At 49.1% G+C, this 253,783-nt stretch overlaps 3 protein-coding genes across 4 annotated transcripts; 1 reads left to right on the forward strand and 2 right to left on the reverse strand.

Annotated features, from left to right (window-relative positions):
- Positions 1-432: 432 nt before the first annotated feature.
- Positions 433-137,382, reverse strand: uroc1 (urocanate hydratase 1). The gene is made up of 21 exons (XM_070894933.1): positions 137,257-137,382; positions 116,184-116,314; positions 110,701-110,794; positions 108,862-108,921; positions 96,799-96,927; positions 93,657-93,718; positions 90,347-90,413; positions 86,455-86,598; positions 82,464-82,552; positions 66,867-66,929; positions 64,719-64,898; positions 64,277-64,374; positions 58,688-58,760; positions 36,291-36,403; positions 35,805-35,812; positions 23,762-23,833; positions 22,080-22,178; positions 20,344-20,443; positions 7,664-7,745; positions 1,905-2,004; positions 433-722 (listed from the first exon to the last, which is right to left on the reverse strand). Exons 1-21 carry the CDS (start codon positions 137,380-137,382, stop codon positions 582-584), a joined length of 2,031 nt encoding a protein of 676 aa, XP_070751034.1. The 3' UTR covers positions 433-581.
- A 20,559-nt stretch (positions 137,383-157,941) lies between these two features.
- LOC139277325 (netrin-4-like) lies at positions 157,942-209,616 on the forward strand. 2 transcript variants are annotated; one of them, XM_070895643.1, is made up of 10 exons: positions 157,942-158,443; positions 163,470-164,011; positions 169,777-170,052; positions 173,233-173,359; positions 173,830-174,018; positions 178,497-178,710; positions 179,129-179,262; positions 181,043-181,111; positions 185,949-186,119; positions 209,540-209,616. In XM_070895643.1, exons 1-10 carry the CDS (start codon positions 158,374-158,376, stop codon positions 209,578-209,580), a joined length of 1,833 nt encoding a protein of 610 aa, XP_070751744.1. In that variant the 5' UTR covers positions 157,942-158,373; the 3' UTR covers positions 209,581-209,616. The 2 variants fall into 2 exon arrangements, with proteins under 2 accessions (XP_070751744.1, XP_070751743.1); XM_070895642.1 differs by lacking the exon at positions 209,540-209,616 and adding an exon at positions 188,454-188,590.
- Positions 209,617-217,112: 7,496 nt separating this feature from the next.
- LOC139277326 (mitochondrial intermembrane space import and assembly protein 40-like) lies at positions 217,113-239,406 on the reverse strand. Its single transcript, XM_070895644.1, has 3 exons — positions 239,301-239,406; positions 232,210-232,308; positions 217,113-217,629 (listed from the first exon to the last, which is right to left on the reverse strand). Exons 1-3 carry the CDS (start codon positions 239,320-239,322, stop codon positions 217,331-217,333), a joined length of 420 nt encoding a protein of 139 aa, XP_070751745.1. The 5' UTR covers positions 239,323-239,406; the 3' UTR covers positions 217,113-217,330.
- Between the last annotated feature and the right edge of the window lie 14,377 nt (positions 239,407-253,783).

Consider the following 253,783-nt stretch of genomic DNA (forward strand, 5'->3'; position numbering starts at 1 on the left):
GATTCAGCCTCCACAGCCCTCTGGGGCAGAGAATTCCAAAGATTCACCACCCTCTGAGTGAAGAAATTTCTCCTCATCTCAGTCCTAAATGGCTGATCGCTTATCCTGAGACTGTGCCCCCTGGTTCTAGACACTCCAGCCCGGGGGAAACATCCTCCCTGCATCTACCCTGTCAATCGCCCTCAGAATCTTACATGTTTCAATGAGATCGCCTCTCATTCTTCTAAACTCCAGAGAGTATAGGCCCAATCTACTCAATCACTCCTCACCGGACAGCCCTCTCATCCCAGAGATCAGTGCAGTGTAGCGTTTGCCACACAGGTCAATAGGAATAAATATTCCGCAGGGCGATTCACTTACTCGTCGCCCTGTGAGAAGTGGAACCTTGGAGAGAGGCAAATGGAGGGTGAAGAAGATGATGACAGAAACAGCTGTGAACAATGATTTTATTGTTTATTCTCAGACTGTTGCGGGGGTTTCGACTTCGAGCAGTTAACATTTATCTTAACCGAGCCGGGAGCCTGTTTCGGTCTGACTGGGAGGAGCGGTGGACGGTCAGTTTGTGCGGAAGGTCCTGCTCTCTATTTACGCAGTGCTTTGTCCAGGATCCCCTCATCCTCGACACTGTGAGGCAGTGTCACCCTCAGGGCGCTGTGTGCCTTCATCGTTCGGCAAATGGTCTCATAGGCCTTGCGACTGCCAGACCAGCAGCGACGGGCGACCTGCAGGACAAAGGAAGAAAGAACTTCCATTTCTATAGCGCCTTTCTCAACCTCAGCCACGTCTGCCCTCTCAGGTGGACGTAAAAAAATCCCGTGGCCGGTATTTCAAAGAAGAACAGGGGAGTTCTCCCTAGTGTCCTGGGGGCCAATATTTATCCCTCAAGCAACATCACTAAAAAAACAGATTATCTGCTCATTATCACATTGCTGTTTGTGGGATCTTGCTGTGCACAAATTGCCAGTTGCGTTTCCTGTGTTACAACAGCAATTACAATGGTACCTCGTTGGCTGTGAAGCATGTTGGGATGGCCTGAGGCTGTGAGAGGGTCGATTAGTCCTGAATTCAGGGCATTTTCTGCTTTGAGGGCCCATACCCTTCAGGAACTGGACTGAGACAGTCCAACTCTATCACCTCTGATCCTTGCAGCCAGCAAATGTTGCAAGCAATCTGCCCATCAGCCTGGGCTGGACAATATTCCAAGTCCCAGAGGCGAAAGGCCAGCATGAACCTACTGCACCGCCCAAACCCCAATGTAGGGTGCCATTGGTGAAGTATTGTGGCCAATTCTGGGCACCGCACTTTAGGAAGGATGTCAAGGCCTTGGAGCGGGTGCGGAGGAGATTTACGAGAATGAATCCAGGGATGAGGGACTTCAGTGATGTGGAGAGACTGGAGAAGCTGGGGTTGTTCTCCTTGGAGCAGAGAAGGTTAAAGGGAAATTTAATAGAGGTGTTCAAAATCATGAGGGGTTTTGATAGAGTAAATAAGGAGACATTGTTTCCTGTGGCAGGAGGGTCGGTAACCAGAGGACATAGATCGGAGGTCATTGGCAAAAGAATTGAAAAATGTGAAATGAGGAGAGATTTATTTTACGCAGCGAGTTGTTGTGATCTGGAACGCGCTGCCTGAAAGGGTGGTGGGAGCAGATTCAATAGTAACTTTCAAAAGGGAATTGGATAAATAGTTGAAGGAGAACATTCACAGGGCTGTGGGGAAGAGCAGGGGGAGTGGGACTGATTGGATCACTCTTTCACAGAGCCGGCACAGGCTCGATGGGCCGAATGGCCTCCCTCTGTGCTGTAAGATTCTGTGATTTTTATGCATATGCAAATATTTGTAGAATTAGTCCAATGTGTCTCAGTGAAAAGGATAGAGGAAGCAAGAGAAAATCTGTCACTCACCCCATTGGATACATCCCAGTTTAGCATCATCTTCGCTCGCTCCTCAGCACCCGGGGTCCCATCAAGGAGCAGCCCAAACCCGCCATTTATCACCTCTCCCCTGTTCACCAACAACAAACATCACAAATCAGTGGGCAGCTCCCTCTACACTGTCCCATCAAACACTCCCAGGGCAGGTACAGCACGGGGTTAGATACAGAGTAAAGCTCCCTCTACACTGACCCATCAAACACTCCCAGGGCAGGTACAGCACGGGGTTAGATACAGAGTAAAGCTCCCTCTACACTGTCCCATCAAACACTCCCAGGACAGGTACAGCACGGGTTAGATACAGAGTAAAGCTCCCTCTACACTGTCCCATCAAACACTCCCAGGACAGGTACAACACGGGTTAGATACAGAGTAAAGCTCCCTCTACACTGTCCAATCAAACACTCCCAGGGCAGGTACAGCACGGGGTTAGATACAGAGTAAAGCTCCCTCTACACTGTCCCATCAAACACTCCCAGGGCAAGTACAGCACGGGTTAGATACAGAGTAAAGCTCCCTCTACACTGTCCCATCAAACACTCCCAGGGCAGGTACAGCACGGGTTAGATACAGATTAAAGCTCCCTCTACACTGTCCCATCAAACACTCCCAGGGCAGGTACAGCACGGGGTTAGATACAGAGTAAAGCTCCCTCTACATTGTCCCATCAAACACTCCCAATGGCTGTGGATTCTCAGTTGTTGAGTATTTCAAGGCTGAGATCGATAGATTTTTGGAGTCTAAGGGAATCAAGGGATATGGGGATCGGGCAGGAATGTGGAGTTGAGGTCGAAGATCAGCCATGAGCTCATTGAATGGCGGAGCAGGCTCGAGGGGCTGAATGGCCTAATCCTGCTCCTATTTCTTGTGTTCTTACATTCTTATGATTGGATGTATTCCTGAGGGTTTCATCACCTGACCATCCTCATCCACCCCGCCCCCACACTCGCATCATTGGTCGAACAAGATGTCCATCCTTGCCGTGCCCCGCCTTCCCAATCGGCAGGGGCGCAGATTTTTGTTAACCCATTGGGTGATTCTCGGCTGTCAAAGCCAAACAGCCTTTTTCCCCATTGCCAATATGTTGATAATTAATAAAGGAAAGTGTTTATTAACGCCCCGATGATTTTTCTCTGGGTATTTGCTTGCATCAGTGTCCTGGATCACAACAGATATACGGCACAGAAACAGGCCATTCGACCCAACCAGTCCATGCCGGTGTTTATGCTCCACTCGAGCCTCCTCCCGTCTTTCCTCATCTAAATCTATCAGTATAACCCTCTATTCCCTTCTCCCTCACATGCTTGTCTAGCTTCCCCTTAAATGCATCGATACTATTCGCCTCAACCACTCCCTGTGATAGCGAGTTCCACATTCTCACCACTCTCTGGGTGAAGAGATTAACCTTCAATTCCCGGAGACTCCAGGGCCAATCCTGGATGGCTTGTGACCCCTGGGCAGAAGGAAGCAGCCTATTGCACCAGAGTGATGTTATCCCATTCCCGACACCGGCTGTGACCATGGGCATTAATCCCTCTGCTGCTGTCCGTGTGCTGGGAGATGGGCTGAGCCTGCTGAAAGCACTGTCTGTCGCACCTTTACTCCAGAGAGTGTAAACTTTCTTTCCATTAACCGGGGGCGCTTTCGGCTATTTTTTATCCCTTTTATCGAAACTACTTTAGTCAGTGCTCCTCTGACCTTCCCTCTCCCCCTGCTCAGCTCCCAATACCCCCATCCTGCGCACCTCGCCCCTGCATCCTCAACGTGAAGAAATCAGCACTGTCGTTCCTACTCTTAATTACAACAGTGACTACACTCCCAAAAAAAGTACTTAATTGGCTGTAAATCGGTTTGGGGCGTCCGGTGGTTGTGAAAGGCGCTATAGAAATGCAAGTATTTCATTCTCCTCAATCTTCGTTTCCTCAAAAAGCCGTAAAGCCCTGCTTAGCGCCGATGAAACACTAATCCTCGATTTCGCTTGCCTTTGACTCCTAATCTTCTCAGCCTGTCTGGCGTGAGGTGCCGGGGCCTTGGCTCTTTGCCTCAGCTTTGTTGAACGATGAAAGTGAGCGCGGAGGAGATGCAGGAAGGTGCGTGCTGAAATGTGAGCATCGCCGCTCCCTGCCCACCCCTCACAGTTACTCTGGGAATTGAATTACATCTTCAAGGTAGAAATATTCACGGCTGTTGAGAGTTAGCGTAATTGAAGCCACAAGTGGAATAACATTTATGACTATTACAAGAGGATATTAAAAAGATTTCAACAGTATCTGATATCACTGGGGCTTTGAGTGGCTGATCCCCAGTGCTGAACAGATGCTGGATAACTGAGGGTAGATCTTCATCGACATCTTCAGCATAGGAGAGGTAATCTTTCAGCGACCTTTATCGAACCCGCCTGATTATTATTCCATTGATTTCCCCATACAACGGGTTGGAAGTGAAGTTTCAGCTGTGTCAGCCATGGCTCAGTGAATAGCACTCTCACCTCTGAGTCACAAGGTTGTGGGATCAATCCCACCGAACAACAAAATCTCGGCTGACACTCCAGTGTCAGTACTGAGGGAGTGCTGCACTGTCGGAGGGGCCGTACTGATAGAGTGCTGCACTGTCGGAGGGGCAGTACTGAGGGAGTGCTGCACTGTCAGAGGGACAGTACTGATAGAGTGCTGCACTGTCGGAGGGGCAGTACTGAGGGAGTGCTGCACTGTCGGAGGGACAGTACTGATAGAGTGCTGCACTGTCGGAGGGGCAGTACTGATAGAGTGCTGCACTGTCGGAGGGACAGTACTGATAGAGTGCTGCACTGTCGGAGGGGCAGTACTGAGGGAGTGCTGCACTGTCGGAGGGACAGTACTGATAGAGTGCTGCACTGTCGGAGGGGCAGTACTGATAGAGTGCTGCACTGTTGGATGGGCAGTACTGAGGGAGTGCTGCACTGTTGGATGGGCAGTACTGAGGGAGAGCTGCACTGTAGGAGAGGCAGTACTGAGGGAGAGCTGCACTGTAGGAGAGGCAGTACTGATAGAGTGCTGCACTGTCGGAGGGACAGTACTGATAGAGTGCTGCACTGTCGGAGGGGCAGTACTGAGGGAGTGCTGCACTGTCGGAGGGGCAGTACTGAGGGAGAGCTGCACTGTAGGAGAGGCAGTACTGATGGAGAGCTGCACTGTAGGAGAGGCAGTACTGATAGAGTGCTGCACTGTCGGAGGGACAGTACTGATAGAGTGCTGCACTGTCGGATGGGCAGTACTGAGGGAGTGCTGCACTGTCGGAGGGGCAGTACTGAGGGAGTGCTGCACTGTCGGAGGAGCAGTACTGAGGGAGTGCTGCACTGTCGGAGGGGCAGTACTGAGGGAGTGCTGCACTGTCGGAGAGGCAGTACTGATAGAGTGCTGCACTGTCGGAGGGGAAGTACTGAGGGAGTGCTGCACTGTCGGAGAGGCAGTACTGATAGAGTGCTGCACTGTCGGAGGGGCAGTACTGAGGGAGTGCTGCACTGTCGGAGAGGCAGTACTGATAGAGTGCTGCACTGTCGGAGGGGCAGTACTGAGGGAGTGCTGCACTGTCGGAGAGGCAGTACTGAGGGAGTGCTGCACTGTCGGAGGGACACTACTGATAGAGTGCTGCACTATCGGAGGGGCAGTACTAAGGGAATGCTGCACTGCTGGAGGGGCAGTACTGAGGGAGTGCTGCACTGTCAGAGGGGCAGTACTAAGGGTGTGCTGCACTGTCAGAGGTGCCGACTTTCGGATGAGACGTTAAATCGAGGTCCCATCTGCTCTCTCAAGTGGACATAAAAGATCCCATGGCACTATTTCGAAGAAGAGCAGGGGAGTTATCCCTGGTGTCCTGGCCAATATTTATCCCTCAATCAACATCACTAAAACAGATAATCTGGTCATTATCATATTGCTGTTTGTATAATGTTCCAAAATGGCAGATGGGATAGCAGCTCCCTAGGGAGCTCTCTCTGAACAATTCTTCCCTCTGGCCATCAGGTGCCATCCTTCAACTATCCCTCCTTTAACCTTCCCCTCCCACTGTCTAAGCCCCTTCTGGCTCTAACTTCGACCCCCCAAAGTACCTCCCTACCCCTAAAACCCATGCTGCAAGGGCCCACTGCCCACCCCAATCCCCCTTCCAGGTCGACCTCTCTACTACCTATGGGCCCTCCAACTGGACTCTTGTTCAGCACTGGCCGACCTAGCTGCTCCGGCAATCCCAACTACGGTGCGCCTTCGACCAGCTCCGACAACGCTTGGGCCTGCAACCCTCCGACGACGTTCTGGCCGCTGCCCCCACTCACCGGCGGAGTATCTGCCGAGCACATGGTGTGCACAATGGCTGTGGTAACTTTGACTTCTCTGACCTCTCCTCCGACCACAATGAGGACCTCTGACCTTCCCAATGCCTGCCCTCAGCCAGGCCTCGGTTTTCTCACCGAAGTGCGCTGGTCAACGCCGAGCTTATGACTCGCATCCCGCCATAGGCAACTAGGCTCATACAGCAGTGCCTGGTCTCCAGTCGTCTTGAACCCCCTTGCCACATGGACCAAGAGCTAGCTATGTCAAGCCCATGTGGTAGCCGGTGTGCAATGGCCACCCCACGTTAAAAGAACTCACACACAGGCATCTTCCACCCTTCAAAATGAAATTCGAGACCTGGAACGTCAGGACCCTCATGGACAACCCCAACAGCGACAGGCCGGAACGCCGCACCGCCATCGTTGCCCGGGAACTTAGACGCTTCGATGTCAACATCGCCGCCCTAAGTGAGAACTGGCGGGCAGGGGAAGGCCAGCTCAAGGAACAAAGTGGAGGTTACACCTTCTTCTGGAAAGGCAAACCAGAGGAAGAACGCCGCCTCCACGGAGTCAGTTTTGCCATCGAGAACGAGCTGCTCGACTACCTCAGGCACTCCCCCTGCGGGAGCAGCGAACGCCTCATGACTCTCCGACTCACCCTATCCCAGAACCAGTGTGGCACAGTTATCAGTGCGTACGCCCCAACACTCAACGCAACAGATGAGGCCAAAGAGCAGTTTTATTCCAGCCTCGAACAATCCCGGTCCCGAGACCCTATGGACGATCTTCCTTGGTCACTTCAACGCCAGAGTCGGCTGTTTGTGGGAGCTTGCTTGTGTGCAAATTGGCTGCCACGTTTCCTACATAACAACAGTAACTACACTCCAAAGGTACTTCTTTCCTTCTTTCTTTCAGCTGTACAGAGTGTGGTTAGACCCTGTCCGGAGTAACTGTGTTCAGTTTTGGGAAACGCACTTGAGGAAGGATATATTGGCTTTGAAGCACAGATTCATCAGAATGATACCGGGGGCTAAAAGGACTAAATTAGTCCTTGAATGTGCTGTCAATTCCCAAATCTATGCTCATCTTTCCCATTTGAATTCCTCCAACCGGGTGTCCGTCCTTGCCACAGCACTGAAGCGGACCTTATCAAAGTTAACAATGATATCCTGTGTGACTCTGAGCATGATAAACTATCCCTCCTCGGCCAGATCGGGGGAGTTGGGGAGTTGGGGAGTGGGACTGGTTGGATTGCTCTTTCACAGAGCTGGCACAGGCACGAAGGGCTGATTATATTGCAGTCTACACTTGCCGGGACTCGAGCAGTTCACCTCCTGCCTCCACGGCGGGGAATATTACCGCCCAGCCAAAGGTCCACTGTAGGCAGTGCCCCAACAGTTCCAATTCACGGGTGCACACTCACCATCCCACACCTCCGCCGTTGTGCAAAGCCACCCAAGTCGCTCCTCGGAAAGAATCGCCAACAAAGTTCTGCACCGCCATGTCTGAGAAAAGAGAGGGAGACACGTTAGTTAACATGTTCAAATGTATTTGTTTTGTCTTACCACACTCCTGTGAAGCACCTTGGTACGTTTCACTACATTAAAGACGCTCACCACCATTATCATCAGAGGCAGTCCCTCGAAATCGAGGAAGACTTGCTTCCACTCTAAAAGTGAGTTCTCAGGTGACAATATGGGAATTACAGTCTCTGTCACAAGTGGGACAGACAGTGGTTGAAGGAAAGGGTGGATGGGGAGTCTGGTTTGCTGCACGCTCCTTCCGCTGTCTGTGCTTGTTTTCTGCATGCTCTCGGCGACGAGACCCGAGGTGCTCAGCGTCCTCTCGGATGCTCTTCCTCCACTTAGGGCGGTCTTGGGCCAGGGATTCCCAGGTGTCGGTGGGGATGTTGCATGTTATCAAGGAGGCTTTGAAGGTGTCCTTGTAACGTTTCCTTTGCCCACCTGGGGCTCGCTTGCCGTGTAGGAGTTCCGAGTAGAGCTCTTGCTTTGGGAGTCTTGTGTCAGGCATGCGAACAAAGGCATGCCTGACACAGCAACTTTTATAAGTACAAGTTGTTGTTGTTGTTTATTATGGTGACCTTCGGCTTGTGATTAGCAAACGGTGCTCCAACATCTCCCGGCCCTCCCATGGGACTCAGTGTTCCCCTTTTGGACACAGGCCCAGATTTGCAGAGAGGTCCATGGGGCACCCGGGAATGCTGTCAGTGGAGCATGTGCCGGGGCACTCCTCAAACTGGGTTGTGTGGGGTGGGGGAGGGAGGGGTTCTCAGGGAAGTCAGGCATTAAGCTGAAGAGGAGCAACAACAACTTGCATTTATATAGCGCCTTTAACATAGTAAAAGCAACCAATGGCGCTTCATAGGAGTATTATAAGACCAACATTTTTACGTCGACCCAGATAAGGAGATATTGGGACAAGTGACCAAAAGCTTGGTCAAAGAGGAGAGAGAGGTAGAGAGGCGGAGAGGTTTAGGGAGGGAATTCCAGAGCTTGGGGCCCAGGCAGCTGAAGGCACGGCCACCAGTGGTGGAGGGTGGAAATCGGGGGATGCGCAAGGGACCAGAATTGGAGGAGCGCAGAGATCTCGGGGGTTGTGGGGCTGGAAGAAGTTACAGAGATAGGGAGGGGGTGAGACCAAGGAGGGATTTGAAAATAAGGAGGAGAATTTTGAAATCGAGGCATTGCCTAACCGGAAGCCAATGCAGGTCGGCGAGCACAGGGGTGATGGGTGAGCGGGATTTGGTGCGAGTTAGGACACGGGCAGCCGAGTTTTGGATCACCTCAAGTTTAAGTAGGGTAGAATGTGGGAAGCCAGCCAGGAGAGCACTGGAATAGTCAAGTCTGGAGGTAACAAAGGCACGGATGAGGGCTTCAGCAGCGGATGAGCAATACACTGAGATGTTCGCTCCCCCCACCCCTGCAGGATGTTTTGACCTCCCAGTTGTCACTCTCCAGCTGCCAGAAGAGCCCCCCCCCCCGCCCCACCCCGCCCCCAAGGTCTGAGAGACTGTAGCTGCGATCCTGTTACTGCCCACAGCTGCTGCCTCAAGTCCCTGAGCCAAGGCTGGTCCTGAAGCCAGGCTAATGGGCCTATAGCAAAATCAGGCACTGAGAGGCCTTCACACATGCAACACATTCACCGTGGTAATCAGCAGCCTTTTGAAGCCCCACCCCACCTGCAGGTTTGACGAGGATCCCCTTCCCACAGCGGGTACATGGCTGGGCAGAGGCTCAGGCTTCAGCACACCCAGGGGCCAGAAAATGCAGCAGTCTCCACCTCTGGCACCTTTTGAATAGACAAATGATTTCCTGGTGAGAAGGTGGGCAGGTGGGTTTGGAAGATTATGGGGAGAAGGTGGGTAGGTGGGGTTGGGGGATATGGGGAGAGGTGGGTAGGTGGGGTTGAGGGGTATGGGGAGAGGTAGCTAGGTGGGGTTGGGGGATATGGGGAGAGGTGGGTAGGTGGGGTTGGGGGATATGGGGAGAGGTGGGTAGGTGGGGTTGAGGGATATGGGGAGAGGTGGGTAGGTGGGGTTGGGGGATATGGGGAGAGGTGGGTAGGTGGGGTTGAGGGATATGGGTAGGTGGGTAGGTGGGGTTGAGGGATATGGGGAGAGGTGGGTAGGTGGGATTGGGGGATATGGGGAGAAGGTGGGTGGGTGGGGTTAAGGGATATGTAGGGAAGATGGGGACGTGTAGTTGGGTAGGTAGAGTTAAGGCTTGTTGCAACTTCAATCGTTCCCTGTGAAAGCCATGTACTTTGAAATTCAGGTCAGTGGAAATCGCATCATGTATGATCGCTGTTCCCCTCAATCAGTGATGCAGGGAGTTGGGCAAAATCTTTATTGTAACCAAAGTGGCTCCGAACTGACCCCCATCTGGACGGAATTCCTCATCAGCGCCAAACCCCGAAACCTCCCTCGGGAGCCGGCGCCTCACAACTTGAGCCGCCTTGGGGAAATCCCCTCCGTGCCTTTCAGTTCTGCGCGGAGGGGTTTCCTGTACGGGCTGCTCCTGCACACTCTCCACATTGCCATCCTCGTCTGCCGTCCGGACACGCCATGGCGTACCATCTTGCCGTCCAGAGGAGGCGGGGGTCCCCGATGGAGTGCACTCTACGTGGGAGTCCTCCCACTATTTATCGGGGACTTGGCCTGGAGGGTGGTGCACGGAGCAGTCCCGTGCAATAAATTTTTAAGTCGGTTCACGGGCTCCCAGGCCGCCTGCAATTTCTGCGGTCTGGAAGAGTCCGTGTTCCATGTTTTTATTGAATGCACGAGGTTGCAGCCCCTGTTCAACTATTTAAAGGGGCTGGTCTTGAAATTCTGGTTGCACTTCAGTCCCACACTCCTGATCTTTGGGCATCCTGTGCGGAGGGGAGCGGGTAGGTCCAAAGGCCTCCTCATAGGACTGCTCCTGGGCACGGCCAAGGGTGATCCACGCAGCGGGCGGTCGAGGGGGTCGTTCAGCCTGACTGCCTGCCTCTCTTCTGCGCCTACATCCGAGCCAGGGTGTCCCTGGAGATAGAGCACGCGGTGTCCACCGGTACGCTCGCGGCCTTCCGCGAGAGGTGGGCGCCGGAGGGACTGGAGTGCATTATTACCCCCGGCAACCAAATTTTAATTTGATTTTATATGTTTTAAAGTTTAATTTGTTTAATTGCTGGTTTTAGTGTCCCCCTCCCCTTTTATAGGGGGCACTTGTAAAATTTATGATTTTAATGCACCCAAAAAAATCCAAAAAAAACACAGAAAAAAAACAAAACAAGAAAGGGCAGTTGAAAAGTGTCTGGCTCGGGGTGCTTCCTTTAAAAGAGTTGTAACCAAAGTAGCTACCATCAATGACTCATCAATCTGCTAATCAGACATTAAGACAACCTGTTATGTCTCTAGATAGAAACATAGAAAATAGGTGCAGGAGTAGGCCATTCAGCCCTTCTAAGCCTGCACCGCCATTCAATGAGTTCATGGCTGAACATGCAACTTCAGTAACCCATTCCTGCTTTCTCACCATACCCCTTGATCCCCTTAGTAGGAAGGACCACATCTAACTCCTTTTTGAATATATTTAGTGAATTGGCCTCAACAACTTTCTGTGGTAGAGAATTCCACAGGTTCACCACTCTCTGGGTGAAGAAGTTCCTCCTCATCTCGGTCCTAAATGGCTTACCCCTTATCCTCAGACTGTGACCCCTGGTTCTGGACTTCCCCAACATTGGGAACATTCTTCCTGCATCTAACCTGTCTAAACCCATCAGAATTTTAAACGTTTCTATGAGGTCCCCTCTCATTCTTCTGAACTCCAGTGAATACAAGCCCAGTTGATCCAGTCTTTCTTGATAGGTCAGTCCCGCCATCCCGGGAATCAGTCTGGTGAACCTTCGCTGCACTCCCTCAATAGCAAGAAAGTCCTTCCTCAGGTTAGGAGACCAAAACTGTACACAATACTCCAGGTGTGGCCTCACCAATGCCCTGTACAATTGTAGCAACACCTCCCTGCCCCTGTACTCAAATCCCCTCGCTATGAAGGCCAACATGCCATTTGCTTTCTTAACTGCCTGCTGTACCTGCATGCCAACCTTCAATGACTGATGTACCATGACACCCAGGTCTCGTTGCACCTCCCCTTTTCCTAATCTGTCACCATTCAGATAATAGTCTGTCTCTCTGTTTTTACCACCAAAGTGGATAACCTCACATTTATCCACATTATACTTCATCTGCCATGCATTTGCCCACTCACCTAACCTATCTAAGTCGCTCTGCAGCCTCATAGCATCCTCCTCGCAGCTCACACTGCCACCTAACTTAGTGTCATCCGCAAATTTGGAGATACTACATTTAATCCCCTCGTCTAAATCATTAATGTACAGTGTAAACAGCTGGGGCCCCAGCACAGAACCTTGCGGTACCCCACTAGTCACCGCCTGCCATTCTGAAAAGTCCCCATTTACTCCTACTCTTTGCTTCCTGTCTGACAACCAGTTCTCAATCCATGTCAGCACACTACCCCCAATCCCATGTGCTTTAACTTTGCACATTAATCTCTTGTGTGGGACCTTGTCGAAAGCCTTCTGAAAGTCCAAATATACCACATCAACTGGTTCTCCCTTGTCCATTCCACTGGAAACATCCTCAAAAAATTCCAGAAGATTTGTCAAGCATGATTTCCCTTTCACAAATCCATGCTGACTTGGACCTATCATGTCACCTCTTTCCAAATGCGCTGCTATGACATCCTTAATAATTGATTCCATCATCTTACCCACTACCGATGTCAGGCTGACTGGTCTATAATTCCCTGGTTTCTCTCTCCCTCCTTTTTTAAAAAGTGGGGTTACATTGGCTACCCTCCACTCGATAGGAACTGATCCAGAGTCAATGGAATGTTGGAACATGACTGTCAATGCATCCGCTATTTCCAAGGCCACTTCCTTAAGTACTCTGGGATGCAGTCCATCAGGCCCTGGGGATTTATCGGCCTTCAATCCCATTAATTTCCCCAACACAATTTCCCGACTAATAAGGATTTCCCTCAGTTCCTCCTCCTTACTAGACCCTCTGACCCCTCTTATATCCGGAAGGTTGTTAATGTCCTCCTTAGTGAATACCGAACCAAAGTACTTGTTTAATTGGTCTGCCATTTCTTTGTTCCCCGTTATGACTTCCTCTGATTCTGACTGCAGGGGACCTACGTTTGTTTTTACTAACCTTTTTCTCTTTACATATCTATAGAAACTTTTGCAATCCGTCTTAATGTTCCCTGCAAACTTCTTCTCGTACTCCATATTCCCTGCCCTAATCAAACCCTTTGTCCTCATCTGCTGAGTTCTAAATTTCTCCCAGTCTCCGGGTTCACTGTTATTTCTGTCCAATTTGTATGCCACTTCCTTGGCTTTAATACTATCCCTGATTTCCCTTGATAGCCACGGTTGAGCCACCTTCCCTTTTTTATTTTTACGACAGACATGAATGTACAATTGTTGTAGTTCATCCATGCGGTCTCTAAATGTCTGCCATTGCCCATCCACAGTCAACCCCTTAAGTATCATTCGCCAATCAATCCTAGCCAATTCACGCCTCATACCTTCAAAGTTACCCTTCTTTAAGTTCTGGACCTTGGTCTCTAAATTAACTGTTGCATTTTCCATCCTAATGCAGAATTCCACCATATTATGGTCACTCTTCCCCAAGGGGCCTCGCACAACGGGATTGCTAATTAATCCTCTCTCATTACACAACACCCAGTCTAAGATGGCCTCCCCCCTAGTTGGTTCCTCGACATATTGGTCTAGAAAACCATCCCTTATGCACTCCAGGAAATCTTCCTCCACCGTATTGCTTCCAGTTTGGTTAGCCCAATCTATGTGCATATTAAAGTCACCCATTATAACTGCTGCACCCTTATTGCATGCACCCCTAATTTCCTGTTTGATGTCCTCCCCAACATTACTACTACTGTTTGGAGGTCTGTACACAACTCCCAATAAAGTTTTTTGCCCTTTGATGTTCTGCAGCTCTACCCATATAGATTCCACATCATCCAAGCTAATGTCCATTCTAACTATTGCATTAATCTCCTGATGCTCTGATAATGACTCCACGAGGCAAAGTATTGCACTTGAACTGTAGTGACCTTAGTCCGTTTAATATAACTCCAGAGTGAGGATACCTGGGTACCTGTGGTGTACAGATGACCCCTGGGCCTCCACCAGTTGCGCCCTCTGGTGGTGTCAGCATAGTGTATACAGTGTGAACCTTGTTGATGGTATCTCCAGTAAACAAGTCTCCATCTTATGCAACTATACAGTGACTACACAAAGAGTATATCTATAGTATGCATATATAACTTAACCAAATCCTGATAGAGTGAAATTCCGCTAAAGCAAGACTGCCCCTGCACCAGAGATGGGGATTCCCAATGAGCTGTGTGGTGTGGCACTGAGACAAGCTGGCCAGAAAGGTCTGTTGGTCTCAGCCTTGTTGATGGTAAGAAAGAAAGAAAAACATGCATTTCTATAGCACCTGTCACGACCACGTGATGATCCGAAGCGCTTCACAGCAAATGAAGTTCTTGTGAACTGTAGTCACCAGGTTCCACAAACAGGATTGTGATAATGACCGGATCATCTGTTTTAGTAATATTGATTGAGGGATAAATATTGGCTCCAAGACGCCAGGGAAAACTCCCCTGTTGTTCTTCGAATAGTGCCGTAGAATGTTTTACGTCCAACTTGGTTTAATGTCTCATCCAAAAGACTGCAACTCCAACAGTGCAGCGCTCCCTCAGTACTGCCCCTCCAACAGTGCGGCGCTCCCTCAATACTACCCCTCCGACAGTGCGGCGCTCCCTCAATACTGCCCCTCCGACAGTGTGGTGCTCCCTCACTACTGCCCATCCGACAGTGCGCGCTCCCTCAGTATTGCCCCTCCATCAGTGCAGCACTCCCTCAGTACTGCCCCTCCAACAGTGCGGCGCTCCCTCAGTACTGCCCCTCCGACAGTGCGGCGCTCCCTCAATACTACCCCTCCGACAGTGCGGGGCTCCCTCAGTACTGCCCCTCCGACAGTGCGGCGCTCCATCAGTACTGCCCCTCCGACAGTGCGGCGCTCCCTCAATACTGCCCCTCCGACAGTGTGGTGCTCCCTCAGTACTGCCCATCCGACAGTGCGCGCTCCCTCAGTATTGCCCCTCCATCAGCGCAGCACTCCCTCAGTACTGCCCCTCCGACAGTGCGACGCACCCTCAGTATTGCCCCTTCATCAGTGCAGCGCTCCCTCAGTACTGCCTCAAAGGCGATAACGTGCTACCCACTGAGCCACAGGTGACACTTTGAAAGTTATTATATTTGCTCTCAGTATCACGGGGCCAGACAAGGAGAAAAGTCAGCCAGGTTCCCAATTCTTGGTCATTGTCTAATGACTTCTTCTGACAAGTCTATGGATGTCGGGTTCGGACGAGAACTTGCTTGGCCTATGATGCCCCCCCATGGTGGAATAATCACAGTGGCTGGACTCAGATATGAAGTTGGCCTGGGTGAGGTAATGGAGTGTTTCTGCTGCCTGTGGGACAGTACTTTAGCAAGAGCCATCAGGAGAGGGCAGGAGCAAATTGGAGGGGGAAATAAGATGAATAACAACAGCAACTTATATTTATATAGCGCCTTTAATGCAGTAAAACATCCCAAGGTGCTTCACAGGACTGTTATAAGATAAAACAAATAAATTTGACACCGAGCCACATAAGAATAAATGACGGCAGATGACCAAAATCCAAGTGGTCCAAGTGGAATGTTTTAAGGAGCGTCTTAAGAACATAACAACATAAGAAATCAGAGCAGGAGTCGGCCATTTGGTCCCTCGAGCCTGCTCCGCCATTCAATAAGACCATGGCTGATCTGATCATGGACTCAGCTCCACTTCCATGCCCGCTCCCCATTACCCTTTATTCCCTTATCATTCAAAAATCGGTCGATCTCCGCCTTAAATATGTTCGATGACCCAGCCTCCACAGCTCTCTGGGACAGAGAATTCCATAGATTTACAACTGTCTGAGCAAAGAAATTCCTCCTCATCTCAGTTTTAAATGGGCAGCCCCTATTCTAAGACTATGGGCTAGATTTTACACTGTTGTGCAGATCGCCCAAAAATGGGCGTTAGTTCCGGCGTGGGCGGTAAAAATGGGTTTTCAGATCGTCGGCTTGTCGCCCATTTTCAAAACCCCTAGTCTCCATTTTTAAAATTGGACGTTACCGCGAGCGATATGAAATGGGCGTTAGCATTAAATCTCTCTGACCTTCTGCCATAAAGTGTCGCCGTCCTTAACAATGGCATGGCAATGCACGATTCCCGCGATTCAGGAGGTCAGGGGTCATCATTACATGCGCAGAAGAGGAGACAGAGAGAGAGAGGGAGCAGAGAGGGACTGAAAGTGTGAGTGGGTGTGGTGTGTGCTTGTTTGGCTGTTGTGGTAGGCATGTCGGAGATTCACCAGCAGCAAAAAGCCTACTAAGCACCTAGAACATAGTGGACACTGAGTTTTTGTCCAACAAATTATACATAACATGGAAGGGATGGAGGAGGCCCTGGAGCTGTTAGCCAGGAACACTGGTGGCAGACGGCTCCCAGTGGTCCCAGAGCACGGCACTGCACCCCAAGGTGCCGCACCCCCATTGCCAACGACACATGACAGCCAGGAGCAACATCTTGCTTCTGGCTCGGAGCACATTCCCACCTTGGGACCGTCCTCTCCCGTATCCGTCTAAGCAGTGGTTCTGCCGTCATCCCCCCCAATGAAGCATCGCCAGAGGAGCTCCTCGGCCAGGCGGCTTGGAGTCAGGAGGGGAAGGGGAAGGGGTTGAGGTGGGGGGGAAGAAGTAGTGGAGGGGGGGGATGGAAAGTGAGATGCATGGCCGCAGGTGTTGTCTGGGACATATTTTTAGGTTGCTGCTGCTATTTTGGTGAGAGGGGTCGGGGCAAGGGGCGAGGGGGCTACCTTGTTGCTTTACATTTGTGTTCTGTTTTGCTGGAAATGGGGACCATTGTAATGATGTAAATGTGATAAATTTGTTGTGGGCTGGTGCGGGGATGGGGTGGTAGATTTTTACAGAAATACTGATGATTTCAGACAAATGGTCGGATTAAATGTGTTTTATTTAACAAAACCTTTTTGCGCATTGGCTCAAATAGCTGCACCATTACACACTGGTGATTCCTTAACATCAAAGGGTATAATTACACTTCACTTGAGTCAACTTAAACTTTAACTGTCACCAAGGTGATGCCCACCATTGACGTATGACCTGCACACCCAGCAGTGTGTCAGCTTTGTAATTACCACCAACGTTTTTTCAAGCAAAACGCTCATTTATGAGCTCCTGATGTAAGTCTTGCAGCTATGATGCTACCATGGGCCCTTTCCTGCGGTCTACAGGGGGGCGGGGGCATGGCTTCAGCACCAGCCTGATTGTCTGGCCCGATGTCAGCGTCCACCTCCTCGTGTTCCTCTTCTTCTCCTGAAGTGGACCGTCAGCCCGTTCTAGCAATTCTTGTCCCCTCCTGATAGCCAAGTTGTGAAGCATGGAGCACACCACCTCGAATTGAGCTACCTGCTCAGTGTAATATTGGAGCTCGCCTCCTGAGTGGTCCAGGCATCTAAAGCACTCCAATGGTTTTCTCCACGATATTGCGAGTGGCTCTGTGGCTCTCGTTGTATCGCCTCTCGGTTTCGGTGTGGGTGTCACACAGGGGGATCATCAGCCAGGTGGCGAGGCCATATCTTTTGTTACCAAGTATCCAGCATTGACCTTGTGGCTGATTGGTCAGCAAGTCAGATACAGCAAGGCAGGATGTGAGTATCATGGATGCTGCCTGGAAATTTAGCATTCACTGCCGTAATAATTTGCTGGTGGTCGACAACGAGTTGCACATTCAGGGAATGGAATCCCCTGCGGTTCCTGAAAACCTCTGTATCCTGAAAATATGCCCGCATCGCAATGTGCGTACAGTCTATTGCTCCCTGCAGCTTGGGGAAGTTAGCAATTTGGTAGAATGCTAGAGCCCTTTCAGTCTGAGCCACCCTGGTCAAAGGGAAACTGATCAAGTCCCTCCTGCATGCGTACAGGGCTTCAGTGACCTGTCTAATGCAGCAATGTGTGGCATGCTGAGATATACCGCAAATGTCGCCAGCTGGGGCCTGAAAGGAACCTGATGCGTAGAATGAAAGTGCCGTGGTGACCTTGACCTCGACAGGCAGTGCAGTCCTGATGGTGCTGGCAGGCTGCAGATTTCCCCTTATGAGCTGGCATTTCTCACTGATAACCTCATTGTGGAAGCGCTGTCTCCGAAGGCTGGTGGTGTCGCACAAGTTGAGGTAAGACCGCTTCTCCCTGTACTTGCGGGGGGGGGGGTGTAACATCTGGGCCTCCTCATCAGTCTGTCACGTCTTACATTGGGCACACGATGCTGTTTAGTGTACCTTCTGCCATCTCGAGTCTGCAGCATGTGAGTGGTCATCAAGAGAGGGTGAGAAATGACAGGCCCTATTCCAATAGCTATCTGTTTTCCCTCGATTGTTCACAAAGACTGAATGTCCCCACTAAGCCACTAAGACACCTAGTAAATTCCAATCGTCCACAGTATGAACAGATGTTTGTTCTGATGTTCACATCACCTCCAAACACCTCCAGAGTACATCCAAACTCCCCCGAGGTTGAAGCAGAGCAGCCTTTTAAATGATGTGACCTGCGATTTAGAACATGCTGTCCATACCGCTGTGAGAAGTTCCAGTTAGTTCAACTTTTTCCCAGCGTTTTTTTTGGCGAGCGATATTGTCGGCGAGATGTGTGCGAGGTGCCGAAAGTAAGGATGGGCGATATACTGGGTGTTGGTTTCGGCAATTGTGATCTTTGTGACAAAAAACAGTGGGCGGTCGGTATTATTAAATCTCGGCGTTAATTGCGTGCCGAAAGTAATGCTGAGCGATATTATAGGCGTTGGGTTTGTCCATTCTGATGATTCCGCCCAAAAAAAGTGGGCGGGCGGTATTATTTTTTCCCGGCGTTACGTACATGGCGAAAGTAATGCTCAGCGATAAGTGTCCGAAAAATGGGCGTCCGTTTCCATTTTGTAGCTAAAAGGGCGATATTTGGGCATTACACCTCATTTCAGCGTTAAAATGAACATTAAGTGGTGCATTATGCATGCCAAAATAATGGAAAATCTAGCCCCATGTCCCTTAGTTTTGGTTTCCCCTCTGAGTGGAAATAGTCTCTCTGCATCTACCTTGTCAAGCCCCCTCATTATCTCATAGGTTTCAATAAGATCACCTCTCATTCTTCTAAACTCCAATGTGTATAGGCCCAACCTACTCAACCTATCTTCATAAGTCAACCCCCTCATCTCCGGAATCAACCTCATAAACCTTCTCTGAACAGCCTCCAATGCAAGTATATCCTTCCTTAAATACGGAGACCAAAACTGTGCGCAGTACTTCAGCTGTGGCCTCACCAATACCCTGTACAGTTGTAGCAGGACTTCTCTTATACTCTATCCCCCTTGCAATAAAGGCCAACATTCCACTTGCCTTCCTGATTACTTGCTGTACCTGCATACTAACTTTTTGTGTCCTAAAGGAGGAAAGAGAGGTAGAGAGTAGGAGAGGTTTAGGGAGGGAGGTGTTCAAAGTCATGAAGGGCTTTGATAGAGTAAATAAGGAGAAACCGTTTCCAGTGGCAGGAGGGTTGGTAACCAGAGATTTAAAATAATTGGCTGAAGAACCAGAGGGGAGATGAGGAGAATTTTCTTCACATACAGAGGGTTATGATGTGGAACACACTCCCTGAAAAGGTGGTGGAATCAGATTCCACAGCAACTTTCAAAAGGCAAATGTACTTGAAAAGGACTAATTCACAGGGATATGGGGAAACAGCAAGGGAGTGGGACTGATTGGCTTGCTCTTTCAAAGAGCTGACACAGGCACGATGGGCTGAATAACCTCCTCCTGTGCCGTAAGAGTCTATCTCGGTTAATTGAACATTTCAAAACTGAGATTGATAAATTTTGGGGGGGGTAAGCATATTATGCATTTTTTTTGTATTCATTCCTGGGATGTGGACATCGCTGGCAAGGCCAGCATTTATTGCCCAACCTGAACTGCCCTTGAGAAGGTGGTGGTGAGCCGCCTTCTTGAACCGCTGCAGTCCGTGTGGTGCAGGTATCCCACAATGCTGTTAGGGAGGGAGTTCCAGGTTTCTGACCCAGTAACGATGAAGGAACGACCGATATATTTCCAAGTCAGCATGGTGTGTGACTTGGAGGGGAACATGGAGGTGGTGGTGTTCCCATGCGCCTGCTGCCTTCTAGGTGGTAGAGGTTGCGGGTTTGGGAGGTGCTACCAAAGAAGCCTTGGCGAGTCGCTGCAGTGCATTTTGCGTTACCCAAGGTGGGTAGATGGAGTTAAGGTACAGATCACCAATGATCTAATCGAATGGCAGACCAGGCTTGAGGGGCTGAATGGCCTCCTCCGCTTCCTATGTACACTGATATTTCATTAAGGGGCCCATTCAGCGAGTGAGACTAACCTGCGCAAAATGCTGATCCATCATCAATATTCGAGGTTTCTCTGTACGGGCTGTCCGTGCCACTGACATCATGATGGTCTCGGCTAATCACCACAGGAGCCTGTTGAGTTGAAAAGAGATTCTACTAAACTGCAATGAGAATACATTGTGGAAAATGGAACTCTCAGTGACTGTCGGCAGATCATTTGAATAGGGAGGGCTTTACCTGAACCTGGTGAGGAGGGGAAGAGATGGGAGGGAAGGGAAGGGAGAGGAAAGGATGGAATGGGATATGAGGAGAGGTGAGTGGAGAGGAGAGGAGGGGAGGAGATGGGAGGGAAGGGAAGGGGAAGAGAGGAAGGCAGAGGATAAGAGGGAAGGGGAAGATGTTACAAAACTTGGGTATTGTGGGTGATACCAGAACTGAGGTGATACAACTATCAGGGAAGATTGAACAGGCTGGGGCTCTTTTCTCTAGAACAGAGGGGTGACCTGATAGAGGTCTTTAAATTTATGAAAGAGTTCGATAGGGTAGACATAAAGATGTTTCCACTTGTCGGGGAGTCCAGAACTAGGGGCCATTAATATAAGACAGTCATTAATAAATCCAACAGGGAACTCAGGAGAAACATCTTTATCCAGAGAGAGGTGAGAATGTGGAACTCGCTGCCACAGGGAGTGGTTGAGGCGAATAGCAGAGATACATTTAAGGGGAAGCTGGATAAACACATGAGGGAGAAAGGAATAGAAGGATATGGTGGTGTGGGGAGATGAAGAGGGGTGGGAGGAGGCTCGAGTGGAGCATAAACGCAGTTTCTGTGTAAATTCTATGTAAATCTAACCCTGGCCTCAAAAATGGGGAACAATCACTAACTGAAATATTCATGAACACACAGAGGAAAAGATAAGGGCCCAGCAGAAACAATGTCACCAAAATCTTTTTAATATCCTATCCCTAAGATCTGTGTGAGTAATGTGAGACATGACGTGAGGAGAGTGCAGCGAGCTCGGGAGGAACGGGACGTTGGACCTCTGCTTCCCAAAGCTCTCCCCTACTGGGGGTTTTCCTCACCTCGTGACTGGCTCTGTGGTAGACTCACTGATCAAGATTGATCGCTGTGATTGGTCAACAACTCCATTATCGTCGGATCGTGGGACTACCCAATGGTAGAAGGAGAACTAGATGGACCTGGGGCTATTCTTGTCCAGTGATTCCATTGTTCCTATATATTAGTGACTAGTAAACAGTTACAGCAACAAAACTATCTCAATTTATCAGGGATGAGGGACTTCAGTTACATGGAGACACTGGAGAAGCTGGGGTTGTTCTCCTGAGAGCAGAGATGGTTAAGGGGAGATTTAATGATTTAATAGAAGTGTTCAAAATCACAAGACATTTTGATGGAGTAAATAAGGAGAAACAGTTTCCTGTGGCAGCAGGGTTGGTAACCAGAGGACACAGATTGAAGGTCATTGGCAAAAGAACCAGAGGGGGAGATGAAGAGATATTTATTTTACGCAGCGAGTTGTTGTGATCTGGAACGCGCTGACTGAAAAAGCGGTGGGAGCAGATTCAATAGTAACTTTCAAAAGGGAATTGGATAAATAGTTGATGGGGGAATATTTGCCAGACTGTGGGGAAAGGGCAGGAGAATGGGATTAATTGGAAAGTTCTTTCACAGACACAAGGGGTTGAATGGCCTCTTTCTGTGCTGTAACAGTCAATATAATTTTTTTTCAACTGTAAACAATATTACCTTGAGCTTGCCTGCAGCAACAGCCTGGTTTATCGCCACTGCGATCGCCATTCGCCCCCTCTGGTCCGAGTACAGAATCCGAGCTTGAGATCCAACCACCTGAGAAACCGAGGAAAAGAAAGACTTGCATTTATATAGCGCCTTTCACAACCACCGAACGTCTCAAAGTGCTTTACAGCCAGTGAAGTAATTTTGAACCGTAGTCACTGTTGTAATGTAGGAAACGCAGCAGCCAACTTGCGCACAGCAAGCTCCCACAAACAGCAATGTGATAATGACCAGATAATCTGTTTTTTTTAGTGATGTTGATTGAGGGATAAATATTGGCCCCAGGACACTGGGGAGAACTCCCCTGCTCTTCGAATTAGTGCCACGGAATCTTTTATGTCCACTTGAGAGGGCAGACGGGGCCTCGGTTTAACGTCTCATCCGAAAGACAGCACTTCCAACAGTGCGGCGCTCCCTCAGTACTGTCCCTCTGACAGTGCAGCGCTTCCTCAGTACTGCCCCTCCGACAGTGCAGCTCTCCCTCAGAACTGCCCCTCCGACAGTGTGGCGCTCCCTCAGTACTGCCCCTCCGATAGTGCAGCTCTCCCTCAGTACTGCCCCTCCGACAGTGCAGCTCTCCCTCTCCCCCAAACTCTCTAGCCTGACTCCGCCTTGGAGAGGGCATGTCAGCCAAGGTCCCTGCTCCAGATCGCCATCCATTGTTGCTTGAATCTGGGCTGAGATGTGCTGGGCTGGGCTGGGGTGGGCTGGGATGTGCTGGGCTGGGTTGGGCTGGGCTGGGCTGGGCTGGGCTGGGATGTGCTGGGCTGGGCTGGGCTAGGTGGGGCTGGGCTGGACTGGGCTGGACTGGGCTGGGCTGGGCTGGCCTGGACTGGGTTGGGATGTGCTGGGCTGGGCTGGGTGGGGCTGGGTTGGGTGGGGCTGGGTTGGGTTGGGCTGGGCTGGGCTGGGCTAGGTGGGGCTGAGTTGGGCTGGGCTGGGCTGGCCTGGACTGGGTTGGGATGTGTTGGGCTGGGCTGGGCTGGGTTAGGTTGGGCTGGGCTGGGCTGGGCTGGGCTCGGCTGGCCTGGACTGGCCTGGACTGGGTTGGGATGTGCTGGGCTGGGCTGGGCTGGGCTGGGTTGGGATGTGCTGGGCTGGGCTGGGCTGGGCTGGGTTGGGATGTGCTGGGCTGGGCTGGGCTGGGATGTGCTGGGCTGGGCTGGGTTGGGATGTGCTGGGCTGGGTTGGGCTGGGCTGGGCTAGGCTGGGCTGGACTGGACTGGACTGGGTGGGGCTGGGCTGGGCTGGGCTGGGCTAGGCTGGGCTAGGCTGGGTGGGGCTGGGCTGGGCTGGGCTGGGTGGGGCTGGGCTGGGCTGGGCTGGACTGGGTGGGGCTGGGCTGGGTTGGGTTGGGCTAGGCTGGGCTGGGCTGGGTGGGGCTGGGCTGGGCTGGGCTGGACTGGGTGGGCTTGGGCTGGGCTGGGTTGGGTTGGGCTAGGCTGGGCTGGGCTGGGTGGGGCTGGGCTGGGCTGGGTGGGGCTGGGTTGGGTTGGGCTGGAATGCCCGTGGTTACATGCTGGCACAGGCACCCGGCTTGACACCCCAGTGGGAGGTTGTTGGCTCCAATGGGGCTGATTTCCATCCTCTGGAGAGGAGAGGAGAGATAAAATTCACGTTCAGACTGTACGAACCATGTTGTGTTGGGCGGCCTGTCTGATCCAGCGAATGTTGTCAAAGTATTGCTGCTTCACAGAATTGCTAGTCTCTGGGAAATAGAACAGATAGACATTCAGAGTTACAATGCAATCTAAACAGAATGGAGGTGATAATTCCTGGCTGATGGGGCAAGGGGCAAATTTCACATCTGTCCCAGGAGAAAATTACTGGCAGTGTGAATATCCCAGATATAGAAGAAGCCTGCCCTGGGTTTGATGGGACAGTGTAGAGGGAGCTTTACTCTGTATCTAACCGTTGCTGTACCTGCCCTGGGAGTGTTTGGTGGGACAGTGTAGAGGGAGCTTTACTCTGTATCTAACCCGTGCTGTACCTGCCCTGGGAGTGTTTGATGGGACAGTGTAGAGGGAGCTTTACTCTGTATCTAACCGTTGCTGTACCTGCCCTGGGAGTGTTTGATGGGACAGTGGAGAGGGAGCTTTACTCTGTATCTAACCCGTGCTGTACCTGCCCTGGGAGTGTTTGATGGGACAGTGTAGAGGGAGCTTTACTCTATATCTAACCGTTGCTGTACCTGCCCTGGGAGTGTTTGATGGGACAGTGGAGAGGGAGCTTTACTCTGTATCTAACCGTTGCTGTACCTGCCCTGGGAGTGTTTGATGGGACAGTGGAGAGGGAGCTTTACTCTGTATCTAACCCGTGCTGTACCTGCCCTGGGAGTGTTTGATGGGACAGTGTAGAGGGAGCTTTACTCTATATCTAACCCGTGCTGTACCTGTCCTGGGAGTGTTTGATGGGATAGTGTAGAGGGAGCTTTACTCTGTATCTAACCCCCTGTACCTGCTCTGGGAGTGTTTGATGGGACAGTGTAGAGGGAGCTTTACTCTGTATCTAACGCCGCTGTACCTGCCCTGGGAGTGTTTGATGGGACAGTGGAGAGGGAGCTTTACTCTGTATCTAACCGTTGCTGTACCTGCCCTGGGAGTGTTTGATGGGACAGTGGAGAGGGAGCTTTACTCTGTATCTAACCGTTGCTGTACCTGCCCTGGGAGTGTTTGATGGGACAGTGTAGAGGGAGTTTTACTCTGTATCTAACCCGTGCTGTACCTGCCCTGGGAATGTTTGATGGGACAGTGTAGAGGGAACTTTACTCTGTATCTAACCCGTCCTGGGAGTGTTTGATGGGATGGTGTTTTGGGCAATCAATGCTGGCTTTACCAATGATACCACAACCTGAGAATGAATAAAAAAACGCGACAACCTTTTGAAAGCCCAGTTTGGAGTCACCTCGTCACTGCTGCCTTATTGACCTCGTGTGCCCCGCTCCCCTTTTCAACCTTAGCGGTTCTGCTAGGCCTTGACCCTTGAACTCAGTTCTTCGGGAATTAAAGAAAATAACAATCACCCCTCAACGTGTCTGGGTGCTGATTGGGGTTGAGTTGTCTTCAGCTGTGTGCAAAATATATCGACACCGTCACTTGATTGTTCGCTGGTGTTAATGTCTGGAAACATTGCTCCTAACCTATAGCTGACATAAGCCAAAAATATTTTAGTTTTCGTGATGTATGAGGAATAATTGAGGTTTCATCGTGCAGTGACACATAGTGTCTCGCTGTGAGTGGGCTATGGGGGCGGTGGTGGGGGGGAGAGAGAGGATTAACAAGTGTGCTTGATTATTAACTTTCCTATTTTACTTGGCAGGACATGAGGGAGAGGAATGTAGGCCGGCTGCAAAGCCTGAATCTGATTAGAAGCAATTGCCGTTCACATGTAACCTTTCAGTGTTTAAAGCCAACCTTTTGACATTGGAATAGTTTTACAAGCACGAGGCATGTGGAAATGCATTAACTTGCCAATAAAAGAGCTCTACATTTTCTTACAATTACTAAAACTGCCATAAATCACACAAGGAGGTTTGCAGCCTGACATGTCTTCTTAAATCTGTTTTTCGCTTCTGCGGGTTTTCTCATTTTGGATTTGCCGTGAGGTCCATGGACCCTGTAAATCCTCGACCCCTCTCCGCAAACTGCCCCCCCTCACCCCCTGTGTATTTTTGCCGCGGAATTGCAAGATCGATACAGATGAGGGAGGCCATTTGGCCCGTTTGAGATGGACCATCCTGCAAAACGCCCCTACCTCCCGCCCATCGCGACATCGAAGGTCATGGGTTCAAGTCTCACCTCAGGGACTTGAGCACATAAATCTTGGCTGGCACTCACAATGCAATGCTGAGGGAGGGTTGCACTATCAGAGGGGCAGTACTGAGGGAGTGCTGCACTGTCAGAGGGGCAGTACTGAGGGAGTGCTGCACTGTCGGAGGGGCAGTACTGAGGGAGTGCTGCACTGTCAGAGGGGCAGTACTGAGGGAGTGCTGCACTGTCAGAGGGGCAGTACTGAGGGAGTGCTGCACTGTCGGAGGGGCAGTACTGAGGGAGTGCTGCACTGTCGGAGAGGCAGTACTGAGGGAGTGCTGCACTGTCAGAGGGGCAGTACTGAGGGAGTGCTGCACTGTCAGAGGGGCAGTACTGAGGGAGTGCTGCACTGTCGGAGGGGCAGTACTGAGGGAGTGCTGCACTGTCGGAGGGGCAGTACTGAGGGAGTGCTGCACTGTCGGAGAGGCAGTACTGAGGGAGTGCTGCACTGTCAGAGGGGCAGTACTGAGGGAGTGCTGCACTGTCAGAGGGGCAGTACTGAGGGAGTGCTGCACTGTCGGAGGGGCAGTACTGAGGGAGTGCTGCACTGTCGGAGAGGCAGTACTGAGGGAGTGCTGCACTGTTGGAGGTGCCGTCTTTCAGATGAGACATTAAACCGAGGCCCCGTCTGCGCTCTCAAGTGGATGTAAAAGATCCCATGGCATTATTTCGAAGAAGAGTGGCAAAGTTATCCCCAGTGTCCTAGAGGCCAACATTTATCCCTCAATCAACATAACAAAAAAACATTATCTGGCCATTATCACATTGGCTGCTGCGTTTCCCACATTACAACAGTGACTGCACTTCAAAAGTACTTCATTGGCTGTAAAGCGCTTTGAGACGTCCGGCGGTTGTGAAAGGCGCTATATAAATGCAAGACTTGCTTTTTTTTTGAACAGGGTCTCTTGAAAGCGACCAATATTTCCATAGAATCATAAGAAGATACAGCACAGAAGGAGGCCACTCGTGGAATGTCCGCCGTTTTGAAAATGCTGCTCCTGTGGTATCCCAGTGGTGATACGCGCCCCCACCCCCACCCCCCACGACCTTCCGCTGCTGCTGTCGTGCCTGTGCCAGCTCTTTGAAAAGAGCTGCTCCAGTTAGTCCCACAGGCCTTTCCCACCAAGGGCTCACTATTCAGGAATTTCTTTTGCTGATTTTTTATTTTTTGTTAGTTCTCAAGGACAAGCCTGATAAGGGCAATTGCCGCGTCGCTGAGACACAAAAGCCCCCCCAGCTCCGCACAGACCGACGACCGAACTTGAGGCCTTCCCAGTCCCAACGACTCAGTATCACCCCAGGCCAACAGAGCCGGGACCAGGGCTGCAGCGGAGTGATTTTAACCCTTTCAGTGGCTCCGTAGGCCTGGGAGGGCCGCCAATTTTGGTTGGACCCATTTCTGTAGATTTCATCACGTGACCTCCCGCACCCAACTGCCCTGCCCCCACGCCTCCCCCCCCCCGGTCATTGGCCGCCCGACATGGCGCATGGTCTACCCTCGGCCAATCGGAAAGCCAACAGACTCATCATTACCCGATTGGATGATTCTTGCCACTCAGTCAAACAACCTTTTATTCCCCACCTCAAATATTTTTAGATTGTATTATTAATTGATTTTTCTCCTGGGTTTTTGCTTCCAGCAGTGTCCTGGGAGATTAATCTTCAATCCCTGGAAACTCCTGGCCAATCCTGGAGGGCTGGCATCCCAAGTATCTGGGCAGGAGCCCACTGGCACCGACATGATGGGCCGAACGGCCCTCTTCTGTGTTGTAATTTTTCTATGATTCTATCTGTATCCAGGTCCTGTATTGAGGCCTAATGCTGTCCAAGGCCCAGACCCAGGTCCCCTTCAGAGCTGGCACCCTATAGACAACTCTCCCTCAAGGCCTGAGAGGCCAGCAAGAGACAGATTTGCCGTGACATCAGCTCTCTCCGTTTTCTGCCCAAACCCAGCACATAGAAGGACTTTGGCACATCCCACAGCAGAACCCTGGACACGACCATTCTTTCCTCCCACACACAGAGAAACAAGGGACTCGCATTTATATAGCACCTTTTACAGCCTTAGGACATCCCAAAGCACTTTGTAGCCAATGAAGAACATTTGATGTGTGGTCACCATCGGTATGTCACCCAACGTTGCAGCCAATTTGCGCATAGCAGGATGCCACAAATAGCAATGCAATGAGTGACCCGATAAGGGCGAACAGGAAGTGGTGCATTACAGTGAGTGGAAGCTGAGCTCGCCTGACACCCCGGTTCAAGTCCCACTCCAGAGCCTTGAGCACAAAAATCCAGGCTGACACTTCAATGCAGTACTGAGGGAATGCTGCACTGTCGGAGGGGCAGTACTGAGGGAGCGCTGCATTGTCGTAGGGGCAGTACTGAGGGAGCGCTGCACTGTTGGAGGGGTAGTGCTGAGGGAATGCTGCACTGTCGGAGAGGCAGTACTGAGGGAGCGCTGCACTGTCGGAGGGATAGTACTGAGGGAATGCTGCACTGTCGGAAAGGCAGTACTGAGGGAGAGCTGCACTGTCGGAGGGGAAGTACTGAGGGAGCGCTGCACTGTCGGGGGTGTCGTCTTTCGCATGAGACGTTAAACCGAGGCCCCGTCTACCTTCTCAGGTGGACGTATAATATCCATGACACTATTTCGAAGTAGAGCAGGGGAGTTCTCCCCGGTGTCCTAGCCAATATTTATCTCTCAAACAGATTATCTGGTCATTATCACATTGCTGTTTGTGGGAGCTTGCTGTGTAGAAATTGAGCTGCTGCTTTTCCTACATTACAACAGTGACCACACTCCAACATTAGCTTTCTTTCTTTCTTTCTTTCTTTCTTACTGACAGAATCAAGACCCAAGGCAGTTGTGCGCGATCCCCAGGATGGCTTTGGTTTTGGCTGTGATTCTGCGGCAGAATAACCCTGAGGGGGGTACGCAGCCCCGAGGGTGAGCCAAGTGCGGACAGAGAGAAGCCGAGGAAGGAAATAATAAAACGTTTGTAAATGGGATTGTTATGTATTTAACCCCTTGTAACCTTGTAACCTGCATCACACCTGTCCACCAGTGGGCATACCTGTTGGAGTCCCAAGGGATCCTTGGGAGCACAGTATATAAGCAGGCCACCCACGAGGTACCTGCACCCTGGAACTACAATAAAGGAGCTAAGGTCACACTTGCTCATTACACACAGTACTCGGTCTGACCATTTATTATGAACATAACAATTGGCGACGAGGTAATGAACCGCGTGAAAATGCAAAGAACAGTCGGTATCCTGGAGACGTTCTCAGAGGGTGATGAGTGGGAGGCCTTCGTGGAGAGACTCGACCAATACTTCATGGCCAACGAGCTGGAAGGGGACGAGAATGCGACCAAACGAAGGGCGATCCTCCTAACTGTCTGTGGGGCCACTACCTATGGCCTCATGAAGAATCTCCTGGCCCTGGCTAAACCAACAAAGAAATCCTATGAAGAACTGTGTACGCTGGTCCGGGAGCACCTAAATCCTAAGGAAACTGTTTTGATGGCAAGATATCGGTTCTACATGCGTGAACAATTGGAGGGCCAGGAATTGGCGAGCTACATCGTCGAACTAAGGCGCCTTGTAGGACATTGTGAGTTTGAGGGATTCCTAGAACAAATGCTCAGAGACTTTTTTGTACTGGGCATCAGACATGAGACAATCCTTCGCAAACCGTTGAACTGTAGAAACTCCGAATCTGAGTAAAGCCATAACGATAGCCCAGGCATTTATGTCCACCAGCGACAACACCAAGCAGATTTTGCAGAACAAAGAAGTTTCGGCCAGAACTGTTCATAAAGTAACGTCGGTTTTGAGCAGAAATGTACAGGGCAAAATGTTCACGCCGGCTGCTGTGGCCCGACCTCAATTGACCCAGAATCTGCCATCATCTGTTAATGCGAGGCAGTTAACACCCTGTTGGCGCTGCGGGGGTGATCATCGACCCCATCAATGCTGCTTTAAGCACGATGCGTGCAATGGCTGCAGAAGAATGGGACACCTCCAACAAATGTGCAGGCGAGCTGCAAACCCTGCAAACCCTGCAAACCACCACATTGCAGAGGAAAATCGGTCCACAGTGGATCAGACGGAATTGGAAACTCGTACGGAGGAGGCAGAGGTGTCACGACGAAATGCCCACCAATATTGTTGAAAGTTGAACTTAACGGCATTCCAGTATCTATGGAGCTGGACACAGGGGCAAGTCAGTCCATAATGAGTAAAACGGCCTTCGACAGGCTGTGGGGGAAGAAGGCACACAGGCCCAAGCTCAGCCTCATTCACACCAAACTAAGGACTTATACAAAGTAACTAATCCCTGTAATTGGCAGTGCTGAAGTCAAAGTCTCCAATGATGGAGCAGTACATGAACTCCCGCTGTGGATTGTGCCGGGGGATGGCCCCACGTTGTTTGGCAGAAGCTGGCTGGGAAAAATCCGCTGGTACTGGGACGACATCTGAGCACTCTCGTCAGTTGACGACACTGCTTGCACCCAGATTGTAAGAAAATTCCTTTCGTTATTTGAGCCAGGCATTGGAAATTTCTCGGGGGTGAAAGTGCAGATCCATTTGATTCCCGGTACGCAACCCATCCACCACAAGTCTCGGGCGGTACTGTACATGATGTGTGAAAAAGTGGAAATCGAGCTGAACAGGCTGCAACATGAAGGCATCATCACGCCGGTGGAGTTCAACGGCTGGGCCAGTCTGATTGTTCCGGTACTCAAGGAGGATGGTACAGTTAGAACTTGTGGTGATTATAAAGTAACGATTAACAGTTTTTCGCTGCAGAACCAGTACCCGCTACCCAAGGCAGATGACCTATTTGAAACATGAAAACATAGAAACATAGAAAAAAGGTGCAGGAGCAGGCCATTCGGCCCTTCGAGCCTGCACCACCATTCAATAAGATCATGGCTGATCATTCACCTCAGTACCCCTTTCCTGCTTTCTCTCCATACCCCTTGATCCCTTTAGCCGTAAGGGCCATATCTAACTCCCTCTTCAATATATCCAATGAACTGGCATCAACAACTCTCTGCGGCACGGAATTCCACAGGTTAACAACTCTCTGAGGGAATAAATTTCTCCTCATCTCAGTCCTAAGTCGCTTACCCCTTATCCCCTGGTTCTGGACTTCCCCAACATCGGGAACATTCTTCCTACATCTAACCTGTCCAGTCCCGTCAGAATTTTATATGTTTCTATGAGATCCCCTCTCATCCTTCTAAACGCCAATGAATAAAGGCCCAGTCGATCCAGTCTCTCCTCATATGTCAGTCCAGCCATCCCGGGAATCAGTCTGGTGAACCTTTGCTGCACTCCCTCAATAGCAAGAATGTCCTTCCTCAGATTAGGAGACCAAAACTGAATACAATATTCCAGGTGAGGCCTCACCAAGGCCCTGTACAACTGCAGTAAGACCTTGCTGCTCCTATACGCAAATCCCCTAGCTATGAAGGCCAACATACCATTTGCCTTCTTCACCACCTGCTGTACCTGCATGCCAACTTTCAATGACTGATGTACCATGACACCCAGGTCTCGTTGCACCTCCCCTTTTCCTAACCTGCCGCCATTCAGATAATATTCTGCCTTTGTGTTTTTGCCCCCAAAGTGGATAACCTCACATTTATCCACATTATACTGCCTCTGCCATACATTGCTCACTCACCTAACCTGTCCAAGTCACCCTGCAGCCTCTTTGCTTCCTCCTCACAGCTCACACCGCCACCCAGCTTAGTGTCATCTGCAAACTTGGAGATATTACACTCAATTCCTTCATCAAAATCATTAATGTATATTGTAAATAGCTGGGGTCCCAGCACTGAGCCCTGCGGCACTCCACTAGTCACTGCCTGCCATTCTGAAAAGGACCCGTTTGTCCCAACTCTCTGCTTCCTGTCTGCCAACTAGTTCTCTATCCACATCAGTACATTACTCCCAATACCATGTGCTTTAATTTTGCACCCCAATTTCTTGTATGGGACCTTGTCAAAATCCTTTTGAAAGTCCAAATACACCACATCCACTGGTTCTCCCTTGTCCACTCTGCTAGTTACAACCTTAAAAAATTCTAGAAGATTTGTCAAGCATGATTTCCCTTTCATAAATCCATGTTGACTTGGACCGATCCTGTCACTGCTTTCCAAATGCGCTGTTATTGCATCCTTAATGATTGATTCCAACATTTTCTCACTACTGATGTCAGGCTAACCGGTCTATAATTACCCGTTTTCTCTCCTCCTCCTTTTTAAAAAAGTGGTGTTACATTAGCTACCCTCCAGTCCATAGGAACTGATCCAGAGTCGATAGATTGTTAGAAAATGATCACCAATGCATCCACTATTTCTAGGGCCACTTCCTTAAGTACTCTGGGATGCAGACTATCAGGCCCTGGGGATTTACCGGCCTTCAATCCCATCAATTTCCCTAACACAATTTTCTGCCTAATAAGGATATCCTTCAGTTCCTCCTTCTCACTCGACCCTCGGTCCCCTAGTATTTCCGGAAGGTTATTTGTGTCTTCCTTCGTGACACCAAAGTATTTGTTCAACTGGTCTGCCATTTTTTTGTTCCCCATTATAAATTCACTTGAATCTGACTGCAAGGGACCTACGTTTGTCTTCACTAATCTTTTTCTCTTCACATATCTGTAGAAGCTTTTGCAGTCAATTTTTATATTCCCGACAAGCTTATTCTCATGCTCTATTTTCCCCCTCCTAATTAAACCCTTAGTCCTTCTCTGCTGAAATTAACACTATCCTTAATTTCCCTTGTTAGCCACGGTTGAGCCACCTTCCCCGTTTTAGTTTCACTCCAGACAGGGATACACAATTGTTGATGTTCATCCATGTGATCTTTAAATATTTGCCATTGCCCATCCACTGTCAACCCTTTAAGTATCATTTGCCAGTCTATTCTAACCAATTCACGTCTCATACCATCGAAGTTACCTTTCCTTAAGTTCAGGACCCTAGTCTCTAAATTAACTGTGTCAATCTCCATCTTAATAAAGAATTCTACCATATTATGGTCACTCTTCCCCAAGGGGTTTTGCACAACAAGATTGCTGATTAGTCCTTTCTCATTACACATTACCCAGTCGAGGTTGGCCAGCCCTCTAGTTGGTTCCTCGACATATTGGTCCAGAAAACCATCCCGAATACACTCCAGGAAATCCTCCTCCACCCTATTGCTACCAGTTTGGTTAGCCCAATCTATATGTGGATTAAAGTCGCCCATGATAACTGCTGTACCTTTATTGCATGCATCTCTAATTTCTTGTTTGGTGCTGTCCCCAACCTCACTACTACTGTTTGGTGGTCTGTACACAACTCCCACTAGTGTTTTCTGCCCTTTGGCATTCCACAGCTCCACAAATACAGATTCCACATCATCCAAGCTAATGTCCTTCCTTACTATTGCATTAATTTCCTCATGAACCAGTAACGCTACCCCACCTCCTTTTCCTTTCTGTCTATCCTTCCTGAATGTTGAATACCCCTGGATGTTGAGTTCCCAGCCTTGGTCACCCTGGAGCCATGTTTCCGTGATGCCAATTATATCATATTCATTAATTGCTGCCTGTGCAGTTAATTCGTCCACTTTATTACGAATACTCCTCGCATTGAGGCACAGAGCCCTTTTAGAATTTTGTTGCAATGTGGCCCTTTTTGATTTTTGCCTGGCTGGAGGGAAGACGTTCACCAAACTGGACCTGACCTCGGCCTACATAACGCAGGAGCTGGAGGAGTCTTCGAAAGGCCTCACCTGCATCAACACGCACAAAGGTCTGTCTATTTACAATCGGTGCCCGTTCGGGATTCAGTTGGCTGCAGCGATCTTCCAGCGGAACATGGAAAGCCTGCTAAAGTCGGTTCCTTGTACAGTAGTCTTCCAGGACGACATATTAGTTACAGGTCGGGACACCATGGAGCACTTGAAGAACCTGGAGGAGGTTCTTAGTCGATTGGATCGCGTGGGGCTCAGGTTGAAACGCTCGAAGTGTGTTTTCTTGGCACAGGACATCGAATTCTTAGGAAGGAGGATCGCAGCAGACACATCAGACCCACCGACGCCAAGACGGAGGCCATCAAGAACATGCTGCGACCACGGAACGTGTCGAAGCTGCGGTCGTTTCTGGGACTCCTTCCGTAATTTCCTACCTGAGTTAAGCACCCTGCTAGAACCCCGGCATGCGCTACTGCGCAAGGGAGACAACTGGGTATGGGGGAATTCACAAGAGGCTGCCTTTAAGAGAGCCAGAAATTTACTGTGTTCTAATAAACTGCTTGTCCTGTATAACCCATGTAAATGACCAGTGTTAGCTTGCGATGCGTCGACCTACGGAGTCAGGTGTGTGTTACAACAGGCTAATGAATCGAGAATTTTGCAACCAGTTGCGTATGCATCCAGGAGTTTGTCCAAAGCCGAAAGGGCCTACAGCATGATTGAAAAAGGCTCTGGCGTGCGGTTACGGTGTAAAAAAAATGCACCAGTACTTGTTTGGCCTCAAGTTCGAACTTGAAACTGACCACAAGCCGTTCATATCGCTATTCTCAGAGAGCAAAGGGATCAACACCAATGCCTCTGCCCGCCTGCAAAGATGGGCGCTCACACTGTTGGCATACAACTATGTAATTCGCCACAAACCGGGCACAGAGAACTGCGCAGATGCTCTCAGTCGGCTACCATTGCCCACCACCGCGGTGGAAATGGTACAGCCAGCGGACTTGCTTATGGTCATGGAGGCATTTGAGAATGAGAAATCCCACGTTACGGCCCGCCAGATCAGGACTTGGACCAGCCAGGATCCTTTACTGTCCCTGGTAAAAAACTGTGTCCTCCATGGGAGCTGGTCCAGTGTCCCAGTGGAGATGCAGGAATCGATTAAGCCATTCCACAGACGCAAAGATGAGCTGTCCCTGCAGGCAGACTGTCTCTTGTGGGGCAATCGTGTGGTATTGCCCAAGAAAGGCAGAGTCACATTCATTGGGGAACTGCACAGCACCCATCCAGGCATCGTGATGATGAAAGCCATAGCCAGATCCCACGTGTGGTGGCCAGGCATCGACTCAGATTTAGAGTCATGCATATGCCAGTGCAATGTTTGCTTGCAGTTGAGCAATGCATCCAGAGGTGCCGCTAAGTTTATGGTCCTGGCCATCCAAACCGTGGTCGAGGATCCATGTAGACTATGCAGGCCCATTCCTAGGCAAAATGTTTTGGTTGTCGTAGATGCTTACTCAAAGTGGATTGAATGTGCAATAATATCTGGAAGCACGTCCACGGCCACCATTGAAAGTCTAAGAGCTATGTTTGTCACGCACGGCCTGCCCAATGTCCTAGTCAGTGCTTCACAAGTGCCGAATTCAAAGAGTCATGACCCATAACGGGATCAAACACATCACATCTGCGCCATTCAAGCCCGCATCCAATAGCCAGGCAGAACAGGCAGTTCAGACCATCAAGCAAAGAGACCCAGTTGTCCCGAGTACTGCCCAGCTACCGCACCAGACCCCACTCACTCACAGGGATTCCCCCAGCCGAGCTGCTCATGAAAAGGCTGCTTAAAACAAGGCTGTCTCTGGTCCACCCTGATCTACATGATCACGTGGAGGACAAATGGCATCAACAGAGTACCATGACCGCGCAAACTTGTCACACGATATTGAGATCAATGATCCTGTTTTTGTACTCAATTATGGACATGGTCCCAAATGGCTTGCTGGCACGGTAGGTTGTTTCAGGTCAAACTGACTAATGGACAAACGCAAAAAAAACACTTGGACCAAATTAAACTGCGGTTCACCAACAGCTACGCACAACCTGAAGACTACACCATCAACTTTGACCTTCCAACACACACACAAGTGGCAACTGATATCACAGTTGACCACGAAACAGAATTCATCATCCCCAGCAGCCCGGCAAGGCCGGCTGCCCAACAGCCCAGTGAAGAACTGACCAATCCACCCACACCAACATTTGTACCGAGACGATCGACAAGGGAGCGCAAAGCCCCAGATTTTCTCACCTTGTAAATAAATATATTGTTGACTTCACGGGGGAGTGATGTGATGTATTTAACCCCTTGTAACCTTGTAACCTGCATCACACCTGTCCACCAGAGGGCCTACCTGTTGGAGTTGCAAGGGATCCCAGCATCCCTTGGGAGTACAATATATAAGCAGGCCACCACTGAGGTACTTGCACTCTGGAGCTACAATAAAGGAGCTAAGGTCACACTTGCTCATTACACACAGTACTCGGTCTGACCATTTATTATGAGCATAACAGGGATCATTTTCCTTCACCTTCTTGGCTGATGATATCCTCCAACACTAAGGTAGCGATGGCATCGGTCGCTGCGAGGTCAGCGGGGTCGGCCGAGGTGCAAACCCAACGGAACGGCCCGAACCCCAGGGAGAAAATATCCCTGCAAAGCAGAAAGAGATGTGTTAAGCCGTCAGCCTCCTCGAGGAAACTGCCGGGTTCTTCGGTGTCAACTTGAAAGATTCACGGCATCTGGAACAGGAGGAGGCTATTCGGCCCCTCAAGCCTGTTCAGCCATTCTATCAGATTATGGCTGATCTGCACCTCAACCCCACCTACCCACCTTTGCTCCGTATCCATCGATACCCTGACCCAACAAAAATCCATCTATTTCAGTCTCCAAAGCTCCAATTGACCCCCAGCATCCACAGACCTCTGATGAAGAGAGTTCCAGATTTCCACTGCCCTTTGTGTGAAGAAATACAGAGAGGGAGTGCAACGAAGGTTCACCAGACTGATTCCTGGGATGGGGGAGTTGTCCTGTGAGGAAAGATTGAGTAGACTAGGTCTATATTCTCTACAGTTTAGAAGAATGAGAGATGATCTCATTCAAATATAAAACATTCTTACAGGGCTTGACAGGGTAGATGCAGGGAGGATGTTTCCCCTGGCTGGAGAGTCTAGAACCAGGGGCCACAGTCTCAGGATAAGGGGTCGGCCATTTAGGACTACGATGAGGAGAAACTTCTTCACTCAGAGGGTGGTGAATCTTTGGAATTCTCTACCTCAGTGGGCTGTGGAGGCTCAGTCTTTGAGTATATTCAAGACAGAGATCGATAGATTTTTGGATATTAAGGGAATCAAGGGATATGGGGACAGTGCAGGAAAGTGGAGTTGAGGTAGAAGATCAGCCATGATCTGATTGAATGGCGGAGTAGGCTCGAGGGGCCGAATGGCCGACTCCTGCTCCTAATTCTTATGTTCTTTGATTCTATGATTGTCTGATTACACTGTCAGATTGTTAGTCAGTTGCAAATCCTTCCGTTACTTCACACTGGTCTCCAAAGCAAACAACGTGAAGATACTAAACTGATAAACATTTTGCCACAAGTTTTAAACCAAACCAAAGATGGATTCTCAGACAAGCTGTGAAAAATTCTGTGCTATTTCAAGAGTGGGTGTATGTTTTGACATAGTTATGAAATGCTCGTCTTGGGCGTGAGTCATCTTACTGAAGAACTATACAAAACCATCCTTCTCCAATATATACATGACACGCTGACGTACACTTGTCTAGTAATAGGTTCCAGAACAATCTAAACGGAACATAAGAAATTCAAGAATGAGATAAACTATTTGGCCCATCGGAGTTCATCCTTTTCAACCACAACTCTTCCACAGCGACATTTTGAACATCTTGCTTCCTACTGACTGGCTCACCATCTCAAACATTTATCACTTCTGAATATAGAGGGATGCACTTCACCAGCAGTTATCATTAAGGCCAATTTGGGCAGTCACACAGTTCCAAAGAAATCCCACAAACTATAGAATCATAGAATGGTTACAGCACCGAAGGAGGCCATTTGGCCCGTTGAGCCCATGCCAGCTCTCTGCAAGAACACTTCAGCTAGTCTCATTCCCCCACCCTTTCCTCGTAGCCCTACAAATTTTGTTCCTTCAGGTACTTATCCAACTCCCTTTTGGAAGCCGTGATTGAGTCTGCCTCCACCACCCTCTCAGGCAGTGCATTCCAGATCCTAACCACTCGCTGCATAAAAAAGTTTCCTCTCATGTCGCCTTTGGTTATTCTGCCAATCACTTTAAATCTATGTCCTCTGGTTCTCGACTGTTCCGCCAATGGGAACAGTTTCTCTCTGTCTAGTATCTCCACTACCTTCTCTTTCACTATGACTTTGGCAGCATCTTCTTCCTTGGTGAAGACAGATGCAAAGTTTAGAACCTCAGTCACACCCTCTGCCTCCATGTGTAGGTCTCCATTTTGCTCCCTAATCGGCCCCACCCCCCCGCCTCTTACTACCCGTTTACTATTTATAGGCCTACAGAAGGCTTTTGAATTCCCTTTTATGTTAGCTGCCATTTTATTCTCATACCCTCTGTTTGCCTCTCTTATTTCCTTTTTCACTTCCCCTCTGAACTTTCTATATTCAGTCTGGTTCTCCTTTGTATTATCGATCTGACATCTGTCATACGCCCTCTTTTTCTGCTTCATCTTACCCTCCATCTCTTTCATCATCCAGGGTTGCCCTACCTTTCCCCCTGAGGGAATGAACCTCGACTGAACCCGAACCATCTCCTGTTCTACTACAGTTCTGCCTGCCAACCTTTGATTGCACTTTACCCGGGCCAGATCCGTCCTCATCCCATTGAAATTTGCCACTCCCTCTGCTCTTTCCCCACAGCTCTGTAATTTTTTTCCCTTCAAGTATTTATCCAGTTCCCTTTTGAAAGTTACTATTGAATCTGCTCCCACCGCCCTTTCAGGGAGCGCGTTCCCGATCACAACAACTCGCTGCGGACAAAATGTTTCCTCCTCTTCCCTCTGGTTCTTTTGCCGATTACCTTAAATCTGTGTCCTCTGGTTACCGACCCTCCTGCCACTGGAAACAGTGTCTCCTTATTTACTCTATCAAAACAAGCCATAATTTTGAACACCTTTATTAATTCTCCTCTTCACCTTCTCTGCTCTGAGGAGAACAACCCCAGCTTCTCCGGTCTGTCCAAGTAATTGAAGTCCCCTTGGACCATTCTCGTAAATCACCTCCGCACCCTCTCCAAGGCCTTCACATCCTTCCTACAGAGCGGTGCCCAGATTTGGACACAATACTCCAGCTGGGGCCTAACCAGTAGTTTATAAAAGTTTACCATAACCCCCTTGGCTTTTGTACTCTATTCCTCTATTTATAAAGCCCAAAATCCCGTATGCTTTTTAACCGCTTTTTTAACCTGCCCTGCCACCTTCAACGATTTTTGTACATATACCCCCAGGTCTCTCTCTTTCTGCACCCCCTTTAAAATTGTACCATTTAGTTTATATTGCCTCGCCTCATTCTTCCTGCCAAAATGCATCACTTCACACTTCTCAGATTAAATTACATCTGCCACATGTCCGCCCATTTCACCAGTCTGTCTGTGTCCTCCTGTAGTCTGTAACTGTCCTCCTCACTGTTTACTATATTTCCAGGTTTCGTGCCATCTGCAAACCTGTACTCCCAAGTCCATCCCTCATACCCTTCCCCCACATTCTCCATCAATGAAGTTCTGTCCTGAACTTGCCAACGCAGTCTGTTCCATATGTTGATTACGCTCACTATCGAAATCTAAGCTGGCCCTTCTCCCCTCCAACGAGCTTAGGTTCCTGCACATTTTTAGAACATGGAATCACAGAACCACGTGACAGACGCAGGCCATTCGGCCCATCGTGCCTGTGCCGGCTCTTTGAAAGCGCTATCCAATCAGTCCCACTCCACCTCCCCCCCCACCACTCTTTCCCCACAGCACAATAAATTTTTCCCTTTAAGTATTTATCCAATTATGGGGCGGTAACGGGCGCAGCGCGCGGGATGACATCACGATCTCTGGGGCACAGGGGAGCGAGGCGGTAAGGTTTATCGCTAGCGCTAACCTACCAGGGAAGTTTGTGGGCGTCAGTATTCTCACCCCACCTGGTCGGTAAGCTGTTATCGCCCCGTTATGGCCCCCCGGAGCTAAGGGAAGCGCGAGGAGGCCAATTTCTTCCCCTTAAACTCTAAAAAAGAGCACGGTTTTAAGATTTAAAAAGAAAACATTCAGGCAGACAATTCTTTGGCAATTCTTCACTTCCGTCAACACATTCCAACGATGACTTTGCATGACTGGGTCACATATCTGAGATGTTCATTTAGTTGCCGCAGATGGACAGCAAATCGCTCACACTACGGGTCTGAGAAGCTTCTCAAAATGTTGACCTAGTAATTATCATGTCTTGTTCCTCCATAACTCTCAACCTTCCATCATACGCACCCTTTCCCACACTTCATTCTCATCGTCTCCGCCTCCCGCATTCTTTCTTACAACCTCAAAACTCTGGAACTCCTACCTCACAATATTTATCCCTCAATCAACATCACAAAAACAGATTATTTGCTCATTATCACATTGCTGTTTATGGAAGCTTGCTGTGCGCAAATTAGCTGCCGGCTTTCCTACATTATAACTATTTGCAATCTATATTAATGACTTGGATGAAGGGACCGAGTGTAATGTAGCCAAATTTGCTGATGATAAAAAGAGGGGAAAGCAAGTTGTGAGGAGGACACAAAAATCAACAAAGGGATATAGACAGGCTAAGTGATTGGGAAACATTTGGCAGATGGAGTGTAATGGAGGTAACTGTGAAGTTATCCACTTTGGCAGCAATAATAGAAAAGTAAATTATAATTTAAATGGAGAAAAAATTCAAAGTGCTGCAGTATAGAGGGACCTGAGGGTCCTTGTGCATGAAACACAAAAAGTTAGTATGCAGGTACAGCAAGAAATAGCGGGACCAGTACAAACCGGACGGTCTGCACCTGGGCAGGACTGGAGCCAATGTTCTAGGGGGAGTATTTGCTAGTGCTGTTGGGGAGGAATTAAATTAATATGGCAGGGGGATGGGAACCTATGCAGGGAGACAGAGGGAAGTAGAATGGGGGCAGAAGCAAAAGATATAAAGCAGAAAAGTAAAAGTGTAGGGCAGAGAAACCCAAGGCAAAAATTAAAAAGGGCCACATTACATAAAAATTCTAAAAGGGCAAAGTGTGTTAAAAAGACAAGCCTGAAGGCTCTGTGCCTCAATGCGAGAGGTATTCGTAATAAGGTGGGCAAATTAACTGCGCAGGCAGCTATTAACGATTATGATATAATTGGCATTACAGAGACATGGCTCCAGGGTGACCAAGGCTGGGAACTCAACATCCAGGGGTATTCAACATTCAGGAAGGATAGACAGAAAGGAAAAGGAGGTGGGGTAGCGTTGCTGGTTAATGAGGAAATTAACACAATAGTAAGGAAGGACATTAGCTTGGATGATGTGGAATCTGTATAGGTAGGGCTGCAGAATACCAAAGAGCAGAAAATGCTAGTGGGAGTTGTGCACAAACAGTGGTAGTGAGGTTGGGGACAGCATCAAACAAGAAATTAGGGATGCGTGCAATAAAGGTACAGCAGTTTATCATGGGCGACTTTAATCTACATATAGATTAGGCTAACCAAACTGGTAGCAATACGGTGGAGGAGGATTTCCTGGAGTGTATTAGGGATGGTTTTCTGGATCAATATGTCGAGGAACCAACTAGAGGGCTGGCCATCCTAGACTGGGTGATTTGTAATGAGAAAGGACTAATTAGCAATTTTGTTGTGCGAGGCCCCTCGGGTAAGAGTGACCATAATATGGTAGAATTCTTCATTAAGATGGAGAGTGACACAGTTAATTCAGAGACGAGGGTCCTGAACTTAAGGAAAGGTAACTTCGATGGTATGAGACGTGAATTGGCTAGAATAGACTGGCGAATGATACTTAAAGGGTTGACGGTGGATAGGCAATGGCAAATATTTAAAAATGACATAGATGAACTTCAATAATGTACATCCCTGTCTGGAATAAAAATAAAATGGGGAAGGTGGCTCAACCGTGGCTAACAAGGGAAATTAAGGATAGTGTTAAATCCAAGGAAGAGGCTTATAAATTGGCGAGAAAAAGCAGCAAACCTGAGGACTAGGAGAAATTTAGAATTCAGCAGAGGAGGACAAAGGGTTTAGTTAGGAGGGGGAAAATAGATTATGAGAGGAAGCTTGCTGGGAACATAAAAACTGACTGCAAAAGCTTCTATAGATATGTGAAGAGAAAAAGATTAGTGAAGACAAACGTAGGTCCCTTGCAGTCAGAATCAGGTGAATTTATAATGGTTAATAAAGAAATGGTAGACCAGTTGAACAAATACTTTGGTTTTGTCTTCACGAAGGAAAACACAAATAACTTTCCAGAAATACTAAGGGACCGAGTGTCTAGTGAGAAGGAGGAACTGAAGGAAATCCTTATTAGTCAGGAAATTGTGTTAGGGAAATTGATGGGATTGAAGCTGATAAATTGCCAGAGCCTGATAGTCTGCATCCCAGAGTACTTAAGGAAATGGCCCTAGAAATAGTGGATGCATTGGTGATCATTTTCCAACAATCTATCAACTCTGGATCAGTTCCTATGGACTGGAGGGTAGTTAATGTAACACCACTTTTAAAAAAAGGAGGGAGAGAGAAAACGGGTAATTATAGGCTGGTTAGCCTGACATCAGTAGTGGGGAAAATGTTGGAATCAATTATTAAAAATGAAATAGCAGCGCATTTGGAAAGCAATGACAGGATCGGTCCAAGTCAGCATGGATTTATGAAAGGGAAATCATGCTTGACAAATCTTCTAGAATTTTTTGAGGTTGTAACTTGTAGAGTGGACAAGGGAGAACCAGTGGATGTGGTGTATTTGGACTTTCAAAAGACTTTTGACAAGGTCCCACACAAGAGATTGGTGTGCAAAATTAAAGCACATGGTATTGGGGATAATGTACTAATGTGGATATGAACTGGTTGGCAGACAGGAAGCAGAGAATCGGGACAAACGGGTCCTTTTCAGAATGGTAGTCAGTGACTAGAGGGGTGCCGCAGGGCTCAGTGCTGGGACCCCAGCTATTTACAACATACATCATTGATCTAGATGAAGGAATTGAGTGTAATATCTCCAAGTTTGCGGATGACACTAAACTGGGTGGCGGTGTGAGCTGTGAGGAGGATGCTAAGAGGCTGCAGGGTGACTTGGACAGGTTAGGTGAGTTGGCGAATGCATAGCAGATGCAGTATAATGTGGATAAATGTGAGGTTATCCACTTTGGTGGCAAAAACACAAAGGCAGAATATTATTTGAATGGTGACAAATTAGGAAAAGGGTAGGTGCAATGAGACCTGGATGTCATGGTACATCAGTCATTGAAAGTTGGCATGCAGGTACAGCAGGCAGTGAAGAAGGCAAATGGCATGTTGGCCTTCATAGCGAGGGGATTTGAGTATAGGAACAGGGAGGTCTTACTGCAGTTGTACAGAGCCTTGGTGAGGCCTCACCTGGAATATTGTGTACAGTTTTGGTCTCCTAATCTGAGGAAGGACATTCTTGCCATTGAGGGAGTGCAGCGAAGGTTCACCAGACTGATTCCTGGGTTGGCAGGACTGACATATGAAGAGAAACTGGATCGGCTGGGCCTGTATTTACTGGAGTTTAGAAGGATGAGAGGGGATCTCATAGAAACATATAAAATTCTGATGGGACTGGACAGGTTAGATGCAGGAAGAATGTTCCAGATGTTGGGGAAGTCCAGAACCAGGGGACACAGTCTAAGGATAAGGGGTAAGCCACTTAGAACTGAGATGAGGAGAAACTTCTTCATTCAGAGAGTTGTTAACCTGTGGAATTCTCTATCGCAGAGAGTTGTTGATGCCAGTTCGTTGGATATATTCAAGAGGGAATTAAATATGGCCTTACGGCTAAAGGGATCAAGGGGTATGGAGAGAAAGCAGGAAAGGGGTACTGAGGTGAATGATCAGCCATGATCTTATTGAATGGTGGTGCAGGCTCGAAGGGCCGAATGGCCTACTCCTGCACCTATTTTCTATGTCTATGTTTCTATGTAATCAGGAAGGCAAATGGAATGTTGGCCTTTATTGCAAGGGGGATGAAATATGAAAGCAGAGAGGTCCTGCTACAACTCTACAGGGTATTGGTGAGGCCACACCTAGAGTTCTGCATACAGTTTTGGTCTCTGTATTTAAGAAAGGATATATTTACATTGGAGGCTGTTCAGAGAAGGTTCACTAGGTTGATTCCGGAGATGAGGGGGTGGATTTATGAAGATAGGTTGAGTAGGTTGAGCATTAGAGTTCAGAAGAATTAGAGGTGATCTTATTGAAACATATAAGATAATGAGGGGGCTCGACAAGGTGGATGCAGAGAGGATATTTCCACTCATGTGGAAACTAAAACTAGGGGAGATAGTCTCAGAATAAGAGGCCGCCCATTTAAAACTGAGCTGAGGAGGAATTTCTTCTCTCAGAGGGTAGTGTTATGTATGTAAACAATATAAGACTTGCCACCAGAGGGTGTACCCAAGGGTCACCTGCACACCTCATGCAAGCAGGTTTCAAAGGTTGTCTGCCATGCTGCTTTGGCACTCTGGAGTTTAATTAAAGAGACTCAGGTCACATCAGTTTAAGCTTACAGTATTCAGTCTTGAGGAGTTATTCTAAAAATAACAGGTTGTAAATCTGTGGAATTATCTGCCTTAGAGAGCTGTGGAGGCTGGGTCATTGAATATATTTAAGGCGGAGATAGACCGATTTTTGAATGATAAGGGAATAAAGGGTTATGGGGAGTGGGCGGGGAAGTGGAGCTGAGTCCATGATCAGATCAGCCATGATCTTATTAGATGGCGGAGCAGGTTCGAGGGGCCAAATGGCCGAATCCTGCTCCTATTTCTTATGTTCTTATAACAGTGACTAAATTTCAAAAAGTACTACATTGGCTGTAAAGCGCTTTGAGATGTCGAGTGGTCATGAAAGATGCTACAGAAATGCAATTCTTGCTTTCTTTTCAGACATCCTCCAATCTACAGGATTTAGAGACCTCAGTTTGGAGCATGAAATCACTATATCCCTATTTGTACAGTCTTGCTGACATTCATTTCGGTTTTTGACACTCTTTGCTTTGAGACTCGGCCTATCACCTGGGTTTTTCGACAAGGAGAATTGCTGCCATTTCAGATCAATTATTAAATGTTTAAATTCCATTAATTGGTGAGCCAAAGTTGATTTCTTTCACTTATTAAGAGGAGTTTCTTAATGCTGGAGATTGGAACACGATTGGAATCTGGCGACTGCTTCAAAAGGCTCCAGGGCAGGTACAGTAAAAGTTCCAACCTCACAGATGATCACTTTCCTCAGCCACTAGTTGTTTCTCAGTCCATTTCCACTACAGGTCCTTGGCAGAGGCTGTAAGTTTTTCCAGCAAAATCTCCATCCAGTCTGAACTCATTGGAAGAACACTCTCACCATTGACAGCATGCTTATGTCAGCTGTACTTCCCCTGCCAACTATTCCATCAACATGGTTGCCATTTATACTATCTCACCTTGGTCCTCAGATTTGGATCAGCCCCAACACCAGCAGCACCAGGCACACCATCAGCACCAACAACAACACTAACCTTCTGCTGTACAGGACACAGGAGGTCCAAAATTGCCCCTTCTCTTTGTAATGTCTGTGAGCTTGTAATGTTTGTAGCTCCATCTAAAGTCCTGACCCTGCAGTACAGACTTACACGAGGCACATGCTGAAGTCAAGGTCACTCTGGACCTGCACCTTTATTTCACAGCTCTCGAGTGCCACACTTGCCTGAGACCTGCCTTTATATACCTGTGTGGAACAGGTATGCAGTGTCTCCTGCAAGTGCACCCCTGGTGGTAAAGTATGCTTGTGTTACAGGTCATATCTAGTTACAGTCATGTATAGCATGGTAAGTTACAGTTATATACAGTAATGTGAGATACATGACATCATCCTCCCCCAAGGTCTTATTGTCTTTATAGATTCAGTCTCTCAGGTGGTCTACGCTCTCGCGTGGAGCGTCTTAGTTGTGGTTCAGTTGTTTGCCTTGGTGCCTGTTCTTCTTTCGGTGTGATTGCTGGTATCTCACCTGGGCTGTCTGTTGAGACTGCCATTTCCTCAGGTTGTTCCATCTGTCTGTCCACCAGGTGTGGTGTGAGTTCCATATTGTAGTCTGCCTCTGGTTCTGCAGTGTTGTTAGTGAAACTACTTTTTACTTTGTCTACATGCCTCCGGCAGGTTTGACCATTGTCCATTTGTACAACCAGTAGTCTGTTTCCTTCCTTGCCTGTTACTGTCCCTGCAAGCCATTTGGGACCCCTGCCATAGTTTAGCACAAACACTTTGTCCCCTATCTCATTCCACCTCCCCCTCGAATTTCGGTCATGGTACTCAGTTAATTTCCGGCGCTTTGCCTCAACAATTTCATGCATGTCTGGGAGGATTAACGAGAGCCTAGTCTTTAAGGTCCGTTTCATCAATAGTTGCGCGGGGGGAAACCCCAGTCAATGAATGCAGACGAGATCTGTATGCCAGTAGCAGTCGCGACAGGCGGCTCTGCAGCGTGGGACCTTGGATTTTTAGCATGCCTTGTTTAACGATTTGCACTGCTCGCTCCGCCTGGCCATTGGAGGCCGGCTTGAATGGTGCCGTCTTAATGTGATTTATGCCGTGGTCAACTATAAAATCTTGAAATTCTGCGCTGGTGAAGCACGGACCATTATCACTGACCAATATGTCAGGAATTCCGTGCGTTACAAACATGGTATTAAGGCTCTCCACAGTGGCGGAGGTGGTGCTCGAGTTTAAAATGGTGCACTCGATCCACTTTGAAAATGCATCGACGGCTACGAGGAACATTTTGCCCATGAATGGGCCCGCAGTCTACGTGCACCCGCGACCACGGTTTGGTGGGCCAGGGCCAGGGGCTTAGGGGGGGCCTCCCTGGGGACATTACTGAGTTGGGCACAAATGGTGCACCGCCAGACGCAGAGCTCCAAGTCCGCATCAATGCCAGGCCACCAGACGTGGGATCTGGCTATGGCCTTCATAAGGACGATCCCCGGGTGCTCGCAGTGGAGTTCCCGGACAAACGCCTCTTTGCCTCGCAAGGGCATAACTACTTGGCTGCCCCACATCAGGCAGTCTGCTTGTAGTGATAGTTCATGCATGCACCTATGGAAAGGTTTGATCTCCTCGGGGCAGGCATCGCGAGCCTCTGCCCAGTCACCAGTTAAAACACATCTTTTGACGAAAGTATAACGTGGGGTTACTAGTCGTCCAGGCTCTGATTTGGCGAGCCATCATGGGCGAACCTGTGGATTCAAAGGCATTGATTGCCATGACCATCTCACAGTCATGTTCGTCGGACCCTTCCGTGGTCGCCAGGGATAGCCTGCTAAGCGCGTCGGCACAGTTGTCTGTGCCTGGTCTGTGCCTTATTGTGTAGTTGTAAGACGCCAGCATGAGTGCCCACCGCTGAATGCGCGCCAAGGCGTTGGCGTTTATTGCCTTGCATTCGGATAGCAGGGACATGAGGGGTTTGTGGTCAGTTTCTAACGCGAACTTGGCCCCGAAAAGATATTGGTGCATCTTTTTGACACCGTACACGCACGTGAGCGCCTCCTTCTCAACCATACCGTACCCGCGCTCCGCCCGCGAAAGTGACCTGGAGGCATAAGCAATGGGTTGTAATTTAGCTGCATCATTGACATGCTGTAAAACGCACCCGACCCCGTACACTGACGCATCACATGTAAGAACTAGCTTTTTACCTGGGTCAATAAAGGCTAAAACACTGTTGGAACATAGAAGGTTACGTGCCTTATTGAAGGCGCGTTCTTGGGCGTCCCCCCAAAACCAATCGCACCCCTTTCTGAGTAGCACGTGGAGAGGCTCTGGCAGCGTGCTCAAGTTCTGCATAAAGTTCCCAAAGTAATTGAGTAGCCCGAGAAAGACGCGCAGTTCCGTGACATTCCGGGGCCTGGGTGCCTGACGAATTGCTTCGGTTTTGGATTCTGTTGGGCAGATTCCGTCAGCGGCAATCCTTCTGCCCAAAAATTCAACCTTGGGCGCGAGAAACAGACACTTGGATTTCTTAACTCTTAGGCCTACCCAATCCAATCGACTTAGTACTTCCTCCAAATTGCGGAGATGGGAGTCGGTGTCCCTGCCCGTGATAAGTATGTCATCTTGAAACACAACCGTCCCCGGGATGGACTTGAGCAGACTCTCCATGTTGCGCTGGAATATAGCAGCTGCCGACCTGATGCCGAATGGGCATCGATTGTACATAAAAAGGCCTCGATGTGTGTTGATGGTGGTGAGTAGCTTAGACTCTTTGGTCAGTTCTTGCGTCAGCTACGCAGATGTGAGATCTAGTTTCGAGAAAAGTTTTCCTCCAGCCAATGTGGCAAATAGATCCTCCGCTCTGGGCAGCGGGTATTGGTCCTGTAGGGAGACTCTGTTTATGGTAGACTTGTAATCCCCACAGAGATTCGTACGGATCCATCAGGCTTCATGATGGGGACGATGGGACTTGCCCAGCCGCTAAATTCCACGGGTGAGATAATGCCTTCCCGCAGAAGCCGGTCCAGTTCGTGTTCAATCTTTTCCCTCATCACATAAGGCACAGCTCTAGCCTTGTGATGGACCGGTCTGGCATCCTGTATGATGTAGATTTTAATTTTAGCCCCTTTGACGGTGCCCACACCTGGCTGAAAAAGATGTTCAAAACGACTGAGAACTGTTGAGCAGGAGGTCCGTTCCTCTGACGTCATGGCGTGAACATCATCCCATTTCCAATTTAGTTTTGCCAGCCAGCTTCTCCCCAACAGTGCTGGGAGATCTCCGGGGACAATCCACAGGGGAAGTCGGTTCACCGTCCCTTTGTGTGTGACTGAGAGCATGGCGCTGCCAAGGACTGGGCCGATTTCTTTGGTATAGGTCCTTAATTTGGTGTCGATCCTTGTGAGTTTTAGTCTGTTGCTTTTGTGCGGCCACAGCTGTTCAAATTGTTGGACGCTCACGAGAGATTGACTAGCTCCCGTGTCCAGTTCCATGTTGACGGGTATCCCGTTGAGTCAGACCTTCATCATGATTGGAAACGTCTTGTTGTAAGAACAGTGGACATTGATCGTGTTGACCCGCTGTACCCCGGCGTCCAGGGCACTGTCCCCACCGTCTTCTGGTCCGCTTTCCAACCCTTCCGATTCATATACCAGCCGAGCTGCTGTTTTTCTGCACATGTGAGCCAGATGCCCTGTATAGTTGCAGTTTCTGCAAACAGCATGCTGAAATCGACATCCCCTTGTTGAGTGCCTTCCCCCACATCTCCAGCACAGACCGCTTCCATTGTTTCCGAAGGATGAGCTGCGTCTGGCTGATCTCTCTTGAGCTTCTCTCTGTCTGTAGTTGATTGCTCACATTGTGGGTTGGTGAGGTGTGAACGGCCGTTCCTGTGGCCCTTGATAGCTTCTAGCGCCACTGCCTGCTGTTGAAGGCCTGTTCTCCTGCCTTTGTCTGTGTGTGGGGGTAGCGGTTCATTTCACGCTGTAAACCCCTTGTTCCGATGTTTCGTTAGTTGTCGTACCCGCAGTATAGATCAACCTCGTTTCTTCTTCTCCTGCCAAGAATGTCTGTGCGACCAATGCTACTGCCTCTAGGGTCAAGTTCTTGGTCTCTATAAGTTTTCGGAATATGACTGCGTGGCCTATTCCTTCAATAAAAAAGTCTCTCAGTACTTCTCTCCTTAGTTCATCGGAGCACTCACATGAACTAGCCAGCCTCCGAAGTTCCGCCACAAAGTCGGGTATGCTCAGGCCCACACAGTGTCTGTAGTTGTAGAACCTGTGTCTGGCCATGTGTAGGCTGCTCGCTGGCGTCAAGTCGTTTCTCACCAGTGTGCTCAACTCCTCAAATGACTTGCTTGCTGGTTTCTCGGGTGCCAACAGATCCTTCATTAAAGCGTATGTTTTCGAGCCACAGCTGGTCAAGAGATGGGCTCTTCTCTTGTCTGCCTTATCGTCGCCCAACCAGTCTTTGGTTACAAAGCTTTGCTGGAGCCTTTCTATAAAGTCCTCCCAATTGTCTCTAGCATTGTATTTCTCATCTGAGCCATTGGTAGCCATTCTGTGGATTCTGTGATCCCGTAACTCGTCGCCACTGTAAAGTGCTGACCCTGCAGTGCAGACTTACACGAGGCACATGCTGAAGTCAAAGTCACTCTGGACCTGCACCTTTATTTCACAGCTCTCGAGTGCCATACTTGCCTGAGACCTGCCTTTATATACCTGTGTGGAACAGGTATGCAGTGTCTCCTGCAAGTGCACCCCTGGTGGTAAAGTATGCTTGTGGTTACAGGTCATATCTAGTTACAGTCATGTATAGCATGGTAAGTTACAGTTATATACAGTAGTGTGAGATACATGACACTCCACACTGTGGATGTGGACGTATTGTGTACTGCAACTACGGAGTTAATAATAAACAGAACCATGCGTGTTCTGGAGGCTTCCGACAGCTGTCTGCCATGTTAGAAGCTGCTTCTGCTCTGTGAATATATCACATTTGGCGGCGAGAGGGGATTTTTTTGGATGATTTAAAGCTGAAATTTTGTTGAAGGATTCAGCCAGCCAACAGAGAGACTTTGGAAGCTTCTGTCTTTGGAAAAAGCTACAAAATCTGAGGTAAAATACAGCAGACTGTGTGAACAGCTAGAAATTAAAATGGCAGCTCCCGCAGGTGTAATGGGACATTTGGGTGAATATAGACACGACCAGGAACGTTTTAAAGCATATGTGGATCAGCTGGAAATGTATTTCACTGCAAATAACATAATCGAAGTTCCAGACAATGCAGTCCAGAATCAGGCGATATTGGAACGTAAGAAAGCGATTTTCTTATCGAAAACTGTACCCGGAATTGTTTGAAACTCTGGTAAATCTGCTTGTGCCTGCCGAGCCAAAGGACACAATGCTTAAAGAGATTTCAATGAAGCTGGAGCAGCACTATAACCCCAAACCGTTAGAAGTTGCTGAAAGCTATAGTTTCGGGATACAAAATCAAAAGGCTGATGAATGTATCAGTGATTACATCGTAGCATTAAAAAGCATTCACTATAATTTCGGAAACTTTCAAAATCGAGTATTATAAGATCGTTTTGTTTGTGGGGTGAAAAATAATGCAATCAGAAGGAAGTTATTGACGACGGATGACTTGACTTTTGAGATTGCTTGTCAGACAGCGAGGTCGATGGGCATGGCCGAACAATATTCCCAAGAATTCCATAATAATTATGGTCATCAATCAACCGAGGTGAATCGTCTGCAGGTTCAAAGTAAAAGGCGGTGGGGGCCCAAAGTCTCAGAAACTGGAAATTCTAACAGAGGGTCGAAGTCGTGCTATAGGTGCCTGGGACAACACATTGCTCAAAGTTGTCCATATGTGAAGGCAGAGTGTTTCTTCTGCAGAAAGATTGGGCATCTTGTGAAGGCATGCCAACTGAAGAGTAAACCAGTTTTTAAAGCTATGAGTCCAGCGTTCAAAGCTATGAGTAGAAATCCCCAGAGACTACATAGCATGGAAGAATAGCAACAGGACGTGGAGATGTTCGAGTTACACGTCATCAGGAGCACGAGGTTAATGGACAGTGATTCGGAAAGTATCAAAATCCACATAGCTGTTGTGGGATTCAAGATACCAATGGAAATCGACACGGGTACATCCGTGAGTGTAGTACCGGAGTCACTGTACTGCGACAAATTGCGTGATTTCCCATTGGACAAATCCAAGATGGAGCTGCGAGGCTACTCAGGAGAGAACATTTCTGTGGTAGATCGTATCACTGTACCGGTGAAATATAAGGATCAATTTCAGAACTTGCCTCTAATAGTAGTGAAAGGAGACAAGCCTGCCTTACTAGGAAGAAATTGGTTGAGATCACTGAAGCTGGATTGGAGTGAGATTTTCCGTGTTGAAACGAGATTTGCATCAATGGATGAGGTTATCAAGAAGTATCCGAAGGTGTTCTGCGAAACAGGCAGTCCGATCCAAGGCTTCAAGGTGAGTGTCAGGGTACAGAAGGACGCTAGATCGGTTTACTACAAGCCACGTTCTGTACCATATGCACTCAAGGAGAAAGTTGAGCAAGAACTCAAAAGACTAGAGACTGAGAACATTATTTGTAAGATAGATCGATGTAATTGGGCTACACCCATTGTTGTTGTACCTAAGTCCGAGGTAAGGTAAGATTGTGTGGTGATTATAAAGTAACCATAAACCAGGTTCTAGAGGGTAATATCCCCAATATATTGCTGAATATAGAAGATTTGTTCACAACACTGACAGGTGGTCAGATCTTCTCAAAACTGGATCTTACGAATGCCTACTTGAGCTAGATGAGGAGTCCAAGTCATGTTTGACTATAAATACTCATCTAAGCCTGTATCAATTTAATAGGCTACCATTTGGAATGTCTTCTGCCCTGCCATATTCCAAGGGGTGATGAACCAGATTTTGCAAAGTATTGAAGGAGTTATTTGGATGACATACTAATTCCAGCACCAATTGGGAAATTCATAACAACATATTGAATGAAATCCTCAAACGGCTAGAGAAGCACAGAGTACGAGTGTCTGCTCGTAAGTGTGAGTTATTTAAAAACTCAGTGCAGTACTTTGGGTACAGAGCAGACAAAGATAGTTTACATCCAACCATGGGAAAGCTGGATGCAATCAGAAATGCACCCACTCCCAGGAATGTCACTGAACTTCGTTCATTCTTGGGTCTTTTGAACAATTATGGGAAGTTCCTACCAAATTTGGCTACAGTGTGACATCCACTGAATTAACTTTTGAAAAAACAGGTCCATTGGAAGTGGTCAAAAGAATGCGATACAGCATTCAAGGAGTGTAATAGCAACTTGGTAAAGAGCACCATGTTAGTTCACTATGACATATCTAAGGAGATTAAACTAGCATGTGATGCCTCTCCGTATGGAGTTGGGGCAGTAATCTCTCATGTATTAAGTAGTGGGGAGGAGAGACCAATTGCTTTTGCTTCACGCACTCTCAGTGCCAGTGAGAGTAATTATGCGCAAATTGAAAGGGAAACTTTGGCATTAATTTTTGGGGTCAAGAAATTCCACAAATACTTGTATGATCATAAGTTTACCATCGTTACAGACCATAAGCCCCTGACAGCAATCCTCCATCCAAAGTCCCCATTCCAACATTAGCTGCAGCCTGAATGCAGAGATGGGCTTTGATTTTGTCAGCATATAAGTATGATATTGTATACAGATGATCAGCTGATCACAGTAATACCGATGCTATGTCTAGATTGCCTTCCCCATCACAAGTTACACCCGATAGGGAAGAAGTGTTTTATTTTTCATACATTGAGGAACTGCCAATCACAGCTGAAGAGATTGGTAGGGCAACCAAACGTGACCCAGTGATGTCAAAGGTGTATGATTATATTGCAAATGGTTGGCCAAACCATGTATCAGACAAAGATATTCATCCATTCTTCATTCGAAGGAATAAATTATCAGTCGATAAAGATTGTATTATGTGGGGCGCAAGATTGGTTATACCAAATAAATTTAGGCCCAAATTATTAGGAGACCTCCATGACCAGCCCCTGGGAATGTGCTTGACCAAGAGTTTTGCACGCAGTTATTTATGGTTCCCAGGTCTTGATAAAGATATAGAGTACATCGTGAGTCAGTGTATGACATGTCAATCGGTAAGCAAGTACCATTACGGCCATGGAAGTGGCCTCCCAGGGTGTGGCAAAGGCTACATATTGATTTTGCTGAGCTAGAAGGACAACAATTGTTCATTGTGATTGATAGCCATTCGAAGTGGGTTGAGGTGTTTCCAATGTGGAAAATAACAAGTAAAAATTGGACATTTTGCGAAGATTATTTTCTTCATTTGGCCTCCCAGAGAAATTGTTTCGGATAATGGACCACAGTTTTGTTCAGAAGAATTTGCACAGTTCACGAGCAAAAATGGTGTGAAACATATGAAAATTCCATCGTACCATCCTGCTTCGAATGGTGCAGCAGAGCGCACTTTACAAATTGTAAAACGTGCCCTCATAAAACAAATGTTAGATCCAAATCCAAAGAAGCGACAGTTGTCATTGGATCACAAATTGGCTAATTTTCTAATTACATATCGTAATACTCCTCATACAACTACTGGTAGAACACCAGCAGAATTGTTCCTAAAATGACAGCCACGATCCCGATTCTCGTTGTTAAAACCAAATTTGGCACAATCCGTAGAAGAGACACAATTAAGACAGAAAGAGAATCATGATAGAGGTAGAGTAAAAGAGAGAAGTGTGAAATTAAGCCAGAAGTTTAGAGTGAGTTCAAATGAAAATCAAGGCAATTCCGTGGAGGAAAACGTTCCTCAGGATGAACCTCGAATGAGTTTAGATTCAACACCATTTTTGGAAGGTTCTGTTCGAGAGCTAAGGTATCCTCTTCGAAACAGAAAACAAGTGGTTAAGTTAAATTTATAAATATGGAAAAAAATAAGTCGAAATCCTGTGTTATGTATAAACATGCAAGTTATGTATGATGTTGTTATAACTTCTTCATTAAGGAGGGAGAAGTGTAATGTCTGTGAGCTTGTAATGTTTGTAGCTCCATACTGTGGATGTGGACGTATTGTGTACTGCAACTACAGAGTTAATAATAAACAGAACCAAACGTGTTCCGGAGGCTTCCGAGAGAGCTACCTGCCATGTTAGAAGCTGTGTGTGCTTGTGCTCTGTGAATATATCACACCCTTCAGGCCTGTTACCGTCAGAAATCGGCGGCGACTGTGTGGAGTGCAATGGCCGCCACTTTGAAAGTTCTGCTCCTGCGGTACCCCGGTGACTCGCTCCCCCCACTACCGCTCCGCTGCTGCCGGTCCGGCCTAAGTGCATCATCAGAGCGCACATCGCCGATGTTCCCCCGCCCCCCCGCCGATGGCGAAATTCTGCCGAGAAAATCTTGATCTCGCTGCTCGGTGTCACCAGCAGTTTTTTCTCGGTGCACTGTGCTTGGAGTACTTGCACAATGCCCGTGGGGCTGCCATTAAAGGAGAGGGAAGCCTGGCACCCCGTCGTGAGTGCCAGGCCACTGGCCCGGCTGAAACCCTCCCTGGTGGCCCAGGATCTCTGATCTCCTCTTTAAGTGAAGACGAGAGCCGTGGTGATGCGGCACTGTGATGACCTCATCAGCGCTACGCTGATGACTGACAGCGGCGGACACTCCGCCCGCCCCCAACTTCCACCCCTCTACACTGCGAACTTCCGCTCACCACCACCCTTCCATCCCCATTGTGACCGACATCCGCTCCGCTGGAAAAAAAGGCCAAAGAGCGGAAGTCCACTCAAGAGGTCACCGCATCCGCCACGCCGGTAAAAACTGTCGAAACACGGTAGGTGTGTCCCATGCCTGGCAGTGGGCAATTTTGGCCCCAGGGCATCAGCATCTGACCACATTGCTTTCCGGCAAGCCAGGGATGGCCTCATCAAGGCCAGATTTAGTTAACTTTACGCTGTACACCCATATGGCTGCCACATGATGCACCAGGTTGGCACCAGCCCAAACCAGCACCATAAAGCATCCCTACAATGACCAAGCCATTTCTTTCACACTCAGCACCATTGCGGGGGGGTACCGCATTATCTCTCACTGCAACTCACTCAGCCACTTCCAAAGGTGTAATAAATCTGTCCAAGACCAGTAAGTGTTAAAAATAAAGATTTTTATGTTTGACATCACATTGACAGAAACTTTACATGAACATTTGATGAAACACCCAAGTGGCTTGTGTGTTATGAGTTGATATGATTGTTTGGTATGCTGGGTCTGTTCTCCTTAGAACAGAGGAGTCTGAGGGGAGACCCCATTGAGGTGTATAAAATTTTGAGGGCCCTGGATATAGTGGATAGCAAGGACCTATTTCCCTTGGTAGAGGGGTCAATTACAGGGGCATAGTTTTAAGGTGGTTGGTGGAAGGTTCAGAGGGGATTTGAGGAGGGGGGGGGCTTCTTCATGCAGAGGGTGGTGGGGGTCTGGAACTCACTGCCTGGAAGGGTGGTAGAGGCAGAAACCCTCACCACATTTAAAAGGTGCTTGGATGGGCACTTGAAGTGCCGTAACCTTCAGGGTTACGGACCCAGAGCTGGTAAGTGGGATTAGACTGGATAACCTCTTGTTGGCTGGCGTAGATATGATGGTAAGTACTGCAAGGAATCAAATACGGCTAGGGTTATCTCCTGGACTAGTTTCGATCGCCTGGATGGGTCGGAGAAGAATTTTCCCAGATTTTTTTCCCTAATTAGCTTGGGATTTTATCTGTTTTTTCACCTCTCCCAGGAGATTGCATGGCTCCGTTTGGGGCAGAGTGTAAAATGTTGTGATACATCGGGTGTCACCGGGGCAGACTGGTTGGGCCGGATGTTCTTTACCTGTCTGCCATTGTTCATAGGTTTAAATGTAACCTTCAGGACTGCTGACCGAGGGCCGTGTGGCTCTTTGTTGGCCGGTGCGTACACGACGGGTCGAAATGGCCTCCTTCTGCCCTGTAGATTTCTATGTTTCTATGATTGCACTAGGATGAGGGTGCGTTTGAGGGGTGGCTGGTGAGATGGGGATGTGATGACATAGATAGAGAGAGAGGGATGGGTGGAGGTGCAAGGTATGTTGATGTGAGTAAGAATGTGCAGGAGTAGGGTAGGGAAGGCAGAGTGATGAGGGTGTGATGGGAGGCACAGTAGGATGCAGTTGAGTGTGGGTTTTGCAGTAACATTTCCTAGTCTATTGAGATCATTGAAACCTTTGTGGCACTGCACCCAGGTCCTCCTGACCACATCCCTGCTGGTGAGCTCCTCTGCAATCTGCAACCAGGCTGTCTTGGTCTCCTGGGGAGATCTCTTCCGCCCATTGGAAGGGAAGTGCCCTCCCTCCATAAGCATATGGAGGGAGTCATCGGAGAACCTGGGTGCAGCCCTGCACCTCTGTTCAGTCACTGTCAGTGTTTGCAGCTCCCCAATGCACTGGCTGCACGACGTTATATTAAACTTCACATGTAATGTGGCCATGGTCCCTTTAAAGATCCCGGCTGAAAACACGTCATGAATGACGTCACATGACCCGCACCATATCATTGGACCGGGTAACATGCCGGGCGGGCTTAATGGGCACCGTTGAGGTAAGATCATTTTCAACAGTGGGATGGAGCCAGCAGTGGGGTCGCGACCCCCATGGGCACTGCACACACTGGACCCTGCCGACGTTGGCAAAATTCCAGCCCATGAAGCTGTCGGATTGTTGTAAAAAAAACCTAGTTGGTTCACTGATGTCCCTTTCGGGAAGGAAACCTGTCGTCCTTACCCGGTCTGGGCCTATATGTGACTCCATTCCTAGTGGTTGACTCTTAACTGCCCCCTGAAGTGGCCGAGTGAGACACATAGTTTGTATCAAGAAGGTTCAAGAAGGCGGCTCACCATCACCTTCTCGGGGCAATTAGGGATGGGCAATAAATGCTGGGTCTTGCTCGCGACGCCCACATCCTGAGAATCATTTATAGAAAATGCGGAAACACAAGCCCGCAGTTGGACTGGGAGTGCGCAATCAGAAAACTCGACCTTACATTGCTCTCCCTTGTAATGTATTTGCTTCATGGGTTCTTTGCTTAAGAATTCATAGCAACATATTGCTATTAAGAACTAGTTGGTTTATTAACAAAAGGTTTATCAATCACACTACACATTGCCAGTTCATCCACCAGGCTCACAACCACCTGCCTTGTCGTGGATCCCCCGAACCCAACTGGCTGGGGTTTTATTTAGTCTTGTGAACATCACATGACTGGCTAAGCCACTCACAATGCAACAGCTCGACACTATTTTGGTGGAAACTTTCATTCAAGTGCTCCCTTGTTTTTTTTGAGGGCACCAAAATCCACAAATTAACAATTGAACATAAAAGGGAACCTTTGTCAAATCAAATCAAATTAAAATTTGGTTGCCGGGGGTGATGATGCACTCCAGTCCCTCCGGTGCCCACCTCTCGCAGAAGGCCGCAAGTGTACCGGTGGACACCACGTGCTCCATCTCCAGGGACACCCTAGCTCGGATGTAAGCGCGGAAGAGAGGCAGGCAGTCGGGCTGAATGACCCCCTTGACCGCCCGCTGTCTGGACCGGCTGATGACTCCCTTGGCCATGCCCAGGAGCAGTCCTACGAGGAGGCCTTCCGACCTGCCCGCTCCGCTCCGCACAGGATCAGGAGTGTGGGACTGAAGTACAACCAGAATTTGAGGAGCAGCCCCTTCAAATATTGGAACAGGGGCTGCAACCTGACACATTCAACATACACGTGGAACACGGATTCTTCCAGACCGCAGAAATTGCAGGCAACTTCAAAAACGATTGCACGGGACTGCTCCGTGCAACACCCTCCAGGCCAAGTCCCCAATAAATAAAGGGAGGACTCCCGCGTAGAGTGCACTCCATTGGGGACCCCTGCCCTCTCCGGACGACAAGATGGTGCGCCATGGTGTGTCTGGACGGCAGACGAGGATGGCAAAGCGGAGAGTGAGCAAGAGCAACCCGTACAGGAATCCCCTGTGCGCCGAACTGGAAGGCACGGAGGGGATGTCCCGGAGGAGGCTCAAGTTGTAGGGCGCCAGCACCTCAACAGCTCTACAAACCTGCGAGCATACTCACACGCGCATACATTACATCCCTACTTACCCCATTATATGTTGGACATACGAGGGGAACTTGAATTCCATCTTCCCACCCCCGGCTTTCTCCACATCAGCACCTGAAAAGCAATGAAGTCGAAAACAGTTCTGAGCTCTATACTCACAGAGTGACCGAGGTGAGAGGTGTTAGTTCTGGGGAACCAGAAACATTCCAATTCAGGCACCCTGTGTGAGCATCAAACACTCCCAGGGCAGGTACAGCACGGGTTAGATACAGAGTAAAGCTCCCTCTACACTGTCCCATCAAACACTCCCAGGGCAGGTACAGTACAGGTTAGATGCAGAGTAAAGCTCCCTCTACACTGTCCCATCAAACACTCCCAGGGCAGGTACAGCACGGGTTAGATACAGAGTAAAGCTCCCTCTACACTGTCCCATCAAACACTCCCAGGGCAGGTACAGCACGGGTTAGATACAGAGTAAAGCTCCCTCTACACTGTCCCATCAAACACTCCCAGGGCAGGTACAGTACAGGTTAGATACAGAGTAAAGCTCCCTCTACACTGTCCCATCAAACATTCCCAGGGCAGGTACAGCACGGGTTAGATACAGAGTAAAGCTCCCTCTACACTGTCCCATCAAACACTCCCAGGGCAGGTACAGCACGGGTTAGATACAGAGTAAAGCTCCCTACACTGTCGAAGAGTTGGGGTGAGGTACTGGATGGTCTCTGTGGAACTGTAGAAACCAACACATTGAGGAAAGCAGAATGGAAGTTGGAAGAAAAATTGTTTGATAAAGAGCACTGTTGTGGCAGTAACTATGCTGCACAAAAATGTATTACATTTCCCACCAGACACAACATAATTCCATCACAGTTTAATTCAGGCCGGTGATGTGTGCCAATTTCGAATTGGTGACAGATCTCACTTTCATAGTTTAATGCAAGGTCGAGAGTAGTCCGTAATGTTAGACTGGAACACTCATCCCTTCTCCGAACAGCTGGTCTGGCTCCCTGAACCCATCCCCTCCCATGCCAAACTCCTAAACCTCTCCATAGGGGCGGTGTTGTTGGATGAATAGTAGCAGGCCTGAGATCATTAGCTGTTGAACACACATGTGCAGCCAGGGCACTGGAGTTTAAAAAAGCCGTATTATGAAAAGGATATAGAGGCACTGGAGAGGGTGCAGAGAAGATTTACAAGGATGATACCCGAAATGCGAGGGCATACATATCAACAACAACTTGTATTTATATAGCGCTTTATCATAGTAGAATGTCCCAAGATGCTTCACAAGAGTATTATAAGACAAAAAATGTGACACCGAGCCACATAAGGAGATATTAGAGCAGGTGACCAATAACTTGGTCAAAGAGGTAGGTTTTAAGGAGCGTCTTGAAGGAAGAGAGAGAGGTAGAGAGGCGGGGAGGTTTAGGCAGGGAATTCCAGAGCTTGGGATCTAGGCAACAGAAGGCACAGTCACCGATTGTTGAGCGATTATAATCAGGGATGCTCAAAAGGGCAAAATTAGAGGAGCGCAGACATCTCGGGAGGGGTGGGGGGTGGGGGGAGCTGGCGGGGGAGGGGGGGGTTTACATAAGAACATAAGAACATAAGAAATAGGAGCAGGAGTAGGCCATACAGCCCCTCGAGCCTGCTCCACTATTTAATACGATCATGGACTCAGGTCCACTTCCCTGCCCACGTCCCATAACCCCTTATTCCCTTATCGGTTAAGAAACCGATGAGAAAATTACAGAGATAGGGAGGGGGCGAGGCCTTGGAAGGATTTGAAAATATGAATGAGAATTTTGAAATCGAGGCATTGCTTAACCGGAAGCCAATGTAGGTCAGCGAGCACAGGGGTGATGGGTGAGCGGGAAAGCATGAACAGGCTGGGTCTCCTTTCTCTTGAAAAGAGAAGGCTGAGTGGTGACCTAATAGAGGTCTTTTAACGTATGAAAGGTTTTGATAGAGTGGATACAGAGAATGTTTCCACTTGTGGGGAAAAGCAGAACTAGATGCCATCGATATAAGATAGTCACCAAGAAATCCAATAGAGAATTCAAAAGAAACTTCTTTACCCAGAGAGTGGTGAGAATGTGGAACTTGCTACCACAGGGAGTGGTTGAAGCGAATAGTATCAATACATTTAAGGGGAGACTAGACAAGCATATGAGGGAGAAGGGAACAGAGGGTTATGTTGATAGATTTAGATGAGGAAAGATGGGAGGAGGCTCGAGTGGAGAATAAACGCTGGCATGGACTGGTTGGGCCGCATGGCCTGTTTCTGTGCCATATACCCTGGGTAATCCTGTATGTTTATATAGCGCCTTTCAGGATGTCCCAAAGTGCTTTACAGCAAATTAAATGTTTTATTTTGAAGTGTGGTCACTGTTGTGATATAGGAAACTCTGCTGCCCGTGTCCTATCTCACACCAAGTCCCGCTCACCCATGACCCCTTGTGTTCGCTGACCTACATTGGCTCCCGGTCCAGCAACGCCTCAATTTTAAATTTATTATCCTTATTTTCAAACTCCCTATGGTCTCGCCCCTCCTTATCCCTGTAACCTTCTCCAGGTCTCCAACCCCCCCACCCCCCCAAGATCTCTGCGCTCCTCCAACTCTTGTGCATCCCTGATTTCCATCACTCTGTCGTTGGTGGTTGTGCCTTCAGCTGCCTGGGGCCCAAGCCCTGGAATTCCCTCCCTAAACCTCTCTGCCTCTCTCTCCTCCTTTAAGACTCTGCTTAAAATCTACATCTTTGACCAAGTTTTTGATCATCTGTTCTAATATCTGGCATGCTGTCAATCTTTGTCTGATTCACGCTCTCGTGAAGCGCTTTGGGACATTTTACTACGTTAAAGGCGCTGTATAAATACAAGTTGTTGTTGTTGTTAATATTGAACCTCTCTCTGGGATCCAGTTCATCTAGTCTTTTTAAGATCTTAAATACCCCAATAAGATCATCTTGATTTGTTACTGTCACAAAACACAGGAACAGGAGGAGGCCATTCAGCCCCTCGAGCCTCTTCTGCCATTCAATGTGATCATGGCTGATCTGTACCTCAACTCCATTTACCTGCCTTAATACCCTGACCCAACAAAAATCTTTCAATTTCAGTCTTGAAAGCTCCAACAGCCTCTCGGGGAGAGAGTCCCAGATTCCCAGCACCCTTTGTGTGAAGAAGTGCTTCCTGACATCGCCCCCGAACAGCCTGGCTCTAATTTTAAGGTTCTGCCCCCTTGTTCTGGACTCCCCCCACCAGAGGAAATAGTTTCTCTCTATCTACTTTATCAAAATATCCCATGTTACTTCACAGATCCTGAGCAGGAATATGACTGCTGTGGGCGGGGGAGGGGTAGGGGTGGGGGGGCTGTATAGGGGCTGAAGGTGGGAATGGGAGGGTTTAAGGAGGGAGTCTCACAGTGTGCGGGTGAGGTGACTAAATGGTACAGACCAGGTGACCCCAGAATATTCCTTCACCAACATACAAGGCAGTGGGACCGGCGAACTTCAATTTAAGTTCATGAAGAGCAAATTAAAAAATGACCACGGACGGAATCGTTTATTAAAGGGCGATAAACGTTTGCAATAATCTGCCTGGCAAGGACAGAGTGTCAAGGTCAACTAAAGGGCAAGATGTCACTGGATGCTCCGCTGAGAAAGTTCAGATGTGAGAGGACCAGACTCAACGGGGCTAAGGGCCTTTTCTCATCCTTGGTCTTCTGGTTAGACCACACCTGGAGTACTGTGAGCAGTTCAGGGCACCACACCTTAATAAGGATATATTGGCCTTGGAGGGAGTGCAGCGTAGGTTTACCAGAATGATACCCCGAGGGTTAAGTTACGAGGAGAGATTACACAAACTCGGGAGGCGGGAGGGGTGGGGGGCGAGCAAAATTGCCTTTTTCTACAAGGCCCGTGGTCGCCTGAAAGGGGGTCGGTGCAGACTGGCCGCCAAATCGCCATGGAGGGCCGGCCATTTTGAATATAGCCCTCCTTCTGTTTTGGTGTGGTGTAGGGGACTGCTGCGCCCGCTTTCCCGTCACGTCGTGCACGTGCCGCCCCCTCACCGACCGGTGGCGAACCTCCCCCCCCTTTCGGAAACTGCCCCGCGGGAGCGGAGCCGCCGCCAGTCAGTGCCACTGTCAGCTTTTGCTGTCGGTGCCCTTTCTGTGGCTGGGCGGCGCGTCGCCCTAAAAGGGGAGGTGGCGCTGCTGGCAACTCCATTTTATTTTTTATTGTCGGCCGACTGCCAGGTCGGGCTGACAATTATGTCCACAGGTTCGGCCGGGTCGCCAAAAGGGTGCCCACTTGGGTGCCAGGCCGCTGGCCCGGCCGAAACCCTCCCTGGTGGCCCAATGTTTCTCACCAGCGTGGCTGCAGAGTTCACAGATGCCCTCCTCTTTAACTGAAGCAAAGGGATGTTGTGACGCGCCAGCGTGATGACATCATCAGTGTCGGCCACTCTGACCCGCCCCCACTTCCGCTCCGCTCCAAAAAAAACCCCACCAAGACCTGAATTTCTCAGGATTGTCCGCGTTGTCCCCATGCATTGGGGCGGGCAAAACCCTTCGCAAGCAGTAGGCGCGACTCATTTCGGGCAGTGGGCAATTTCGGCCCCAGCTTGTATTCCCTGGAATTTAGAAGGTTAAAGGGTGATTTGGTCAAAGTTTTCAGAATACTAAGGGGAACAGATGGGGTAGATAGACATAAACTATTTCTGCTGGTTTGGGACTCTGGGACTAGGGGGCATAGTCTAAATATTAGAGCCAGACCTTTCAGGAGTGAAATTAGGAAACATTTCTACACACAAAGGGTGGTAGTAGTTTGGAACTCTCTTCCACAAATGGCAATTGATGCTAGGTCAATCGTCGATTTTAAATCTGCGATTGATAGCTTTTTGTTAACCAAAGGTATATGAACATAAGAACATAAGAATTAGGAGCAGGAGTTGGCCATTCGGCCCCTCAAGCCTGCTCCACCGTTCAATCAGATCATGGCTGATCTTCTACCTCAACTCCACTTTCCTGCACTATTCCCATAAACCTTGATTCCCTTAATATCCAAAAATCTAACGATCTCTGTCTTGAATATACTCAGCGACTGAGCCTCCACAGCCCACTGAGGTAGAGGATTCCAAAGATTCACAATCCTCTGAGTGAAGAAGTTTCTCCTCATCTCAGTCCGAAGTGGCCGACCCCTTATTCTGAGACTGTGACCCCTGGTTCTAGACTCCCCAGCCAGAGGGTAACATCCTCCCTGCAACTACCCAGTCAAGCCCTGTAAGAATTTTGTATGTTTCAATGAGATCACCTCTCATTCTTCTAAATTTTAGAGATTATAGGCCTAGTCTACTCAATCTCTCCTTATGAGGTATTAAAGGATATGGGGCAAAGGATATGGAGTTAGGTCCCAGATCAGCCATGATCTCATTAAATGGCAGAACAGGCTCGAGGGGCTTAATGGCCTCCTCCAGTTCCTATGATCCTATGATCCTTATCCTAGTACGTGACTGGTAAAACAGCAAAATCGAGTACACATCAAAACTAAAAAGGTGTTTTATAAATTACTCACCACACTGAACACTAAACCCCAAAGGGACGCTCCAGGTTTCATTTCACTCACCTGCTCTTTTAGCTTCAAGTAGGAAGGCATTCCCGTAATCCCAGAAAAACATTCCCTTCTCCGACAGCTTGTCGATAGCTTTTACTTGTCGCCTCAAGCTATGAAAAAGGACAGGAGTGTGTTTAAAAAAGAAATTGCGTTAGTGAGACCTCTCCTGAGAGTCAGCCTCATCCTCGCCAAAGGAAGCAGGAAGTGGAAATAAAGGCCATTTGGCCCATCAAACCTTTCCTCCCACAGCCCATGGACACTCTCCCCTATCACAGACTTTACTCACCCATTGAATCCCCTCCCACAGCCCATGTACACTCTCCCCTATCACAGACTTTACCCACCCATTCAATCCCCTCGCACGAAAGATTGTGAGGAGGCCCTCACTCCACTGGACCTATCCCCTCGGTGATGGGATTGAATTAATAGGGCTATGTCTCCATGCTATCCTTACCTGTCCTGTACCAGTTTGCGGAACCTTGTCGGGTCGGTGTGCATCATCTGATTGGCTGCTTCAAACGTGAGCTGTGCCGGGTAGTACCCTCCGCTGAATGGGTTATGGCAAGAGGTCTGATCGGAGCCCAGGTCCACCAGCAGTTCCCCAGTCTGCTCGTTCTCCTGCACCAGCCTCTCCCTGTGGGTGTCAGATAGTTTCACGTTAAAGGTGTTGATACCACCTGCTCTGCCATCCCATGCCAAGTGCGGTGGACCTCTCGGTCAGATTCAGGAGCGTCCGGCCGCCCGATCCACGCCTCCTGCGGCTACCGCTGTTTGCGCCCGGCGCTGCCGCAGGGGGCAAACGTGAATTTCGGGGCCAGGCCCGCTAACGGGGCAATGCACGCAGCAATGATAACACGGTCTCTAGACGCAGGAGATCAGGGCGTAACACCATAGCACCACCGCCAAGCTCCTTCCCAATATGGCGGGAGTCGTCGCCAGTGCCACGCCCGGACATTTGCGTCCCGTTAGTGCCACCCGAGAGCCGCAAATTGACCAAATTTCTAGCCCTGTGATTCTACGAAATGGAATCGAGGTGCAGAGCAGCCACGCTCTAACTGAATAGCAGAGCAGGCTTAAGAGGGGCTAAATGGCCTCCTCCTGGTCCTAAAGTTCCCGGGACAGGTATTCAGCTGCTGCAGTCAGGCAGAGACACAGAGCAAAGATATCATGACTGCTCTCCTTCGGACTGTGTGTTGTTACCTGAGCCCAGGGGTCGCCAACACTCCAGGATTATCCTAGAGTCTCCAGCAATTCAGATTCATCTCCCGGACACTGGACAGACCAAAAGACCCCAGGGAGAAAAATTACAGGGGCACTCACAAACAATTCATTTTCTCTTGTTTATTCGTCAGCTATGGCTCAGTGGGTACCACTCTCGCCACTCAGTCAGAAGGTTGTGGGTTCAAGTCCCACTCCACAGACTTGAGCACGAAAATCTAGGCTGACACTCCCAGTGCAGTACTGAGGGAGCGCTGCACTGTCGGAGGGACAGTACTGAGGGAGCGCTGCACTGTCGGAGGGGCAGTACTGAGGGAGTGCTGCACTGTCGGAGGGACAGAACTGAGGGAGCACTGCACTGTCGGAGGAGCAGTACTGAGGGAGCGCTGCACTGTCGGAGGGACAGTACTGAGGGAGCGCTGCACTGTTGGAGGAACAGTACTGAGGGAGCGCTGCACTGTCGGAGGAACAGTACTGAGGGAGCGCTGCACTGTCGGAGGGACAGTACTGAGGGAGCGCTGCACTGTTGGAGGGCCAGAACTGAGGGAGCGCTGCACTGTCGGAGGAGCAGTACTGAGGGAGTGCTGCACTGTCAGAGGGCCAGTACTGAGGGAGCGCTGCACTGTCGGAGGGGCAGTACTGAGGCAGCGCTGCACTGTCGGGGGGCAGTACTGAGGAAGCGCTGCACTGTCGGAGGTGCCGTCTTTCCTATGAGACATTAAACCAAGGCCCTGTCTGCCCTCTCAGGTGGACGTAAAAGATCCCATGACATTATTTCGAAGAAGAGCAGGGAAGTTATCCCTGGTGTCCTGGGACCAATATTTATCCCTCAATCAACATCACTAAAACAGATTATCTGGGTCATTGCTGTTTGTGGGAGCTTGCTGTGCACAAATTGGCTGCTGCGTTTTCTACATTACAATAGTGACCACACTTTAAAAAGTACTTAATTGGCTGTAAAGCGCTTTGGGATGTCTGGTGGTCGTGAAAGGTGCCATAGAAATACAAGTCTTACTTTCTTTTCTTTTTCATAAAAGTTTTGAAGCAGGATAAAAGGCTGTCTGACCGGGTGGGGCGGTTGGAGGCAGGAGGTCATGTGATGATTCCTCCAGCAATACGGCCAACCCAGAGTTGGTGACCACTAACCGCAGCCACTCCCAGGTCTCAGAAAGCGCTTGTCACAGTGCGGCTTAGAGTGGGAGGCTTCTGAGATGGGGCAGGAGGTGACGTGAAGGAGGGAGAAAAGGGGAACGTTATTTTTCAACAGGAACAGCTGGAAAATAGATGAATTAAAAAGCAACCATTGTAAATCCCTTTGTACTCAGCCCCTGAACCGAGTGAGAGAAACTTTCACTGTCTCAGCGCTCTAATCGCCGCCACCTACCAAAGGTCCACCACATTTCCATGGTAACCGAGACTGAGGGTTGTTTTCCTCTGTCGAGCCGCCCTGAAAATCAGCAAAAAGAATGAAGTTTAGTTGATCGGGTTCAAGTGCTTGCAGTTTTAATGTGGGATTAGCGAGAATGTTCGCACCGAGAGAGAGCAAGCAACCAATCAGCGATGTGTAACGTAGGTGCACGTTTCGACAGAGACATTGGCCTCGATTTTAACCCTCACCGATGGGCAGGAGAGAGTCGAGAAACCCAATCTCATTCCTACCAATTTTGAAAACACCAGGCCATCAACAAGGTTCCCGCAAAAATCCCTCCGTGGCCTCACCCCTCGCTTGCTCTGTAACCTCCTCCTGTTCCAGGCACTTCACAGCCATTATCAAACAGAGTTGACACCATGCCATATAAGGAGAAGTTAGGACAGGTGAGCAAATGCTTTGTTAAAGTTGGAGTTTTCGCCAAGATCATGGCTGATCTTCTACTCCACTTTCCTACACTGTACCCATATCCTTTGATTCCCTTAATACCCAAAAATCTATCGATCTCTGCCTTGAATACATTCAAAGGCTGAGCCTCCACAGCCTTTAAGGAGGGTCTTAAAGGAGGAGAGAGAGACGGAGCGGTTTAGGGAGGGAATTCCAGAGCTTAGGGCGCAGGCAGCTGAAGGCACGGCTGCCAATAGTGGGGGAATTAAAATCAGGGATGCTCAAGAGGCCAGATTTTGCTCAACAAGAGCGCGACAATTAGAGGAGTGCAGACATCTCGGGGGGGTTGTGGGTCTGGAGGAGATTACAGAGATAGGGAGGGGCGACGCCATGGAGGGATTTGAACACAAGGATGAGAATTTTGAAATCGAGGCGTTGCTTAACTGGGAGCCAATGTAGGTCAGTGAGCACAGGGGTGATGGATGAATGGGACTTGGTGCGAGTTAGGACACGGGCTGCCGATGAGCTCAAGTTTACAGAGGGTGGAAGCTGGGAGGCCAGGGCAGTTTTGGAATAGGGAGAATTGAGGCAGACAGAATGAGAGAGAGAGCGGGAGTGAAATTGGTTTCCGTTGCGAGCCTGTTTTACGTCGCGCCCGATTATCTCCCCCAGTGAAGACTCTGGCGGAAATTAACTTCACCCTCAGAGAGCAGCCAAGAGAAACAGAGATGGGGAGAAGTACGTGAGACACGGCAAATGAAACAAAGAAGGATGAGGAAAGGAAACAAGGAGATCGAGAGAGATGGATAGAAAGAGACACAGAGAGCAAGAAAGAACAAAAACCCAAAGAGAGAGACAGAGGGATAAAAGCGAGACGCAAATTCCTGTTCTTTGCTGAGCCAGAATGAAGTGGAGTCAAGCGGCCTCACACTGTGGATCGTACCTTGGACAACTGGAAATCATTAACGTAAAGAGCAACTTATGGGATTCCTTTCACAACCGACACAACAGCAAGCTGAGGTTTCACAAAAACATTCCATCTGTCTGATCCGCTTCTGCTTCACATTCAACATTAAAGGAGGCTTTCCGCTCATTGCATCTATTCCAGATGTTGTGTCGGCACTGCGACACTCCAAGGCTGGGTGGCACATCCCGCTACCCCAACCGCAGATACTGATGCATCTGGAGTGTCGCAGCACACGCTGAGCGTTCAAACTAGTGACAGATATTGCACTGCTGTCCGGTCTCTGACACCTTCTCTTTCACCACCTCAAGAGAAGGATGGAAAGAAAGACAGAAAGAAAGACAGAAAGAAAGAAAGAAAGAAAGAAAGAAAGAAAGAAAGAAAGAAAGAAAGAAAGAAAGAAAGAAAGAAAGAAAGAAAGAAAGAAAGAAAGAAAGAACTTGCATTTATATAGCGCTTTTCATGACCATAGCACGTCCCCAGGCCCATGTCGCCAGGCAGCAGAGAGAGCTGAGGAAGTTGAGAAGACAACACAAACAAAGATATCATGGTCAGGTGACGCCACGGGTTGTACAAGGAAAGGGAGGGCTGAGCAAGGTGAGGAGGTCAACAGGCTGAGGTTGTGGAAAGTAGTGAGTTAGACTGGGAGATGATAAGATAATGATGGATGAGGAAGACCATTTCGTAGAATCACAGAACCATAGAACAGGAAGGAGGCCATTCGGCCCATCGAGCCTGTGCCGGCTCTTTTTAAGATCGATCCAATCAGTCCCACTCCCCCTGCTTTTTCCCCACAGCCCTGCAAATGTTTCCATTCCAGTGTTTACCCAATTCCCTTTTGAAAGTTACGATTGAATCTGCTTCCACCGCCCTTTCAGGCAGCGCGTTCCAGATCACAACAACTCGCTGCAGAGAAACAATTCTTCTCATCTCACCCTCTGGTTTTTTTGCCGATTACCTTCAATCTGTGTCCTCTGGTTACCGACCCTCCTGCCACTGGAAACAGTTTCTCCTTATTTACTCTATCAAAACCCGCCACAATATTGAACACCTCGATTAAATCTCCCCTTAACCTTCTCTGCTCTAAGGAGAACATCCCCAGCTTCTCCAGTCTCTCCATATCACTGAAGTCCCTCATCCCTGGGACCATTCTGGTAAATCGAGTTGATTATCGATGAGCCTCGGATTTACACCCACCTGAGAAGACAGACGGGGCCTCGGTTTAGCGTCTCATCCGAAAGACGTCACCTCCGACAGTGCAGCGTTCCCTCAGTACTGTCCCTCCGACAGTGCAGCGCTCCCTCAGTACTGCCCCTCCGACAGTGCAGCGCTCCCTCAGTACTGCCCCTCCGATAGTGCGGCGCTCCCTCAGTACTGCCCCTCCGACAGTGCGACACTCCCTCAGTACTGCCCCTTGTTAAATATGTTGTGTTCATACTCTATTTGTTTGTTACACGAACCGTCACTGGCCAGGCATTGGGATCTTGCAGGAGCTATTCACCGTTACTGTAAACATTCTGGTTCATGCTGGTTTTGGGTCACCATTTTGGGAGTTGCTATAAAGGACACAGTTAAGTTACATTACTCATGTTTCAATTAGTCTTTTTATTTATGTACACAACATAATTTGGCGATGAGGATGAATCAAATTAGCCTCCCTACCCCTCTGCCCCCCCCCCCCCACCCCCCACCCCCGCCTTTCCTCTCCACACCCAGGGACCCTCGAATCCTGTGGTCGAGATGGATAAAAAGCTTTTCTACGTACATCACGGCGAGTGTGTTAGACGGCGACAACGTAACATCAGCTCACCGCCGTGCAATACTTATCCATTGCCTCGGCACCGAAGGCCAATGCATCTTTGGCCAAATCGAAGACACGGAGTCCTACGACAAAGCAGTAAGCGCCCTAGAGAAATATTTTGGGCCAAAGAAAAGTACCATGATGGAGAGATACAAATTTCGTCAAAGGGGGCAAGGGAACGGTGACCCAATCAAACAGCACATCATTTCATTAACTGAACTGGCCGCTACGTGTAACTTTGGAACACTCACAGAGGAAATGATCAGTGATCAAATTATTGAGAAAACAACGATCCCCCGCATTCAGGAATGCTTGCTAATGGAGAATGACAAATTGACATTGGACAAAGCAACTAATTTGTCCATCCAAACCGAATCAGCGCTTTCTGATTCAAAAGCGATCAGATCCCCTGCTCCCGCTGTGCAGCAGACTGCAGCTACAGCCCATGTGAAAGGCGTTCGTTCAAAGCGGAAATCACAGCAGAGACCCAAGGCTAGTAATAAGCCACCCACTACGGATCGCGGGCCTAACTTCCACTGCTTTAACTGTGCGGGCAAATCACATTCAGCAAAGAGTACTAACTGCCCTGCACGTGGGAAGAAATGCTCAGCATGTGGTAAAATGAACTATTTTGCTAGTGTCTGTCACTTATCACAGCATGTGAACAACCCCGATAGTGATGAACCCAATATGGTTTATATTTCACACATCGGTCTGGACAAATTCAAGGACTGTGGTGTAAACATTGATAGCATGCCCTGCTGCTTCCTCATTGATCTTGGAACACCACTGCGTACGTCACCACGGATGCATCAGGCACCGCCGTGGGGGCTGTGCTCTCCCAATGGATTGATGGCCTGGAACGCCCAGTAGCCTTTGCTTCTCGCATGCTCTCGCCTGCAGAACTTAAATACTCTACAGAGGAACACAAAGCACTCGCTTGCATCTATGCATGTGAACACTGGCACATCTATCTCTATGGCAGGAAATTTACCCTCCGTACGGATCACCAAGTGCTAACTACGCTACTCGCTACAACTGGATCTGGGCACAGACCTCTACGAATCAGCCGATGGTCAGATCGCCTTTATCAGTATAACTTTGATGTACAGTACATCGCTGGCAGTCGCAACCACGTAGCTGACATGCTCAGCCGTCAACACCTGCTTCACACTCTGGTGCTGACTTGTTCACAGATGACGACACGTACGTCACATCGATCATCACTCAATCCATCAGAAACTTTGTCTCCCGCGACGAACTCAAAACCGAATCACAATGCTACGCTCCAGCACGTGTGTCACTTCCTCCAGACTGAGTGGCCTAAGCAAATTCCGGAAGAGCTGAAAACATTCCATATACTTCGCAATTAATTTTCCGCCCGGGGTCGAGGAGGCCTATAAAAAGGCCGCGAGTGCAGGAGTCGGGCAGCATCAGCGAGAGGCTTGTGCAGCTACAGGGAGAAGGCAAAAAAGAAGTAGAAAGAAATAGAAAGGTGACGTCACAGCCAAGGGGGTAAGTGATTGGCTGGTGACTGGTAAGTAGTTTTTCTTTTTTCTCTTCTCTATCAGTGAGTAACTTTTAGCATTGTTGTTGCCAATTTAAGTTAATATAAGGGTTAAATCATGGCAGGAGAGCTCGGACACGTGATATGCTCCTCCTGTACGACGTGGGAAATCAGGGACGCCTCCAGTGTCCCTGACGACTACATGTGCGGGAAGTGTATCTGCCTCCAGCTCCTGAAGGACCGCGTTGCGAAATTGGAGCTGAAGGTGGATTCAGTTTGGAGCATCCACGATGCTGAGAATGACGTGAATAGCACGTTTAGTGAGTTGGTCTTACCGCAGGTAAAGGGTCCACAGCCAGAGAGGGAATGAAAGACCAACAGGAAGGGCAGTGCAAGGAAGGTAGTGCAGGGATCCCCTGCGGTCATCCCCCTGCAAAACAGATACACCGTTTTGAGTACTGTTGAGGGGGATGACTCATCAGGGGAGAGCAGCAGCAGCAGCCAAGTTCATGGCACCGTGGTTGGCTCTGCTGCACAGGAGGGCAGGAAAAAGAGTGGGAGAGCGATAGTGATAGGGGATTCAATTGTAAGGGGAATAGATAGGCGTTTCTGCGACCGCAACCGAGACTCCAGGATGGTATGTTGCCTCCCTGGTGCAAGGGTCAAGGATGTCTCGGAGCGGGTGCAGGACATTCTGAAAAGGGAGGGTGAACAGCCAGTTGTCGTGGTGCACATTGGTATCAACGATATAGGTAAAAAACAGGATGAATTCCTACAAGTCGAATTTAAGGAGCTAGGAGCTAAATTAAAAAGTAGGACCTCAAAAGTAGTAATCTCGGGATTGCTACCAGTGCCACGTGCTAGTCAGAGTAGGAATCGCAGGATAGCGCAGACGAATACGTGGCTTGAGCAGTGGTGCAGCAGGGAGGGATTCAAATTCCTGGGGCATTGGAACCGGTTCTAGGGGAGGTGGGACCAGTACAAACCGGACGGTCTGCACCTGGGCAGGACCGGAACCAATGTCCTAGGGGGAGTGTTTGCTAGTGCTGTTGGGGAGGAGTTAAACTAATATGGCAGGGGGATGGGAACCAATGCAGGGAGACAGAGGGAAACAAAATGGAGACATAAGCAAAAGACAGAAGGGAGATGAGTAAAAGTGGAGGGCAGAGAAACCCAAGGCAAAAAACAAAAAGAGCCACTTTGCAGCAAAATTCTAAAGGGTCTAAGTGTGTTAAAAAGGCAAGCCTGAAGGCTCTGTGCCTCAATGCGAGGAGTATTCGGAATAAGGTGGACGAATTAACTGTGCAGATAGCAGTTAACGGATACGATGTGGTTGGCATCACGGAGACATGGCTCCAGGGTGACCAAGGCTGGGAACTCAACATCCAAGGGTATTCAACATTTAGAAAGGATAGACAGAAAGGAAAAGGAGGCGGGGTGGTGTTGCTGGTTAAAGAGGAAATTAATGCAATTGTAAGGAAAGACATTAGCTTGGATGATGTGGAATCGGTATGGGTGGAGCTACGGAATACCAAGGGGCAGAAAACACTAGTGGGAGTTGTGTACAGACCTCCAAACAGTAGTAGTGATGTTGGGGAGGGCATCAAACAGGAAATTAGGGGTGCATGCAATAAAGGTGCAGCAGTTGTCATGGGTGACTTTAATATGCATATAGGTTGGGCTAACCAAACTGGAAACAATACAGTGGAGGAGGATTTCCTGGAGTGCATAAGGGATGGTTTTCTAGACCAATATGTCGAGGAACCAACTAGGGGGGAGGCCATCTTAGACTGGGTGTTGTGTAATGAGAGAGGATTAATTAGAAATCTCATTGTGCGAGGCCCCTTGGGGAAGAATGACCATAATATGGTGGAATTCTACATGAGGATGGAGAATGAAACAGTTAATTCAGAGACCATGGTCCAGAACTTAAAGAAGGGTAACTTTGAAGGTATGAGGCGTGAATTGGCTAGGATAGATTGGCGAATGATACTTAAGGGGTTGACAGTGGATGGGCAATGGCAGACATTTAGAGACCGCATGGATGAACGACAACAATTGTATATCCCTGCCTGGCATAAAAATAAAAAAGGGAAGGTGGCTCAACCGTGACTATCAAAGGAAATCAGGGATAGTATCAAAGCCAAGGCATACAAATTGGCCTGAAATAACAGCGAATCCGGGGACTGGGAGAAATTTAGAACTCAGCAGAGGAGGACAAAGGGTTTGATTAGGGCAGGGAAAATAGAGTACGAGAGGAAGCTTACAGGGAACATTAAAATGGACTGCAAAAGCTTCTATAGATATGTAAAGAGAAAAAGGTTAGTAAAGACAAACGTAGGTCCCCTGCAGTCAGAATCAGGGGAAGTCATAACTGGGAACAAAGAAATGGCAGACCAATTGAACAAGTACTTTGGTTCGGTATTCGCTAAGGAGGACACAAACAACCTTCCGGATATAAAAGGGGTCAGAGGGTCTAGTAAGAAGGAGGAACTGAGGGAAATCCTTATTAGTCGGGAAATTGTGTTGGGGAAATTGATGGGATTGAAGGCCGATAAATCCCCAGGGCCTGATAGTCTGCATCCGAGAGTACTTAAAGACGTGGCCTTGGAAATAGCGGATGCATTGACAGTCATTTTCCAACATTACATAGACTCTGAATCAGTTCCTATGGAGTGGAGGGTAGCCAATGTAACCCCACTTTTTCAAAAAGGAGGGAGAGAGAAAACGGGGAATTATAGACCGGTCAGCCTGACATCGGTAGTGGGTAAAATGATTGAATCAATTATTAAGGATGTCATAGCAGCACATTTGGAAAGAGGTGACATGATAGGTCCAAGTCAGCATGGATTTGTGAAAGGGAAATCATGCTTGACAAATCTTCTGGAATTTTTTGAGGATGTTTCCAGTAGAGTGGACAAGGGAGAACCAGTTGATGTGGTGTACTTGGACTTTCAGAAGGCTTTCGACAAGGTCCCACACAAGAGATTAGTGTGTAAAAGCACATGGGATTGAGGGTAGTGTGCTGACGTGGATTGAGAACTGGTTGGCAGACAGGAAGCAAAGAGTAGGAGTAAATGGGTACTTTTCAGAATGGCAGGCAGTGACTAGTGGGGTACCTCAAGGTTCTGTGCTGGGGCCCCAGCTGTTTACATTGTACATTAATGATTTAGACGAGGGGATTAAATGTAGTATCTCCAAATTTGCAGATGACACTAAGTTGGGTGGCAGTGTGAGCTGCGAGGAGGATGTTACGAGGCTGCAGAGTGACTTGGATAGGTTAGGTGAGTGGGCAAATGCATGGCAGATGAAGTATAATGTGGATAAATGTGAGGATATCCACTTTGGTGGTAAAAACAGAGAGACAGACTATTATCTGAATGGTGACAGATTAGGAAAAGGGGAGGTGCAATGAGACCTGGGTGTCATGGTACATCTGTCATTGAAGGTTGGCATGCAGGTACAGCAGACGGTTAAGAAAGCAAATGGCATGTTAGCCTTCATAGCGAGGACATTTGAGTACAGGGACAGGGAGGTGTTACTACAGTTGTACAGGGCCTTGGTGAGGCCACACCTGGAGTATTGTGTACAGTTTTGGTCTGCTAATTTGAGGAAGGACGTTCTTGCTATTGAGGGAGTACAGCGAAGGTTCACCAGACTGATTCCCGGGATGGCGGGACTGACATATCAAGAAAGATTGGATCAACTGGGCTTGTATTCACTGGAGTTCAGAAGAATGAGAGGGGATCTCATAGAAACGTTTAAAATTCTGATGGGTTTAGACAGGTTAGATGCAGGAAGAATGTTCCCAATGTTGGGGAAGTCCAGAACCAGGGGTCACAGTCTAAGGAGAAGGGGTAAGCCATTTAGGACCGAGATGAGGAGAAACTTCTTCACCCAGAGAGTGTTGAACTTGTGGAATGCTCTACCATGGAAAGTTGTTGAGGCCAATTCATTAAATATATTCAAAAACGAGTTAGATGTAATCCTTACTACTAGGGGGATCAAGGGGTATGGCGAGAAAGCAGGAATGGGGTACTGAAGTTGCATGTTCAGCCATGAACTCATTGAATGGCGGTGCAGGCTCGAAGGGCCGAATGGCCTACTCCTGCACCTATTTTCTATGTTTCTATGTTTCTACCCAGCTCGTGGTGATAGAGCAGTCATTCCCAAGTTGCTTCAACAGCGTGTTCTCTCATTGGCACATGATGGACACCCTGGCATTGTCCGCATGAAGCATTGGTGGCCTGGGATTGACACTTGCATCAAGGAGTTTGTCTCACACTGCGAAGCATGCAGTCTGAGCGAAAAGGCCACAAACATCCGACCAGCACCAATGAAGCCCATTCCATGGCCACAAAGACCATGGCAACAACTTAAGTTGGAGATCTTTGGTCAAGTTGAAGCAGCTCCACAGCATCAGCGTTTCTTTGTTGTAGTACATGACCTGCATTCCAAATGGCCAGAAATCGCTACAAGTTCAGTGACCTCATCAACAATCGTCTCTATTCTGCAGCCTGAAATGTATGTTCATGAAGTGGGGCCTCCCAGAGCTCATAATCACTGACAATGGACCAGAGTTTGTGTCCGACCAGTTTGCAGATTTCCTCACTCGTCATGGTATCGAGCATCGCCTTACTGCTCGGTACAATCCTCAAAGCAACGGAGGTGTTGAGCGATTTAACCGCATCAAAGAGGGTTTGAAAGCCAACCTCGTAGTAGGCCAAACATTCGATGAAGCGGTTCAAACCATTCTCCGCACATACCGTTTGACAAAGCACTCGCTAACGGGGAAGACACCCGCTGAGCTCATGATTGGGCGGAATCTTCGCTGGCTACTGGACATTCTCAAACCCCCAGCCAAACCTAGCGCGAAGATAACCACACTCGCATCCCAGATTTCGGAACGGCAACGAAAAGTGAAGTCGTGCAATGACACAAAATGACGCACTCAAAAGCCCCAACTGAAGAATGGAGATTGGGTCAGGGTTAAGTGCCCAAACCGGAGTCATAAGCTCGCATCTTCACTTTCGCCTCCACAACAGATCGGGCGATAGTTCAGTCCTCACACCTACGAGCTCAATAATGGAACTCGCTGGAATGCTCGTAGACTGATTCCAAATCACAGGCCAACAGGCCAGCAGGATGGAACAGAGGCAACGTTCTGTTTCCCAACCGAAAACCTCGATCAAACACCGCAAGCCCCGCGCTGGTCTCAGCGTAACAGAACACAGCCTGGCTATCTCAAGGACTTTGTCTGTTCATAGACCGTGTTTTCAGAAGGGGGGAAATATGTAAATATTTTGTGTTCATACGCTATTTGTTTGTTTCACGAACCCTCACTTGACGGCATTAGGACCCTGAGGGAGCTATTCACACACTTCTGTAAACATGCTGGTTCATGCTGGTTTTGGGTCACCATTTTGGGAGTTGCTATAAAGGGCACAGTAAGTTACATTACATTTGTTTCAGTTATTCTGTTTATTTACGTCCACAACACCCCTCCGACAGTGCGGCGCTCCCTCAGTACAGCCCCTCCGACAGTGCAGCGCACCTTTAGTACTGCCCCTCCGACAGTGCGGTGCTCCCTCAGTACTGCCCCTCTGATAGTGCGGCGCTCCCTCAGTACTGCCCATCCGACAGTTCAGCACTCCATCAGTATGGCCCCTCCGACAGAGCAGCACTCCCTGAGCATTGCCCCTCCAACAGTGCAGCGCTCCCTCAGTACTGCCCCTCCAACAGTGCAGCGCTCCCTCAGTACTGCCCCTCCAACAGTGCAGCGCTCCCTCGGTACTGCCCTTCAGACAGTGCGGTACTCCCTCATAGAAACATAGAAAGTAGGTGCAGGAGTAGGTCATTCGGCCCTTCGAGCCTGCACCACCATTCAATAAGATCATGGCTGATCATTCACCTCAGTACCCCTTTCCTGCTTTCTCTCCATACCCCTTGATCCCTTTAGCCGTAAGGGCCATATCTAACTCCCTCTTGAATATATCCAATGAACTGGCATCAACAACTCTCTGCGGCAGGGAATTCCACAGGTTAACAACTCTCTGAGTGAAGAAGTTTCTGCTCATCTCAGTCCTAAATGGCTTAACCCTTATCCTTAGACTATGTCCCCTGGTTGTGGACTTCCCCAACATCGGGAACATTCTTCCTGCATCTAACCTGTAGTCCCGTCAGACTTTTATATGTTTCTATGAGATCTCCTCTCATCCTTCTAAACTCCAGTGAATACAGGCCCAGTCGATCCAGTCTCTCCTCATATGTCAGTCCTGCCATCCCGGGGAATCAGTCTAGTGAATCTTCGCTGCACTCTCTCACTAACAAGAACGTCCTTCCTCAGATTAGGAGACCAAAACTGAACACAATATTCCAGGTGAGGCCCCAGTAAGACTTCCCTGCTCCTATACTCAAACCCCCTAGCTATGAAGGCCAACATGCCATTTGTCTTCTTCACCGCCTGCTGTACCTGCATGCCAACTTTCAATGACTGATGTACCATGACACCCAGGTCTCGTTGCACCTCCCCTTTTCCTAATCTGCCACCATTCAGATAATATTCTGCCTTCGTGTTTTTGCCACCAAAGTGGATAACCTCACATTTATCCACATTATACTGCATCTGCCACGCATTTGCCCACTCACCTAACATATCCAAGTCACCTGCAGCCTTTTAGCATCCTGCTCAAACCGCCAGCCAGCTTAGTGTCATCTGAAAACTTGGAGATATTACACTCAATTCCCTCATCCAAATCATTGATGTATATTGTAAATAGCTGGGGTCCCAGCACTGAGCCCTGCAGCACCCCACTAGTCATTGCCTGCTATTCTGAAAAGGACCCGTTTATCCCGACTCTCTGCTTCCTGTCTGCCAACCAATTCTCTAGCCATGTCAGTACATTACCCCCAATTCCATGTGCTTTAATTTTGCACACCAATCTCTTGTGTGGAAATTTGTCAAAAGCCTTTTGAAAATCCAAATACACCACATCCACTGGTTCTCCCTTGTCCACTCTATTAGTTACATCCTCAAAAAATTCCAGAAGATTTGTCAAGCAGGATTTTCCTTTCATAAATCCATGCTGTCTTGGACCGATCCCGTCATTGCTTTCCAAATGTGCTGCTATTTCATCTTTAATAATTGATTCCAACATTTTCTCCACTACTGATGTCAGGCTAACTGGTCTATAATTGCCCATTTTCTCTCTCCCTCCTTTCTTAAAAAGTGGTATTACATTAGCTACCCTCCAGTCCATAGGAACCGATCCAGAGTCGATAGACTGTTGAAAAATGATCACCAATGCATCCACTATTTCTCGGGCTACTTCATTAAATACTCTGGGATGCAGATTATCAGGCCCCGGGGATTTATCAGCCTTCAATCCCATCAATTTCCCTAACACAATTTCCCACCTAATAAGGATTTCCTTCAGTTCCTCCTTCTAACTAAACCCTCGATCCCCTAGTATTTCCGGAAGGTTATTTGTGTCTTCCTTCGTGAAGACAGAACCAAAGTATTTGTTTAACTGGTCCGCCATTTCTTTGTTCCCCATTATAAATTCACCTGAATCTGACTGCAAGGGACCTACGTTTATTTTCACTAATCTTTTTCTCTTCACATATCTATACAAGCTTTCGCAGTCAGTTTTTATGTTCCCAGCAAGCTTCCTCTCATACTCTATTTTCCCCCTCCTCATTAAATCCTTTGTCCTCCTCTGCTGTATTACAAAATTACCCCAATCCTCAGGTTTGCTGCTTTTTCTGGCCAATTTATATGTCTCCTCCTTGGATTTAACACTATCCTTAATTTCCCTTGTTAGTCACGGTTGAGCCACCTTCCCCATTTTATTTTTACTCCAGACAGGGATGTACAATTGTTGAAGTTCATCCATGTGATCTTTAAATGTTTGCCATTGCCTATTCACTGTCACTTTAAGTATCACTCGCCAGTCTATTCTAGCCAATTCATGTCTCATACCATCGAAGTTACCTTTCCTTAAGTCCAGGACACTTGTCTCTGAATTAGCTGTGTCACTCTCCATCTTAATAAAGAATTCTACCATATTATGGTCACTCTTCCCCAAGGGGCCTCGCACAACAAGATTGTTAATTAGTCGTTTCTCATTACACATCACCCAGTCTAGGATGGCCAGCCCTCTAGTTGGTTCCTCGACAAATTGGTCTCGAAAACCATCCCGAATACACTCCAAGAAATCTTCCTCCGCCGCATTGCTACCAGTTTGGTTAGCCCAATCAATATGTAGATTAAAGTCGCCCATGATAACTGCTGTACCTTTATTGCACGCATCCCTAATTTCTTGTTTGATGCTGTCCCCAACCGCACTACTACTGTTTGGTGATCTGTACACAACTCCCACTAACGTTTTCTGCCCTTTGGTGTTCCATAGCTCCACCCATACAGATTCCACATCATCCAAGCTAATGTCCTTCCTTACTATTGCATTAATTTCCTCTTTAACCCCACCTCCTTGTCCTTTCTGTCTATCCTTCCTAAATGTTGAATTCCCCTGGATGTTGAGTTCCCAGCCTTGGTCACCCTAGAGCCATGTCTCCGTGATGCTAATTACATCATATCCGTTAACTGCTATCTGCGCAGTTAATTCATCAACCTTATCCTGAATACTCCTCGCATTGAGGCACAGAGCCTTCAGGCTTGTCTTTTTAACACACTTTGCCCCTTTAGAATTTTGCTATAATATGGCCATTTTTGCTTTTTGCCTTAGGTTTCTCTGCCCTCCACTTTTACTTTTCTTCTTTCTATCTTTTGCTTCTGCCCCCATTCTACTTCCCTCTGTCTCCCTGCATAGGTTCCCATCCGCCTGCAATATTAGTTTAAACCTTCCCCAACAGCACTAGCAACACTCCCCCTGGGACATTGGTTCCGGTCCTGCCCACTTGTAGACCATCTGGTTTGTACTGGTCCTACCTCCCCCAGAACCGGTTCCAATGTCCCAGGAATTTGAATCCCTCCCTTCTGCACCCTTCCTCAAACCATGTATTCAGCTGAGCTAGCCTGCGATTCCTACTCTGACTAGCACGTTGCACTGGTAGCAATCCTGAGATTACTACTTTTGAGGTCCTACTTTTTAATTTAGCTCCTAGCTCCCTAAATTCGTCTTGTAGGACCTCATCCTGTTTTTTACCTATATCGTTGGTACCTACATGCACCACGACAACTGGATGTTCACCCTCCCTTTTCAGAATGTTCTGCACCCGCTCCGAGACATCCTTGACCCTTGCACCAGGGAGGCAACATACCATTCTGGAGTCTCAGTTGCGGCCGCAGAAACGTCTATCTATTCCCCTTACAATAGAATCCCCTACCACTATAGCTCTCCCACTCTTTTTCCTGCCCTCCTGTGCAGCAGAGCCACCCACGGTGCCATGAACTTGGCTGCTGCTGCCCTCCCCTGATGAGTCAGCCCCCTCAACAGTACCCAAAGTGGTGTATCTGTTTTGCAGGGGGATGACCGCAGGGGACCTTCTACTGCTCTTCCTGTTGGTCACCCATTCCCTATCTGGCTATGTACCCTTTACCTGCGGTGTGACCAACTCACTAAACGTGCTATTCACGACATCCTCAGCATAGCGGATGCTCCAGAGTAAATCCACCCACAGCTCCAGTGCCGCAATGTGGTCTGTCAGGTGCTGCAGGCGGATGCACTTGCCACAAATGTAGTCGTCAGGGACACCGGAAGCATCCCTGACTTTCCACATAGCACAGGAGGAGCATAACATGTGTCCGAGCTCTCCAGCCATTAATTAACCCTTAGATAAACTTAATTTGGCAACAACAATGCTAAAAGGTTACTTACTGAGCACTCAGCACTGCCCCCTGACAGTGCAGCATTCCCTCAGTACTGCCCCTCTGATAGTGCGGCGCTCCCTCAGTACTGCACTGAGAGGGTCGGCCTGGATTTTTGTGCTCACATCTCTGGAGTGGGAATACGGAATATGAAGAGGGCAGGAAGAGCTTTTATTTTGGCTGAAGGGAAGTTGAGGTTTGCAATTGAGTTCCACGGAAGGATGTTGAAGGAAGGAGTGTGAATGGGGTCAGAGATGGCCGGAGAGAGAAAGGACCAAGGGATGCAGGGACGGTCAATTTAAACTTGGCACTAATGGCCTCAAAATGGCATTTGTCGCTCGGCTTATTGACCCGTTAACGAGGCTCCAACTGTCGCCATTTTACATGGGGCTTCTGCTGAGTGGCCAAGACTCCTGTTTCAGCCGTTAGGCCCCTTTGTTGTGCAAGTCAGTGACCCGTGACATACATAAGGCACCAAGTGGCGATTGCTGACTGCGCCGCACACTCTCCCACCGGTTTAACTGGCTGAATAACAGGCCCCAAACGGATAAGTTTCAAATCATTCTCGTGGGGCAAGAGTGAGCCCCTGGGTTCTACAGAAAAAATCTTCAGACCCAGGATCCCCCACACCCCCACTCCAACCGCTGCGATCGCAAGCATACAAACACCAACCCTCACCCCGCCGCCCCCCCCCCCCTCCTCCCGCCACGACTCAACTTGCTGCCGGACACTCGATATTGCACCGGTCTAAATCCAGTGAACTATATTGGGACGTCCGTTTGGAGCCAATTGGGAGAAATTGGGTGGGTGGGGTTGAGGGATATGGGGAGAAGGTGCAATTGAGGGATATGGTGAGAAGGTGGGGTTAAGAGATTCAGTGAGAAGATGGGGTTGGCGGATATAGGGAGGAGGTGTGTCGGTGGGCTTGGGAGAAGGTAGGTAGGTGTGGTTGAGGGATATGGGGTGAAGGTGGGTTTGTGGGATATGAGGAGAAGGTGGGCAGGTGGGGTTTGGAGGTTTGGTGAGAGGGTGGGTGAGGATTACGGTGAGAGAATGTGACGTACCTGATTTGGGCTACGCACTGGTCCAGGCTGTTGGTGATCTGCATTAACCAGCCTTGTTGGTGACGTTTCTTCAGAGCTCCCTCGTCAACCTGAGAGGAGTAAGGAGTTCATGACAGGTTACTTCCAGCCAATCAAATCGATTCTCTGGTTCCCCATGGTTCCCATTAAAGGAGCGGGCGTTCTAATGATTTGCCACAACCCCACGATCGGACGCAGTTGTACAGTTACTGAGGTCGCTCAGTCACCCCTTGTCATGGTACTTGACGTGCTAGAACACCAGGAATCTCCAAAACACCAACAAAATCAGCCATGGTCTTATTGAATGGCGGAGCAGGCTCGAGGGGCCAAATGGCTGACTCCTGCTCCTATTTCTTATGTTCTTATGAAATACTGCCAATGCTGGGAATCTGAAATAAAACCACAAAATGCTGGAAATACTCAGCGGGTTAGGCAGCATCTGTGGAGAGAAGCAGTGTTAACGTTTCAGGTCGAAGGTCCTTCGTCAGAACTGGAAGAAGTTAGAGATGTAATAGGTTTTAAGAAAGTAAATCCATCGATCTCAGCCTTGAAAGCTCCAATTGACCCCCAGCAACCGCAGCCTTTTGGGGGAGAGAGTCCCAGATTTCCACCACCCATTGTGTGACATCACCCCTGAATGGCCTGGTTCTAATTTTATTCCCCCTTCTTCTGGACTCCCCCCACCCTCCCCCCTCACCAGAGGCTATAGTTTCAGTATATCTACGAATCCATTTATGATTGTAAAGACCTCGATTCAATCACCCCTTAATCTTCTAACCTCGAGAGAATACAAGCCTAGTCTATGCAACTATGTAATTAGGGATGGGCAATAAATGCTGGGCTTGCCAGCGATGTCCACATCCCAGGAGCAAAACCTGTCCTCATAATTTAACCCTTTTATCCCCCAGGTATCATTCTGCGCTGCTGCCCCTCCAAGGCCAATATACCCTCCCTGAGGTGCAGGGCCCAGGATTCCAGGTGGGGTCTGACCAAGGCTCTGTACAATCCATGGGGAGAGCTCACTACCCCGGGAAATTACCGCCCCAGTATATTTCAGCAGCTGAGTGCTAGGAACCCAGCAATAAATGTGCTCCCGGTGGTTGAATAGATTTATTATTGTAATATTAGTGCTCGTAACCAGGGCGTGAAACAAAATGGCCGCCCCAGGGTATCCATCAGTCTCAGAGTTAAACAGAAGCCACTTGAATTTCCAATCGACTCTTGCCTCGGAGAACCGATGGTTTCGAGAACATTCACTGACTGGAGTGCCACAGTAACTGAAATTCTCCCGCCCGGTGTGTTGCTGAGCAACGTGGTTTCCAATGACTCGAACTGTCCCTGGTTTGAAAGCGGCTCCCGTTACTGACAGTAAGAGGAGGCATCCTGCGGTATCCTTCCCACTTACTCACGGCACCAGCGAGTTGGCCGAACTGAAAGAATCGGTGTGTTTGTTGTTGATTTTTCAGACAAGCCGAAACAGTGAGGAGAAGGTTCTTGTGCGGTCTTGTCCCGGAGGTTTGCCAGGAGTGAATGGGCAGCTTGTGTCTTAATGTTGCTCAATCATCCTTATCTTCCAATTCAAAAGGACAACATTTCTCGGCTTCGGTTGAAAGAGGAACATTCTCAAATTGTGCCCGATGTTTTCCTCTCCGATGCCAAAACACCGCTCCCCTCAACAACCAAAGCCGACAACACCACTCCTCACATCTGCAGAGACTCTCACATTACAATTATTTATTATTATTCGTTCATGGGATCTGAGCGGCGATATATTTCCAAGTCAGGGTGGTGTGTGACTCGGAGGGGAATTTGAAGGTGGTGGTGTTCCCATGAGCCTGCTGCCCTTGTCCTTCTAGGTGGTAGAGGGCGTGGGTTTGGGAGGTGCTGCCGAAGAAGCCTTGGCGAGTTGCTGCAGTGCATCTTGTAGATGGTACACACTGGAGCCACAGTGCGCCGGTGGTGGAGGAAGTGGATGTTGAAGCTGATGGATGGGGTGCGGATCAAGCGGGCTGCTTTGTCCTGGATGGTATCGAGCTTCTTGAGTGTTGTTGGAGCTGCGCTCATCCAGGCAAGTGGAGAGTATTCCATCACACTCCTGACTTGTGCCTTGTAGATGGTGGAAAGGCTTTGGGGAGTCAGGAGGTGAGACACTCACCGCAGAATACCCAGCCTCTGACCTGTTCTTGTACCCACATTATTTGTGTGGCTGGTCCAATTAAATTTCTGATCAATGTTGATGTTGGAGGATTTGACGATGGTAATGCCATTGAATGTCAAGGGGAGGTCATTAGATTGGCACTTGTGTGGTGCGAATGTTACTTGCCACTTATCAGCCCAAGCCCGAGCATAGATTTAAAGTAATTGGGGGGAAGTTTAGAGGGGATTCAGGGGATATTTTTTCACCCAAAGGGTGGTGGGGGTCTGGAACTCACTGCCTGAAAGGGTGGTAGAGGCAGAAGCCTTCACCACATTTAAAAAGTACTTGGATGTGCACTTTAAGTGCCGTAACCTACAGGGCTACGGACCAAGAGCTGGAAAGTGGGATTAGGCTGGGCAGCTCTTGGTCGGCCGGGGCGGACATGATGGGCCGAAATGGCCTCCTTCTGTGCTATAAATTTCTATGATTCTATGAAGCCTGAATGTTTTCCAGGTCTTGCTGCATGTGGGCGCAGACTGCTTCATTATCTGAGGAAGTTTGAATGAAACTGAACACTGCAATCATCTGTAACCAGCCCCACTACTGACTTTGTGATGGAGGGTCATTGGAGGGATGGGCATTGGAGGGTCATTGGAGGGATGGTCATTGGAGGGATGTTCATTGGAGGGTCATTGGAGGGATGGTCATTGGAGGGATGGTCATTGGAGGGTCATTGGAGGGATGGTCATTGGAGGGATGGTCATTGGAGGGTCATTGGAGGGATAGGAATTGGAGGGATGGTCATTGGAGGGATGGTCATTGGAGGGTCATTGGAGGGATGGTCATAAGAACATAAGAACATAAGAATTAGGAACAGGAGTAGGCCATCTAGCCCCTCCAGCCTGCTCCGCCACTCAACAAGATCATGGCTGATCTGGCCGTGGACTCAGCTCCACTTACCCGCCCGCTCCCCGTAACCCTTAATTCCCTTATTGGTTAAAAATCTATCTATCTGTGATTTAAATACATTCAATGAGCTAGCCTCAACTGCTTCCTTGGGCAGAGAATTCAACAGATTCACAACCCTCTGGGAGAAGAAATTCCCTCTCAACTAGGTTTTAAATTGGCTCCCCCGTATTTTGAGGCTGTGCCCCCCTAGTTCTAGTCTCCCCGACCAGTGGAAACAACCTCTCTGCCTCTATCTTGTCATTGGAGGGATGGTCATTGGAGGGGTAGGAATTGGAGGGTAATTGGAGGGATGGTCATTGGAGGGGTAGGAATTGGAGGGTAATTGGAGGGATGGTCATTGGAGGGTCATTGGAGGGATAAAAATTGGAGGGATGGTCATTGGAGGGATGGTCATTGGAGGGATGGTCATTGGAGGGTCATTGGAGGGATGGTCATTGGAGGGTCATTGGAGAGATAGGAATTGGAGAGATGGTCATTGGAGGGATGGTCATTGGTGGGTCATTGGAGGGATAGGAATTGGAGGGATAGGAATTGGAGGGTAATTGGAGGGATGGTCATTGGAGGGTCATTGGAGGGATGGTCATTGGAGGGATAGGAATTGGAGGGTAATTGGAGGGATGGTCATTGGAGGGTCATTGGAGGGATGGTCATTGGAGGGATAGGAATTGGAGGGTCATTGGAGGGATGGGCATTGCAGGGGTCGGCATTGGAGGGATGGGCATTGGAGGAAAGGTTATGAGAGAGAAGGTCAGTCCTGGACAGGACAGAACATTACTCCTCTCCCCACCCGTCCCAGTTTTATTGGTGCTTTCCCAGACCAGGTTTAAGCGGAATGATGACGACACAAAGCGCTGGACACGGACTTACCTCTGCTATCACTCCCACACAGCCGATGATTGCCGCTGCCTTGGCCTGCGCCCCACTCATTCCACCCAGTCCTGACGTCACAAACACCTTGCCGCTTAGGTCGTCCAAGCCCAGGTAGCGCCGGCCAGCGTTCAACACTGTCAGCTGAAACAGAAACAGACTCGAGCTCATCAGCGCGCTCAATTTGATCTTGGATATTGATTGGATATTGCTCATCTTTGTTGCTCTGAGAGTCAACCACAATATATGAGGCTGGAGATATGTAGGTCATAAATTAAAGAAAAAACATTAATTTCTACAGTGCCTTTCTTGACCTCAAGATGTCCCAAAGCACTGTACAACCAATTAACTACTTTTTGTGAGGGAAGGACCTTTAAGCAGACAAGGGTTTACGAGGTAATTCAATGTGCTTCTGAAGAGAATCGGGATTGGGAGTGGGAAGGTGGGATTGAGAATTATCAGAACGTCAGAAACCATGTGGAAGCTGGATAAATATTTGAAGCAGTGGAAGATAGTGGTTGTGGTACTGGACCAGTAACCTGGCAGATCAGGGGTTCACTCACACCACGGTTAACTAAGAGCCTGAGTTCAATAAATCAGCTGTGGCTCAGTGATTAGCACTCCCTCACCTCTGAGTCAGAATGGTTGTGGGTTCAAGTCCCATTCCAGAGACTTGAGCTGTAAATCTAGGCTGACACTCCCAGTGCAGTGCTGAGGGAGTGCTGCACTGTTGGAGGGTCAATACTGAGGGAGCGCTGCACTGTCGGAGGGGCAGGACTGAGGGAGCGCTGCACTGTCGGAGGGGCAGTCTTTTGGATGAGACATTAAACCGAGGCCCCGTTTGCCCTCTCAGGTGGACATAAAAGATCCCATGGCGCTATTTCGAAGAAGAGCAGTGGAGTTCTCACCGGTGTCCTGTACAATATTTATCCCTCAACCAACATAACAAAAATAGATTATGTGGTCATTATCACATTGATGTTTATGGGAGCTTGCTGTGCGCAAATTGGCTGCTGCGTTTCCCACATTACGACAGTGACTGCACTCCAAAAGTACTTCATTGGCTGTAAAGTATTTTGAGATGTCCGGTGGTCATGAAAGGAGCTATAGAAATGCAAGTCTTTCTTTCTCAACTAACATCACTAAAACAGATGATCTGGTCAGTATCATGTTGCTGTTTGTGGGAGCTTACTGTGCACAAATTGGCTGCTGCGTTTCCTACTCCACAACAGTGGCTACACTTCAAAAGTATTTCATTGGCTGTGAAGCGCTTTAGGACATCCTGAGGTTGTACAAGGCGCTAGAGAAATGCAAGTTCTTCCGTTTTTTTAATTTGATGATCTCAATCTGCAACAATCCCAAAAACCTGTACTCCCAATTCAGAATCAGATACTGATATGGCTCCTTTTTGAAGAACATAAACATCTGGGTGTCCAGTGCCTTTTCTACACTTAGTCTATAATCTCCCGCTTGACCCACAGTGGTGTCCACGTGTGTTCAATTGGATGATGACAAAGAGTCATTGATGTGACTGTAATGTATGCTCACAGGTTTGTAGAGCTGTTAAGTTGGGAGTGGCTGAGCCAGTCACGTGACATTCACAAGACTCAATAAAACCCCAGCCAGTTGGGTTTGGGGGATCCACGATGAGGCAGGTGGTTGTGAGCCAAGGGACAAACTGGTAATGTGTAGTGTGATTGTTAAACCTTTTGCTAATAAACCAACTAGTTCTTAATAGCAATGTGTTGCTATGAATTATTAAGCCAAGAACCCATGAAGCAAATACATGACAGACAGGGAAGAACCAGGAGTCTGTGAGTCAAAGTGACTGTGCAGCATGCGAAATCTGTCTTTTTGATGGTGCAGATTAATAATCCTGATGAATCACAAAAGTAAAGATGAACAGATGTGACTGCAGCTTAACCACATGTGTCTCCAATAAATGGCCCCATAAACTAAAGCAACTCATCTCAATTGTTTGATTGAGGTTCTGACTGTTGATATTGTGCAGTTAAGTAGAGGAACAGCACTGTGGGAGCACCTTCACCACACGGACTGCAGCGGTTCAAGAAGGCGGCTCACCATCTTCTCAAGGTCAATTAGGGCTTCAGCTCTGGCAGCTAGCATTGTATCCACCCCAGAATAAGAGCATTCGTTTTTTTTTATTCTGGGGATGTGGGAGTCACTGCCAAGGCCAGCATTTATTGCCCATCCCTAATTGACCTTGAGAAGATGGTGAGCCACCTTCTTGAACCGCTGCAGTCTGTGTGGTGAAGGTGCTCCCACAGTGCTGTTAGGGAGGGTATTCCATGATTCTGTCCCAGTGACAATGAAGGAACGGCCGATATATTTCCAAGTCAGGATGGTATGTGACTTGGAGGTGGTGGTGTTCCCATGCGCCTGCTGCCCTTGTCCTTCTAGATGGGAGAGGTCATGGTTTGGGAGGTGCTGCTGAAGAAGGATAGTATGCAGGTACAGCAAGTGATCAGGAAGGCCAATGGAATCTTGGCCTTTATTACAAAGGGGTTGGAGTATAAAAGCAGGGAAGTCTTGCTACAGACATACTGGGTATTGGTGAGGCCACACCTGGAATACTGCGTGCGGTTTTGGTTTCCATATTTACAAAAGGATATATTTGCTTTGGATGCAGTTCAGAGAAAGTTCACAAGGTAGATTCCAGAGATGAGGGGGTTGACTTATGAGGAAAGGTTGAGTAGGTTGGGCCTTTACTCACTGGAATTCAGAAGATTGAGAGGTAATCTTATCAAAACATATAAGATTATGAGGGGGCTTGACAAGGTGGATGCAGAGAGGATGGGGGAGATTGGAAGTAGGGGGCACATTGTGCAATAGGGGCATTCACCTAATGTTGGGGTTGAGGTTGAGATAAATTATTATGGTGGGAACTTTACTCTGTATCTAACTCGTGCTGTACCTGCCCTGGAAGTGTTTGGTGGGACAGTGTAGGGGAAGAGAGTTCCAGATTCCCATCACCCTTTGTGTGAAGAAGTGCTTCCTGACATCACCCCTGAACGGCCTGGCTCTAATTTTAAGGTTCTGCCCCCTTGTTCTGGACTCCCCCCACCAGAGGAAACAATTTCTCTCCACGTACCCTATCAAATTCTTTTAACATTTTTAACAACTCGATCAGATCATCGCTCAGCCTTCCAATCTCAAGAAAATGCAAAGTGGTCTTGTAATTCAACTCGGTATCATTCTGGTGAATCTGTGCTGCTCCCCCCCGAGGCCGATATATCCTCCCTGAGGGGTGGGGCCCAGAACTGAACCCAGTTACTGCAGGTGTGGTCTGAGCAGAGCTCTGTACAACTGAAGCATCACTTACACTCCTTTGTGTTCCAGGACTTTGTAGATAAAGGCCACTATTAAATGGGGGGATTGTCCTATGAGGAGAAATTGAGTAGATTGGGCCTATACTCTCTAGAGTTTAGAAGAATGAGAGGTGATCTCATTGAAACATTCAAAATTCATACAGGGCTTGACATGGTAGATGCAGGGAGGATGTTTCCCCTGGCTGGAGAGTCTAGAACCAGGGGTCACAGTCTCAGGATAAGGGGTCGGCCATTTGGGACTGAGATGAGGAGAAACTTCTTCACTGAGAGGGTGGTGAATCTTTGGAATTCTCTACCCTAGAGGGCTGTGGAGGATCAGTCTTTGAGTACATTCAAGGCTGAGATCGATAGATTTTTGGATATTAAGGAAATCAAGGGATCAGAAAAATGGAGTTGAGGTCGAAGATCAGCCATGATCTCACTGAATGGCGGAGAGACTCAAGGGGACGAATGGCCTACTCCTGCTCCTATTTCTTATGTTCAGATGTTCTGATGCCATTCGCCTTCTTTGATTAGATGAGTACAAAAAGCAGCAACGTTACCACGGTGCCGTGAACAATTCCCTGCGGCCCAATGTAACAGTAGCTTCCCGCTGTCATCTGCCCGTACCTGGGGAACCAATCAAAATCTCCGATTAGTTCAACTGGTTACATCCTGAGAATGTGTGCGCGAGCCTCTGCCGAAAGCTCGAGGGGCGATGGTACGGCTTGGTGTGACACAGACACACTCAGAGGGCACTGCAGCCCTCCCCGGTGTCCTGCGGCCAATATCTATCCCTCAACCAACACCTAAAAACAGGTCAGCTGGTCATTTATCATATTGCTCTTTGTGGGAGCTTACTATGCGCAAATTAGTTGCTGCGTTTCCTACATCGCAACTGTGACTGCACTTCAAAAAGTACTCGGATGTAAAGCGCTTTGTGACGACCTGAGGTTGTGAAAGGTGCTATATAAATGTAACCCTTTCTTTCCCATTCCTGGCATCTACCAAGTTACTGATGCTGGAACATGCGAGTGTATGTGTGTGTGAGCGTGTGTGTGTATGAGAGTGTGTGTATGAGAGTGTGCGAGTGTACAAGTGTATGAGTGTGTGTGTGTGTGTGTGTGTGTGTGTGTGAGAGTGTGTGTATGCAAGTGTGCGAGAGTGTGTGTGTGTGAGTGAGTGGGTGTGTGAGTTGGTGTGTGTGTGTGAGCGAATGAATGTGTGAGTGTGTGTGAGTGTGTGAGTGATTGAGTGTGTGTGTGAGCGAGTGTGAGAGTCTACGAATGTGTGAGTGTGTATGAGTGTGTGTGTGTGCAAGTGTTTGAGTGTGTGAGCGAGAGTGTGTGTATGTGAGAGTGTGTGTGTGTGTGTGTGTGTGTGTGTGTGAGCAAGAGTGTGTGTGTGTGTGTGTGAGCGAGTGGGTGTGTGTGTGTGTGTGATAGTGTGTGTGTGAGATAGTGTGTGTGTGTGTGATAGTGTGTGCGTGTGTGTGTGTGCGTGAGTGATAGTGTGTGTCTGAGATAGTGTGTGTGTGTGTGTGTGAGAGTGTGTGATAGTGTGTGTGTGTGTATGTGCATGTGTGTGATAGTGTGTGTGTGTGCGTGTGTGTGTGATAGTGTGTGTGTGTGTGATAGTGTGTGTGTGTGATAGTGTGTGTGCGTGTGTGTGTGATAGTGTGTGTGTGAGATAGTATGTGTGTGTGTGATAGTGTGTGTGTGATAGTGTGTGTGTGTGTGTGTGAGATAGTGTGTGTGTGTGTGTGTGTGATAGTGTGTGTGTGATAATGTGTGTGTGTGTGTGATAGTGTGTATGTGTGTGTGTGTGTGTGTGCGGCTCGCGGGCGGGGACAGCATTAGGTGTGATTGTGATGCTCTCCTTGTGGAACAGCCTTACAAGACTCACGGGATCGACCTACTCATGAAGGTTCACACTTGGGCTCGGATCCGGAGGATGACTGCTTCCCACAAACTAGCCCAGTACCACAGTGGGCACTGCAGCCCTCCCCGGTGTCCAGGTGACAATATTTATCCCTCAACCAACACCTAAAGACACATCACCCGGTCATTTATCGCATTGCTATTTGTGGGATCTTGCTGTTCGCAAATTGGTTGCTGCTTTTCCTACATTTTAGAAAGTCCCTTATTGGCTGTAAAATGCTTTTGGTCGCCCTGAGGTCGTGAAAGGCGCTACAGAAATGAAAGTCAGTTTTTTTTTCTTACTTTCTTCCTGTTTCTCTCTCTCTCTCTCTATTTCTTTTTTTCAACTTTCAGAGAAGCTGTATACTTTCTTATTAACTCATGACTTGGCATTACATAAATAAAATGATTTATTTCTTATTAAATTTTATGACATAGATGAGACAGTTATGAATAAGTCCTTTAAACGCTTTCACGTGTCCCAGTAATGCCAGGCGCCCTGACTATCCATGGGCCGTTATTTACAACCCTTCTGATTAAAGGGCCAGTGTACTGGGCTCAAGGATGGTCCTTAAAGCATACAGCTGCAGAAGGTCACAAGTCAAAGGGTAATGCAAGGTACAATCCCTTTAAACCAGGTTCATAAATTAGATCTTTGAAACCTTTGTTTGAAGAAGTTGACACTGCTTCAATAAAGATCTGGAGGTCCTACTTTATAAAGCAACTATAAGTCAGACAGGAGATCGTGTTCCCACTGTAATATGTCTGTGCCACATGGAAATTTAATTCTCTAAATAAATTTATATGGAGACTTTCACAACATCAGGCCGTCCCAAAGCGCTTCACAAACCGATGAAGTATGATTGAAGTTGTAATGTAGGAATCACAGCAGCCAATTTGCACACAGCAAGTTCCCAAAAAACAGAAATGTGATAATGACCGGATAATCTGTTTTAGTGATGTTGGTTGAGGGGTAAATATTGCCCCCGACAGTGGAGATAACTCCTCTGCTCTCCTTCAAAATAGTGCCATAGGATCTTTTACGTCCACTTGAGAGGGCTGACAGGGCCTCGGTTTAAAGTCTCAATTGAAAGGCGACACCTCCGACAGTGCAGCGCTCCCTCAGTACTGCCCCTCTGACAGTGCAGCGCTCCCTCTGTACTGGCCCTCCAACAGTGCAGCACTCCCTCAGTACTGCCCCTCCGACAGTGCGGCACTCCCTCAGTACTGCCCCTCTGACAGTGCAGTACTCCCTCAGTACTGCCCCTCCAACAGTGCAGCGCTCCCTCAGTACTGACCCTCCGACAGTGCAGCGCTCCCTCAGTACTGACCCTCCGACAGTGCAGCGCCTCCTCAGTACTGCCCCTCTGACAGTGCGGCGCTCCCTCAGTACTGCCCCACTGACAGTGTGGCTCTCCCTCAGTACTGCCCCTCCGACAGTGCAGCGCCTCCTCAGTACTGTCCCTCTGACAGTGCAGTACTCCCTCAGTACTGCCCCTCCGACAGTGCAGCACTCCCTCAGTACTGCCCCTCTGACAGTGCAGTACTCCCTCAGTACTGTCCCTCTGACAGTGCAGCACTCCCTCAGTACTGCCCCTCTGACAGTGTGGCTCTCCCTCAGTACTGCCCCTCTGACAGTGTGGCTCTCCCTCAGTACTGCCCCTCTGACAGTGTGGCTCTCCCTCAGTACTGCCCCTCTGACAGTGTGGCTCTCCCTCAGTACTGCCCCTCTGACAGTGTGGCTCTCCCTCAGTACTGCACTGGGAGGGTCAACCTGGAATTACAGGGCTCAAGTTGTCTGGAGTGGGACTTGAACCCACGACATTCTGATGCAGAAGCGAGAATGCTACCCACTGAGCCACGGCTGACACTTCATCTCATTTGTCAGGGATCTCAATATTCTGTTCATTTGATTTGTGACCATGTATGAGGAAGAGGGTCAGAAATCTCTTACATGGTTACTCCCATGGCAAACATCTTCTCGTACTCATCCCTCGAGGAGTAGTTCGGGATAACCTGGAACGCAATAGAGGTGAAAAGGGAATAAGTCAGAGGGGTCGCAGCTCTGTCCCGCACAATACCTACAGATTGGGAAATCCAGCATCCCATAAATGCTGGGAACAAAACAGAGATGGGAAATAAATTCCTCCCTGCAATGTTATAGTGTCGACTTTATCCCAATTATTTTAAATGGGAAATAGCAGAGACAAGAATTTCAGGTACACGAAACAGCCATTCTACTTATACCCCAGGTTGTACATGCAGGAGAAACATAAGAACATAAGAATTAGGAGCAGGAGTAGGCCATCTAGCCCCTCGAGCCTGCTCCACCATTCAAAAAGATCATGGCTGATCTGGCCGTGGACTCAGCTCCACTTACCCGCCCGCTCCCCATAACCCTTAATTCCCTTATTGGTTAAAAATTTGTCTATCTGTGATTTGAATACATTCAATGAGCTAGCCTCAACTGCTTCCTTGGGCAGAGAATTCCACAGATTCACAACCCTCTGGGAGAAGAAATTCCTTCTCAGCTCGGTTTTAAATTGGCTCCCCCGTATTTTGAGGTTGTGCCCCCTAGTTCTAGTCTCCCCGACCAGTGGAAACAACCTCTCTGCCTCTATCTTGTCTATCCCTTTCATTATTTTAAATGTTTCTATAAGATCACCCCTCATCCTTCTGAACTCCAACGAGTAAAGACCCAGTCTACTCAATCTATCATCATAAAGTAACCCCCTCATCTCCGGAATCAGCCTAGTGAATCGTCTCTGTACCCCCTCCAATGAGGGAGAGGGTCAAGGAATGGAGAGGGAGAAAGAGAGATGGAAGAAAGAGAGGAAGATTGAGGATTTGAGGGAAACAGAGAAAAGAGTAGAGAGCGAGGAAACGAGAGAAGAGATATAAAGAAAGAGAAAGAAACAGAGAGAAAGAAATGAATCGTAGAATGGTTACAGCACAGTAGGAGGCCATAGAAACATAGAAAATAGGTGCAGGAGTAGGCCATTTGGCCCTTCGAGCCTGCACCACCATTCAATATGATCATGGCTGATCATCCAACTTCTGTATCCCATTCCTGCTTTCTCTCCATACCCCTTGATCCCTTTATCCGTAAGGGCCACATCGAACTCCCTTTTGAATATATCTAACGAACTGGCCTCAACAACTTTCTGTGGTAGAGAATTCCACAGGTTCACAATTCTCTGAGTGAAGAAATTTCTCCTCATCTCGGTCCTAAATGGCTTACCCCTTATCCTTAGACTGTGACCCCTGGTTCTGGACTTCTCCAACATCAGGAACATTCTTCCTGCATCCAACCTGTCCAATCCCGTCAGAATGTTATATGTTTCTATGAGATCCCCTCTCATTCTTCTAAATTCCAGTGAATATAAGCCTAGTCGATTCAGTTTTTCTTCATATGTCAGTCCTGTTATCCCGGGAATCAGTCTGGTGAACTTTCGCTGCACTCCCTCAATAGCAAGAACATCCTTCCTCAGATTAGGAGACCAAAACTGTACACAATATTCAAGGTGTGACCTCACCAAGGCCCTGTACAGACTTACCTGCTCATATTCTCAATTCCTCGCGCTATGAAGGCCAATATGCCATTTGCCTTCTTCTTCGCCTGCTGCACCTGTATGCCAACCTTCAATGACTGATGACACCTAGGTCTTGTTGCACCTCCCCTTTTCCTAATCTGTCACCATTCAGATAATATTCTGCCTTCCTGTTTTTGCCACCAAAGTGGATAACCTCACCTTTATCTTCATTATACTGCATCTGCCATGCATTTGCCCATTCACCTAACCTGTCCAAGTCACCCTGCAGCCTCTTAGCGTCCTCCTCACAGCTCACACTGCCACCCAGCTTAGTGTCATCTGCAACCTTGGAGATATTACATTCAATTCCTTTGTCTAAATCATTAATGTATATTGTAAATAGCTGGGGTCCCAGCACTGAGCCTTGCGATACCCCACTACTCACTGCCTGCCACTCTGAAAAGGACCTATTTATTCGGCCTGTTGAGCCCAAGCCGGCTCTCTGCAAGAGCACTTCAGCTAGTTCCGCTCCCCCGCCCTTTCCCCGTAGTTCTGCAATTTTTTTTCCTTCAGATATTAACAAATTCCCTTTTGAAAGCCACAATTGAATCTGCCTCCACCACCCTTTCAGGCAGTGCATTCCAGATCCTAACCACTCGCTGCTTAAAAAAGCATTTCTTCATGTCACCTTTGGTTCTTCTGCCAATCACCTTAAATCTGTGTCCTCTGGTTCTCAACCCTTCCGTCAATGGGAACAGTTTCTCTCTATCTACTCTGTCCAGACCCCCTCATGATTTTGACAACCTCTATCAAATCTCCTCTCAACCTTCTCTGCTCCAAGAACAACCCCAGCTTCTCCAGTCTCTCCACGTCTCTGAGAGAGACAGACCATCAGAGAAAGACAGACAGAGAGAGACAGAAAAATAGACACAGATAGATAGAGGGAAAGAGACACAAAGAGAGAAGGGCAGCTCCTTCTTTTAGTTGATTCTTGGGATGTGGGCATCGCTGGCAAGGCCAGCATTTATTGCCCAACTCTCGTTGCCCTGAGAAACTGCCTTCTTGAACCGCGGCAGTCCGTGTGGTGAAGGTACTCCCACAGTGCTGGTAGGCAGGAAGATCCAGGATTTTGACCCAGCGACGATGAAGGAGCGGCCGATATATTTCCAAGTGGGGATGGTGTGTGACTTGGAGGGGAACGTGGAGGTGGTGGTGTTCCCATGCACCTGCTGCCCTTGTCCTTCTAGGTGGTAGAGGTCGCGGGTTTGGGAGGTGCTGCCGAAGAAGCCTTGGCGAGTTGCTGCAGTGCATCTTGTAGATGGTACACACTGCAGCCACGGTGCACCGGTGGTGGAGGGAGTGAATGTTGAAGGTGATGGATGGGGTGGGTTTGGGAGGGGCCAGAACAGATGAAGGACAATATCAAACAGCGAGGCTGACACCACAGCCTGAATTAATCAACGGAGACACAAAGAAAGAAAAAAAAAATTTCTACACAGTGGTAAAAGCAGGAATCCTGCGGGACACATGACTGGGGGCAGCGAGAGGGGCCGTTTGTCTTACCATGCCGTTTGTGATGACGAGACGAGGGGCGTTCGGGGGGCTCGGGAATAGTCCCTGCGGGTGTCCGCTGCACATCACCAGTGTCTGCTCCTCCGTCATCTCCGACAGATAGTACATTGCCAGCCAGAACTGCCAACAGGGAGATCAAAAGGCACGTTCAGTCGAGAGTCAGAGAGCAGGACAATCCAGGAATTCACTCCCACACAAATACAGAGCACAGATCACAATGAATACACAAATGGGACACTGCTTGTCACAGCGACATAGCACTGTATCTTCACGATGTAGAGTTTCAGCTATGGCTCAGTGGGCAGCACTTTCGCCTCTGAGTCAGAAGGTTGTGGGTTCAAATCCCACTCCAGGGACTTGTGCACATAAATCTAGGCTGACACTCCCAGTGCAGTATTGAGGGAGCACTGCACTGTCAGAGGGGCAGTACTGAGGGAGGGCTGCACTGTCGGAGGGGCAGTACTGAGGGAGCGCTGCACTATCAGAGGGGCAGTACTGAGGGAGCGCCGCACTTTCAGAGGGACAGTACTGAGGGAGTGCCGCACTGTCAGAGGGGAAGTACTAAGGGAGCGCCGCACTGTCGGAGGGGCAGTACTGAGGGAGCGCCGCACTGTCGGAGGGGCAGTACTGAGGGAGCGCTGCACTGTCGGAGGGGCAGTACTGAGGGAGCACCGCACTGTCGGAGGGGCAGTACTGAGGGAGCGCCGCACTGTTGGAGGGGCAGTACTGAGGGAGCGCCGCACTGTCGGAGGTACCATCTTTGGGATGAGCCAAGTTAAACGGAGGCCCCGTCTACTCTCTCAGGTAGATGTAGAAGATTCCATGGCCACTATTTCAATGAAGAGCAGGGGAGTCCTCCCTGGTGTCCTGGCCAATATTTATCCCACAACCAACATCACTAAAAACAGATTATCTGGGTCATTATCTTATTGCTGTTTGTGGGATCTTGCTGTGCACAAATTGGCTGCTGCGTTTCCCACAGAATAACAGTGACTACACTTCAAATGTACTTCATTGGCTGTGAAGCACTTTGGGATGGTCTGAGGTGGTGAAAGGCACTGTATAAATGTCAGTCTTGTCTCCTTTCACTTGTGAGAGCTGAGTTTAGTTCCAGCCCAGTGTGGTGGGATGCAAGTCTTCTCGGGTCACTGGGTGGAACGATCCGAAACAAATTGAGTTTCAGCCAATCACAATCCTCGATCCAGTGCTCATTGATCAGGGACCAACCTCAGATAGCTGCCCCAAAATTGGCTCTCAGGGGTAAAATCTCCGATACATATGCTGCTGGCATATCCCAGAGACTTGCTTTGTGAAATTGCACATGTCTCTCCTCTATATAAGAATGGTGAGACAGGGAAACCAAGGAATTATAGATCAGTTGGCCCAACATCTGATGTGGGGACATTATTAGAGTCTATCATTAAGGATACGGCGACTGAACACCTCGAAAATGTTCAGCTGATCAGAGAGAGCCAGCGTGGATTCGTGAAAGGTCGGTCATGCCCGATAAATCTGATTGAATTTTTTGAAGAGGTGACTAAAGTAGTGGACAGGGAATGTCTATGGATGCTATTTATATGGACTTCCCGAAGGCATTTGATAAAGTCCCACATAAGAGCCTGTTAACTAAGATAGAAGCCCACGGAATTGACGGCAAATTATTGACCTGGTTAGGAAATTGAGCAGCAGGAGACAGCGAGTAGGGATAGTGGGCAGGTACTCACATTGGCAGGATGTGACTAGTGGAGTCCCACAGGGATCTGTGTTGGGGCCTCAACTATTCACAGTATTTATTAACGACTTCGATGATGGCATAGAAATCCACATATCCAAATCCACTGCCTGAAAGGATGGTAGAGGCAGAAACCCTCACCACATTTAAAAAGTACTTGGATGTGCACTTGGAGTGCCGTAACCTACAGGGCTACAGACCTAGAGCTGGAAAGTGGGGTTAGGCTGGATAGCTCTTGGTCGGCCGGTGTGGACATGATGGGCCGAAATGACCTCCTTCTGTGCTGTAAATTTCTCTGATTCAATGATTCATCATTGTTTCATGGGTGTTTATTTTTAAAAATTTGGCTTGAATTCAAACGAAGTAAAATATATTAGTGGGCAAATCACAGACAGGCAGGGTCTTATTGCCGAGTCCCTATCAATTAGGCGGCCATCTCCTGCCTCCATCCAAAGAAATTCTTGGAGTACTGATTTACTTGTTTTATCTTTCCTGCATTCTGAAACAACACCTGGAATATATAAAGATTGGGAATCATTCCGCAGCTGCCGACTTTCAGGATTTTCTTTGCTTCAATTCTACATTAAACACATTGAAAAGAAAAATCTGAATATCCGATGTTTTCCCAGCAGGATGTGGAGTACTCAGCTCCAGCGTTTGAAAGGAACAGTTCTTTAAAAGAAACTTGCTCTCAGCATGTGCTGCACCACTTGCCCACCCATTGTTTCCCCGTCAACTGATTGGCTTGCTGGAGCTCGAGGGTGTCAAAAGCCAATCACGTCCGGCCTCCCACCTTCCACCCTCCATAAACTTCAGCTCATCCAAAACTCTGCTGCCCCATGTCCTAACTCACACCGAGTCCAGCTCACTCATCACTCCCCGTGACCTAACCCGCACCGTGTCCCACTCACCCATCACCCCCCCCATGTCCTAACTCGCACTGAGTCGAGCTCACCCATCACCCCCCGTGTCCTAACTCACACTGTGTCCCGCTCAACCATCACCCCCCCGTGTCCTAACACACCGAGTCGAGCTCAACCATCAACCCCCGTGTCCTAACTCGCACTGAGTCCCACTCACCCATCACCCCTGTGCTCGCTGACCATGTCACAACCCGCACCAAGTCCCACTCACCCATCACCCCCTGTGCTCGTCCACCAACATTCTCATCCTTGTTTTCAAATCCCTCCATGGGCCTCGCCCCTCCCTATCTCTGTAATCCCCTCCAGCCCCACAACCACCTGAGATCTCTGCGCTCCTCTAATTCTGCCTTCTTTTCATCACTCCATCATTGGCGGCCATGCCTTCATTCGAAAAGCAGAGGCCACAGCATTATCCTAGTCACACCCTGCCGATTGGAGCACATATCCATTATCCCTGCTCACTGTCTCCTAACCTCTAACCGATTCCCTGCCCAAGCCAATAGGCTACTTCCCGTTCCATGCGCTCTCATTTGTGTTAACAGGCTTTTACGTGGAACCTTATCGAACGCCTTCTGGAAGTCCATATAAATAACATCCATAGACTCTCTCTTATCTATCACATCTGTTGACAAGACAACACACAGGATGGAGTGTTCTGTACACAGGACATAGGAACAGGAGGAGGCCATTCAGCCCCTCGAGCCTGTTCCACCATTCAATGAGATCGTGACTGATCTGTGACCTAACTCCATATACCCACCTTTGGTCCATATCCTTTAATACTTTTGGTGCACAAAAGTCTATCTGTTATGCATGTAAACTTTACTAGTGTGTAAGACTTGCCAGCAGGGGGGCGCACCTGTTGGAGACCCAAGGGTCACCTGCACACCCCAGGCAAGCAGGTATAAAAGGCAGTCTAACATGCTGCTTCCTCACTCTGGAGTTACATTAAAGAGACCAAGGTCACAACAGTTTGAGCTTACAGTATACAATCTTGTGGAGTTAATCTGAACAAAACAATTGGCGACGAATAACAGATCACGAACTTTCACACGGTTATGGCTGCTGTTGGTATTCTTGAGAGATTTGTTGAGGGTAATGATTGAGAAGCCTTCGTTGAGCGTTTTGACCAGTACTTCATGGTCAACGAGCTGGATACGGAAAATACCTCGGTCAAGCGCAGGGTGATTCTCCTCACCGTTTGTGGGTCCACAATATGTGGCCTCGTCAAAACTCTGCTAGCACTGACGAAACCAACGGACATATACAGAGTTGTGCACGCTGGTTCAGCAACACCTCAAGCCGAAGGAGAGCATCTTAATGGCCAGGTATCACTTTTAATATGCACCATCGCACCGAGGGCCAGAACGTGGCGAGCTATGTCGCCGACCTAAGACGTCTTGCGGGATCGTGCGAATTTGCTGGATTTTTGGGGGAAATGTTGCGGGACTTTTTGCTGCTTGGAATCGGCCACGAAATCAGTCTTCGCAAACTGTCTGCCGAATCCCTAGATCTGAGCAAGACCATCACGATAGCCCAGGCTTTCATGTCCACGAATGACAACACTAAACAGATATCTTTGCAGCATCGAAGCTCACTGGCAAGTACTGTGCATAAAATAATGCCTTCAGCAGGCAGAACAGTACAAGGCAGGGCCTACACGCCTGCAGAGGCCAGACCTCGGATGACTCAAGAGTCCGCTGCGGGGCATGAATGCAAATCCATCAACACCATGTTGGCACTGAGGGGGTAATCATCGATTAATGTCGATTCAAGCACTACGTGTGCAAGGGCTGTGGGACAATGGGGCACCTCCAGCGAATGTGTAAACGTGCTGCGACTCACCACGTGGCAGAGTCGGCAGAAGATGACCGATCCGGCGCGGATCACGCTGAACAAGTAAGAGAGGCAACTCAACCCGAGGCTGAAGAGGAAGTGTATGGGGCACACACCTTCACCACCACAAGCCCTCCGATAATGCTGAAAGTCAAATTAAATGGCATTCCAGTTTCCATGAAATTAGACACGGGTGCGAGTCAGTCAATTATGAGCCAGAAGGCTTTTGAGAAACTGTGGGGCAACAAGGCACAAAGGCCGATTCACATAAAGCTGCGCACTTACACCAAAGAGCTCATACCAGTCATTGGCAGTGCGACAGTGAAGATACCGTACGATGGAACTGTGCATGATTTACCACTATGGATTGTAACCAGGCCATGGCCCAACGCTATTCGGCAGAAGCTGGCTAGGAAAGATCCGATGGAACTGGGACGACCTCAAAGCACTGTCTTCGGTGGATGACGCCTCGATGCGTCCAAGTGCTAAACAAATTCCCGTCGTTATTTGAGCCAGGCATCAGCAGCTTCACAGGCCTCAAGGTGCAGATCCATCTAGTCCCTGATGCATGGCCCATTCATTACAAGGCCTGAGCGGATATGATGCGAGAGAAAGTCGAGATCGAGCTGGACAGACTTCAACGAGAGGGAATCATATCGCCAGTCGAGTTCAACAAGTGGGCCAGTCCAATTGTTCCAGTATTGAAAAGTGATGGGACGGTCAGAATCTACGGGGACTACAAGGTAACGATCAACTAAGTCTCATTACAGGACCAGTACCCACTACCCAAAGTGGATGACCTGTTCGCAATGCTAGCAGGGGGGAAGTCAATCACCAAGCTGGATCTAACCTCTGCTTACATGACACAGGAGCTGGCTGGACCTTCGAAAAAATTGACGTGCATCAACACGCACAAAGGACTGTTCATATACCACAGATGCCCTTTTGGGATTCGCTTGGCTGCGGCCATCTTCCAGAGGAACATGGAGAGTCTGCTGAAATCGGTTCCGCGCACCGTGGTGTTTCAAGACAACATCCTGATCACTGATCGCAACACCACCGAACATTTGCACAACCTGGAAGAGGTTCTAAAGCGACTGGACAGAGTGGGACTCAGGCTGAAACATTCCAAGTGTGTTTTCCTGGCGCCAGAGGTCGAATTTTTGGGGAGAAAGCTTGCGGCAGACGGCATCAGACGCACAGAGGCCATCAAGAATGCACCCAGACCACAGAATGTGACGGAGCTGCGTTCGTTCCTGGGACTCCTCAGCTATTTTGGTAACTTTCTACGGGGGTTGAGCACTTTGCTGGAACCCTTGCATTTATTGCTACGCAAGGGTGACGACTGGGTTTGGGGTAAATCTCAAGAGACAGCCTTTAATAAGGCCAGAAACCTGCTATGTTCCAACAAGTTACTTGTGTTGTATGACCCGGGTAAACGTTTAGTACTAGCTTGTGATGCATCTTCGTATGGGGTCGGTTGTGTGTTACAGTAAGCCAATGTGTCAGACAAACTGCAGCCGGTTGCCTATGCGTCCAGAAGTTTATCTAAGACTGAAAGAGCCTACAGTATGGTTGAAAAAGAAGCATTAGCATGCGTATACGGGGTTAATAAAATGCACCAATACCTATTCATCCGGTCATCCCCCTGCAAAACAGATACACCGCTTTGGGTACTGTTGAGGGTGATGACTCATCAGGGGAGGGCAGCAGCAGCCAAGTTCATGGCACCATGGGTGGCTCTGCTGCACAGGAGGGCAGGAAAAAGAGTAGGAGAGCAATCGTAATAGGGGATTCAATTGTAAGGGGAATAGATAGGCGTTTCTGCGGCCGCAACCGAGACTCCAGGATGGTATGTTGCCTCCCTGGTGCAAGGGTTAAGGATGTCTCGGAACGGGTGCAGGGCATTCTGAAAATGGAGGGTGAACATCCAGTTGTCGTGGTGCATATAGGTACCAACGATATAGGTAAAAAACGGGATAAGGTCCTACAAGATGAATTTAGGGAGCTAGGAGCTAAATTAAAAAGTAGGACCTCAAAAGTAGTAATCTCAGGATTGCTACCAGTACCACGTACTAGTCAGAGTAGGAATCGCAAGATCGCTCAGATGAATACGTGGCTTGAGGAGTGGTGCAGAAGGGAGGGATTCAAATTCCTGGGACATTGGAACCGGTTCTGGGGGAGGTGGGACGAGTACAAACTGGATGGACTGCACTTGGGCAGGACCGGAATCAATGTCCTAGGGGAAGTGTTTGCTAGTGCTGTTGGGGAGGAGTTAAACTAATATGGCAAGGGGATGGGAACCTGTGCAGGGAGACAGAGGGAAGTAGAATGGGGGCAGAAGCAAAAGATAGAAAGAAGAAAAGTAAAAGTGGAGGGCAGAGAAACCCAAAGCAAAAAGCAAAAAGGGCTACAGTACAGCAAAATTTTAAAGGGGCAAAGTGTGTTTGAAAGGCAAGCCTGAAGGCTCTGTGCCTCGATGCGAGGAGTATTCGGAATAAGGTGGACGAATTAACTGCGCAGATAGCAGTTAACGGATATGATGTAATTGACATCAGGGAGACATGGCTCCAGGGTGACCAAGGCTGGGAACTCAACATCCAGGGGTATTCAACATTCAGGAAGGATAGACAGAAAGGAAAAGTAGGTGGGGTAGCGTTACTGGTTCATGAGGAAATTAACACAACAGTAAGGAAGGACATTAGCTTGGATGGGTGGAGCTACGGAATACCAAGGGGCAGAAAACGCTAGTGGGAGTTGTGTACAGACCACCAAACACCAGTAGTAAGGTTGGGGACAGCATCAAACAAGAAATTAGGGGTGCATGCAATAAAGGTACAGCAGTTATTATGGATGACTTTAATCTACATATTGATTGGGCTAACCAAACTGGTAGCAAAGCAGTGGAGGAGGATTTCCTGAAGTGTATTAGAGATGGTTTTCTAGACCAATATGTCGAGGAACCAACCAGGGAGCTGGCCATCCTAGACTGGGTGATGTGTAATGAGAAAGGACTAATTCGCAATCTTGTTGTGCGAGACCCCTTGGGGAAGAGTGACCATAACATGGTAGAATTCTTTATTAGGATGGAGAGTGACACAGTTAATTCAGAAACTAGGGTCCTGAACTTAAGGAAAGATAACTTCGACGGTTTGAAGCACGAATTGGCTAGAATAGACTGGCAAATGATACTTAAAGGGTTGACTGTGGATAGGCAATTGCAAATATTTAAAGATCACATGGATGAACTTCAGCAATTGTACATCCCTGTCTGGAGTAAAAATAAAATGAGGAAGGTGGCTCAACTGTGGCTAACAAGGGAAATTAAGGATAGTGTTAAATCCAAGGAAGAAGCATATAAATTAGCGAGAAAAAGCAGCAAGCCTGAGGACTGTGAGAAATTTAGAATTCAGCAGAGGAGGACAAAGGGTTTAATTAAGAGGGGGAAATAGAGTACAAGAAGAAGCTTGCCGGGAACATAAAAACTGACTGCAACAGCTTCTATAGATATGTGAAGAGAAAAAGATTAGTGAAGACAAACTTAGGTCCCTTACAGTCAGATTCAGGTGAATTTATAATGGGGAACAAAGAAATGGCAGACCAATTGAACAAATACTTTGATTCTGTCTTCACGAAGGAAGACACAAATAACCTTCCGGAGGTACTAGGGGACCGAGGGTCTAGTGAGAAGGAGGAATTGAAGGATATACTTATTAGGCAGAAAATCGTGTTAGGGAAATTGATGGGATTGAAGGCCAATAAATCCCCGGGGTCTGATAGTCTGCATCCCAGAGTACTTAAGGAAGTGGCCCTAGAAATAGTGGATGCATTGGTGATCATTTTCCAACAGTCTATCGACTCTGGATCAGTTCCGATGGACTGGAGGATAACTAATGTAACACCACTTTTTAAAAAGGGAGGGAGAGAGAAAACGGGTAAGTATAGACCAGTTAGCCTGACATCAGTGGTGGGGAAAATGTTGGAATCAATTATTAAGGTTGAAATAGCAGCGCATTTGGAAAGCAGTGACAGGATCGGTCCAAGTCAGCATGGATTTATGAAGGGGAAATCATGCTTGACAAATTTTCTGGAATTTTTTGAGGATGTAACTAGTAGAGTGGACAAATGAGAACCAGTGGATGTGGTGTATTTGGACTGTCAAAAGGCTTTTGACAAGGTTCCACACAAGAGATTGGTATGCAAAATCAAAGCACATGGTATTGGGGGTAATGTACTGACATGGATAGAGAACTGGTTGGCAGACAGGAAGCAGAGAGTCGGGATAAACAGGTCCTTTTCAGAATGGCAGACAGTGACTAGTGGAGTGCCGCAAGGCTCAGTGCTGGGACCCCAGCTCTTTACAATATACATCAATGATTTGGATGAAGGAATTGAGTGTAATATCTCCGAATTTGCAGATGACACTAAACTGGGTGGTGGTGTGAGCTTTGAGGGGGATGCTAAGAGGCTGCAGGGTGACTTGGACAGGTTAGCTGAGTGGACAAATGCATGGCAGATGCAGTATAATGTGGATAAATGTGAGGTTATCCACTTTGGGGGCAAAAATGCAAAGACAGAATATTATCTGAATGGTGGCAGATTAGGAAAAGGGGAGGTGCAACGAGACCTGGGTGTCATGGTTCATCAGTCATTGAAAGTTGGCATACAGGTACAGCAGGTGGTAAAGAAGGCAAATGGCATGTTGCTTTCATAGCTAGGGGATTTGAGTATAGGGGCAGGGAGGTCTTACTGCAGTTGTACAGGGCCTTGGTGAGGCCTCACCTGGAATATTGTGTTCATTTTTGGTCTCCTAATTTGAGGAAGGACATTCTTGCTATTGAGGGAGTGCAGCGAAGGTTCACCAGACTGATTCCCGGGATGGCTGGACTGACATATGAGGAGAGACTGGATCAACTGGGCCTTTATACACTGGAGTTTAGAAGGATGAGAGAGGATCTCATAGAAACATACAAGATTCTGACGGGACGGGACAGATTAGATGCGGTAGATTGTTCCCGATGTTGGGGAAGTTCAGAACCAGGGGACACAGTCTTAGGATAAGGGGTAGGCCATTTAGGACTGAGATGAGGAGAAACTTCTTCACTCAGAGAGTTGTTAACCTGTGGAATTCCCTGCCGCAGAGAGTTGTTGATGCCAGTTCATTGGATATATTCAAGAGGGAGTTAGATATGGCCCCTACGGCTAAGGGGATCAAGGGGTATGGAGTGAAAGCAGGGAAGGGATACTGAGGGAATGATCAGCCATGATTTTATTGAATGGTGGTGCAGGCTCGAAGGGCCAAATGGCCTACTCCTGCACCTATTTTCTATGTTTCTATGTTTCTATGATTCGAGCTCGAAACCGACCACAAACTGCTCATTTCGCTGTTCTTAGAAAGCAAATGTAATAACACCAATGCTTCGTCCTGCATCCAAAGATGGGCACTAACATTATCTGCGTATGACTATATAATCTGCCGCAGACCAGGCACTGAGAACTGTGCTGATGCCCTCAGTCGGCTACCATTGCCCACCACCGGGGTGGAAATGGCGCAACCTGCAGACTTGCTTCTGGTCATGGATGTTTTTGAGAGCGAGAGGTCACCCATCACGGCTCGCCAGATCAGGACCTGGACTAGCCAAGACCCCGTGCTATCACTAGTAAAAAGCTGCGTCCTCAATGGGAGCTGGTCGGCTGTTCCCAGAGAAATGCAAGACGAAATTAAGCCGTTTTACCGCCGCAAGGATGAAATGTCCATCCATTCGGATTGTCTCCTATGGGGGAATCACGTGGTTTTGCCAAAGAAAGGGAGGGAAATGTTTATACGCGACCTACACAGTACCCACCCAGGCATAGTCATGATGAAGGCTATCGCCAGGTTGCACATTTGGTGGCCCGGCATTGACTTGGAATTGGAGTCATGCGTACACAGATGTAACACTTGCTCATAGTTAAGCAATGCACCAAGGGAGGCCCCACTGAGTCTGTGGTCATGGCCCTCCAAACTGTGGTCCAGGGTCCACGTGGATTTCATTGACCCCTTTCTAGGAAAGATGTTCCTCGTAGCAGTGGACGCTTAATCTAAATGGATTGAATGTATAATAATGTCATCATGTACGTCCACTGCCACTATTGAAAGCCTTCGGGCCATGTTCGCCACCGATGGTTTGCCCGACGTCCTTATTAGTGACAGTGGACCATGTTCAACGAGTTCATGACCCGCAATGGCATCAAGCATGTCAGGTCTGCCCCATTTAAACCCGCATCCAGTGGTCAAGCGGAACGGGCAGTCCAAACTATCAAGCAGAGCTTGAAACGCGTGACGGACGGTTCCCTGCAGACCCGGTTATCTCGGGTTCTGCTCAGCTACCGGACGCGACTCCACTCGCTTACTGGTGTTACCTCTGCAGAATTGTTAATGAAGAGGGCTCTCCTTAAGTCCACCCGGATCTCAATGGTCATGTAGAAACCCGGTGTCACCAGCATAACATGTATTGGCTGTATCACGTGATATTGAGGTTAATGACCCTGTGTTTGTTCTTAATTACGGTCATGGTCCCAAATGGGTTGCTGGCACTGTTTTAGCCAAGGAGGGGAATAGAGTGTTTGTTGTCAAACTTTTGAATGGACAGAAGTGCAGAAAGCATTTGGATCAGACCAAATTGTGGTTCACTGACAACCAAGAACAGTTTGAAGAGGACATAACCATCATTGATCCACCTACACACACCCAACCAGCAACCGACCTCACGGTCAACCACGAGGATGAACCCACCATACCCGACAGTCCGATCAGACCAGCCACACTGCAGCAGCAATGATTTGACCGACTCACCCATACCAGGACTTCAACTCAGGCGATCAATCCGGGAATGTAGAACCCCGGATCGCCTCAACTTGTAAATAACTGGTATCTAAGACTTTGAGGGGGGAAGTGATGTTATGTATGTAAACTTTACTAGTGTGTAAGACTTGCCACGGGGGCGCACCTGTGGGAGACCCAAGGGTCACCTGCACACCCTGGGCAAGCAGGTATAAAAGGCAGACTACCATGCTGCTTCCTCACTCTGGAGTTACAATAAAGAGACCAAGGTCACAACAGTTTGAGCTTACAACACAGTCTTGTGGAGTTATTCTAAACATAACACTATCAATCTCAGATTTAAAATTAATAATTGACCCAGCATCAATTGCCATTTGTGGAAGAGAATTCCAAACTTCTACCACCCTTTGTGTGTAGAAGTGTTTCCTAATTTCACTCCTGAAAGGTCTGGCTCTAATTTTTAGACTATGCCCCTGGTCCTAGAATCCCCAAACTGCGGAAATAGTTTCTCTCTATCTACCCTATCTGTTCCCCTCAGTATCATGAAAACTTCGATCAGATCACGCCTTAATCTTCTAAATTCCAGGGGATACAACTTTAGTTTGTGCAATCTCACCTGTAACTTAAGCCTTGACGTCCAGGTATCACCCTGACAACAAATATATCCGGACGTGGGATATATGGGCCGTGTAATCCCACGGCTGTGTATGAACACTCTCCATCACCGACAGCTGACTTACCTGGGCCCAGTTACTAAACACTTGTCCATTCCCTCCATACGTCACGAGCTCCTGGGGAAACTAAAACAGAAATATTAAAACGTCACCGAGAATTCCTGGTACCCTTTGGGACAAAGCCTTTCAGAATGTAGCAGACAGAGAATGGGACTCGCGGGATCGATCCTTGGCCTGTGCCAAGTCAGCTGTTCTCGGTAGGGATAGGAGCTAGACCGACCTTTGGACTCAGTGAGAGAGCGAACAATCAGCCCAGGTCCCCGATCCTCAACGCGACACACTGACCTCTTGGAGTGACTGGTCAACAACCGAGAATTTTGCCCTGTAAATTTCTTTTAATAGGATTGGGCTTGTCTGTGATGCTGGAACAGCCAGCAGTTATCACACACAAGGTATCGGAGGACAGGCCTCATAGTGAGTGTCAGCAATGGAGCACAAACCTGTTGTGCTCTGAAATTGATGCACCCGCATGTGATTGGCCCTCCTCCTAAGCCAAGGGCTCTGGGCTCTCTTACGTCCACCAGACAGGGCAATACCTCAGACAACGTCGTTGGTTCAAACCCAACTGCAGAGACATGAGCACAAAATGCAGGCTGACATACCCAGTGCAGTACTGAGGGAGCACTGCACTGTCAGAGGGGCAGTACTGAGGGAGCGCTGAACTGTCGGAGGGGCAGTACTGAGGGAGCACCGCATTGTCGGAGGGGCAGTACTGAGGGAGTGCTGCACTGTCAGAGGGGCAGTACTGAGGGAGCACTGCATTGTCGGAGGGGCAGTACTGAGGGAGCACTGCATCGTCAGAGGGGGAGTATTGAGGGAGCACCGCATTGTCGGAGGGGCAGTACTGAGGGAGCGCTGCACTGTTGGAGTTCAGTACTGAGGGAGCACCACATTGTCGGAGGGGCAGTACTGAGGGAGCGCCGCACTATCGGAGGGATAGTACTGAGGGAGCACCGCACTGTCGGAGGGGCAGTACTGAGGGAGTAGCGCACAGTCGGAGGGGCATTACTCAGGGAGTGATGCACTGTCAGAGAAGCAGTACTGAGAGAGGCCTCCTTGATAAAGTGCAACATCCCCACCGACACCTGGGAATCCCTGGCCAAAGACCTAAGTGGAGGAAGGGCATCCGGGAGGTCACTGAGCACCTCGAGTCTTGTCGCCAAGAGCATGCAGAAAACAAGTGCAGGCAGCGGAAGGAGCGTGCGGCAAACCAGTCCCACCCACCCTTTCCTTCAACCGCTGTCTGTCCCACTTCTGACAGAGACTGTGATTCCCATATTGGATTGTACAGTCACCTGAGAACTCACTTTTAGAGCATAAGTAAATCTTCCTCAATTTCGAGGGATTGCCTATGATAACTGAGGGAGCGCTGCACTGTTGGAGGTGGCATCTTTCAGATGAAACATTAAACCGAGGCCCCGTCTACTCTCTCAGGTAAAAGATCCCATGGTCACTATTCGAAGAGCAACAGGGGTTCTCCTGTTTTCCTGTGGTCAATATTTATCTCTCAACCAACACCTAAAAGCAGATCACATGGTAATTTATCACATTGCTGTTTGTGGGAGCTTGCTGTGCACAAATTGGCTGCCGCATTTCCCACATTACAACAGTGACTACACTCCAAAAGTACTTCTTTGGCTGTGAGACATTTGGGACATTTTGAAGTGGTGAAAGGCGCTATATAAATGCAAGTTCTACCAACCGTGTGGTATCTGGAAATGAAAGGGAACTCGGGTTTAAAGTTCAGGTGCAGCCCCCCCGGGGTCGCACGAATGTTGGACACGCTTTGTTACATGATATCTAAAGCATGGTGGTCTATTGGAGAGAGGGTGATTGCGAGCTTACCTGGGCTACATGTGGGTCCAAGTTATTCATGATCATGTGCATGATTGCTGCGCCTGCCTTCGTCCTGCTCGGATACTCGCTGATCGGGTAAGCTCTGCAGGAAACAGAAATAAAATATGTTTATTAACTGCCCCCAGTGTTTGCACAACCCACCTGCAGGAATGGAACCCTTACTCTGTCCGCAAGATCAAGGAATATTCCCGTCTCTCTGGGCCGTCTGGTTTTGTTTGCTTTCAGCTCAATCGCTCTGACACTGAAACAAATGCTAATATTACAGTCATAAATCCCATCCCCTTGTTAAAACATTCACTCCCTCCCCCACCAACGCACCGTGGCTGCAGTGTGTACCATCTACAAGATGCACTGCAACAACTCGCCAAACCCGCGACCTCTACCGCCTAGAAGGACAAGGGCAGCAGGCGCATGGGAACACCACCAGCTCCACGTTCCCCTCCAAGTCACACAACATGCTGACTTGGAAATATATCGGCCGTTCCTTCATCATCACTGGGTCGAAATCCAGGATCTCCCTCCCTAACAGCACTGTGGGAGTACTTTCACCACACGGACTGCAGCGGTTCAAGGCTGCGGCTCACCACCACCTTCTCAAGGGCAACTAGGGATGGGCAATAAATGACCCATCCACCTCCACGGAGGTGTGTGGGGGGCCTGACCCATCCACCTCAATGGCACGAACCTGGTATTGCAGTACTTCCAGGAACGGTGCAGTGGCTCTAGGCCTTTTGGCTAAGAGCATTGGCGCAGAGTGATCCTTGATGTGTGCAAGGTGACCTCTGGCGTTTGTGATTTGACAAAGAATTGGAAAGATTGGCTACGAATTTTTAAAAAAAAATGCCAGCCTTACCAGCGACGCCCACATCCTGAGAAATAATTTTTTTAAATCACCTCAAACACCAGCAAAAAGATTTATTACTGGGATATCAACCTTGATCAAAAGTATCCACAATATTAGAACAAAAGAATTATTCCGTCAACCCTGATTTTACTCCCTATTTAACTTACTTGCACTTTTTGAACTAAATATGCTTCCCTACCTAACCCACTGTTTTTAGTTTCACAGCATCACAGATTTTGAAAGCCCACACAGGAAAGATGTGATTGCACTACGGAGCAGATTTAGGAGGATGTTGCTGGGAGTGGAGAATCTTAGCTATGAGGACAGATTGGATAGGCTGGGTTTGTTTTCCTTGGAACAGAAGAGGCTGAGGGGAGACCTCCTTGAGGTGTATAAAATTATGATGAGCCTGGATAGAGTGGATAGGAAGGACCTGTTTCCCTTAGCAAAGGGTTCAACAACCAGGGGGCATAGATTTAAAGTAATTGAGGGGAGGTTTAGAGGGGATTTGAGGGAAATTTCTTCATCCAGAGGGCGGTGGGGGTCTGGAACTCACTGCCTGAAAGGATGGTGGAGGCAGAAAGTTACCACATTTAAAAAGTACTTCGATGTGCAATTGAAGTGCTGTAACCTGCAGGGCTACGGACTTAGAGCTGGAAAGTGGGATTAGGCTGGGTAGCCTCTTGTTGGCCGACGCGGACACGATGGGCCGAAATGGCCTCATTCCGTGCTGTAAATTTCTATGATTCTATGATGTGGAGAGACTAATGAAGCTGGGGTTGTTCCCCTTAGAGCAGAGAAGGTTAGAGGTGTTCAAAATGATGAAGGGTTTTGATAGAGTAAATAAGGAGACACTGTTTCCTGTGGCAGGAAGGGCGGTAACCAGAGGGAACAGATTGAAGGTAATTGGCAAAAGAACCAGAGGGGGAGAGGAGGAGAATTTACATAAGAACATAAGAAATAGGAGCAAGAGTCGGCCATTTGCTCCCTCGAGCCTGCTCCGCCATTTAATAAGATCATGGCTGATCTTCCACCTCAACTTCATTTTCCTGCCCGATCCCCATATCCCTTGATTCATTTAATATCCAAAAATCTATCATAAGAACATAAGAATTAGGAGCAGGAGTCGGCCATTTGGCCCCTCGAGCCTGCTCTGCCAGTCAATAAGATCATGACTGATCTGATCATGGACTCAGCTCCACTTCCCTGCCCGCTCCCCATAACCCTTTACTCCCTTGTCACTCAAAAATCACCGCCTTAAATATATTCAATTACCCAGCCACCACAGCTCTCTGGGGCAGAGAATTCCACAGATTTACGACCCTCTGAGAGAAGAAATTCCTCTTCATCTCAGTTTTAAATGGGCAACTCCTTATTCTGAAACTATGCCCCCTAGTTTTAGTTGCCCCTATGAATGGAAACATCCTCTCTGCATCCACTTTGTCGAGCCCCCTCATTACCTTACATGTTTTGTTAAGATCACCTCTCATTCTTCTGTACTCCAATGAGTATAGGCCCAATCTTCATAAGTCAAGCCCCTCATCTCCGGAATCAATCTAGTGAACCTTCTATGAACTGCCTCCAATTCTTCCCTATCGGGTGTAACTTGCGATGGGAAAGGCAATCTAGACATTGCATCAGCATTACTGTGATCAGCTGATCGTCTGTTTTCAATATCATATGTATATGCTGACAAAATCAAAGCCCATCTCTGCATTCGGGCTGCAGCTAATGTTGGAACTGGGGACTTTGGATGGAGGATTGCTGTCAGGGGCTTATGGTCCGGAACAATGGTAAACTTACGACCATACAAGTATTTGTGAAACTTCTTGACCCCAAAAATTAATGCCAAAGCTTCCCTTTCAATTTGTGCATAATTATTCTCACTGGCACTGATAGTGCGTGAAGCAAAAGCAATTGGTCTCTCCTCCCCACTACTTAATACATGAGAGATTACTGCCCCAACTCCATACAGAGAGGCATCACATGCTAGCTTAATCTCCTTAGATATGTCATAATGAACTAACATGGTGCTCTCTATCAATTTGCTTTTATACTCCTTGAATGCTATATCGCATTCTTTTGACCACTTCCAATGGACCTGTTTTTTCAAAAGTTCATTCAGTGGATGTAATACTGTAGCCAAATTTGGTAGGAACTTCCCATAATAGTTCAAAAGACCCAAGAATGAACGAAGTTCAGTGACATTCCTGGGAATGGGTGCATTTCTGATCGCATCCAATTTTTCCATGGTTGGATGCAAACCATCTTTGTCTACTTTGTACCCTAAGTACTCCACTGAGTTTTTAAATAACTTACACTTACGAGCAGACACTCATACTCTGTGCTTCTCTAGCCGTTTGAGGACTTCATTCAATATGTTATTATGAATTTGCCTATTTGGTACTGAAATTAGTATGTCATCTAAATAACATACTGCCCCTTCAATACCTTGCAAAATCTGGTTCACCACCCCTTGGAATATGGCAGGGGCAGAAGACACTCCAAACGGTAGCCTATTAAATTGATATAGGCCTAGATGAGTATTTATAGTCAAACATGACTTGGACTCCTCATCTAGTTCAAGCTGTAAGTAGGAATTCGTAAGATCCAGTTTTGAGAAGATCTGACCACCTGTCAGTGTTGTGAACAAATCTTCTATATTTGTCAATGTATTGGGGACATTACCCTCTAGATCCTGGTTTACGGTTACTTTATAATCACCACACAATCTTACCTTACCATCGGACTTAGGTACAACAACAATGTAATGTCTGTAAGCTTGTAATGTTTGTAGCTCCACACTGTGGATGTGGACGTATTGTGTACTGCAAGTGCAGGGTTAATAATAAACAGCCCAGGCACCATTCCAGAGACTTCCGAAAGAGCTGCCTGCCATGTTAGGAAGCTGTGTGTGCTGTGCTCTGTGAATATATCACATTCAGGGATCTGTGGACCTGTACTCCAAGGTCCCTTTGTTCCTCTACACTTTTCAATGTCCTACCATTTAATGTGTATTCCTTTGCCTTGTTAGCCCTCCCCAAATGCATTGCCTCACATTTATCCGGATTGAATTCCAGTTGCCACTGTTCTGCCCATCTGACCAGTTCATTGATATCTTCCTACGGTCCGCAGCTTTCTTCTTCATTATCAACCACAAAGCCTATTTTAGTGTCATCTGCAAACTTCTTTAACATAGTTAACTTAATCAGTTAAGGGCTGTTGCTACCCAGTACGCAGTGGGTGTGGGCCCAGAACACACAATGGTGATCAATTCAGAGCCAGTCAGCTGTCAATAGACAATGTCACTTAGAGAGACCACAGCATGCTGGTGCACAATAACAACTGGCATTTATATAGCGCCTTTAACGTAGTGAAACGTTCCAAGGCGCTTCACAGGAGTGTTATGAGACAAAATTTGACACCGAGCCACATAAGGGGATATTAGGACAGGTTTGGTCAAAGAGGCAGGTTTTAAGGAGCATCGTAAAGTAGGAAAGAGAGGTAGAGAGGTGGAGAGGTTTAGGGAGGGAGTTCCAGAGTTTGGGGCCCAGGCAGCTGTAGGCATGGCAACCAATGGTGGAGCGATTATAATCAGGGATGCTCAACAGGGCAGAATTAGAGGAATTTTGACATCTCGGGGGGTTGTGGGGCTGGAGGAGGTTACAGAGATAGGGAGGGGCAAGGCCATGGAAGGATTTAAAAACCAAGCTGAGAATTTTAAAATCGAGGCGTTGCTGGACCGGGAGCCAATGTAGTTCAGCGAGCACAGGGGTGATAGGTGAGTGGGACTTGGTGCGAGTTAGGATATGGAGAGCAGAGATTTGGAAGAGTTTAAGTTTATGGCGGTTAGAACGTGGGAGGCCAGCCAGGAGTGCATTGAAATAGTCAAGCCAAGTGGCAACAAAGGCATAGATGAGGTTTTCAGCAACGGATGAGCTGAGGCAAGGGTGGAGACGGGCGATGTTACGGAGGTGGAAATAGGTGGTTTTAGTTATGTTGCGGATATGTGGTCAGAAGCTCATTTCAGAGTCAAATATGGCACCAAGGTTGTGAACAGTTTGGTTCAGCCTCAGATAGAAGTTGGGGAGAGGGATGGAGTCGGGGGCTAGGGAACGCAGTTTGTGGCGGGGGCCGAAAACAATGGCTTCGGTCTTCCCAATATTTAATTGGAGAACATTTCTGCTCATCCAGAACTGGATATCGGACAATCAGTCTGACAAGTTAGAGACCGTGGAGGGACGAGAGAAATGGTGGTGAGATAGAGCTGGGTGTCTCAGCGAACATGTGGAAACTGATGCTGTGTTTCCGGATGATATCGCCAAGGGGCAACATGTAGATGAGAAATAGGAGGGATGGATAAATTGTCCCAAGGCGCTTCACAGGAGCGTAAATCAGACAAAATATGATACTGAGCCACATAAAGACGGGTGACCAAAAGCTTAGTCAATGAGGAAGGTTTTAAGGAGCATCTTAATTGAGGGGAGAGAGGTGGAGAGGTTTAGGAAGGGAGTTCCTGAGCTTAGGACCCAGGCAGCTGAAGCCACGGCTGCCAATGGTGGTGTGAAAGACATCAATTCATGTGTTTTGGATATGGTTGAGGTGCTGCGATATCTCACCAACTTACCGCATGTTAATCTGCGGGCAAAACCTGTACATGTAGATGTGACCAAACTCCCTGAGCTCGTTGGCGAATTCTGGGGCCAGGGTGCTGTGCAGGTCCGGAGGCAAATAGCGCAAGGCATTTCTCAGGGCAACCTAGTAGATCAAAAAATAAATACTTTCACCAGAACAGTCATATTCACCCTCCGCAGGCAGCCACAGAGATAAATGCATTTCCTTTCCTTTTCATTGCTGATGTTCCCCACTCCAGCCCCAAAAATTCCAACTAACTCTCGCTGGCTGGAGTTACTCAGGACCTGAAGCCCAGCTCCTCCCCTTGCCCTGTGACTTGTCTTCGTTCACAAGCCTGTCCATCGACCATTGCCTCTGACTCCAGATGACTGCAAAGTGGACATGAAAGATCCCATTGCACTATTTCAAAGAGGAGCAGGGGAAGACACCAGGGATAACTCCCTTACTCTTCTTCCAATAGTGCCATGGGATCTTTTCCACCTAAGAGAGCAGACGGGGCCTCGGTTTAACGTCTTATCTAAAAGACATCACCTCTGACAGTGCAGCACTCCCTCAGCACTTTGCTAGCACTGTCAGCCTAGATTTATGTGCTCAAGTCCCTGGAGTGGGACCTGAACCCACAACTTCCTGATTCAGAGGCAAGTGTGCTACCCACTGAGCCACAGCTGACACAATGCGGAGAATTGTGAAGTGGTACATTTTGGTAGGAAGAACAAGGAGAGGCAATATAAACACAATGGTACAATTTTAAAGGGGGTGCAGGAACAGAGAGATCTGGGGGTGTATGCACACAAATCGTTGAAGGTGGCAGGGCAGGTTGAGAATGCTGTTAAAAAGCATACAGGATCCTTGGTTTTATTAATAGAAGCGCAGAGTACAACAGCAAGGAGGTTATAATAAACCTTTATAAAACTCTGGTTAGGCCCCAGATGGAGCATTGTGGACAATTCTGGGCACCGCTCTGTAGGAAGGATGTGAAGGCCTTGGAGAGAGTGCGGAGGAGATTTATCGGAATGGTTCCAGGGATGAGGGACTTCAGTGATGTGGAGCAACTGGAGAAGCTGGGAATGTTCTCCTCAGAGCAGAGACGGTTAAGGGGAGATTTAATTGCGGTGTTCAAAATCACAAGACGTTTTGATAGAGTAAATAAGGAGAAACTGTTTCCAGTGGCAGGAGGGTGGGTAACCAGAGGACACAGATTTAAAATAATTGGCAAAAGAACCAGAGGGGGAGATGAGGAGAATATTTCACACAGCGAGTTGTTGTGATCTGGAACGCGCTGCTTGAAAGGGCGGTGGGAGCAGATTCAATAGTAACTTTCCAAAGGGAATTGGATAAATACTGGGAGGGGAAACATTTGCATGGTTATGGAGAAAGAGCAGGGGGAGTGGGAATAATTTAATAGTTCTTTCAAAGAGCCGCCACAGGCTCGATCTGCTGAATGGTCCCTTTTTGTGCTGTATCAATGTGCTGATTGATTGAAAAAATCTAATGTCCGGGGGACAGGGAGTGTCGGGGGGGGGGGGGGAGGTGGTGGGGGGGAGAATGTCCAGGGGACAGTGAGTGTTGGGGTGGGGGGGGGGGCGAATGTCCAGGGGACTGGGAGAGTCCGGAGGGTGGGGGGGGGCATGAACAGGGGACGGGGAGTGTCTAGGGGGGGGAATGTCCGGGGGACAGGGAGTATCGGGGGCGGGGGGAATGTCCGGGGGACGGGGAGTGTCGGGGGGGGGGGAGGGGGGTGGGGGGGGCAAATGTCCAACAGACAGTGAGTGTTGGGACGGGAGGGGGGGGGCGAATGTCCAGGGGACTGGGAGAGTCCGGGAGGTGGGGGGTGGCATGAACAGGGGACGGGGAGTGTCTGGGGGGGGGAATGTCCGGGGGACGGGGAGTATCGGGGGGCGGGGGGAATGTCCGGGGGACGGGGAGTGTCGGGGGGGGAGGGGAATGTCCGGGGGACGGGGAGTGTCGGGGCGGGAGGGGAATGTCCGGGGGACGGGGAATGTCGGGAGGCGGGGGACTGTCCGGGGAAGGAGAGTGTCTGATGGGAGGGGAGAGGGTCAGAGGCGGAGCAATATGTCAGCGACACAGAGACAGAGTGAATGCACAGTGAGGAATAGCATTTCTCCAACCCGGATGGTGCCGTACAGAGCAGTGGGGCAAGCATGTAAAGGAACAATGCTGCCATTTTGGAAAGGTCTCAGTCTCAGTTGTGTTGCTGCAGTGAGGTGACCAAGACCCGACTGACTCAGTGTCGACCCGCGGAGTGAGGGGACCGACAGAGTAATGTTTGGAGGGACAGTGGATGGCGAGCCCGTGTTGTGCTACTCATGGCAACCAGTAGAAGGGTTACAGACCCCAGCATAGGCCTCGGGGTAGGTCATGGCCCAGTAGGCCACAGGCTTTCCATCATCCTATATAGCGCCGCACACACACCAGGGTCACTCTGGAGCCTCAAGGAATTAATGATTAAACCGCTGTGAGCAAAAACCCGGGAGCAAAATCACAGGGGCCATTATAAAATTGTTTTCATTCGTTTGAAAAATGTTGTTTATTATTTATAAAAATATTGGAGATGCTGAAAACAGGCTGTTTGACCGGGTGGGGCGGGTGGAGGCGGGAGGTCATGTGATGAAACCCACAGGGATATGGCCAATCAGAATTGGCGACCCAAACAGGTACAGAAAGAGAGTCTGAAAATAAAACTTTTCAAATAATTAAAATGGTGCTGCGGTTTGATTAGACAGAAGCCGAATATAATTCAGGACTGGAAGCTGAGGCCTGCGGCAGAAAGTCCTCCCACTGCTCTTGCTGGGCAAGTCAGAAAGCTATCAGCGCTGACCCTGGACACCGATTTAATCCAATCTGTTTACATGTCTGTTTAAGATTAGTCCTTTCCCTTAAAAAAAAAGGCCTTGGTGGGGGGAAAGCGCGGAGGGGGGATTGTGTTCGGGGCGGTGACAGTCACAGGGCAAGAGTTCCTGTGCCAGGCGCGGAAGTCCCGCGCCACGACCTAAATTTGGGTTACCACCCCCGAGAGCAAAATAACTCGCTCCACTCACTCTGTGGGGAGTGAGCGAGGCGGAAGGGTTCAGCGAGGAGCGCCCCGCGTAAACAGCGCTCACCCCTTCATTAAAGGGGAGGGCCAAGCTGCCGATTCTGCGGCGGAGAAACGGCTCCATTCCTGGACCACGGGGGAGCGGGGTGCCGTGGCTTCAGCCTGGCACACAAGCGGAGCGGGCGCCGGGCTGTAAGATGGTAGCACGGAACCCGTGGTGCAACATCCAGCAGGCCAGTAAGTTGGACAATTTATTTTTAAAATCGCCACCTCCCCTTTAAATTTCACCCCGCGAGCGGCCTACAGCCCGGTACACGCCCCCACGCCCCCTGAACCTGTCACGGGCATCGCCCCGCGCAGCTCCAGGGGACGTTACCTAATTTTCGCTCCAGGGCGAAAACGGGTCACTGCACACGGTGATGACGTCGTCACCGCGAGCGGGTCGCTGCCGGTTACCGCCGCCGTTAAAGTCCCGCGGAATTTCATGGGAGTCGTTCGCACCGCCGTACCTGAATTTCTCCCCCTACATACGTACTCTCTATTTATCACCTGTCCCCCCCCCTCAGAGAATAACAAAACGTGGAGAAGTGACAGCATGAACTAGAACATAAGAAATAGGAGCAGGAGTCGGCCATTTAGCCCCTCGAGCCTGCTCCACCATTCAATAAGATCATGGCTGATCTTCGACCTCAATTCCACTTTCCTGCCTGATCCCCATATCCCTCGATTTCCCAGGTGTCCAAATATCTATCGATCTCAGCCTTGAGTATCATCATCATCATCAAAGGCAGCCCCTCGAAATCGAGGAAGACTTGCTTCCATTCTAAAAGTGAGTTCTCAGGTGACTGAACAGTCCAATACGGGAATTACTGTCTCTGTCACAGGTGGGGCAGACAGTCGTTGAAGGAAAGGGTGGGTAGGGAGTCTGGTTTGCCGCACACTCCTTCCGCTGCCTGCGCTTGTTTTCTGCATGCTCTCTGTTGTGTATGGAGAAAGAGTCAGACTGAATACTGTGAGCTCAAAGTAACATGTGACCTTAGTCTTTTATTGCAGGTCTCCAGAGTGCCTCTCCAACCTGTGAAGCCTTCTTAAATACCTGTGCTCCCAAGGGATTATGGGATCCCTTGGGACTCCAGGGAATGAGCCCTCTGATGGCTGTACAGAGTAAATACAAGTCCACATATATAACACTCTCGGCGACGAGACTCGAGGATGCTCTTCCTGGATGCTCTTCCTCCACTTTGGGTGGTCTTGGGCCAGGGACTCCCACGTGTCAGTGGGAATGTTGCACTTTATCAAGGAGGCTTTGAGAGTGTCCCTTGAAATGTTCCCTCTGTCCACCTGAGGCTTGCTTGCCATGTAGGAGTTCCGAGTAGAGTGCGTGCTTTGGGAGACTTGTGTCATCGCTAGAATCCTCCTCAACCGTCTTCTCCCTGTGGCTGAAGAGCTCCTCCCAGAATCACAATGCAGATTCTGACCGCTACATGGTACAACGAACATGATCTTCATGGCGCGACAACTGCAAGAGAAATGCAGGGAACAGCACCAACCCTTATACATGGCCTTCTTTGACCTTACAAAGGCCTTTGACACTGTAAACTGCGAGGGATTATGGAGCGTCCTCCTCTGTTTCGGCTGCCCCCAAAAGTTTTTCACCATCCTCCACCTGCTCCACGACGACATGCAGGCCGTGATCCTGACCAACTGATTCACCATAGACCCAATCCACGACCGGACTGGGGTCAAGCAGGGCTGCGTCATCGCACCAACCCTCTTTTCGATCTTCCTCGCTGCAATGCTCCACCTCACATTCAACAAGCTCCCCGCTGGAGTGGAACTAAACTAAAGAACCAGTGGGAACTTGTTCAACCTTCGTCATCTCCAGGCCAGTTCCAAGGCCTTGAATATACTCAATGATCCAGCATCCACAGCCCCCTGAGGCAGAGAGTTCCAAAGATTCACAACCCTCTGAGTGAAGAAATTCCTCCTCATCTCCGTCTTAAATGGCCGACCCTTTATCCTGAGACTGTGTCCCCTCATTCTAGAGTCTCCACAACAACTTGCATTTATATAGTGCCTTTCACATAGTAACATAGTATAACATCCCAAGGCGTTTCACAAGAGCGATTATCAAACACAATTTGACACCGAGCCATATAAGGAGATATTAGGACAGGTCAAAGAGGTAGGTTTTAAGGATCGTCTTAAAGGAGGAGAAAGAGGTGGAGAGGTTTAGGGAGGGAATTCCAGAGCTTAGGGCCCACTTGTACAAGAAACACAAAAATATAGTATGCAGGTACAGCAAGGGATCAGGAAGGCCAATGGTATCTTGGCCTTTATTGCAAAGGGGATGGAGTATAAAAGCAGGGAAGTCTTGCTACAGTTATATTGGTGAGGCCACACCTAGAATACTGAGTGCAGTTTTAGTTTCCATATTTACAAAAAGATATACTTGCTTTGCAGGCAGTTCAGAGAAGGTTCACTAGGTTGATTCCAGGGATGAGGGGGTTGACTTATGAGGAATGGTTGAGTAGGTTGAGCCTCTACTCATTGGAATTCAGAAGAATGAGAGGTGATCTTATCGAAACGTATAAGATTATGAGGGGGCTTGACAAGGTGGATGCGGAGAGGATGTTTCCACTGATGGGGAGACTAGAACTAGAGGGCATGATCTTAGAATAAGTGGCCGCCTATTTAAAACAGAGATGAGGAGGAATTTCTTCTCTCAGAGGGTTGTAAATCTGTGGAATTTACTGCCTCAGAGAGCTGTGGAAGCTGGGTCATTGAATAAATTTAAGACAGAAATAGACAGTTTCTTGAACGATAAGGGAATAAGGGGTTAAGGGGAGTGGGCGGGGAAGTGGACCTGAGCCCATGATCAGATCAGCCATGATCTTATTGAATGGCGGAGCAGGCTCGAAGGACCGTATGGCCTACTCCTGTTCCTATTTCTTATGTTCTTATGATCTTATGTAACTGAAGGCACGGCCGCTAATGGTGGAGCGATGAAAATCTGTGATGCGCAGGAGGCCAGAATTAGAAGAGCGCAGCTATCTCGGGGGGTTGTAGTGTTGGAGAAGATTACAGAGATAGGGAGGGGCGAAGCCATGGAGGGATTGGAAAACAAGGATGAGAATTTTGAAATGGAGGTGTTGCTTAACCGGAAGACAATGTAGGTCAGCGAGCACAGGGGTGATGGGTGAGTGGGACTTGGTGCGAGTTAGGACACGGGCAGCGAGCACAGGGAGTGATGGGTGAATGGGACTTGCTGCGCATTAGGACACGGGGCAGCGAGCACAGGGGGTGATGAGTGAGTGGGACTTTGTGCGAGTTAGGACACGGGTAGCGAGCATGGGGTTGATGGGTGAATGGGACTTGGTGCGAGTTAGGACATGGGTAGTGATGGGTGAGTGGGACTTTATGCGAGTTCGGACACGGTTAGTGAGCACAGGGGTGATGGGTGAGTGGAACTTGATGCGAGTTAGGACACGGGCAGCGAGCACGGGGGTGATGGGTGAGTGGGATTTTGTGCGAGTTCGGACACGGTTAGTGAGCACAGGGGGTGATGAGTGAGAGGGATTTGGTGTGTGTTAGGACACGGGGCAGCGAGCACAGGGGGTGATGGGTGAGCGGGACTTGCTGCGAGTTAGGACACGGGTAGCGAGCACGGGGTGATGGGTGAGTGGAACTTGGTGCGAGTTATGACACGGGTAGCGAGCACTGGGGTGATGGGTGAGTGGGACATGGTGCGAGTTCGGACACGGTTAGTGAGCACAGGGGGTGATGGGTGAGTGGGATTTGGTGTGTGTTAGGACATGGGGCAGCGAGCACAGGGGGTGATGGGTGAGCAAGACTTGGTGCGAGTTATGACACGGGTAGCGAGCACGGGGGTGCTGGGTGAGTGGGACATGGTGCGAGTTAAGACACGGGGCAGTGAGCACAGAGGGTAATAGGTGAGCGGGACTTGGTGCGAGTTAGGACACGTGTAGCGAGCACGAGGGTGATGGGTGAGTGGGACTTGGTGCGAGTTAGGACACGGGGCAGCGAGCACGAGGGTGATGGGTGAGTGGGACTTGGTGCGAGTTAGGACACGGGGCAGCGAGCACAGGGGTTGATGAGTGAGTGGGACTTGGTGCGAGTTATGACACGGGTAGCGAACACAGGGGGTGATGGGTGAGTGGGACTTGGTGCGAGTTATGACACGTGCAGCTAAGTTTTGGATGACCTCAAGTTTATGGAGGGTGGAGAGTAGGAGGCCAGGCAGGAGTGCCAGGGGAAACAGCCTCTCAGCATCCAGCCTGTCAAGCCCTCTACACTACTCGTTTTGTGAGAGACTCTGGTCACCGCATAAGCTGTTAACTTTTACCTCACGATACCAACATCTGTAATCGGTCTTCTCGAAACTCTGACTGAGAAGGGGCTGCTCGGCAGGGACTCCCAGCCTGCATTGCAATAAAATACCACTATACAATAAAAAACATTCTTTTAGGTTGGCCTGCAGCCTATTTCAAGGTATCAAATTTATATCATAAAACCTTCCTTCAAAGTAATCTTAGATTTCTTGGTCACAGTTGAATTAATGTTATATTGTCCTATGAGGAGAGATTGAGTAGACTTGGCCTATATTCACTAGAGTTTAGAAGAATGAGAGGTGATCTCATTGAAACATACACAATTCTTACAGGGCTTGACAGGGTAGATGCAGGGAGGATGTTTCCCCTGGCTGGGGAGTCTAGAACCAGGGGTCACAGTCTCAGAATAAGGCGCTGGCCATTTAGGACTGAGATGAGGAGAAACTTCTTCACTCAGAGGGTGGTGAATCTTTGGAATTCTCTACCCCAGAGACTATGGAGGCTCAGTCGTTGAGTATATTCAAAAAGAGATTGATAGGTTTTTGGATATTAAGGGAATGGAGGGATAGGGGGATAGTGCAGGAAAGTGGAGTTGAGGTAGAAGATCAGCCATGATCTCATTGGATGGAGGAGCAGGCTCGAGGGGCCGAATGGCCTACTCCTGCTCCTAATTCTTATGTTCTTATAAATGGTGGTAGATCTTGTTTGATTTAGGAACATAAAAATTAGGAGCAGGAGTAGGTCATTAAGCCCCTCGAGCCTGCTCCTCCATCCAATGAGATCATGGCTGATCTTCTACCTCAACTCCACTTTCCCGCACGATCCCCATATCCCTCGATTCCCTTAGAGTATAAATGTCTATCGATCTCAGCCTCGAATATACTCAATGAATTTCCTGCCGTAGTCTCATCTTCATTTCTCAATGTCCTACAAGGATGTTTTGGTGTCTCAGGGTGGTTTCAAACCCTGTTTAACTCTCTCCCCACCTATCGCTGTTTTCTCAATGCTTCCTTGAACTTCTTGAACCCCCTTTCCAGTCTTTGGTTCCTCGACTCTTCCCAACCCCTCAGTCATCTCTTTCTTCTTCATTCTTCAGGTTCCTGAGACCCAAACGTGTCGTCGCCAAGCACTTAATCCATGTTTGGGATGTGGGCATCACTAGCATTACACAAACTAGGGGTGTATTCCTTGGAATTTAGAATATTAAGAGGTGATTTGGTCGAAGTTTCCAAGATATTAAGGGAACAGGGTAAATAGAGAGAAACTATTTCTGCTGGTTGAGGATTCTAGGACTGGGGGGCATAGTCCAAAAATTAGAGCCAGACCTTTCAGATGTGAAGTTAGGAAACTTTTCTGCACACAAAGGATGGTAGAAGTTTGGAACTCTCTTCTGCAAATGGCAATTGATGCTGGGTGAATTGTTCATTTTAAATCTGAGATTGATAGATTTTTGATAACCAAAGGGTATTAAGTTAGCCTAACATCTGTCATTGGGAAAATGTTGGAGTCCATTATTAAAGAAGCAGTAATAGGACGTTTGGAAAAGCATCGTTCAGTTAGTCAGAGTCAGCATGGATTTATGAAGGGTAAGTCATGTTTGACAAATTTGCTGGAATTCTTTGAGGATGTAATGAACAGGGTGGATAAAGGGGAACCAGTGGATGTGGTGTATTTGGACTTCCAGAAGGCATTTGACAAGGTGCCACATAAAAGGTTACTGCACAAGATAAAAGTTCACAGGGTTGGGGGTAATATATTAGCATGGATAGAGGCTTACTAGCAGAAGACTGAGAGTTGGGATAAATGGTTCATTCTCAGGTTGGCAATCAGTAAATAGTGGGGTGCCGCAGGGATCAGTGCTGGGATACCAACTATTTACAATCTATATTAATGACTTGGAAGAAGGGACCGAGTGTAACGTAGCCAAGTTTGCTGATGATACAAAGATGGGAGGAAAAGCAATGTGTGAGGAGGACACAAAAAATCTGCAAAAGGAAATAGACAGGCGAAGTGAGTGGGCAAAAATTTGGCAGATGGGGTTTAAAGTTGGAAAGTGTGAGGTCATGCATTTTGGCAGAAAAATCAAAGAGCAAGTTATTATTTAAATGGAGAAAAATTGCAAAGTGCTGCACTACAGTGGAACCTGGGGGTACTTGTGCATGAAACACAAAAGGTTAGTTTGCAGGTACAGCAAGATTCCATTGGCCTTTATTGCAAAGGGGATTGAGTATAAAAGCAAGGAAGTCTTGCTACAATTATACAGGGTATTGATGAGGCCACACCTGGAATACTGCATCCAATTTTGGTTTCCATATTTAAGAAAAGATATACATTCAAAATATATTCAAAAAGGAGTTAGATGTAGTCCTTATTACTAGTGGAATCAAGGGGTATGGCGAGAAAGCAGGAATGGGATACTGAAGTTGCATGTTCAGCCATTAACTCATTGAATGGCAGTGCAGGCTCGAAGGGCCAAATGGCCTACTCCTGCACCTATTTTCTATGTTTCTATGTTTTCTATTTTCTATGTAAATAGTTGGGGTCCCAGCATTGATCCCTGCGGCATCCCACTAGATACTGATTGACAACTCGAGAATAATGAACCATTTATTCCGACTCTCTGTTTTCTGTTAGTTAGTCAATCCTACATAAGAACATAAGAAATAGGAGCAAGAGTAGGCCATACGGCCCCTCGAGCTTGCTCCGCCATTTAATACGATCATGGCTGATCCGATCAGAGAAGGTTCACTAGGTTGATTCTGGAGATGAGGGGGTTGACTTATGAGGAAAGGTTGAGTAGGTTAAGCCTCTACTCATTCAAATTCAGAAGAATGAGAGGTGATCTTAACGAAACGTATAAGATTATGAGGGGGCTTGACAAGGTGGCTGCAGAGAGGATGTTTCCGCTGACAGGGGAGACTAGAACTAGAGGGCATAATCTTAGAATAACGGGCCGTTCATTTAAAACTGAGATGAGGAAGAATTTCTTCTCTCAGAGGGTTGTAAATCTGTGGAATTCGCTGCCTCTGAGAGCTGTAGAAGTTGGGTTATTGAATAAATTTAAGATAGAGATAGACAGTTTCTTAACCTGAGTCCATGATCGGATCAGCCATGATCGTATTAAATGGCGGAGCAAGCTCGAGGGGCCGTATGGCCTACTCTTGCTCCTATTTCTTATGTTCTTATGTAGGATTGACTAACTAACAGAAAACAGAGAGTCGGAATAAATGGTTCATTATTCTCGAGTTGTCAATCAGTAACTAGTGGGATGCCGCAGGGATCAATGCTGGGACCCCAACTATTTACATAGAAAATAGAAAACATAGAAACATAGAAAATAGGTGCAGGAGTAGGCCATTTGGCCCTTCGAGCCTGCACTGCCATTCAATGAGTTAATGGCTGAACATGCAACTTCAGTATCCCATTCCTGCTTTCTCGCCATACCCCTTGATTCCACTAGTAATAAGGACGACATCTAACACCTTTTTGAATATATTTAGTGAATTGGCCTCAACAACTTTCTGTGGTAGAGAATTTCACAGGTTCACCACTCTCTGGGTGAAGAAGTTCCTCCTCATCTCGGTCCTGAATGGCTTACCCCTTATTCTCAGACTGTGACCCCTGGTTCTGGACTTCCCCAACATTGGGAACATTCTTCCTGCATCTAACCTGTCTAAACCGGTCAGAATTTTAAACGCTTCTATGAGATCCCCTCTCATTCTTCTGAACTCCAGTGACTACAAGCCCAGTTGATCCAGTCTTTCTTGATATGTCAGTCCCGCCATCCCGGGTCTGGTGAACCTTCGCTGCACTCCCTCAATAGCAAGAATGTCCTTCCTCAAGTTAGGAGAGCAAAACTGTACACAATACTCTAGGTGTGGCCTCACCAAGGTCCTTTACAACTGTAGTAACACCTCCCTGCCCCTGTACTCAAATCTCCTCGCTATGAAAGCCAACATGCCATTTGCTTTCTTAACCGCCTGCTGTACCTGCATGCCAACCTTCAATGACTGATGTACCATGACACCCAGGTCTCGTTGCACCTCCCCTTTTTCTAATCTGTCACCATTCAGATAATAGTCTGTCTCTCTGTTTTTACCACCAAAGTGGATAACCTCACATTTATCCACATTATACTTCATCTGCCATGCATTTGCCCACTAACCTAACCTATCCAAGTCACTCTGCAGCCTCATAGCATCCTCCTCGCAGCTCACGCTGCCGCCCAACATAGTGTCATCCGCAAATTTGCAGATACTACTTTAATCCCCTTTATCAAATCATTAATGTACAATGTAAACAGCTGGGGCCCCAGCACAGAACCTTGCGGTACCCCACTAGTCACTGCCTGCCCTTCTGAAAAGTACCCATTTACTCCTGCTCTTTGCTTCCTGTCTGACAACCAGTTCTCAATCCACATCAGCACACTACCCCCAATCCCATGTGCTTTAACTTTGCACATTAATCTCTTGTGTGGGACCTTGTCGAAAGCCTTCTGAAAGTCCAAATACACCACATCAATTGGTTCTCCCTTGTCCACTCTACTGGAAACATCCTCAAAAAATTCCAGAAGATTTGTCAAGCATGATTTCCCTTTCATAAATCCATGCTGACTTGGACCTATCATGTCACCTCTTTCCAAATGCGCTGCTATGACATCCTTAATAATTGATTCCATCATTTTACCCACTACCGATGTCAGGCTGACCGGTCTATAATTCCGTTTTCTCTTTCCCTCCTTTTTTAAAAAGTGGGGTTACATCGGCTACTCTCCACTCTATAGGAACTGATCCAGAGTCTATGGAATGTTAGAAAATGACTGTCAATGCATCCGCTATCTCCAAGGCCACCTCCTTAAGTACTCTGGGATGCAGTCCATCAGGCCCTGGGGATTTATCGGCCTTCAATTCCATCAATTTCCCCAACACAATTTCCCGACTAATAAGGATTTCCCTCAGTTCCTCCTTCTTACTAGATCCTGACACTTTTTATATCCGGAAGGTTGTTTGTGTCCTCCTGAGTGAATACCGAACCAAAGTACTTGTTCAATTGGTCTGCCATTTCTTTGTTCCCCGTTATGACTTCCCCTGCTTCTGACTGCAGGGGACCTACATTTGTCTTCACTAACCTTTTTCTCTTTACATATCTATAGAAGCTTTTGCAGTCCGTCTTAATGTTCCCTGCAAACTTCCTCTCGTATTCTATTTTCCCTGCCCTAATCAACCCCTTTGTCCTCCTCTGCTGAGTTCTAAATTTCTCCCAGTCCCCGGGTTCGCTGCTATTTCTGGCCAATTTGTATGCCACTTCCTTGGCTTTAATACTATCCCTAATTTCCCTTGATAGCCACGGTTGAGCCACCTTCCCTTTTTTATTTATACGCCAGACAGGGATGTACAATTTTTGAAGTTCATCCATGCGGTCTCTAAATGTCTGCCATTGCCCATCCACTGTCAATCCCTTAAGTATCACTCGCCAATCTATCCTAGCGAATCTATATACAATCTATATTAACGACTTGGATGAAGGGACCGAGTGTAAAGTAGCCATGTTTGCTGATGATACAAAGATGGAGGAAAAGCAACGTGTGAGGAGGACACAAAAAACCTGCAAAAGGACATAGACAGGCTAAGTGAGTGGGCAGAAATCTGGCAGATGGAGTATAATGCTGGAAAGTGTGAGGTAATGCATTTTGGCAGAAAAAAATCGAAGAGCAAGTTATTATTTAAATGGAGAAAAATTGCAAAGTGCTGCAATACAGCAGGACCTGGGGGTCCTGGTACATGAAACACAAAAGGTTAGTATACAGATATAGCAAGTGATCAGGAAGGCCGATGGAATCTTGGCCTTTATTGCAAGGGGGATGCAATATAAAAGCAGGGAAGTCTTGCTACAGTTATACAGGGTATACTGCGTACCGTTTTGGTTTCCATATTTAAGAAAGGATATACTTGTTTTGGAGGCAGTTCAGAGAATGTTCACTAGGTTGATTCCGGAGATGAAGGGGTTGACTTATGAGGAAAGGTTGAGTAGGTTGGGCCTATACACATTGGAGTTCAGAAGAATGAGAGACCGCATGGATGAACTTCAACAATTGTACATCCCTGTCTGGCTTATTAAAAAATACAAGATAATGAGGGGGCTCATCAAGGTGGATACAGAGAGGATATTTCCACTCATAGGGGAAATTAAAACTAGGGGACATAGTTTTAGAATAAGGGACCGCCCATTTAAAACTGAGATGAGGAAGAATTTCTTCTCTCAGAGGGTTGTAAGTCAATGGAATTCTCTGCCCCAGAGAGCTGTGGAGGCTGGATCATTGAATATATTTAAGGTGAAGATAGACAGATTTTTGAGCGATAAGGAAGTATAAGGTTATGGGGAGTGTGCAGGGAAGTGGAGCTGAGTCCATGATCAGATCAGCCATGATCTTATTGAATGGCATGGCAGGCTCGAGAGGCCAAATGGCCGACTCCTGCTCCTATTTCTTATGTGCTTTTGTTCACAGGGCAACTCAGAGACAGACAATGAATGCCAGCCTTGCAAGCGATGCCCACACTCCGAGAGCTTTATCGCGATGTCGTCACCCTTTTTACTCCACTCCCCAAAATCATACCTCCCCCTTCCTATCCTGAACCTGCTGATTCCTTGCTGGGGAACCTCACCCAAGTGGAACTTATTCGTTCGTTGCCCATTCAGTGAGTATGACCATCCGATTCAGTCATAAAGAAAGAAAGGGTTTAGAATCATGGAATCCTAGAATGTTACAGCACTGAAGGTGGCCATTCATCCCATCGGGCCTCTGCCAACCCTTTCCCCGTAACCCTGTAAATGTTTCCCCTTCCAGTAGTTACCCAATTCCCTTTTGAAAGTTGCGATTTAATCTGCTCCCACTGCCCTTTCAGATCACAACAACTCGCTGCGTAAAAACATTCTCCTCATCTCTCCCTCTGGTTCTTTTGCCGATTACCTTCAATCTGTGTCCTCTGGTTACCGACCCTCCCGCCACGGGAAACAGTGTCTCCTTATTTACTCCATCAAAACTCCTCATCATTTTGAACACCTCTATCAAATCTCCTGTTAACCTTCTCTCCTCCAAGAAGAAAATCCCCAGCATTTCCAGTCTCTCCATATAACTGACATTTCTACAGCGCCTGTCAGGAGCTCAGGATATTTCAAAGTGCTTTACAGCCAATGATGTCATTTTTATTTGTAGTCTATTCACTGTTGTAATGTAGAAAACAGAGCAGCTAATTTGCACACAGTAAGCTCGCACAAATGAATGACCAGATAAACTGTTTAAGTGATGTTGATTGATGGATAAATTTTGGCCAGGACACCGGGAATAACTTTCCCGCTCTTTTTCAAATAGTGTCCATCCGAGAGAGCAAACGGGGCCTCGATTTTACATCTCATCCGAAAGATGGCCCCTCCAACAGTGCGGCACTCCCTTAGTACTGCCCCTCTGACAGTGCGGCGTTCCATCAGTACTGCCCCTCCGACAGTGCAGCGTTCCATCAGTACTGCCCCTCCTACAGTGCAGCGCTCCCTCAGTACTGCACCTCCGACAGTGCAGCGTTCCCTCAGTACTGCCCCTCCGACAATGTAGCACTCCCTCGGCACTGCACTGGGAGTGTCAGCCTGGATTATGGGGCTCGACTCTCCGGAGTGGGACTTGAACCTTCTGACCTCGAGACTACCCACTGAGGCTCAGTTAACCCTCACGGGAGGAGGATCATGAGACGAAGGGCAATTCTGTTAGAATCATCGACATTTACGGTGCAGAAGGAGGCCATTCAGCCTGTCGGGTCTGTGCCGGGATGAACGTCAGCTGCGTCAGCACACACCAGGGTGGAGGCTGAGGCCTTCCTTGTCCTGACCAGCTCATTACCACAGCCTGGGCATTTGCCAAGTGTGGTCGAGCAAGTTCTGACGATAGCCCTGTAGAGACTGCCGACGGGGCAGTTCACAGGGGATTCAATCCTTCAACCGGGAGACGCCAGTTAGACATCTCCATGTCAATGATTAGTCAAACTTGATGTGTTGTCATAGTAACAGAGAATCCTAAACTCGCAGACACTTTCTCAAACGTCGGGAAGGATAAAGAGCAGGAATTGTGAAATCATGCAAGCTCTTCCCAACACATACAAGCCGTCTAATAAGAGACTGGGCTAGAGCACTGTGTTTCCAGTGGGTCTCCCCACTCCCACACACTCCTCTGCTGAATGTGCCCACTCGCGGTGGGGTACAGATCTATCGTGGCCGCAGTTCTTGGACAAGTGGCAATGCTCCATGTGTGAGCCTGGGCGTCAAGCATGTGCAGACTATTTGACCAGGGGGGGGTTGCGGTGTGGCATCGTGACCAAGGCCAACCCGGCCCTCACCCAACACACGTGCACACACTTTCCAGCAGGGGGCGCGAGCTAGCAACCTGGAGCACGGTCTCTGGCTGATTGACCCCTGTCCCCAGCCCCAGGGACGCAAAGGCAGCTCCAACTGAACTCCTCCCCCCCATACCCCGCTGTCCTAGACCAGGGCTGGATCATAGGAACAGGAGGAGGCCATGCAGCCCCTCAGGACTGTTCTGACATTCAATGAGATCAAGGTTGATCTGCATCGCAACTCCACCCCACCTCAGCTCCATATACCTTGATACCCTTCGCCAGTATACCCATCTCAGTCCTGAAAGCTCCAATTGACCCCCATTATATAATGGAAATATATAAAAATAAGGACACAATGTGTGACTTTAGCAGGAGGACTGAGCTGTGGGCCCTGGTCCCTTCGCCTGTCCCCCTACCCTCTCACCCCACTTCACTTGAAGATTATATTTGGCATTGGCTCACTGTCTGAAATACCATGGGAGGTTATGGGAACATAGGAGGAGGCCATTTAGCCCCTCGAGCCGGTACAGCCATTCAATTAGATCATGGCTGATCTATTTCTTAACTCCATCCACCCGGCTGGGTCCTGTAATCCTTAATACTCTGATCCAACAAAAATCTATCTGCCTCAGTTTTGAAATGTTCAATTGATCCCCGGCACCCACAGCCTCTGGGGCAGAGAGTTCCAGATTCCCAGCACCCTTTGTGTGAAGAAGTGCTTCCTGACATCACCCCTGAATGGCCTGGCTCTAATTTTAAGGTTCTGCCCCCTTGTTCTGGACTCCCCCCACCAGAGGAGATAGTTTCAGCTGAAAGTGTTCTAATCTAGAACATAAGAGCATAAGAAATAGGAGCAGGAGTCGGCCATTCGGCCAATGAGCAGTGGTGCAGCAGGGAGGGATTCAAATTCCTGGGGCATTGGAACGGGTTCTGGGGGAGGTGGGACCAGTACAAACTGGACGGTCTGCACCTGGGCAGGACCGGAACCAATGTCCTAGGGGGAGTGTTTGCTAGTGCTATTGGGGAGGAGTTAAACTAATATGGCAGGGGGATGGGAACCAATGCAGGGAGACAGAGGGAAACAAAAAGGAGGCAAAAGCAAAAGACAGAAAGGAGATGAGGAAAAATGGAGGGCAGAGAAACCCAAGGCAAAGAACAAAAAGGGCCATTGTACAGCAAAATTCTAAAAGGACAAAGGGTGTTAAAAAAACAAGCCTGAAGGCTTTGTGTCTTAATGCAAGGAGTATCCGCAATAAGGTGGATGAATTAACTGTGCAAATAGATGTTAACAAATATGATATGATTGGGATTACAGAGACGTGGCTCCAGGATGATCAGGGCTGGGAACTCAACATCCAGGGGTATTCAACATTCAGGAAAGATAGAATAAAAGGAAAAGGAGGTGGGGTAGCATTGCTGGTTAAGGAGGAAATTAAGGCAATAGTTCGGAAGGACATTAGCTTGGATGATGTGGAATCTATATGGGTAGAGCTGCAGAACACCAAAGGGCAAAAAACGTTAGTGGGAGTTGTGTACAGACCTCCAAACAGTAGTAGTGAAGTTGGGGAGGGCATCAAACATGAAATTAGGGGTGCATGCAATAAAGGTGCAGCAGTTATAATGGGTGACTTTAATATGCACATAGATTGGGCTAACCAAACTGGAAGCAATACGGTGGAGGAGGATTTCCTGGAGTGCATAAGGGATGGTTTTTTAGACCAATATGTCGAGGAACCAACTAGGGGGGAGGCCATCTTAGACTGGGTGTTGTGTAATGAGAGAGGATTAATTAGCCATCTCGTTGTGCAAGGCCCCTTGGGGAAGAGTGACCATAATATGGTGGAATTCTGCATTAGGATGGAGAATGAAACAGTTAATTCAGAGACCATGGTCCAGAACTTAAAGAAGGGTAACTTTGAAGGTATGAGGCGTGAATTGGCTAGGATACATTGGCGAATGATACTGAAGGGGTTGACTGTGGATGGGCAATGGCAGATATTTAGAGACCGCATGGAAGAACTACAACAATTGTACATTCATGTCTGGCGTAAAAATAAAAAAGGGAAGGTGGCTCAACCACGGCTATCAAGGGAAATCAGGGATAGTATTAAAGCCAAGGAAGTGGCATACAAATTGGCCAGAAATAACAGCGAACCCAGGGACTGGGAGAAATTTAGAACTCAGCAGAGGAGGACAAAGGGTTTGATTAGGGCAGGGAAAATGGAGTACGAGAAGAAGCTTGCAAGGAACATTAAGACGGATTGCAAAAGTTTCTATAGATATGTAAAGAGAAAAAGGTTAGTAAAGACAAACGTAGGTCCCCTACAGTCAGAATCAGGGGAAGTCATAACGGGGAACAAAGAAATGGCGGACCAATTGAACAAGTACTTTGGTTCGGTATTCACTAAGGAGGACACAAACAACCTTCCGGATATAAAAGGGGTCGGAGGGTCTAGTAAGAAGGAGGAACTGAGGGAAATGCTTATTAGTCGGGAAATTGTGTTGGAGAAATTGATGGGATTGAAGGCCGATAAATCCCCAGAGCCTGATGGACTGCATCCCAGAGTACTTAAGGAGGTGGCCTTGGAAATAGTGGATGCATTGACAGTCATTTTCCAACATTCCATTGACTCTGGATCAGTTCCTATGGAGTGGAGGGTAGCCAATGTAACCCCACTTTTTAAAAAAGGAGGGAGAGAGATAACAGGGAATTATAGACCGGTCAGCCTGACATCGGTAGTGGGTAAAATGATGGAATCAATTATTAAGGATGTCATAGCAGTGCATTTGGAAAGAGGTGATATGATAGGTCCAAGTCAGCATGGATTTGTGAAAGGGAAATCATGCTTGACAAATCTTCTGGAATTTTTTGAGGATGTTTCCAGTAGAGTGGGCAAGGGAGAACCAGTTGATGTGGTATATTTGGACTTTCAGAAGGCTTTCGACAAGGTCCCACACAAGAGATTAATGTGCAAAGTTAAAGCACATGGGATTGGGGGTAGTGTGCTGACATGGATTGAGAACTGGTTGTCAGACAGGAAGCAAAGAGTAGGAGTAAATGGGGACTTTTCAGAATGGCAGGTAGTGACTAGTGGGGTACCGCAAGGTTCTGTGCTGGGGCCCCAGCTGTTTACACTATACATTAATGATTTAGATGAGGGGATTAAATGTAGTATCTCCAAATTTGCGGATGACACTAAGTTAGGTGGCAGTGTGAGCTGCGAGGAGGATGCTATGAGGCTGCAGAGCGACTTGGATAGGTTAGGTGAGTGGGCAAATGCATGGCAGATGAAGTATAATGTGGATAAATGTGAGGTTATCCACTTTGGTGGTAAAAACAGAGAGACAGACTATTATCTGAATGGTGACAGATTAGGAAAAGGGGAGGTGCAAAGAGACCTGGGTGTCATGGTACATCAGTCATTGAAGGTTGGCATGCAGGTACAGCAGGCGGTTAAGAAAGCAAATGGCATGTTGGCCTTCATAGCGAGGGGATTTGAGTACAGGGGCAGGGAGGTGATGCTACAGTTGTACAGGGCCTTGGTGAGGCCACACCTGGAGTGTTGTGTACAGTTTTGGTCGGCTAACCTGAGGAAGGACATTCTTGCTATTGAGGAAGTGCAGCGAAGGTTCACCAGACTGATTCCCGGGATGGCGGGACTGACCTATCAAGAAAGACTGGATCAACTGGGCTTGTATTCACTGGAGTTCAGAAGAATGAGAGGGGACCTCATAGAAACGTTTAAAATTCTGACGGGGTTAGACAGGTTAGATGCAGGAAGAATGTTCCCAATGTTGGGGAAGTCCAGAACCAGGGGACACAGTCTAAGGATAAAGGGTAAGCCATTTAGGACCGAGATGAGAAGGAATTTCTTCACCCAGAGAGTGGTGAACCTGTGGAATTCTCTACCACAGAAAGTTGTTGAGGCCAATTCACTAAATATATTCAAAAAGGAGTTAGATGAAGTCCTTACTACTAGGGGGATCAAGGGGTATGGTGAGAAAGCAGGAATGGTGTACTGAAGTTGAATGTTCAGCCATGAACTCATTGAATGGCGGTGCAGGCTAGAAGGGCTGAATGGCCTACTCCTGCACCTATTTTCTATGTTTCTATGTTTCTATGTTTCCTCAAGCCTGCTCCACCATGCAATAAGCTCATGGCTGATCATCGACCTCAACTCCACTTTCCTGACCAGTCCCCATATCCCTCAATTCCCCTAGAGTCCAAAAATCTATCGATCTTAGCCTTAAATATACTCAACGACTGAGCCTTCACACCCCTCTGGCGCAGAGAATTCCAAAGATTCACCTACCTCCGAGTGAAGAAATTTCTCCTCATCTCTGTCTTAAGTGGCCGACCCCTTAACCTGAGTCTGTGAGTACTGGTTCTAGACTCTGCAGCCGGGTGAAACAACCTCTCAGCATCTACCCTGTCAATCCCCCTCAGAATCTTATGTTTCACTGAGATCACCTCTCATTCTTCTAAACTCCAGAGAGTATACGGTCATTCTACACAATCTCTCTTCATTAGACAGCCCTCTCATCCCTGGGATCAGTCTGGTGAACGTTTGTTGCACCCCCTCCAAGAGAAGTATATCCTTCCTGAGATAAGGAGACCAAAACTGTGCACAGTACTCCAGGTGTGGTCTCACCAAGGCCCTGTACAATTGTAGCAAGACTTCCTTACTCTTATACTCCAACCCCCTTGCAATAAAGACCAACATGCCATTTGCCTTCCTTATTGCACAGCAAGAAAGACAGACTTGTATTTCTATAGCGCCTTTCACGACCACAGGATGTCCCAAAGCGCTTTACAGCCGACGAAGCACTTTTGAAGTGTAGCGACTGTTGTAATGTGGGGAGCGCGGCAGCCAATTTGCGCACAGCAAGATCCCACGAAAAGGCATGGTGTAAGTGACCAGATCATCCGTTTTCTTTCAGTGATGTTGATAGAGGGATAACTACTGGCGCAGGACACCGGGCAGAACTCCCTTGCTCTTCTTCAAAATGGGATCTTTCACGGCCACCGGAGAGGGCAGTCTGGGGTCTGGGTTTCACAGATGGGGCAGTTTGCATACTGGCAGCGTCACGACACACCGCTCCTCTGCTGTGTTTTCCTCCCACTCCCGTACCCCCGTCCCCCCCAAAGAAAACAATCAACCTTTTTTCCCCTCGACAGTGATAGTCAATGCCCCTTTAACTGGCTTCAGTCCAAAATACTGGCCAATCGCACGGCGGCAAACGCTTTGGTCGCAAACGTCCCCCCCCGTCACATACCTTCTCGTCCTCAGGGGTGAGATGGGGTGTGCGCACAGGGGCGTGAGGCATCCGGCTGTCCCTGCCTCTGTTGGGGGGCAGGGGACGGAGTGGGAGGCCAGAGCACAGCTCCCTCAGGCTGCTCATTCCTGCAGGTGATGAGACTCAGAGACAACGCAAGCAACAGGTTTCCCAGGTCGTGGCTAACTGTGAGCAGAATACTGAAGCTCCTTTAAAATGGTGGGAGGGTCGCCCCCACCTCTCCCCACCCCCAGCAGCCCGCATTTCTGATTGGACAGCAACCTTCCCCCATCAATAAATGATTAACACCTTGACTGGCAGATAAACCCTCTGTAAACATCAGATTTCTTACAATTCAGCTACCATGTAACTTGTTTTTGTCCAATTAAACGTCAGTGTGTATCATAGAGCAGCGAATACTCAGCTTGCCCCAGCGTGGGTTCAGGTTCGACAATTTATTTCAGTCTATGTTTAATGAGTCTCCGTGTCAGCCGTGGCTCAGTGGGCAGCACTCTCTCGTGCCTCTGAGTCAGAAGGTTGTGGGTTCAAGTCCCACCCCAAGAGACTTGAGCATAAAATCTAGGCTGGCACTCTAATGCCCTTTTAGAATGAATGTACCTGCATTTCTATAGCACCTTTCACAACCTCAGGATATCCCAAAGTGCTTCACAGCCAATGAAGTACTTTTGAAGTGTTGTAATGTGGGAAACGCAGCCAATTTGCGCACAGCATTTTCCCAAAAACACCACTGAGGGAGCGCTGCTCTGACGGAGGGTCAGTACTGAGGGAGCGCTGCACTGTCGGAGGGGCAGTACTTATGGAGCGCTGCACTGTCGGAGGGGCAGTACTGAGGGAGCACTGCACTGTCGGAGGGTCAGTACTGAGGGAGCACTGCACTGTTGGAGGGGCAGTACTGAGGGAGCACTGCACTGTTGGAGAGGCAGTACTGAGGGAGAGCTGCACTGTCAGAGGTTCCGTCTTTCCGATGAAACGTTAAACTGAGGCCCCAACTCCCCTCTCAGTAAAAGATCCCACGGCTGCTATTTCAAAGAAGAGCAGGGGAGTTCACCCTGGTATTTTGGGGATAATATTTATCACTAAAATAGATTATCTGGTCATTTATCTCATTGCTGTTTTTGGGATTGTGCTGTGCGCAAATTGGCTGCGTTTCCCACATTACAACACTTCAAAAGTACTTCATTGGCTGTGAAGCACTTTGGGACGTCTTGAGGTTGTGAAAGGTGCTGTAGAAATGCAGGTACATTCATTCTAAAAGGGCGTGATTTGCATCTTAAAGGGGCGGAGTCTTTCCAAAGCTTCATTGTCTTTGTTGGATATTGCAGTGTGATGAGGAAAATCATATCAAACACATCGGCACATGACCGGAACTTCATCCTGTCACTCGAAACTGACAGCACACAACACAAATGAGATTTACCATCACCAATCATCGGAGAGTGCAAGAGTGACCCTTTAATGTGACAGGACAGACAGGGGAATGTGAAACACAAACGTATCCATTATACCAATCTAGAGTTGGCAAACTTCCGCAAATATTAAAAAAGTAAAGTGCTTTAATTTAAAGAAAAAAAATGAGTCAACCTTTAAGATGATTAAAGTGTTTGGTAGGGAAGTGTAATGTGTTTGCTTCATGGGTTCTTTGCTTAAGAATTCATAGCAACACTTTGCCATTAAGAACTAGTTGGTTTATTAACAAAGGCTTAACAATCACACTACACATTACCGGTTCATCCACCAGGCTCACTATCACCTGCCTCATCGTGGATCCCCCGAACCCAACTGGCTGGGGTTTTATTGAGTCTTGTGAACATCACGTGGCTGGCTAAGCCACTATCAACTTGACAGCTCTACAAACCTGCGAGCATACTCACGGGTGCGTACATTACAGGTCGATAGAGAGAAACTATTTCCTCTGGTGGGGGGAGTCCAGAACAAGGGGGCGTCACCTTAAAATTAGAGCCAGGCCGTTCAGGGGGTGATGTCAGGAAGCACTTCTTCACACAAAGGGTGCTGGGAATCTGGAACTCTCTCCCCCAACAATGCTGTTGAGACTGGGGGTCAATTGGAGCTTTCAAGATTGAGATTGATAGATTTTTGTTGGGTCAGAGTATTAAGGATTACAGAATCAAGACGGGTGGATGGAGTTAAGATACAGATCAGCTGTGACCTAATTGAATGGCGGAACAAGTTCGAGGGGCTGAATGGCCTCCTCCTGTGTTCCCATAACCTCCCATGGTAACCTCCTCACACAAAGAGCCAAGGCTAAATATAGTCTTCAGGTCAAGTGGGGTGAGAGGGTGGGAGAGTGGGGAGGGTGGGGGGGGGGGGGCGAAGGGACCTGGTCCCGCAGACCTACCTCAGTCCTCCTTTTAAAGACACACATTCTGTCCTTATTTTGATATAATTCCATTAAAAATTCAGATATCCACACTTATAATGGGAATTGTCTATGTAAACTGGACACACTGTAATGACACCCTCCCGCCAGTTGATGGCGATAGACACCTTGAAAGCAGGAAGGTCTATGGTCCTATTGCTAATCTCACCGGGGGCAACGGCTGGGGCTACGAGCGATATTGGAGCTCCTGAGGCAGGGATAGGGGACAAAATCAGCCCCTAAATGCCCACCAGGGTGGGATAGTCTTCTGATCCTCGCTGTCTGGGCTCACAGGCGAAGAAAGATCGGATGGGTGAGGGGCTGGAGGGTGGTCAGTATCCAGGAAACCGTCCCCATGGCAACAGTCAGTGCCTTTGGGAGATGAGAAAAGAAAGACTTACATTTATATAGCACCTTTCATAACATCCCAAAGCGCTTTACAGCCAATTAAGTATTTTTCAAGTGTAGTCACTGTTGTAATGTGTGAAACGCGGCAGCCAATTTGCGCATAGCAAGCTCCCACAATGTGATAATGACCAGATCATCTGTTTTAGTGATGTTGGCTGAGGGACAAATATTAGCCAGGAAACCGGGGAGAACGCCCCTGCTCTTCTTCGAAATAGTGGCCGTGGGATTTTTTAAGTCCACTTGAGAGAGCAGACGGTGCCTCAGTTTAACTTTTCATCCAAAACATGACACCTCCAGCAGTACAATATTCCCTCAGTACTGCCCCTCCGATAGTGCAGCACTCCCTCAGTACTGCCCCTCCGACAGTGCAGCGCTCCCTCAGTACTGCCCCTCCGACAGTGCGGCGCTCCCTCAGTACTGCACTGAGAGTGTCAGCCTAGATTTATGTGCTCAAGTCTCTGGAGTGGGACTTGCACAACCTTCTGGCTGAGAGGCGAGAATGCTACCCACTGAGCCATAGCTGGTACATGAGGGGAGAAAATCTGGGAGAGGAATCGATTACTGAAAGCAGGATCTGTTAAGAGGAATGCAGCAGTTTCTGTGTGTGGTGATTTACTGTGTTTACAAAGTTAATGTCTAACTGCACCATTCACTTGAACTCAAACCCTTGATTTTAATTATCCGACCTAACCCTCCATTACACAACTAATCTGCTCTCATCTGTAATATCAAACAAGATACAGCAGGGAAACAGGCCATTCGGCCCATCCAGTCCCTGTCGGTCTTTACTCTCCACACGAGCAAACAGTCCCAATCACGTTTACCTGCCCTGTTCCCCTCTCCCTTCCTCCCCCTCTCCAATCCAACCTTCAATGTTCACACAGCTTGTACCTCAACCACTGACTGTGGCAGTGAATTCTGCAGCCTCACCGCTCTGTGTGTGTAAATCCCACAGTCTCACCGCTCTGTGTGTGTGAATCCCACAGTCTCACCAGGATGCCTTACATCCTAGGGTCTTATGAGAAGTGGCTGCAGAGATAGTGGATACATTGGTTGTAATCTACCAAAATTTCCTGGATTCTGGGGTAGTCCCAGCAGATTGGAAAACCCCAAATGTAATGCCACTATTTAAAAAAGGAGGCAGACAGAAAGCAGGAAACTATAGACCAGTTAGCCTAACATCTGTCGTTGGAAAAATGCTGGAGTCCATTATTAAGGAAGGAGTAGCGGGACATTTGGAAAAGCATAATTCAGTCAAGCAGAGTCAGCATGGTTTTATGAAAGGGAAATCATGTTTGACAAATTTGCTGGAGTTCTTTGAGGATGTAACGAACAGGATGGCTAAGGGGATGTGATATATTTGGATTTCCAGAAGGCATTCGATAAGTTGCCACACAAGAGGTTACTGCACAAGATAATAGCTCACAGGGTTGGGGGTAATGTATTAGCATTTTTGAGGATTGGTTAACCAGCAGAAAACAGAGAGTCGGGATAAATGGGACATTTTCCGGTTGGCAAACAGTGACTAGTCGGGTGTGGCAGGGATCGGTGCTGGGTCCTCAACTATTTACAATCTATATTAATGACTTGGATGAAGGGACCGAGTATAATGTAGCCAAGTTTGCTGATGATACAAAGATGGGTGGGAAAGCAAATTGTGAGGAGGACACAAAAAATCTGCAAAAGGATATAGACAGGCTAAGTGAATGGGCAAAAAATTTTGCAGATGGAGTATAATGTAGGAAAATGTGAGGTTATCCACTTCGGCAGAAATAATAACAAAGCAAATTATAATTTAAATGGAGAAAAATTGCAAAGTGCTGCAGTACAGAGAGACCTGGGGGTCCTTGTGCATGAAACACAAAAAGTTAGTATGCAGGTACAGCAAGTAATCAGGAAGACAAATGGAATGTTGGCCTTTATTGCAAGGGGGATAGAGTATAAAAGCAGAGAGGTCCTGCTACAACTGTACAGGAGATTGGTGAGGTCATACCTGGAGTACTGCGTACAGTTTTGGTCTCCGTATTTAAGGAAGGATATGTTTGCATTGGAGGTTGTTCAAAGAAGGTTCACTAGGTTGATTCCGGCGATGAGGAAGTTGAATTATGAGGATAGGTTGAGCAGGTTGGGCCTATACACATTGGAATTCAGAAGAATGAGAAGTGATCTTATTGAAACATAAGATAATGAGGGGACTCGACAAGGTGGATGCAGATAGGATATTTCCACTCATAGGGGAAACTAAAACTAGGGAACATATTCTTAGAATAAAGGGCCGCTCATTTAAAACTGAGATGAGGAGAAATGTTTTCTCTCAGAGGGTTGTAAATCTATGGAATTCTCTACCCCAGAGAGCTGTGGAGGCTGCGTCATTGAATATATTTAAGGTGGAGATAGACTGATTTTTGAGCGATAAGGGGGTTATGGGGAGCGGGCAGGGAAGTGGAGCTGAGTCCATGATCAGATCAGCCATGATCTTATTAAATGGTGGAGCAGGCTCAAGGGGCCAAATGGCCGAATCCTTCTCCTATTTCTTATGTTCTTATGTGCGTGAATCCCACAGTCTCACCACTCTCTGTTTGAAGAGGTTTCTCCTGCCCTCTGCGCTAAATCTCTGACATTTAATCTTGTGCCTGAGCCCTCGACCACTGGGAACAGTCTGCTTCCATCCACTCTGTCCTGAGCTTTCATAATCTTTAACACTTCCATCATATCGGCGTGTGATCTGTATTGTGTAAGTGGTTTCCCTTAGGTGTTTTTGACGCACCCCCATGTTACACTAGTTCTAGACCTGGGAGTGATCACTGGACTGAACAGATGAATGAGTCACGGACAAATACCTCGGTCTCAACCGGCAATGCTTTATTAAAGCTAAACACACACCTGCACCCAGTAAAACCACATACACCCTAGTGTGTAAAACAAACAAATGCAGTACAATATACAGTGTGGCCTGTCTAACAGGCCCCTAACGCAAAGTACCCCAATGTCTAAAACACCTCCCCTGTAAACCCCTATGAATTTGGCTGGGAGAACGCACGACACCCTCTCACACTGTGGCTGTGATCTTAAAAGATGTGTGAGCAGAAATGCTCACCGATTTTATTGGCTTATTCGCCGCTTCTTCCAATGAAAAGGTGTCTCTTCTGGTTTCTTCTCTGTCTCAATACGGAGGGTTGGATTCTTGTAGGGGCGAAGCAGCGAGGCAAGAGAGAGAGCTGTGTCCACATGGCATGCTTTTATATCCCAAGTTTGTTTGCCTTTTCAGGCTGAATAAAGTTTATTTCGAGGCTTCCTGTGCGTGTGTCTTCTGCTTTTACCCAATAAAGTTCCGTGTTTTCGAGGCTTCTTGTGTTTGAGTCCAGTGATGGGTTTTCGCTTCCAGGCAGTCTGGGCTTAAAGGCTCTCTATTGTTCTGGTAACTCATCCAGACCTGGATCTTGATGACGTCACTCTTCACAGCCGTCGTTGTAGTCTGGTGGACTCAGGATTGTAACTATATCTACCTGTATTATAGTCCGAGTTTTTCTAACAATTGGTCAAGCTCTAGTCACTCCTGTACGACATCCAACATTCATTTCAATGGGGTCACAAGCAATGTTCTCCCTAATGTTTTGGGGGTGCGCGGTCCCTTTAATGGGCTGCGTGGCCCATTCAAAGTTTCGTGCATGCACAAAATTTCACATTTGAAAGGCCAGCCACCAGCCTGCGTGGGACCAGCAGACAACTACAAGCCTGCACAACTTAGAGGGAACGTTGGTCACAAGCCAGCCTGCTATTCTTACTTTATCTGCAGAATAACAACTTACCTGCCATAATGTTACAAGAGTGCTAGTTATTCTTGCTTGCTCCAGAGGTGGCGCTGTAACTTCTCTCAGCCTGTTGCAACAAACGCCACTAAAATAGACTAAGTAATTGCCAACTAAACCACAGGAGATTCACTCGTAATATGAAAGTCATAAGATACTGCACAATTCCTCTGTCATGTCATACTTTGCCTTGAGTTTTTGATTTGTTGCTGTTTCATATGAAATGTGAGCCAATTATAATTTAATATTTAAGGAATCTTAAAGGCATATCAAGTTTGAGCAGCAACAGTAAAACAAAGCAGAGTAAAAATAATCAAATTGCTCAAAAGATTTCTCAAGTTGCTTTTAGGCACTGTTTGAATTTCCACCAGAAAATGTACCTATAGTTACAGTGAATACTAAGAAACCCGTAAAATTCTGAATAAAACATATTTCATCATCATAGGCAGTACCTCGGGTCAAATATGAGTTCTCAGGTGACTGTAAGCCCCGCATTGGACTCTTCAATCTCTGTCACATGTGGGGCAGATGGTGGTTGAAGGAACAGGATCACCGCCTGTGATGAACTCATCCAGGTAATTGGTCCTGGACACCTGCCTAACAATGGACTCCATTAGCCCACCTCCTGCCTTATGTTGCCCATTGTCATTCCAGACTCCCTGCCCATCATTCTAAGTCCAACATGGAGCCGCACCTGGGCCCCTCCCACAAACAGCTTCCAGCTTCCTTTCTGTAGTGAGAAAAATATTAAACGCAATGTTCAGACAATATCCAATAAATCCTTGGGGGTCCGATGCTTCCAGTCCTTACACTTGTTCCAATCTGAGTGGAACAGCTGCACATGATCGTAATGGGGGATTGTTGGTGAATATTGGTTTATGGCAGAGATAAAACAAAGGGTTGTCAGTGTGTCAGCTGTGGCTCAGTGGGTAGCTCGCTCTCCTGTGAGTCAGAAGGTTGTGGGTTCAAGTAAAACTCGCAGAGACATGAGCACAAAATCTAGGCAGACACTCCAGTGCAGTGCTGACGGAGTGTTGCACTGTCGGAGGGGCAGTGCTGAGGGAGTGCTGCACTGTCGGAGGGGCAGTACTGAGGGAGTGCTGCACTGTCAGAGGGGCAGTGCTGAGGGAGCATTGCACTGTCGGAGGGGCAGTACTGAGGGAGTGCTGCACTGTCAGAGGGGCAGTGCTGAGGGAGCATTGCACTGTCGGAGAGACAGTACTGAGGGAGTGCTGCACTGTCGGAGGGGCAGTACTGAGGGACTGCTGCACTGTCAGAGGGGCAGTGCTGAGGGAGCATTGCACTGTCGGAGAGACAGTACTGAGGGAGTGCTGCACTGTCAGAGGGGCAGTACTGAGGGAGTCCTGCACTGTCGGAGAGACAGTACTGAGGGAGTGCTGCACTGTCGGAGGGGCAGTACTGAGGGAGTGCTGCACTGTCGGAGGGGCAGTACTGAGGGAGTGCTGCACTGTTATAGGGCAGTACTGAGGGAGTGCTGCACTGTCGGAGAGACAGTACGGAGGGAGTGCTGCACTATCGGAGGGGCAGTACTGAGGGAGCACTGCACTGTCAGAGGGGCAGTACCAGGGAGTCCTGCACTGTCGGAGAGACAGTACTGAGGGAGTGCTGCACTGTAGGAGGGGCAGTACTGAGGGAGTGCTGCACTGTCGGAGGGGCAGTACTGAGGGAGTGCTGCACTGTTAGAGGGCAGTACTGAGGGAGTGCTGCACTGTCGGAGAGACAGTATGGAGGGAGTGCTGCACTATCGGAGGGGCAGTATTGAGGGAGCACTGCACTGTCAGAGGGGCAGTACCAGGGAGTCCTGCACTGTCGGAGAGACAGTACTGAGGGAGTGCTGCACTGTCGGAGGGGCAGTACTGAGGGAGTGCTGCACTGTCGGAGGGGCAGTACTGAGGGAGTGCTGCACTGTTAGAGGGCAGTACTGAGGAAGTGCTGCACTGTCGGAGAGACAGTACGGAGGGAGTGCTGCACTATCGGAGGGGCAGTACTGAGGGAGCACTGCACTTTCAGAGGGGCAGTACTGAGGGAGCGCTGCACTGTCGGAGGGGCAGTACCGAGGGAGCGCTGCACTGTCAGAGGGCAGTACTGAGGGGGTGCTGCACAGTCGGAGAGACAGTACAGAGGGAGTGCTGCACTGTCGGAGGGGTAATACTGAGGGAGCGCTGCACTGTTGGGGTGCCGTCTTTCAGATGAAATGTTAAACCGAGGCCCTGTCTACTCTCTCGGGTGGCTGTCAAAGATCTGATGGTACTATGTGTCCTGGTCAATATTTATCTCTATATACAGATTATTTGGTCATTTTCACATTGCTATTTGTGGGAGCTTACTGTGCGCTATAAAAATGTATGTTCTTTTTTTTCTGAACAAATTATTTTGAAACATCGATTTTCCGCTCCCGCTGCCCAAAAAAACACCGACAGACGGAGAGCAGCTGGTGAATTACTAATAGGGATAGGTGGTTATATCTGATCTTTTGCTCTCCTTTGATGGAGAAACACTTCATTGTTCATAGAATCATGCATTAGAATCACACAGCACAGGAGCAGGCCATTCGGCCCATCGAGCCTGTGCCTGCTCTGTGAAAGAGTGATCCAATCAGTTCGACTCCCCTTGCGCTTTCCCCACAGCCTGGCAAATTTTTCCCCTTCCAGTATTTATCCAATTCCCTTTTGAAAGTTACTATTGAATCTGCTCCCACCGCCCTTTCAGGCAGCGCGTTCCAGATCACAACAACTCACTGCGTAAAAACATTCTCCTCATCTCCCCCTCTGGTTCTTTGCCAATGACCTTCTGGTTACCGACCCTCCTGCCACTGGAAACAGTTTCTCCTTATTTACTCCATCGAAACCCCTCATCATTTTGAACACCTCTATTAAATCTCCCCTTAACCTTCTCTGCTCTAAGGAGAACAACCCCAGCTTCTCCAGTCTCTCCAGTAACTGAAGTCCCTCATCCCTGGGACCATTCTGGTAAATCTCCTCCGCACCCTCTCCAAGGCCTTGACATCCTTCCTAAAGTGTTAATCGGTATTTCTGTGCAGAGTTGGGAATTTTTAGCCAAAGGCTGTAGAGGGCGATGAAACGCTTTAAAACTTGGAATATCTCAATGGAAAAGTACTGTGTGAGCTTGGAGGATTATCCAGTGCTGTCGCTGAGAAAGATACTCCGTCCAGGGAGACAGAGGGGTTCTCAGGTTTTCACACATTAAATTTATTTATTCTACCTTTCTCCCGATTTCCCACAAAGCAGAGCAAAGACTGTCAGGGTCACAATCTGAGGAATGCGGAGTATGAGCAGCCAATGGCGCTTGAGAGAAGGCCAAAAGTCCAAACAACATGGCCGATTATCATTGATCATAGCCCCACCTGCCCACCTTCTCCCCATAGGCAGAGGCCTATAAAAGGCCGCGAGAGGCAGCGGGAGTTCATGGTCGCTGAGGCGTAAGTCCAGGGATCAGCAGAGGCATATAAAAGGCCGCGAGAGGCAGCGGGAGTTCGTGGTCGCTGAGGCGTGAGTCCAGGGATCAGCAGAGGCCTATAAAAGGCAGCGGGAATTCGTGGTCGCTGAGGCGTGAGTCCAGGGATCAGCAGAGGCCTATAAAAGGCGTCCTTGTGCAGCTACAGGGAGAAGGCAAAAAATAAGTAGAAAAAAACAGAAAGGTGACGTCACAGCCTAGGGGGTAAGTGATTGGCTGGTGATTGGTGAGTAGTTTTTCTTTTTCTTTTTTATATTAGTCAGTAACTTTTAACATTGTTGTTGCCAATTTAAGTGTATCTAAGGGTTAAGTCATGGCAGGAGAGCTCGGTCGGGTGTTATGCTCCTCCTGTACCATGTGGGAACTCAGGGACACTTCCGGTGTCCCTGACGACTACGTGTGCGGGAAGTGTATCCGCCTCCAGCTCCTGACGGTCCGCGTTGCGGAATTGGAGCTGAGGGTGGATTCACTCTGGAGCATCCACGATGCTGAGAATGACGTCAGTAGCACGTGTAGCGAGTTGGTCTTACCGCAGGAGAAGGGTCCACAGCCAGATAGGGAATGGAAGACCAACAGGAAGAGTAGTGTAAGGAAGGTAGTGCAGGGGTCCCCTGTCGTCATCCCCCTGCAAAACAGATATACTGCTTTGAGTGCTGTTGAGGGGGATGACTCATCAGGGGAGGGCAGCAGCAGCCAAGTTCATGGCACCGTGGCTGGCTCTGTTGCACAGGAGGGCAGGAAAAAGAGTGGGAGAGCAATAGTGATAGGGGATTCAATGGTGAGGGTAATAGATAGGCGTTTCTGCGGCCACAACCGAGACTCCAGGATGGTATGTTGCCTCCCTGGTGCAAGGGTCAAGGATGTCTCGGAGCGGATGCAGGACATTCTGAAAAGGGAGGGAGAACAGCCAGTTGTCGTGGTGCACATTGGTACCAACGACATAGGTAAAAAAAGGGATGAGGTCCTACGAAACGAATTTAAGGAGCTAGGAGCTAAATTAAAAAGTAGAACCTCAAAAGTAGTAATCTCGGGATTGCTACCAGTGCCACGTGCTAGTCAGAGTAGGAATCGCAGGATAGCACAGATGAATACGTGGCTTGAGCAGTGGTGCAGCAGGGAGGGATTCAAATTCCTGGGGCATTGGAACCGGTTCTGGGGGAGGTGGGACCAGTACAAACCGGACGGTCTGCACCTGGGCAGGACCGGAACCAATGTCCAAGGGGGAGTGTTTGCTAGTGCTGTTGGGGAGGAGTTAAACTAATATGGCAGGGGGATGGGAACCAATGCAGGGAGACAGAGGGAAACTAAAAGGAGGCAAAAGCAAAAGACAGAAAGGAGATGAGGAAAAGTGGAGGGCAGAGAAACCCAAGGCAAAGAACAAAAAGGGCCACTGTACAGCAAAATTCTAAAAGGACAAAGGGTGTTAAAAAAACAAGCCTGAAGGCTTTGTGTCTTAATGCAAGGAGTATCCGCAATAAGGTGGATGAATTAACTGTGCAAATAGATGTTAACAAATATGATGTGATTGGGATTACGGAGATGTGGCTCCAGGATGATCAGGGCTGGGAACTCAATATTCAGGGGTATTCAACATTCAGGAAGGATAGAAAAAAAGGAAAAGGTGGTGGGTTAGCATTGCTGGTTAAAGAGGAGATTAATGCAAGAGTTAGGAAGGACATTAGCTTGGATGATGTGGAATCTATATGGGTAGAGCTGCAGAACACCAAAGGGCAAAAAACGTTAGTGGGAGTTGTGTACAGACCTCCAAACAGTAGTAGTGATGTTGGGGAGGGCATCAAACAGGAAATTAGGGGTGCATGCAATAAAGGTGCAGCAGTTATAATGGGTGACTTTAATATGCACGTAGATTGGGCTAGCCAAACTGGAAGCAATACGGTGGAGGAGGATTTCCTGGAGTGCATAAGGGATGGTTTTCTAGACCAATATGTCGAGGAACCAACTAGGGGGGAGGCCATCTTAGACTGGATGTTGTGTAATGAGAGAGAATTAATTAGCAATCTCATTGTGCGAGGCCCCTTGGGGAAGAGTGACCATAATATGGTGGAATTCTGCATTAGGATGGAGAATGAAACAATTAATTCAGAGACCATGGTCCAGAACTTAAAGAAGGGTAACTTTGAAGGTATGAGGCATGAATTGGCTAGGATAGATTGACGAATGATACTTAAGGGGTTGACTGTGGATGGGCAATGGCAGACATTTAGAGACCGCATGGATGAACTACAACAATTGTACATTCCTATCTGGCGTAAAAATAAAAAAGGGAAGGTGGCTCAACCGTGGCTATCAAGGGAAATCAGGGATAATTAAAGCCAAGGAAGTGGAATACAAATTGGCCAGAAAAAGCAGCGAACCCGGGGACTGGGAGAAATTTAGAACTCAGCAGAGGAGGACAAAGGGTTTGATTAGGGCAGGGAAAATGGAGTACGAGAAGAAGCTTGCAGGGAACATTAAGGCAGATTGCAAAAGTTTCTATAGATATGTAAAGAGAAAAAGGTTAGTAAAGACAAACGTAGGTCCCCTGCAGTCAGAATCAAGGGAAGTCATAACGGGGAACAAAGAAATGGCAGACCAATTGAACAAGTACTTTGGTTCGGTATTCACTAAGAAGGACACAAACAACCTTCCAGATATAAAAGGGGTCAGAGGGTCTAGTAAGGAGGAGGAACTGAGGGAAATCTTTATTAGTCGGGAAATTGTGTTGGGAAAATTGATGGGATTGAAGGCCTGATGGACTGCATCCCAGAGTACTTAAGGAGGTGGCCTTGGAAATAGCGGATGCATTGACAGTCATTTTCCAACATTCCATTGACTCTGGATCAGTTCCTATCGAGTGGAGGGTAGCCAATGTAACCCCACTTTTTAAAAAAGGAGGGAGAGCGAAAACAGGGAATTATAGACCGGTCAGCCTGATGTCAGTAGTGGGTAAGATGATGGAATCAATTATTAAGGATGTCATAGCAGCGCATTTGGAAAGAGGTGACATGATAGGTCCAAGTCAGCATGGATTTGTGAAAGGAAAATCATGCTTGACAAATCTTCTGGAATTTTTTGAGAATGTTTCCAGTAAGTTGGACAAGGGAGAACCAGTTGATGTGGTATATTTGGACTTTCAGAAGGCTTTCGACAAGGTCCCACACAAGAGATTAATGTGCAAAGTTAAAGCACATGGGATTGGGGGTAGTGTGCTGACGTGGATTGAGAACTGGTTGTCAGACAGGAAGCAAAGAGTAGGAGTAAATGGGTACTTTTCAGAATGGCAGGCAGTGACTAGTGGGGTACCGCAAGGTTCTGTGCTGGGGCCCCAGCTGTTTACATTGTACATTAATGATTTAGACGAGGGCATTAAATGTAGTTTCTCCAAATTTGCGGATGACACTAAGTTGGGTGGCAGTGTGAGCTGCGAGGAGGATGCTATGAGGCTGCAGAGTGACTTGGATAGGTTAGGTGAGTGGGCAAATGCATGGCAGATGAAGTATAATGTGGATAAATGTGAGGTTATCCACTTTGGTGGTAAAAACAGAGAGACAGACTATTATCTGAATGGTGACAGATTAGAAAAAGGGGAGGTGCAAAGAGACCTGGGTGTCATGGTACATCAGTCATTGAAGGTTGGCATGCAGGTACAGCAGGCGGTTAAGAAAGCAAATGGCATGTTGGCCTTCATAGCGAGGGGATTTGAGTACAGGGGCAGGGAGGTGTTGCTACAGTTGTACAGGGCCTTGGTGAGGCCACACCTGGAGTATTGTGTACAGTTTTGGTCTCCTAACTTGAGGAAGGACATTCTTGCTATTGAGGGAGTGCAGCGAAGATTCACCAGACTGATTCCCGGGATGGTGGGACTGACCAATCAAGAAAGACTGGATCAACTGGGCTTGTATTCACTGGAGTTCAGAAGAATGAGAGGGGACCTCATAGAAACGTTTAAAATTCTGACGGGTTTAGATGCAGGAAGAATGTTCCCAATGTTGGGGAAGTCCAGAACCAGGGGTCACAGTCTAAGGATAAGGGGTAAGCCATTTAGGACCGAGATGAGGAGAAACTTCTTCACCCAGAGAGTGGTGAACCTGTGGAATTCTCTACCACAGAAAGTAGTTGAGGCCAATTCACTAAATATATTCAAAAGGGAGTTAGATGAAGTCCTTACTACTAGGGGGATCAAGGGGTATGGCGAGAAAGCAGGAATGGGGTACTGAAGTTGCATGTTCAGCCATGAACTCATTGAATGGCGGTGCAGGCTCAAAGGACTGAATGGCCTACTCCTGCACCTATTTTCTATGTTTCTATATTCCCCAACCCCACCATTCACCTTCTCCCCATATCCCCCACCCCCGCCTACCCATCTTCTCCCCATATCCCCCAACCCCACCTACCCACCTCTCCCTATATCCCCCAACCGCACCTACCCACCTCTCCCCATATCCCCCAACCGCACCTACCCACCTCTCCCCATATCCCTCAACCCCACCTGCCCACCTTCTCCCCATATCCCCCACCCTCGTCTACCCATCTTCTCCCCATATCGCCCAACCCCACCTACCCACCTCTCCCCATATCCCGCACCCCCGTCTACCCATCTTCTCCCCATATCGCCCAACCCCACCTGCCCACCTTCTCCCCATATCCCCCAACCCCGCCTTCCCACCTCTCCCCATATCCCCCAACCCCGTCTACCCATCTTCTTCCCATATCGCCCAACCCCACCTACCCACCTCTCCCCATATCGCCCAACCCCACCTGCCCACTTTCTCCCCATATCCCCCGACCCCACCTACCCCACTGTCTCCTTAATCTCTTCTCTCTCCAGAAACACGCGCAATGCACGCCCACCCCACCCCACCCCGCCATTCTGGCTGGTTAACACCTCTGCTGATAACATTATCCGTGACCCTCTGCTTTCTCGGACTGCTGGGCAGCTCACGCAGATTTCCTCTGATTTTACCCCTTTGATTTAATATTGCTGTTTTAAGTTGGATGGTCACTAGCCCCCTGAGAGCGTTATGGATGGGGTGGGAGGCGGCAGCTGATAATGTCCCATCAGGGAGTGAGTCTCTCCTGCCTCTGTAATTAAAGCCGACAATTTAAAACAAGACTTGCATATTGTGGTTAAAGAGAGGCACCTTAATCCTGGAAGGGATGGATTTGTACAGTTTCACAAATTACCACCAGCCTATTTTTATGTCGGACATAATCAGCAGTTCGATGACAATTCCAGGGCTAACGGTTTAGGCCAGCAATGTGTCCCATAGGATTCGGTGCCTTATTCAACTAATATATGCGACAGATTTAAGAATTTGTTCAAATGGGTTGTCAAGCAGAATCAATCAGCAATGATCATAGAATCATTGAATCATAGAATCACAGAATGGTTACAGCACAGAAGGAGGCCATTCAGCCCGTCGAGCCTGTGCCGGCTCTTTGCAAGAGCACTTCAGCCAGTCCCATTCCCTCGCCCTTCCCCGTAGTCCTGCAATTTTTTTCCTTCAAGTACTTATCCAATTCCTTTTTGAAAGCCACGATTGAGTCTGCCTCCAACACCCTTTCAGGCAGCGCATTTCAGATCCTAACCACTCGCTGCGCAAATGTTTTTCCTCATGTCGCCTTTGATTCTTCTGTCAATCACCTTAAATCTGTGACCTCTGGTTCTCAACCCTTCCGCCAATGGGAACAGTTTCTATCTACTCTGTCCAGACCCCTCATGATGTTGAACACCTCTATCAAATCTCCCCTTAACCTTCTCTGCTCCAAGGAGAACAACCCCAGCTTCTCCAGTCTATCCACGTAACTGAAGTCTGTCATCCCTGGGACCATTCTCGTAAATCTTTTCTGCACCCTCTCTAAGGCCTTCGCATCCTTCCTAAAGTGTGGTGCCCAGAATTGGACACAATACTCCAGTTGAGGCCGAACTAGTGATTTATAAAGGTTCATCATAATTTCCACGCTTTTGTACTCTATGCCTCCATTTATGAAGCCCAGGATCCCGTATACTTTAATAACCACTTTCTCAACCTGCCCTGCCACCTTCAATGATTTGTGCACATATACCCCCAGGTCTCTCTGTTCATGCACCCCCTTTAGAATTGTACCCTTTAGTTTATATTGTCTCTCCTCGTTCTTCCTACCAAAATCTACCACTTCACACCTCAGGGGTAGGAGCTGTATAGAAGCACATGAAAGAAAGAAAGAAAGATATATGTTTATATAAGGCCTTTCACCACCACCGGATGACTCAAAGCGCTTCACAGCCAATGAAGTACTTTTGGAGTGTAGTCACTGTTGTAATTGATGCACGACATCATCATTATTTAATTTACATATTTCCAGGGTATATTTATAGTCAACGTGCATCAGCGGGGACAGAAAACAACTGCCAGAAATTCATCCGCCTCGCAGACAAGGCAGTGCACTGGTCTACGTGTCTCGCCTCTCTCCAGAACTGACGGGAGAATTTGTCTCATTTGTGCACTTGTGGAATTTCCACCATTTTCTACTTTTTTAGAGATATCAGCACTTGGAATAGGAGTAGGCAGTGCCAGCATCAAGCAATCCCAGGAATGCCAAAGAATAGTGAGATGAGAAATTTGATGGGACAGTGTAGAGGGAGCTTTACTCTGTATCTAACCCGTACTGTACCTGCCCTGGGAGTGTTTGATGGGACAGTGTAGAGGGAGCTTTATTCTGTATCTAACTCATGCTGTATCTGCCCTGGGAGTGTTTGATGGGGCAGTGTAGAGGGAGCTTTATTCTGTATCTAACTCGTGCTGTATCTGCCCTGGGAGTGTTTGATGGGGCAGTGTAGAGGGAGCTTTATTCTGTATCTAACCCGTGCTGTACCTGCCCTGGGAGTGTTTGATGGGACAGTGTGGAGGGAGACTTACTCTGTATCTAACCCGTGCTGTACCTGCCCCGGGAGTGTTTGATGGGACAGTGTGGAGGGAGACTTACTCTGTATCTAACCCGTGCTGTACCTGCCCTGAGCGTGTTGGATGGGACAGTGTAGAGGAAACGTTGGATGAGACAGTGTAGAGGGAGCCTTACTCTGTACCTAACCCCATGCTGTACCTACCGTGGGACTGTTTGATGGGACAGTGTAGAGGGAGCTTTACTCTGTATCATTTTTTTTATTTGTTCATGGCAAGGCCGGCATTTATTGCGTATCCCTAATTGCCCTTGAGAAGGTGTTGGTGAGCCACCTTCTTGAACCATTGCAGTCCGTGTGGTGAAGGCGCTCCCACAGTGCTGTTAGGGAGGGAGTTCCAGGATTTTGACTCAGCGACGATGATGGAATGGCCAATATATTTCCAAGTCAAGATGGTGTGTGACTTGGAGGGGAACGTGGAGGTGATGGTGTTCCCATGCACTTGCTGCCTTTGTCCTTCTAGGTGGTAGAGGTCGTGGGTTTTGGAGGTGCTGCCGAATTAGCCTTGGTGAGATGCTAGATGGTACACACTGTAGCCACAGTATGCTGGTGGTGGACGAGTGACTGTTGAAGGTGATGGATGGGGTGCCAATCAAACTGGCTGCTTTGTCCTGGATGTGTTGAATTTCTTGAGTGTTGTTGAAGCTGCACTCATCCAGGCAATTGGAGAGATCCATCACACTCCTGACTTGTGCCTTGTAGATGGTGGAAGGCTTTGGGGAGTCAGGAGGTGAGACACTTGCCACAGAATACCCAGCCTCTGACCTGCTCTTGTTGTCCTGTGCTGTACCTGCCCTGGGAGTGTTTGATGGGACAGTGTAGAGGGAGCTTTACTCTGTATCTAACCCGTGCTGTACCTGCCCTGGGAGTGTTTGATGGGACAGTGTAGAGGGAGCTTTACTCTGTATCTAACCCGTGCTGTACCTGCCCTGAGAGTGTTTGATGGGACAGTTTAAAGAGAGCTTTACTCTGTATCTAATCCATACCTAGCCTGGATTACATTTTCCCATGCTTGCTCCATTATGCATGTTGCTGTATGAATGAGGTCCCAGTGAAGACTCAGTGCCCTGTGCCCAGTGCTGCCGGGTTGGGTGTATCTTTGGCATCATGGACCGCACCCATACCCATCCTATCATCGTGCCTGTACCCTAGTGCCCACTCTGCTTCCAGCAACCTATTCAGTATCAGTGTGGCTCAGTGGGTAGCTCTCATGTCCTTGAGTCAGTAGTTTGTGGGGTCAAGTCCCACTCCATGGACTTGAGCACATAACCTTCACTGACATTCCATGCAGTACTGAGGGATCGCCGCACTGTCGGAGGGGCAGTACTGAGGGAGTGTCGCACTGTCGGAGGGGCAGTACTGAGGGAGCACCGCACTATCGAAGGGGCAGTCTTGAAGGAGCACTGCACTGTCAGAGGGGCAGTACTGAGGGAGCGCCGCACTGTCGGAGGGGCTGTACAGAGGAAGCGCTGCACTGTCGGAGGGGCAGTACTGAGGGAGCGCTGCACTGTCGGAGGGGCTGTACAGAGGAAGCGCTGCACTGTCAGAGGGGCAGTACTGAGGGAGCGCTGCACTATTGGAGGGGCAGTACTGAGGGAGCGTTGCACTGTCGGAGGGGCAGTACTGAGGGAGCGCCACACTGTCGGAGGAGCTGTTCTAAGGAAGCGCTGCACTGTCAGAGGGACAGTACTGAGGGAGTACTGCACTGTCAGAGGGACAGTACTGAGGGAGTGCTGCACTGTCAGAGAGACAGTACTGAGGAAGTGCTGCACTGTTGGATGGGCAGGACTGAGGGAGGGCTGCACTGTCAGAGGGGCAGTACTGAGGGAGTGCTGCACTGTTGGACGGGCAGTACTGAGGGAGTACAGATAGGATGTTAAACTGAGGCCTCATCCGCCCCCTCTGGTGAGTGAGTCCAGAACAAGAGGACAATCTTAAAATTAGAGAAAAACCGTTCGGGTGTGATGTCAGGAAACACTTCTTCACGCAAAGGGTGGTGGAAATGTGCAACTCTCTTCCCCCCAAAAGGCTGTGAATGCTGGGGGTCAATTGGAGCTCTCATGGCTGAGATCGATAGATTTTTGTCGGGTCAGGGTATCGAGGGTATGGAGCAAAGTTGGGTAAATGGAATTGAGGTACAGATCAGCCCTGATCTGATTGAATGGTGGAGCAGGTTCAAGGGGCTGAAAGGGTGGTAGAGGTAGAAACCTTCACCACATTTAAAAAATACTTGGATGTGCACTAGAAGCGCCGTAACCTACAGAGCTACTGACCGAGAGCCTGAAAGTGTGATTAGGCTGGGTAGCTCATGGTCTACCGGCGCGCACACGATGGGCGAAATGGCCTCCTCCCATGCTGTAAACATCTGTGATTCTATGATTCTATGAGTGACCTCCTCCTGTTCCTATGTTAGCCGTGGCTCAGTGGGTAGCACCCTTACCTCTGAGTCAGAAGGCTGTGGGTTCACATTCCCACTCCAGGGACTTGAGCATGAGAAATCTGGGCTGACAGTCCAGTGCAGTGCTGAGAGAGCGCTGCACTGTCGGAGGGGCAGTACTGAGGGAGCGCTGCACTGTTGGAGGGGCAGTACTGAGGGAGTGCTGCACTGTCGGAGGAGCAGTACTGAGGGAGCGCTGCACTGTTGGAGGGGCAGTACTGAGGGAGCGCTGCACTATTGGAGGGGCAGTACTGAGGGAGCGCTGCACTGTCGGAGGGGCAGTACTGAGGGAGCGCTGCACTGTCGGAGGGGCAGTACTGAGGGAGTGCTGCACTGTCGGAGGAGCAGTACTGAGGGAGCGCTGCACTGTCGGAGGGGCAGTACTGAGGGAGCGCTGCACTGTCGGAGGGGCAGTAATGAGGGAGTGCTGCACTGTCGGAGGGGCAGTACTGAGTGAGCGCTGCACTGTCGGAGGGGCAGTACTGAGGGAGTGCTGCACTGTCAGAGGGGCAGTGCTGAGGGAGAGCTGCACTGTCGGAGGGGCAGTACTGAGGGAGTGCGGCACTGTCGGAGGTGCCGTCTTTCAGATGAGACATTAAACTGAGGCCCCGTCTGCTATCTCAGGTGAACGTAAAAGATCCCATGGCACTATTTCGAAAAATAGCAGGGGAGTTATTCCCGGTGTCCCGACCAATATTTATCTCCCTCAATCAACATAAAAAAACATATTTGGTCGTTGTCATAGTGCTGTTTGTGGGAGCTTGCTGTGCGCAAATTGGCTGCCGCATTTCCCACATTGCAACAGTGACTACACTCCAAAAATACTTCATTTGCTGTAAAGCGCCTTAAGACATGCAGTGGTCGTGAAAGGCGCTATAGAAATGCAAATCTTTTCTTTCTACATTCCCTTGCTGCACTAGGCTGGGATGAGTGAGGGATGGACAGACTTCCCTCACCTTAGACCCGAAGATATCTATAGGATTACCTCAGGTACATCCAGGGGAGGGAAGAGCTGAAGGTGTGTGTGTGTGTGTTTGTGGGGTGGTCGGGGGGGGGGGGGGCGGGGAATGAACCCCTTCCCTGTGATTGGGTGGTTTTGGGAATGATGTCAGCACACACAGAGGGCGGGGCCTCTAGTCCACGTGCTGCTTCCGGATAAAATGTATCAATTTCATTAAATAGCAACAGATCGCGGAAAGTGACACATAGAGAGGGAGAGAGGGACCCTGGAACAAAGCTCTAGAATAACTAGTCCTGAATAGCAGCACCTCAGCCTGCAGCAGGATTTTACAGCAATATACTTAATGATATTTAGTAGCAAAGCAATGGAGACATTTATTTAATGGGCCATTAAATGATGGATTTTTGTTTTCTCATCTGACTTTTTTTTTTGCATCGATTTTTTAAAAACTATAAATGTAAATGTATTTACTATATTGAGTTAGAACGCGTCCGCAGCGGTTTGCATGTATTTTTTTTAATCCCCAAAGAGGTTCTGCTTTAGAAAAGCCCCTCATAAATCGAGAATGCAAGCAGGCGAGGCTGGAGGGTTAGAGAGAGAGGGGGGAGAGAGCGGGCGGCAGGGTGCGGGACTGGCCGGGTTCTAGGGGACAGCACCCACCGAGCTGTCATGCACATTGAAGCTGTCACTTTCCTCCTGATCCTGGCAGCATGCATCGGCGGCAGGCGAGGGGCAGCAGGTAAGGGAGAGTCAGGAACCATCCTGTTCCAGTCTCATCTATGTCTGTGTGTCTGCCTCTATCTGTCTGTCTTTCTGTCTGTCTCTGTCTCTATCTGTGTCTGTCTGTCTGTCTCTATCTGTGTCTGTCTCTATATCTATGTCTGTCTCTGTGTCTGTCTCTGTGTGTCTGTCTGCCTCGATCAATGTCTATCTGTGTGCCTCTATATCTAATCTGTCTGTCAAGCTGATTCCCAATTACCCGTCCCGTTACAATGTGCATTCCCACCTCTCCTCCAGTTCTGTCTAACTCTGTATCTATAATGAATGTGGATTCTTTGTGTGTGTAGCCCAGGCTGCCCTGTCACCCTGTCCATCTGTGACACTCGCGGGGCCATTTAACATTTATTTTAAATGTCTTTTGTTTTCCCTTAACTTTGATTTTTTTTTAACTAGAAAGTCCCTGTGTTTCACTTTATTTCTCACGCGTGTTGTTTATTGTGCTGTTTATTTATTTTCTCGAATTTGTTTTTCCGCCTCTTGTCTGAACCCCCTGGGTCCTAGAGTCCTGATAAAACGAGTAACCCAGCCCGAACCCACCCCTGTGTAAATCATGATGCAAACATCATCTCTGGACAATAAACACTTGCACCTTTCTCAAACAAAGCAGAATCTGAATAACAGACTTTTATATTGGCAATCTACATCTCTGCAAAAATCTGTTGTCTATCTATAGGCATCAGATTTACTGACTGTCAGTAAATATCACTCTATGGATTGCATTATTTACACATACACTTCTAATTACACTGCGTATAAACTAACGTCCTTTATTTAATCCCCACATCCTGTATTTTATATATAAAGACATGTTTCGCTTATATTCGTATACTTCTGTGTTCTAGAGATATAAAGGTAATCATATTTTCTAAATATATGCATGATATATTTCCGTAATAATTTCTATTTTGTATAGTATATTATGGATTATAAGATTTATAATATAATAAAATTATTAAATTAATTATATTTAATCTTAGTAAAGTTATAATAAAATTAGTATATTCATTATATTGTTTGTTATATAATTAAAAATATTATAGTAATAATATTGCAATGAAATGATTATTAATTATATTATAGTAAGATAATTATTATTATAATATAACATTATATTAATTATATTCTATATTATTTATTATATTACAAAATGATTATATTTGTTGTTTTCATAATTTTATTAGAATGTTATTTATTATAATGTATTATGATAATTGCAGGGGTGGTTGAGATGCTGCTTTCGGCTGTGTGTCCTGGGGCTGGGTTAAACACCCTGGGCTTTGTGTCCCAGTTTCTCCTGAATAATGAGCCTGGAGAGAATCGGGTTCAGTCCCAGCGCTGCACCCAAGATGAAGAAGATTCGGAACTTCCCTCTGACCTCCCCACTCCCACCCGCTCTCCCGGCACCCAGTGCAGTCTCTTTCCCCTCCCCCCCCCCCCCCAGTGTCAGTCTCTTTCCCCCCCCCCCCCAAGTGTCAGTCTCTTTCCCCCCCCCCCCCAGTGTCAGTCTCTTTCCCCCCCCCCCAGTGTCAGTCTCTTCCCGCACCCCAGTGTCAGTCTCTTCCCCCCCCACCCCAGTGTCAGTCTCTTTCCCCTCCCCCCCCAGTGTCAGTCTCTTCCCCTCCCCCCCCAGTGTCAGTCTCTTCCCCTCCCCCCCCAGTGTCAGTCTCTTCCCCCCCCCCCAGTGTCAGTCTCTTCCCCCCCCCCCAGTGTCAGTCTCTTCCCCCCCCCCCGCCAGTGTCAGTCTCTCCCCCCCTCCCCCCCAGTGTCAGTCTCTCCCCCCCTCCCCCCCAGTGTCAGTCTCTCCCCCCCTCCCCCCCAGTGTCAGTCTCTCCCCCCCTCCCCCCCAGTGTCAGTCTCTCCCCCCCCCCAGTGTCAGTCTCTCCCCCCCCCCCAGTGTCAGTCTCTCCCCCCCCCCCAGTGTCAGTCTCTCCCCCCCCCCCAGTGTCAGTCTCTCCCCCCCCCCCAGTGTCAGTCTCTCCCCCCCCCCCAGTGTCAGTCTCCCCCCCCCCCCCAGTGTCAGTCTCTCCCCCCCCCAGTGTCAGTCTCTTCCCCCCCCCAGTGTCAGTCTCTTCCCCCCCCCCAGTGTCAGTCTCTTCCCCCCCCCAGTGTCAGTCTCTTTCCCCCCCCCCCAGTGTCAGTCTCTTTCCCCCCCCCCCCAGTGTCAGTCTCTTCCCCCCCCCAGTGTCAGTCTCTTCCCCCCCCCCAGTGTCAGTCTCTTCCCCCCCCCCCCAGTGTCAGTCTCTTTCCCCCCCCCCCAGTGTCAGTCTCTTTCCCCCCCCCCAGTGTCAGTCTCTTCCCCCCCCCCCCAGTGTCAGTCTCTTCCCCCCCCCCCCAGTGTCAGTCTCTTCCCCCCCCCAGTGTCAGTCTCTTTCCCCCCCCCCCAGTGTCAGTCTCTTTCCCCCCCCCCCAGTGTCAGTCTCTTCCCCCCCCCAGTGTCAGTCTCTTCCCCCCCCCCCCAGTGTCAGTCTCTTCCCCCCCCCAGTGTCAGTCTCTTTCCCCCCCCCCCAGTGTCAGTCTCTTTCCCCCCCCCCCAGTGTCAGTCTCTTCCCCCCCCAGTGTCAGTCTCTTCCCCCCCCCCCAGTGTCAGTCTCTTTCCCCCCCCCCCAGTGTCAGTCTCTTCCCCCCCCCAGTGTCAGTCTCTTCCCCCCCCCCCAGTGTCAGTCTCTTCCCCCCCCCCCAGTGTCAGTCTCTTCCCCCCCCCCCAGTGTCAGTCTCTTCCCCCCCCCCCCAGTGTCAGTCTCTTCCCCCCCCCCCCAGTGTCAGTCTCTTCCCCCCCCCCCCAGTGTCAGTCTCTTCCCCCCCCCCCCAGTGTCAGTCTCTTCCCCCCCCCCCCAGTGTCAGTCTCTTCCCCCCCCCCCAGTGTCAGTCTCTTCCCCCCCCCCCCAGTGTCAGTCTCTTCCCCCCCCCAGTGTCAGTCTCTTCCCCCCCCCCAGTGTCAGTCTCTTTCCCCCCCCCCCAGTGTCAGTCTCTTTCCCCCCCCCCCCAGTGTCAGTCTCTTCCCCCCCCCCCAGTGTCAGTCTCTTCCCCCCCCCCCCAGTGTCAGTCTCTTCCCCCCCCCCCAGTGTCAGTCTCTTCCCCCCCCCCCAGTGTCAGTCTCTTCCCCCCCCCCAGTGTCAGTCTCTTCCCCCCCCCCCAGTGTCAGTCTTTCCCCCCCCCCCAGTGTCAGTCTCTTCCCCCCTCCCCCCCAGTGTCAGTCTCTTCCCCCCCCCCAGTGTCAGTCTCTTCCCCCATCCCCCCCAGTGTCAGTCTCTTTCCCCCCCCCCAGTGTCAGTCTCTTTCCCCCCCCCCAGTGTCAGTCTCTCCCCCCCCCCAGTGTCAGTCTCTTCCCCCCCCCAGTGTCAGTCTCTTCCCCCCCCCAGTGTCAGTCTCTTCCCCCCCCCAGTGTCAGTCTCTTCCCCCCCCCAGTGTCAGTCTCTTCCCCCCCCCAGTGTCAGTCTCTTCCCCCCCCAGTGTCAGTCTCTTTCCCCCCCCCCCCCAGTGTCAGTCTCTTCCCCCCCCCCCCAGTGTCAGTCTCTTCCCCCCCCCCCAGTGTCAGTCTCTTCCCCCCCCCCAGTGTCAGTCTCTTCCCCCCCCCCAGTGTCAGTCTCTTCCCCCCCCCCCAGTGTCAGTCTCTTCCCCCCCCCCCAGTGTCAGTCTCTTCCCCCCCCCCCAGTGTCAGTCTCTTCCCCCCCCCCAGTGTCAGTCTCTTTCCCCCCCCCAGTGTCAGTCTCTTCCCCCCCCCCCCAGTGTCAATCTCTTCCCCCCCCCAGTGTCAGTCTCTTCCCCCCCCCAGTGTCAGTCTCTTCCCCCCCCCCAGTGTCAGTCTCTTCCCCCCCCCAGTGTCAGTCTCTTCCCCCCCCCCAGTGTCAGTCTCTTCCCCCCCCCCCAGTGTCAGTCTCTTCCCCCCCCCCCAGTGTCAGTCTCTTCCCCCCCCCCCCAGTGTCAGTCTCTTCCCCCCCCCCCAGTGTCAGTCTCTTCCCCCCCCCCCAGTGTCAGTCTCTTCCCCCCCCCCCAGTGTCAGTCTCTTCCCCCCCCCCCAGTGTCAGTCTCTTCCCCCCCCCCAGTGTCAGTCTCTTCCCCCCCCCCAGTGTCAGTCTCTTCCCCCCCCCCCCCAGTGTCAGTCTCTTCCCCCCCCCCCCCAGTGTCAGTCTTCCCCCCCCCCACCAGTGTCAGTCTCTTCCTTCCCTCTCCCCCAGTGTCAGTCCAGTCTCTTCCCCCCCCCCCCACAGTTGCAGTCTCTTTCCCCTCCCCCCCGAGTATCAGTCTCTTCCCCCCCCCCCCAGTGTCAGTCTCTTCCCCCCCCCCCAGTGTCAGTCTCTTCCCCCCCCCCCAGTGTCAGTCTCTTCCCCCCCCCCCAGTGTCAGTCTCTTTCCCCCCCCCCCGTGTCAGTCTTCCCCCCCCCCCACCAGTGTCAGTCTCTTCCTTCCCTCTCCCCCAGTGTCAGTCCAGTCTCTTCCCCCCCCCCCCCACAGTTGCAGTCTCTTCCTCCACCCCCCCCCACCCGTGTCAGTCTCTTTCCCCTCCCCCCCGAGTATCAGTCTCTTCCCCCCCCCCCCCCAAGTGTCAGTCTCCCCCCCCCCCCCCCCCTCCCCGCGCCCCCAGTGCAGGGGGCAGAGTGCAGCGGTGAGGGGTCAGGGGGATGGAGAGGAGGGGCGAGGGGTCAGGGTGCAGAGAGAATGGGAGAAGGGTCAGGGGGACAGAGAGCGGTAGATTTTTGGATATTAGGGGTATCAAGGGATATGGGGATAGTGCAGAAAAGTGGAGTTGAAGTCTAAGATCAGCCATGATCTCATTGAATGGCGGAGCAGGCTCAAGGGGCAGGATGGCTGACTCCTGCTCTGATTTTTTTATGTTCTTCTATTCCTGGAAAAGTCTCCCAGATATGGGAAGGACATTCCATTCCTGTGCTGTGCGGGGTGTGTGCGCGTGTTGGACGGTTGGATAGACCCTGTCACATAACGGATTGGTGTTTGTCAGTAACTCTCCCTCCTTTCTCCCGCTGTCAGGCAGGGGGCCATCGGCAGGCTCTCGTTGCGATGGCCAGCCTTGCAATCCCTCTGTCGGTAACCTGGCGACCGGGCGGAGGGTGCGAACACTCACCACTTGCGGCGACAACGGCACGGAGCTATACTGCTCCTTCCCGGGCGGCGAGGATGGCGGGCAGCCTGGCTCGGCCTGCGGACACTCCCGGTGCTCGAAATGCAATTCCCACCAATTGGAGCACTCCCACCCGGCCTCGGACATGGTAGGCGGCTCCTTCCGGCGGCGTGGCAGCTGGTGGCAGTCGGCGGGAGAGGCGACCCGTGAGGAGATCCGGCTGGACCTGGAGACAGAGTTCTACCTGACGCACGTCATTCTGGTCTTCAAGTCACCCAGGCCGGCGGCCATGTTGCTGGAGCGGTCCCAGGACCATGGCCTCACCTGGAGGCCCTACAAGTACTTCGCCAGGAATTGCATGGAGATGTTTGGGATGGTCGACGACAGCTCGTGGGAGAGCTCTCTCTGCACCTCCAGATACTCCGATCCACAGCCCTGTTCCAAGGGTGAGGTAAGAGTTTATCAAAGCTGACCACCGAGCCTCACCGCCGTTTCTTGGTTCAATGTCGGCCGTGGCTCAGTGGGTAACACTCTGTCTCTCTCCCTCTATCGCCTCTGAGTCAGAAGGTCGTGGGTTCGAGTCCCACTGTTGGAGGGGCAGTACTGAGGGAGCGCCGTACTGTTGGAGGGGCAGTACTGAGGGAGCACTGCACTGTCGGAGGGGCAGTACTGAGGGAGCGCTGCATTGTCGGAGGGGCAGTACTGAGGGAGCACTGCATTGTCGGAGGGGCAGTACTGAGGGAGAGCTGCATTGTCGGAGGGGCGGTACTGAGGGAGCACTGCACTGTCGGAGGGGCGGTACTGAGGGAGCGCTGCATTGTCGGAGGGGCAGTACTGAGGGAGCGCTGCATTGTCGGAGGGGCAGTACTGAGGGAGAGCTGCATTGTCGGAGGGGCGGTACTGAGGGAGCGCCGCACTGTCGGAGGGGCAGTACTGAGGGAGCACTGCACTGTCGGAGGGGCAGTACTGAGGGAGCGCTGCACTGTCGGAGGGGCAGTACTGAGGGAGAGCTGCATTGTCGGAGGGGCGGTACTGAGGGAGCGCCGCACTGTCGGAGGGGCAGTACTGAGGGCGAGCTGCATTGTCGGAGATGCCGCCTTTCGGATGAGACGTTAAACCGAGGCCCCATCTGCCCTTTCAGGTGGGTGTAAAAGATCCCATGGCCACTATTTGAAGAAGAGCAGGGGAGTTCTCCCTAGTGCCCTGGGGCCCAATATTTATCCTGCAACCAACATCACAAAACCAGATTATCTGGTCATTATCACATTGCTGTTTGTGGGAGCTTGCTGTGCGCAAATTGCCTGCTGTGTTTCCTGCATTGCAACATTTCAAAAAGTAACTCGATGGCTGTAAAGCGCTTTGCGACTTCCCAAGATCGTGAAAGGTGCAATTTTGTTTTTTGTTTGTTGCTATCTAGCCTCTTGTCTGTTGAAGACACCGACGTCACAGGCACTGACCCTGCCCCAGTACTTCGCCAATGGCCATCCCTCACCTGTGTGTGTTAGAGAGAGCCATTGGTCGGCATTCCCGCCTCGGAGTCAGCAGGTCGCAGGTAGGAACCCCACTCCGGACCATCCTGGCCAGTGCCAGCCGGAGCAGGTCGTGGGTACCAACTCCATTCCAGACAGACCTGACCAGTGAGGCCAGAGCTTCGGCTCGAAATGCCGGGTTGACACCCAAAGGGATCCTCGTGGACCGGTGGGCGTGTGTGGGCATCCCCTCTCCCCTCATCATATGGGTTGTGGGAGCCCATAAACCCCTTCCCTCACTCCCAACCCCCAAAGAGGACTAACACCCACCTCCCCTCCCATCGGCCAGTATGAAGGTAGTCATGGCCATGGAAAGAATCCTCCCTCTGCTTCCCATGGGTCCCCAAGGGGAAGAGCACAATGGTACCAGAACAACAGGATCCTGTGAGCTCACATCTGGAGCACAGGCTGTTTGAACATGGTGGGGCATCGTCACTTTGTTAGCGGGAATCTCTGTGATCAGGATCGGGCGCAGGGCGGATATCGGGTGGAGCAATACCCTATCGAGGGCTGGATTATTGGTTTGTTGCCCCCTCTGTTTTTGTCCAGGAGGAGTGGCAAAGGCGGCAGTGAGCTCTTCTGGGTGGCCAGCCAACTTCCAACGGCCCTGGTTGTGACAGCGGCTCGATTTTTGTCTTCTGCCTGACCCGCAGCGCTCCATAGAGCGCCGTGCTGGGACCGCCTGTGAAAGCGGGTGGTCCAACCTGTAGCGGCCGCAGTGAGAGTGTTTTTTTTGTGATTTCTGTTGTGGTGGCGTGGGCTATGTATTGGGAATGTTTTTGGTGGGTTTTTTCCAGTTTTGTTTTCCCCCGAGGTCCCTCTCAGACTCTCCCAGGCCGGCTCTTTAGCTTGGGATTTTCCTATGCTAAGCCGGCCTAGTATCCCATGAGAGGTGTACAACACCTCCCTCAGCGTCCGGCCCACACTCCGGGCCCAGCTGCCCAATTTTGCTGACTGAGGCGCAGACTGTTTCCAGGCACAATCAGGACCACCCCATCGCCATTAACGCCCCGAAATCCTAAAAGCCAAAAATCCAGCCCTTTATCTGTGGAATATTCCCTGTGCTCTCCTGAAGGTGGCGGTTCCTGATGGGAAGAATCACCATTGCGTTGAGTTCTGGGCAGCGAGCCCCAGGAAGGATGCATTGGCCTTGGGCGAGGTGCATTGAGCAGAATTGTGCCTGGGCTTAAACGGTTAATATACGAGGGCATGTTCCACAGAATTGGCTTGTGCTCCCTTGTCGGGGGTGATCGGATCGAGGTGTATGAGGAATTCGATCGGGTAGATAGAGAGAAACTATTTCCTCTGGTGGGGAGAGTCCAGAACAAGGGGACAGAACCTTAAAATTAGAGCCAGGCTGTTCAGGGGTGATGTCAGGAAGCACTTCTTCACACAAAGGGTGCTGGGAATCTGGAACTCTCTTTTTCCCCCCCTCCCCCAAAAAAAAATGTGGATGCTGGGGGTCAATTAGAAATGTGAAGACTGAGAACGCTAGATTTTTGTAGGATAAGGGTATCAAGGGATATGGAGCAAAGGCTTGATAAAAGGAGTTGAGGTAAGGATCAGCCATGATCTATTTGGATTTGGGAACAGGCTCAAGGGGCTGAATGGGCCTCCTCCTGTTCCTGTGTAACAGGCTCGAGGGGCTGAATGGGCCTCCTCCTGTTCCTGTGTAACAGGCTCGAGGGGCTGAATGGCCCTCCTTCTGTTCCTGTGTAACAGGCTCGAGGGGCTGAATGGCCCTCCTTCTGTTCCTGTGTAACAGGCTCGAGGGGCTGAATGGGCTCCTCCTGTTCCTGTGTAACAGGCTTGAGGGGCTGAATGGGCCTCCTCCTGTTCCTGTGTAACAGGCTTGAGGGGCTGAATGGGCCTCCTCCTGTTCCTGTGTAACAGGCTCGAGGGGCTGAATGGGCTCCTCCTGTTCCTGTGTAACAGGCTCGAGGGGCTGAATGGGCCTCCGCCTGTTCCTGTGTAACAGGCTCGAGGGGCTGAATGGGCCTCCTCCTGTTCCTGTGTGGTGCATTAACTGACTGAATCAGTGGTTGGGACTCCTTGATGTATATGCGCGCCTCCCCGCCACCCCTCGAGTCCTTTCGAATGTTGAACAGAGGAACGGCAAGTGCTGAGAGAGTAGTGGACAGATACCATGTGGAAACTGGGAATAAACAAGAAAGTGTCCATTAATGGACATCATGTCAGAACCGAGCCAGTTACTCCCTGGAAGTGTAACGCCTTTCAATAAATTGCTCCAGTGTTATTTTAGCCTTCCTCGGGAAGACGAGTGGTCCAAACACGGGCTCTCTCACGCAAGCTTGTTTTGTACGAGTATTCCAGGAAGGGACGGGATGGGAACAGGGAGGGGGATGGAACATAAGCACGGATGGGGGAGGGGTGAAGGGGGAGGGGTGAAGTGGGGTGCGGGGAGAGGGGGGTACATGGGGTGGGGGTTGCTAGAACCTTTCGATCAGATTCCGTCTGTGCTGATTCTCCGATACAAACTGTTCAAGGGGGTAAAGTAAATATTTTGTTATCAAGAGAGCTGGAGAGAAACAGTTAAGTGAAAAGTACAACTCCACGTGAAAGAGAGTGAAATCTTCTTGAGGAGAATTTAATTTGAAGCCAGTGAACAAGCTGCTTAATCGCTGCAGCTCTTTGGAGCTGATCTCAGATCACAAGCTGGTTCAGCCTGGTGATCCCAGATCACCATCCGGTTCAGCCTGGTGATCCCAGATCACAACCTTGTTCAGTCCGGATATCCCAGATCACCATCCGGTTCAGTCCGGATATCCCAGATCACCATCCGGTTCAGTCCGGATATCCCAGATCACCATCCAGTTCAGCCTGGTGATCCCAGATCACAACCTTGTTCAGTCCGGATATCCCAGATCACCATCCGGTTCAGCCTGGTGATCCCAGATCACAACCTTGTTCAGTCCGGATATCCCAGATCACCATCCGGTTCAGTCCGGATATCCCAGATCACCATCCGGTTCAGCCTGGTGATCCCAGATCACAACCTGGTTCAGTCCAGATACCCCAGATTGCTTGATTTGGAGACAATTGCATTGTGTTAATCCTGGATTGGGAGATGATTCCATTGTCAGGATTCCCTGATCAGGAACCAATATTATTTTGCCTCCAGTTAAATATTGGGAAGACCGAAGCAATTATCTTCAGTTCCTGCCACAAATTCTATTCCCTGGGTGACTGGTCAGTTCAGTAGTTACTACAGCAGCAGGAGAATTTAAATTCAGTTAATTAAATAAATCTGGATTTAAAAAAAAAAAGCTGATATCAGTGATGGTGACCATGAAACTACCGGATTGTTGTAAAATCCCATCTGGTTCACCAATGTCCTTTAGGGAAGGAAATCTGTCTCCCTTACCCGGTCTGACCTATACGTGACTCCAGACCCACAACAATGTGGCTGACTCTTCACTGCCCTCTGAAATGGCCCAGCTCAGCTGTTCCAAACTGTTACAAGTCAGCACTGTGGGAGCACCTTCACCACACGGACTGCAGAAGCTCGAGAAGGCGGCTCATCACCACCACCTTCTCAAGGGCAATTAGGGATGGGCAATAAATGCCGGTCTTGGCAGCGATGCCCACATCCCATGAATGAATTTTTTTAAATAGTTGAACGAGGCAGAGCCACAGTGCAGCACGCCACTGCTGGTAATTGAGGAGCTGATGTTTGGTAGACTATTTGATGGGATACAGAGGGTTAGCATTGTCAGTCGGGTTGGGATTCCTTCCACTCTGCTCAATGTAGCATCATCACCTCCCATAGCACCTTCCATATCCTGGCTTGGACATATGTCACCATTACTTCATTGTCGCTGGGTTAGTATCTCACAATGTGTGTGTTGCATTACTTGATTTAGACAGAATAACTCCCAGCTATGTCCTCCTGAAACTAGTGTTAAATACCTGGAACTTAGAAGGTTAAGGGGTGATCTGATCAAAGTTTTCAGGATATTAAGGGGAACAGATAGGGTGGATAGAGAGAAACTATTTCTGCTGGTTGGAGATTTTAGGACTGGGGGGCATAGTCTAAAAATTAGAGCCAGATCTTTCAGGAGTGAAATTAGAAAGCACTTCTACACAAAGGGCGGTAGAAGTTTGGAACTCTCTTCCGCAAATGGCAATTGATGCCGGGTCAATTGTTAATTTTAAATCTGAGATTGCTAGGTTTTTGTTAACCAAAGGTATTAAGGGATTTGGGCCAAAGGCAGGTCTATGGGGTTATTCAAGGCTGCAATCGATGGATTTTTGGGCACTAAGGCAATCAAGGGATGTGGGCATTGGGCAGGAAAGTGGAGTTGATGTAAAAGATCAGCCATGATCTTATTGAATGGTGGAGCAGGCTCGAGGGGCCGACTCCTGCTCCTATGTTCCTACAATTTGCTCTTCTCGCAAACTTTGCTGGACCTGATCTTCCATCTTCCTGTTTCTGTTTCTGAAATTTGACTGACTGACTCTGTCTCTGTGTTTTATCTCCCTCTGTTCACAGCCTGGGAAGGATTTATACCTGGAAATGAAATTTGGCAGGGCTATAGGGAGAGAGGAGGAGGAGGAGGAGTGGGACTAATTGGATAGCCCTACCAGAGAGCGGGCATGGATATGATGGGCCGAACAGCCTCCTTCTTTGCTGTGCCGTTCGATGATTCTTTACACTCTGTTGCAGGTGATATTCCGCGCCATGTCCCCAACCAACAGGATTGAAAACCCGTACAGTGCGGCGGCTCAGGACATCCTGAAACTCACCAACCTGCGGCTCCGGTTGCTAAAGCAGCAGGAGTGCCCGTGCCAGCATCTGGAACCCCCAGAGAAGCCCCCGAGGTATGCCCATTACGCAGTCTACGACCTGATTGTCCAGGGTAGCTGTTACTGCAACGGACACGCCGAGGTCTGTCAGCCATTGGACAGGCCCGAGCCATGGGGCCAGGGCACGGAGACCATGGTGAGTGGAGACAAGCCCCAAACATTATCTCAATGTACAATGTGTTGGTGTCGGCCGTGGCTCAGTAGGAAGCACTCTATCTGTCTCTTTCTCTCTCTCTCTCTCTCTCTCTCTCTCTCGCGCCTCTGGGTCAGATCGTCGTGGGTTCGAGTCCCACTCCAGCGACTCGAGCACAAAAACTCCAGGTCGACATTCCCAGTTCGGCACTGTCGGAGGGGCAGTGCTGAGGGAGCGCCGCACTGTCGGAGGGGCAGTGCTGAGGGAGCGCCGCACTGTCGGAGGTGCAGTCTTTCAGATGAGACATTAAACCTGCTCTATCGGGTGGATGTAAAAGATCTCCTGGTACTATTTTGAAGAAGTGCAGGGGAGTTTTCCCCAGTGTCCTGGCCAATATCTGTTTGTTTATTTATTTCTCTCTTTCCTCTCCACACTGCCAGATGCATAATGAGTTGAATCAGTCCCAATCCCCCTGCTCTTTTCCCATGGCCTTGCAAATTTTCCCCTTCAAGTATTTATCCAGTTCCCTTTTGAAAGTTACTATTGAATCTGCTCCCACCGCCCTTTCAGGCAGTGTGTTTCGGATCACAACAACTCGTTGCGTAAAAACATGTTTCATCATCTCCCCCTCTGGTTCTTTTGCCAATTACCTTCAATCTGTGTCCTCTGGTTACCGACCCTCCCGCCACTGGAAACAGTTTCTCCTTATCTACCCAATCAAAATTTCTCGTGATTTTGAACACCTCTATTAAATCTCATCTTAACCTTCAACGCTCCAAGGAGAACAACCCCAGTTTCTTCAGTCTTCCTTTTTTGAGATTTTCTCCCACTTGTAGGACCCAAATTTCCCCATGAGTAATTTGATTTTTCTGGTGTATCTTTTTAGCTGCAAACATGGCCATTTAATTTGCGCCAGTGTAAGTGAGTTAGTTAGGTTTTTTGTTAGGTCAGTTTTTTTTTCAAAAGAGGGCACCAAACAAAGCACAAAAAGTAATAAGCAATCAATAAATAACATGTAAAAGTAGAAGGAACCCTGCACCTAAAGCACCAAAATCAATCAGTAAATAACAAATGAAAAAATAGAAGTCCTACCTTAGGGATCGCAATGGGCCGCCGATGAGGGAGCCCGTTCGGCTTCGGCCCCTCCCACACAGCCTGCAGCGCACGTTTGCAGAAACGGCCTGTCAGGAGCTACTGCACATGTGCACAGACTCTAGCGCGCATGTGCAGAGGTCCCGGCACTGTTTTCAGCGGCAGGACCTAGCTCCACCCTCCTCTCTTCATTGTACGCCACGCCAGCTCCACAGATGGCCCGAGAATCGGCCATGATCGCAGGGAGTTTTTTCAGCGCTGCTTCTGGGGTAAAAAGTCGGCGGGGGGGCTCGGAGGTGTGCGGAAAAAACCGGAGGGCCAAATTTGGGCCCGTAATATCTAAAAGTGAAGCTAATGTTGGGGGGGTCAACGGGCACGGTTAGAAACAAGCCAAGCGAGAGGTTTGAGACCAACATTACCAAGCACTGAACAGTCACAACTAGAATGGGAAATCATTCAGGAGCTTCTAACAGCTGAGCTTGAACTATGGTCAGAAAAAATGTAATTGTAAGAAAATTGGGTACATTCATAAATAGTCTGAGAAATACTCACTTTAAATAGCCCAGTGGGAGGGAGAATGGGTTTAAATATTTCAAATACCAAGCATGGTGGGGCAGAATCGAGCTGTCTAAGCAAAAATCCCTCGCTAATTCCTGTCGAACTGCATCCATATGTGGTCCCAGCTGTCGTCCTCCACAATCAATGTGAGACGGTGGATTTGAAAGATCCCATGGCACCATTTTGAAGAAAAGCGAGGGAGTTCTCCCCGGTGTCCTGAGCCAATATTTATCCCTCAACCAACATCACTAAAAAACAGATTATCTGGTCATTATCACATTGCTGTTTGTGGGAGCTTGCTGTGCACAAATGAGCTGGCGCATTTCCCAAATGAGGTGGGGGGGGAGGGATTGTGGGGGGATGAGGGATTGTGGGGAAGAGGATGTGAGGGGGCCTCAGTTTAAAAGCATGCTCCGCCTCACCTGGTAATGAGCTGAGCTCCACCTTGGGCCCTTTTGAAGAGGTGAAGGTTTCCTCGAGCTCCCGCACACCCACATACTGATCATTCTTGGCCCCATTCTGCTCTCGGTCCCAGGCAAGACTTGCAGTGGTGGTCAGTCTGCACCTGGTGGCTGCATCTAATCCGGACCTTCCAGCTGATGAAGATGAATGTGCTCAGACTCTGCGCCTGACAGTGTGATGTGTGATGCCGTGACCAGGTGTGAGATTTACGAGTCGTGCTCCCTGCTTACTTACACCCAGGTGTGATGTATGCATCCTAGGGTCTTAAAAGAAGTGGCTGCAGAGATAGTAGATGCATTAGTTGTAATTTACCAAAATTCCCTGGATTTTGGGGAGGTCCCAGCGGATCGGAAAACCGCAAATGTAACACCCCTATTTAAATAAGGAGGCAGACAGAAAGCAGGAAACTATAGACCAGTTAGCCTAACATCTGTCGTTGGGAAAATGCTGGAGTCCATTATTAAAGAAGTAGTAGTGGGACATTTGAAAAAGCATAATTCAATCAAGCAGAGTCAGCATGCTTTTATGAAAGGGAAATCATGTTTGACAAATTTGCTGGTGTTCTTTGAGGATGTAGCGAGCAGGATGGATAAGGGGGAACCAGTGGGTGTGGTGTATTTGGATTTCCAGAAGGCATTCGATAAGGTACCACACAAAAGGTTATTGCACAAGATAAAAGCTTTCAGGTTTGGGGGTACAGGTAATATATCAGCATGAACAGAAAACAGAGAGTCGGGATAAATGGGTCATTTTCCGGTTGGCAAACAGTGACTAGAGAGGTGCTGCAGGGATCAGTGCTGGGTCCTCAACTATTTACAATCTATATTAATGACTTGGATGAAGGGATCGAGTGTAATGTAGCCAAGTTTGCTGATGATACAAAGATGGGTGGGAAAGCAATTTGTGACTAGGACACAAAATATCTGCAGTGGGATATAGACAGGCTAAGTGAGTGGGAAAAAATTTGGCAGATGGAGTATAATGTGACCTATGTAGTAACCAAAAGCTTTGATGGAACAACATGTCTCCTCCCCTTGGGGTCCAGGCAGCTTACCTGTTCTTGTTGTTTAGGTCCATGGGAAGTGCGTCTGCAGGCATAACACAGCGGGAGACCACTGTGAAAGGTGCGCGCCCCTCTACAATGACCAGCCCTGGCAGCCAGGGGACGGAAATACAGGGGCACCGAATCAATGTGAAAGTAAGGGGCCTTCATTTTGTTTCACAATTAATATGAAGCCTCAATTCTCCAGGATGAATGAATCCTCGAGGCCAACTGAGCCCAGCAATCAGATAATCTGAGAGGTCACAAGCAGATTGGAACCGTGTAGAGGGAGCATTACTCTGTATCTAACCTGTGCTGTACCTGCCCTGGGAGTGTTTGATGGGACAGGGTAGAGGGAGCTTTACTCTGTATCTAACCCCTAGGTTCATGAACGTTTTCAGTGACCCCTGGCTCAAAGGGCACGTTGCCCGTCAGGTGAGGTTACGATTGGAATTGCCTTGCCGTGTTGTCTCATGTCATGCCTTGGGCTGGAGACCAGGCTGGTAGCCGCTGCTCGTGGCACCGTAGCTCAGATCCCTGGGGACGAGTTGGGGCGGAGAAGACTGGGGAAGGTTCCTAAATGGGAAAGGTTGGTGGGTAACGAGACTGCGTTCCTCCACCGACAGGATGCCACTGCCACGGCCATGCTCTGAGCTGCCACTTTGACGCCAACACCTGGTTGGCATTAGGCAGGCGCAGCGGAGGAATCTGCCACTCCTGCCGGCACCGCACGGAGGGACGTCGCTGCCAGCGGTGCCAACCCGGCTACTACAGAGACCGCAAGAAGCCGCTATCGGCACTGGACGTCTGCAAACGTGAGTACTCATCCAAAGACCTGGTCAATGCTCGGTCCGTGGTCAGCCAAGGCTCGGTGGTCACTGTAAGGTCTGCTTCTGTGAGCATGCTCACAGTTTTGTAGAGCTGTTGTCCCAGTGGAGTCCTCCCTTTATTTATTGGGGATTTGGCCTGGAGGGTGTTGCATGGGGCAGTCCCGTGCAATACGTTTTTAAGTCAGTTCACGGGCTCCCAGGCCACCTGCAATTTCTGCGGCCTGGAAGAGTCGGCGTTCCATGTTTATGTGGAGTGTGCGAGGTTGCAGCCATGTTCCATTATTTGAAGCCACTGCTCCTCAAATTCTGGTTCCACACTCCTGATCTTTGGGCACCCTGTGCGGGAGGAAGCGGGCAGGTCGGAGGGCCTCCTCGTAGGGCTGCTCCTGGGCCTGGCCAAGGTGGCCATTAATTGGTCCAGGTAGCGGGCGGTCGAGGGGATCATTCAGCCCGACTGCTTGCCTCTCTTCAGCGGTTACGTTTGAGCCAGAGTGTCCCTGGAGATGGAGCACGCGGTGTCCACCGGTACGTTCGTGGCCTTCCTGATGCGCCGGAGGAACTGGAGTGCATTATCATCCCCGGCAGCCAAATTTTAATTTGATTGGTTTAAGTTCACTTTAAAGTTTTATTTCTTAATTTGGCTGTCCTAGTGTCCCTTTAATAGGAGGGCACTCGGCTTTATGTTCTATTTAAAATAGTTGTGGAGCTGTTACATTGTGAGTGGTTTAGCCAGTCACAAGACTCAATAAAACCCCAGCCAGTTGGGTCTCGGTCATCCACGCTAGGGCAGGTGGTTGTGAGTCTAGTGGATGGGCTGGTAATGTATAGTGTGATTGTTAAACCTTTGATAATAAACCAACTAGTTCTTAATAGCAATTCGCTCAGAATTCTTAAGCAAAGAGTCCACAAAGCAAATACATTACAGGTAGCACTCTCTCTCTCTCTCTCTCTCTCTTGCCTCTGAGGCAGAAGGTCATGGGTTCGAGTCCCCACTCGAGATTTGAACACAAAATCTAGGCCGATACTCTCAGTGCAGTACTGAGGAACTTTGGACTGTAGTCACTGTTGTAATGTAGGAAATGCGGCAGCCAATTTGCGCGCAGCAAGCTCCCTCAAACAGCCCTGTGATAATAACCAGATAATCTGTTTTAGTGATGTTGGTTGAGGGATACATATTGGCCAGGACACTGGAGAACTCCTCTGCTCTTCTTCAAAATAGTGCCCTGTGATCTTTAATTCCATCTGAGAAGGCAGACTGGACATTTGGATTAACATCTCATCTGAAAGACGACACATCCGACAGTGCGGCGCTCCCTCAGTACCGCAAGGTTCTGTGCTGGGGCCCCAGCTGTTTACACTGTACATTAATGATTTAGACGAGGGGATTAAATGTAGTATCTCCAAATTTGCGGATGACACTAAGCTGGGTGGCAGTGTGAGCTGCGAGGAGGATGCTGTGAGGCTGCAGAGCGACTTGGATAGGTTAGGTGAGTGGGCAAATGCATGGCAGATGAAGTATAATGTGGATAAATGTGAGGTTATCCACTTTGGTGGTAAAAACAGAGAGACAGACTATTATCTGAATGGTGACAGATTAGGAAAAGGGGAGGTGCAAAGAGACCTGGGTGTTGTGGTACATCAGTCATTGAAGGTTGGCATGCAGGTACAGCAGGCGGTTAAGAAAGCAAATGGCATGTTGGCCTTCATAGCAAGGGGATTTGAGTACAGGGGCAGGGAGGTGTTGCTACAGTTGTACAGGGCATTGGTGAGGCCACACCTGGAGTATTGTGTACAGTTTTGGTCTCCTAACCTGAGGAAGGACATTCTTGCTATTGAGGGAGTGCAGCGAAGGTTCACCAGACTGATTCCCGGGATGGCGGGACTGACCTATCAAGAAAGACTGGATCAACTGGGCCTGTATTCACTGGAGTTCAGAATAATGAGAGGGGACCTCATAGAAACATTTAAAATTCTGACGGGGTTAGACAGGTTAGATGCAGGAAGAATGTTCCCAATGTTGGGGAAGTCCAGAACCAGAGGTCACAGTCTAAGGATAAGGGGTAAGCCATTTAGGACCGAGATGCGGAGGAACTTCTTCACCCAGAGAGTGGTGAACCTGTGGAATTCTCTACCACAGAAAGTTGTTGAGGCCAATTCACAAAATATATTCAAAAAGGAGTTAGATGAGGTCCTTACTACTAGGGGGATCAAGGGGTATGGCGAGAAAGCAGGAATGGGGTACTGAAGTTGAATGTTCAGCCATGAACTCATTGAATGGCGGTGCAGGCTAGAAGGGCCGAATGGCCTACTCGTGCACCTATTTTCTATGTTTCTATGTCCCTCCGACAGTGCAGCGCTCCCTCAGTACTGCCCCTCCGACAGTGCAGCGTTCCTTCAGTACTGCCCCTGTGATAGTGCAGCGCTCCCTCAGTACTGCCCCTCCGACAGTGCAGCGCTCCCTCAGTACTGCCCCTATGATAGTGCAGTGCTCCCTCAGTACTGCCCCTGTGATAGTGCAGTGCTCCCTCAGTACTGCCCCTGTGACAGTGCAGTGCTCCCTCAGTACTGCCCCTGTGACAGTGCAGCGCTCCCTCAGTACTGCCCCTGTGACAGTGCGGCGCTCCCTCAGTACTGCCCCTGTGACAGTGCGGTGCTCCCTCAGTACTGCCCCTGTGACAGTGCAGCGCTCCCTCAGTACTGCCCTTGTGATAGTGCAGTGCTCCCTCAGTACTGCCCCTGTGATAGTGCAGTGCTCCCTCAGTACTGCCCCTGTGATAGTGCAGTGTTCCCTGTGAGGCCTGATCCCACTTTCCAGCTCTTGCTCCATAGCCTTGGAGGTATAAGTGCATATCCAAATCCAGCATAGATTTGTTAAGGGAAGGTCAGTCTGACTAACGTTGAATTTTTTGAGGAGGTAACAAAGATGTTCGATGAGAGCAGTGCGTATGATGTAGTGTATACGGATTTTAGTAAAGCTTTCAATAAGGTCCGATATGGCAGACTGGTCACGAAAGTTCCAAGGCAAAGTGGCAAGTTGGATCCAAAATTGGCTCGGAGGCAGGAAGCAAAGAGCAATGGTTGATGGTGTTTTTGTGACTGGAAGGCTGTATCCAGTGGGGTTCCGCAGGGCTCAGTGCTGGGTCCCTTGCTTTTTGTGGTTTATATCAATGATTTTGAATGTTGGGGGTATTATTAAAGTTTGCAGATGATGCAAAAATTGGCCGTTTGGTTGATAATGAAGAAGAAAGCTGTAGACTGCAGGAAGATATCAACTGGTCAGGTGGGCAGGACAGTGGCAAATGGAATTTAACCCGGAGAAGTGTGAGGTAATGCATTTTGGGAGGGCTAACCAGGCAAGGGAATTCACATTAAATGGTAGGATACTGAGAAGTGTGGAGGAACAGTGGGACCTTGGAGTGACCTCTGAAGGAAGCAGGCCAGGTAGATAAGGTGGTTAAGAAGGCATATGGAATACTTGCCTTTATTAGTTGAGGCATGGAATACAAGAGCACGGAGGTTATGCTTGAACTGTATAAAACATTAGTTAGGCCACAGCTGGAGTACTGCCTGCAGCTCTGGTCACCACATTATAGGAAAGATGTGATTGCACTGGAAAGGGTGCAGAGGAGATTTATGATGTTAACTGGACTGGAGAACTTTAGCTATGAGGAAAGATTAGATAGGCTGGATTTGTTTTCTTTGGAACAGAGAAGACCTTATTAAGGTGTACACAATTATGAGGGGCGAGAGAGTGTGGTGAGGGAAGGATTTATTTTCCTTCGCAGAGGGGTCAACAACCAGATTTAAAGTAATTGGTAGGAGGTTTAGAGGGAATTTAAGGAGATTTTCTTTCTTCCAGAGGGTGGTGAGGGTCTGGAACTCACTGCCTGAAAAGATGGTAGAGGCAGAAACCCTCACCACATTTAAAAAGTACTTGGATGTGCACTTAAAATGCCGTAACCTACAGAGCTACGGACCGAGAGCGAGAAAGTGGGATTAGGCTGAGTAGATCTTTGTCGGCCGGCACGGACATGTTGGGCCGAAATGGCCTCCTTCTGTGCTGTAAATTTCTATGATTCTATGGTGGTTTGGAGAAGGGAGGGGAGCTGTGATTGGTGGTTTGGGACGAGGAGCTGTGATTGGTGATTTGGGGCGAGAAGCTGTGATTGGTGGTTTGGGGAGGGGAGCTGTGATTGGTGATTTGGAGCTTGGAACTGTGATTGGTGGTTTGGAGAAAGAAGGAGAGCTGTGATTGGTGGTTTGGGGTGAGGAGGGAAGCTGTGATTGGTGGTTTGTGGCAGGGAGCTGTGAGTGGTGGTTTGTGGTGGGGAGCTGTGATTGGTGGTTTGTGGTGGGGAGCTGTGATTGGTGATTTGTGGCGGGGAGCTGTGATTGGTGGTTTGGGGCGAGGAGCTGTGATTGGTGAGCACGTTGTCATTTGCAGCTTTGACCTTTGCCCTCAGCTTGCTCTTGCCACCCTGTTGGTTCGATGAACTCGACCTTTAACAGAAGTTGGAAGTGTAACCCGAAGAGTGGATTCTGCTACTGCTGGCCTGGAGTATCCGGCCCACACTGCACGGACTGCCTGATGGGGTACTGGGGCTTTGGAGAAACTGGCTGCAAACCTTGTGACTGTGCGAGAGCCTGCGATGCCCAAACCGGCCAATGTCTGGGCGAGTGAGTATAACTCAATTCCACTGTCTCCCCTCCTCACCAGAAGATGGTGACACTTCACTGGGGGGGAAGTTCTAACCCGTGCTGTACCTGCCCTGGGAGTGTTTGATGGGACAGTGTAGAGGGAGCTTTACTCTGTATCTAACCCGTGCTGTACCTGCCCTGGGAGTGTTTGATGGGACAGTGTAGAGGGAGCTTTACTCTGTATCTAACCTGTGCTGTACCTGCCCTGGGAATGTTTGATGGTACACTGGGTACCTATAATAAGAATATGTCCTGTTCTCCAGCACTAATGTGCCACACTTTGATGGGTACAAAACTCCCAACCACAAATCATTTCCTTGCAATACCTAATCCATTCGCTGACTCTTCCAGTTTTTATTTATCCTAGAGATGTTGCTTCCGTCTTTGTATTTTTCAGTTTTGAAAATGAACAACTTTACAATATTCCCATTGGTGGACGAATTCCCGAACTGATTCACATTGCAACCAATGAGAGTGGGGAGGGATGGAGCTGGGAAGATGAGCAAGGATTCTCAGCACTTCGACATTCAGGTAGGTTGCAGATAGGAGGAAAATGGGAGGTGATTTCAACAAGAATAACACCTTGGTTAGATCACATTTGGAGCACTGCACACAGTTCTGGTCTCCATATTATAAAAAGTATATAGAGGCACTAGAGAAGATGCAAAAAAATATTTATATGGATGATACCAGAACTGAGAGGGTACAACTATCAGGAAAGATGGAGCAGATTGGGGTTATTTTCTCTAGAAAAGAGAAGACTGAAGGGTGATCTAATCGAGATCTTTAAAATTATTAAAGTGTTTGATAGGGTCGATTTAGAGAAGATGTTGCCACTTGTGGGAAGACCAGAACTAGGGGCCATCAATATAAGGCAGTCACTAATAAATCCAGTCAGGAATTCAGGAGAAACTTCTTTACCCAGAGAGTGGTGAGAATGTGGAACTCGCTGCCACAAGGAGGGGTTGAGGTGAATAGCAGAGATGCGTTTAAGGGGAAGCTGGATAAATACATGAGGGAGAAAGGAATAGGAGGATATGGTGATGGGGTGAGATGAAGAGGGGTCGGGGGAGGCTGGTTCTGTTTCTGTGCGGTACATTGTATGTAAAAGGCAATGGCTGATAATTTACTAATGCCAATAATCCAGAGAACGTGAGTTCAAATCCCACCAAGGCATGAAATAAAAAGCTGGTGTCAGTAAAAGTGACCTTGCAAGCTGTGGGATTGTCTTAAAAATCCCAACAGGTTCATTGGGAACAGAGGAATCGCTGGACGATAAAAGACCAACAACAACAACTTGTATTTATATAGTGCCTTTAAAGTAGTGAAACGTCCCAAGGGTCTTCACAGCAGTGTTATAAGACAAAACAGATAAATTTGACACCAAGCCACATAAGAAATTACGGCAGATTTGGTCAAAGATGTCGGTTTTAAGGAGCATCTTAAAGGAGGAGAGACAGAGAGATTTAGGGAGGGAGTTCCAGAGCTTGGGACACAGGCAGCTGAAGGCCCGGCCACCAATGGTTGAGCGATTATAATCAGGGATGCTCAAGAGGGCAGAATTAGAGGAGTGCAGCCATCTCTGGGTGGTGTGGGGGGGCGGCAGGGAGTTACCATCCTGGTCATCGCTTGGTGCAACAATAATGGAGTTGTTGACCAATCACAGCGATCACTCTCTATCAATGAGACTATAGCACTGATGTCTCTTTAGGGAAGGAAATCTGCTGTCCTTACCTGGTCTGGGTCTACAGGTGACTCCAGTCCCCACACTAACCTGGTTGAGTCTTACCTGCCCGCTGAGGTGACCGACTGAGACAGTCATTCTGGGCAACTCGGGATGGGCAATAAATGCCAGGCTTGCCAGCAACGCCCACATCCCCAGAATGATTTTTTTTTTAAAAAGGACCCCGGAGATTAAACATTGCCATAAAAATAAAAATAGCCCTGGTGAGCAGAGGCTTATCAATCGTAGTTTGAGCGTCTGTTAACACATGGAGGAACAATTGGTGCAAACAGAGGTTAATGAGAGCAGGGAGAGGAGAGATGCTGCCAGAACAAACCTCCTCTCGATCTCTCGCATCGTCCGAAACAATCACCAAGTGCAGGACATGGACAGGGGCTTCTCACTGTACCTGACTGGGTCAGCACAGCTGGGCATCGCTTCATGTTGGCATTCGCTTCTGTGTGTGTCTGTCTGTCTGTCTGTCTGTCTGTGTGTAAGTGTGTGTGCTGTATATTTGTGATATTAACTGGAGCATTCTTTCTGTGTTTTTTATATAACCTGTTGATCCCGCCTTGCCTCTCACACTAGAGAAGTGTGTCTGCAAGAAGACGGTGCTGGCCGATGCCGCCCATTTATGTCGGATGAAGTACGCGTACGGTAAGACACTCTCAAACCTGTCGCCATCCGGATACCGAGAGGATACAGTCAATTCCCGCCCCCCCCCACCCCGCCCTCTTCAAATACCATAGCAACTTAATATTGGTATCGCAGGCTGTTATTAACCTGTCGATGTCACGGGAGGAAAAATTCAGGCGCAAATGACTTTTCGCCTGTGCGCTGTGCCGCTACCGACTCCTGCAAAATTCCATGGGAGTTTAGCGCCGGCACTAACCAGTAACGCCCACTCCTACCAGTAATGGAAAGGGGAGGCCCTGTCTTCCTGCCAAAATTTGCATCCCTTTGCACCCCGGACTCTCCCCTGACAGGATCTGCAGCCCGAGACTCTACACTCCTGTTCCTGTCGGGGGCAGTAAGCCCAATGTAGCTCACGGGGCGAGACGTCTGTCTGGTGCAGGAAGACCCGTCTCACCAGTGGTACCGCCCTTAAATTGGGCAGTACGGAATTATGTCGATAGAATCTTACAGCACAGAAGGAGGCCATTCAGCCCGTCATGCTTGTGCCGGCTCTTTGAAAGAGCTGTCCAATTAGTCCCACTCCCCCTGCTCTTTCATAAGAACTTAGGAAATAGGAGCAGGAGTCGGCCATACGACCCGTCGAGCCTGCTCCCCCATTCAATAAGATCTTGGCCTCAATTCCACTTTCCACTTTCCCGTCCTATCCCCAAATCGCTTGACTCCTTTATCCTTCAAAAATCTGTCTATCTCCACCTTAAAATTATTCAATGACCCAGCCTCCACAGCTCTCTGGGGTAGTGAATTCCAAAGATTCACGACCCTCTGAGAGAAGAAATTCTCCCTCATTTCCATCTTAAATGGGCAACCCCTTATTCTGATACTCTATCCCCCTTGCAATAAAGGCCAACATTCCAATTGCCTTCCTGATTACTCGCTGTACTTGCATACTAACTTTTTGTGTTTCATGCACAAGAACCCCCAGGTCCCTCTGTACTGCAGCATTTTGTTATCACTCCCCATTTAAATAATAATTAGCTTTTTTATTTTTTCTACCAAAGTGAATAACCTCACATTTTCCCACATTATACTCCATCTGCCAAATGTTTGCCCACTCACTTAGTCTGTCTATATTACTATGCAGATTTTTTGTGTCCTCCTCACAATTTGCTCTCCCACCCATCTTTGTATCATCAGCAAACTTGGCTACATTACACTCGGTCCCTTCATCCAAGTCATTAATATAGATTGTAAATATTTGAGGACCCAGCACCAATCCCTATGGCACCCCACTAGTTACTGTTTGCCAATCTGAAAATGACCCATTTATCCCGACTCTCTGTTTTCTGTTAGTTAGCCAATCTTCTATCCATGCTAATATATTAACCCCAACCCTGTGAGCTCTTATCTTGTGCAGTAACCTTTTATGTGGCACTTTATCGAATGCCTTCTGGAAATCCAAATACACCACATCCACTGGTTCCCCCTTATCCACCCTGCTTGTTACATCCTCAAAGAACTCCAGCAAATTTGTCAAACATGATTTCCCTTTCATAGCCATGCTGACTTTGCTTGACTGCATTATGATTTTCTAAATCTCCTGATACTACTTCCTTAATAATCCACTCCAGCATTTTCCCAACAACAGATGTTAGGCTAACTGGTCTATAGTTTCCAGCTTTCTGTCTCTCTCCTTTCTTAAATAGTGGTGTTACATTTTCCAATCCACTGGGACCTCTCCAGAATCCAGGCAATGTTGGTAGATTACACCCAGTGCATCCACTATCTGCAGCCACTTCTTTTAAGACCCTCGGATGCAGGTCATCAGGTCCAGAGGACTTGTCCACCTTTAGTTCCCTTAATTTGCTTAGTACCTGTACTTTTTCTCTAGTGATAGTGATTGTTTTAAGTCCCCCCCCCCACAATAACCCCTTGATTATCAATGTTTTGGATGCTTTTAGTGTCTTCTACTGTGAAGACCGATTTAAAACAATATTGTTCAAAGTCTCTCAATTGGGGCAAAGCCAATTTTGCTGAGCTGAGATGGGATTTGGCCAAAGTGGACTGGAAATGGTTACTTGATGGTAAATCAGTGTCAGAGCAGTGGGAGATATTCAAGGAGGAGATCATGAGGGTACAGGGCAAATGTGTTCCCTTTTTTAAAAAAAAAGGGTGGGGCTAACAAACCTAGAGCCCCCTGATTGTCAAGATAAAAGAAAAAAAATGGAAGCTTATAACCGATACCGAGAACTCGATACTGCAGAAACTCTAGAGGAGTATAAGAAGTGCAGGGGTGCAATTAAAAGATATCAGGAAAGCAAAGAGAGCATGAAAGAATGTTGACAAGTAAAATCAGGGAAAATCCAAAGATGTTTTATAAATACATTAAGAGCAAAAGGTTAACTACAGAAAGTGTGGGGCCTATCAGAGACCACAAAGGAAATCTGTGTGTGGAGGCAGAAGATGTGGGTATGATTCTTAATGAATACTTTGAACACAAGAGAGGGGGCGATGCAGACTTTGCAATGAGGGAGGAGGAGTGTGAAATATTAGATGCAATAAACATAGTGAGAGAGAAAGTATTAAGGGGTTTATCAGCTTTGAAAGTGGATAATTCCCCAGGCCAGGATGAAATGTATCCCAGGCTGCTAAGAGTAACAAAAGAGGAAATAGCAGAGGCTCTGATCATCATTTTCCAGTCCTCTCTGGCTACAGGTGTGATGCCAGAGGACTGGAGGACTGCTAATGTGGTACCTTTGTTTAAAAAGGGAGAAAGTGATAGACCGAGTAATTATAGACTAGTCAGCCTAACCTCGGTGGTGGGAAAATTATTGAAATAAATCTTGAGGGACAAGATAAATCTTCATTTGGAAATACATGGATTAATCGAGGACAGTCAGCATGGATTTGTTAAGGGAAGGTTGTGTCTGACTAACTTGATTACATTTTTTGAGGAGGTAACCAGGAGGGTCAATGAGGGCAGTGCGTATGATGTAGTGAATATGGACTTTAGTAAAGCTTTTGATAATGTCCCACATGGCAGACTGGTCACGAAAGTAATAGCCTATGGGATCCAGGGCAAAGATCCAAAATTGGTTTGGAGGCAGGAAGCGAAGGGTAATGGTTGATGGGTATTTTTGTGACCGGAAGGCTGTATCCAGTGGGCTTCCGCAGGGCTCAGTGCTGGGTCCCTTGCTTTTTGTGGTATATATCAATGACTTGGACTTTAAATGTTGGGGATATGATTAAGAAGTTTGCAGACAATACAAAAATCGGTTGTGTGGTTGATAATGAAGAAGAAAGCTGTGGACTGCAGGAAGATATCAATGAACTGGTCAGGTGGGTGGAACAGTGGCAAATGGAATTCAATCCAGATAAGTGTGAGGTAATGCATTTAGGGAGGTCTAATAAGACAAGGGAATACACATTAAATGATAGAACACTGAGAAGTGTAGAGGAACAAAAGGATCTTGCAGTGCAGGTCCACATCCCTGAAGGTGGCAGGACAGGTAGATAAGGTGGTTAAGAAGGCTTATGAGATAATTGCCTTTATTAGCCAAGGCATAGAATACAAGAGCAGGGAGGATATGCTATAACTGTATACAATATTAGTTAGGCCGCAGCTGGAGTGCTGCATGCAGTTCTGGTCACCATATTACAGGAAAGATGCGATTGCATTGGAAAGGGTGCAGAGGAGATTTACAAGAATGTTGCCTGGACTGGAGAATTTTGGCTATGAGGAAAGATTGGAGATGCTGGGTCTGTTTTCTTTGGAACAAACGAGGCTGAGGGGAGATCTGATTGAGATGTATAAAATTATGAAGGGCCAGGATAGAGTGGATCTGAAGGACCTGTTTTGTTTAGGCAGAGAGGTCAACAACCAGGAGGCATAGATTTAAAGTAATTGGGGGGGAGGTTTAGAGGAGATATGAGGGGAGATTTCTTCACCCAGAGGGTGGTGGGGGTCTGGAACTCACTGCCTGAAAGGGTGGTAGAGGCAGAAACCCTCACCACATTTAAAAAGTACTTGGATGTGCACTTGAAGTGCCGTAACCTACAGGGCCACGGACCAAGAGCTGGAAAGTGGGATTAGGCTGGATAGCTCTTGGTCGGCCGGCGCGGATACGATGGGCTGAATGGCCTACTTCCGTGCTGTAAATTTCTATGATTCTAACCAGTGATTTATAAAGGTTTAGCATAACTTCCTTGATTTTGTACTCTATGTCTCTATTTACAAAGCCATATACCTTTTTGACTGCTTTATCAACCTGTCCTGCAACCTTCAAAGATTTCTGTATGTGTAACTGTATTTTTTAATCTGGAGTATCTTCTCACTCCTTTTCCTATTTCTCCCCCCGCCGCCTCCATTTCCCTTTCCTCTCTATCTTGCCTGATGCAAAGTGCCCCGACCCGCCCCGACCCCCGACCCGCTGCAGTCCCGGCCCCGACCCCCGACCCGCTGCGGCCCCGGCCCCGACCCGCTGCGGCCCCAGGCCCCGACCCCCGACCCGCTGCGGCCCCGACCCGCTGCGGCCCCGACCCCCGACCCGCTGCGGCCCCGACCCCCTGCGACCCCGGCCCCGACCCCCGAACCGCTGCGGCCCCGACCCCCGACCCCCGACCCGCTGCGGCCCCGGCCCCGACCCCCGACCCGCTGCGGCCCCGGCCCCAACCCCCGACCCGCTGCGACCCAGGCCCCGACCAGCTTCCTGAAGGACCCTTCCATCTGCACTGAATACCTTGGGGATCCCAGAGGTGAAAGGTCAGTGTGCTGCACTCTGGGTCTGCTGGCCTCTCTGCCTTGTTGAGCTGGGATTTCTTTCTGTGTGTAAATACCTGTTGTTTATTTTTTGCCTGCCAGTCATCAAGGCAAGAGTCCTTTCCGCTCATGACAAAGGAACCCACGCTGAGGTTAACGTCAAAGTGAAGAAGGTGATGAAAACCGGGAAAGTGAAAATCACCCGTGGCAACCGGAGCATTTACCCCGAGTCGTGGACCAATCGGGGCTGCACGTGTCCAATACTCAATCCTGGTGAGTAGGAAAGGAGCCCGCTGCTTACTGGGACCCTGGGGAAAGGCTTGAGTTCATCTCGAGTCTTGGAGTTAAAAGGAATCATGGACGCAGACCTATCTGATCTGTAGACAGCACTCCATGGCCTGGTCCCTCTCTATCCCTGTAACCTCCTCCAGCCGCACAAACCCTCGAGATCTCTGCGCTCCTCCGATTCTGGCCTCCTGCGTATCCCCCAATTTCCATCACTCCACCATTGGCGGCCGTGACTTCTGCTGCCTGGGCCCTGAGCTCTCTCCTTTTAAGATGCTCCTTATAACCTACCTCTTCGACCAAGCTTTTGGTCACCTGTCCCAATATCTCTTGTGGCTCGGTGTCAATTTTTGACCCGATAATCGCTCCTGTGAAGCGCCTTGGGATGTTTTACTACATTTAAAGGCGCTATATAAATGCAGGTTGTAAGTAATGGAATAGCAGAATTGCGCTGCAATGTGGAGCCTCCATTTATAACACCATCTTTGGGACAACTATCCCCTCCCCTCCTCATTCCCAGTTTATTCCTTCCCTCCTTTCCTGTGGCTACAACTCCACAAGTACCACCCAGCCTCTGGTTCCACATCCCAGTGACCATCTTCCACGTGTGAGCGAAATCTTGGCGCGGGTGCAACGCAGGTTCACCAGTGCAATACAAGAGTTTAAAGGGTTAAATTGTAAGGACAGGTTGTATTCCCTTGGGTTTAGACAGTTTAGGGGTGATCTAATCGAGGTGTTTAAGATGATTAAGGGGTTTGATACAGTAGATAGAGAAAGAAACTATTTCCTCTGGTGGGGGGAGCCCAGAACAAGGGGCAGAACCTTAAAATTAGAGCCAGGCCGTTCAGGGGTGATGTCAGGAAGCACTTCTTCACACAAAGGGTGCTGGGAATCTGGAACTCTCTCCCCAAAAGGCTGTGGATGCTGGGGGTCAAGTGGAGCTCCCAAGCCCAAGATCGATAGGTTTTTGTTGGGTCAGGATATCGAGGGATACGGAGCAAAGGTGGGTAAATGGGGTTGAGGTGCAGATCAGCCACGATCTGATAGAATGGCGGAGCAGGCTCCAAGGGCTCAATGGCCTACTTTTGTTCTCAGGCCTTTGTGTGAATTTGGAGTGGAGGCACAGTGGAGGGGCCTTGGTGAGAATTCCACGGGTCATTGAAAGAGGCAGCTCCAGTAAGATAAGGCCATAGAAAGGACAAGCCGAGTCCTTGGCTTGTAGCTCGAGGGAGGAACAGGAAAACCCCAGGAGGGGTGAACTTACACGAGATTTTAGTTTGGGCCTCAGTTGGGATATCGAGGTAGAGCTTCGCTAGGATTTCGCTAGGACGTGAAGTGGGCGGGACTGAATGAAATGGCGCTTAAAGACCGCGGAATTTTAAGCGTCAACGAGTTGCGCCCGTAACCACTTCACGTGGAGCGGTCCGCCATCTTTGAGGTCAGGTCAAAAGTCCATTCGCTCGATGCAGTCCTGCCCACAAACCCAGCCACGCCTTTGGGTCGGCATGGTGAGTTCGGTGAGAAACTCTCGAAAGGGCTGGACCGCCTCCTTCTGTGCTGGAACATTTCCTGACAGTCTTCGTTTGTCAGTCCAATAAATTTTTAGTTTTGGTAAAGTTTCAGCCACAGCTCAGTGGGCAGCACGCTCTCTCGCGCCTCTGAGTCAGAAGGTTGTGGGTTCAAATACCACTCCAGCAACTTAAGCACATAAATCTAGGCTGACATTCCTGTGCAGTGCTGAGGGAGCGCTGCGCTGTCGAAGGGGCAGTACTGAGGGAGCACTGCGCTATTGGAGTGGCAGTACTGAGGAAATGCTGTACTGTCAGAGGGGCAGTATTGAGAGTGCTGCACTGTCGGAGGGGCAGTACTGAGGGAGCGCTGCGCTATTGGAGCGGCAGTACTGAAGAAATGCTGTACTGTCAGAGGGGCAGTATTGAGAGTGCTGCACTGTCGGGGGAGGTGGCAGTACTGAGAGAGCGCTGCACCATCAGAGGTGCCGTCTTTCGGAGGAGACGTTAAACCGAGGCCCCATCTGCTCTCTCGGGTGGACATAAAAGATCCCATGGCACTATTTTTCGAAGAAAAGCAGGGGAGTTCGCTCCAGTGTCCTGGGGCCAATATTTATCCCTGTAACAAAAATCAGATTATCTGGTCATTCTCACGATGCTATTTGTGGGAGCTTGCTGTGCGCAAATTGGCTGCTGCGTTTCCTGCATTATACTCCAAAGTACTTCATTGGCTGTAAAGCACTTTTTGACTTCCAGTGGTCGTGAAAGGCGCTATATAAATGCAAGTCTTTCTTTCTTTCCCCCCCTGGGCCAGGCACGGATTACCTGATCGCGGGTCACGAGGAGAGCCGAATGGGCCGACTGCTGGTCAACATGAACAGCTTTGTCACGCCGTGGCGGGCGAGCACAGCCAAACGGGTCTCTCACACCCTGCACGTCAGCTGCAAGTGACCGGGGGGGGGGGGGGGAATAGGGGAGGGGGTCGATGGTCACTGCTCCCAGTTACCGCGCCATCGAACTGAACGGCAGCCCGGAACTTCGCCGCGTCCACTCACCGTACGATGTGTGTAACCGGCCCACATTGAACTCGGATCGAGGGCGCACCATCAGTGATTCCAGTGATTCTGGGAGACCAGCAATGGGCAAGATCCCTACTCCACGCCGTCACAGAGACTCACGCACCATACTTGGAGTGAACGCTTCAATCCTCCCTGCTTCTTTTGGCCTATCTGTTTCCTCAAAAAAATCAGGAACTCTTAATGTCAAACAAACTATTTACCATAGCGCGGCTGAATATGACTCTCTGACCTCTTCCATGGCCGCTGCTATTGTCGACACACGTATATATGGGCGCACAGGTAATTGCTCCGTCTGCACTCTAGGTAGCGCTGTGCTTGGAGTCAGTATCTACAATGGCTTCTTCAGCCCAACACTTTTCCCTGCAGTAGATCCGTTCATATGATGCTTCAAACTGTACTACTCTGTAAGGTTGTATTTCCGGTTGATGATTTTAGTACGTTGAGAAGTTGTTTTGTAAAAAAAAAAAAATAATTAAACCAGAGCCGTTTTGTTTTCTAAACTGCAACCCCTTCATGATTCTCTTGCACTGAGCACCTTGGACTTCACTTCCACCATTGGGATCCCCCACTCCGAGTCGAGGCACCGGTAGCCCACCCTCCAGGATTGGCCTGGAATCTCCAGGAATTGAAGATTAATCTCCCGGACACTGCTATCACAGAATCGCAGAAATTCACAGCACGGAAGGAGGCCATTTCAGTCCGTGCCGGCCAACAAAGAGCTACCCAGCCTAATCCCACTTTCCAGCTTTTGGTCCGTAGCCCTGTAGGTTACAGCACTTCAAGTGCACATCCAAGTACTTTTTAAATATGGTGAGGGTTTCTTCCTCTACCACCCTTTCAGGCAGTAAGTTCAAAAGCCCCACCACCCTGTGAGTGAAGAAATTTCCCCTCAAATCCCCTCTAAACCTCCCCCCCAATTACTTTAAATCTATGCACCCTGGTTGTTGACCCCTCTATTGATCCACTCTATCTAGGCCCCTCATAATTTTATACACGTCAGTAAGGTCTCCCCTCCACCTCCTCTGTTCCAAGAAAACAAACCCAGCCTATCCAATCTTTCCTCACAGCTAAAATTTTCCAGTCCAAGCAACATTCTCCTCTGTACTCTCTCTCATGCAATCACATCCTTCCTGTAATGTGGTGACCAGAACTGCAGGCAGTATTGCCAGCAAAATCCCAGGGGGTGGGGGGAAGGGGGAGGGAGAATCATTGGTGCATTCTGAGTTGTAAAAATATTGGTAGATGGGGGAAAGACTGTTTGGCTGGGCAGGGTGGTTCAAGGTTGGAGGTCATGTGATGAAGCCGTGTTCAAAGAACAAGGGAGTACAATGAACTGGTCAGGTGGGCAGAACAATGGGAAATGGAATTCAATCCTGTTATGTATGCAATAAAGGTTCAAACTGAGTACTGTTTAACCATGCAAGGTACAACATTGCTTCTGCTTTATTTAGGCCCAAAGTGCCTGACTCTCAAAATGGCTGGCCTTTTATACCTGAGCAGCACTGTGTGCGTGCTGCTCAGTGGCCTCCAACAATGACGCCATCTGGTGGCTACAAACAGAATGTACATACATGACAATACCCTCCTCTCAGATCTGATCACAGTCTTTCACAGACGGTCCGGTACTTTGCACTCCCGGGTTGACTGTCTCAGTTTGATTCAAGCCTTGGGTGAATGTGCGGAGTCTGTTGTGGCTGATGGCTGAATGACTCACTTGTTGGGGGTGGCAGTAGCCATGTCAGGAATTGCAAGTCCATTTTTATTGAACAGGTCTGTGATGGCCCTGATGACCCTTGAGTTCCCTGAAGACTGCTGGTAGGTTGGTTGGTTGTCGATTGTTTCTTCGTACGACTGTTCTGTGCCTCAGCTTTATCTGATCCATGTGTTTCCTGCAAGTTTGCCCATTCTTGAGCTTAATAACGAATACTCTGTTGCCCTCCTTGGCCATGACCGTATCAGCGATCCACTTGGGACCCTGACCATAGTTCAAAACATATACAGGATCATTAACAAAAATCTCACGTGACACAGTTGCACAATCGTGGTACTCTTGTTGACTTTGTCTTCTGTATTCAACATGATTATTTAAATCCGGGTGTACCAGAGATAGCTTGGTCTTAAGACCTCTTTTCATCATAAGTTCAGCAGGCGAGTTCCCTGTAAGTGTGTGGGGTCTTGTCCTGTAACTCAGCAGTATGCAAGACAAGCGGGTCTGCAGTGACCCTTGGGTTACTCCTCATGCTTTGCTTGATAATTTGTACTGCACGCTCAGCTTGTCTGTTGGACGCAGGCTTGAACGATGCTGACCTTACATGTTTTATGCCATTTGAGTTTCACAAACTCCTGCAAATCCTGACTGGTGAAGCACGACCCATTGTCGCTCACCACTATGTCAGGCAGACCATGTGTCGCGAACATGACATTGAGATTCTCTATCGTTGCCATGGACGTGCTGGATGACATGATTATGCATTCTATCCACTTCGAATAAGCGTCCACCATCAGTAAAACATCTTGCCCAGGAAGGGACCTGCAAAATCTACATGGATCCTGGACCAAGGTTTGGATGGCCACGGCCACAGACTCAGCGGTGATTCCGCTGGTGCTTTGCTGAGCTGCATGCAGGTGTTGCATTGATCCCCGTATGCTTCCAGCTCAGAATCAATTCCTGGCCACCATACATGGGACCTTGCGATGGCCTTTGATATGTCCTTACTATACAGTATAAATACACACGAGGCCCATACTTGAGAGAAGGTCACTCTGTGACCAGTTACCTTTATTACCAAGACCTCAAGTGATGAAGGTGGGTGGAGCTTCTCCTTTTATACGTGAGTCCACGTTAGGAGTGTCTCCCACAAGTGCACCCCTTGTGGTCAATGTTCTCAAGGTGTACAACTTTGGTCAGCTTATACATGGGTTACAATGACAGTTGAATACATGACATCACCTCCCCCCCAAAGTCTTATTGGAATCACAGGTTAAGTCTCTCTGGTGGTTTCTACTCCCTTGTAGAGCGCCTGAGTTGGGGCTCCGGTTGTTGAGCGCTGGCCTGAGTGTCTACTGTTTGCGGTGCCTCAGGCCTGTCCAGACTGCCCACAGTGACTGGGCTCTCCTCCACTTGGTTCCGGTGTTCGGTCACCTGTGGTGGAGTAAACTCTACGTTGTGTTCTTCCTCTGCTGCTTCTATGGGGTTGCCGACCCTCCTTTTAGTTTGATCCACGTGTTTGCGGCAGATTTGTCCATTGGTAAGTTTAACTACCAAAACCCTATTCCCCTCTTTGGCAATCACAATGCCTGAAAGCTATTTGAGCCCTGCAGCGTAATTACAAAAACAGGGTCATTGACATCAATACATCGCACCCTCGCATTCCTGTCATGGTAGTCACATTGTGACTGACGCCTGCTCTCAACAATTTCTTTCATAGTAGGGTGTATAAGGGATAACCTGGTTTTGAGCGTCCTTTTCATTAGCAGCTCTGCGGGTGGAACCTCTGTGAGCGAGTGTGGGTCTTTATTTGTCCAGACTTTAATCTGACAGTTGTCACAGGTGAGCCTTCGCTTTCGAAAGCTTCAACAGCCATGACCATCTCAGCATCATGCTTAGTTGCCCCTCAGTGGTGGCTAGTGATAGCCTGCTAAGTGCAACGGTACAGTTTTCTGTGCCGAATTGTATAGTCATAGGCGGCTAACGTGAGTGCCCAACTCTGTATGCGGGCCGATGCATTCGCATTTATGGCCTTGTTGTCGACCAAAAGGGATGTTAGGGGTTTATGATCTGTCTCCAGCTCAAATTTTCTGCCAAACAGGTACTGGTGCATTTTTTTTTTTACTGCATATACACATGCTAGCGCTTCGTTTTCTACCATCCCATAGCCCCTTTCTGCCTGGGACAGACTTCTGGAGGCATAAGCTACCATTGGCATTCACATGCTGGAACACACACCCGACCCCATAGGACGACGCATCGCATGTTAAAACAAGTTTCTTACATGGGTCATATAACGTTAACAGTTTGTTGGAGCATAACAAATTGCGTGCTCTATCAAAAGCCCTTTCCTGGCTGTCCCCCCAGATCCAATCTCGACTTTTGCGTAGGAGCACGTGTAGTGGCTCTAACAGCGTGCTCAATTTGGGAAGATAGTTACCAAAATAGTTCAGGAGCCCCAGGAATGAACGCAGCTGCATCGTGTTACGGGGCCTGGGTGCTCTCTGGATCGTTTCCGTTTTCGACGCAGTAGGTCTGATCCCGTCAGCCGCTACCCTCCTCTCCAGGAATTCTACCTCTGAAGCTAAGAAGATGCACTTCACTTTTTTCAGTCGCATCCCTACCTGGTCCAGTCTGTGTAGCACCTCCTCCAGGTTGTGGAGGTGTTCTTCAGTATCGCGACCCATGATGAGGATGTCGTCTTGAAAAACCACCGTCCTTGGAATCGACTTGAGGAGGCTTTCCATATTTCACTGAAAGATCGCGGCGGCCGAACGAATCCCGAATGGACATCTGTTATACTCAAACAACCCCTTGTGTGTCCCAGCTCCTAGGTTATGTAAGCTGAGGTCAGGTCCAATTTTGAAAAAAGTTTGCCACCGGATACGTCGCAAAGAGGTCCTCCGCTCTCGGTAGTGGGTACTGCTCTTGGAATGACACCCGATTGATGGTGGCCTTGTAATCACCACATATCCTGACCGACCCATCCACCTTGAGCACCGGCACGATCGGCCTCGCCCAGTCACTGAATTCGACTGGCGAGATGATACCTTCCCTCAGCAGAAGGTCCAATTCGCCTTCTATCTTTTCCTGCATCACGTACGACACCGCTCTGGCCTTGTGGTGTACTGGCCTGGCGTCTGGGTTTATGTGAATCACTATCTTGGCCCCCATGAAAGTGCTGATGCCGGGTTGAAATAACGAGTCAAATTTGTCCAGGACCTGTGAGCATGATACTCGCTCCACAGAAGAAATTGCATTGACATCGCCCCTTCCAGTTCATGACAGCAAGCCAACTCATCCCCAGTAGTGTGGGACCGTCCTCCGAGACAATCCAGAGTGGCAACCTGTTCTCCGAATCTTTGTGGGTCACGACTACCGTGGCGCTGCCTAACACCAGAATGATCTCCTTTGTATATGTCCGTAGCTGTGCGTCAATCGGCAATAATTTTGGCCTCCTGGCCTTGGACACCCACAACCTTTCGAACTGTTTGATACTCATCAGGGACTGGCTGGCCCCCGTGTCTAGCTCCATTAATACTGGGATGCCATTGAGGAGCACTTTCATCATTATCGGTGGCGTTCTGGTATATGAACTGTATATGTGCTCCACATGAACTTCAGCTTCCAGCGATTTCCCCCAGTATTCATTTGGCCTCGTAGGGCTTACATCGGGCCCATCCTCCTCATACATCAACCTGGCTGCAGGCTTCCTGCACATACGAGCCAAGTGACTGCTGACGTTGCAGTTTCTGCAGGTATATTGCTGATATCTGCAAGCTCTGGCTGGGTGTTTGCCTCCACACCTCCAGCATGAGCTGGAGGCCCTGTTGTTGGAAACAAAAAGTCCATCCCAGTCAATCGTCTCTGACTGTCTCTGTAACTGTTCTTAAGCGCACCATTAACAGGTGTTGATGGCCCCATTACTGGCCGCATTGTCCATTGCGATGGCATGAATCACCATTCAGCTAGTCATTGTCTCTGTTGAATTCCCCCTTTGGGTTCGACTACATGCTGGGGCATGTCCGATTGCCCTTGTCTGCCTAAAGAACTGTGTGCCGCGTTAACAATGTTGACTCCCTGGTCGTTTGCCGCATTTGAGCCAAGATTTTTGTCATTCTGGTCTCTTCCTCCCCTGAGATAAATGTCTGGGCTATCAGAGCCGTCGCTTCTAAGGTCAAGTCTTTGGTCTCAATCAGTGTGCCCGATGCCCTCAATAAAAGTCTCACAGTATCTCCGCTCTGCATGATTCTGTGAACTTACATAGGCTCACCAGTCGCCGGAGATCTGCCACGAAGTCTGGAATGCTTTGCCCTTCTCGCCGCCGGTGCATGTAAAACCTGTGTCTCACCATGTGCATGCTGCTCACTGGTTTAAGGTGTTCCCTGATCAACTTACTGAGCTCTTCAAACGTCTTATCTGCCGGCTTCTCTGGCGCTAGAAGGTCCTTCATCAGGGAGTACGTCCTGGATCCACAAACCGTCAGGAGATGAGCCCTGCGTTTGTCGGCCGAATCCTGTCCCAACCATTCCTTAGTGACTAAACTTTGCTGTAGTCTCTCAATAAAGTTGTCCCAATCATCACCAACACAGTACCTCTCTTCTGTGCTGCTAGTGGCCATGCTCACATGGTTTAAATCCCAGTTTCTCGTCGCCAGTGAAATGTCCTTACTATACAGTATAAATGCACACAAGGCCCATACTTAAAGGTTACTGGTCACAGAGTGACCTTCTCTCATTACCAAGACCTCAAGTGATGAAGGTGGGTGGAGCTTCCCCTTTTATACCTGAAAGTCCAGGTTAGGCGTGTCTCCCACAAGTACGCCCCTTGTGGTCAATGTTCTCAAGGTGTACAACTTAGGTCAGCTTATACATAGGTTACAATGATAGTTGAATACATGACAGCCTTCATCATCACTATACCAGGATGTGTGATGTGTAATTGACGCACGAACGTCTCTCTCCCTTTCTTGGGCATTACAACGCGATTGCCCCACAATATGCAATCTGCTTAAATAGACAATTCATCCTTGCAACGAATGTACGGTTTGACCTCCTCGCACATTTGTTTAGGTATGGCAGACCAATCCCCTTTGAGGATGCAACCCTTTACCACAGATAAAATCGGGTCCTGGCTGGTCCAGGTCTTAACTTGTTGAGCCGTGACAGGGGTTCCTTCACTCTCAAAAGCATCCATGATTAACATTAGATCTGCCAGTTGTGGTATTTCCACCTCCGGTGTGGGCAACAGCAACCGGCTCAAAGCATCGGCACAATTCTCTGTGCCAGATCTGTGGCGAATGCCATAATCACAGGCAGATAATGTCAGCGCTCACCTTTGGATGCAAGATGAAGTGTTGATATTGATACCTTTGCTCTCGGAAAACAATGAAATGAGCGGCTTGTGATCAGTCTCTAATTCGAACCTCAGACCGAACATTGATGCATCTTTTTAACACTGTACATACATGCTAAAGCTTCTTTTTCTACCATGCTGTAGCCTCTTTCTGCTTTAGACAAACTTTTGGATGCATACACGACAGGTTGAAGTTTCCCCGACTCATTGGCTTGTTGGAGTACGCAACCAATTCCATATGACGATGCATTACAGGCCAAAACTAAATGTTTACATGGGTCATAATGCACCAGCAGCTTGTTCGAGCAAAGCAGATTGGTGGCTTTCTCGAAAGCTCTGTCTTGCGATGCGACCCACACCCAATCGTAGCCTTGTAGTCTCCACAGATTCTGACTGTGCCATCACTTTTCAGCACAGGAAAAATGATGTTGGCCCATTCATTAAATTCGACCGGTGATATGATCCCTTCACGCTGGAGTCTGTCCAGTTCAATTTCGACCTCCTCCCTCATCATATATGGCACTGCCCGAGCTTTATGATGGACGGGTCTTGCATCCGAGTCCACGTGGATCTGCACCTTGGCTCCCGTGAAATTGCCGATGCCTGGTTCGATCAGCGAGAGGAACTTGCTCAATACTTGGGCACATGTATCTTCCTCCGACGACAACACCTTTATGTCGTTCCAGTCGCATCTGATTTTCTCCAACCAGCTCCTGCCGAGCAGCGTTGGGCCATTGCCTGGAATAATCCACAGCGGTAACTCGTGAACTGCACCATTATATGACACATTAATTTGTGCACTGACAATCACCTTTATCAGTTCGTTGGTGTACGTGCGCAGCTTGGTGTTAACAGGGCTCAGCCTTGGCCTCACAATCTTAGTATCACACAGCTCATTAAATGTCCTCTCGTTCATGATCGATTGACTCGCCCCTGTGTCCAGTTCCATCAATACTGGTATCCCGTTAAACTTCACATTAATCAAAATTGGTTTACTCTTGGTTATGAAAGAGTACAGTCCATAGACTTCCTCCTCTGGCATCTTGGATTGCGTATCCGGATCCGCACTAGTCTGACTCTCATCCTCCACGTGGTGTGTCACAGCTCGCTTGCTCATCTGCGGACACTTGCGTTGGAGATGCCCCACTCTCAGACAGTCTTTGCAACTATATTGCTTAAATCGGCACTGCTGGTGCCGATGATTTCCCCCACAATGCCAACACGAAGAAGTCAGATACATTCCCGCTGGCGGACTTTGGGCAGCCACAGGTTTCCCGAACGCAGCCGGATAGGCCCTGCCATGTGCCGCTCTGCCGAACGCCAGATCAATCACATTTACAGCACTTGCCGAGGTTCGGTTCTTCACCGCTATTTGCTTTAGACTCCTGTCCATCGTCATACATGATTGAGCGATCTGGATGGCCCTTTTTAAATCCAACTCCTCCACCGCCAGAAGTTTTCACAGGATCATCTCGTGGTTGATACCGATAACAAAGAAGGCCCGCAGCGTGTCTGCCAACACCGTCCCGAACTTGCACGGTCCCGCTAGACATCTCAGGTCGACAACGAATTCCACTGCGCTCTGGCCCTCCGATCGAACGTGTGTGTAAAACCTGTATCTCGAGATGATGCCGCTGTCGTCTGGCTTGAGGTGCTCCCGTACCAATGTACACAATTCCTCATACGTTTTCTCTGTTGGATCACTAGGCAAGAGTAGATTCTTTATCAGACCGTAGATCTTTGAACCGCACACAGTGAGGAACACGGCCCGGGGCCGATCTGCATCGTCGACCCCCTCCATTACTGGTTCAAACGGCTCACAAAGTCTGCCCAATCTTCTCCCTCCATGAATCGCTCTAAAAATCCAATCGTGCTCATTTTGCAAACAAAGGTTCTTGTATTCTCGTCGCCAAATGTTATGTATGCAATAAAGGTTCAAACTGAGAACTGTTTAACTATGTGAGGTACAACCTTGGCTCTGCTTTATTTAGACCCAAAGTGCCTGACTCTCAAAATGGCTGGCCTTTTATACCTGAGCAGCATCATGTGCATACTGCTCAGTGGCCTCCAATAATTATGGCATCTGATGGCTACAAACAGAATGTACATACATGACAAATCCAGAGAAGTATAAGGTAATGTTTTTGGGGAGGGTTAACAAGGAAAGGGAATACACATTAAATGGTACGACACTGAAAAGTGTAGAGGAACAAAGAGACCTTGGAGTGCAGGTCCACAGATCCCTGAAGGTGGCAGGCCAGGTAGATAAGGTGGTTAAGAAGGCATATGGAATATTTGCCTTTATTAGCTGAGGCATAGAATACAAGAGCAGGGGGGGTTATGCTTGAACTGTATAAAACACTAGTTATGTCACAGCTAGAGTACTGCATGCAGTTCTGGTCACCACATTACAGGAAGGATGTGATTGCACTAGAGAGAGTACAGAGGAGATTTACAAGGATGTTTCCAGAACTGGAGAATTTTAACTATGAGGAAAGATTGGATAGGCTGGGGTTATTTTCTTTGGAACAGAGGAGGCTGAGGGGAAACCTTATTGAAGTGTATAAAATTATGAGGGGCCTAGATAGAGTGGCTAGGAAGGACCTGTTTCCCTTAGCAGAGGGGTCAACAACTAGGGGGCATAGATTTAAAGTGATTGGTAGGAGGTTTAGAGGGGATTTGAGGGGAAATTTCTTCACCCAGAGGGTGGTGGGGGTCTGGAACTCACTGCCTGAAAGGTTGGTAGAGGCAGAAATCCTCACCACATTTAAGAAGTACTTGGATGTGCACTTAAAGTGCCGTAACCTGCAGGGCTACGGACTTAGAGCTGGAAAGTGGGATTAGGCTGGGTAGCCTCTTGGCCACCGGCGTGGACACGATGGGCCGAATGGACTCCTTCTGTGCTGTAAATTTCTCTGATTCTAGACAAGGTCCAACTAAGCAAGCCTGAGGTGAGACTAGTGCGAAGAGACCTTTAGACTGATTCTGTGATCAGATTCTCCCAACAAGGGACGATGGGCACAGACCCAAGGGCAGCATCCTGACTTCCTGAGAGCACTTAACATTAAAAAAGGTAGAGTTGGTTAAAAATATGTTCAAGATTAGAATATGAGGGGCAGATATTATAAACATAGGAATAGCAGGCCATTCGGTCCCTCAAGCCTACTCCACCATTCATTACGATCACGGCTGATCTTCAACCTCAACTCCACCTTCCAGCCCGATCCCCATATCCCTCGAAACAAAAGCAAAATACTGTGGATGCTGGAATCTGAAATAAAAACAGAAAATGCCAGAAATCTCAGTGGGTCAGGCAGCATCTGTGTAGGGAAAATCAGAGTTAACGTTTCGGGTCGACGACGCTTCCTCAGATTTCCTTAGAGTCCAAAAATCTATCTATCTTGGCCTTAAATCTCATCAGGGACCTAACTCCATATATTCACCTTTGCCCCATGTCCTTTAATATCTTTGGTTAACAGAAATCTATGTGTAGAAATGTTTCCTAGTTTCACTCCTGAAAGGTCTGTTTCTAATTTTATAGATTATGTCCCCTTGTCGTAGTCTCACCAACCAGCGGAAATAGTTTATCTCCATCTACCTTATCTGTTCCCCTTAATATCCTGAAAACTTCAATCAAAATAGTGGCCATGGGATTTTTTACGCTCACCTAAGAGGGCAGGCTTAACGTCTTAACATTGGTTCAACATGTCATCCAAAAGATAGCCCCTCCGACAGTGCAGTGCTCCCTCAGTACCGCCCCCCTGACAGTGCGGCGCTCCCTCAGTACCGCTCCTCCAGCAGTGCGGCGCTTCCTCAGTACCGCCCCTCCGACAGTGCGACGCTCCCTCAGTACTGCCCCTCCGACAGTGCAGTGTTCCCTCAGTACTGCCCCTCCGACAGTGCAGTGTTCCCTCAGTACTGCCCCTCCGACAGTGCAGTGTTCCCTCAGTACTGCAGTGTTCCCTCAGTACTGCCCCTCCGACAGTGCGGCGCTCCCTCAGTACCGCCCCGCTGAAAGTGCAGCGTTCCCTCAGTACCGCCCCTCCGACAGTGCAGCACTCCCTCAGTACTGCCCTTCCGACAGTGCAGTGCTCCCTCAGTACTGCCCCTCCGACAGTGCAGCACTCCCTCAGTACTGCCCTTCCGACAGTGCAGCACTCCCTCAGTACTGCCCCTCCGACCGTACAGTGCTCCCTTAGTACTGCCACTGGGTGTGTCAGCCTGTATTTTGTTCTCAAATCTCTGGTGTGGGGCTTGATCCCACGCCCTTCTGACTCAGAGGCGAGAGTGCTAACCACTGAGCCCTGGCTGATATCGAATAAGGGCATCACCACCACAGCCTGTTAATCTGTCGATGTTCACCTTCAGTTAAGCCACCCAACAACCTTAGACTTGTTTTCTAAACAGAGACAGACTGGAGCCAGACTCTCCGAGGACAGATGTTTATGTGTGAATATATCGATCGGTCTGTTTGGCCACCGTTACACAATCAGTGGGATCCCCTCGAAAATTCAGCTGCCTAAAGCCCATTTAAAGTTGTATTTAGCCTATTGATAAATGCCCACCTCGCCAGTGACGCACACATCCTGCAAATTAATTATAAAAAAGACCCTGTAACTCTCGAACCCCTTTCTTAAAAATTATTGACACAGCTCATTTTATACATGCATCATCTGATACAGAATTAAACAAATTGACAAAAGTTCTTCTAAGAACTGGGTGGTTATAACTACCTGTATCAGGAAAGGATGAACTGGCTGGGGATGTTTTCTCTGGAAAAGTGAAGGTTGAGGGGCGACCTGATAGAGGTCTGTAAAATAATGAAAGGGTTCGATAGGGTGGAGAACGTAGAGAAGATGTTTCCACTTGTGGGGGAGACCAGAACTAGGGGCCATCAATATAAGATATTCACCAATAAATCCAATAGGGAATTCAACAACAACAACTTGTATTTATATGGCACCTTTAACGTAGTAAAACGTCCCAAGGCGCTTCACAGGAGTGTTATAAGACAACAATTTGACACCGAGCCACATAAGAAGCAATTACGGCAGATGACCGAAGGCTTGGTCAAAGAGGTAGGTTTTAAGGAGAGTCTTAAAGGAGGAAAGGTTGAGAGGTTTAGAGAGGGAGTTCCAGAGCTTGGGGCCCAGGCAACAGAAGGCACGGCCCGTGAGCGATTATAATCAGGGATGCTCAAGAGGCCAGAATTAGAGGAGCACAGACATCTCGGGGAGTTGTGAGGCTGAAGGAGATTACAGAGATAGGGAGGGGCGAGGCCATGTAGAGATTTGTAAACCAGGATGAGAATTTTGAAATCAAGGCCAATAACTGGGAGCCAATGTAGGTCAGCGAGCACTGGGGTGCTGCTAGACGGGTTGATGTGTTTTCAAGCAATAAAACAGACCAAATACACAAATTTCATCCATGCCATCGTGGCCAATGAGACCTGGCTCTCCACACAGCGGGTTTGGCCAAACAAGTTCCCCGTGAAGTCCTGAGGTGTTCGGTTTAAAGAAAGTAGGAACTTCCATTTGTGGCCTCCGTACGTCCCAGAGTGCTTCACCGCCAATGAATGGCGTACCTTAAGTGTAGTCACTGTTGTAATGTCTTGTAATTGGGGCCAGAGGAGCCCAGGGGCAGCACGGGCCAGCCACACTGCGATACGTGTGCGCACTAGGCCCATGCACCAGAGCTGGTCTCCAGTCGTCTTGGTTTATCCTTGCCCCTGGACCAAGACCTAGCTCTGTCAAGCCCGTGTGGTGGCTGGTGTGCAACAGCCACCACGTTAAAAAAATCCACAGGCATCTTCCACCCTTCAGGATGTAGTTTGGGATCTGGAATATTAGGTCCTTCATCAAAACACCTGTGAACTCGTCTCTTTTTGGTGTGGAAGCAAGTCATCCTCGATACGAGGGACTGCCTATGATGATGATGATGATGGGTGAGCGGGGTTGGTGCAAGTTGCGACATGGGCAGACGAATTTTGGATCACCTGGTGTACGTAGGGTAGGGTAGACCAGCCAGGAGTGTGTTGGAATAGTCAAGTCTAGAGGTAACAAAGGCATGGATGAGGGCTTCAGCAGCGGATGAGCTGAGGCAGGGGCGCAGATGGGCGCTTTACGGAGGTGAAAATAGGCGGTCTTAGTTATGCTGCAGGTATGTGCTATGTGATATACATATTGGCTGAAGCCATTTTAAAGTCATATTTAGCCTATTGATAAATGCCGACCTTGCCAGTGACACCCACATCCCACAAATTAATTATAAAAAAAGACCCTTTAACCCTCAAACCCCTTAAAAAATGTATCTATCCAGCTCATTTTATACATGCATCATCTGATTCAGAATTAAACAAATTGACAAAAGTTGTTCTAAGAACTGAGAGGTTATAACTCAGCTGAACAGGCTGGGTCTCTTTTCTCTAGAAAGGAGAAGGCTGAGGAGTGACCTGATCGAGGTCTTTAAATTTATGAAAGGTTTTGATCGGGTAGACATGGGGGAGATATTTCCACTTGTGACCTGAACTAGGGGGCCATCAATATAAGACAGTCACTGATAAATCCAAAGGGAACTCAGGGGAAACTTCTTTACCCAGAGGGTGGTGAGAATGTGGAACTCGCTGCCACAGGGAGTGGTTGAGGCGAATAGTATAGATCCATTTAAGGGAAGGCTGAATAAACACATGAGGGAGAAAGGAATAGAAGGATATGTTGATGGGGTGAGAGGAAGAGGGGTCAGAGGAGGCTGGTGTGGAGCATAAACACCGGCATGGACTCGATGGGCCGAATGGCTTTTTTCTGTGCTGTAAATACTGTGTCATTGGCTAAACCTGCCAGTGTCAGCTCGTGTCTTGGTGTGAATGTCACTGAGAGATCTGGAGAGGCAATCTCTCCCAAGTCTCCGCCAATACCATTGATCCCACGGCCAGGATACCAAACCTAGACCGGCTGATCACTTTGTTGCACACCCTCGTCCTGGAAATAAGAAGGCTGAGGGGTGACCTAATAGAGGGCTTAAAAATCAACCCGAAACGTTAACTCTGCTTCTCTCTCCACTGAAACATATTATCTGGTCATGATCACAATGCTGTTTGTGGGAGCTTGCTGTGCGCAAATTGAGCTGCCTCGTTTCCTACATTACAACACTGACTACACTTCAAAAAGTACTTCATTGGCTGTAAAGTGCTTTGGGATGTCTTGAGGTGGTGAAATGCACTATAGAAATACAAGTCTTTCTTTCTTGCTTCTTTTATCACTAAATGCCGGCCTTGTCAGCGACGCCCACATCTGAGAATTAGAGAAAAGAATATGTCTCTATAATCCTCCAACACGTTTCATAACAGGTATTGATCGAGCTCCTTGTTTAAATGCAGAGGTTCTTTGAAATCGCTAATCTTGCTTAAGGCAGCTTTGTATCTTGTCTGGATAAGAACATAAGAAATAAGAGTTGGCCATTTGGCCCCTCGAGCCTGCCCCGCCATTCAATAAGATCATGGCTGCTCTGATCTTGGGCTCAGCTCCACTTCCCTGCCCGCTCCCGATAACCCTTGACTCCGTTATCGTTCAAAAATCTGTCTATCTCCACCTTGAATATATTCAACGACCCCCACCTCCAGTCTAGATGTGGTTATGTTACAGGTGCTACACAAATTAATATTGTTGTCCTCAGACCAGTCGCTGTGGAAACCGCTCTCAAAAAAAGAAGTCACAAGGAATTGACACGAGAAGATCGAGGCCCATTGATCGGAGGTTCAGCTGCGATCAGTCCATTAAAGGAAAGTGCTTTCATTTCACGAGACATCCTTGTGATTTTGAGTTAATCATCTTTGGTCACTAAGCACCAGTGAAAGCTGTTCATTGTTGGGATGTGATATGAATCTCCACAACCTGCATCTTGTTTTTTTACCTCAACATGTCAACACAGGAGTAGGTCTTTGCAATAATATTTGTTACTCACCTTGCCTAAGCTCTGGAATTTCCTCCCTGAACCTCTTTGCCTCTCTTTCCTCCTTTAAGATACTCCTTAAATCCTACCTCTTTGTCCAAGCCTTTGGTCACCTAATATCGCCTTACGTGTACTGGGGCCAATATTTATCCCTCAGTCAACATCACTTAAAAAAAAGATTATCTGGTCATTATCACATTGCTGTTTGTGGGAGCTTGCTGTGCGCAAATTGGTTGCCGTGTTTCCCACATTACAACAGTGACTACACTCCGTTGGATGTAAAGCACTTTATGACGCCCTGAGGTTGTGAAAGGCGCTATAGAAACGCAAGCCTTTCTTTTTCTTATATGAGTCGGTGTCAAATTTTGTTTGATTTATGCTCCTGTGAGGTGCCCTGGGATGTTTTACTACGTTAAAAAGTGCTATATAAATGCGAGTTGTTGTAGCTTGATTTGCACCATGATCTCTTCAGGCACTGCTATCCATGCCTAACTCGCTGGTTAACCGATGGAACTAACTCAACGCAACTCTATCTTCCATACCTTAGATCTTACCAACTTGTATTTATATAGCACCTTTAACATAGTAAAATGTCCCGAGGCATTTCACAGGAGCGTTTTAAGACAAAACAAATAAATTTGACACTGAGTCACATAAGAAGAAATTACGGTAGATGGCCAAAATCTTGGTCAAAGAGGTATGTTTAAGGAGCATCTTAAAGGAGGAAAGAGAGGTAGAGGGGGAGAGGTTTAGAGAGGGAGTTCCAGAGCTTGGGGCCCAGGCAGCTGAAGGCACAGCCACCAATGGTTGAGCAATTAGAATCAGGGATGCTCAAGGGGGCAGAATTGGAGGAGCGCAGACATCTCGGGGGGGTTGTGGGGCTGGAGGAGATTACAGAGATAGGGAGGGGCAAGGCCATGGAGGGATTTAAAAACAAGGATGAGAATAGGAAAGCCTCATACAAGAAAAGGCCATTTGGCCCACAACACGACTCCTCCCACAGCCCAGGGACATCGATTATACACTCCCCTGCCCTCCCTCTCCCAGGATATGTATCAAGTGGACTACATTTCAACTGTGACTACACTTTTAAAAGTGCTCCATTGACTATAAAACGCTTTGGGACTTCCGTTGGTCATGAAAGGCGCTACAGAAATGCAAGTTTTTCTTCTATACACTCTCTTCAACCCCAGTCTACATCAAACACAGGGGTACGGCAGTGTCGTGGCTCTGTTACTGGACTAATATTCCAGATTATTCAAGGGGTTCAATATTGACAAGAGTTCTACGAAGAACTGGGAGGTTATAGCTATCAGGAAAGATTGGACAGGTTGAGGCTGTTTCCTCTAGAAAAAGACTGAAGGGTGACCTGATAGAGATCTTTCAAATTATGAAGCGGTTTGATAGAGTAGAAGCAGAGAAGATGTCTCCACTTGTGGGGGACTCCAGAACTAGGGGCCATCAATACAAGATCGTCACTAATGTATACAATATAAGAGATCCAATGGGGAATTCAGGAGAAACTTCTTTACCCAGAGAGTGGTGAGAATGTGGAACTCGCTGCCACAGGGAGGGGTTGAGGCGAATAGCAGAGATACATTTAAGGGGCAGCTGGATAAACACATGAGGGAGAAAGGAATAGGAGGATATCGTGATGGGGGGAGATGAAGAGAGGTGGGAGGAGGCTGGTGTGGAAGATGAACACCGGCACGGAGCTGATGGGCCGAATGGCCTGTTTCTGTGTACACTCGATGTAATTTGGGTAGTCGGGAGGATAAGCGGCAATATCCCGGTAACAATCGGCCACGGCCATGAAGGAGGGCGATGAAAAGGACAAGCAGAAACAAACAAACAACAAAGAAAGTTGGCAAATCCTCTGGAGCAATTTCATAAATAACATTTTTCCCGATGGAAGGCCAGTTACGCAACTTTGCGTTTCAGTGATCTAAACATCACATGGTCCGTTTAGCATTGCCAAACAATGTCCCTCACAACCCGCTGTGAGTCAGTCCCTTCAGGGGTCTCGGGAAACTAGTACATGAAAAATTTTGAATGAGGAGCAAAGATTTTTCTCCACGTCGATTTAAGTTCAGATCTTTGTGAGCGCCGCACTTTATCTCACGCACTGCCATAGATTCCATAAAAATCAGATTGAGATAAAGGACGGAACATGACTCATGGAATGTGAGCCAAACAGCTGCTGCTTTGTTTTTTTTAAACAGGTTCAGACAGAAAAGTTGCACAAAACAAGGGTCAGGGGCTGGACAAACAGGCCCAGTCTGATCGTAGGTTAAAGGCTTGCATTTTTACAGCACCTTTCACCACCACCAGACGTGCTTGACAGCCAATGAAGTCATCTTTGAAGTGTAGTCACTTAGCCAATTTGTGCACAGCAAGCTCCCACAAACAGCAATGTGATAATGATCAAGTGATGTGTTTTTAGTGATGTTCGTTGAGAGATAAATATCGACCAGCGCACCTGGGAGAACTCCCCTGCCCTCCTTTGAAATAGTGCCATGGGATCTTTTACATCCACCCAAGAGCTCATCTGAAAGACGGCACCTCAGACAGTGCAGCGCTCCCTCAGTACTGCCCCTCCAACAGTGCAGCACTTCCTCAGTAATGCCCCTCCGACACTGCAGCGCTCCCTCAGTATTGCCCCTCCGACAGTGCAGCACTCCCTCAGTACTGCCCCTCCGACGTGCAGCGCTCGCTCAGCGCTGCCCCTCCAACAGTGCAGCGCTCCCTCAGTACTGACCTTCCGACAGTGCAGCGCTCCCTCAGCACTGACCCTCCGACAGTGCAGCGCTCCCTCAGGGAGTGTCAGCCTAGATTTTGGTGCTCAAGTCTGTGGAGTGAGAGTTGAACCCACGACCTTCTGAATCAGAGGCAAGTGTGTTACCCACTGAGCCACAGCGGACAGTGTGTTAGAGAGATAAGTTCAACCTAGGCTGTAGATGTGAGAGTTCAATTGGAGTCGAGGAGTAACGGGATGTGGGGGTACAGATTCACAAATCACTAGAAGTAGAGAAGCAGGTTAATAAGGCCATACAAAGCAAACCAAGAACTGGGACTCATTTCTAGAGGGATAGAGTTGAAAAGTAGAGAAATGATGTTAAACCTGTGTTGAACCTTGGTTAGACCAGACTTGGAGCACTGTAAAGAGGATACAGAGACGGTGCAGAGAAGATTTACTAGGATGATACCAGAATTGAGAGGGTATACCCATCAGGAAAGATTGAACAGGCTGGAACTCTTTTCTCTAGAAAAAAGGCTGAGAAGACCTGATGGAGGTCTTTAAGATCATGAAAGGGTTCGATAGGGTAGAAGCAGAGATGATGTTTCCACTTGTGGGGAAGACCAGAACTAGGGGCCATCAATATAAGATAGTCCCAATAAATCCAATAAGGAGAAATGTCTTTACCCAGAGAGTGAGAATGTGGTTGAGGCGAATAGCAGAGATACATTTAAGGGGAAGCTGGATAAACACATGAGGGAGAAAGGAATAGAAGGATATGGTGATGGGGGGAGATGAAGAGGGGGGGGGGGGGGGAGGAGGCTGGTGTGGAGCATAAACACCGGCACGGAGCTGATGGGCCGAATGGCTCGTTTCTGTGCTCTGCATTCGATGTAATTTGGGTTGGAGGAGGATAAGCGACAGTATCCCGGTAACAATGAGCCACGGTCAAGAAGGAGGGCGATGAAAAGGGCGAGTAGAAACAAACAACAAAGAAAGTTGGCAAAGCCTCTGGAGCAGTTTCATAAATAAAAATTTTCCCGATGGGAACGCAACTTTTCACTGTGATTCCAACATCGCATTGTCTGTCTCGTAAACAGAAACATTGCCAAACATTTTGTTTTGATCGCAACGCAGTGTCCTTTAATGTGCAATAAACATCTACGCCGTTTCTTCCATTAACCTTTAGCTTGCCAGAGGGTTGAGGCAAGTTCCAGCCTGCTCCGGGAGGCTGACTGCTATTTGTTTGTTACCTCATGCCTTAGACAGTAAAACACACTGATGTCCCAGTAATAAAACTCGCAAACATACACATTAAATGGTAGAACACTGAAGGGTGTAGAGGAACAAAGGGACCTTGGAGTGCAGGTCCACAGATCCCTGAAGGTAGCAGGCCAGGTGGATAAGGTGGTTAAGAAGGCACACGGAATACTTGTCTTTACTGGCCGAGGCATGGAATACAAGAGCAGGGAGGTTATGCTTGAACTGAATAAAACACTGGTTAGGCCGCAGCTGGAGTACTGCGTGCAGTTCTGGTCACCACATTACAGGAAGATGTGATTGCGCTGGAAAGGCTGCAGAGGAGATTTACAGAATGCTGCCTGGGCTGGAGAATTTTAGCTATGAGGAAAGATTGGAGATTCTGGGTCTGTTTTCTTTGGAACAGAGGAGGCTGAGGGGAGAACTTATTTGAGATGCATAAAATTATGAGGGGCCTGGATAGAGTGGATAGGAAGGACCCATTTCTCTTGGAAGAGGGGTCAACAATCAGGAGGCCTAGATTTAAAGTAATTGGGGGGAGTGTTAGAGGGGATTTGAGGGGAAATTTCTTCACCCAGAGGGTGGTAGGGGTCTGGAACTCTCTGCCTGAAAGAGTGGTAGAGGCAGAAACCCTCACCACATTTAAAAAGTACTTGGATGTGCACTTGAAATGCCGTAACCTACAGGGCTATGGACCAAGAGCTGGAAAGCGGGATTATGCTGGATAGCTCTTGGTCAACCGGCACAGACACGATGGGCTGAAATGGCCTCCTTCTGTGCTGATAATTTCCATGATTCTATGATAAACTACAGGAATAAATCTATTATTCGGATATTAACCCCATAAAAATATATCCACTGGTCACTATTTTAATGGAAGTTATATTACATTAACCCTTTAATTTTGTTACTCCTGCTACATCGAACTATAGGAACAGGAGAAGAACATTCAGCCCCTCGAGTCTGTTCCGCCATTCAATGAGATCATGGTTGATCTGCGACCTAACTCCATATACCCACCTTTGGCCCATATCCCTTGACAATTGATCTAGCATCAATTGCCGTTTGCGGAAGAGAGTTCCGAACTTCCACCACCCTTTGTGTCTAGAAGTGTTTCCTAATTTCACTCCTGTTGTTCCCATTTTCCTTTTCTTTCCCATTCTGCTTTCCGACTTAATTTGCTCTACCCTAAACTTACACTACCGTATCCTAACCCAAACGCTGCACTAACGTTGACATAACCCTACACTACACCAACTCTGACCTAACCTAATCCTGTCCCAACTCTAACCCTACACTACCCCAACTCTGACCTAACCTAATCCTGTCCCTATTCTTACCCTACACTACCCCAACTCTGACCTAACCTAATCCTGTCCCTACTCTATCCCTACACTACCCCAACTCTGACCTAACCTAATCCTGTCCCTACTCTAACCCTACACTACCTGAATACAAAACCTTATCCAAATCCATCTTTCGGTTGAGACGTTAAACCGAGGCCCTGTCTGCCCTCCCAGTTGGACGTGAAAGATCCCATGACACTATTTTGAAGAGGAGCAGGGGCGTTATCCCCAGTGTCCTGGGGCCAATATTTATCCCTTAAAAAACATCACATATACAGATTATCTGGTCATTATCACATTGCTGATGGGGAAGCTTGATGTGCGCAAATCGGCTGCCACGTTTCCTACATTACAACAGTGACTACACTCCAAAAGTACTTTTTATTGGCTTTCTTTCTTTTCTTCTTAGCCATAGCATGACGCTATCCCTGCCTTTACCCACCCCTTCACCTCTTCTCCTTGTTACAGATGCTCTTCTCTCTCCGGGCGAGAGGCGGGACCAGTTTTGAAAAAGTGCATTTTCACCAAGTCAAAACCGCCACGAGCAGGTTCTTTTCTCAACCAATTGAAAGGAAGATGAATGTGATCACCTTTCACACACGGAATCTGGAAGAGGGTGGTGAGATCAGCAATATGCTGCCACACACTGTATCGTGATGTCACTCACACCTGTGAATACAGCCATGCTACCTGAATCTTTACATATGCAGAGCCGGGTGAAGACAATTTTTTTTAACAAGTGTGCCTAAATCATCAATGAAGTGTAGTCACTGTTGTATTGTAGGAAACGTGCAGCCATATTGTGCACAGCAAGCTCCCACGAACAGCACTGTGATAATGACCAGATAATCTGTTTTTAGTGATGTTGATTGAGGGATTACAAGAAAGGAGGAACTTGGAGGAGGATTTTCTGGAGTGCATAAGGGATGGTTTTTTAGACCAATATGTCGAGGAACCAACTAGGGGGGAGGCCATCTTAGACTGGGTGTTATGTAATGAGAAAGGATTAATTAGCAATCTCGTTGTGCGAGGCCCCTTGGGGAAGAGTGACCATAATATGGTGGAATTCTGCATTAGGATGGAGAATGAAACAGTTAATTCAGAGACCATGGTCCAGAACTTAAAGAAGGCTAACTTTGAAGGTATGAGGCGTGAATTGGCTGAGATGGATTGGCGAATGATACTTAAGGGGTTGACTGTGGATGGGCAATGGCAGACATTTAGAGACCGCATGGATGAACTACAACAATTGTACATTCCTGTCTGGCATAGAAATAAAAAAGGGAAGGTGGCTCAACCGTGGCTATCAAGGGAAATCAGGGATAGTATTAAAGCCAAGGAAGTGGCATACAAATTGGCCAGAAATAGCAGCGAACCTGGGGACTGGGAGAAATTTAGAACTCAGCAGAGGAGGACAAAGGGTTTGATTAGGGCAGGGAAAATGGAGTATGAGAAGAAGCTTGCAGGGAACATTAAGACGGATTGCAAAAGTTTCTATAGATATGTAAAGAGAAAAAGGTTAGTAAAGACAAATGTAGGTCCCCTGCAGTCAGAATCAGGGGAAGTCATAACGGGGAACAAAGAAATGGCGGACCAATTGAACAAGTACTTTGGTTCGGTATTCACGAAGGAGGACACGAACAACCTTCCGGTTATAAAAGGGGTCGGGGGGTCTAGTAAGGAGGAGGAACTGAGGGAAATCCTTATTAGCCGGGAAATTGTGTTGGGGAAATTGATGGGATTGAAGGCCGATAAATCCCCAGGGCCTGATGGACTGCATCCCAGAGTACTTAAGGAGGTGGCCTTGGGAATAGTGGATGCGTTGACAGTCATTTTCCAACATTCCATTGACTCTGGATCAGTTCCTATGGAGTGGAGGGTAGCCAATGTAACCCCACTTTTTAAAAAAGGAGGGAGAGAGAAAACAGGGAATTATAGACCGGTCAGCCTGACATCGGTAGTGGGTAAAATGATGGAATCAATTATTAAGGATGTCATAGCAGTGCATTTGGAAAGAGGTGACATGATAGGTCCAAGTCAGCATGGATTTGTGAAAGGGAAATCATGCTTGACAAATCTTCTGGAATTTTTTGAGGATGTTTCCAGTAGAGTGGATAAGGGAGAACCAGTTGATGTGGTATATTTGGACTTTCAGAAGGCGTTCGACAAGGTCCCACACAAGAGATTGATGTGCAAAGTTAGAGCACATGGGATTGGGGGTAGTGTACTGACATGGATTGAGAACTGGTTGTCAGACAGGAAGCAAAGAGTAGGAGTAAATGGGTACTTTTCAGAATGGCAGGCAGTGACTAGTGGGGTACCGCAAGGTTCTGTGCTGGGGCCCCAGCTGTTTACACTGTACATTAATGATTTAGATGAGGGGATTAAATGTAGTATCTCCAAATTTGCGGATGACACTAAGTTGGGTGGCAGTGTGAGCTGCGAGGAGGATGCTGTGAGGCTGCAGAGCGACTTGGATAGGTTAGGTGAGTGGGCAAATGCATGGCAGATGAAGTATAATGTGGATAAATGTGAGGTTATCCACTTTGGTGGTAAAAACAGAGAGACAGACTATTATCTGAATGGTGACAGATTAGGAAAAGGGGAGGTGCAAAGAGACCTGGGTGTCATGGTACATCAGTCATTGAAGGTTGGCATGCAGGTGCAGCAGGCGGTTAAGAAAGCAAATGGCATGTTGGCCTTCATAGCAAGGGGATTTGAGTACAGGGGCAGGGAGGTGTTGCTACAGTTGTACAGGGCATTGGTGAGGCCACACCTGGAGTATTGTGTACAGTTTTGGTCTCCTAACCTGAGGAAGGACATTCTTGCTATTGAGGGAGTGCAGCGAAGGTTCACCAGACTGATTCCCGGGATGGAGGGACTGACCTATCAAGAAAGACTGGATCAACTGGGCTTGTATTCACTGGAGTTCAGAAGAATGAGAGGGGACCTCATAGAAACATATAAAATTCTGACGGGGTTAGACAGGTTAGATGCAGGAAGAATGTTCCCAATGTTGGGGAAGTCCAGAACCAGGGGTCACAGTCTAAGGATAAGGGGTAAGCCATTTAGGACCGAGATGCGGAGGAACTTCTTCACCCAGAGAGTGGTGAACCTGTGGAATTCTCTACCACAGAAAGTTGTTGAGGCCAATTCACTAAATATATTCAAAAAGGAGTTAGATGAGGTCCTTACTGCTAGGGGGATCAAGGGGTATGGCGAGAAAGCAGGAATGGGGTACTGAAGTTGAATGTTCAGCCATGAACTCATTGAATGGCGGTGCAGGTTAGAAGGGCCGAATGGCCTACTCCTGCACCTATTTTCTATGTTTCTATGTTTCTATGTTTCTATAGCGCCTTTCACATTCTCAGCATGCCTTAAAGCCCTTCACACACAATAAATTACTTTATGATCTGTAGGCAAACACAGTAGCTAATTTGTACACAGTAAGGTCCTGCAAACAGTCAATGAGATAAATGACCAGATAACCTGTTTGAGTGACGTTGGTTCAGGGATATATACTGGGCAGGATAAAGGGAAAACTCCCCTGCTCTTCTTCCAACAGTGACCGTGGGATCTTTTACATCCACCTGTCTCGGTTTAACGTCTCAGTTTAACAGCGCAAGGTGGCACCTCTTCAATGAAGTGTAATTACTGTTGTAATGTGGGAAACACAGCAAATTTGTGCACAGCAAACTCCCACAAACAGCAATGTGATAATGACCAGATAATCTGTTTTTAGTGATGTTGATTGAGAGATAAATATTGGCCCCAGGACACCGGGAAGAACTTCCCTGCTCTTCTTCTAAATAATGCTGTGGGATCTTTTACGTCCATCTAAGAGCAGATGAGGTCATGGTTTAATGTTTTATCCGAAAGATGGCACCTCCGACAGTGCAGCGCTCCCTCAGCACTGCACTGGGAGCGTCGGTCTAGGTTATGGGCTCAAGGCTCTGGAGTGCAGCCTCCCTCAGAAAGACTGAGGGGTGACCTGATAGAGGTCTTCAACATTATGAAAGGGTTTGATAGGCTAGACATAGAGAAGATGTTTCCACCTGTGGGCGAGACCAGAACTAGGGGCCAACAATATAAGACAGTCATTAATAAATCCAACAGGGAATTCAGGAGAAACTTTACCCAGAGAGTGGTGAGAATGTGGAACTCGCTGCCACAGGGAGGGGTTGAGGTGAATAGCAGAGATGCATTTAAGGGAAAGCTGAATAAATACATGAAGGAGAAAGGAATAGAAGGATATGGTGATGGGGTGAGATAAAGAGGGGGGGGGGGATGAGGCTGGTGTGGAGCAATTATCAAACAAAATTTAACACTGAGCCAAATAAGGAGATGTTAGGACTGGTGACCAAAAGGTTGGTCAAAGAGTGTTTTAAGGAGCGTCTTAAAGGAGAGAGAGAGGCGGAGAGGGTTAGGGAGGGAATTCCAGAGCTTAGGGCTCAGGCAACTGAAGGCTCGGCCGCCAATGGTGGAGCGATGGAAATCGAGGGATGTGCGAGAGGCCAGAATTAGGGGAAGTGCAGAGACCTTGGGGGGGGCTGGAGGAGATTACAGAAATAGGGAGGGGGCGAGGCCATGGAGGGATTTGAAAACAAGGGGGAGAATTGCCGGATCGGGAGCTGATGTTGATCAGTGAGCACAGGTGGTGATGGGTGAGCGGGACTCGGTGCGAGTTAGGACACAGGGTGATGGGTGAGCAGGACTCGGTGCGAGTTAGGACACGGTGGTGATGGGTGAGCAGGACTCGGTGTGAGTTAGGACACAGGGGGTGATGGGTGAGCGGGACTCGGTGCGAGTTAGGACACAGGGTGATGGGTGAGCGGGACTCGGTGCGAGTTAGGACACGGGGGTGATGGGTGAGCAGGACTCGGTGTGAGTTAGGACACAGGGGGTGATGGGTGAGCGGGACTCGGTGCGAGTTAGGACACAGGGTGATGGGTGAGCGGGACTCGGTGCGAGTTAGGACACGGGGGTGATGGGTGAGCAGGACTCGGTGCGAGTTAGGACACAGGGTGATGGGTGTGCGGGACTCGGTGCGAGTTAGGACACGGGGGGTGATTGAATGGGATTCGGTCCGAGTTGGGACACGAGACATCGGGAGTTTCAGATGAGCTGGGCCATGTGGTTATTTCCAGCCCCAGGCTGTGTAAATGGAGTGGGACCATGGTGTGGGAGGACCGAGCTAAATTAAAACAGATCACTTCAGGGAATCGTTAGCACAAAGATCATTTTGACCCACAGTATCTCTCCAACGTTCCGATCAGGCCAACAAACCACGTTCTCCATCACTCTCCCCGCATACACACTCTAAACCTGCTTTGGTTGCAGTTTTCATTTTGCTTCCTTTAATAACTGAAGACAGATTTCGCTGATGGACTATCGGCAGGGCATCGGGTCAATTATTGCAATCACGTTTAGGTGGGGGGTTCTTTGGCAAGTTTTTAAAAATTCTTGTTTTCTCCCCCATCTGACCTGAAAGTGCTGACTCTCACTGCGATGCAGCTGCCTGAGCCCCAAGCTCTGGAATTCCGTCCCTAAACCTCTCCGCCTCTCTCCTCCTTAAAACCTCACTCGTTGACCAAGCTTTTGGTCACCTGTCCTTATATGGCTCGGTATGGATAATCGCTCCTATGAAGTACCTTGGGATGTTTTATTACGTTAAAGGCGCTATATAAATGCAAATTGAATTGTTAACGAACTCCCCACCCACACTATGATTTTTCTCTTGGGGTTTTGCTCTCAGCAGTTTAATCCCTGGAGTGTCAGCCGTGGCTCAGTGGGCAGCACACTCGCCTCTGAGTCAGAAGGTCGTGGGTTCAAGTCCCACTCCAGTAACTTGTAGCACATAAAATCCAGACCGACATTCCCAATGCAGTACTGAGGGAGTGCTGCACTGTCGGAGGGGCAGTACTGAAGGAGTGCTGCACTGTCGGAGGGGCAGTACTGAGGGAGTGCTGCACTGTCGGAGGGGCAGTACTGAGGGAGTGCCGCACTGTCGGAGGGGCAGTACTGAGGGTGTGCCATACTGTCGGAGGGACAGTACTGAGGGAGTGCTGCACTGTCGGAGGGGGAGTGCTGCACTGTCGGAGGGGCAGTGCTGAGGTGTGCCGTACTGTCGGAGGGACAGTACTGAGGGAGTGCTGCACTGTCGGAGGGGGAGTGCTGCACTGTCGGAGGGGCAGTACTGAGGGTGTGCCGTACTGTCGGAGGGGCAGTACCAAGGAGTGCCGCACTGTCGGAGGTGCTGTCTTTTGGAGGAGGCGTTAGAGCAGACGGGGCATCGGTTTCTCAGGTGGACACAAACGATCCTAGGGCACTATTTTGTGGGAGTTTGCTGTGCGCAAATTGGCTGTTGCATTTCCCACATTACGACAGTGACTGTACTCCAAAAGTACTTCATTGGCTGTAAAGCACTTTGAGACGTCCGGTGGCCGTGAAAGGCGCTATATAAATGCAAGTCATGCTTTTCTTTCTGGAGACTCCAGGGCAATACTGGCGGGTTGTCCAGCACTTGTTGCAATGTCCAGTGGGCCGACCGGTCCCCTTGGACCTCCTCAACCCGATGGGGACCCCCCACCCTTCCTACAGCTCAGCCCCTGGCTCGGGGTTTAAGGAAATTCGCTGCAAATTCTCTCTCTCGTCAGGCTTCTGGCAGCACTTCATATTTCACAATTAAACTCGTCTCCGTCAGGGAAACGCATCGAAAACAAAACTCAAGACGTTGGCTGGAAATGGAGCAAGATTATACTTACTTTCACTGGTCGCGGCAGGTATGTTGTTGATGAAACCGGTCACGAGGTGTTCAAACCGGGGCGTCGGGGGGGAGGGGAAGATTGAAACTCCATCATTCAAGGACTGAAGTCAGAGTAGGGCCGTAACAATTGGCCTCTGTGCCCTGGTTCATCCAAAACTCTTGCTGCCCCGTGTCCTAACTCGCACCGAGTCCCACTTCAAACATCACCCCTGCACTCACTGACCTATATTCGCTCCCGGTTAAACAATGCCTCAATTTTAACATTCCCATTCTTGCTTTCCAATTCCTCCATGGCCTCCTCACCCCTCCCTATTCTGTAATCTCCTCCAGCCCCACAACAACCCCCTCATGAGATGTCTGCGCTCCTTCAATTCTGGTCTCGAGCATCCCCGATTATAAATCGCTCAACCATTGGTGGCCATGACTTCAGCTGCCTGGGCCCTGAACTCTGGAATTCCCTCCCTAAATCTCACCAGCTCTCTACCTCCCTCTCCTCCTTCAAGACGCTCCTTAAAACCTACCTCTTTAACCCAGCTTTCGGTCATTTGCCCTAATATCTCCTTATGTGGCTCAGTGTCAAATTTTGTTTGATAACGCTCCTGTGAAGCGCCTTGGGTCGTTTTACTACGTTAAAGGCGCTATATAAATGCAAGCTGTAGTTATGGGGGCGAAGGGCGGGTTGGAGATCAGCCAGGGTGCCTGCTCTGGATCCTGTGACCTCGCTATCGTCCCCTCCATCCCACCCACCCCTCCACCCACTCCTGGAAAATGTTTGTTGACCGAGAACAGGACTCTCCTCTGTGTCCCTTGACGTTCAGGTGAAGAATGGCGACTCGGTGAGGTGGCAGAGTAGCTTCCCAGTGGGGTGGGGGGGACTGATGACGGGAGGGGAGAGGAACTGGGCCCGGGGGGAGGGGGTTGAAGAAAAGTTAACCCTACGTCACAAACAGGCCACTCGAAGTCGAGATACAAGGTAAAAATATCTTTAATTTACTAGAATGCCTCTGTTCCCGGCGTTGTGTTAAGAGGGAGGTCGTTACACCGGGGTTACCACTCAGTGCGGACAGAGAATCGATCGGACCTCCACCCCCCTACCCCCGGGGTCAGACACGTCCACCTCCCACCCACAGCAGCGACACAATGCCTGGTCCCCACACTCGCAGCTGAGGTGCCGCCTCACCACATACAGACCCCGACGGTGAGACCACCCTGGGGGATTGAATCTGCTCCACTTTCCTCTCCCCCCCTCCCCACCCCCGGCCCCCCTCCCTCTGTGCCAGCAACAAGAGAACCTCCCCGTCCCCCCCACACACACAAAAAACACAGTTGGTAACAAAAGTTCGCTGCATTTTTTGCTGTTTAAGGCTGGCTTGAAGATGGTTGGGGGTTGCGGAGGATGGTGGCGGTGTGGGGGGGTGGGGAGAGCGTTGATGGGCTGGGGGGGGATGTCCAGGGGAGACAGGAGGATCGCCACACCCACCCCCCCCTCTATATTAGCTGGATCCTTCATTCTGAGCGGCTAGTATCTCTTGCGCCGGGACGTCGCTCGTGTGCTCTTTGCTGCTGTCCTCCTTGCCCTCTTCCTCGTCCTCCTGCGGGTACAGGTCCGGGTAGCGCTGCATGCATTCCTGCATGGTGCGGAACTGGTCCAGGCAATCCGAGCCCTTCACCTCCTCCTTGCTGTAGTGGAAGCAGGAGAAGGCAGACTTGAACTGCTCCCCACAGGGCCCGCTCGCCATCCCCCCCAGGCACGGGCAGTTCCAGTTGATGTCGCCGTTCGGTAAGATCAGACCTGCGAACATATTTTAAGCAGCACAGATTAGAAAGGACGGCAAGTCCATGGAGAGCAGCATGGAGGGGATTGGCCAGAATAATGCTCGTTGTCATTGGTGTGCGGCACAGGCACGATGGGCCGAATGGCCTCCTCCTGTCTGGATCGTTCTCGGACTCTGTCAGAGAGCCTGGAGGAGCTAGGTACTCTCCGCTGGGACGTCAAACCTGCCCTCTCAGGTGGATGCAAAAGATCCCACTGCCGCTGTTTGGAAGAAGAGCAGCGGAGTTCTCCCTGGTGTCCTGGGGCCAATATTTATCCCTCAATCAACATCGCTGGTACAGATTATCTAAGGGGGGAGAGACAGGGGGAGAGGGGAGACGGGGTGGGGGGGCCGCGAGAGGAAGAGAGGGAGGAAGAAATGGAAGGTGAGAGGGAGGGAGGGTGGGAGGGAGAGAGAGGGAGTGAGGGAAGGAGACTGAGAGTGAGGGAGGGAAAGAGGGAGAGGAAGAGGGAGCAGGAGAGGGGGAGCGTGGCGGGTGGGGGTGCGGGGGGTTGGGAAAAAGGGAGGGAGGGAGAGAGAGAGAGAGAGAGAGAGAGAGAGAGAGAGAGAGAGAGAGAAGGAGAAGTGGAGGAGGGGTGGGAGGGAGGCAGAGAGAGAGGACGAGAGGGGGCTGCAGATGGGCAATATATGGTGGCCTTGCCAGCGATGCCCACATCCCATGAACGAATAAATGAATAGGGAGTGTGGGGAAGGTTTAGGGAGATAGAGAGAATGAAGGGAGACAAGGATGGAGACAGAGATTGGGATGGAGAGGGGGGGGGGGGGGGGGGGAAGAGATGGAGAGAGGGAGAGAGAAAATTCAGTGCAGAAGGACAGAGTACGGGGTACGTATGGCAGGATATGGTAAGTCGGTAAGAATTCCAGAGGCCACCATTCCGGCTCCAGGATTCTCTCACTCGAGACGGGGAGGTGCGCAGAGACACATGTTGTTGGACAAATGATGATAAATCAAAAGTAAACGGTACGCATTCCAAGAATTTGAACAATCTCCTGCATTGCTGCCCTCATTGAATGGCAGTGTGTGTGGTGTATAATTTACAGTGACAGAGAGCTCCTTCACACTGTGCGATAATCACAGACACACACCGAGGTTCTATAGGGGTAGCTCCTGTGCGTTGCAGGAAGTGGCTCCTCGCCCTTACACCCCTCTCTGGTGTGCACGGTGTTCGAACACGGCGAGGAGACCGGGGCTAGAAATACTGAAACCACAAACCCAAAGGACTTGTAAAGCCTCAAAATCAGGTGTCAACCGTGGCTCAGTGTGCAGCTCTCTCTCTCTCTCACCTCCGAGTCATAAGAATATAAGAATTAGGAGCAGGAGTTGGCCATTCGGCCTCTCGAGCCTGCTCTGCCATTCAATGAGATCTTGGCTGATCTTCGACCTCAACTCCACTTTCCCGCCTGATCCCCACAACCTTTGATTCCCCTAGTGTTCAAAAAATCTATCGATCTCAGCCTTGAATATACTCAACAACTCAGCATCCACAGCCCTCTGGGGCAGAGGATTTCAAAGATTCACAACCCTCAGTGAAGAAATGCATATCATAGAATCACCGAAATTTACAGCACGGAAGGAGGCCATTCGGCCCATCGTGTCCACGTCAGCCGACCGAGAGCTACCCAGCCTAATCCCACTTTCCAGCTCTTGGTCCGTAGCCCTGTAGGTTACGGCACTTCAAGAGCACATCCAAGTACTTTTTAAAATGTGGTGAGGGTTTCTGCCTCTACCACCCTTTCAGGCAGTGAGTTCCAGACCCCCACCACCCTCTGGGTGAAGACATTTCCCCTCAAATTCCCTCTAAACCTTCTACCAATTACTTTTCTCCTGGTTGTTGACCCTCCCGCTAAGGGAAACAGGTCCTTCCTACCCACTCTATCTAGTCCCTTCATTATTTTATACACCTCAATAAGGTCTCTCCTCAGTCTCCAAAGAAAACAAACCCAGCCTCCTCATCTCGATCATAAATGGCCTAACCTTATCCGGAGTCAGGTTTGTGGATTCGAGTCCTATTGCAGAGACTTGAGCCTCATAATCTAGGCAGACACTCCCCACTGCAGTGCTGAGAGAGTGCTGCACTGTCGGAGGTGCCGTCTTTTGGATGAGACGTTAAACCGAGGCCCCGTCTGCTCTCTCAGGTGGACGTAAAAGATCTCATGGCACTAGTTCGAAAAAGAGCAGGGGAGTTCTCACCGGTGTCCTGGGGCCAATATTTATCCCTCAATCAACATCACTAAAACAGATGATCTGGTCATTATCACATTGCTGTTTGTGGGAGCTTGCTGTGCGCAAATTGGCTGCCGCATTTCCCACATTACAACAGTGACTGCACTCCAAAAGTACTTCATTGGCTGTAAACGCGCATTGGGCTGTCCTGAGGTGATGAAAGTCGCTATAGAAATGCAGGTTCTTCTTACTTAAAAAGAAGTTAATGCCTCAATTGAGCCAAGAGTGTCCAGGAGCTGAATGCTGTTCTCATCTCCATGGAGCCCCTTCGACCCCCTGGTCATCTGACAGTGACCCCACTCACTCTGCTCCGCTCCCCAACGCAGCCCGTCCTTTCTCTCTCTCTCTGCATGTCCTTCTCTAGTCCGTCCTAAACTCTCAGTATCCCAGCCTGCGCACTCTACCCTCCCGGAATCTTGACTGCGTTGAAATGGGGACTCATCGCACTGTCGCTCCTCTTTGCCTCCAGACTTCAAACCAATGGAACTCCTCACCTCCCTCAGTCTCCCCTCCCTCCTACAGTCTACACACGAAGGAAGCATAACAACTTAAGAAATAGGAGCAGGAGTCGGCCATTTGGCCCCTCGAGCCTTCTCCGCCATTCAATAAGATCATGGCTGATCTGATCATGGACTCGGCTCCACTTCCCCTCCCGCTCCCCATAACCTTTTACTCCCTTAGCACTCAAAAATCTGTCTATCTCCACCTTAAATATATTCAATGATCCAGCCTCCACAGCTCTGTGGGGTAGAGAATTCCAAAGATTCACGACCCTCTGAGAAGAAGTTCCTCCTCATCTCTGTTTTAAATGGGCAAAATCATTTACAGAGGAACAAAACATGAGCTACAAGGCCTGAATGTCACAATTTATTCTGAAACTATGCCCCCTAGTTCTAGATTCCCCCACGAGGGGAAACATCCTCTCTGCATCTACCCTGTCCAACCCCCTCAGAATCCTATATGTTTCAATAAGATCACTTCTCATTCTTCTAAACTCCAATGAGTATAGGCCCAACCTTTCTTCATAAGACAACCCCTTCACCCCAGGAATCAACCTAGTGAACCTTCTCTGAACTGCCTCCAATGCAAGTATATCCTTCCTTAAATATGGAGACCAAAACTGCACGATGCTTCATTGCTGGCTTTATAGAAAAAGACACACAAGATACAGCAGGGAGACAGGCCATTCGGCCCATCCAGTCCCTATGGGTCTTTATTCTCCACACGAGCAAACAGTCCCAATCATGTTTACCCGCCCTGTTCCCCTCTCCCTTCCTGCCCCCCTCCAATCCAACCCTCAATGTTCATACAGCTTGTACCTCAACCACTGACCGTGGCAGTGAATCCCAGTCTCACCACTGTGTGTGGTGTGTGTGTGTGTGAGAGAATCCCACAGTCTCACCACTGTGTGTGTGTGTGTGTGTGTGTGTGTGTGTGTGTGTGTGTGAGAGAGAATCCCACAGTCTCACCACTGTGTCTGTGTGTGTGTGTGTGTGTGAGAGAATCCCACAGTCTCACCAGTGTGTGTGTGTGTGTGTGTGTGTGTGTGTGAGAGAGAATCCCACAGTCTCACCACTGTGTCTGTGTGTGTGTGTATGTGTGAGAGAATCCCACAGTCTCACCACTGTGTGTGTGTGTGTGTGTGTGTGTGTGTGTGTGTGTGTGTGTGAGAGAATCCCACAGTCTCACCACTCTGTGTGTGTGTGTGTGTGTGTGTGTGTGTGTGTGTGTGTGTATGTGTGAGAGAATCCCACAGTCTCACCACTGTGTGTGTGTGTGTGTGTGTGTGTGTGTGTGTGTGAGAGAATCCCACAGTCTCACCACTGTGTCTGTGTGTGTGTGTGTGTGTGTGTGTGAGAGAATCCCACAGTCTCACCACTGTGTGTGTGTGTGTGTGTGTGTGTGTGTGTGTGTGTGAGAGAGAATCCCACAGTCTCACCACTGTGTCTGTGTGTGTGTGTGTGTGTGTGTGAGAGAATCCCACAGTCTCACCACTCTGTGTGTGTGTGTGTGTGTGTGTGTGTGTGTGTGTGTGTGTGTGTGTGAGAATCTCACAGTCTCACCTCGTCCACTGGGACAGTCTGCTTCCATCTCCCCTGTCGCGTCCCCTTCATAATCTTATTCTGTCGTATCGCCCCGTATTCTGCGCGGTTTTATTAGCGGCCGTGCCTTCAGCTGCCTGGGCCCCAAGCTCCGCAATTCTCTCCCTAATCCTCTCCACCTCTCGTTCCTCCTTCATACGCACCTTAAAAGCTGCCTGTTTGGTCACCTGCCCTAATTTCACCAGATGGGCTCGGTGTTAAGTTTTGTTTGATAATCGCTCCTGTGAAGCGCCGTGGGACGTTTCACTACGTTAAAGGCGCTATATAAATATCGATTGTTGCTGAAGAAATTTCCGAGCAGAGCTGTCTGATAAAAGCACAACAGTTTGAAGCATCTGCAGGGTAGGCCGCGGTTAATGAGGTGATCAGTGATGAGCACCATGACATGGATTAAAGTCCTCACAGATATTCGCATAGTTTTGCGGCAAAATGACATAGGGGAGGTTTGAGGTGCCAAGACAGAGTATTTATTTTTCAAACCGGAGCCCATTGTGCCGCTACCAGTAGCAGAGGGCACTGGTAGAAGCCTGACACTGTCGCTCCCCCTTTAAAATTCTTCATCTTTATAGCTCTGAAAGTTTGAGAAAGCGACAAAAAGAGAGAGGAGAGTGAGAGTGAGAGTGAGAGTGAGAGTGAGAGTGAGAGCGAGAGTGAGAGCGAGAGCGAGTGTGAGTGAGAAAGACAGAGCGAGCGAGAGAGATGAGGGGGTGAGCAGGAGGGGGAAGAGAGGGGCGAGCGAGAGAGAGAGAAGGCGAGGGGGCAAGCGAGAGAGGGGGGATGAGGAGGCGAGAGAGAAAAAGAGAGAGAGGGGGAGAGGGGTGAGGGGGCGAGCGAGGGAGAGAGAGATGAGGGGGCGAGTGAGAAAGAGGGAGGGGGAAGAGAGGGGGGAGAAAGGGGGTGAGGGAAGAGGGATGGGGGAAGAGAGCGGGAAAGGAGGGGGAGACGAGACAGAGGGGGTCCAAGGGCGGTGGGGGAGGAGGAGGGGCGGCGAGGGGGGTTGCCGGCAGGCGAGGGGGGGGGGCGCGGGCGAGAGGGGGTGGGGGCGCGGGCGAGCGGACAAGAGGGGGCGCAGCGCGGGGGCGCAGGCGGGCAAGTGAGTGCGCGGGCAAGGGGGGGCGCGGGCGGGCGAGAGGGGGGGCCTCTGTTCAACAATAGAGATCCAAGTCTTTCCATACTTTTTATCGCTAATATCTCCTTCAGCCCTACTGCACTCCTCCCATTCTGGCCTCTTGCCCATCCCTGATTATAATCACTCCACCATCGGTGGTCGTGCCTTCAGCTGCCTGGGCCCTAAGCTCTGGTTCTCCCTCCCTAAACCTCTCTGCCTCGCTACCTCTCTCTACTCCTTTACGACTCTCTTTAAAACTCCCTCTTTGACCAAGCTTTTGCTGCTCCACCTTAATGGCCCCTCTTTGGGTTGGTGTCAAATGTTTGTCTGATTTACGCTCCTGTGACGCTCCTTGGGGCAAGTTGTTGCTCTACAATAAAACTAGAATTAGCATTTATATAGCGCCTTTCACCACCTCAGGATGTCCCAAAGCTCTTTACAGTCAATGAAGTACTTTTTGGAGTGTAGTCACTGTTGTAACGTCAGAAACACAACAGCCAACTGACGCACAACCAGCAATATGATAATGACCAGATAATCTGTTTTAGTGATGTTGGTTTTGGGATAAATATTGGCCAGCAGGCCGGGGATCACGTCTGATCCAAAAGACGGCACCGCTGACAGTGCGGTGCTCCCTCAGTACTGCCCCTTCAACAGTGCAGCACTCCCTCAGTACTGCCCCTCCGACACTGCAGCACTCCCTCAGTACTGCCCCTCCGACAGTGCAGCACTCCCTCAGTACTGCCCCTCCGACACTGCAGCACTCCCTCAGTACTGCCCCTCCGACACTGCAGCACTCCCTCAGTACTGCCCCTCCGACACTGCAGCACTCCCTCAGTACTGCCCCTCCGACACTGCAGCACTCCCTCAGTACTGCCCCTCCGACACTGCAGCACTCCCTCAGTACTGCCCCTCCGACACTGCAGCACTCCCTCAGTACTGCCCCTCCGACACTGCAGCACTCCCTCAGTACTGCCCCTCCGACACTGCAGCACTCCCTCAGTACTGCCCCTCCGACACTGCAGCACTCCCTCAGTACTGCCCCTCCGACACTGCAGCACTCCCTCAGTACTGCCCCTCCGACACTGCAGCACTCCCTCAGTACTGCCCCTCCGACACTGCAGCACTCCCTCAGTACTGCCCCTCCGACACTGCAGCACTCCCTCAGTACTGCCCCTCCGACACTGCAGCACTCCCTCAGTACTGCCCCTCCGACACTGCAGCACTCCCTCAGTACTGCCCCTCCGACACTGCAGCACTCCCTCAGTACTGCCCCTCCGACACTGCAGCACTCCCTCAGTACTGCCCCTCCGACAGTGCAGCACTCCCTCAGTACTGCCCCTCCGACAGTGCAGCACTCCCTCAGTACTGCCCCTCCGACACTGCAGCACTCCCTCAGTACTGCCCCTCCGACACTGCAGCACTCCCTCAGTACTGCACTGGGAGTGTCAGCCTGGATTACACGCTCAAGTTTCTGGAATGGGCACTTGAGCCCGTGACCTTTTGAATCACAGGTGCGAGAGAGAGAGGGAGCGGGAGAGACAGAGAGAGAGAGGGAGATGGAGAGAGCTACACACTGGGCTGTCACGAGACCCTTTCACAGTCTAAATGAAACGTGATAACTTCGACGGCAAACGTGTGCAGTCTCTGCTGCAGAGACAGGCCATGGGAGGTGGTGGCAGATTAAACATGGCCTTTGTCGCCATCTTGTGGCAGGAAATGTTTTGCAGCACGTTAGCATTTAAAATGATTATTTACAATTATTGAATCAAACTAGGACAGAGGTCCTCAAATATTTATGGTTGAAAGACCTCTTTTCAAATGGATTAATAATCACGGACCCCCCCACACACACCCCACCCCGACCCCCTGCCACCCAGTCTAAATTGTAAGATAAAACTCCTTGCACATTTACATTTCTGAATGTAAAGGTCCTGTTAAAGGTACTTAACTTTTGCCAGGGCTGTCCGATATATTGAATATCGACGTGATTGGTGATGTGAGAACTTTTATTTTCCCTTTAGCTGAAAGGGAACTGTACAGGTTCAGCAACATGGCCGTTCAATACTTCACCGCACGACACCTCCCAGGATGTTGCCGGGATTGGAGAATTTTGGCTATGAGGACAGATTGGATAGGCTGGGTCTGTTTTCTTTGAACAGAGGAGGCTGAGGGGAGACCTTATTGAGGTGTATAAAATTATGAGGGGCCTGGATAGAGTGGATAGGAAGGACCTATTTCCCTTAGCAGTGGGGTCAACTACCAGCTGATTTAAAGTAATTGGGGGGAAGTTTCGAGGGGATTTGAGGAGAAATTTCTTCACCCAGAGGGTGGTGGGGTCTGGAACTCACTGCCTGAAAGGGTGGTAGAGGCAGAAACCCTCACCACATTTAAAAAGTACCTGGATGTGCACGTGAATTGCCGTAACCTGTAGGGTTACGGACCGAGAGCTGGAAAGTGGGGTTAGGCTGGATAGCTCTTGTCAACCGGCGCGGACATGATGGACCGAATGGTCTCCTTCCGGGCTGTAAATTTCTAGGATTCTTCCTGGAGTGGGATTAGTTTCGGTGACTCCTGTTGGGAACACGAGCACCGGTCCGGGGGTAACGCTCCCCCACCCAACTACTCATCGCACAGTGCTGAGAGTTGCAGGGTTCCCCCCACTCCTCCTCCCCCTCCTTACTCCCCCTCTCCTCTCCACCAATTCCCTGTCCCCCCTCCCCCACTCCCCCCTCTTCCACTCCTCTCCCCCCTCCCCCCCCATAGCCCACTCCTCTCCCCCCCTCTTCCACTCCTCTCCCCCCTCCCCATAGCCCACTCCCCTCCCCCCTCTTCCACTCCTCTCCCCCTCCCCATAGCCCACTCCCCTCCCCCCTCTTCCACTCCTCTCCCCCTCCCCATAGCCCACTCCCCTCCCCCCTCTTCCACTCCTCTCCCCCCTCCCCATAGCCCACTCCCCTCTCCCACTCCTCTCCCCCTCCCCATAGCCCACTCCCCTCTCCCACTCCTCTACCCCTCCCATAGCCCACTCCCCTCTCCTACCCCTCCCATAGCCCACTCCCCTCTCCTACCCCTCCCATAGCCCACTCCCCTCTCCCACTCCTCTACCCCTCCCCTACCCATAGCCCACTCCTCTCCCCCCTCCCCTCTCCCCCCACCCCTCATTCCCACCTCACTCCCCACTCCTCTCTCCCCCCACCCCCCCAACCACCGTCCCTCTCTCCCTGCCCCCCACTCCCGTCACTTCCCCCCCCGCCCTCCACTCCCATCCCTCTCCTTCCCCCGCCCCGACCCATTCCCAACCCTGAAATGAGCATTTGACTGCATATCCACAACATAACCAAGATTGTCTATTTCCACCTCCGTAACATTACCCGTCTCCCCCCCTGCCTCAGCTCATCCGCTGCTGAAGCCCTCATCCATGCCTGTATTAGCTCTAGACTTGACTATTCCTACGCACTCCTGGCTGGCCTCCCACATTCTATCCTACGTAAACTAGAGGTGATCCAAAACTCGGCAACCCGTGTCCTAACTCGCACCAAGTCCCGCTCACCCATCACCCCTGTGCTCGTCTGACCTACTTTGGCTCCCAGTTAAGCAACGCCACGATTTCAAAATTCTCATTCTGGTTTTCAAATCCCTCCATGGCCTCACGCCTCCCTATTTCTGTAATCTCCTCCAGCCGTCGGCTGCCAGCCTCCCCCTCCCCCCCTCCCCCCCCACACCACCCCCGAGATATCTGCGCTCCTCTAATTCTGCCCTCCTGGGCATCCGTGACTATAATCAGTCAACCATTGGTGGCCGAGCCTTCTGTTGCCTGGGCCCCAAGCTCTGGAACTCCCTCCCTAAACCTCTCCGTCTCACTGCTTCTCTTTCCTCCTTCAAGACGCTCCTTAAAACTCACCTCTTGACCACCTGCGCTAATTTCTACTTATGCGGTTCGGTGTCAAATTTTTATCGCATAATACTCCTGTGAAGTGCCTTGGGACACTTCACAACGTTAAAGGTGCTATATAAATACAAGTTGTTGTTGATGAAGGCACTTCAGTTAACTGGGGGTGTGGTCTTACCTACAGGATCGATTTCAGTCACTGGACTTAGTAAAACTATCAGGTGCAGCGTACAAACCTCAACTCATTCCTGTCCCCCCGACCCACGACCCCCCCCCCCCACCCATCTATCAGTCTCCCCCTCCCCCCCCACCCATCTATCTATCAGTCTCCCCCTCCCCCCCCACCCATCTATCTATCAGTCTCCCCCTCCCCCCCCACCCATCTATCAGTCTCCCCCTCCCCCCCCACCCATCTATCTATCAGTCTCCCCCTCCCCCCCCACCCATCTATCTATCAGTCTCCCCCTCCCCCCCCACCCATCTATCTATCAGTCTCCCCCTCCCCCCCCACCCATCTATCTGTCTCCCCCTCCCCCCCCACCCATCTATCTATCAGTCTCCCCCTCCCCCCCCACCCATCTATCTATCAGTCTCCCCCTCCCCCCCCACCCATCTATCTATCAGTCTCCCCCTCCCCCCCCACCCATCTATCTATCAGTCTCCCCCTCCCCCCCCACCCATCTATCTATCAGTCTCCCCCTCCCCCCCCACCCATCTATCTATCAGTCTCCCCCTCCCCTCATCTATCTATCAGTCTCCCCCTCCCCCCCCACCCATCTATCTATCAGTCTCCCCCTCCCCTCCCCCCCCACCCATCTATCTATCAGTCTCCCCCTCCCCCCCCACCCATCTATCTATCAGTCTCCCCCTCCCCCCCCACCCATCTATCTATCAGTCTCCCCCTCCCCTCCCCCCCCACCCATCTATCTATCAGTCTCCCCCTCCCCTCCCCCCCACCCATCTATCTATCAGTCTCCCCCTCCCCTCCCCCCCCACCCATCTATCTATCAGTCTCCCCCTCCCCCCCCACCCATCTATCTATCAGTCTCCCCCTCCCCCCCCACCCATCTATCTATCAGTCTCCCCCTCCCCCCCCACCCATCTATCTATCAGTCTCCCCCTCCCCCGCCCACCCATCTATCTATCAGTCTCCCCCTCCCCCACCCATCTATCAGTCTCCCCTCCCCCCCCTCCCCCATCCATCGATCGGTCTCCCCTCCCCCCCCCATCCATCGATCAGTCTCCCCCTCCCCCCCCCCAAAATCGATCAGTCTCCTCCACCCCCCCCCCCCCCCCATCCATCGATCGATCGATCAGTCTCCCTCTCCCCCACCCACCTTTTTCTTTCTTTCTTGTCTGGCCTCACTCCCCAACCCATCTGGTTTCTCTCTTCTGCCTCCATCCCTCCATTCTCTCTCACATCTCTCGCAGTCCTTTGCCACGACCTTTCGGCTCCTTTCTCTAATCTCTGCCTCCCCCAATCCTTTGTTCCCTGTATCTCACTATCTCTTGCCCTCGGTGTCTACTCCTCTCTCTCGCTCTCTCTCTCTCTCTCTACTTAAGCAATCCCTCTCTTCCTCCCTTCCCCAATCTCTCCCGCATTCCTTTCTCCCCGCCTCCCGTGTCAATCTCTTCCTTTTGTGTCTCCATCCCTCTCTCTCCCCCCTCTACTGGTCTCGATCTTGTGTGTCTCTCTTACTGTATGTACACCCATACTCTCCCATTCCTCGCTTCTTTCTCCCTGTCCTATGTCAGCCATGGCTCAGTGGGCAGCACTCTCGCCTCTGAGTCAGAAGGTTGTGGGTTCAAGTCCCACTCCAGGGACTTGAGCACATAAATCGAGGCGGACACTCCCAGTGCTGAGGGGGTGCTGCACTGTCGGAGGGGCAGTACTGAGAGAGCGCCGCACTGTCGGAAGGGCAGTACTGAGGGAGCGCCGCACTGTCGGAGGGGCAGTACTGAGGGAGCGCCGCACTGTCGGAGGGGCAGTACTGAGGGAGCGCCGCACTGTCGGAGGGGCAGTACTGAGGGAGCGCCGCACTGTCGGAGGGGCAGTACTGAGAGAGCGCCGCACTGTCGGAGGGGCAGTACTGAGGGAGCGCCGCACTGTCGGAGGGGCAGTACTGAGGGAGCGCCGCACTGTCGGAGGGGCAGTACTGAGGGAGCGCCGCACTGTCGGAGGGGCAGTACTGAGGGAGCGCCGCACTGTCGGAGGGGCAGTACTGAGGGCGCGCCGCACTGTCGGAGGGGCAGTCTTTCACGAGACGTTAAACCGAGGCCCCGTCTGCTCTCTCAGTTGGACGTAAAAGATCCCATGGCTCTATTTTGAGAAAGAGCAGGGGAGTTATCCCCGATGTCCCAATTTAATATTTATCCCTCTATCAACATAACAAAAAACAGATGATCTGGTCATTATCACATTGCTGTGTGTGGGAGTTTGCTGTGCACAAATTGGCTGCCGCGTTTTCTACATTACAAAAGTGACTACACTCCAAAAGTACTTCATTGGCTGTAAAGCGCTTTGAGATGTCCGCTGGTCGTGAAAGGCGCTATATAAATGCAAGTCTTTCTTTCACATTTTCCAACATTGCCATCCATTTGCCAGGAGTTCCCGATTCAGTCTGCCCATCGGGTGAGGTTGCTCAGCTGTGCGGTGACCTGTAAACGGGCTCCATACTATATCCTGGCATCTCCAAGGTGACAAGTCTGGCAACGGGAATCCTTCCAGGCAGGTCCGCCCGGGAATGTGCTGATTGGCTAGTCAGCCTGGCTCTTCATGGCACTGACAGGGATAGGTCGGTCTCTGGGGTTTACAGGAAAAGGAGAAGGCTGTTGGGCCCCTCGAACCCGTTCACCACCGCACCCCCCCTGGCCTTGCTCTGTATCCCTAGCTACCCTGACCCAACAACAACCCATCAATCTCAGTCTCGAGATCTCCAATTGACCCCCCCCCCCCCCAGCATCCACAGCCTTTTGGGGCGAAAGTTTCAGATTTCAAGGCCAACAACAACTTGCATTTCTATAACACCTTTCATCATCTCAGGGCATTCCAAAGCGCTTTACAGCCAATGATGTGCTTTTGAAGTGCAGTCACGTTGTAATGTGGGAAACGTGACAGTCAATTTGTACACAGCAAACTCCCACACACAGCAATGAAATACACGAACAAATAATCTGTTTGAGAGGTGTTGATTGAGGGATAATTATTGGCCAGGACACCAGGGGATAACTCCCTTGCTGTTAGAACATAAGCAATAGGAGCAGGAGCAGGCGCTACACTTTCTCGAACCTGTTCAATAAGATCATGGCTGATCTTCGATCTCAACACTTTCCCGTCCGATCCCCAAATTCCTGGATTTCCCTTGGGTCCAAAAATCTAACGATCTCAGCCTTGAATATATTCAAAGACTGAGCATCCACAGCCCTCTGGGGCAGAGAATTCCAGAGCTTCACCGCCCTCTGAGTGAAGAAATTGCTCCTTATCTCAGTCCTAAATGTCTCTGTCCTTATCTTGAGACTGTGACCCCTGGTTCTAGACTCTCCAGCCAGGGGAAACATACTCCCTGCAGCTACCCTGTCAATCCCCCTCAGAATCTTGTATGTTTCACTGAGATCATTTAAACTCCAGAGAGTATAGGCCCAATCTACTCAGAAGAGCTGAATTCCAGGGGTGAGGTGCGAGTGACTGCCCTTGACATCAAGACAGTATTTAACCGAGTGTGGCAGCAAGGAGCCCGAGTAAAACTGAAGTCAGTGGGAATCAGGGGAAAACTCCCCACTGGCTGGAGTCATACCTAGCACAAAGGAAGATGGTTGTGGTGGTTGGAGGTCAATCATCAAAGTCCCAGGACGTCGCTCAGCAGTTCCTCAGGGCAGTGTCCTAGGCCCAACTACCTTCAGTTGCTTCATCAATGTCAACCAGTGGCTCAGTGCTGTCAGAAGGTTGTGGGTTCAAGTCCCACTCCAGGGACTTGAGCACATAAATATAGGCTGACACTCCCAGTGCAGTGCTGAGGGAGTGCTGCACTGTCGGAGGTGCCGTCTTTTAGATGAGACGTTAAACCGAGGCCCCATCTGCTCTCAGGTGGACGTAAAAGATCCCGTGGCATTATTTCGAAGAAGAGCAGAGCAGTTCTCCCCGGTGTCCTGGGGCCAATATTTATCCTTCAATCAACATCACTAAAAACAGATTACCCGGTCAGTATCACATGACTGTTTGTGGGAGTTTGCTGTGCGCAAGTTGGCTGCCGCGTTTCCTACATTACAGCAGAGACTACAATTCAAAAAGTACTTCATTGGCTGTAAGGCGCTTTGGGACGTCTGGCGGTCGTGAAGGGCGCTATAGAAATGCAAGTCTTCCTTTTTCATCAATGACCTTCCCTCCATCATAAGGTCGGAAGTGGGGACGTTCGCTGATGACTGTACAGTGTTCAGTGCCATTTGCAACTCTGCTCATAATTAGGAAGTCCATGCCAGTCTACAGCAGTTCTTGGGTAACATCTAGGTTCGAGCGAACACTTGGCCCATTCCATTCGTATCACATAAATCCCAGGCAATGGCCATCTACAAGCGAAGACCCAACTGCCTCCCCACCCTTCAATGGCACCGCCAGCAACACCAACTTGCATTTCTACAGCACCTTTAACATAGTAATATGTTCCAAGACACTTCACAGGAGCGATTATCAAACAAAATGTGACACCGAGCCACATAAGTAGATGGCAGGACAGGTGGCCAAAAGTTTGGTCAAAGAGATGGGTTTTAAGGAGTGTCTTAAAAGGAGAGAGGGGTAGAGGGGCGAAGAGATTTAGGACGGTAATTCCAGAGCTGGGGACCCAGGCAGCTGAAGGCATGGCCACTAATAATGGAGCGATGGAAATCGGGGGATCCTCAAGAGGCTAGAATTGGAGGAGCGGAGAGATCGCAGGAGGTTGTAGGGCTGGGGGAGTTTACAGAGATAAGGAGGAGAAAGGTTTAAAAACAAGGATGAGAATTTAGGGAGAGTCTTAACGAAGAACAAAAGAGAGGCGGAGAGGTTTAGGGAGGGAGTTCCAGACTTGGGGCCCAGGCAGCTGAAGGCCCGGCCACCAATGGGAGTGATGGGAATCGGGGGATTCCGTCTGGGATGTAGAACTGGCTCAGCGATTGGCCACTGCTGGATCTCCGATAGATCTCGCGATGAGTGAGCAGCCACTCAATACAAACACTCACCATGGTCTTCGTAAGGGTCATTGGGGTCATCTGCTATCAACTCAGCACTGCTGGGAGCCTCATGATCCTCCTTGGTGACGAAAATAACCTTGTCTTTGCCTGAAAATCAAGGATAAGGAATTAGATTTGTACTCAGAGAACAAGAGAGAACTTGCATTTCCATTGCACCTTTCACCACCACCAAACATCCCAAAGCACATCACAGTTGGTGCAGTATTTTTGGAGTGCAGTCACTGTTGTGATGTGGGAAATGCAGCAACCGATTTGCACACAGCAAGCTCCCACAAACAGCCATGTGATAACGACCAGATTATCTGTTTTTAGTGATGTTGGTTGCAGGATAAATATTGGCCCCAGGACACCAGGGGAGTACTCCCCTGTTCTTCTTCGAAATAGTGGCCGTGGGATCTTTTACGTGAGAGCATACGGGAACTCAGTTTAACGTCTCACCCGAAAGACGGCCGCTCCGACAGTGCAGCGCTCCCTCAGTACTGACCCTCCAACAGTGCAGCGCTCCCTCAGTACTGACCCTCCGACAATGCAGCGCTCCCTCAGTACTGCCCCTCCGACAGTGCAGCGCTCCCTCAGTACTGCCCCTCCGACAGTGCAGCGCTCCCTCAGTATGGCCCTCCCTCAGTACTGCCCCTCCGACAATGCAGCGCTCCCTCAGTACTGCACCTCCGACAGGCCGGCCCTCCCTCAGTACTGCACCTCCGACAGTGCAGCACTCCCTCAGTACTGCCCCTCCGACAGTGCAGCGCTCCCACAGTAGTGCCCCTCCGACAGTGCAGCGCTCCCTCAGTACTGCCCCTCCGACAGTGCAGCGCTCCCTCAGTACTGCCCCTCCGACAGTGCAGCGCTCCCACAGTAGTGCCCCTCCGACAGTGCAACGCTCCCTTCAGTACTGGATCGGGATGACAGCCTGGATTTAGTGCTCAAGTCTCTGGAGTGTGACTTGAACCCACAACCTTCCGACTCAGAGGCGAGAGTGCTACTAAAGCAAAGAAGTTTTGTCACTGTTGCAGTGCAGTAAAATCCCTGTTAAATCTCCTCTTAACCTTCTCTGCTCCAGTACAAATATCTGCAGCCTCTCCTCATGACGATGGTCTCCCATCCTTGGTATCATCCCGACTCCCACTGTGGTCCATGGTGTCCTGGGGCCAATACTTATCCCTCAACCTCTAAAACAGATTATTTGCTCATCATCACAGGGCCGTTTGTGGGATCTTGCTGTGCGCAAATTGGCTGCCGGGTTTCCTACATTACAACAGTGACTACACTCCAAAAAGTACTTCATTGAATGTCCGGTGGTCATGAAAGGCGCTATATAAATGCAATTCTTTCCTTTCCTTTCACTGTATACCTTCTTCTTAGAGAGGGTGCAGAGGAGATTTACCAGAATGGTCCCAGGGATGAGGGACTTCAGTGATGTGGAGAGACTGGAGAAGCTGGGGTTGTTCTCTTTGGAGCAGAGAAGGTTAAAAGGAGATTTAATCGAGGTGTTCAAAATCAGGAGGGGTTTGATGGAGTAAATAAGGAGACACAGTTTCAGTGGCAGGAGGGTCAGTAAGCAGAGGACACAGATTGAAGGTAATTGGCAAAAGAACCAGAGGGGGAGATGAGGAGATATTTATTTTACGCAGCGAGTTGTTGTGATCTGGAACGCGCTGACTGAAAGGGCGGTGGGAGCAGATTCAATAGTAACTTCCAAAAGGGAATTGGAAGTATAAATTTGCAGGGCAAAGGGCGAAGTTCCCCGTAATTATGTTTGGGCCACGTGGAACCCTTTAACCGGCGGCCCGGCACATTCAAAAGGCCACGCATGCGCGGTTATTTCCCCCAAATTAAAACCGGCACACCGGCTGCACGGGACCCATGCAGCGCTACGCGATCGCGCAGCTTAAAGGGAACACAGGCTTCGGGGAAAGAGCAGGGGGAGTGGGATTGATTGGATCGCTTGTTCACAGAGCTGGCACAGGCACCATGGGCCGAATGGCCTCCTTCTGTGCTGTATGATCCTGTGATTCTTTATTCGGTGACTTTCTTTAAAAAAAAAAATTCTGTTGCTATTTTTAATGGCATTATCTAATTGCACTTGCTATTCTATATTTCAGCCTTGGGAACTCTATCGCCCTGCACCCACCAGTGTCTTTCTATTAATGCATTACCTCACACTTCTCTGCATGAAATTGTATTTGACCCGCTATTTGTTTACCTCTCTCCTGAAATCTTTTACCCTGTATTTCACCTCCTGTTTTAGCGTTGTCAGTACAGGTACATTGTGAGAATGCCCAAGATCAAGTCATCTATAAAACCAAGAAAAAACACAGACACAGCACTGAACCAGGACGATCCCACTTCCAGCCCATCTCAGCCGTGGCTCAGTGGACAGCACTCGCTCTCTCTCGTCTGAGTCAGAGGTTATGGGATTGAGTCCCACTCCAAAGACTCGAACCCCATAATCCAGGCCAACACTCCCAGTGCAGTACTGAGGGAGCGCTGCACTGTCGGAGGGACAGTACTGAGGGAGCGCTGCACTGTCAGAGGGGCAGTACTGAGGGAGCGCTGCACTGTCGGAGGGGCAGTACTGAGGGAGTGCTACACTTTCGGAGGGGCAGTACTGAGGGATGCTGCACTGTCGGAGGGGCAGTACTGAGGGAGCGCTGCACTGTCGGAGGGGCAGTACTGAGGGAGCGCTGCACTGTCGGAGGGGCAGTACTGAGGGAGCGCTGCACTGTCGGAGGGGCAGTACTGAGGGAGCGCTGCACTGTCGGAGGGGCAGTACTGAGGGAGCGCTGCACTGTCGGAGGGGCAGTACTGAGGGAGCGCTGCACTGTCGGAGGGGCAGTACTGAGGGAGCGCTGCACTGTCGGAGGGGCAGTACTGAGGGAGCGCTGCACTGTCGGAGCAGGACTGAGGGAGCGCTGCACTGTCGCAGGGGCAGGACTGAGGAGCGCTGCACTGTCGGAGGGGCAGGACTGAGGGAGCGCTGCACTGTCGGAGGGGCAGTACTGAGGGAGCGCTGCACTGTCGGAGGGGCAGTACTGAGAGAACGCTGCACTGTCGGAGGGGCAGTACTGAGGGAACGCTGCACTGTCGGAGGGACACTGTCGGAGGTGCCATCTTTCAGATGAGACATTAAGCCAAGGCCCCGTCTGCCCTCTCAGATGGATGTAAAATATCCCATAGCCATTATTTTGAAAAGCAGGGGAGTTCTCTCCGGTATCCTGGGCCAATATTTATCCCTCAATCAACATCACTAAAACAGAAAATTTGGTCATTATCACATTGCAGTTTGTGGGAGCTTGCCATGCGCAGATTGGCTGCTGCGTTTCCTACATTACAGCAGTGATTGTGAACGGCTGTGAAGCACTTTGGGACGTCCTGTGGTCACGAAAGGAGCTATAGAAATGCAAGTGTTAATCTAATCCAACCAACACATTTACCTGTCCGTCAACCATCTTTCTAATGTCCCTTTAGGGAAGGAAACCTACCGTCCTTACCCGGTCTGGGCCTATATGTGACTCCAGCCCCACATCCACGTGGTTGACACTGAACTACCCTCTGAATTGGCCGAGCGGGACACTCAGTTGTATCAAACCTTTTGGACTGCAGCAGTTCAACCGCCACCTTCTCAGGGACAACCAGGGATGGGCAATAAGTGCCGGCCTTGGTAGCGACGCCCACATCCCCAGAAAGAATTTTTTTTAAACACTCCATTCAAGCTGCTACACTTCCTCTTCACAATCTTACAGCACAGGAGGGGCCCATTCGGCCCATCGAGCCTGTGCCGGCTCTGTGAGAGAGCAATCCAATCAGTCCCACTCCCTCCATCCCTTCCACCATAGCACAGCAATTTTTTTCCCCTTCAAGTATTTACCCAAATCCCTTTTGAAAGTTACTATTGAATCTGCTTCCACCGCCCTTTCTTGCAGCGCGTTCCAGATCACAACAACTCGCTGCGTAAAATCACAGGCCCTGTCTGCCCTCTCAGGTGAACGTAATAGATCCCATTGCCACTATTTTAAGGAAGAACAGGGGAGTTCTTCCCAGTGTCCCAAGGCCAATATTAATCCCTAATCAACATATCAAACAGATTATCTGGTCATTATCACATTACTGTTTGTAGGAGCTTGCTGTGCGCAGATTGGCTGCTGCGTTTCCCACATTACAGCAGTGATTGTGAACGACTGTGAAGCACTTTGGGACGTCCTGTGATCATGAAAGGTGCTACAGAAATACAAATCTTTCTGTTTTGTTTGGGGGAGAGCTCTGGGAACCAGAGGTTCAAAGCCACCTGTCCCTCCCGAGCTGCACGCCCCACATAACTGACCAGAACCTTCACTGGACCAGCCACATAAATACTGTGGCTACAAGAGCAGGTCAGAGGCTGGGTATTCTGCGGCGAGCGTCTCACCTCCTGACTCCGGGACAAAGCCTTTCCACCATCTACAAGACACAAGTCGGGAGTATGATGCAATACGCTTCACTTGCCTGGATGAGTGCAGCTCCAACAACACTCAAGAAGCTCGACACCATCCTGGACAAAGCAGCCCGCTTGATTGACACCCCATCCACCACATTAAACATTCACTCCCTCCACCACCGGCGCACTGTGGCTGCAGTGTGCACCATCTACAAGATGCACAGCAGCAACTCGCCAAGACTTCTTCGGCAGCACCTCCCAAACCCGCGACCTCTACCACCTAGAAGGACAAGGTCAGCAGGCGCATGGGAACACCACCACCTCCACGTTCCCCTCCAAATCACACACCATCCCCACTTGGAAATATATCGCCGTTCCTTCATCGACGCTGGGTCAAAATCCTGGAACTCCCTCCCTAACAGCACTGTGGGAGTACCTTCACCACACGGACTGCAGCAGTTCAAGAAGGTGGCTCACTTCCACCTTCTCAAGGGCAATTGGGGATGGGCAATAAATGCCAGCCTTGCCAGCGAAGCCCACATCCCAGGAATGAATCAGAAAAAACCATTTCAGCTCTCAAATTACTCATATACTGTGTCCAAAATGTTATTTTCTGAAACACATCTATCTAATTTGCATTTGAATGAATCAGTACAATTTGCTTCTAGCATCTCCCTGGGGAGCCTGTTCCACAGATCGATCACTCGCTCGCTTGCTGAAACAATGTTCCGCTGATTAGTTTTGAATTCTTTCCTCCTTCAAGTGCAGGCCTTGTCCTACATAGAATCATAGAAATTTACAGCACGGAAGGAGGCCATTTCGGCCCATCGTGTCCGCGCCAGCCAATCAAGAACTATCCAGCCTAATCCCACACTTCAGCTCTTGGTCCGTAGCCCTGTAGGTTACAGCACTTCAGGTACACATTCAAGTACTTTTTAAATGTGGTGAGGGTTTCTGCCTCTACCACCCTTTCAGGCAGTGAGTTCCAGACCTCCACCACCCTCTGGGTGAAAAATGTTCTCCTCAAATCCTCTCTAATCCTTTTACCAATTACTTTAAATCTATGCCCCCTGGTTGTTGACCCCTCTGCTAAGGGAAATAGGTCCTTCCTATCCACTCTATCCAGGCCCCTCATAATTTTATACACCTCAATGTCTCCCCTCAGCCTCCTCTGTTCCAAAGAAAACAGACACAGCATCTCCTATCTTTCCTCATAGCTAATATTCTCCAGTTCAGGCAACATTCTTGTAAATCTCCCCTGCATCCTCTCTAGCGCAATCACATCTTTCCTGTAATGTGGTGACCAGAACTGCACGCAGTACTCTAGCTGTGGCCTAACTAGTGTTTTATACAGTTCAAGCATAACCTCCCTGCTCTTGTATTCTATGACTACTTTCAGCCCAATCAGTCTATGCCGGCGTTTATGCTCCACCCAAGCCTCCTCCCATTTTTCCTCATCTAAATCTATCAATATAACCTTCTATTCCTTTCTCCCTCATGTGTTTATCCAGCTTCGTCTTAAATGCATTTCCTCGATTCATCTCAACCACTCCCTCTGGTACTGAGTTCCACATTCTCACCACTCTCTGGGTAAAGAATTTTCTTCTGAATTCCCTATATTCCTCTGGTTCTACTGTACTGAATATGTGAGACAGCTAGCCATGGTACACATTATTCAGTCCCTTTAGAAACCTAATATCAGCAATCCTATGGCCACTCAACCTTTTCCTTTCCAGTATACATCCAATATACATCCTAACAATCCAATCCCTCCATCCCCTCAATCATTCTGGCTTCTTTCTTCTGAATCCTTTTACAATCGGCGCAATATCCGTCCGAGACTGAGCGACCAGAACTGCACCCAGCATGCCGAGCGTGGGCGCACCAATCAGTTATAAAGTTGGGGGAGTACCACTCTATATCCACTCAATATTGAAGTATAAATCACGATACCCATGTACTCTCAGTACCCGGTGCCAGTGCACTCCCAGTACACAGTGCCTCCTGGTGCCCAGTGTACACCCGGTGCCCAGTGCACACCCGGCGTATTCCCGGTGCCACTGTACACCCGGTGTATTCACCGGTGCCACTGTACACCCAGTGTCTTCACCGGTGCCACTGTACACCCGGTGTCTTCACCGGTGCCACTGTACACCCGGTGTCTTCACCGTGACCAGTGCCAGTGTACACCTGGTGTATTCCCAGTGCACACCCGGTGCATTCCCACCAGTGCCAGTGTACACCCGGTGTATTCCCGGTGCCAGTGTACACCCGGTGTATTCTCGGTGCCCAGTGTACACCCGGTGTATTCCCGGTGCCAGTGTACACCCGGTGTATTCCCGGTGCCCAGTGTACACCCGGTGTATTCCCAGTGCCCAGTGTACACCCGGTGTATTCCTGGTGCCAGTGTACACCCGGTGCCCAGTGTATATTCGGTGTAGTCCCGGTGCCCAGTGTATATCCGGTGTATTCCCGATGCCCAATGTACACCCGGTGTATTCCCGGTGCCCAGTGTACACCCGGTGTATTCCTGGTGCTCCCTCTCTCCCCCACAGGCCCCGCGGTTACAATGTTGCCGCTCACCGATACAATGTATCGGCCCCGGGATACTGTCAGCCCGCCCGGCCTTTGATCCGCCGCTCGGTCCGGCGCCGCTCCCTCTCACCTTGCTGCCGGCAGTAAGACATCCTCTCTCCTCTCTCCTCTCTCCTCTCTCACGCTCACTCTTCCCTCAGTCTCCTAACTCACGCCGTGACCTCTTACCCCGCGCATGGCCTGAACCCGCCAGCCAATCAGAGCCAGGGGGCGGTGCATCGGTAAAGGTCGCCTCAAATAAAGAGAAAGATTCAACAGTCAGCCCAGAGACCATATATAATCTATAATAGTTTGCCCATAGACCATATATAATCTATGATACACATAGTCTGCCCACAGACCATATAGGATCTATAACACAGACTACCCACAGACCATATAGAATCTGTAATACACACTCAGCCCATACACCATATAGAATCTATAATGCACATAGTCAGCTCATATACCATATATAATCTATAATATACAGTCAGACTATAGACCATATATAATGTATAATACACAGTCAGACCATAGACCACATATAATCTATAATACACACATTCAGCCCATACACCATATACAATCTATAATACACAGTCTGCCCATACACCATATAGAATCTATAATACACAATCGGCACATAGACCACATAAAATCTATATTACACAGTCAGCCCATACACCATATATAATCTGTAACACAGAGTCTGCCATAGACCATATAGAATCTACAATACACACTGTCTGCCCATGCACCATATAGAATCTATAATTCGCAGTAAGCCCATAGACCACATAGAATCTATAAGACATACCATCAGCCCACAGACCATATAGAATACACACTCATGCCTATAGACCAAATAGAATCTGTAGAATAATCTACAGTATAGATGGTCAGCCTTGGATATGGAATCATAGAATGGTTACAGCACAGAAGGGGGCTATTCGGCCCGTCGAGCCCGTGCCGGCTCTCTGCAAGAACACTTCAGCTAGTCCCTTTTCCTCGTAGCTCTGCAATTTTTTTCCTTCAGGTACTTATCCAATTCCCTTTTGAAAAGCCACGATTGAATCTGCCTCCACCACCCTCTCAGGCAATGTATTTCAGATCCTAACCACTCGCTGCGTATAAAAAAATGTCTTATGTTGCATTTAGTTCTTTTGCCAATCACCTTAAATCTGTGTCCCCTGGTTGTCGACCCTTCCGCCAATGGGAACAGTTTCTCTCTATCTACTCTGTCCAGACCCCTCATGATTTTGAACATCTCTATCAAATCTCCTCTCAACTTTCTCTGCTCCAAGGAGAACAACCCCAGCTTCTCCAGTCTCTCCACGGAACTGAAGTCCCTCATCCCTGGAATCATTCTTGTAAATCTTTTCCTGCACTCTCTCTAAGGCCTTCACATCCTTCCTAAAATGCGATGCCCAGAATTTGACACGATACCCCAGTTGAGGCCGAACCAGTGTTTAATAACGGTTCATCATAATTTCCATGCTGTTGTACTCTATACAATACACAATTCATGAAGCTCAGGATCCTGTAAGCTTTTCAACCGCTTTCTCAACCTGCCCTGCCACCTTTAACGATTTTTACACATATACCCCCAGGTCTCTCTGTTCCTGCACCCTCTTTAGTTTATATTGCCTCTCCTCATTCTTTCCATCAAAATGTATCACTTTGCACTTTTCTGCGTTAAATTTCATCTGCCACGTGTTCGCCCATTCCATCAGCTTGTCTATGTCCACTTGAAGTCTATGGGCTAGAATCTCTACTTTTTTTGCATGCTTAACACCCACTTGATGCCCATTTTACCGTTGAAATGACATCTAATGCCCATATATCGCCCATTTTGGCACAAAATGGAAACTGATGGGCATTTAAAGAAAACTTATCGGCGAGCGTTATTTTCCCCTTGTGCTTAATGCCGGGAAAAAATATTACTGCCTGCCCACTTTTTTGGGGCGGAATCATCAGAATGGGTGAAATCAACGCCCATAATATCGGCCAACGTTACTTTCAGCACGGAATTAACGCCGAGATTAAATAATACCGCCCGCCCACTTTTATTTGTCGTAATATCACCCACCGTCACTTTCACCATCTCGCACACATATCGCCCACAATACCACTCGAAAATCGTAGGTTGCGTCATTCAAAAGGCTGCTTCAACTTCAGGGGAGTTTGCATTGACTCTGGAGTTCTTTTCAGGTGAAGTGAACATCTCAACAGACATATTTTCAGACTCTGGACTATTGGGGCTTTACTCTAGGTGTATTTTAGTGAGGAAAACATTGCTTCTGATCAATCGCTATTATACTTTCAATGCAATGGGGCCAGCAAACAACAACTGTGCTTAAGCAGCGCTTCAGATGTCTTGCCCACTCAGGAGGGAAGCTAAAGTACAACCCTGAGCAAGTAGGTAAACTCATGGTCGTGTGCTCGATGCTGCACAACCTGGCTTTCAGGAGGGGCCAAGAATTGCCAGAAGGCACTGATGCGCCACCTCAGGAGAGCGAGGAAGAGAAGCTGGACGCTGACCTAGGGCAAGACAATCAGGCTGGCTATGCAAGCATGCCCATGCCCCCCTCCGGACCGCAGGAAAGAGCCCATGTTAGCTACATAGCTGCAAGACTTTTATGTGAGGAGCTGATATCTGAACAATTTGCCTGAAAGAACGTTGCTGTGAGTGACAACACTGACACACTGCTGTGTGTGTGCAGCTCAGACATCAATGGTGCCCATCACCTTGGTGCCAGTTAAAGTTTACGTTGATTGATGTTAAGTTGTATTTAACCCTTTCATGTTAAGGAATCACCAGTGTGTAACGGTGCAGCTATCTGAGACAATGCGCAACAAGGTTATGTTCAATAAAAAAAATGTTATACCAACATTGGTCTGAAATCATAAGTATCACAGGCGATAACACCCAAGCCCCACCCACATCCCACTTTTTCCACCATTGACATCAATCAAATGTTCAACATGTCCAGCAACACAGAATACATACATTACAACAAATTGCACACACCCAGATGGAGATATAACACAGCAATCACCTGTGGACATGCACTTCACTTTCCTTCCCCCCTCCCCTTCTTCTTCCCACCTTTACCCCTTCCCATCCTCGCTCCACGGCGCCTGGCCGAGGAGCTCCTCAGGCGGTGCCTCATTGGGGGAATGAAGGCAGATGCGTTGGTTGGATGGGTACGGGAGCGGGGGGTGCCGAGGGAGCAACATTCTCTGATGCAGAAGCAGGATCTTGGTCCTTGCTCCCATCTGTCATTCGCAGTGGTGGCGTGGAACCATAGGGTGAAGTGCCGCGCTCGGGGACCACTGGGAGGCCTGTGCTAGCAGTGTTCCTGGCTATCCCATCCGCGGAATGTACTCAGTCATGGTGGCCAGTTGTCAGGATATGCCCCCCAATGCTTCGATGAGCTGGTCACCAATGTCTACAGTCCTCCTGGACAACTGTACCATCTCTCCGCTGTCATGTGGCGCTCGTGGAACAGACTTGCCACATCCACAAGACCTCCACAGGGTCGGCGTCGTCCTGGGGACAAATGGGGTGCCCTGTAGCGAGGTGCTTGTGGCCGGTACCTCCAGAGTGGAGGCGGGAATGACCGGAGGACCACTAGATGGCCTTGGGGTGGAATGGCTTCTGGAGCGTGGCGATGTAGGTTCTTCGAAGTCCGCGCTCTCATCCGTAGAGAACAGACCCAGCGGATTGACAGGCGAGAATCGGAGCTCCTCAGCACCAGATATTGGATCGTCCGGAGAGTCGGGCCCCGTGCCCCCACCTTCTGGCCTCTGTGGCCTTGCCTGTGGCCGCGCTGCTGGCTGAGCTGCAAAACACAAATGAGGTTATTAGAGGAGGAGGGGGTGCTAGGGTCACAAGGTGATTCCAGCGCTACACACAGCATATGCACGACAAAAGCACCACCGCTCTCAAAATCATCACAGACATCACATTTCATGACTATCAACACATTTGGCATTGCAATGATTTTCATTAGGCCATCATTATTTCTATGACAATTTTAGAAATCATCGATCATATATGATTGTTCTGATATGAGTGGGTGTAGCATCTATTGACTTTACATCACACAATGGTGTAAGCTTTACTCACGTGGCATCGCTTCAGGGTCTGCAGATGCGTCCGTGGCTGTCCGGAGGTGCTTCCCCACAAGTGTGAGCACCTGCTCCTCCATTTCAATGATTTCACTGGGGACTGGTGGCCCCCCATCCGTTCGCCTCTGCACGGACCTCATCGTCGATAGCTTCTTCTGTAAAAGGTGACAGGATGACATGGCGTGAGATCATTGTGTGATAACATTGCTAGGCACTGTCACAGAGACTGATACAACACATAACCGACAGATGTAATTATAATTATTATGAAAATTATCATTCTTTACCTAAAGACGTGCACCGTGACTGTCATCCATCCTACATGTTTACTGCTTATACTATTACATATGATGTGCCACCAGAGGGCACTACTATGGGAAACTTGAACACCAGCTGTATGGTCACTAAGGTGTGCCACCAGAGGGCACTGCAGTGGGAGACTTGTAGGTTACCAGTACAGGTGTGCCAAGCTTAGTATAAAAGGCAGGCCACCACATGTGATCCTCACTCTGGAGTTACATTAAATGGACTAAGGTCACTACAGTTCAAGTCCAACACATTGCCTCATGGAGTCATTATCAGAGGCAATGTGTTGGACTTCAATTGGGGACGAGATTACGGACTTTCACGCGAAAATGGCTGACCTTGGTACGTTGCAGCAGTTCGCCGATGGTAATGATTGGGACGCCTTTGTGAAGAGGCTCGGCCATTTCTTCACAGCAAATGACCTAGCAGGCGACAATCCAGCCACAGAGCTATCTTGCTAACCAGTTGTGGGCCCACTGTCCTTGGCCTCATCAGGGACTTGCTGGCACCAGCGAAGACAATGACCAAGAAATACAAGGAGCTCGTAACCCTGATCCAAGAACAATTTAAGCCCAAAGAGAGCATCCTCACAGCCAGGTTTTATACACACCGACAGCCCGAAGGCCAGGAAATCACAAAAAATGCTGCAGACCTCAGGAGGCTGGCGGCACCGTGTGATTTCGGCAACCACCTCACCGAAGCGGGATATCTTTGTCATCGGAATCGGCCACAAGGGCTTTCTTCACAGACTACTATCTGCGAATACCACAGTCACACTGCAGAAGGCCATCTCCGTGAGCCAGGCATTCATGGCCTCTACCTGCGGCTCTAGGCGGATGACTCATTCTCAGGACTCAAACCCGGCAAGTACTGTGCACAGAATGGTGCTTTTTAGAGGTTGGACTATAGAACGTGAATCTCCTCAGGGGAGAGAGAACAGGCCTTCGAGTCCCTTAACTCAGAGTCCGCCAAGAGGAGCTAATCGAGTAGCACCATGCTGGTGTTGCGGAGGGAATCACCGAGCTCACCAGTGCCGTTTTAAGGACTATGTGTGTAAAGGCTGCAGCACAAAGGGCCACCTCCAGTGAATGTGTAAAAGAAATGTGACTCACTGTGTTGATGAAGGGTCTGCAGATGGCCATGAATCCAGTGCTGATTATGAAGCGATAGTCAGAGAGGAAGCTCAACCCCACGATGAGGTGTATGGCATGTTTACCACAGAATGTTCCCCGTTGAGGATGGAAGTCGAGATAAATGGCGAGCCAGTCAGTAATGAATCAAGATGCCTTTGAGAGGCTATGGGATAATCAGGCTGAACGAGCCAAGTTGGTCCCGGTTCAGGCAAAGCTGCTCACCTACACCAATGAACTTATCCCAGTCGTTGGTAGTGCAGATGTAAAGGTGCTCCATGACGGCGCAGTGCACAAGTTACCTCTGTGGATTGTTGCAGGTGATGGACCAACGCTACTCGGAAGAAGGTGGATGGAGAAGATCCATTGGAGCTGGGAAGATTTCATCCCTCCAGCGATCGACGTCCCCTGTGCTCAGAGGCAAAGCAAACCCCCACCTGAGGTTGGATCCAGCACCAGAGAGCAGGCCAGCACAGCACCCGGGGCACAGACTGTTCAGCACGCCTGCACGGAGATGATCCAGCCGAGACAAACCGAACGCACCTTCCAGGCTCCAGTGGCAGGACTCCGAAGGAAAAAAATCGGATCCAAAGGCGACTTCCCAGCTTCGGTGGCAGAACCCGGGGAGAAGAGGATCACAGCAGTCGACATCGTGGATGGAAAAAAGATGGCGCCCAAACCACGAGGTGATTCACTGAAGAAAAAGATGGCGGCGGCCAGACCACGAGGTGCAGCGCTGATGGAGCAACACGTGGCACCAAACAAAGAAGAGGATCGGGGTAAAGACAGCAAGGCTCTCTTAAAGGAGGCCAGCAACCCACCACACTTAAAGGGACAGTTCCACATTCTCAATCAATGTAATAGCAACTATGAGTTAAATGTAAAGCATGTAATTGATGATCAGAGTTTCATACATGTAATAAGCAAAGAAAAGTCGGGTGCTTGCGATCGGAGCTACAGTTTATTTACAATGAGTAATGAAACATTGTGCGATGTAGGATTTCAACTGCATTCAGTTAATGTAGCGGGCAAACATCCATCGGGAGCACACAGGTCAAGGAGCTACCCAATGCTGTAGCCTGCGTCCCTGGGACCAGAGTGATGCACCATGGACTGTGGCCACAAGCAGCTAATATAGACAAGCTTTAGAGCAAGCGATCTCAGGAGGGCAACGACACAGGTATCGATACCCTGCCCCTGATCGGCTCCACCTCTCAGGCACCCGATGGCACCAACTGCCATGAGCCTGAAAGAGCAAACTGCGCGAAGGCGCAGCACCCAGACCCCATCGTCACCAAGGCTATACCCGGGAACGAAGGTTCACCCGCAACGGTTCTCCCAAATGGGACCGGGACCAGCCAGGATGCCAAACCAAATAATGCCCAGGCAGGTGAGTCAGCAGTTCCCTGTACACTGCTAGACGACTGCTCCTCCGGGAGCATCAGCGACCCAGGGCACAAGGAGAGGACAGGGAGGTCACAGGCATCTGCACCTTCGTTCCCGGGTATATAAAAGGCAGGCCACCATGTGTGATCCTCACTCTGGAGTTACATTAAATGGATAAGGTCACTACAGTTCAAGTACAACACATTGCCTCATGGAGTTATTATCAGAGCATCTAAAGACATAACAGTGACTTCAGGCTTTGAGTAAAACATTCCCGGTAAAAGTGAAAGACCTCACATCTGCTGATAGTCACTCATGATTGTTACAAATCAAATTATATAAATACATGTAAATCAATGTAATACTTACTCTTGCCGATCCCACCAAGGTCGTTCCATCATTTGGGCATTGGTTGCCCTCACGAACCTCGTTGGTCGCCGACGAGACCACCTCTGCTATCTCGGTCCATATCCTCTGGTAGGCCTTTGGGGTGGGCTTCCCACGCCCTCCCTGTGTCAAATCATCCCAGCGTAATTTGACCTCCTGCAGGAAGGAGGCATTTGCCTCGTCCGAGAACCTCCTGGCTCTTTTGCGCCCTCCAATGCGCTCCTCTCCCACCTCACTGCTCTCTCCAGTGTCAGTCTCCACAGCGTGCTGTGATGCCTCCTCCTTTATCTCCATTATAGGCCAAAATCAGACAAATATGTGGATGGTAACAGCTAATTTTTGTTTCCCTACTTGCTGTGAAGCTCTAAAGTCACCCTCCTTCCTCCCAAAGCAGCCACATCACACCCAGACATGCCTTCAGTGCCTCTGAGCTCCCTCTCTCTCTGTCTCCTCCTCTGCGCATGTCATGTTGACTCTTGACCTCCTGAATCACGGGAATCGAGCGTTGCCATGCCTTTGCTCAGGATGGCGACACATTATGGCAGAAGCTCAAAAAAATTTAGCGCTACCGCCCACTTGATATCGCTCGCGGTAACACCTATTTTCAAAAATGGAGACTAGGTGCTTTGAGAATGGGCGAGAAGGCGGCAATCTGAAAACCCTTTTTTACCGCCCACACCGGAAATAACGCCCATTTTTGCGCAATAAGCACAAAAGTGTAAAATCTAGCCCTATAACTCTCTTCCTCACTGTTCACTATACTTACAAGTTTTATGTCATCTGCAAATTTTGAAACTGTGCCCTGTACACCCACATCCAAATCATTAATATATATCAAGAAAAGCAGTGGTCCTAGAACCGACCCCTGGGGAACACCACTGTATATGTCATGTATTCAACCAGCAATGTAACCCATGTATAATCTGACCTAAGTTGTACTCTGTGAGAACAATGACCACTAGGTGGTGAACTTTTGGGAGACACTCCTAACCTAGACCTTCAGATATAAAAGGGGAAGCTCCACCCACTTCCAAAACTTGAGTGCTAAGGAATAAAGGACAGGTCACAGACTGACCTTCTCTCAAGCACGGGCCTCGTGTGCATTTATACTGTTTAGTAAGGACATATCAATGGCAACGAGAAACTGGGATTTAAACCACGCGAGCATGGCCACTAGCAGAACAGACGAGAGGTACTGTGTTAAGGAATGGTTGGGACATAGATTCAACATTGTTAAAGCAGCACACAGTTCTCCAGGCAGACAAGGGCAATCGGGCAAGCCCCAACATGTAGTCGAACCCAGAGGGGGAGTTCGACAGAGACAATGGCAAGCTGAACAACGATTCACGCCATTGCAAGGGATGATGCGGCCAGTAATGGGGCCATCAACACCTGTTAATGGCGCACTCAAGGACAATAACAGGGGCAGTCAGGGACGATCGAATGGCAAGGGACCTTTTGTTTCCTACAGCAGCTCATGTTGGAGGCGTGGAGGCACACACTCAGCCGGAGTTTGCAGAGTTGAGCAAAATACCTGCAGAAATTGCAGAAATGAACGCTGGGGGAAATCGCTGGAAGCTGAAGTTCAGCGAGTTCATGTGGAGCACGTATACAGTTCATACACCAGGACGCCACCGATAATGATGAAAGTGTTCCTTAATGGCATCCCTGTATCAATGGAGCTAGACACGGGGGCCAGCCAGTCCCTGATGAGTATCAAACAGTTCGAAAGGTTGTGGGCGTCCAAGGCCAGGAGGCCAAAATTATCGCCGATTGACGCACAGCTACGGACATACACAAAGGAGATCATTCCGGTGCTAGGCAGCGCCACGGTAGTCGTGACCCACAAAGATTCGGAGAACAGATTGCCACTCTGGGTTGTCCTGGGGGATGGTCCCGCACTACTGGGGAGGAATTGGCTTGCTGTCATGAACTGGAAATGGGGCGATGTCAATGCAATTTTCTCTGTGGAGCGAGTATCATGCTCATAGATCCTGGACAAATTTGACTCATTATTTCAACCCGGCATTGGCACTTTCATGGGGGCTAAGGTAGTGATTCACATAAACCTGGACACCAGGCCAGCACACCTCAAGGCCAGAGCGGTGCCGTACATGATGCGGGAAAAGATAGAAGGCGAATTGGACCGCCTGCTGAGGGAAGGCATCATCTCGCCAGTCGAATTCAGTGACTGGGCGAGCCCAATTGTGCCGGTGCTCAAGGCGAATGGGTCGGTCAGGATATGTGGTGATTACAAGGCCACTATCAATCGGGTGTCACTCCAAGACCAGTACCCACTACCGAGAGCGGAGGACCTCTTTGCGACGCTATCCGGTGGCAAACTTTTTTCAAAATTGGACCTGACCTCAGCTTACATGACCCAGGAGCTGGCGAGTGAGTCGAAGAAGCTGACCACCATCACGACACACAAGGGGTTGTTTGAGTACAACAGATGTCCGTTCGGGATTCGCTCGGCCGTCGCGATCTTCCAACGAAATATGGAAAGCCTCCTCAAGTCGATTCCAGGGACGGTGGTTTTTCAGGACGACATCCTCATCACGGGATACGATACTGAAGAACACCTCCACAACCTGGAGGAGGTGCTACGCAGACTGGACCGGGTAGGGCTGCAACTGAAAAAGGCGAAGTGCGTCTTCCTAGCTCCAGAGGTAGAATTCCTGGGGATGAGGGTAGCAGCAGACGGGATCAGCCCTACTGCGCCCAAGACGGAAGCGATCCAGTGAGCACCCAGACCCCGTAATACGACGGAGCTGCGTTCGTTCCTGGGGCTCCTGAACTATTTTGGTAACTTTCTTCCCAAATTGAGCACGCTGCTGGAGCCACTACACGTGCTCCTACGCAAAGGTCGCGAATGGGTCTGGGGGTACAGCCAGGAAAGGGCTTTTAATAGAGCACGCAATTTGTTATGTTCCAACAATCTGTTAACGCTATATGACCCATGTAAGAAACTTGTGATAACGTGCGATGTGTCGTCCTATGGTGTCGGGTGTGTGTTGCAGCATGTCAATGCCAAGGGTCCGTTACAGCCGATAGCTTATACCTTCAGAAGTCTGTCCCAGGCAGACAGGGGCTACGGGATGGTAGAAAAGGAGGTGCTCGCATGTGTGTATATGCGGTAAAGAAAATGCACCAGTACCTGTTTGGCAGGAAATTTGAGCTGGAGACAGATCACAAACCCCGAACGTCCCTTTTGACCGACAACCAGGCCATAAATGCAAACACATCGGCCCGCATACAAAGGTGGGCACTCACGTTAGCCGCCTATGACTACACAATTCGGCACAGACCGGGCACTGAAAACTGCGCCCATGCACTCAGCAGACTCCCACTAGCCACCACTGAGGGGGCTACCGAGCATGCTGCTGAGATGGTCATGTCTGTTGAAGCTTTCGGAAGCGAAGGCTCACCCGTGACAGCCCGTCAGATTAAAGTCTGGACAAATAGAGACCCGCTACTGTCTCTAGTCAAGAAATGTGTCCTGAATGGGGACTGGGCAGCCACGTACAGGGCATGCCCTGAGGAATTTAAACCATTTCACAGGCGCAGGGATGAACTCTCGATTCAGGCCGATTGCCTACTGTGGGGAAACCGCGTAGTCATGCCCCAGATGGGCAGAGAGGTGTTCATCAGAGAACTCCACAATGAGCACCCGGGCATTGTCATAATGAAGGCAATTGCCAGGTCACACGTTTGGTGGCCAGGTATAGACGCAGACCTGGAACTTTGTGTTCGCAGGTGGAACACGTATGCCCAGCTGGGCAATGCGCCCAGGGAAGCCCCCCTTAGCCCCTGGCCATGGCTCGCCAAGCCTTGGTCTTGCATCCATGTGGACTACGCAGGTCCTTTCATAGGAAAAATATTTTTGGTTGTAGTCGACGCCTACACCAAATGGATCGAGTGTGACATTTTAAATTCAAGCACATCCTCTGCCACAGTAGAAAGTCTACGGGCAATGTTCGCCGCCCACGGTCTACCGGACATCTTGGTCAGCGACAATGGCCCGTGCTTCACAAGCACTGAATTCCAGGACTTCATGGCAGGCCATGTCAGAACGGCACTGTTCAAGCCGGCCTCAAACGGCCAGGCAGAACGAGCAGTGCAGATAATCAAACAGGGGATGCTCAGAATTCAAGGGGGTTCCCTACAAAAGCCGCTTATCACGCCTCCTGTTGGCCTACAGATCCCGACCACACTCGCTCACAGGGGTTTCACCCGCAGAGCTGCTCATGAAAATGACGCTCAAAACCCGGTTATCCCTTATACACCCCACCATGAAAGAAATTGTCGAGAGCAGGCGCCAGTCACAATATGACTACCATGACAGGAATGCGAGGGCGCGATGTATTGATGTAAATGACCCTGTTTTTATCCTCAACAACGACAGTGCCGCGGTCACTTTGATCTCGACGGACAGTGCAGTTCTGATGGTGCTGGCGGGCTGCAGATCTGTCCTTATTGCTGGCATACCTCAGTGATAACCTCTTTGTGGAAGCGCAGTCTCCGAAGACAGGTGGTGTCGGGCAAGTCGAGGTAAGACTGCTTCTCCTTGTACTTGTGGGGGGTGTAACATTGGGCACATAATGCAGTGCAGCATTCCTTTGACGATGTTGAGTTTGCTGCATGTATTTGGTCACCATGAGAGGATGAGAAAGGACTGGCCCCATTGCAGTAGTTCTCTGTTTTCCACCGATTGCACACAAACAAGGAATGTCCCGACGAAGACACCTTTTCAATTCCAATCGATCACAGCATGGTCAAGATGTTTTTAGAGATGTTCACATCAACTCCAACGTCCTGCAGAGTATATCCGAACTCCGCCGAGGTTGAAGCAGAGCAGTCTTTTAAAGGACGCGACGTGTGATCTACAACACGGCGTCCATAACGCTGTGATTCATTCCGGTTAGTTCCAATTTTTGTGGGCATTTTTTTGAGCGAGCGATATTGTGGGCGAAATGTGTGCAAGGTGGTGAAATTGATGATGGGTGATCTCCATGGCCGCTAGTTTGGGTAAATATGTACTTTACGACAAAAAACAGTGGGCGGGCGGTAATATTTTTTCTTGCCGTTAAGCACAAGGGGAAAGTAACGTTTGTCGATAAAATACCCGCCAGTTTCCATTCTGGGCCAAAATGGGCGATGTATGGGCATTATATGTCATTTCAGTAGTAAAATGGGCATTAAATGGGTGTTAAGCAGGCAAAAAAATTGGAGGTTCTAGCCCTTGGCCTTATATATCATATAGAATCTATAATATATAATATACATAGCCAACCTTATATATAATCTATATAATCTGTAACATATATAGGTAATCTATAATATACAACATATATACTCCGTTTTATATATAATCTATTTAATATACGCCAGTATATAATGTATAATTTACAATGCATTGACCCTGAAATTCCGTTGTCCCGGGTCCGTAGGAAGTCCCTACGGACCCGGGAAGGCATCGGAAAAGCCAGTTTCCAGCGCGCAATGCACATGCGCTGAAAACCGCCATTTACGATCTGTCAAGTTTTTGGTCTTGACAGATGGCCGCATCGCGGGAGCAAGGACACTTGCAAGGTAAGATGTCCTGCAAATGTCCATTAAAATCCTGTGCCTGAAAAAGCAGGCGTTGAGCCTACTTTTACTGGCGCAAGTGGTTAAAAATACACAAAAAAAAAATAATGGTATAAAAGCAATTTTTATGTTTAAAAACTCTCCCCACTAAGGTAAGTTTATTTTAAGTGTTAATAAAAAAAAATTTTTAAGTCGGAAAACTATATTTTTTATAACAACTTTAATTTAAATGCTTGTTAATTGTGTACTTCATTTTCTATTTTTTATTGGTTTTTAAGCGTTTGGGGGGGGTTCTCATTCATAGCAATAGGAGTTCAGTACTTACAGAACTCCTATTGCTATGAATGAGAAACTATACTGTACCTGATTGGCTGCTGTCACTAGATCGCGGCCTGCGCACGTCCCCACGTACACGAGCTGCACGCGCTGTTAGCTCTGGGCCTCAGGCTCGGAAGTTTGGACAGTCGCAGCAGCAGCAGGTAAGTGCATATCTTTTCGCTTTTTTTAGGTCAATCCCCGCGGGAAGAAGTCAAACGGAATTTCAGCGCCATTATCATATATAATGTACATGCTAAGCCTTATGTATAATCTACATAATCTCTTGTATAGTCAATGATACAATGCATAATATATATAAAATGCAATCTATAAATTCTGAAATATATTATCTAAAATATATATAAATATTATCTATCAAAATAATTGGAATTTGACACTATAATTAACAAAAATCATATTTAAATAATTAACTTTATAAAATATATTTGAGCAAACTAATTGGAAACTAACAAATTACACCAAGCAATAATTTTAATAGTCAGTTTACACATCTGGACCAGGGTCATACAGGGCTACATCATCGCCCCAACCCTCTTCTCAATCTTCCTCGCTGCTATGCTCCACCTCACAGTCAACAAGCTCCCCACTGGAGTGGAACTAAACTACAGAACCAGTGGGAAGCTGTTCAGCTTCGCCGTCTCCAGGCCAGGTCCAAGACCACGCCAACCTCTGTCATCAAGCTACAGTATGCGGATGACGCCTGCGTCTGCGTACATACAGAGGCTAAACTCCAGGACATAATCAATGTGTTTACTGAGGCGTATGAAAGCATGGGCCTTACGCTAAACATCCGTAAGACAAAGGTCCTCCACCAGTCTGTCCTCGTGCACAGCACTGCTCACCAGTCATCAAGATCCACGGCGCGGCCCTGGACAACGAGGACCAATTCCCATAGCTCGGGAGCCTCTTAGCAACAAGAGCAGACATTGATGACAAGATCCAACACCGCCTCCAGTGTGCCAGTGCAGCCTTCGGCCGCCTGAGGAAAAGAGTTTTCGAAGACCAGGCCCTCAAATATGCCACCAAGCTCATGGTTTACAGGGCTGCAGTAAAACCCGCCCTCCTGTATTGCTCAGAGACATGGACCATGTACAGTAGACACCTCAAGTCGTTGGAGAAATATCACCAACAATGTCTCCGCAAAATCCTACAAATCTCCTGGGAGGACAGACGCACCAACATTAGCGTCCTCGACCAGGCCAACATCCCCAGCATTGAAGCACTAACCACACTTGATCAGCTCCGCTGGGCAAGCCACACTGTCCGCATGCCAGACACGAGACTCCCAAAGCAAGCGCTC

This window comes from Pristiophorus japonicus, chromosome 12, assembly GCF_044704955.1.
Source record: "Pristiophorus japonicus isolate sPriJap1 chromosome 12, sPriJap1.hap1, whole genome shotgun sequence".
Taxonomy (NCBI): domain Eukaryota; kingdom Metazoa; phylum Chordata; class Chondrichthyes; family Pristiophoridae; genus Pristiophorus; species Pristiophorus japonicus.

Bases quoted from the DNA above. Each gene is read 5' to 3' on its own strand.
- uroc1 (XM_070894933.1), bottom strand. From the start codon at position 137,382: ATGAGCAGCCTGAGGGAGCTGTGCTCTGGCCTCCCACTCCGTCCCCTG. The intron at 82,553-86,454 runs GTAAGTCCGTGT...TACTCCTCTCAG, and splicing joins GTGTGGGAGTGATAGCAGAG to GTTGACGAGGGAGCTCTGAA. The intron at 2,005-7,663 runs GTGAGTGTGCAC...GTTGGTGAACAG, and splicing joins AACGGCGGAGGTGTGGGATG to GGGAGAGGTGATAAATGGCG.
- LOC139277325 (XM_070895642.1), top strand. From the start codon at position 158,374: ATGCACATTGAAGCTGTCACTTTCCTCCTGATCCTGGCAGCATGCATC. The intron at 174,019-178,496 runs GTGAGTACTCAT...CTTTGCCCTCAG, and splicing joins GGCACTGGACGTCTGCAAAC to CTTGCTCTTGCCACCCTGTT. The intron at 186,120-188,453 runs GTGAGTAGGAAA...CCCCTGGGCCAG, and splicing joins GTGTCCAATACTCAATCCTG to GCACGGATTACCTGATCGCG.
- LOC139277326 (XM_070895644.1), bottom strand. From the start codon at position 239,322: ATGTCTTACTGCCGGCAGCAAG. The intron at 232,309-239,300 runs GTGAGAGGGAGC...CTTGATTTTCAG, and splicing joins GTCTTACTGCCGGCAGCAAG to GCAAAGACAAGGTTATTTTC. The intron at 217,630-232,209 runs GTGAGTGTTTGT...ATATGTTCGCAG, and splicing joins TGACCCTTACGAAGACCATG to GTCTGATCTTACCGAACGGC.